Genomic DNA, 288147 nt, shown 5'->3' with positions numbered 1-288147 from the left:
AAGTTGGACCAAATAAACTGACACATCAGTGTATATTGACCACACATTTCAAACACAGATGTGGTTTGAGACTGAGGCCTCGTCCACAACAACACGGGTATTTTTGAAACCAAACTTTTATGCCCCTCAGTTAAAAAAGAAGTTGTCGGCACCACCGGTGTAATAAAAAATATCTCTGCCCACATGAAAACGTAAAATCCGCCTCCGTCAGCTGGTCAAGTCTAGAGCTCTCCACAAGTCTCCATGGATACAGCTGACTGTTTACCGTCGCACAGTGTGACGTCAAACAATGTTGAAAGGAAATTGCGGTTTTCCTCAGTTTTCCTGTCCACACATGACGGCTGAAAACAGACTTTTCCAAAAAGTTCACCCTGGACTCCTGTAACAAAAAAGTCTGGTTTCAGGAGCAACAACTGTGGTTACGTGTGGATGAAAGGACAAACCGTGAAGAAATACCCGCGCTCGTATGGACGGGCCCTGAATGTCTGTCAGCAGTCATATTCTGCAGTTCCTTTCACAATACACAATAACGGCTTGCATAAAGCCCACTGAATGATGCAATAGTATCAGCACCTACACCTACAAAACAGAATAAAATGGGCATCTATACTGAAACTATAGGCACCTTGTAAATGCTGTGATATCGGCTCATCCGCCTCTGCTGCACACGCTGGTACACACACTACATACATACTGTACATACACCGGAGGAGATAAAGCTGCTTTAATTCATTCCATAATCATCAGAGATCTCTATGTAGTCAAGCAGTGCTTAACCCCGTTTTTATGATATTCATCGCTCATTTTACACCGTCCTCATGCACTCAGAGTGTGTTTAGACTGAATTACAATGCCCTGAGAGAACCACTATACTGATTGGTGGCTCATAACTTCAGTTCAATCATAACGTTTGCTCAGTCTGCAGCTGTGAGCTAAAAACACTGCAAGGCACTTCATTTCAAACACAAAGACATTTCTGCAAATCTTCGACTGAATTATGTTTCTGCTTTGCTTCCGTTCCTCCTCCAAATGAATTAGTTTCACCTCAGACTCAAACACACACTCTTCATAGTTGGACCAACACAAGGTTTCTTTAAATCAAACCCAAATAGGAGAAGGGAGTAAATGATTTCTGATTTATATTCTGCTAGATCCATAATCTTCAAGACATTTGACTGTAGAAACAAAGTTGTGCATCAGTAGCTCAGTCCATAGGTGATTCGGCTGGGAGGGTCGCCGGTTCGAGTCCCTGTGTGGACCATGAATGGAGCGTGGACTGGTGGCTGGAGAGGTGCCAGTTCATCTCCTGGGCACTGCCGAGGTGCTGTTGAGCCAGGCACCGAACCCCCAACTGCTCGGGGCACTGATCCATGGGCAGCCCCCTCGCTCTGACATCTCTCCATTAATTGCATGTATATAGGTCCTGTTTGTGCATGTGTGTATTTCAGGCCTGCGTGTGTGTAACCTGAATAATAATAATAACAGAGTGAAAACATTGAATTTCCCCTTGTGGGATAAATAAAAGGAATTCTTCTCCTTATTATTATTAACTGTTCTTATTTCTCTTTACTGTGATAAGCTATCATAATGATTGGTTATGATGATGGTTATAATACGACTGCAACTTTGCTCGCACATATTTTAAATTAGGTTTTCTGCAGCAGATTTTATGAATTTTATCTATTTATCACACCCAGAAATGTACTTTAATTTACTCTTTCAACATCCATCCTCACTTTCCATTCCCTTCAATTTCCAAATAACATCATCTTATTTTCTCTTTAAATGTACTGAAGAGAAACCACCTTTTTAACAGACACATTTCTGATGATCTCCTACAGAAGCTGCTGCTCTGTCTTAAGCTGTTTTCTCATATGAACTCTGGACATCATCATGCAGCACACAACGGATCCGTGTCAGACTTGCTCCCACTTAGAACTGGAAATACTCGGTTTAGTGTATATGGGGGGCGGCGCCGGGGCAGAGTGTGCAGGAGGCGGGACACGACGCAGCCACGTAGCCGGTTTGTAATTTGCTCATAAACAATTGGCGTCTGCCCTTATGCACAGACGTTTTTTGTTTTGTCTCCTTAAGCTGCTCTCCTTAAGGGTGTGTGCTTGCAGGCCAAACCGTGCTGAGATACCCGCGTTCGTGTGGACGGGCTCTGAATGTCTGTCAGCAGTCATATTCTGCAGTCCAGGTGTCTGTGTGAGTGTGTGTGTGTGTGTGTGTGTGTGTGTGTGTGTGTGTGTGTGTGTGTGTGTGTGTGTGTGTGTGTGTGTGTGTGCGCGTGTGCGTGTGTGTGTGTGCGTGTGCTTGTTGGTGTGTGTGTGTGTGTGCGTGTGCTTGTTGGTGTGTGTGTGCGTGTGTATGTGTGTGCGTGTGCTTGTTGGTGTGTGTGTGTGTGTGTGTGCGTGTGTTTGTGTGTGCGTGTGTTTGTGTGTGCTTGTTGGTGTGTGTGTGTGTGTGTTTGTGTGTGTGTGTGTGTGTGTGTGTGTGCGTGTGTGAGTGTGTGTGCGTGTGTGTGCGTGTGTGCGTGCGTGTGTGTGTGTGTGTGTATGTGTGTGCGTGTGCTTGTTGGTGTGTGTGTGTGTGTGCGTGTGTGTGCGTGTTGGTGTGTAAGCTTGTCGTTTTAAATGTGTCCTTTAAAGGTCTAGCCTTTTCTTTTAGATGCTTTTAATGTTAAATTATTTCTGCACTTTTAGGGATTGTACTGTAAATTCCGTTGCACTGGTACAATAACAATAAAGACAAATCAATTCTATTCAATTCAAGTTCCTGAATCTTGTCCTCTCTCCACTGAAACATTTTCATTAGTGTCTCCGTGTAAATCACCCTTCTTCTCCTTCACAAATGTTTTCTTCCGCATGTTTTGTGTGACAGAAATGTCATCAACGCGCCCACTCGCTCGCTGTCAATTCTCCGCAGACTTTGTACTAGGGAGCTATCAGGGTGAAGTCTTTTGAATGTGGGTTGCAGTGCGTGTGAGGAAGGGGCTTTATAGATCCATGTTAGTAGACAGTGTGGAACATCTACAAAATGACAGAGGGTCCTCCTTTTCTTTCACAACATATTTAAAGCTGTCAGTCAATTAAACATGTGATAAAGTACCTTTGCTGCTCTTATACTGTCAGATATCACCAGTCTGGGCCATTCGGTGGATTTTAGGTGTTATGTGGTAATCAATGCTTCTCTTGTGTACTTCATTTTCTCCCAGAGTCCCCAAAGAAGATTTATATAAATACTGTTCTTGCACAAACGAGATGACAGATAATATCTCGTTTGCACAAGTTTGCACAAGTGATTATTTCGAATACTTGTGCAAACAAGTTCTACTGTTCTATAAGCAAGATATTCAATATCTTGTGAGCACAAGTTTGCGCAAAAGATTTGCTTATGCAAACAAGACATTAGACGATAAGCTGTGAGTGCAGGACGTGGATCTGGGTGCCAACTTTGTCTGTATTAAAAAAATATAATATCACAGGACCTGCCATGACTTTCCCATCAGTTTTACTTTAATCTGGATTCCTACATTTCTCTGAATGCATTTTGACAGCCCAAAGAGAAGGAGAATGGTAAACCGGTAGATGAATAGCGGGGTGTGTCCCGTGTTGAAAACTGGATACACCACTGGACAAACTAGCACTTGCCCTCCTCGCGGCATCTGTGTCTGCCTTGTGTGGGAGACAGTGCTTGGCGGTGGTTTTTAGTGTCTGACTGCATTGCAAAACTAGCAAGGTGGAGCAACAGTGGCAGAGTTAATTATGGTTGACACATCAAGGGGGGAGGGGTCCTCATCCACCCTCCTCCCTTCCTCCTTCACACACTGCTGGAGGAAGCGTCTGACAGAAAAGGAGAAGTCGTTGATGCATACATGATAGTGCAACCAGAGGTACGTGATCAACGGGAGTGAAAAGGCCAAAGTTGATCTGTGAATAAAAATGAACCTGGTCTGCATAATAATGGCTATTATGCAGGTATAATGTGTCAGGGTGGGGACGCTCTATGTTTGCAGTTAGGTCAGACCTGCTCTCATTACTGCTGACAAAATGACAGTTGGTAATGTCAAACAACAGACAGTTTGGGCCGTATGACATATGGTCGAAGTCTCTTTTTTATTCTCCCATGTTCTTTATATAGAGTTTTGCAATAAAGTATAAATACAATACAAATCAACACTGTATGCACCAAGAAAACAATATATTAAAGGAAATTACAGGCATTATATTGCGGGATGCTAAATAAATGTGTGCAAGCTAATTACCAATTAATACACAGCAGAACAATAATAATACACATAGAAAGGCCAAGTCTTTGTGTTTCCTACCAGGATGTAATGTCACATGAGCAACGAGTCTTGCTTGGTCTTTTACAACACTGAACCTAACAGTAACCCTAACAAAATGAAAATTAAAAAAAATTAAATTAAATCAAAAATTAGGTATAGGCTTATACGGCAGGGGAACATAGGACCTGGGGAACATAGGTATGCTCCCTCTACATGCCATGAAAACTGCCACTTATAACAGTGACGACTAAAGTCTCATGGCCACCACTTTGCTAAATGTTTATTTAACCAACAACACATGTCACACACTTTATCAGGCAGCGTGGCTTATAGCCTTTAAAACTGTCAATCAAGTCTCGGTCGCCTTGTTTTAGTGCTTGGTTCTAAATCAGGCTAATGGCTAGCAATAGCTTGATTTGATCACTTCCCTGCAATGAGTGGGCTTGAGTAAGCATATAAATTATTCAAAGTTCTTGTTGTTTGTGTGTTTCTGTTGTTAACCAGCTGAAATTATTCACCACACACAATCTTCCTTACATAGCTGCTTGATAGATGGTGGAGTACATGTTGTGTTTACTTTGAGTAAAAAGATGATGCTGCTTCTTGATGGCAAACCTGGTTCCTAGGTTTCCCGGGTCCTATGTTCCCTGGGTCCCATGTTTCCTGGGTCCTATATTCCTGGGGTCCTATGTTTCTCGGGTCCTATGTTTCCCAGGGTCCTATGTTCCCTGGGTACTATGTTCCCTGGGTCCTATGTTTCCCTGGGTCCTATGCTTCCTGGGTCCTATGTTCCCTGGGTCCCATGTTCCCCGGGTCCTATGTTCCCTGGGTCCCATGTTCCCTGGGTCCTATGTTTCCTGGTTCCTATGTTCCCCGGGTCCTATGTTTCCCAGGGTCCTATGTTTCCTGGGGTCCTATGTTCCCTGGGTCCTATGTTCCCTGAGTCCTATGTTCCCTGGGTCCTATGTTCCCTGGGTCCCATGTTCCCTGGGTCCTATGTTCCCTGGGTCCCATGTTCCCTGGGTCCTATGTTCCCTGTGTTCTATGCTCCCTGGGTCCTATGTTCCCTGGGTCCTATGTTCCCTGGGTCCCATGTTCCCTGGGTCCTATGTTCCTGGGGTCCTATGTACCCTGTGTTCTATGTTCCCTGGGTCCTATGTTCCCTGTGTTCTATGTTCCCTGGGTCCTATGTTCTCTGGGTCCCATGTTCCCTGGGTCCTATGTTCCTGGGGTCCTATGTTCTCTGTGTTCTATGTTCCCTGGGTCCTATGTTCCCTGGGTCCCATGTTACCTGGGTCCTATGTTCCCTGAGTCCTATGTTCCCTGGGTTGTATGTTCCCTGGGTCCCATGTTCCCTGGGTCCTATGTTCCCTGAGTCCTATATTCCCTGTGTGCTATGTTCCCTGGGTCCTATGTTCCCTGGGTCCCATGTTCCCTGGGTCCCATGTTCCCTGTGTTCTATGTTTCCTGGGTCCCATGTTCCCTGGGTCCTATGTTCCCTGAGTCCTATGTTCCCTGGGTTGTATGTTCCCTGGGTCCTATGTTCCCTGAGTCCTATGTTCCCTGTGTTCTATGTTCCCTGGGTCCTATGTTCCCTGGGTCCCATGTTCCCTGGGTCCCATGTTCCCTGGGTCCTATGTTCCTTGGGTCCTATGTTCCCTGGGTCCTATGTTCCCTGAGTCCTATGTTCCCTGAGTCCTATGTTCCCTGGGTCCCATGTTCCCTGCTGCTGCTGGGCTGAGATAGACAGTGTTAAGGAACAGGAAGTGAAGTGTTTGCCATTCCTGTGAAATCTCTGATAAGTAAATGTCTTTCTTTTCTATTAATGGGCTTGAACAACTGCTCCTGTCGTGTGACGGGTGAATATAATTTCACCGTCCTGTTTCACTCTCCGTGACAATGACGCTGTCTCCAAAATACCAATGATGAATGGAGATGACAATGTCAGGACGTCTGTCTGCTGCTGGACCAACACTTCCGGCGAGAAGAGGCACGCGTCCAGAGGTAGTGTCAAGTTCATGTTAATTGTTCACGATAATCCCGGAAACGAGACGATTGAACCCTCCAAAATAAGAGCGCCAAACCTCAACTCAATAACCAAGACCCTTGAAAATTGAGATGCCCCTAGCTTAGGTAGAACAAAGCACAAACATGTTTTTTCATGGGCTACTTTAAAAGCCTGTCTAGTTTTTGAGATGGATGGTTGAATAAAAATATTTTATTTAAAATGAGTTAATTTTGTTGAATATTGAACATGTAGGCTTCTCTCTTATAACTATATATTATAATATATAGAATGAAATCCTTTAAAAAAATAATAATTCTAAATACATTTTTTCATCATATTTTATACAAGCCCCCACCCCAGCGACTTCCTGGTTGATCCAATACGCAAGTGTCAAAACTGCAGTTCTCTGAGTGTCCACTAGGAGCAGGTTTCATAACAGAGCAGTTTCTCATTGACCCCCATGTTAAACAGGCCGTTTTCACAGCATTATTAAACCTATTTAAGACCTGGGACAAAAAAACATTCTAATCTGTATGTTTAGGTCATATCTCCATGACAACACTGAGGGGTGAATTTTTTTGTACCAGGCTAGTTTTGATTTTATTGGAGGACCCTCACTTCTCCGCGGATGCTAGTTGTCAGGATTAGCATCATTAGCATGCTAACTCTGTCATCTCAACCTGGTCATTCGCGTGGTGGTGTTACTATAAGTGACAAGATGGTTTGCTCTTCAATCGACTGTATAAACAGATGGTTTAGGAACACAATGTGTTAGCTCTGTTATGCTAATTAAATAGCTGCACTTGCACCATAACTTGCAGTACAGCCTGCTATCTATGACACATACACTAGATTCTAATCTGGAGGAGGATTTTGGCTGTGAAGGATGGTGTTTTACAGTCTGTGAGCATGGGACTGTGTTGCTTATCAGTTTAAAACATAGATCATAAACGCTGCCCGTCCTTGGCTCACTGAGCCGGTGTTATCTCTGCTAGAGACCAGTCTCTACCCTCTAAAAAATCCCGTTCCCCTTACAAAATTGAAAAGACGACTCCCATTTCCTCTCTGTCCCGGAAACAAAAACTCAACATTTACTCCCACTCCTGTTTATCTAGTAACATGTTCTGTTAGCCTAGCTCCCAGGCGGTGGTGCTAATGTGGTTAATTCTGTATACATCAGCCAGACCAATGTATCTCCCTCCCCCCAACGTCACATACATGCCCTTTTTTGGTAAGAGGAAATGAGGCGGAGTCAAAGTCTGACAAGATGGAGGCTTCCAGAGGCTATGTCCATTTTTTTATGCAGTCTATAATTTTATGTTATATTGAATAACATGATGATGCTATGAGCCTACAAGCTGCATTATGCACTATATTAATATCAAATATGATTTAATTGAAAACTGACTGAATTAATTGGAAAAATCAAAGATTAATCTTAATTGATCATAAATTAAGAATAAATTATATATTTACACTGCTGTCCTCCATTTTAATCAATGTTTTAAAGATGGCCTTTAACCATTCCTACTTTTAAGATTTAAATTGTTTCTCCATAAGATACATTAAATGTGTGCGTATACTGTATATTTAATGATGTGCTGTATTATATGATACGAATCGGGGAAAGATCAGGAATTTAACCGCCAAATATTTAATAATTTGTATAGGTATAAGTGTGTGTAATATATAAAATAAAAAAAATGAATTTCCCTTCCGGGATTTATAAAGTATGTCTTTTTCTTCTGTCTGTGTGGGCCCTTCACATGTGTCTGGGTTAACAGGGGAGTCTGTGCCAAAGTTAAAGCACAGACTCACATTTAGCCTACAACTTGGCTGAGTACAGGAAATGCAGGTATGGAAGATGGCATCTCCCTAGCCCTCCACACTGCCCCACGCCCCACCCCCACCGGGACCAGAGGAACACGTACACTGTATGTGAGAATGCTCTTCTTAGACTTTAGTTCAGCTTTCATCACCATTGTGCCCTCCAAGCTCGTCATGAAGCTCAGAGACCTGGGACCACGTCCTGATCATCAGTGATGTGCACAGACTTTTTGAAGGGCAGGGGTAAAAGGGAAAAAAGGGCACATATTGCATGCATTTTGGCTTCCAAGAGGGCACTTTAGCACACATTTTGGCTTTAGCACACATTTTGGCTCCTAGAGGACACTTTAGCACACATTTTTGCTCCTAGAGGGGACTTTAGCACACGTCTTGGCTCCTAGAGGACACTTTAGCACACGTTTTGGCGACTAGAGAGCACTTTAGCACACGTTTTTGCTCCTAGATGGGACTTTAGCACACGTTTTGGCTCCTAGAGGGCACTTTAGCACACATTTTGGCTCCTAGAGGACACTTTAGCACATGTTTAGGCTCCTAGAGGGCACTTTAGCACATGTTTTGGCTCCTAGAGGACACTTTAGGACACGTTTAGGCTCCTTGAGGGGACTGTAGCACATTTCTTGGCTCCTAGAGGGCACTTTAGCACACATTTAGGCTCCTAGAGGACACTTTAACACACGTTTAGGCTCCTAGAGGGCACTTTAGCACTCGTTTTGGCTCCTAGAGAGCACTTTAGCACACGTTTTGACTGCCACTAGGGCACTTTAGCACACGCCACTGCTGATCATGGCTAATGATAATAACAGGTTACAAATATTTAATAAGAAAGAATAATAGAACATATTCGAATGGACAAAAATAATGATCAGGTCAAGACTAATCCTAAAGATCGTTTGTGATATGTTTTGTCTAAATGTTGGCGCCTAGTACTTAGTAGCATTTACCCTGTTTTTCATTTATTCTTATTTTATTTTTGCTACTCTATGTTCATGCATACACCAATAAAGTTGACCACATCTCAATAAGACATTGCCGCCTCCGTTTGTCTGTGCTTTTATTGTTTTAAATGATGACCGGAAGTTGAACGTTTCTTTACCGTAGGTGCTTTGACACTGGTGCGTCCAGGCGGCGGAGGCACACACACATAGGCTGTGCACACACACACAAAGAAAGGTATCAAATACTTCATGTTTGTATTGCAGCGCCTGATATTGTGTCAGTTAATGTCATGTGTGTCTTTTAGAGGACGTCGGGACTCTAAATGTGTCCGTGTTACCGTCCGAGGAGAATCCCGGAGCGGTTCCATCCTGTGACTGGCTGCACTGAGATCAGCTGCATGTCGACGGATATAGCTTTAAAAACGCGAGGAAAACCTTGGAGTGAACGGCGTGGGTCTATTTGTTTTGAATGTCGTCATTTGGCCTCAACGCGTTAAGGAACCGTCGTTGACAGCAGCGTGGCACTTCGCCGACTTCTTCGGGTGAAAGTTTCAGTCGCCCGGACATTGTTGAGGTGTAGTGTCGCCGTTCCCTGCCGACTGCGACATCGCCCCGTCGGTGCGTTTCTGCTTTCCCATCCCGACCTCTCCGACTCAACCGGGAGCGGAGGTCTGGTGTGCGTCCGCGAGTCGCCCCGTGGTGTGTCAGGCACGCGTAGGCCTTTAGCCGAACTAATTCACCGAATCGTTTCCTTTGTCGCAGCCCGACAAGGCTAAAAATAACGCCACGAGCCGAGGTCACAATTCAGCGTTATGAAAGAAGCAAAACGCTCCGCCGAGAAGTTCCTCCGCGCAGCGTCGGTTCAAAGTGATGGACCCAGTTAACCCGGGTCAACGTCTAGTCCGGGTCTGCCATTTAGAAAAGGACCGAAGACTTTAGGGACTCAGTGCAGTCTATATAGCCATGGTATGTAGCCTACCGTTTACGTATGTCGACAACGATGCGCCAGACTCCATTAAAAATCAACTAAAACAAACCTTCACGCGCTTTTTGGTGACAGTTACTACTTAATAAGACATAACGAGGGCTGTACATGAATTGTCAGGGTCCTCTGTTCAATTCGGAATACAGCTGTACCACTACACAACTGTACATTTCAATACAATCTGAACCCTACCGGTAACGCGGTTCCCACACCCCGCTGCCGCCCACGGGCATTTGTGCCTGGAAAAGACAGACATTTTATTGAAGTATTGTTCTGGATGGATGCCGAATTCTGGGATGCAACCTGAAGATTATTGTAACATCTCAAGTCTTGCGCAAGCTCTAATCATTTACCTTCGAGCGAGTCTCTGCGGTTGAGTGTCAGGTTTTTAAATGGGCTTAGCTGTGGAGTCAATATGTTTTAAGGGGAAAGGTGGTTTGGCTTGTGTGCCTTTTTTTCTAAATGTTGCTCGTTCCCCCAGGCTCGGTATGTCGGATGAAGATTCACGTGCCAGCACCAGCTCTTCCTCGTCTTCGTCTTCGACTCAGCCTCAGCAGCAGGACGCAAACACCCTGAAGAAACGAGAAAGCAAAGCCAGCATGAGCAAGACCTCCAAACTCCTCTCTACCAGTGCTAAAAGGTGGGCCTCCTCGGAGTCAGGAGCGTGGGCCTCCTTTTATGTGACAGTGGCTGCAGTGGGCAGGTCACAGATGCAGAGCCACTTTTCACCCTGGATATTCTGCCACTTAGGGCGCACTCCCACTGTCCGTCCGTACTGTGCCCGTGCTTTAGGGTCCTTGTCCCCCCCTCCAGGCCCGTTTGTACTCACACTACCTGGGCCTCGGCGAATGCTTCTTGCTGCCTATACGTCATCACGCCGTCACACGCATTGATTGACGTCATGGCGATGCGTTGCTTTGTTTACAAATCTTTCCATAGACCTCAGAGTTTTTGTGCGTCTTGTCGACTGTTTTTGAATATTTTCATCGACCTAATCTGCAGTAAACACTCCACCTCCGCATCACATCAACGTCAACCTTTCACCGCCATTGATTTAAATGTCCGCGCATGGTCCCTCCTTCTTTTTTCTATGACCGAAAAGGTGCACATAAAATGTCGTCTGATCCACCGTAGGCCTCGTGCTCGTACACATGCACATGCTCGTTCTCGTACATGTGCAAACGTGCTTTACTAAAGCCCACCTCTCCCAAACGGGTCGTGGACGGCAAGCCTACTGCTCATAGACTTGGTACGGTTGCACTCACACTGGTCAAATGAACTAGACTTTAGCCTTGTAACGTCCTTGGGCATGGTACGGATGGACAGTGTGAGTGCCCCCTATTTCCCACCACTGATGTTCAGTCTCTGCAGGGAGCGTTAATCACCTTCCCCAACAGCTGCTTGAAAACAAGTCAGTTGTTTGTCCTACATATAAGTTTCAAGTTCTGGTACATAGATGATTTATAGGCCAACCGTAAAATCCCCCATCCAAAACCAGATTATTCTTGGTTTTCTACTATCTAACATTCAAGGGATTTTTTTTTGCAGTGTGGTTTTAATAAGATACTTATCCGTAGTCAGTATTTATACAGCAGATGGTGTTTGGCACACTGCAATTTTGGAGAAGCAGGGAGGAATACCGACACAGAAGCTAAGAAATGTGCTGCTGTGGACGGGGGCAGCAGCTAAACTTATTTTAGACACCTAAAAAAATCCATTTCAGTTTAGGCGTACACTATATTTAGAATATTTTTTGCTGCTTTACCTTGCTGTCAGACAGCTCTCCTCCAGTTTTCACAGAAATGTCCCCTTCTCTCTCTTGCTGCTGTTCAGTGTGGCTCTGAAAAAGTTCTTCCTCTGTAAACTCTGCCTCATAAAAGGATCCTCACTAAATAACAGCTGGTCTGCAACGTAATACAGTTGCACTTATGTGTAGGAATAAATGGAGACAATGCAGTGCCAAAGATAAGGGCTGTCTTCTCCAAACGGGGGGCGTGCTAACCACCATCTACAGTAGGTAACACACTGACTATGGATAAGTACCTCATCCAACCACACTTCAAAAAAGCAGAACTATCCCCTTTAAGAGTTGTTGAGCGGATGACATTTCCATAAAAGAGGTGTGTGCCTTTTTTGGCAAGTGCTTTTCATGACTCATGAAGGTTCTGGTTTGACACCAAATGTTATTCAACTCAATGCATTTCAAAGCAGCAATTTGTCATCCATCAGGCCTCCTCTGCATTATATCCAGAGCTTATGAGTTTGGATTTCCAGTGTTTGATTACAGCTTAGCTTTTGACGCATGTGTTGCGTTTGCTTTTGCAGAATCCAAAAGGAATTGGCTGACATTACTTTGGATCCGCCACCAAACTGCAGGTGAGTGGATGATTTTCAGTGGCAGAGCGGGGGTTCTTTTTAAAGAGGACATTTAACATATAGTCTGTAAGATTTTCATCCAGTTAATTGTGTTTTAAGTTCCTGTCTATCAAAGAGTTAGTTAAAACAATGGTGGTTGATCATATGACCCACTAATGAAAGCACTTGTCTCTTTTGTGGAGTATTTCAATCTGTATGTCTGTGGAGACATTCCCTCTCTAAATGCGCCAGCATGTTCGTGACGCTGCTGACAGCTGTTGGTCTGCCCGTGGAGCTCATCACTGCTGGTTATGCTGCATTCACTTGTACTTGGAAATCGTGAACTTCCCACTTCCACTTCTCTGAAAGAACAGGCTCACCTGCAGTTACATATTACTGCCACAGAGGCCACTAGAAACAAGATATCTCAAATCTGACGGGGTGCAGCGTACTCTGGGCATCTCAATGTGAGGGTTGAAAATTCCCTTCATCTGTATGTCAGAATAGAAAATGATGTTGCCTCAGGCAGGGTCTTTTTTCAGTGCTTGTCACTGACTGACAAGTATTTTTTTTGCGGGCCACTCTGAAATGGAAGACTACGTGTTGTAGAAGACAAAACATTTATGTAATTAATCGTTAGTAATTCAAAATATTTAACATTCTACACATGGTAAATTATGGAGTTCAAATTACACTGTGGCTTTCCTGGGAGATGGAAGGAGTACTGTACACATGCACGTGCATACATGAATGCGCCTGCCTATGTACAAAAATATACATGTCAGTTAATAGAGAGTAAAGTTATCCTGGGACAACAAAGAAACCGAAAAATCCTTCACCCTTGCAGTGTTTTTATGTTCTGTTTTCTAACCGCTCTCTGTGGTCGGGAAGCACATAGGAGACTCTTTTGTTTTATCTCCAGGACCCCCTTCACTTTATTCAGCAGGTGGATGAAACCTATATTCCACATTTACTCCCACTAGAACAATGGTTATAATTCTTAGTTGACTAACACTCATGATTTTGTCAACTAATCGATAAGTCGATTTAATCGGCAGGTCTCTAAAACTGAGTTTCTCCACAAAGAATTGGGCAGAGCACCACTTTAAATCTTGTTTACCTGAATGTGTTCAGACGTTTCTTCAAAATAAGTCATTCAGTATGAAAAACAACACGACTGAAGTAAATTTAGTCAACTATGACCAAAACCAACGATTAGTTGACTAATCGACTAAGAGGCTGTGCCCTAGTTATTGGTTAGAATTTGGTGAACTTCAGTTGTCAATCAGAACGGATGAGGTTCTACGGCCCGTAGTGTTGCTTTTATACAGCAGTTGGAGCTCTATCCAACCATACAAGAACCCTACCAAACAGGTGTGTCCCTGTGGTTTGATTTTACCTGCCGCGGCCGACAATGCATCCACATTTGGTGGGCGCTGAGTGCTCATTTCAGACCCCTCTGGCATGACAAGTCATTTATCAAAAGACAAAATAAAATGCTTCATAGAGCTTCAGCTTGTGCTTTCTGTTTGGCGGTCTTTAGTCTTTTCAGTACATGATAGACTGAGTACAAGGTTTACCATTCATGACCTTGTTATGGAGAGTTAAGATGATTTCTCAGTTTTATTCTGCCCTTTTCATTCATGTTAGAGCTGATTGTTAAACCTGAATACTTTATCGGTGTTGACTTAAATATGTCCCCGCCACCAAGTTTTGAAAACGGTTGAGTACTGAAGCTGGCACCACATGTTTACTCTACCTATTCTCTTCAGAGATTCCTGATTCCAGTCCAAATGTTGCCGACTATTAAGTCAAAGCAACATTTGTGTAATGAGAAACCATTTAATATTTCACATACTTGGCTTCTTTTGTTCAAGGAAAAGGGTTTTTTGCAGAAAAACATATTATGCAAGTGACCTCATTAAGGATCCCAGTGTCCTGAGGGTAGAAGCTCCTCCTGAGCCTCTCAGTGCTGGCTTGGTGAATCCAGTACCTTCTTCCTGACCTCAACAGGGAGAAAGGGCTGTTATTTAGGTTGATGGGGTCCTTAATCATTCTCTCAGCCTTATTCTTGCAACACTTATTGCATGTTCAGTCAAGTGAATCACTCTTTGCAGGGCCTGGTGGTCCTTTTCGGGGCTGTTTCTGTACCAGGCAGTGATGTTTCCCATCAGATGCTCTTGATAGAAATTCCTCAGTCTTTGGGGGAATACCCATATATTACGCAGATCCCAGGGTAGGAACTCTTGAAGCTGTCCACCCTCTCCACTGAGGACCCGTTTATATAAAGGGGCGTGGTTCCTTTCCTGCTTCTTCCCAAAGTCCACTATCATCTCCTTAGTCTGTCTGACGTTCATGAGGAGGTTGTTGGTCTGACAGTAGGTCATGTCCTCACTGTCTTCAGCCTGATATCAAATTATTTAGATACATTTTTCAATGTCATGATTACATTTGAATATTATTGCATACTGTTATGTATTACACTAATGTAATATCTAATAATCCATTATAAATATGAGTTAAATTAGTATTTTTTCCTACAGAAAACCAGCCACCTTTACTTAAAAGCTGACTTTTGTCTGACTGGCTGGCTTGAACTCTGCAAGGACCTCAATAACGCTTCAGCTTCATCCTTTTATCTGATTCTAGTCATTTGTGACTGCACTTGGTACAAACTGTTAAAAATATAGACCACAAACAGACCTGGAGTGAATGCAGTAATAGCCAAAAACCAATTAGTTATCAACTTGAAATAATTCAGCCATAGTTGTTAGTTGCCAACAGTGCTAAGCTTCTACATCTTGTGATGTGCCCAAAGGGATGTGTGTATTGACATATTCAAATCCAGGTTAGCATGCCTAGAAGACACATCTACCTAGGAAAAAGCTTTGTTTGTTTGCCAAATTGTTTTCTGTTTGACAGGTCTTTCGAACAAGCCTGACAGATTGAGACACATGTCATGCAAATTAATTATCACCCTGTGTTACACGTGTTTGAGCCACTACAAGACTGCTGCTGTTAACACTAGTGCAGTGCCTGCTCAGGGCGTGACTGTTCAGAACAGGCAGATTCCTTGGCTCATGTTATTGCTGCTTGCAGCATTGTTGGGGGTTGTGATCGTGCCCATTCTGAACAGGCCGTGTGCCCGGCCCACAAAACCACTGTTTGCCGTGTCGACAGGATGAATGTCTCATGAGATATGCAAAGGACCGCCATAATGCATACACACAGACAGATTCCTTATTTTAAAATTAGATGATGTCACTACAGTGTCACCTATCAAATGACACCAAATCATAGACTGTATAAAAAATAAATGTAGCGTCCCCGTCAACGTCTGTTCTCTCAAATTGATCCAATCGTCCTCACCTACAGGAGTCGGCATCTTGTCAGACTTTGACTCCGCCTAATTTCCTTTTACCAAAAAAGGGCATGTATGTGACGTTGGGGGGGAGGGCTATATGTCCATATGGCTGACGTTTACCTCCGAGGAGAAGTGAAGGCCAGAGGCTAGCTGTCACTCAAGAGGCCACGCCCCTAATTATTTCATAAACTTTAACCTTCAATAAAATAAAAACCAGCCTGGTACAAAAAAAATTCACCCCCCTCAGTGTTGTCATGGAGATATGACCTAAACATACAGACTAGAATGTTTTTCTTTACCAGGCCTTAAACAGGTTTAATTATGCTGTGAAAACGGCCTGTTTCACATGGGGGTCAATGAGAAACTGCTCTATTATGAAACCTGTCCCCAGTGGACACTCAGAGAACTGATATATTTGGCACTTCCTCATTGGATCAACCAGGAAGTCGCTGTGATGAGGGTATCAGACATCATATCTACACATGTCCATCAAACGTGGTTACAACAGCACAAAATGTTCAGGAGATATGACATTTTTTGTAATATAAGCCCTGCCTAATTTGAGCTAACTTTTACGAACTATTAAAAATCTGAAAAAAGGTTGTTTTTCTGTTGAGGTCCAAAGATGCTATGCTCCAAATCTGCAGGAGTAGCAGTGAAAAAACAGTTTTGGACACAGTTTGAAATGGCTGATAATCAATTTTAGATGCAAATGGGCTTGGTTACATGGATAGATTCATCTTGACACACAGAATTCAGGAAAAAGAATAATTAAGTTTCTTAGACTTGGGGGTTCAAAAGTGACAGGTCAAAACATTTGTTGTTATAGCACCACCAACTGGCCAACACACTGGGTCTTATTGGGTACCCAGCAATACACCCAGCAAGTGTGAAGTAGATCAGATGAACGTTTGTTGAGATAAGCTAATTACAGACACACACAGGACAGAGATTCATGGCTTTATAGTTAGATGCTGTGCACCACAGAGTTGTTTTGCACAAGAGATCTGAGACACAGATCTGATGCTGCTGAGCATTCATAAATCTCTATTTGTTATGCATGTCAGGGTTGGATGAATCCTCTTTTCACTGAAGCAAAGCTCTTGCAGTCTTGTTGACACACTCTAGCTACAATAAGGACACAGAACGTCTTTGCTCAGTCCTTATTGAGCAGTTGGAGAATGGGGTTAGGTGTTCAGAGAGAGGCTCAGGAAGACTTGATGTCCCCTTTTCAAGCCTTGTCTAACAGTTGAGGTACTGAAGTGAAGCAGGTCTGTTGTTGATTGTTGGCAGTAAACCTTGAAAGTGAGATGATTGCATGACAGCGAGCTCAAAACCATGAGTTGCGCAGTCGGGACCCAAAACAAGCATTTAGATGATGACCCCTGGTCACAGAGGAGCTTTAGGCTTCACCAGGAGCCGTTTTGTTCAACACTCACTCAGTCTTTGTGTTTGTCTGAGTCATAAATCTCAACTCAAGGAGAATGTGCAGTGTAGCTGCAGCCCCAAACCCCCTGTGGCGTCACAGATTAATTCCTTACACTGAGGCCAGCTGGAGGCTCTGATCACTTAGTGAGGGAAAAAAATAGATAAAAGCAGGATTATTGACATGAGATTTTATTTTGAAGTTCTGTTTTAAACAAGGGAAACGGCTTGACTTATAATCTCTATTTAGATTAAAGTTGTTGCACCAGTGACAAAGATGCTCAGATTCCTCCCTCGCTTTAATTCATGGACATATACGCCAGGAATACAAGACAGTGGCAGTCACAGCTATGACTTTCAATTCAGTCATGGGCAATATGACTGGAACTTGTCTACACTGACTCGGAACTCGACTTCAACTTGTTTCGACTGACATCTGACGGGATTTAATTTAATTAAGCCTAATTTCCATTGCATCCTGCGGCTCGCCTTGTATAGTCTCCCCTCAATGTAAATAGGATTCTTAGATGATCGTCATAGCAACACAGCATGAAACTGCCTCCATTGCATGTTTTTGTGGACAGCCATTTAAAAAAAAAAAATCTTGGTCAAGTGTGTAAAGAAATTAGGGGTGTGACAAGTTATCGTCCCACGAGATCTAGTGATATTAAAATGTGATGATATTTCTCATCGCGGTGAAAAGTTGTCTTGCAATAACAATATGTAGGTGGATAAACAGGCCACAGAGTGACAGATAAGACATCAACAATGTGTAAGCACTGTCAGACGATAGTGCCATCAGGCGTGGGCCCCCGCAGCTTCCCCTGACGTCAAAGGAGCGAGCTGTGTCGTACCATGCAGCGGATATGATTAAAGTTAAAGAGTCGAAACAAGCCCAAGTCGAGGCACAAGTCTGCATAAGTAATTAGAAGAATGTCCCCAACTTTGTCTCTAAATGGAGACCATTAAAATGAAAATGTATTTGAACTTGTGTCAAGCTGTCACTCACACATCTCAACGATTTAATATCACATGTTTGTGGCTATGCAACGGCTGCCTGTCACCGTCTGATGTATTTGTTATCGTCTGGGTAGGGACGGAGCGCTATACGATTTTATTATAGATCCTGATAAATCGCTCATTAAGTAAATCGTGCTGAAAATCCAGGATAAATCATGAATATTCTCATGAGTGACTTGACTGGTGAACTCTAGTTTTCTCTAACAGTACCATTAATTTGGCCACAGCCCATACGTAACAGTTCAAATAGAGAAGAATTTATTTTAATTTTACATAAAACCCATCTTCTCATTTGATGTAGCCTATTAAAAGAAGTAGAAAGCGGGGCGACCAGTGGAACATTGGTTAGAGCCGCGGGTTCGACTCCGACCTGCGGCCCTTTGCTGCATGTCCCCCCCCCCCCCCCTCTCTCTCACCCCATTTCCTGTCTGCCCTAAATAATAAAAGGCTTGAAAGACTGCCAAAAAATAATCTTTAAAAAGAAAAGTAGAAAGTGTTTGTTCCATGTACATTAACATCGCTGTTTATCAACCACAACAACAACTACAGTAAGTTTGATCATTTAATAGGCTAAATGCTTGTAGAAATGACCATCTAAAGCATTTCCACTGAGCTCTCTGTGCAGTTCTGCTTATTAGTTATGACTACTACACTATGACTTTTTTATGGCATTGTTAATCAGCAGCACTTCATGATTTATGATTACCTTATCACTAAAAACAGATGTGTCCTATCTGTGATGCAATAAAAATGTATCTGTTAACAAAATGCAAGGTGAAGTGATGCCAGTATGTTTTAGTGCCCTTTTAAGAGTTTAAGTATAATTTGGCAACTGTCTTGATAATAACCACAATTATCAGTGCCAGGATAATCTTGACCTGAAAATGTTCATATCGTCCCAGTCCAATTTTACTTTGTCAAAACTCCTGAGTCCTGAGCATATTTCGAATTAATCCACAGCCCATAACTGTTCCCAACAAATGCACTATTTCCTTAAGGAAACTATATACACTCAGCGGCCACTTTATTAGGTGTACCTGTCAGCTGCTCGTTAACGCACATTTCTAATGAGCCAATCACATGGCAGCAGCTCAGTGCATTCATGCATGTAGACATGGTGAAGAGGATGTGCTGCAGTTCAAAGCAGCATCAGAACGGGGAGGAAAGGTGATTGAAGTGACTTTGAACGTGGTGTGGTTGTTGGTGCCAGACGGACTGCTCTGAGGATTTCACAAACTGCTGACTCTGTGGGCGCAAATGCCTTGTTTTAGCCAGAGGTCAGAGGAGAATGGCCAGACTGGTTGGAGCTGATAGAAAGGCAACAGTAACTCAAATATCCACTGGTTCCAACAGAGGAATGCAGGAGAGCATCTGTGAACACACAACACCACCTACTTTTTTAACAGAGAGGGAACAGCAGCAGAAGACCACACTGACACTTTATTAAGCAGCAGGTGCACCTAATAAAGTGGCCGCTGAGTGTACGTTGAATAACAAAATTAAAGAACAAAGTATTAATAAACATTAATACTTTGAATAATTCTGAAATATTGTTATATGTTGCTGTCCATAATGTGATAGAATATCAGATGTGGCTATACCACTGCCGTACTAGCATGTTTTTTTTAAATGACCAAGGCACCTCACCAACAACCTTTATTTTGGGAGAAAAAACAGTGAGCAAAATCAGAGAAATGTATTATGTAGTTTGTCCAGCAGAATAAGAATATCTGTGTTTTAAAATAAAATGAAAATTGACATAGTTAAATTTAAAAAAAAGTTATTAGTTTAGCAAAGCAGCCTTCTGAGTACCTTTGCACAATCCACATAGAAATGGTCTATTTTCATTCCAGCTCAAAGACAACTACTTATTGGTAGTCGAGGAAATTTTCTCTCTTAAATTGGTACCTGTCTCAAACACCCTATATGGGTCAGGCCCTAGAGTTTTGTTAAATAAATTCACAATATCTGAGGTTTCTACCTGATGCGGAACACAGAAACGCATGAGAAGTCTGACTGGATTCCAAAAAATGTTCTCATGTTCTCTACCTTGCATTTTTCGAGAGTTCTTTTGTACAAAGCCATGTTGATCCTCAGACACTGAAAGCGGTGTCTCTCTTTGTTCAGTGGCACCCAAATTAAAGAGACGTTGTTCTCACCTGGACAGAAATGTGTCACAGCTGAGATAAAAGGCTCCAAACGTGTGCGATAAGTGATTCCTCTTCCCATCTCACCAGCACGTGTAGAAAGGCCTCATCTCTCCATTTTGTTCTGTTCCACTTGGTGAAAATCTCTCTATTCAGCACCACATGCAGAAAGGGGATTTTTAGTGGATTTAGCTTCTTTCTGCTTCATTTAGCTCTGAATCTACTCATTAGGGTTTGAATGGAGCTGGCCTGCTACGCCTTGCAGATGCTGTTAAATGGATTACACATCGATGAGTCGTTCGGTTGTCGTCTCATTTCTCCCTAGGTGGTTTCGGGCCTCCTCGCTCTTTAAAACGGACACTTGACTGATGAAGAAAAGACGTATTCTGACCGGTTTCCATAATCGTCAGTTTTTCTCTCGTAGCAAACTTTGTTGTATGAGCACTGTGAGGCAGTCTTTCATCTGTCATTTATCAAAATCTAATTATGCTCCGCACAGGGAATGTCGCGCAGGCCCTCTTTTATTTTCTGCTGCCTCGTTGCCACTGAAGTGTGAACTGCAGACATCACAGGCATACTTCGCCCCCTCCCTCCCACCCTGTCTTGCTCTCATTCACTATCTTTTATTCCTTTTTCCTCTCTGCCAGCTACTTGTATTTATTGCTCTCTTCCTGACGCTCACACTTAATTCTCCCCGTCTTTCACTCTGCCTTGTGTCCTCTCGCGCCGTCTTAAAACCCGTCTCGTCTTTAAGATGTTGCCTTCAGGTGTCAGACAGATTCCTGACATTCAAGGACTGGGGCTCATGACAGCTAAGGAAAGTTAGAAGCTGTCAACAGAAGTTATTGATATTTTAAGCTTGAACCATTTAGAAATCAATTGTGCCTCTACTGAGCCGTTTTCACAGATGAACCTCGGACAATAAGTAGACACCACCATGTCTCTTTGCCGTTCCTTGAGTTTGTCCGATGATTGTTTTTGTCAGCCCTCGGTGAAAGAAGTTCCTGAACCGCAAGAGGTTAATTTCCCTCCGCTGTTGGCCCCGACGCTATTTGAACGTCAACACATTCATACGATCTCTGAGAATACACCAGAGAACGAGTAGCTGTTTTTGCACATGTGCTCACTTGGAGATTAAAGCTTGTTATACTAAAGAACTGGAAGGGTAAACTCTGTTTGATCCCCGGTCCGACTAAATCAGACATATATGCATTCTTGCATAAAGCCCTGGATCATTTCAGGTTTACAGTGGATGTATAAGAGAAGGCTCTGGGGATACAGCTTAAGACCTGACCAGTGCCTGAGGCTACATCCGCACCACTATGTTTACTATAATGGCATCTCAAAATAAAAAAGATCTCCGTCTACATAGGGGTGGGCGATATTGTAAAAATATCAAATCACAATTCTTTTTAAAGTAAAATCACGGTCACAGTTTTATCCCATTTTTTACATTGATTTTTTTTATAATTTTGCACGTTACTGAACAGTGCAACCAAAGTATTTCCCCTGTAAAAACATAGCCTTAAAAGAAAAGTTATATAACAGAGCATTTAGGCCGAAGAACCTTTCAGAACATACATAACACAATGGACATTTGACAAAGAGCTGCCTAAAGCACCTGTTGCCTCTGGTGGCTGTGGTGTGACTGGTCTCCTCCCTGTTTCACTCTCAGCACACCGTTTAGGATGCCGTCTCTTTGGGTGGTTGAAAAGGTTTGTTGTGTTACCATCTGATGTGCGAACTATATGTGAGTGTGTGTGGCAGGTTGTGGAGATGTTCGCCTCGGTGAAGTGACGGTGATGCCTCCTCGTGAAGCCCATTAGGTATCCGCTGGTGCACGGGACAATAAGAAATCCTCATCACTGCCTGTAGTTCTCTATGATTGGTTCATTGGCGTGTCTTTAGGGCGGTGCATGAGACGGAGTGGCCAATAGTGAGATTTGGCTGAGGAAAAATACCCTGATGTGTCTGTGCAGAGCAGAGAACAGCAGTGGATCGAATGTGTCCTACAGACGATACCACGATCTCTCTGCTTTGGCAGATCGTCAGCACGTTCTAATCCTTCACCCACTTATATCGTCATATCGCCCGCCCCATATGTAATCACAAGCGTTTTAGCTCCATCCATCTTCAACTGCTTGTCGCGGGGGGGCTGGAGTTGATCCCAGCTGACATCGGGCGTGAGGCAGGGTACACCCTGGACATGATGCCAGTCTATCACAGGGCACATAGAGACAACAACCATTCACACTCACATTCACACCTACGGGCAATTTAGAGTCATCAATGTCTCTGGACTGTGGGAGGAAGCTGGAGAACCAGGAGAGAACCCACACAGACACAGGGAGAACATGCAAACTCCACACAGAACCAGGAACTCTGTTGCTGTGAGAGCAACAGTGCTAACCACCACACCACCGTAAATGGTGAATGGAATGGCTTAATGGACTACTTATATAGTGCCTTTCTAGTCTTCTGACTACTCAGGGCGCTTTCACAGTGTTTGTCACATTCACCCATTCACACAGGCATTCACATAGATGGCAGTGAACATCTACATTCCATCTTATCTAACCATTCACACCACATTTACACACCCATGCGCAGCACGGGGAGCAGTTCGGGGTTCAGTGTCTTACCCAAGGACACTTTGAAATGTCGACCTGGGGAGGTGGGGATCAAACCACCAATCTCACGAATGGAGGACGATCCACTCTGTCATTAAGCCACAATCACCCCCACCGTGCCACCCTAAACTCCGTATCAGAAATAATCTATGATAATCTCCATTTTAACTACTGAAAACACATATCACATGACCATTCATGTACACTGGGCATGTGCAGGCCGGTGTAAACAGGAAGCAGATTGTCTAACGTTACACTGTGGGTGAAAATTCATGATCTATATAAGTAGAAAATACTTCGGAGGAAGAACAGTAATTGTGAATAGCAGGAGCGGGTATTTATTTGCTTAGAACAGCATGAGATGAAACTGCTACTGAGCATAAGGTGGTAACTGCGGCCTAAAACAGATTCCATGAGATTCAAAGAGTTTTTGCAATTATCCATCACTGGAGGAAGCCATGGCAAAGGGAAAGGAGCACCCACACAAGAAGAAGGAAATCACAAAATATGTCTGCCTACCTAACTGATTAGACTGACTGAAGTGGTTGTCTGTGTCATAGCTTCCAAACGGCTGCTTTTACCCGTCCAGACTAAACGCGTGTGTGTGTGTTGTTGTTGTTGTTAGCAGCAGTCTCTCCCCACACACCTCTGCAGTGTGTTGCTGGCTTGTATGGTTGAGATTACTGAGGTTTTCTCAACAGCTTCTTCATCTCTATAAAAAGCCTCCTCCCTGGAGAGGAAGTGGCTGGCCTGTACACTGCTTTTACTTCACAAAGCCCTGAAAACAGCTCTCTGCTGCTGCTGCTGCTGCTGCTGCTGCTGCTGCTGCTGCTGCTGCTGCACAGATGAAAGTTTGAAGAAGTTTCCCTTTTGCGTGCAAGGCTTTAGTTGGGCTCATGTTTTCTTTGATCTCCAGTCAGCTCCAGGTAGACCTGAGTATCGGCTCTCAGTTCTCTTTTGGTATTGACCCAAATGTGTGCGTAGACGTAGCTGATGATCAGCACTAGTAAGCATCTCAACACATAACCAGCTGTTTTCAGGCCCCATACAGAGCAGGGCTCAACACTATCTTTTATAAGTGGTTGCTAGGCAGGCAACCAAACATCAGCTTTTTGTTGCAGAAGCTGAAAATAGGTTGCCATTTTTGGTCGCCTTTTATTTTGAGTAATTAAAATACTATGCAGTTACATGTCAGATCAATAATTGATGTGACCTAAAAGAATAAAGGCTTTATTGCAGTAACCAAACAAAATTGTTTTCTATATGTTTTTTTAACTCTCAAAAAACTTAATTTGCTTCACTGCTTCTCAAAAACGCCTGTGAGCACTGAGTGAAGGCACCGAAGCACATGCAGCATTTTCTGGTTCCACTTCTGACTAACAGCAATATTTATATATCACTAACAAAAAAAGGGTGCATGCAAGAGTGCATGTTTGATTTTAGCTCTCCCTACTGTTATGTCTAAAGTTGTACTCTGTACGATTTGAGATATCTTGTTTCCAGCGACCTCTGTGGTGGTAAGATGTAACTGCAGGAAAGCCTGTTCTTCAGAGCCTCCATCTTGTCACGATTACAGAGTGTTGACTATTTTTCTTTCCTGCTCTTTTGTAAACTTTATTGAAACACATTCACCTCTCTACTTCCAGTCGGTTCCCATATGTTTCCATTATACTTCTGTCTTTACTACAAGCCTGACACGGAAGTTGGAAGTTCCCAATTTCCGATTACAAGTGAACGCAGCATGCAACACTGCAGCTTATTTCCATCAAGCCGGCAAAATTTGCCACAGACACGGATATTGTAATACTCACATTGTAAAAAGTAAAGAAAAAAAAAAGGCAAGTAGAAGTGCTTTCATTAGTGGGTCATATGATCAATCACCATTGTTTCAAATTACTATTTGATAGATATTAACTTAAAAGGAAGTTAAATAGATGGAAATCTTACTGAGTACAACTTTAATAAGTGGTTGCTTATTATGACAACAATAGGCCAAGAATTGGGTTTTCAATAGCACACAATTGTTGCCCCTGGCAACCGTTACTGTGAAGCCTGAAGAGTTTTCAGTTATTTTTTCCTGACATTTCCTGAGAAATTCCAACTCAAAATAAGGATATTGCTTGAAATGTGCTGTGTACATTCATATTGACAAGGGGATACGTCATTTAGAGTTAGATGACACCATGATTTTTCTTCTAGCGCCACCCTCAGGTAGATCATACCACGATATCAATGTAATATCAATACATTGGCGAGCCCTGCCCTCGGAACAGACTTCACGTTGTAGTGCTGTTAGTGGTAAAGCTCTAATAAATAAGGAGTGTATTCCTTCTTTGTCACAGTGGGGCACGTTGAACACTGCAGCCTCTAGGTGCGTCTGATGGGACATTAAACTTTAATCAAAGCTGGAAGTTCTTGTTTCACATGTGAAGATTAGCCTGATGTAATTCACAACAGTGGAACACCTGTAATGTGAATTTGATTATTCTGTATGGCATTTTGTCCCCGTATGTATTAATATGAGAACACGCTTCTTACGAATATCATGACAGTGATTTTCATCCTGGGTTCACTCGGCCCCAACAATAAATCCAATCCTTTTTAAGACTAAATGTCAGACCGTGATCTGACACTTTTGTTTCAGTGGAGGAAAACAAATTTGACTGTATGATCTTCATTCTGCACTGTCCTCATGAAGCTCTATGAGAACATTTGCAGGCTGATTGTCACTGTATTACACTGTCGGGGTTGGAGAGGGTGGGAGTGTGCTGCTGTCGTACGGAGTCTCCTCGGCACTCAAGTGAAGTGGAGTCATTATATTGTCTCAGGCAGGCAGCTTATTACAGTGTTCCTCCCTGTCATCATAATACCACTGCAAGCAGATAGTGGTGATTGAAAATGAAGCCCAGTGTGTATATTAAGGTCTCCACTGAAGAGATGAGACTTACACGGCTGTGGTTTGGGAGAAATGGTGTCGGGAAACGATACAAAGCCATAAGGAGTGAGAACATTTTAATCTTTCATGATCATTTCCAAAGCTTTTACACTGAAGGTGAAACAGAAAATCTAATCCTATTCGCAAAGACGATTCTGCAGAGGTAACAACCCCCTTATTAGTGTTCTTCGCTGGGTGCAAGTGGCGATGGCTGTACCGTAATATTAAAAGTGAACATTGCCTCACTTCAATTCCAAACGCCTAATGCTGCGTTCATGCAATATGGGAAGAACAGGCAGAACCTGACTTTGGAGTGTTGGTGCGTAATTCCATCATGGTTGGCCACTGCTAGCCTTGTAGTCGCTCCAGATCAATACTGGCAATTAGCTCATTCTGTTGTCTCCCATTTTTCAGCAGTTTAACATGTGAAAACCAGATACTGGAAGTCCTACTCCAGGCATGTTTAAATGTATATACAAATACTCCGTTATGGTTAATATTTAGTTTAAAATGCTTCTCCCCATACACAAGAAATAAAACTCTTGAAAGGGGCTTGAAGCACATCTATTCTGCTCCCTCACTGAGAAATTCTGGAAATGGCCTCAAGCCCCGCCCACCACACAACCATAGTTGCACTATGAAACGCCCCAGACAGAAATTGCTGGGATTCCTTCCTTCGTGTGTGACTATAATCCAGAATTTCGGGCAAACTCACACTGTCCGGTCGTACCGTGCCCCGTGCCCCATGCCTTAGGATGATTGTCCTCCCTCTTCCCCTGCGGCTCCGTTGCTTCTTGCTTATACGTCTTCACCCCTCAGAGATTTAGTTTTGTCCGTCGCGGGGAACAGTCGTGTGTGTATATAAATAGACATCGGGACTGCCGTCAATGCTCGTACACGTGCGCACTCTTGCCCGTACATGTGCATCTGTGCTTTACTAAAGCCCAACTCTCTCAACCGGTACAGTTGTACTCCCACTGGTCAAACAAACTTGACTTTTCGCTTTAAAGCATGCTTGGGCACGGTACAAATGGACCGTGTGAGTGCGCCCTTAGAGACTCTTGTTGGTGCACTGCAATTCAAGGCAGAAATGCTCAGCCATGGTGACTGTTGATGCTACAAGACATGAGCAGACATGTTTTTCACTGGAGGTGGTCTTTAAATTAGTTGAACGATTCTATTAGTGCTGCCGGCAAAAGGTTGTCAGTTGTTTGATGCGAGTTTTGTAGTTCTTCTTTATTAGTGGGAATTATCATTACTTTATTCCAAACTCGGAAATAACAAATCGGAGTCAGACTTTGAAAGATGATTAATGAACGATGAAGAGGCTTTTAACTAGCCAACGTGACTTCATGCGTTACTGCATGACGTTGGGATTTGAGTCACAGAACTTCCCTTTGCTGTGCGTTTTCATTTTACAGTCAACACATGTAGGAATGACACTCACAAAAAGGTGCTGCAGGGTGGGGGTATGGTGGTGCGGCTCGCCATTAGAATCCTGATGGACTACAAATCTAACATGATGATCCTCCCGAATGTGACTTTTCTAAAGGTGCAGACGGCTCTAATCTGTAGCTAGCTCTAGGTTAATAGTAATGTGATGTGGAAACAGTCTTGCAACAACATTTGTAAACTATATAGTGATATATACGTACACTGGAGATTAAAATTAGACATCAAATCATTAATACTTGATTTATTCTGAAATATTATTTTTTATTGTTAAGAATTTGATAGAATATCAGCAGTTCCTTGAAGCAAAGAGTATTGAAAAAATGAAATGGCCAGCCCAAAGTCCAGATCTAAACCCCATAGAGAATCTCTGGAAAATCCTTAGTGACATGGCTGAGGAACCCACTACGGTTACTGAACTGTGGAGGAGACTGAAGAAGAATGGACCAAGATCAAACCAGAGCAGTGTGAGAAACTAGTGATGTCCTGTGGGTGCAGATGTGCTGAAGTCATTCAAAGCTGCGGCCTCTACACTTCCTTTTCATTTTTCAATCCTAGAGAAGAAAACATTGTTGAAATCTTCTCTTCTGACACAATGGTTACTGTTCTCTAATTTTGATCACAAAATAAAGGTTTTTGTTAAAGTACCTTGGTCATTTAAAAAAAACATACTAGTACAGCAGTGGTATAGCCACAGCGGATATTCTATCAAATTATAGACAGTAAAAAAATAACAGTATTTCAGAATAAATCAAGTATTAATACTTTGTTCTTTAATTTTGATCTCCAGTGTATATATATGTGTATAACTTTTATTCTGTCTGAATTCAAACACTCCACTTTGATTTCATACCAGTGCTGTATTTGTACTTTAGTTTTGTATATCAGGAGGAAAAGTTTCATACTAAGATGAACATGTAGCAGCTCATAGCGGCCGCTGCAGAAAAGATTCTGTCGACTAACAACATCTTTCTCTACTGTTCTCCTCGGCTCAGTGTTCGGGTAAAGCGCTGTGTGCTTGTTTGAAAGGGTAAAGGCTCAGAAAGAATGAAACAGCTGAAATGTCAGCACTCTTCTTGCAGTGCGCGTGTACCCCCCCCCCATATTGAAGTGAATGACAACAGTGATAGCAGGGCATATTACTGCCTCACACAAAGCACTGGGTACCCTTTGTGTGCGACGGAGGAAGGGGGGGGGGGAGCCCAGGCTCTCCCTGTGGCTCGTCTGTGAATGTGAGACGCCTCTGTTGTCAGGCGAAAGAAACCTCGCTCTGGTTGATTTAGTGGGAAATGATACAATATCTATTCTTGGCACAGTAGTGGCTCCTGACTGAGGTCTTGTGGTGCGGCCAGTATATTAGCAGTCCCAGCCCATGTCAGGGCTCCCCCGCAGTAATGCTGCTAACACGGGGACAGCAGAGTTTTTCTCCTCACATCTGGATAGCATCCGTGTGCCTATTACATTAACTCTAGATCATTAGGATCTTGTTTTGGGCTCTCTATAAAATAAATACTGTATACTAAGATTGTCCACTTGGGAGACGATTGGCATCATGCCAACACACACACACACACACACACACACACACACACACACACACACACACACACACACACACACACACACACACACACACCGACACACACACACACACACACACAGTATGTTCATTGTAGAAGTGATGGTAATTAAGACTGACCTTTTAGTGCTTTGCATTATGACCTAAAAATCCATTCATATTTTACATGAATTATCTTTTTATATGTCAGTGGTCAGGACACCAACATAAATCTGTCCTTTTTGTGGTTTTGCTGGCTGCTAAGTATCACTCAGCACAGTTTTAGCATGGAGCACTGGGGCTTACCAGTATAGTAGGCATGCTGGGGACTAAGGAGGCTTTCACATCAGGGGCCTAAGCCTGGATCCTAAAATGTGTTGTGTGCGAACATTGTGAACATTGGCGTTGTTGGGTGATCTGAGTCCACTTGAGAAGTATCACAGTCATCACTGTATGTGTTTCATGTGTGTGGAAACTGAAAAAAAGTCTAGTCTTTCATTAATTTTATTGACTTAATATAACACCAAATAACACAAAATGATGTGTAATGTTGGTGTTCTAGTTCACTTAATGTTCAAATTTAGAGCAGCTTTTATCAACAATAACTACAGCAAACCAACTGTCTAACAGAAACCCTTTCGGTATATAAAAGGCCTTCCTGTAGCTGCTGTCAGATACAAACCTTCCACTGGGGCCGACAGCTGCCCCAGGACCCACAGGTGACTGTGTGGCAAATAACTAGTGGTAGTTAGGATCATTGCAAATACTATGAACTGAAGTGATATGGGCCAGTATTTTCTACTCTTGGGGCCCAGAGTTATTATTTCACTATTGATCTGACAGGATGCATATTCCTAAATAATTCTGTGCTAAATCAAGAACAACAACAGAAATTAAATATTAACTTTGTACATGATGGCTGTGACAAAATATAATGTTGTACCCCCTACTTAAAGGTTGAATATGAAGAGTGAGCAGAACAGGTTGCCAGGTTGGTCAGATCCGGCCCAGTAACTTGTTTGTATGAACCCGTCCCCTCCGGCAAATCACACCATAAAAACAAGGATTAGAGGAGCGACTGACAGTTAGCGTTAGCCGTTCCAGCTAAGTAAAGATGAAAGTGATGTTGGCGATCAAGGAGAAACGTAGCCATTTGGGCGTTTCTGTCCTTTCTCTCAGTCCATGGAGTAAATGCTCGGCCTATATTGACTCTGTTTTTTGCCTGTCTCTGCTCATTCAGCTGCTTGGACAAATAACGCCCCCCCTTGCCCCATTTCACCCAGTGCCAGCCTAGAGTAGCTGCGTCGATCAACAGACAACCCTGGCAACCAGGAAACGCCCAACGCTATTGGCTGCTATCATGGAAACAGAACGGGACACAAAGTCATTGTAAAAAAATTCAAATATTAATTCTGACTAAATATATTTTTTTATGGAAAAGCAATACTTTCATTCTGTAGCCCTCAAAACACCCCACCTGAGTATTATTGTTTTTAAAAAAATATAGCCTTTAATAAAGATTCTACAGATTCGACCTTAAATCGATTGTGTTGTCTGCAAAACATGAAAAAATGTTAAAGATGAAGATCTTCTGCTTTTGTCTTCCCAACAGTATAAAACACAAACCTATTCAGTTTACTGTAAAAGCAGTGAATCCTCACATTTGAGAATGTGTTTTCTGAATGGTGACTGGTCGGTGGAGGCCCTACTGGAATTATTCCGGCCCTGCTGATGGCTGGAAGGCTTCTTCTGTGAATGGACATTATAGAGTAAACTCTGAAAGCAGCCCCTTGCTCAGTCAAATTCTTCAGAATCCATAGATGTACACTTTCTGGCTTTATTTATTAGTTGGAAACGGTTGAGTCACAGTGGGACATTTCTAGCAAGATGCCATAAAGGAGAGCATGAACCTAGATGTCTTGGCTGTTTGCCACCTGTATACTGCTGACGTTTATATGGCAGCAACAATAAATGTTTGAGCAGTGCTGCTAAGCTATCAGCAGCAGTCTAAAGATTGTAAAAAAAAAAAAGTCAGTCAGCAGCCTGTAGCCTGGATGAGTGCATATAGGTTCAGGTGTGTGTGTGTGTTCGTGTGTGTGCGTGTGTGGTATTACTGTGTGACATTTAGCTCTGCAGTTGTTCCTTAGAACAGACAGCGTGCAGAGGCTCCTGGGCTAACTGTAACTGGATTTGAGGACAGAATTATTCTTTGAAGTGCTGCATCTGAATAATAGATTATTTAGTGTTTGTTTATTATTTATTTATGTTGAAATATATTGCTGTACACTGTCTTGCATGTACAATTTCCCACTGAAACAAGTCCTTTATCTGACAAACAGGCTTTAAGAGCCCTACTTATTGTCTGAAATGAAACGGTAAATAGTAGTTGGGGGCACTTCATCAGTCAATCATGTGAGAACATCAACTGCAGCATTTAAACCCCAACAGAAGCTGCTGTTGAATCCAGGCTGTTGTGAAGCGGCTGTAGTCACAGCCACTCCTCAGCTTTATCTCCAGGGGCAAGTGAAGCCGCGTTGATCTTTTCCTTTATCACTTCCTACTGTGTTGGCATAATGACTCACATAGGCGATTGCACTTGTTGTTGTTTTAATAAATAAGCAATTTGATGACATGCAGTAGGATTTCCATCTGCAAAGAGATTAGAAAGATGGTACTTATTAAGTCATTTAGCAGATGTCGCGTGCAACAGCAGAATAAGCCTCAGTCCATGGAAGATAAACAGTGACAGAACATCAGAGCACAGAGGTTCAACTAAAGGGCTCCTCAGGTCAAGGGTGTGCGGTGAATGAGGATCTTGATGGCGAGGCAGTGTTTGGATTACAGGGGTGAAGTGTGATGCAGTGACTTGGAGCCCAGGACAATTCAGTATATCTATATGTCTTATTAACTTATTGCACAGTTGCACTTTTGTTTTGAGAGTTGTCATTGAACCGTGTGACACATAACGGATGATTTGATTCTTTACTTGCAACTGGAGGTTTGCATTAACCTCTTAACGGACAGACGGGCACTGACGTCATTTTTCTTTTCGCAGAGACTGTAGAGGAATTTTGGTGAGAAACGGGCACGGCCATTTTCAAAGAAGCCCCTTGACCTCTGACCTCCATGATATCTGAATGAAAATGGGTTCTCTGGTTACTCACAAGTCTAATATTTAAAATGGTGTTTGAATATTTTCGCATACTGGGGTCCTTAAACAGTGTTATTAATGTTTATGGACCCCGGTAACAGTCATAATGCTGTTTAGAAACTGGATGTGAGTGTAATGTTTATGGACCCCGGTAACAGTCATAATGCTGTTTAGAAACTGGACCAGAGTGTAATGTTTATGGACCCCGGTAACAGTCATAATGCTGTTTAGAAACTGGACCAGAGTGTAATGTTTATGGACCCCGGTAACAGTCATAATGCTGTTTAGAAACTGGACCAGAGTGTAATGTTTATGGACCCCGGTAACAGTCATAATGCTGTTTAGAAACTGGATGTGAGTGTAATGTTTATGGACCCCGGTAACAGTCATAATGCTGTTTAGAAACTGGATGTGAGTGTAATGTTTATGGACCCCGGTAACAGTCATAATGCTGTTTAGAAACTGGATGTGAGTGTAATGTTTATGGACCCCGGTAACAGTCATAATGCTGTTTAGAAATTGGATGTGAGTGTAAAGCTGAGACTGAGTCCAGTTGGATTCATGTGTGATGATGTTAGTCCTCATAGGAGTCGTTTCACTGGAGTGAGAGCATTTGAAACTTGACTTCACTGTATAAAAGTATCTGTTGTGACCTCTGGGATAATCACAGCCTAATGAAACTTTACAACCACAAACCAGAGACCTGCAGCTTTCAGCTTCTCTACGTATACTGACAATAAGGAGGTTTCTGAGCAGTTTACACAACACGAGTACTCGTTATCCAATCGCTGAAAATGCAATTCCAGCAGAAATCTGCAAATGTCAAAGGTTTTTATTATCCCAAATCCCAGCATGGATTTTTCTATGGTGTTCTTCAAGGTCTTGGTGTCTTAATGTGGTATTTTGGAGGGACTTTAAAAAAAAAAATTAAAAAAATTCTCAAGTGGTAATAATTAACGGTAGCAATTGAAAAACTGCTCTAACAACATTAGAAAGGGAATCATAAACTGCACACAAATTGTGATTGTATGTGAAGTGTTGTCGTTAAGTTGAGTGACTAAAGATGTTTTGTTTAAAATCCATTTGTCTGGTTTTGTAGCCTCCAAGTGTGTAATTAATCAAGAATCAATGTTTCCTGTGTACTGACAGCGCGGGGCCCAAAGGAGACAACATCTATGAGTGGAGGTCGACCATCCTGGGCCCTCCAGGCTCCGTGTACGAGGGAGGAGTGTTTTTCCTGGACATCGCCTTCACACCAGACTACCCCTTCAAACCACCCAAGGTGAGTGGTGAATGGTTGTTGACATCCAGCAAAGCTTTTTTTTCTGGAAACTATGGCACAGATGGCTCTATTTCCAAGAGGTGTCATTTCTCCATTCTCCACTAGAGGGCACCATTGCACTTTGACTGCTGCTAAATGAAATGAGCATTCCCCAGTTCTCTCTGTTGCATTTAAACCTTCTCAAGGAGGAGCTGTCAAAACCAAACTGTATTAAAAAAGTGTGGACATTTACTCTGGCCTCACGTTTTCCTTTTCTAAGTCATCATTTCAGCATAAATGTACCTTCTTAAAGGTAATTGTAGTTACTCGTCACACGTGTATTTGTGATGGAATAAACCCGTTTCCGTGCAGAGGGTTGGAATCTTCTGTGGAGCATACAAGAGAAGAGCTGATGTCTACAAATGTGCCGAGTAAACACTCATCTTTCCTCTCTCGTGTGTCCAGGTGACGTTCCGTACGAGGATCTACCACTGCAACATCAACAGCCAGGGGGTGATCTGTCTGGACATCCTGAAGGACAACTGGAGTCCTGCCCTCACCATCTCCAAGGTCCTACTGTCCATCTGCTCCCTGCTCACTGACTGCAACCCTGGTGAGAGCTGCAACACACACGCACACACGCACACACACACACACACACACACACACACATACACACGCTGTTTCTTACCATATTTGCTGACAGCTGATTGTACATGTTATTTTTACATTTGAAAGTATAACAGCTCTGACTCATAAGCAAGGTAAAACTGTCTGAAAAAGCACCATTTCAAGACATGGTACTTTTCCTAAAAATGAATGATAATAGTCTATAAAATGTCACAGGGTTTGTTTCATCTCATTAACTGCAGTAACTCTGTATTCTTCCATATGAGCAGGAAGTCCTCTCCATCCAGTAATTCTAATGTTGGAGAACATAAAACTCTCATTTACAGGACTTCACTTTAAGGATTTGAAGGTTCACTTCATTAAATCTACTCGTATTACAGAGCCTTAAAGTCGTACGTCTCCAGATAAAGCTCCTCGGACTGTTTCCAAATCCAGATTGAAGACAGAAGGTGGTGCAGTATGTGTTCAGACTGAGAGGAAAAGCCTTAAGTGGATAGATGTTTTTATGCCGCATTTACAAGTCAAGTTTATTTATAGAGCCCATTTCAGACGACAGGCTTAGACTCAGTGTGCTTCGAAACATAAAAAGCAAAAAAGATCATACATGACAAAAACATGCAATATTAAGGTATTGCATATATAAAACATTGGTATTACATTGAAAATGGAATACAATGAGAAGGTATTATTATCAAACAATGGAATAATAATAATTAGGGGTGGGCATAAAAATGGATTCATTTAAAAATCCTGATTCCTATCTTCCGAGATTCATAACGTCCAAAAATCGATTCTTACAAACTTTGTTTCCGTCTTACCGTGCGCACTTCGCGGCTTCTGTAGCATACTGTTGCAGGAAGCTAATGGCTAGTCACTCACTACCATGCCCGTCACTGAAGTCGTTTGGGTGCACTTTGGATTTTGACAACCTCCAGGGAAAGAAAATGGACATATGCGAGGTTTGCAAAATGAAAGTCAGGTAATTCGGTAACACTACAAACGCCCACTGCAGTCAAATAAGCTCTCATTCGCTTCTCCGTAGTCAAACGAGGCGGCTCTATATTTGAAGTGCGCCCGTATTCTGACATTTATGTTAAATGCATTGAAACAGCTGCTGACATGAAGGTACACTTTACTGTCATTCTGTCTCACCCTGTGGTATAAAACTTTTACCTGAAGAGAGGAGATGAAGTATTAACCTTTTTTTGGCAGTTTTCCAAGCCTTTATTATATAGGACAAACAGGAAAGGAGCAAAGGGCAACAGGAAAGGAGCAAAGGGCCACAGGTCCACAGAGTCGAACCCGTGGCCACTGTCTCAAGGACCTTTGAGGAGCAAAACACGGCATGAAATACTCCTAAAATTACTTTGAAAATGTTTTTGTTGTGTCCACCTCTCGTTTTCAGGATAAAGTGTCCCAAATACTAAATGAATATGGAAATAAGATTAATTGGGTAATATTCACAGAACGTTTCACTGTGGAATTTCAGGATAAAGGGTCTTTAAAAAATATACATTACACAACAATATTATATTGTAAAAAACAAAAACTACAAAAAGGCAAACTGCCAGTTTTACAATATTACTTTGTTCAATTTTATTTTGAAAATGTCTATGATTCTGAGCAATAAGGCAGCTCCTAGCCTGCATGTATAATTTCATTTATGTTAATAGCATTTTTCTTTTTGAAGTCGCAGAGAATAGAGAGGCTATAAAATTGTGGAAGTTCATCATGACATTTGCCTTTGTGTGTTTACATTACTGCGACCTGTTGATACCTTTTTTCAAAAATGAAATATAATCTTATGCCCTCATGCCATGATTAGGACCTGAGTGGATCCTGAAGCATGTATTAATTCAAACATAGATCCTGAATCGTGATCGAATCGTGACACTGACAATTGGAATCGAATCACGAGACACCCAAAGATTCCCACCCCTAATAATGACACTGATTCCACAATACAGGTTTTTACAGCAATTGCTGACATGTACACGCACATATGACTGTAACTTCAACGCATATTCTTTAGGATTATCAGAGGTCTAACGGCCATGGGAAACCTGAAAAAAGTCATGGAATTTCCAAATCTTATTTTCCAGGCCTGGAAACGTCATGGAATTAGACAAATCTTTAAGTTTGGAACAGTAGTGGACTTTGACTGTGTCTAATTGTTTCAGTAATCTTCCGTTGGTAACCTTCCACGTAATGCAACATAAGTAGCTTTAATATGCTTAGTTTACCGTCACGTACATCTGTTTGTTTTCTCCCGGCGTTCCCTCTCCCCCTTCATGTGGGCCTGCTAACTGAAATGATGTTTGAACAGAGTTTGAGTCTGACAAGTGTGTGTTTATTATTTCATGGCTCTAGAGCAGGGGTGTCCAACCCTGCTCCTGCATGTTTTAGGCTTCTCCCTGATTCTAAGGATTTTCAAACCTGTGCCGAGCTTCAGCTGCTTAGTAACGAGCAGCGCATTAGAATCAGGTGTGTCAGAGCAGAGAGAAACCTAAAACATGCAGGACACCCCTGCTCTAGAGTGTGTGTAGGCTACATACTGATGTTGCTGCATCCAGAAAGGAGTTTCTAATCGAAGAAAACACTGATGATCCAATCGCTTCACGTTCCTTCATGTTTGAAAGCCAGTGCCAGACTGATACAAGTGCTTATAAAGCTTTCTTAAAAGTTTTTATAAAGACCACTAACCGTGCCTGTAGTTTGAAGAATTCAAAGTGAATATAACAGTAAGCAGCTTTAAGAGATGGAGAATATATTCTTTTTCCTGTCACATGTCATATATGATATAATGTTGCAATGTTAGATGTGGCCAAAGCTTCCAATAATGAATAAAAATGGAAGCCTCTGATTTCGGGCCATCCCAAAAAAACATTTTTTTTCTACTCTTGGCTTGTAGTGACATTGATCTGTTTATTGGGTCATGCTCCAGGCCCATTACTGCAGTGTGTTACACTTTTACTCTGCTAGATACACGCTAATGTCAGGGAAAGCTGTAATCTTGGTTTCTGGTGGTGTTCATTTTTCCCCAACTTGGGATGACGTTTCTGCTGGAACATGTCCGATTGTGTAGTTTTTGATTTAGAAGCTGGTATGGTGAATTTTCACTGTACAAAGTGCTGCTATATTCCATTAGTCAGTTGTATGGCGGCTGTACGGCTGTCTGGGCTTTCTCAAGAGGTGGGCTTAAAGAGACTGCCGCTAGCATCTCAATGTTGTGATCACACAACGACGACTGAGCAACAGGCTACAAGGCAGCTCAGCGACGATAGGTGCGTTTTTACTGTGGTTGACTACCCCGAATGAGGCGGGTCTATCTCGCCAAAAACGCAGGGCCTCTTTTGTGATGGATGTAGCTCTCAGCTGGTAGTGAAGTGAGGTAGAACAGACGCCACAACAACACACTGAAGTAAAGTAATCTCTCTCTCTTTACATAAGTTGACGTGAATCATACGGGCCACTTTAAATCAAACTACAACTATTCTGTATTTACCACTCAGAGAAGCAGCGCGCTCTGCTGTATCATTGATCAGTGATTGAAACCCATTCAGAGTGATAGGTCACCTCCGGACTCTCCTAAATCCCTCTGTGGCCTTTTTTTGTAATGGAAACACGGCGAGTGAGCGGGCGTGGTCTGAAACTCTCAGGGAGGCCACAGGAAAAAATGCTATGTTTTTTTTTTTTTACATCAAAGCAAGTACACATGTTTAAGTAGAAACACTAAATCATTGGAATTCAAATGTCTTTAGCTATTCATATATTCCAAACCAAAATGGATGACCATGTTTTGTTCTTGTGTTCACAGCCGACCCGCTGGTTGGAAGCATCGCCACACAGTACACAACAAACAGACCTGAACACGACAGGATAGCCAAACAGTGGACCAAGCGTTACGCCACATAGTCACCAGAGGAGCCGCTGGATGGACCACTCTGGGATGTGGGGGCGTCGACTTTAGGGGGGTGGGGGTGGGGGGGCTCCCTGCAGAGGAGGGCGGAGGGGAAGATGGAGGGGCAGCTCTCTGCAGAGGGGGGCGGAGGGGAAGATGGAGCGGCGAGTGGATTTTTATCTCTCAATGGAAGTCTTAACTCCTGACATTTTGTTGTTTGTTGTATTTTTTTAAGTTATCTCCAGCCCAACTGTAATCAGACCTGGCAATGATGCATTCAGTGTTTTCTGGTTGGATTTTTAGCTTGTGCTTGAAGATGGACATTAATACTAAAATGTGTCACAGCATGATTCCCAGTCGATTATGTCAGTGTAAATTCTCACATGTATTGCGTTCCAGTTGGTGTTTGCCTGCCCCTCCAAACTGCTGCTCTTTGAAAAGGTGTTTCACACATGTAGACATGTTTAGATATGGATGGGTATTGGTTGTGATTTGTGATCTGTACTGATAAAACGCTGTTCTGTTTCTCCCTTAAGAATTAAACATGACCAACTGAAGCGTCTGACTTCTGTCTGATCCGTTTGTAACCAAGGCTCAAAACCAAGGCCCCACCACAGCGACTTCCTGCTTGATCTGTTTGCATTATAGAGCAGTTTCTCATTGACCCCCATTTTAAACAGGCCGTTTTCACAGCATAATAAACCTATTTTATTTAACTGTGTACTTTTGTAACGCAGGGCGAGGCTGTTGCTCTGTGAATATGACATGTGTTCAGGTCTTCAGCGGGCCCTAATCCTGTCCAAATCTGAAACGATAATCCAAACTTTAAAAAGAACTATTTCATTGAGTTAAAGTCACACAAATGAATTAAACGCTGAGATAAAAAAAAGTTGTCTTATACCACTTAAAATCCTCCACGAAGGCCTCACGACCACTAGTGGGGGTCAGGAACCCCAGGTTGAGAATGTGTTTCAAAAGGGGCATGGGGTACTACATAATACACCTCACCTTCAAGAAATGGCACCAAAATTAAAATGTCCCGAGGATTTAATATGAAGAGGCTACATTTTATTCAGTGCAACTTAAGACAGAGAATCATTTCTGATGCCAGAGTCTCACTCACTGTGTTCCACTAGCAGCACATTAACTGTTATTACTTTGAGGACACAGAAAACAGCGCAGGTCATCCTTCACATTGGCTCACTGTTTTTCAAAAGTTAAGGAATGTGGCTCATAAAAGTGACAAAAATAAATTAGTTATAGAATAAATATTTCCTCTCAACACTGCCATTTCTACTGTTAGACTGACACGCTGCTTTAACTAGCAGCCCTACTGGATTACACAGGCTGGACGACACAGGAGTGCAACTAACACACGTTATCAACTCTTACATCACAGGTACATATTATTGCTGCCAGGCCATACTTTACATATGAGATGGACTAGACCAGGGGTGTCAAAGTGATCCAGTAAAGGGCCGCTGGGGCTGCAGGTTTTTTGAAACGCACCTGCTCCAACAAATCAACTGTGTGAAGGCAGTTCAGGCGATTAAATAAGTCAAGTCAGATGTGTTCTTGCTTGGTTGGCCCTTTACAGGATCATTTTGACACCCCTGGACTAGACATAGGGTAGCAGAGTCCTGTCAGAGGACACGGATCCATGCTGCATTCACATCCGATGGGAAATGACATGATTCCTGTCTGAAAATACTGTTAAACATGCATCATTTATGAGCATCCAGAGAAGTCAAGAGTCTGGTGCCCCAGCTTTAAGGAAGGTTTCTAAAGTCTGTCTTTATACAACAAGCCCATATGCATGTTCAAAGAGTGACAAGTGGCTGGAATCAGCTACATTGGCCATGAAGAGATCCCTTCCTAATCCAAAGAAATGGAGGTCAAAATCCAGGCCCCTAACTATAAAGCAAGGACTCTCTGTTCATGTGTGTGCATATCTCAAGAACTGCTTATGTGATCTACTTCTCACTTGGCAGGTGGGAGTGTAATGCTGAATTTGGTGCAGTTTGGCCTATAAAAACAAACCTCATGTCTCAGGTGCAAAATTCCGCATAAGCCACATCCATTTTCATCTACATTGATTTTCTGCCATTTTGAATTTTGTCCAAAGCTGTTTGTTTGCTGCTACTCTTACAAATTTGGAGCAATCATTTCCAAATCAGCATCATCCAACTATACAAGAAGGAATGTGTCTGTCTGTAGCACTGTCCTTCACACATCTCAAGAAACATTCATCCAATCGACTTCGCAGATATATTGCTAAGGAACCAAGGGAGTGCAGCGTCAAGTTTGGATCAGTGTGGATCAGATGAGCGGTTCTCGAGAATACTTCAAGCAGCTCTCTCAGGGGCCCAGGAATCAGCCTGCTTCGAACGGGCAAAGCAGCTCACCAAAGCCAAAGCCAGGCTTCAACAGTTTGAGTTAGACAGATTAAGTGGACTGCAGAGTTTGTCTACCGCCTCTTTCACTGTATTAGCACTAGACTGGGATCTCTTTGGATAGAGAGGAGCGATTACAGCGAGAAGTGACTCTTTCAAAGCACATATGGGCATGTGAGTACTGTATCAACGAAAGACAGATCTATCCCTAACTTGGAATGGTACACACACTTAAGCTGGAAAGAAAAGTGTTAGTCCACTATCACAAATCAAACATGGAAATCAACAAGATCTGTGTTTGGGTTGTGTCGAATCTTTGGTACTAAAGTGCTACATTTTTAAAGATGGCATTCCATCTTAAATGGGAAACAGACTGACTACATAGTGCAGTGTTAAGCACACTGTACAGAAAAGAGGTGTTACGGATTCGGACTTCTGAAAATACAACATGTACCTTCACTGGATTAGTAAACACATTGGGGGATGTACTTATTTATTTTCTTTATGTAAGACAGATGAGTAGATCCATATCAATAACATCACACAGACATGAGTTTGACATTAAGCTTCTCATCTAGCTCCCAGAAAGAAAGCAAATAAGTACATTTGATTTTGTTGTATAGGCCCAGATGTTGTGTTGCTTTAGTTTGGCTGTACGGTTTAGCCCTGTTGTTCCATCAACCTCTGGGTACTGTGCTCTTAGTTGCTTTGCACTTTGTAAACTCTGTTTTAAAAAAGGTGCTACGTGATCCCAAAATGTTGAACATGTCCCCTCAAATGATGTTAACACTGTATATAACTGACTGAGTAATTGTGAAATGGTCAAATCTACACAGAAGCGACCAAAGTCCCGTTGCTAAGCTAACGGCCTGTCCATGTTGTCCTGCTCATTAGTCCCATATGAGGTGAATGCAGCGCACTAAAGAGCAGAGAGGAGTGAGGGGGTGTTCAGATGTCGTTGGACGGGGTGCCTTTGCTTTTGCGCCCGGGCAGAGGGAAGGCAGACTTGCTCTGAGGCTGCGTGAGGCGGCTGGTCAGCTGGGTGAAGGGTTCGATGAGGGTGTTGCGCTCGGTGACGCTCACCTCCCACAGCTTCAGCTTCTCACCCCGCGCCCACTGCTGCGCCAGCTCCTGGTCCACCTGACGATGCTCCCGCAGGTCCGTCTTGTTCCCCAGCACTATGACCGTCACCTGTGGACACGACACATACACCACGTCAAATTTCATGTTTAAAGGTTTAAGATGGTACATGATGCATGATAGCTGCTGTCCCTATCCACAGCAGTACATGGCTTAGCTTCTGGGCCTGTCCTGCTGTCTGCTTTTCCAAACTGAGGGTGTGCCACCGCCATCTACTGTAGGTAACACACTGACTAACACACTGACTATACCTCATACAACTCCACTTCTAAAAATCCAAGCTATCCCTTTAATGGATGTTCTACACTGTGTGGAGGTCATTCATCTTCAACCGCTTGTCCCTATCGGGGTCTCGGGCTGGAGCCGATCCCAGCTGACATTGGGCGTGAGGCGGGGTCCACGCTGGACAGGACGCCAGTCTATCACATGGCACATAGAGAAACAACCATTCACACTCACATTCACACCTACGGGCAATTTAGAGTCATCAATTAACCTGACACATACACGTCTGTGGGAGGAGAACCTGGAGAAAACCCACACAGACACGGGGAGATCATGCAAACTCCACACAGAAGGGCCCCAGGGATTCAAACCAGGAACCCTCTTGCTGTGAGGCGACAGTGCTAACCACCCCCACCCTGTGTGGATGTTTGCCAGTATCTAAAAGGCACTAACACAGTGTTGAGTAAGACATCCGACCACACCTCTTTTTTATCTCTGGACTTGTCTATTTCCTTCTTCAGAACGTCCACCTTCTTGAAAGACTCCAAGCTGTCGACGCTGTAGACCAGCACGAAGCCGTCAGCCACGGAGTAGTAGTGTTTGGGGAGGTCCTGTCCATCGTGGAGGCCTTTGGTGTCATAAAGCCGCAGCTGCTCTTTCACGCCGCGGTCCGTTTCCACTGAGGCCACATACACATCCTCCTGGGTCTCGCTGGACTCCGAGCCTGGGAAATACAGAAAGCACAACAACTTCAGAAGAGAGATTTTCTCAGCTAACCAGGAACGATACACTGCAATCAGTTTTAAGCAGGGGCTGTTATTATAAATATTCAATCAAACCAGATCAAGGTGTATTAAACAACCGTGAATCCAAATGATTTTACAAACCTGTGTGTATAAACGTGCAGCTGGGTTTGTGTCGTGACAGTGGAATACTGACCTACAGAGTGGTTTCCGTACAGCAGCTGCTCCAGTATGGCAGTCTTTCCAACTGCTGCCTGGCCACACACCACAACTTTACAGCCTTTTCCCATTTCGAGCCTACAATGTATGAACACAAGACGTCACATTGTTTATAATGCGATACAGCATATGATAGACATGTTTTAATAACATTTACGCACACGAGACTTCTCCAAAACCCTGACTCTTTCCTGTCACTTTGGCTCGTTATGGCAGAGTTGTGTTGTTAGCCTGCAGCTAGCTAACAGGCTAACCGGAACAACTCATTCTCCGTGTAACTAAACGCGCCAGTGTCACGCCAGCTTTAAAGGACTCTTTGGTTATTACTGGTACATACAGCTTAAGTTCCTTACTTGAATCCCAAGGATGAACAGTTGTCTATCAAGTCTTTAAACGGAGCATCGCAACCAGCGCATCCATTCTGCTCTGCTAGTGAATTTTGCTATTAATGCGCATGCGCGATATAAACCACCACCAAGTATCCCCAAAATCCAAGTCCAGTTGCTTTTGACTGAAATTGCTTTGAGGATAACGATGACCTGGACAAATGAGAACATTCACAGGCCCACCACCAATAATATAATACAATTATTATTATTATTATTATTATTATTATTATTATAATACTGAAATTATTATTAATGGGAGGAGGCCTAAGGGAAGACCCAGGACCAGGTGGAGAGATTATATCTCCACACTGACCTGGGAACGCCTCAGGATCCCCCAGTTAGAGCTGGTTAATGTGGCCCGGGAAAGGGGAGTTTGGTGTCCCCTGCTAAAGCTGCTGCCCCCGCGACCCGACCCCGGATAAGAGGCTGAAGGTGAGATGAGATATTATTATTAATTCTAATAACATAATAATAATAATAATAATAATAATAGCTCTTGTTTTAGTCAATAATCGTGTGCTATATAATGTTGTGTAACTAATAATACAAATGTTGTAACATATTTTTACATGCACTGTGCATATTGTTAATTATGTTGACGCTTACAGCTGCTTTTCTATATTTGTAATGTTTTTTTTTATCACATATTACAGTATAATCAGGTGAACTATACAGTAAATACGTTTACATTTATAAGACACAGCTCATGCAGTAACGTCTGTAGAAAGAATTTGCTAGTTTGGATCAATATATAGACCCCAAATAGCATCATGTTAGAAAATTACTTTTGAATTGAAAGTGACTTGAAATTGGAAATAAAGCGCGTGCTTGAGCCTGGAAATAGTCACAAAAGTATAATCAAAAACGATTTTTTTTTTTTTAAAGCAGAAGAAATACATTTCCCATGAGCACAACAGAGGAAATGCGTCACCGTCGTTTTCATAAGGCATGCTGGGTAAATGCCCTCTCTCTTTCCGGCTGGTACGCCATCATGTAAGCGAGTATTTCTATGCTTTTGTACAAAACGTAATCCATTAAAATCAACCTTAATATACTTTCATCTGTCTGTTTGGCTTAGAACGTTGTGCTGAGACTTAATAATCATCCAATACACCAGGGTTATTTGTTTTCTAACCGTGTTAAAAACTCTGATCTTAGCCTTGTTTTAATGCTGTCTGATGCAGTCGGAGCTGGCAGCCATTGACACTGCCGGCCACAGCACAGAGCTAACGTGTTGTTACCATGCTGTTTGGAAAAGTGTTTAAAGTTACCTTTGCGTCTTTGCGCTTAAATTTGTTTAAAAACAACAAATATGTATGTATTTGTCTTTAGCATCACGCTAAAGCGGCTATGAGAAGCTACGCGTCCGACGTTAGCATGGTAGCTGTGTTGCTAGCAAGCTTTCTAACAAGCATGGACTTATTTATTATTAAAACTCACCGTATTCTTAAATATATCGGACACCTGTGTTGCCATTACATACTTTATATATGAATGAATGGGGTTGTAGAAGTCACTGAGACAATGAAATCACGGGTGTTTGTAAACTTAGCTTAATACAATGGAATCTCTACTCAAGTGTACAGTCTCAGTGGTCTTGAACCATGTGCCAGTGTTAATTCAGTCAAAGATTTTAAATTAAATGCTCCTGGCTAGCTCATTTACTTTTTAATCTGAACTATTTAGCAGCTAGTAGAAATATTGTCTTGCAGGCTCACATGGCACATGCCTGAAACATTTTCAAACTTGATTTCTGTAGATGTTGCTCAGCTTGACATGTTATATTTTGAGCTGCAGATGCTGGCTGCATGTTGTCCTATATTCTTCCTGTATTGTGGATTTAGAAAATGCATCATAATTCATTTTAGACACCAACACACTGACATCCAATGTTTAAACTTACAACAATGTTTTTCTCCAGTTAAGTCAACATGGGAGCATATAGGTATATGCAGGAGCTATGGCGCAAGAAGCAGTCAGATGTGATGCGCTTCCTTCTCCGCGTCCGCTGCTGGCAGTACCGTCAGCTGTCCAACCTCCACCGCGCTCCTAGACCCACCAGACCTGACAAGGCCCGTAGACTGGGCTACAAGGCCAAGCAGGGTGAGTGCTGCTGAGCCAAGAGTTTGTTCTCCTGCCGGGTGATCTGCCATCATCTACACCTGCCTTGCTAACCGTGTCTTTGTTCTGCTCAAACAGGCTACGTAGTGTACCGTGTCCGCGTGCGCCGCGGAGGCCGTAAACGCCCTGTTCCCAAGGGTGCAACCTATGGCAAGCCAGTGCACCATGGCGTCAACCAGATCAAGTTTGCCCGCAGTCTGCAGTCCACCGCTGAGGTATGTTCCTCTTTATTAAATAGCCAGTGGCTTTAACACCAGGAGAAACTGAGTTGTGCTTTTGCTGGTTGGGTGATGCTTCAGATGAAGTTTAGACACAGTGTGTACTGCATCCGAAAAGAATTAGTTTTCCTTACCCATTCAGTCGAGACGGGTGACATCACTATAAACACTACGTGTTGGCACTTGGTTTACATTTGGGACATTTCTACAATTGTCTAGGATAGTATGAGTGAATTTCTATTGCTGCTGATTGAACATATTCTAATGGTGGCTTTATCACAACACTTAACGGTGTTGGAAGTGTCCTGGAAGCTCAGTTACAGCATAGTCCTCTTCACTGTCCATCTGTATGCCCGCGCTCCTCCAAATCTATATAATTTCATCTTTACCTGATTTTAAATGCACCCTGTAATGCTCCTAAACATAAACTGTCTGGATAATAATTTATTCAAGGTCACTGGCTGACTGGCTCACTACTTGTGGCACTGATGCTGACATTTTCACCACAGTTCACACCCAAAAAGGAATTGTTTGATGTTTGTTTTTTTAGACGTTTTGACATGTCACTGTAGGAGAAGCACAGGTGTGAATGATAAATGAAGGATGGCTGAGTTCCATTTAGTTGGTACAGTTGCAGGGTCCTGGTAGTGTGCATGCTGGCTCACAGACAGGAATTAGCGGGGCATGAAAAGGTTAAGCCTGATTTGAATCCAATACACATGAGCAGATATCTCCTCCATGAAATCTGGTGTTCATACTCAGTCTCTGAAAATGGGACTAACAGTGGCCTGGGGTGAGTCCCACAAGACTATTCAGTTTGGTGCTGGTGCACAGGACGGGAAAGGCCATGGCTGTATAAAGAGGCAATCAGTGCGTTTACATGAAGTTTAAATAACACCCTCCTAATTTTTTTTTTACTGGAAATTTAAATTTGCTCTTTACATAACTAAAGAAAACGTATATATTCCACTAATATTCCCATTAATGTGCAGCCGTCCATAAAAGGTTTTTTCCGTGGTGGATTAAAAAGGTCACTGTTGCGTTGTTTGCGCTAATCCAAAAACCTGATGATGTCCAATTCTTTCCTAACGTTTGAAAGTAGGTTTGTGTGTTATTACGACTACAAATATCAGCTTTGCTTTTAGGCACGCTTCTACCATAGCCTTCTAAATGGTTTGTATACAACAGTCATAGCAACACACGTAAATAGCAAGAGGCAGTAAACCGTTGCAAACTGCAGTAAAAACATGAATGGAAAAGTGCTGTATACATGTCCATGTCATACATTAAGCACTTTTATCAAATGTGATCCCAGAGCAGCAGGGTGGTAAAGATGAGCATGTTGTCTCCCGTTTACTGTCGGCACTTTGAAAGGATTTCTGACTGTTGAAGATGACATTTCCTGCTGCCACTGGGAGCCGCCATAGCCCTGTTGTTTTAGTTAGATTGTGTAGGTTTGCGTCATAATTACACAGGTTTGATTCTGACTGGCCATTCATTCAATCTGTCTTCATTTCCCAGGAGCGTGCTGGCCGTCACTGTGGAGGCCTGCGTGTGCTGAGCTCCTACTGGGTGGGCGAGGACTCCACCTATAAGTTCTTTGAGGTGATTCTGGTCGACATCTTCCACAAGGCCATCAGACGCAACCCAGACACCCAATGGATCACAAAGGCTGTGCACAAGCACAGAGAGATGCGTGGCCTGACATCTGCAGGAAAGAAGAGCCGCGGCCTGGGCAAGGGCCACAAGTTCCACCTGACCATCGGAGGCTCCCGCCGTGCAGCCTGGAAGAGGCGCAACACCCTGCAGCTGCACCGTTATCGTTAGAGCAGGCCTGTACATTCAAACAAATAAACATCCTTTTTATGGTGACGAGCCCGTCTGCTGCCTGCTTCATTCAGCTCATACCATCAGGGTGCATGCAGTTCAGGAAATGAATTTTACTCTTTCTACAGCCTTTGGTAATAAATATATAACAGGGTTTTATTCAAAGTCTTGAAAGTTCATGTTTAAATAAAAAAAATATATATATATATATATATTTGAAATGAAACAATAGTCAGATGTGATGATTAAGAATTGGAGAATGGACAGTTTTGGTTTAGCTACCTTAAAAGAACAGCTGCTGTAATGTAGGAGCTGAGCATCCTAAACAAATGAGTGTACATTATTTTAAATGCCCCACCTGCAATTTAGAGTGAAAGTCATCTGGCCACAGTCAGGTCCTGACGCTTGATTTCACTGAGAAACAGGAATTACTTCATGGCCAAATCTCCACTGAGAGAGAGTGTGTGTGTGTGTGTTTGCAGGGCCTGTAAGAACAATGGTGTAGTGAATGAATGACATGTTTGTTCCCCACTGGAGGCGTGTACAGAATGTTGCACTTTCAGCTGATGAGAACGTAATGAACTAGCAGCAGAGTGAGATGTTAACAGTAGTGGAAAGTAACTACAGCACGTAATGACTGCAACTTTAGATAACTGTTCCATTCAATCTGAGGTAAACCCGGTTTCTACTCGGTACAAATATTTGTGTCACAGCTTCAGTTAGGTTACACATTTAGATCAATGATTAGACATATTTGATGTGCCATAGATTAAGTTAGCCAGCAGTGTATGTATAACACGTAAAAGGATCCTCACCTTTACCAGCTGCATTTTTCAAGTGATAAAGACATTACTGCATCACTAATATCATTTACATGAATCTGAGGTGGGATACTTTAACATGCTACTTGTACACTTTTGACTGAGTACGATTGTGTATGCAGGACTAATTGTAACAGTACTTTTACAATGCTGCTACTGCCTGAAATACAAGATAAATCCAAATATATCAAATACAACTTTAAACATATTTTACTTACGATTCAAAATATATAATGTTAGAATGCCAGCACATGATCAAAAAAACTATTTGGTAAATGTATTCTCCTAAGATAAACGCTTGAGCCGTACTGAAACCAGCAAAAATGTTGTGTTTTTACTTCATTTCTGTCAGTCAGCGGGGCCACAGATGGACTAAATGGTTGACACGTGCTGTTGGTCACACTGAAGTGAGAAAGAAAGGCTCTGCTACTGTTTCTATGAATCAAATGTTTTAAAAAGTCTCTGGTGGCAGCATTACACTTAATAATGGGACTCAGCTGTGTTACTGTCCCAGGGTAAACTGTACCTGATCTCATGTGTGTTCTCTTCAGAATCAGAAACACTTTAAAAAGGGCTTTTGTTTCAAACTCCAGCTACACAAACACCATATTCAACAACAGAAATATTAAACAGTATATATAATGGATATAACTATATATATAGAATAAAACTCTTCTGATTATCACTGTTTTGTTGCCAAGGAAATTGTCTGCAGTCAAGAGGGTTTAGTGCTGATGGACCACAGCCTCCTTCCAGAGGAGTGATCCAACAGATAGTATCCAATTCTATTCAATTCAATTTTATTTACAGTGCCAAATCATAACAAAAGTTATCTCAGGACACTTTACAGTGTAGGTAAAGACTACACTCTATGACTTATTTATGATTTACATAGACCCAACAATTCCCCCGTAGAGTACGGTGGCAACGAAAACCTTCCCTACTACAGACAGGAACGTGGGACAGACCCAGCTCTGTGGAGGACGGACATCTGTCTGCACCGGTTGGGGAGGAAGAAAAGGAGAGAGAAAGAGAGAAAAGACGGACAGATGGACAAAGAGAAACAGACAGACAGATGGACAGACATGCGAGCAACCACAGAAGTAACAGTAACTATAATAATATCTATAGTAATGTGAATATGACTTATATGTTAAGGCAGTTAAGACAGCAGAATAGTCCAGGGTCCATGGTTGGAGGGGTGGGCCCAAGGATGTCCTGGTCCCGTCAGGGTCCTGGAGACAGGTTGCAGCTGATCTCACTTTGAGCAGAGCAGCTGATAACAGCAGTGGCCGTAGAGTAGGTCTGGCACCGAACCCCTAACTGCTCGGGGCGCCGGTCACTGGCAGCCCCCTCGCTCTGACATCTCTCCATTAGTTGCATGTACATAGGTCCTGTTTGTGCATGTGTGTGTATTTCAGGCCTGTGTGTGTGTAAAATTAATAACAATAATAGAATGAAAAAATCGAATTTCCTGTTGCGGGACTAATAAAGGAATTCTTCTTCTTCTTCTTCTTCTTCTTCTGGAAAACATGCTGTACCATATATATGCTGTTTTATTGTGTTGATTCATCATGTTTAGTTGTGTGTTGTTTTGGTTTTGAATGTGAAACGTGTGTGTTTATGCTGCTGTCTTGGCCAGGACTCCCTTGGAAAACTGGAATATTCCTGGTTAAATAAAGGGTAATGAAAAAATGAAATATTGTTATGGAGATATTCAATAAGCTCCAGTATATTGGGATAGAATATTTTGACCATATGGCCCTGTCCTCCTGTAGCGTACCATGCGATGGCAGTAAACAGGTAAACAAACAACATTTTGTGAATCAATACTTCATGTACACAATCTGAAACCGAGTGGTGACTCGCCTACGGGAGTGACGGGGCACCAATTGTAGATGAAATGCATATTCACTACTGTCCAGTTTGTGACTTGATCTAAGTGAGTCTCACTGTTACTCACACAGCGGCAGCACACGTGCAGGGCCCCCCTCCCTCCCTAAACGCAGATGAACACGGATGTCGCATATTGCAAAGCCTGACAGTTACTGTGAGGCTTTGCTTGCATCTCTGGAAGTGTGTCTGTCTGTCTCTCTCTGTCCATCTGTGTGTCTTTTCTCTCTTTCTCTCTCCTTTTCTTCCTCCCCAACCGGTGCAGACAGATGTCCGTCCTCCACAGAGCTGGGTCTGTCTGACGTTCCTGTCTGTTAAAGGGAAGGTTTTCAACGCCACCGTACTCTACAGAGGAATTGTTGGGTCTATGTTTATCATAAATAAGTCATAGAGTGTGGTCTTTACCTACTCTGTAAAGTGTCCTGAGATAACTTTGGTTATGATTCGACACTATAAATAAAATTGAATTGAATTGAATGCTGCATGCATTGTTTCGCGAGGCCAGCAAATGATCAGGGTGTTTTCACATAGAGTCCTCTTTAAAGGAACCAAACAGTCCTCTTTAAGTGGACCAACCGATAGGGACTCAATATTGAATCTGACATCATTTTGGACCAGCATTAGCCTATTACCAACGGTAAAAGAGATCAAAGACAGGAGATGCTCACAAATGCCACTCTGGCAATGATAATCCTGTAAGTTCATATTTATACAATGAATTATTATGTATTTTTATTACATGTTGAAATACACAACCATAGGAAATGTATGTTTATACTGTATATGTATGACATCCACCACTGGTTTCTATTGTTGTTATTGATTTATTTCCCACTGCTGTGGGCCAATTCACTGCTGTGACGGTGACACCTGTAGACTGGAAGAGCTGCCATGACAACACTCATGTTATGGATTCACAGTGTACAGAAAATCATAATCCATCCATCCATCTTCCACCTCTTGTCCCTATGAGGGTCACGGGCTGGAGCCAATCCCAGCTGACATCAGGCGTGAGGCGGGGTACACACCCTAGATAGGAAGCCAGTCTATCACAGGGCACATAGAGACAAACAGAGACAGACAACCATTCACACTCACATTCACACCTACAGGCAATTAGAGTCATCAATGAACCTAACACCTGCACGTCTTTGTAATGTGGGAGGAAGCTGGAGAACCAGGAGAAAACCCACGCAGACACGGGGAGAACATGCAAACGCCACACATTAGAACCAGAGACCTCTTGCTGTGAGGCGACAGTGCTCACGACCACACACCACCGTGCTGCCCAGAGTACAGAAAATGAACATTGATAGCCCAGGTCTTACATCTGCACCAGAGCCATATTTTAAAACCATCTGATCTCACCTCCAGGAGTTCTCCTAAATAACACTAAAAGTTCCTGAGAGTGTCCACTTAAAATCTATTCACAAAGCTGCTGACACCAACTTTTACCAAGGAATTGGCAGGGTTCACCCCGGGCTATGGATGATGTCATGTTTCACCAAACTGTGATTGGTTGCTTTAGATCTCTGTCAGTGAATTCTTGATCGAAATACTGTACCCATTATTATGTACCCAGGTAGGAGTTAGGACAGGCTGTTCTCAGGCAGACGTAACAGATATTATTATGGCATTATAACACATGAGTGACGCAGCTATTTCTCTTCTAACTATACTTAGAACTGCACTGCCGAGGTGCTGCTGAGCAAGGCACCGAACCCCCAACTGCTCGGGGCGCTGATCCATTGGCAGCCCCCTCGCTCTAACATCTCTCCATTAATTGCATGTATATAGGTCCTGTTTGTGCATATTGCGGGATAAATAAAGGAATTCTTCTTCTTCTTCTTCTTCTTCTTAATCAGTCCGGCACTTGTACATTTCAGCTCATTTCCACTGTAGGGCGTAGCTCTAAAAACACATACCGGCTTCTTCTTCTTTGCTTTTATCAATCCTTTATTATATTCTAGCAGGTTATATTTCTATATACAAATAGAAATCAACCAGTGGCGTGCTGGGACGAGCATGTTGAGTGTTACGGCCAGGTCAGACTACCTGCATAAGCAGCGCGCGTGTTGCTGAATCTGTTGGTTTTGGGTTTGTGGCACCCACCTTGACAGCAATTGAGACCATAAACTCATTAGGACAATGTTTACTGAGGATATAAATCAAGTGAGAAGTTTAGGCTCATTTTCTCATTGACTTCACCCCTGCTGGAGATTAGAAAGAATGCAGCTTCAGGGCAGTTCCACATTGGCTCCCCTTTTTAGAAGCAGAAGCTACGTCCACTTCTTTTATACAGTCCATGGCCCTGATACACCAAGGTGAATTCAACACACGTGTCTCTTCATCCTTTAAGTTGCACTTGAATGAACCACAAAGATGACAGACTGGCCAACATGCACCTGTGTTCTATATATCGGGCTCCTGGAGCCTGCATTTTACATTGTGTGACTCCAGGTGAGGTGTGGCAGGAAATCTGCTGGATTCTGCCACAAAATAGTAAGATCGGTCACACACTACATACACTGATTTCACTCACTCATCTTCAACCGCTTATCCAGGGTCGGGTCGCGGGGGCAGCAGCTCTAGCAGGGGACCCCAAACTTCCCTTTCCCAGGCCACGCTCTAACTGGGGGATCCCGAGGCCAATGCCATCTAGACCTGGGTCTTCCCCGAGGCCTCCTCCCAGCTGGACGTTCCTGGAACAACTCCCTAAGGAGGCGCCCAGGGGGCATCCTTACTAGATGCCCGAACCACCTCAACTGGCTCCTTTCAACGCAAAGGAGAAGCGGCTCTACTCCGAGTTCCTCATGGATGGCTGAACTTCTCCCCCTCTCTCTAAGGGAGACTCCAGCCCCCCTCCTGAGAAAACCCATTTCGGTCGCTTGTACCCGCGACCTCGTTCTTTCGGTCCTGACCCAGCTTTCATGACCATAGGTGACGGTAGGAAGGAAGATGTACCGGTAGATCGAGAGCTTTGCCTTCCTCAGCTCTCTTTTCGTCGGTGCGGTGCGGTAGAGCGACTGCAACACCACCCCCGCTGCTCCGATTCTCCGGCCAAACTCACGCTCCATCGTCCCCTCACTCGTGAACAAGATCCTGAGGTACTTGAACTCCTTCACTTGGGGTAAGGACTCATTACCTACCTGAAGTACGCAATTCACCGGTTTCCTGCTGAGAGCCATGGCCTCAGAGTAAGTGATACTGATTTCGCGCTCCTCTATATAGAACATAATCTTAGTACATCAGTGCAGCAACATATAGCCGACTATCAGTACTTTCTTTCAACGTGTTTATTTATTCTGTCAAAATAAGACACTAACCTCGTCCGTAGCACCGTAATCATTAAATTAATGGCCATAATCAGTGGTTATCAGTCTCATAGTTATGGGTCAGAAGATTCCTGCTACATCTCCCAGCAGCTCCAGAAGACTGTTATCATCCGTTCACATGATAACGGTCGCTGTTAAAACCCTTTGGCGTCACTTTTTAATTGTCTGGGTCACATTATGAATGCCAACAAAACAGATGTTACTTGTTAGGTTCAGGCCACAAAAATACCCGGTTAGGTTCAGGCAATGGACTGCATGGTTTGGATTCAAATACTAAAGAACCATAGGAAGAAAGTTTACTTAAAAAGCCGTCGTCTCACACACACTCCACTCCACACTCCAACTCGTGTGAAAGTTCAGTGTGTGTTTGACTCCACCACCACGCCAACCTGTTGGTTCTGTATTATTTCCTATGGTGATACATCATCACACGGCCATGTGGATAAGCCCTTTACAGCTATGTTGATTATTGATCCAGTTTACAATTGTAGCTCAGTCCATAGGTGACTCTGCTGGGAACCGGAGGGTTGCTGGTTCAAGTCCCTGTGTGGACCATGAATGGAGTGTGGTCTGGTGGCTGGAGAGGTGCCTATTCATCTCCTGGGCACTGCCGAGATGCTGTTGAGCAAGGCACCGAACCCCCAACTGCTCGGGGCACTGATCCATTGGTAGCCCCCTCGCTCTGACATCTCTCCATTAACTGCATGTATATAGGTCCTGTTTGTGCATGTGTGTATTTCAGGCCTGTGTGTGTGTAACCTGAATAATAATAATAATGTCAGAGTGAAAAAATTGAATTTCCCTTGCGGGATAGATAAAAGGAATTCTTAACAGCCTTCTGAGGCAACTAGCAGGTAGAGTACCTCATATATGACCTCAATCTAATGTAGTGATAACAACTGATCACACCCATTCAATCATCTGACAACGGCCAAATTGTCTGACCTAAGTTTATGCATACCGTATTTAACTTTGGGCTGCGCGTAATGTGTTAAGTTGGCAAAAAAAAAGTTTGCTTCACTGGAAGTGTCAGTACAGTTTTATTTTGTCTTTTTTGTGTGCATTTCCTGCCTGGGATTGGCGCAGCAGTGGCGAATGCAACCGCCCTTGCCTGAGAGTTGTGGCTGCAGCCAAACGCCTCTCAATATTATCGGCAGATAACGGCCAATCAAAGAGATTTTGGTATCTGTGTATGTTTTACAATCTGTGCCAGTTTTAAATTCATATAAATGCTTAACTCAATACACTGTGTACACATTAAACTCTTCAATCCCTGTGTGTAATACACTGTATGTATAATATTGTTAAATATTCTTTAATGGTGTTATCTGCAGTCTTATCGGTGCAAAATCCACATAAGAGGGTCTATTTTTTCTACGCAGATATTCACTGTACAGACCTGCAAACTCACAAGATGTGAAAAAAGGTGACGTTTGGAAATGTAAACATTTTGAAGTTCTTGTGCTTGAGTGAATCCATTTTTTGCTACCTAATATTTCTACTGCACTACATTTCAGAGGAAATGTTTGACTTTTTACTCTACTACATTTATCTGGAAACGAGTTACTTTACAGATTCAGATTATTAACACAATGTTATCAACAAATAAAATAAGATATATTGTTATAGAATAAGATACACGGCAGTCTATAATAAAAATAGTTCCACCTTTATCAACTGCAACATTAGATATGTACAGTACAAGTTAGAATTTTTACTTGAACTATACACTCATCTTTTAGAATCCAATATTATATTATTCTGAAACAGGCACTTCTGCATAATCAGTACATTTACTCTCAGTAATTGAAGTACCTTTTGAGGCTTGTACTTTTGTACTTTTACTTAAGTCACATTTTGACTTGATTTGACTGATTTAGGGCGCACCCCCACTGTCCGTCCGTACCGTGCCCCGTGCCCCGTGCTTTAGGGTCCTTGTCCCCCCCTCCAGGCCCGTTTGTACTCACACTACCTGGGCCTCGGCAAATGCTTCTTGCTGCCTTTACGTCATCACGCCGTAACACGTCACACGCATTGATGACGTCATTGCGATGCGTCGCTTTGTAGACCTCAGTTTTTGTGCGTCTTGTCGACTGTTTTTGTATATTTTCATCGACCAAATCTGCAGTAAACACTCCACCTCCGCATCACACCAACGTGAACCTTTCACCGCCATTGATTTAAATGTCCGCGCATGGTCCCTCCTTCTTTTTCTATGTCCCAACAGGCGCACAGGAAATGACATCAGAACCGCTGTAGGCCTGATGCTCGTGCTCGTACATGTGCAAACCTGCTTTACAAAAGCCCACCTCTCCCAAACAGTCCGTTGGCAGCAAGCTGGACGGTAAGCGTGCCGCAGCTAGGCGCGGTATGGTTGCACTCACACTGGTCACACGAACTAGACTTTAGCCGTGAAAGCTGTTTGGGCACGGTACGGATGGACAGTGTGAGTGCGACCTTACATGGGGGTGCTGTGGCTCGGCTCCACATGAGACTTACTCTATTACTGAAGCAAAAGCTGATTGCATGAGACATGAGACATGGGCGCGGTCAATCTCATACGCAAATATTAAACACTAAAGCAGGGGTGGGCAATTCCGGTCCTGGAGAGCCACTGTCCTGCATGTTTCAGGTTTCTCCCTACCCTAACACACCTGAGTCTAACAATGATCAAACTGTGACAAGCATCAGCTGCTTGATAACGAACAAATCATTAGACTCAGGTGTGTTGGAGCAGAGAGAAACCCAAAACATGCAGGACAGTGGCCCTCCAAGAGCAAAATTGCCCACCCCTGCACTAAAGAAACAATTCTTCACTACCTTTACATATCAAAATTGAATATGACAGACAACATTGATCATGTTCACACGCAATCATAGTTAACAAGGGAACTCATTAAACCACACCGTTGGGTCTCGTTTTATTACGTGTTCGCTATTTCTCTAGTTACTCACGATAGTTACGGACATTAAGATCAGCTAACAAAACGGATGCCGGGGGAGTTAGCTTTAACTCGGCAAAAGTATTCTGATTCAATCTTAACCAACGTTAGCCGACATGCTAACAAGCTAACATACACACTCCAACCTTTTCAAACAAGTTGGGGGAAATGTGATGGGGTAACCTTAGGAAAAATGTATCACGACACACTTAACATGACTCGACTTGATTTGTCAAGTTAAAATTACCGTAGCAGGTTAAGTTAGTTAAACAGCATATTACATCGATGGTAGATACGGTCACCTCAGAATGGTAGTACCGTAAAAGACTGGAGACGTCACATCAAGGGTGTTTTATTGAGAAGACGATCACGACAAGGACTGAGACCAGAGAAGTCTCACTCCAGTCTGTGGGAAATAAACATTAGCCTGCGTCTGGTTCCTATGAAAAACGTTGATTGGATTGTGCTGCTCATTTCAACTCCCCGGGGGAAAAAAAATACTCTTCGGATCTACAAGATTCACACGAATGACATTTTGATTCAAAACGGAAAATTCTGCCAAAAAGCGAAGTCACTATCAGTATTAGCCTCAAAAGTCCCATATCAGTCCCTACAGATATAAATAGCTTTGAGAATCAAGATAGAGAAAAAGGGAAGGATTTTGCACATCACAAACAAAATGACCATCATTCATGAATATTCCTTTGCGCTGCAATTTCCCAGCTTGGGATCAATCAAGTATTTCTATCCTATTCTATTCTATTCTATATTTTCAATTGTGTGTGTTGTTACTATTTGTAGTTGCAGTGTCTTTATGCCCTCTTGCTGTCCTTCGGGAGGAAGGGATCATTAACGTGTTAGTGTATCTTACTTCATGTTACCTGCTACAGAATCAATTCACTGGGTCACAGTGACAACAAACACTAGCCCTTAAATAGAGTATCCCTGACCTACAGAGTGAGGGGGTCAACTGAGAACACGGAAGGGTGGAGTGAGAACCGCGGTCATCTCTCACGTTACTCCCTCTCTATTGTGTCTCGATATATCAGTCTGCAGGGCAGCAGTAACCCCTGACCTGCTCTGTAAAACACCCAAAAAAAGAAAATTGGAGAATGGGATGCTACAGCGTGGGACTGCTTACTCCTAAAAGGTTTCATTGTTGTAACTGAGGAAACATTAGCTGCGGCTGGGAGTGCCTGGGGAAATGTCTGATGCTCCATCTTTGTGTGGAGAGTCGGCCGCCTCCTGCCTGCCTTTGGGAGATGGAGAGGAGGAAAGCTCTTCCGTGTCACGTTAACCCACTAAGAATTCAGCGTGGGGGAGGACGGCTCCAAAGCCTTCTGACATAAAGCCTCAGAACACGATCCACTAGTCTGGTGTGTATCTTATTCGAACAGTATCCGTCAGCCGCCACATACCAGTGTGTTTGCAGACACAGATACTAGCCGGTGAACGTGAAGCATTTAGCAGCTAAAACAGCGGGTTTTCTCAGGAGGTGGTGGAGACCAACAACGGAGCAAAAGGAGAGAGTGTTGTCGTCTTTACTTAGGAGTATTGATCAATACTTGCGTGATGAAAATCAATACTTAAGTTTCCGTTTCTCTTCTCTTCGTTCAGCACACATATCCTGTCACACCATAGTGGTTGTCCACTGCTCCACTCACTTCGCTCATGCTCACTTTATACCAAAAGTCTGCAGTGTCGCACACCCCTACTATTCTGCAAGGGCACCATTGCGTCCAGATTATAGGACTTTGTTTGTTCAGAGAAATAGCAGAGAAATTAATTTTCACTGGTCATTTGCCTGTTGCAGTTTGTGTTGACATTAAAGGCCTTTTGCACACCAAGTCTGTAGTTTTCGTTCGAAATTGTTGCAGGTTTAAAAATAAATATGACCTCATGTTGTGTCAATCAAGTTTACACGCCGACATTAAAGTTTTCGGCACAGGTTTGTTTTCTTGTGTTTTTCAGATGTGTCAAAAGCTGTCTGACCACTCAGATCCACGGGATGTGACAACGACATTCAACAGGTCATAGTTGTATTAGAGTGGATGAGGATGATGAGGAGGGGGATGAAATAGACACCACCCACACACACACCCACCCACACACACACACACACACAGACTGCTGTGCAGATGTGCAAATTAATTTTTTTCAGATGACGGATTCGAAAAAAATTAAAAATACGAACTCAATGTGCAAATGCCTTATTATAAAACTATTAAAATATAACTCAAGCTAGCTGGAAATGCATGCACGACAGACAGTATAGGAGTGAACTGACTGGGAACTCTTTCTGTTAGTTCCTTGCATTTTATCTCCTTTTTTGTTTTGCCTCTATTTATATTGGTTTGCTGCAGTTTGGTCAGCTTGATTTGTTCCTCTGCTAGGAGTATCTGTGCTTCTGCTCTTTCAGTTTCTCGTTTGAGAAGTGATTGATAGGCATCATCATCATTATTATTTGGCAAAGGACGCTTCAAGCCTCTTTTCTTAGCTCCTATGACTGCTGAAGAACCAGACCAACCTCTGGTTCTGTCAGAATGAGAGGCTGACTGGACGTGTAGTAAGGGATGCCATTGTTAGACATTATTTTTATCTGTGATGATTGTTTGTTTGAAATTAATATACAGTGATGACAGAAAAATTGAATATTATTTTTGTTTGTTATTGAAATCTGGGGGATTGTTTCATTGTTTTCACAAGATCATTTTTATTTTATTTTATTTTGACTTTACTTTACTGAAAGGCTTATTTGGTAGCCTATGTCTACTTTATTTACTTTATCACTTTAAAGGTTAAACAAGTGCAAAATATAAATAAAAGTATATACACTAAATTATACAAATGTATTATTTTACCAATTTTACAGTTTTACTACATTTTCTTCCTGAAATCCACCTTGAAATCCTACCTCCTGTTGGGATCAGGATAATCCTGGTTTTTTTTGGATCAAATCCTACTGAAACGTTTTGAACAACACAGAGTGAAGATTTGATCCAGATTCAAACTAGGATTGGATTCCATGATCTAATCCGATTTCAGAATCCTTCTTTCCCTTTTTGAACAACCCATTTTCAAGATTTGATCCAATCCGATAACCAAAATCCGATCGGATTACCTTTGAACAACTGGCCCTAAAGGATACCTTTCCTATAGAACAGGTCTATATTGTGTCCTTTAACAAACTAAATACTCTCTTTTTTACATGACAGCATGTCCTTTCTGTCTCTATATGGTCGCACGTTTACAATTCTCCACTGCTCTCTGTATCGTCGCCCAGATATGGACAAACATATCGGCGTTTTTGAAAGAAATGCCCCCCCTCCAATCTGTAAACCTAGGGGAAACACTGTGTTCCATAGGAGAGGGATTTGGGGACCACTGAAAAATGGTAGAACCAATCTCAACGGCCGCGCAAGATTTTTTATAGATGTGACCTAGCAGAGAAGCGACTGTTTTGATTCAGACAGCAATGACGGCTCACATGACGAACAAGTGGTTCATCCAATCATATGCAAGGATTTTTGATAAGGCCCAGCCTCCTGTAATCCCTCTCCTATGGAGCGGCCCAGATGGATGAGTGGAGCAAGGCGGAACAAAATTCATATGACGAGATTCAGGTTACCACTGAGCAGCTTTCATAGGAATTAATGGGGCTTTGCCTCAAATGCCGTATCCAGTTTTCTTAATACGTCCATGGTTTTTCCCCTATCCCAGAAGGATAAGCCAGTGTAGCCAGACCATACTCCAGTGCTGACACAGTGCTGTGGTGATAGGTCTGGCTATGGGAGAATAAAGCCTTTTTCACACAGACATTCTGCAACAGCGCACCGCAACGCTGGCTTATTGTTTATTCACATAGAACCAAGCAAAGAAACCCAAAGACATTAAATTTACAATGATATAAACAGCCATAAGAAGCAGCTAACTCTCATATTGGAGAAGCTGGAACAGGCAAATGTTTATGGGTTTGTCAATGCAGTGTGTGGGCAAGCTAGAAAGAAGGGAACGTGTCTATGGAGGAGAGACTAAAAGCTACATTTGATTGGATTTTGTAATGATACAAAATTGTCATTGGGATTCTCTGGTTCATCAGTGAAGTGTTAAAGATATAATCTGTAAGATTTTGTGGTGTGACTGGTTGATTTCCATGTAAACAGAGTTGATGCAGCTTGGCTGCACAGACGTGACTTGGGCGGAAGTGTCGATGACGTTAACTGTTGTGTGACCCACAGCCAGGAGTTTTAAAATCAGCAAACGGCTGATCACAGGAACGAGAGACAGCAAAATATCGACCGTTGTGAGGAGTAACAGGAAAGCCTGTGAAATGCTGACCATGCTGACCAAGAACATCCTGAAAGATCAGATCACAGGGCTAACTTCTTCTGACACGTGTACATCACTGTATCCAGGCTGAACAAGGTAGGTCTGGTTAACAACTCAGGATGCTGGAGATGGGGGGAGTATCATTCGTACATTTTGGACATTTAATGGCATTCTGGCTCATAAACATAGCATTTAACTAGAAAACATTAATTAGGGATACATCTTGGTAGAAAACTGTATCTCTGTATAGGCAGGGGTCTAAATTCAAGTGCTCTGTGCATCACTGTCTCTTTTTATTTATGATATTTGTTTACTTTGTATCATTTTCTAAAATGTGTTTATGGTTTGTTTTTTGTCTATGGTCGCACGTTGTCTTCCTTTGATTCTATTTTGTGGTGTGTATATGTTTTGTGGATCTGTGTGTATGTTCAAATTTGCTGAAAAACAATAAACTGTTAATCATTAAAAAAAAAGATGTCCATCACTGTGCGCACAAATCTGTGGTTCACGTCACGTCACATGTTGACAACTATCCCAGAAAGCTGCTTTTTGGGAAAAGAGTAATATACTGAATACTCTGAATGGGTTTGGATCACCTGTGATCAGCTGATCAGTGATACAGTGGAGCGCTGCTCTTTTTCAAAGTGATAAATACAGTATAGTTGTAGTTTAATTTAAGATGGACCGTATGATTCAAAACTCCATGTAACCTGTACTTATGAACAGGTTACATGAAAGAAAACACTACCTTAAAAATCCGAGGCGCTGTAAAAGTGTTGGTTGACAGACAGGCTGTCACCCTGCTGCAGTACGGGGTATGTGTGTGTGTGTGTGTGTGTGTGTGTGTGTACATGGGAGAGAGTCAGAGGGAGCATGCAGCAAAAGGCCACAGGTCAGAATCCAACCCGGCCGCCTGCAGCACTCATTTAACAAGCCTGTGCAAAGATATGCGTGCACAGATCATCTTCTGTGCTGTGTTCTTCTACACCACTGGATAAAAACGTCTACTCTACTTGTCTGTGTTGTTGTGGCGTCAAGTACACGTCACGCCCCACTCAGCACTATATCCAATCAGCAACCGGGCCGCTTGAGCGACTCACATGCAATTTAGGGGCGTTTCGGCGAGATAGACCCGCCTGATCCAGGTATTCGACCATAGTGGATACGCACCTATACACAGCACATTAATTGCAGCCTTTGTCTGGCCGCAAATGTGACATTTTCTGTAGACTTTTTCAAAGTTTTAAACATATATGTTCTAAATGTGTCCAAGTTTGGTTCCTGTTGCAGTTAATGTGAATGACATCAGCTGACAGAAAGTTAACATGGACCAAGGCCGTTGCCTAGCAATGGAATTGTGTTCAAAAGGTCTATATAAAACCATGGTCATGAGTCAAATCAGAATCAGAGTCAGAAATACTTTAATAATCCCAGGGGGAAATGGTTTCATTGACTCATGACCACAGTGCTGTTTGAATCCTGGCTATGGCCCTGAAGAACAGAGCAAACAGAAGGGTATATTGCCAGTCAAATATATAAAGGAAATATATATATTTCATCTGACATTTTTGAGTTTACCTTTGGTCTGCTTTAATTATTCAATTCAATTTTATTTACAGTGCCAAATCATAACAACAGTTATCTCAGGACACTTTACAGAGTAGCTAAAGACAACACTCTATGACTTATTTATAATTTACATAGACCCAACAATTCCCCCGTAGAGTACGGTGGCAACGAAAACCTTCCCTACAACAGGCAGGAATGTCAGACAGACCCAGCTCTGTGGAGGACGGACATCTGTCTGCACCGGTTGGGGAGGAAGAAAAGGAGAGAGAAAGAGAGAAAAGACGGACAGATGGACAGAGAGAGACAAAGACAGACAGATGGACAGAGAGAGACACACTTCCAGTAACTATAATAATATCTGTAGTAATGTGAATATTACTTATATGTTATGGCAGTTAATACAGCAGAATAGTAGAAACAAGCACAGCTAAGGTGATATGACATGAATGTGACAATGACAATAATTCAATACAACACCACATTTGGATATGAACCAAACTGTGATGAATACCATAATGGTACTGCAGCATACTTTTGACTTAATATACTTTAGTGGCTCTACTTGCTAAAGTGTCTTTGTTCACTGACTGGTGAAAGTATGTCAGTGGGTTACATTGACACTGGTGCAGGGCTGGAGGAGGGAGGAGCCACTGAACTGGGTCACATGGACGAACACTCGACTCGAAACAGTGAACATCCAGTCCTTCACACCGCCTCCACCGCAGCGTTTCTGCTCTAGGTTTCAAAGGACTTCGGCTGATTTCTCGAAATGTCCTCATTCCACTGAAAACAGGCGTTTTTCACTCGTGGTAGAATAAACTTCACCCTCGAAGGACGAAAAACGGGACATTTTGGCGTCGTTTAAAACCGCTCTCTGAAAACTTGACAGTTTTTATTTCGCGGGTGTAATTATATTTTCGCCAGTCTGTCTGTCTGTCACAAACGACGGCTTTTTCTTAAACGCCACTTTAAATGTTGTAGCTTCACAGCCTCTCTCCGCCTGCATAAACCAGCGACTCTTCAGTTGCTGAACACAGACCTAAACACGGCTTCGGCACTGAGGTAGCACAGGAGGAGGAAAACCCCCGAAAACACACAGGACATGGAGTCGACCAAAGCTGGTGAGTGTTGTTAACCCGGGTCGAAGTGACAGTAGCAGTAGCAGCAGCAGCAGCTTGTTACGGTGTTGTATTCACAGCCTGCCGTTATGTTCGGGGAAACTGCATTTTGTAAAATGACGTTAGCATCACTAGCATACTGTTACATTTTAACGAGTCTCTAAATTCTGTCTTTAGCACTTTATCGGTAAACACACCGTGTGCTGGTGTTCTAATGTTAACTGGGTTAGCAGCGCCACTTGTCATTACCCGTGTAGGTAACTTTCGCAGCACTGCAGTCGTCCCCTCTCACATGGACACTTCATGCTAGCCATGTGCACCCGTGTTTACGCTCCATGTGCGTCGCCGCTCATTGGCCGAGCGGGGCAGTGACGTGGCCATTGCATAATTTGGCCCGTCAAGATGGTGTGGACTCTCGCCGCGGTACACGTGAGACAGGTCGTGGTGACCCAGTTCTCCCGGGGAAAAACATGCTTTCTCCCCGCGGGGCGTGTAGAATAAACGCTATACTTGTGGTGCATTCAGGGCCCATGGGAAACACAAGTTCTTTGCATATAATACAGTGCTATTCAGGGATTTTGGTTGAAAGATATTTCGAGAAATCACATCCAGTTTAGTTTTAATGTAAACAAATATATATATGACGTGTACTTTTATGCTGACATTGTTTATTCAGTGAATTAAGAGTAATAATATAGTGTGTTTTACATTCCCTTTAAAAAAAAACTATAATGAATGCTTTTCAGTACACGTCACTTTATGATCGCCGCTCATAAAATCATTTGACAGAAAAAGAATCACTTAATAACTCCAGAGTATTTGGATTAACTAGACAAAGGTTTCCCCGTTGATTTTTAAGACATTTCCCATTGGACGTGAACGCAGCACCTTTCTTCTTGATTCAGTTTGACAGATTTGTCAAATTTGGATAGAATGCAAAAATAATGCAAAATCTTCTAATTTTTCACTTTAATTTTGTATCATAGTATTATGACATTTTGAGGATTGTTGAGCCTCGTTAATATTGGTATATTTGGAAGTTATGCTTTCCTGTTTTGTCTGTTCCAAAAAATATAACGATATATATATTTTTTAAATACACCTGTCCTATTTTATGTGTAAAAAAATGTTGGTAACTAATTTCCCAGTTTCATTTTCATGCCACCCCTGTTATTTATAAATGGTCAATATTTGTCTGAAAATCATAAAAACTGTGAGGGATGCCATGTCAACTTACTTGAGACAAAATATGCCACTTATATCGGTACATGTTCTAACAGGTTCCAAAATAATCTACCTTTTCAGAATGTGATTTGAGACTAGATCATTTTGCACTGGAGCCTGAAAATGTGAATGGCTGCAGGGACTACCACACACCCTTGAGAAGCTGACATTATGTAATGGCTGTTACCTAATCATTGAGAATGGCAGGGGAAGAAATCAGGTCAGCCTATGTTGATGGGGGGAAAAACCAGCTCAGCGACAGCAGCAGCCTGTCTGCTCGGCTCCTACTGGCTGAGAAAGCCATTGTCGTAGTATGGCCTGCCCTCTTAATGTTAAGCCTGTTTGCATGCACAGCAAAAGTGCTGGTGGTTACAGTTACCGTAAAGGCTACATTTCATATGTGGGAAAGGAAATGGCAGGGAGTTGGCATGAGCACATGGGAATTACTGACAATAAAGTACAATATAGTATCCCCAGCCTCTATGTTTTAAGGGTAAAAATAAAAGCTGTATTTAAAAGAATCCCACGAGAGAAATCACAACCCAGCTGACGTGCATCTTTTTCAGCACAAATCTCTGCACAGAGTTGTTGCTGCAGTCCTAATCGTCATGGCCCCATTTTCTCTCTGTTGAACACCAGGAGGCGTAATAGCCTACATCAGCTCGTCCAGCTCTGGCTCCAGCCCGGAGTCGTGCCACAGCGACTCCTCCAACGGCAGCTACCAGTCATCCTCCCCGCCCCACGGCTCCTCGCCCGGCCGCCACCAGCTGGGTCAGTGGGCTGACCCTACACTCCCCACCGGAGGCCCAAACCTTCCAGGGACTCAGAAAAGCGGACGCTCCTCCTCCACTGCAAAATGTGGCATCACAAGTAAGATGGCTGCTCTATTTTGTGTTCTGATTTAAATTTGGAAACTGGGTGGTTATAATTAAGAATATTAGGGCACCTACACTTGCAAAATAGTCCTTTTATTATTAGATGAACTATAAGAATAATGTTTTTGTATTAATCAGAAATCAACGGCCTGGTGCTGCTGTGTAAGGTGTGCGGCGACGTGGCCTCTGGTTTCCACTACGGCGTCCATGCCTGCGAGGGTTGCAAGGTGAGTTCAGTGACAGGTGCTGCTGTGACTCAGGGCTGTAGCAGAAGTGGGTCACCACAGGCAAAGCCATCTGCACAGATACAACCACAGACTCTGTGAAACTCGTTCACTCACCATATTAATAACTGCTACCCCCGTACTTCACGTTGCTGTGTGGCCTAGTTAACTGTGTGGAGCAGTGTACAGAGACAGATGGATTACAGCGCCCCTTCGAGGAGGAACACACACATTTCATACTGATGCGTCAGTTAGCCAGTATTATACAGTTTGTTGGACATGCTGTAATTTTGACATGTCCAGACACAGCCCCCCCCCCCACACTGTGACTCATGTCATCAGCGTGCCGTTTGTCTGTGTGAACACACAGGGTTTCTTCAGGAGGAGCATCCAGCAGAACATCCAGTATAAGAAGTGCCTTAAGAACGAGAGCTGCCCCATCATGAGGATCAACCGGAACCGCTGCCAGCAGTGCCGCTTCAAGAAATGCCTGATGGTGGGGATGTCCCGAGACTGTGAGTATCCGTGGTAATTACTGCCATACTGTTGATATTTTTATCAGTAAAATGACATTTTAATTGTGTATTGAAAAGGGGACTTAAGAAAGTTAGTATTGCACTGCCATAAAGCTGGGGGATATGAATGAATACATACAAAACATATTATTTAACAATGGAATCCACTTTTTTATAAAATGTTTCCTTTTTTACAACACAAAATATTGAATATAAAGGATGCAGAATGAAGTAACAATGAACCAATGCGTTTTTTGTAAAGTACATTATTGTATTATTTCACAATTGTCAATAGTTATTCATTTGAATATTTATTTTATAAAAATAATTGCATTTTTGTTACAGTATACTTGTATTTTCCCACACGGCAGCGCTCCCTTTAATTGTGTGCATATGTTGCGTGCAATGCATCATATGAAGCTCACTAAGCTCAGTGTGAAAGGGTGGAGTAATCAGTGGGTGGGATGTCTGAAGAATAAAAATCGATCTATAAGGGTCTTAACTTCTGTAGAACTGTAAAAGATGAAGGTGAGTCCATCTGAAATTATCCTCTCCTCCCTGTACAGCTGTGCGCTTTGGCCGGATCCCCAAGCGTGAGAAACAGCGTATGCTGCTGGAGATGCAGAGTGCCATGAACAACATGATGAACAACAGCCAGCTGCACAGCAGCCAGGCCCTACCTGTCGACAAACCTCTGCTGGCCAGTGTGACAGAACCTACCTCAGAGGCTGCAGCCCCCACCCCCTCCAGCTCTTCATCCATCACACTGAGCCCCAGCCAAGCAGACTCCAGCTCTGACCCTGATCTCACCGTGGCCATGGACACCAGCCCCAGCTCCAGCTCAGCCTCGCCCAGTGCGTCAGACAGCGGGGAGGAGGAGGTGATTGGCTCGGTGACCAGGGCTCACCAGGAGACCTTCATGTACAACCAGGAGCAGAGTAGCCTGACAAGTGAGGCCCAGCCCCCTACAGGCCCCCCGAACAGCAGCTCACCCAAAAACACCTCTAACCTCCGCACAGGGGAGCGCCAGGACGCCTGGAACCACCACAACAACCTGGTCACCATGGCAGCACAGGACCCCCCCTCCAGCCTGGGCCACCAGGGTCAGGAAGACCACACTGCCAACCACTGCCCCTTCAGGCACTCTAGAAGTGACGCCACCAGCCACTGTCCAGCCTACGCACATGGAGCTTTTGGTGGTCCATCTTCAGAGGGCCCCGCCAACGGAACCTTCAGTGGGCCTCTGTGGAGAGGAGGCAACAGAATGCACCTGGTAAGATACAAACACAGCCAGTTCTATGTGCTCTTATTAAAGAATTAAAACCAATTACAATTCCTTTAGAAGTCAGTGGTAACAATAATACAAGACAACCAAAGACACTATAATGGTAGATAGGGTGTAATTGAAACAGAAGTTATAGTGTGAGTTCAGTGCATACATAAATGGCCATAGAAAACATAATAAAGCATAGGAATGATTAGCTTCCAAAATTAAACATAAGTCAGTAATCATGGGCTTTTTTGGCCACAAGGGGGCAGCAAAACAAACATTTGGCATGTGAGCATTGTGTCTAATGTTTTCTCCTCTGCTCTGCCCTCAGGTGTGTCCAATGAGCACCTCTCCTTACGTGGACCCTCAGAAGACTGGCCACCAGGTGTGGGAGGAGTTCTCCCACAGCTTCACCCCCGCTGTCAGGGAGGTGGTGGAGTTTGCCAAGAAGATCCCAGGCTTCAGGGACCTGTCCCAGCACGACCAGGTCAGCCTGCTGAAGGCCGGCACCTTCGAGGTAAGCCATGTTCCACGGACATTCCTGTCTTCACCGAAGGCCGAAGTCGTGGAGTGAGAACAGACAAACAGCCATGTGTGTGCTGCAGGTGCTGGTGGTTCGCTTTGCTTCTCTCTTCGACATGAAGGACCGCACCGTCACCTTTCTGGGCGGGAAGAAATACAGCGTGGACACTCTGAGGGCCATGGGGGCCGGGGACCTCCTCAACTCCATGTTTGACTTTAGCGAGAAGCTCATCAACCTTGGCCTCAGTGAGGAGGAGATGAGCCTCTTCACCGCTGTGGTTCTGGTCTCTGCAGGTGGGTTTGAGGCGGTTAAAGCACTGGTCACAGGAAGTTCAATACAATGCACATACCCCTAATGAATATACTATTTATATATTCATTCATTAATAAATACACCCTTAATGCACATACCCCTAATGAATATACTATTTATATACATACCATTCATTAATAAATACACCCTTAATGCACATACCCCTAATGAATATACTATTTATATACATACCATTGATTAATGAATATACCCTTAATGCATATACCATTAATGAGTATACCATTAATACACATACCATTGATGAATATGCAGTTAGTACACATACGATTAATTAATGAACATACCATTAATACACATATGTTAACGCACATGCTGCTGGAAACGGGTATCCTGGCTCTACCAGCACAGTGATTGCTTTGGAGAGAGCAAGGCTAGCTTGATGCTAAGTTCATTTTCTGCTTCATAGTTAACAGATATTTCAGATGAAAATCTTTGCATCTTACTCTGAAGCGCCTTTCTAAAAACGTAAACCCGGCTTTTAAAAATAATACTTATACCTGTTTTCAAACCTGAATGATGACAACAAAAGGATATATCGTGATATTCCATTCTATTTTTAATTTCTGCCCCCACCAAAAAATGTGTCACATCTCAGCATAACACTGTCACTGTCCGTTCTCCCCAGACCGCTCAGGCATTGAGAACGTGAATTCGGTGGAGGCCCTGCAGGAGACGCTGATCCGCGCCCTGCGAAGCCTCATCACCAAGAACCACCCCAACGAGTCGGCCATCTTCACCAAGCTGCTGCTCAAACTGCCCGACCTGCGCTCACTCAACAACATGCACTCCGAGGAGCTGCTGGCCTTCAAGGTCCATTCCTGAAGATCTCTCTAGTACTTGACACCCGACTCAAACTATTGGCCTGTCCCGTAAGCGGACCTGGAGGCCCATGGACCACCTCAACTACTCAACCACACCTGCACCTCCACACTTCTCCCACGAGACTTTGGGTTCCTTCAGTCTATAAATAGAACTAAAGCTCAAACTTGAGGGTGAAGAAGACCATAAAATATTCTTGTACTGTACTGTAGGGCGTAACAGCCTGTGTGATGGTGATGCATACATACAGACACACTGATTGGTGTAAATGTTTCTTGTGTTTGTGTGTAGCATACTGTATGTTTGCAAGTGTACAGACATTAGAAGCACTTTTTCGGTATAGCTTAGGTTGGTATTTTTGCATTTATAGTGCAATATGTGACCGCTTTTTGATTTTAGCTGTATAGTGCGGAGTAAAGAAGCTTATGTATACATTCAGTGGCACACTTAATTAAATTGAGTAGGCGCTGTGCTCGTAATGAGGGGAAAGTTGTAGTGCTTATATATATATATATATATATATATATATATATATATTAAAAAAAAAAAACGGACACTGTAAGACTGACGAGTTAGAATTCTCTCTAAAAACAACACAAAGCAGATGACCGTGAGAGGGATGAAGGCGTAGAGCTGCTCCAGAGAAACCCCGGAATGTTGTTTGAATCTGACTGACTTGCGTTCGTCTTATTTCCGACTTTTCATGCAATTGTTGCTATGCTGTGTTTTTGTCTGTCGGTCGATTTTCTAAATTATTCGGGCATTGTGACAAATCAAACGTGTCAGTGTCGCCGATTTCTTTGAGACACACTGAACCAATGGATATATTTTTTCCCTTCTCTTATACTTTTGTCCTAAAGGAAGAAAAAAAAAAAAAGATTTCTGAGATCCTGGTGTCTGCTGTCCTGCGTGTCCCACGTCGCGTTGACTCCCCCACCTGCCAAGCAGCTGAGTCGCGCGATATCTCCGTGGGACACTGGGTGCTAGAGAAAACCAGTGATCGCCACTTGCTTGAATAAACCTTTTTGTTTTACAAAACTGTACAGAAGTTAGCTAGAGTGTACTAGGTAGGAGTATTCCACATCAAATATGATTGTAATGTCACTGAAGTGATTGTAATTTAAAAGAAATAAGCTGAGTCAAGGTGACGGTCGAGTTGCTGGTGTTCAGATATTTTGCGATGCCATCTTTTTGTTCCGTGTCGATGAATTCAGAATGTCTGGCCTTTGAATATCCAGAGCTTCTGTCATTGTGTTAACATGGCTTACACGTGGTTCTGTTCTCCTCTGTGAAAGGATTGCAGTAGATTTCTATATAAATATATACATACTATCATACATACATAACTGTATAGATGAATATATCTATATAAATAAATTTTATAAATGCAGTTCATGTCTTAGAGTGGTTACTGAATTTGTCTGGTTGTCAGTAAAGGTTGGATACGTAGAATCTTTATTAAAACGCTTAATTTAAAAAAAAACATACACCCACGAGGCGTCTTGAGGTGTACAGAATGAAAGTATTGCTTTTCCTTAAAAAAAAAAAAAAAATTGTTTCAATAAAAAATTTTAAATATTTTTTTGACGGGTTTGACAATGGCTGCCAAGGTTGTCTGTTGTTGGGTGCAGCTACTGTAGGCTGGCACTGGGTGAAATGGAGTTAGCCAATCGTGCAGCTGCTTGGGAGCCTCAGTGAAGGGGGCGTTATTTGTCCCAGCAGCTGAGTGAGCGGAGACGGGCAACAACCAGAGTCACTATAGGCCGAGCATTCACTCCATGGACTGAGAGAAAGGAGAGAAACGTTCTCCTTGATTGCTAACATCACTTTCATCTTTACTTAGCTGGAACGGCTAACACTAACGGTAACTTAAGTTAAAATGAGTCATTACCATGTATGAATTATCACTTGACATGGCGCAGGCTAATCGCTTGACACAGTCGGCAACGATCCATTCATTTTCAGCCTCTTGTCCCTATCTGGGTCGTGGGGGGCTGGAGCTGATCCCAGCAGACATCTGGCGTGAGGCGGGGTCCAACCTGGACAGGACGCCAGTCTATCACAGGGCACATAGAGACAAACAGAGACAGACAACCATTCACACCTACGGGTGATTTAGAGTCATCAATGAACCTAACACCTGCATGTCTTTGGACTGAGGGAGAGGAAAGAGAACCCGGAGATAACCCACGCAGACACAGTGCTAACCACCACACCACTGTGCCGCCCACCTTGTAACCCGGCTGCTGGAATTATTTTTTGTTGTTGCGACTACGATCTTGAGACACTAGATGGCAGTGTTCTGCTCATTCTCCACCTTCAACCTTTAGAATCAGCGAATCTTGATGTTTAAAATCCCAACTTTACCGCAGGCGCACAGACTAGATCCAACAGTTACCTGTTCTTTAGCAACATGGCTATTCTCCTAGCAAAGACAACCTTGAGACTCCTTATCTGAACCCTGTTTTCAGTGCGATGATAAAGGTAGTATTACTAAGTAGGCAGGTTCTGTTACTTAGTAGAAAGAACATTCTTTCACTCACACTCTTCCTCTGTCTACGTAGCTGTTTTCTTTTGCCAGGTAATGTTGGTCTCCGCACTTCACTCCACTTATTTCACCAACGGCCATTCAGGCAGCCTGATGATAGCTTCTGTTTGAGTTGCCCTCTGTGGGAAGTAGTGATGCAGTGTTATGTTATATGTCTGGGGCTTTTATTGTGAACATTCCGCCTTTACAAACCTGTCTGCTCAGTTTGGCCCGGCGCTGTTCTAACTCACAGGGTCCGTATTCCCAAAACATCTTAATACTAAAAGTAGCTCCTAACTTGTTGATTTAGGAGTAACTCGTAAACAAATTGGTGTTAGTCCTCATTTTAGCACACCTTGATTTCTGGTCTAAGAGTATTACATTACAGCACAGTAAAATGTTATATCAGGTTATTAATGTCAGCATATCAGCACATTTTTTAATCCAAATATTGCTCTGATACAACCTTTTTTGATTACTATATTATTACCAAAACATTGCTATACTGCTACTAAATAGTTTTGCCTCATTGTATCTTTAAGTGTGTTCCTCATTATTACCCTTTATTTTGGCCTCTTCGCTGTGTTCAGAAAGGTAAACTATTGAAAAGGAATGCAGTTAAATAAAAAAGCTGTTAAAAACAGTGATGGAAACGTGGGGTACAATAACATGAGCTAAAGGAGAGGATGTGCAGAGAATGTGGTTCATGGAAACATTGGACCGTGGTAGTGTCACTATCCATCAGCAGGTGGCATCAAGGCAGTGTCGCCCCACCGCCACGCGCTGCAGCCTGGGACTCAAACACCATCTTGTGTTTGCTCTGCAAACCAAATTAGAGCGCATTTCCCTTCTTTGCAAGCAAAACGTACTACGCAGAGTCATTTCAGGCTTCAGATTCATATTTGAGGATATAATTCTGTCCTTAAACTCTAAAATAAATACACTCAATAAATATTGAGCACCTCAATTGAACACAGGGCTAGCTAAAGTAAAGAGTGCACCTGTGCAAACTACATGTACACCGAGCAAGTGGAGTTTATCATATACACACAGGATCTGCCGGTGATAGGTCAATGATCTAATTTGTATTGAAGTTTGGTACAAGACAAGGATGTGGAGAGATATTATAACATAAAGGGCGCACTCACACTGTCCATCCGTACCGTGCCCAGGCACATTTCAGAAACAGAATCAGAATCAGAAAACCTTTAATGTCCCGCAGACAGGGACATTTGTTTGTCACAGCAGCAACAGAATATTACAAAGCAGAAACATAATACAAAATAAGATAAAAAATAGCAAAAATAAGCAATAAAATTACATTTAAAAAGGGAAGAAATAGACATATATACATATTCACATGATATAGTGCAGTTATTCTTGTTTTGTTTGTTTGTAATAATATAGTATGGAATAAGTAAATATGAATAAATAAGACCAAATCGTGCAAAAAAAAAACAGAAGTGCCCATAGTACAGGCATGTTGCACAGTGCAGGGTACAGGATGAGGTCAATAGTCTATTGGGAGCAGTGCTGATTGTAAAGTCTGACAGCAGCAGGAAGGAAGGACCTGCGGTACCTCTCCTTCGCACACTTAGGGTGAATCAGTCTGTTGCTGAAGGAGCTGCCCAGTGCTGTGAGAGTGACCTGCAGGGCGTGGGACTCCTGCACCAGCAGGGATGACAGCTTGTCCATCATCCTGCTCTCTCCCACCACCTGCACCGAGATTCACGGCTAAAGTCTAGTTTGTTTGACCAGTGTGAGTGCAACCGGCCCGTTTGGGAGAGGTGGGCTTTTGTAAAGCACGTTTGCACATGTACGAGCACAAGGCGTGCACGCGTGTACGAGCACGAGGCCTATGACAGCTCTGACCTCATTTCCTGGGCGCCTGTTCGGACATAGAAAAAAAGAAGGACGGACCTTGCAACGTCGACTAAAAGGGGTCATGTCGCATCACAATGAGTCCAAAAAAAACCACAAAGCTGCTTTCAATTATGTGGCCAAAAGACTGCACGCTTTTGTAAACAAAGCGACGCATCGCAATGACGTCAATCAATCCGTGTGATGTGTGACGTGTTACGGCGTGATGACGTATAGGCAGCAAGAAGCATTCGCGCAAGGCCCAGGTAGTGTGAGTTCAAATGGGCCTGGGCCGCAGGGGGAGAGGGAGGGGGGGACAAGTACCCTAAAGCACGGGACACGGTACGGATGGACAGTGTGAGTGCGCCAAGTTCCCATTAGAAAAGAAATCAAACCTTCCACAATTTGCAAATGATACACTGTCAAATGTTTGATGGATTATTCAGATCTGATGTGACTCGTGGGGCTAAATTAAGCTGCAGAGTGGACGGCTTCAAACGTACCCCGGTAAGTTTGGCCACTCGTAGTGTTTTGGAGCAATGTTTTTAAGGGTGGGTCCCGTTTTGTTTGTGTGTCACACAAGGGCGAACATGCATACAGCACCTGTTTCCATTAAATGGATGCTATCAGCAGTTATCAGATTGTTCCTGGGGTTAGTTAGAGACGTTCTGTAAAGATGGGGCTTAGGCTGGGGGCCTAGAATCATAAATCAGAGTCATGCAATTGCATCCGCTCAGCCCTCAGTCTAGATCACATGTGTCAAAGTGATCCAGTAAAGGGCCGCTGTGGCTGCAGGTTTACATTCCAACCAAGCAAGAACACACCTGACTCGACTTACTCAGTCACCTGAACTGTCTTCACACAGTTGATTTGTTGGAGCAGGTGCGTTTGAAAACCTGCAGCCACAGCGGCCCTTTACCGGATCACTTTGACACCCCTGGTCTAGATGGTATTTACTTTTTTTTTCCGTAGGGACACCAATCCTTTTTTGAGCAGAGTTTATTATTGGGGTTCTGTGGGTGGAGCCTAAGGGACAAACCTTTGACTGGCTCATGTGTGTCTGTTAAAAATGTCCCCCATCAACAGGCACACTGCTTTACAGAAATCCCTTGCTACGTATGACGTTTTTTTTGTTGTTGATCAAATGCAACATAGCGACAAGGGTTAGGGTTATTTAATAACATCAATAAGTTAACTTTATGAAATAACCCTAACCCTTGTCGCTATGTTGCATTTGATGAAATATTTTTACATACGAACATAGGTTTTTCACCCGGGAGTCGGTTCTGTGTCCCGTGTTAAACCAAAAGTCATTAAATATGTATGTAACAAGCCTATAAAAAACACCTGTGACTTTGGGTTTAACACGGGACACAGAACCGACTCCCGGTTGAAAGACCTGTGTTTGTTTGACCCATCCTCCACCCAAACCTTCCTCCTTACGTAGTCATCTTAAAGTTCAGTTTAATATTGATGCAGATGTGTGATCCAACTTACCAACAGAATAGATGATCACGTGGAGCAGGGTATCACACTGCCTCATATCTGTGGTAGTGATAGCCAGTAGGTACAGCGACATAATACACATTGCTGCCATAGGTTTCACTCTATGATGGTGTTCTCACAGTTTGCCATACGTCATTTATTCATTTTTACACAAGCGATTATTGTGTTGTTTGTTGGTTATTGTTTGTTTTTGTTGAGCGTATTAAAAAAAAACAGGATGCACAGGAAGTAAGAAAACCTACAGTACTAGGTACTAAGTGGAGAAGGGGTAGGAATTTATAAGCAAATGCTTCTTCCTGCTCCTTTTCAAATATACAAAGGGCTTTAATGACTAGTGCTTCAAGTATAATTTATTTTTTCACATGTTTGAAATAAAGCATTCATTCATTCATTCATTCATTCATGTATTTGGTCAGTAACACCTTCTTGTGTGTTTACAAAGAAAACGCTGCAGGGTATCTTTAAAGGGGAATTTCAGTATTTTTCAACCTGGACCCAATTTCCCCATGTATTTCTGTGTTAGTGACTAATGGCAATGACTTTTTTTGAAATTGGTGCGAGTGCTGCTGCCTGGCTGCTGTGAACAACAACAATAATATTACAAAGTAATCAAACAGGGCACCTGTGCACCAACAATATACATCCACTAAAAGTACTGTTTTTTTTTTTACCATGAACACTTTTTATCATGAACAGTTTTGTAGCAAATCCTACCTAAGGTTATGCACAGAAATAAAATAAACACGCTGACAGACTGCAGGACGGACCAGAAGTCAAAATACGCTAAAACAGAAGTGCAACAACGCACAAAAAACAACCTTACGTGACTGATTTTAGCCAACAAAAGGTGACGGTTAGGGTTAGGCATGAAAGATACTGGGTTAGGGTAAGGAAAAAAAAGCAGCAAAGAATCAATAGTCCGCTGCGGAAAATCGCCAACCCAAATGTGCAACAGTGCAAAAAATAAAACAACAACAATTTTTGGTTTAACGGTTATGGTTAGGCATGAAAAACACTCGGCTCCCCTGGCTTAAAGACCTGTGTTTTAAGTGCCACCCGTCTCCCCAAACCTGCCTACCTGTGCGGTGTCACCTTTTAATACATATCATGCACGTTTTGTTGTTATATGCACGAAAAATGCATGAGAACAGCCTGGTTTTTACACTGACAGGCTTAGAGTCTGACTGGATTATGGAAAGATGGAGAAGGTTCTGTTCTCCTGCCATGCTTTGGTGTGTAGCTACTGATGCAGGTCAACACAGTAACTTTAGCTCATAGCACTAGCCTACCTCTGCTCTGTCTGCAGCAAGTGTCTCCACTCTTGGGGCAGCATTTTTCTGGATGAAGATGTGCTTTGGTAGGATGACTTCTCCTCTTTGTCTGGCAGTAGTGTCCCGGTCAAACTGCAGAGGTGATGGTCTGAAGGTGCAGTGTATTCAAAGTTATTAGGATCAGAGAAGCTGTTTCATGACACAATGTCAGATGAATCAGTCAACTCTGTGGAGTGGGAAGATTCTTAGATCTTGAACCAGGCAAGAATAACTTTGGATGTACGAAAGAATTCAAGGCCCAAATAAATAAATAAATGTATAAATCAAACTACGACAGTAAAGACCACATTAACAATGTAATTATGAATAATAATCAACATAAAAAGCACTGGGGCGAGGGTTCCTGGTTCGAATCCCAGCTGGGGCCCTTCTGTGTGGAGTTTGCATGTTCTCCCCTTGTTTGCGTGGGTTCTCTCCAGGTTCTCCGGTTTCGTCCCACAATCCAAAGACGTGCAGGTGTTCGGTTCATTGTTGACTCTAAATTGCCTGTAGGTGTGAATGGTTGTCTGTCTCTGTTTGTCTCTATGTGCCCTGTGATAGACTGGCGTCCTGTCCAGGGTTTGTCCAGGATGTCAGCCCCCCCCCCCCCCCCCCCCCCCCGATAGGGACAAGCTGTTGAAGATGGATGGATGGATGGATGGATGGACAAAAAGTCCTGGCATGGTGGGGCCTCCTTTCAATCAATCACAAGCAATTAAAAGACACCAGCGAGAACATTCACACACATATGCAACAGAAATAAAAGTACAAAACCAAATTCTCTCAAAACCATCTTTATTCTCAAGAACCAGTTCACATTAGCTGCAATCATAGTCAGTCATAAGCATCAAAATATATCCTCATGAAAAACTCCACGCTCATGTCAAAGCACAGTCCAGTGCTGGACAACAGATCACCGCACAACGTTTCCGGTGAATGCCGAGTGCAAGAGAACTTTCTCATCTTCTGTTTTTCTGGCCACAGATTAACTCCTACACCTCCACACACCTGATCTCACTTCCCTTTTTTTCCAGTACTTATTGAACAGTTGAGTTGAACAAGAAGACACTCAAACACACAAGGAGAGAAATCGGTGTTTTACGGTGGACGACTTTTTCTCGGATGCTGGTTGACCAAGAAGTTGACCATAAATGTGTTCTGCTCTTCTGTGACGGTGAAGTCCAGCTAGAGTCGTTTTTTTTTTTAAACAGTAGAACTAAAGCTGCACTAATTAAAGTGTTTTTATGAGTCAGAACATCTTGCTCATGGTTCTTTTGCAGTGTGGAAATGGGTTTGAGAGCAAGATACTGTTTTTTTTTTAACGCTATGCAAAACAATATCATGTTTACATTATGCTAACAACATCGGTAAAAAAAATCTGCAGTCAGAAAATATACATCCTTTTTCCTTTGTACTGTAAAATAGCTTTTCTATGGTGCAACTCTTGTTATTGGTTTGTAACTGAGTAACCTTAAGAGTAACAACTCATTGGAGAGATAACAGAGTGCTGGCACCTCTTCAGGAACAGTAAACATCATCTGAACCAGCATGCAGCATTGACTATGTTTACATGCACCAACAGCTCTGTGCATGTGACACTTCAAGTAAATATGGTCATAACGTATTCTTAAGGCCATCAACTCCAGTTTGCACATAACCTAAAGAAAAACACAAACATTCGTATCATTAACTAGCCTCGTGAGCCCATCCTGATCTCTGAGCTCCATTGTATTTTACTCTCCGATCAGTCTGGTAACGTGCGGTGGAGAAAGTTTGGAGAAGTTTTCCAAGTGACTGAACCGATCAGTGTTGGTTTTGAGGCAGATTTAAGTGACGAAATGAGAAGCAACTGTTCAGTGTAAACAACATGGAGGCATCCACGGATGAGATGAGTGCAGCTATCGAGCAAGCTGCTCACTAACTCTTTTTTCTCTGGATCCTTCTGTTGAATATGGACCGGGCTCCTGAAACTGGGCCTTTGATCCGTAAATTCACGTTACACAAACGGAAAATATCCTTTACCCACATGTTGTTCACTTTCTGAGCTTTACCTCGACGCTGTTAGTACGTCATACGTTTCCTTGATCTGATTGGTTGATTTGGCCCGTATGTTGGTGATAGACAGATGGTTTATCCAATCGGCAACCAGTATTTTCGCCCCTTCCCAAAAGATCTCCAAACGAGAGTTCCCAGATGGATATGCTGAGACAATGAGAATCAATCATTCTAGAGAAGTCCGGTTTATCATTAACTATGAAAAGTAAAGATTCATGTTACTATTATTTTCTCTTTTTCACTTTTAGCTCAGTTTTTGGGGTTAAAGAAGCAGTGTGTAGGACTTAGTGGCATTTAGCGTTGAATGAATACTCCTTCCCTCGACCCTCACTTTCAAAGTGGGCAGTAGCATCTCGTTGTCATCCTTACTCATCACTTACGGATGCTTCGTCAGGACCTCAACACACTGGGTAGCCCTGCACGGGTAACAGTGACACTCCACTACGGCTGCTGTTTTAAACGCGAGGAACACGTGGTTAATGTTGTCAATTCAAACAAAACTTTGTGGTTAGGTTGAGGCAACAAAACCACTTGGTCATGAATAGGAAAAGATCGTGGGTGGGGTTAAAACAAGTGCGTTTCTATAGTAACTGCACTGACAGGACTAAAAAAAGAACAGGACACAAACTGCAATTTCCTGGGTGAAAGTCCACCAAGGCCAGCCTCCCCCCTACAGACTTCAATCCTGGGCACTTATTGCCACAGATGAAAGCCTGGTACGTTGGATACATACCCTTAAGGTTGCCTCGTGCGTCTGTATCAAACATAAAAGGTCCGTGACACAACGATAGTATTTGAGGCCCTGGGAATAGGGATAGTGGATGTGACGGCTACTGCATTCCAAAAACCTTCCTAAAGTTCGCTGTTGTAGTTGGTACGGCAAACCAGTCTTTCTCTCGTACAGACAGTTGAGCTACAGCGTTAAGAATCCATTGGAATGTTTCTGGAATGCCGTAGCCGCCCCTTCAACCATCGCTGCTTAAAGTGCTTAAGGAGAACAGGACGGAAGTAGAACCTATGGTGGCCTTCAGATAAAGAAAACAACACCGAAGGACCTCTCTAGGGACAGTGTTTGTTTGTCCATTCTGGGCTACTCTAGAAACAAGGTAGACTGCGTGGAAGAGGACTGCTCCCTGTGTAGATAGGAAAGGCTCATTCTAAGCTAACAAAGACACAAACATTCTTAGTTTCATGTATAAACACTAATGAAAACGTAAATATGAATATTTGAATAGATTCCCCTAAATCCTACAGACTGCTCCTTTAAAGTTGCACTAATCCTTTCATACGAACCAGTCAAATGACTCTCTGTGAAGGAAATCGCTTGCAGTGACTACATAAAATAATCCCGCGCTCCTTAGCTCGGCGGAGCCTTTTAGTCTCTTTCAGCTAATTCTTTTTGGAGTTTTATGGGCCACAGCGTTAATGTGTTGGATCTATTTCAGCGTTCTCATCCACTCTTTTACCAGGTATCTGTTTTCAGCAGACAAGCTCAGGTAAGTAACTACACTACCTCTCCTCCACCAGTGTGCAAGCGGACAGAGTTAGCCGCTAGCTGGTGAACATACTGAAGCACTTACAGTAGCTGCTCAACAGCCAGACATTGTTCTCAGAACAGAGAGTGAATATTAGACTTACATTCATCAGGTCGCCAAAAACACCACTCCTAAGTAATGCTAGCTTCTGTCCGCAGGTGTATATAGGCTATGGCTAACGTGTTAGCCATCTCAACTTTATAAGGCCATAATATTTCAAACGAGTGATTTTCTACCTTTTATGAAGTGCTGCCACCAAATGGCCAACTGAAACTGATGAATGCAGTTTTGGAGGTCACTGTAAATATGTTAAGTTAATGTGAGATTAGGTTTTGGTCCCTTGCCAAAATCTTACAAGATTAAGCTGTGTGCAGTGATCGCTGCTGTAAAGTCTGGCTTATTGCCCTGTTTGGACAGCCGATTGAATGGGTGTCATCGCTACCACAGATATGAGGCAGGATGGCCCTACTTTACCTCCCACTTGGCTCAGTAGGCCGTATCATCTATTCTGTTGGTAAGCTGGATCACGCATCTGAGTACTGAAAGTTGTAGTGGATGGGTCAAACAAACACAGGACTTTCACTCAGGAGAAATGGTTTGCATCCCATGTAGAACCAAAAGTCGATGGTGAATATTTCAGTTAACTTTCCTACATAAAATTTAGTATTTTAACCAAAACCACAATCTTTTCCTTAACCTTACAACATAGTTTTGTTCATTTTTGTTTGAATTCAAAACATGACTCCTAGAGCATTAAAAAGTGACACCAAGGAGTCCTGACCAAGCTAACATTGACCGTTACCATGTGTATATATGATAAAGGCCTTCTGAACCTACTGGGAGGTGTAGGATACTGCTTATACCCCATAACTATGAGGCTGATAACCACTGATTTGAACACCCATTCAATGGAGTGAAATCATTCACAAATGTAGGTTTGGATTGGAAGTTGGATTTGTTGGAACTTCAAGTTCTGTTTTTATTTTTTAAAAGGTTAGTAGCCAGGTTATGAAAAATAGAACGTCATACATCTCATCTCTGTCAAGAATAATGAACTAGGTTTTGTGACTCACCTGAAAGACCACTAACCTTGAAAGTTGGTACTTTGACTATGAGAAACCCAGGGCTGGCTGCACAAGCAGATTTGAGAAATGACTTAAATCTAACCAAACATTACACTTCAGACTTCATTTTCATTAAACTGTCTAATCTTGATGATCTTTATATGTCTAGATTTAGTTGAATTTCACGCTCAATTCCCATAAGATGGAAGGAGGCTTCTTGGTCCCCCTAATCCTCTTGCCCACACTGGCCCTGTAGCATTAGTTCCTCTGCAACGTCACTGAAGGAAATTGATGGAAATATTCCACAAACCTTGATTCACAGCAGCTAAGGACAAGAGTAATATCTTTATAAATCTCAAAGAAAGTGAGCTAAATATGCCCGTTGGTGCTTGGGGGACAAAGAGCAGAGGATATAGTTATTGTTAATGGTCAACAGCCATCATGCTGTAATTGTTCCCATGAAAAGCTCGAATTGTGCGTTTGAGAGGAGATTAAATGATTAGATCATGCGGCTCTTTTGGACTTTCCAAATGTTATCGAACTGACTGGATCGAATTCTGATATTAACGCGAGTCATTTCCTGGGGGTTGTGACGCTACAAAAAAATTATCCACGGATTTACAGATAACTCTTTAACATGTAAGTCGATGGGAAAAAGTCTTTTAGGGCCCTGTGTCTCATGTGACGGGCCCGGCCGCTGTAATTGCACGGGTTTGACAGCTTTGTCAAATTGGCTTTAAAGCCCTCTGCACTTCCTGGGGGCCTGGTACAAATGACCCAATGTTTGCTATGTCTGTCAACTTGCTGTGGAGTTTTGCCCCTAAGTAAAATAAAAGTAAATTCATGTGCTTGAAATGAGTCCATTTTTATTTTGTGCAAGTGTCTTAACTCATTATGTCCCTTTATCTGTGCAGAGACCCTAGAAATAGGAACTTTACTTGCATTACAACCTAAGGAACATAGTTTTGGTTCCTGGGCCATGGTTTGTCCCTTTTCCTGAGGTAGTATGTTTGGAAGGGTGGAGTCCCCATGCTAGCATGGGGCTTAGCATGGGGATTTCTTTAAATGTTGTTGATGGTTAAACAAAGTCATGCAGCCAAATTCCTGAGACTAGTCTAAAAGTCTACAAAGATTAAAAAGAGGTAAGATAGAGCGAGTTAACAGAGTTTTGTTTCGATGAGTTTCTGTATTAAAGTAGAGCATTGATCATGAAGCAGTACATTACAAAAGACAACCAGAAGGCAGTGTTTACAAAATGAAGTCTCAAAGCTGTCACTTGTTACTTTTTAGTTCTGTAATCCTCACTGTTCTTCAGATGCAATGTTAATGCAAACACAAATGCACCAAATGAACTTTTAGGTCCTCATTGAGTTCCTGAGTTTAGCTCCTGGGATTATTTGGTTGAAAAGGGCCATTGGACAAGCCTGAGGGCAGAATTAAGCCAGGCCTAACTCTATAGATCAGTCTAACGTGTGTGTTTGTGCAACCAGCCCCGGTTGTGATAACTGACCACATGTATTTCACATTTTTTCACTTTTGCTCATCTTGTCAGTCACTGCCTGTAGTTACTGACTTTCAGTGATCAAGCAGAAACAGTAGTAACTGATGGGACATCATTTTGATTTTTGCTGTACTTTCAACTGGTTTATTAATGGCTGCTGGCAGGCTCCATCACAGAGTATCAAAGGCTCCTGCAAACAACCTAACATGAAGATGACCTCAACAGGATTAACGGACAACAGGGGTGCATGTAAACATGGCCAATGTTACTTATCCAAACGGCTCTGGCTCGGCATGGCCCGACCCTACATGTCAACCGGGCTGCCTGAGCCAGGGCGCCCTACTCCCCCCATCAGTCTCTCTCCATCTGATTGTCTGTGCATTTATCTTGAGTCTGTACAGTTTGCGAGGTGTGTGTGTGTGTGTGAGGTCCGGGTCATTCAAACACTGCAGCAAAATCTATTGCTTTGAAAAAAGGCATCACTTCACAGAAAAGAAGGGGGAAAAAAACCACAAGCTGCTTTGAGGAGTAGTGTGAAGCATAAGAAAGCGAGATATACAGAGCAAATGTTTTGTCACATTGCAAACGACAATACCGTAGAGAGGCTTTTAGAACAACAAGAAGAAAAAAAAAAGAACATTCCGGCTAAAATAAAAGAAAGGAAAAAGCGCTACGTTTTCACAATCTCATCAGCGTTCTCAGTGTACTTTGCTGATGATAAATCATACTGTTTGTGGGCCAGCCGATGTTCACCTGGCCTCCTAATCCCACTGGTTAGTGACAGTGGGGGGTCTGACCCATATGTTATCCAGGCACATGCATATACGGTATGTGCATGTGTTCAGTATGTGTACAGGTATGTACTGTATCTGTGCATGTATGTGTGTTAGTGTATATGCATGTCATCCTAAGAGGGCGGTGGGCTGTTATACAAATGGATTACTGCATGTCACTAATACAGTTCAATCAGCTATTTCCCCAGCCCACCATAGCACCATGACGTCACTGTTTTAACATACAGCCCCTTGTTATCAGGGAGTTATGAAAGAAAAGAAGAAGAAGATGAAATCAGCGTGGCCGAGATGAAACACATAAAACTTATACTGGTAGTACTGTAGAAGCTGCTAACGCAGACTAAAACACGAGTCAGAGGGAAGACTGTGTGAGTGGCATGCACTAACTAGCACAACCAGTCAAGCCCAGCAGGGATTCAATAAGGAGGGCATCATTCACTTGATTTTGGCACAGCATGTGGCATTGTTAGACAACAACGAGGACTATATGATTGTCTTCTCCTGACATCAGTGTCATTATGTGCTTTAGTTAGTCCTGACCAGTCTCTGGCAATCATGAACAAGCTCATTTTAACATGCGTTCCTTTCAATGTCGGAGGTCTGAATTTACAAGTCTGTTTGTGTGGCAAAAAACATGGACACAAGTAGTTTCTTCATGCGTTTAGCTTTGACAGTCTATTAGGGCCATGGATCAATACTTTCATTTGTTTTATTTGTTTGCAACCAAGCCCCCACCACAGCGACTTCCAGGTTGATCCAATATGGAAGTGCCAAAAACTGCAGTTCTCTGAGTGACCACTGGGGGCAGGTTTCACACTAGGGTAGTTTCTCATTGACCCCCATATTAAACAGGCCGTTTTCACAGCATCATTAAACCTGTTAAAGGCCTGGGACAAAAAAACATTCTAGTCTGTATGTTTAGGTCATATCTCCATGACAACACTGAGGGGGGTGAATTTTTTTGTACCAGGCTAGTTTTTATTTTATTGGAGGTTAAATATTATGAATAATTAGGGGCGTGGTCTTAAGTGACAGCTAGCCTCTGGCCTTCACTTCTCCTCGGAGGTATACGTCAGCCAGATGGACGTATCTCCCTTCCCCCCAACGTCACATACATGCCCTTTTTTTGGTAAGAGAAAATGAGGCGGAGTCAAAGTCTGACAAGTAGGCGAGTTCGATTGGATTGGTTATGATACGTGCATTTTTTATACAGTCTATGACTGCAACAAACTATTATTTTCATTATTTATAATCTGCTGATTATGTTCTCCATTAATTAGTTAATTGTTAGTTTTATAAAGAAAATAAAGGAAAAATGCCTGACACATCCCAAAGATATTCAGTTTACTAGAAGTAGGGAACCTTTGCTTGACCAATGACTTATCGCTGCAGCACTGCATTTGCTATATAAAAAGTCCTTAGGCAGAGTTCTTCAACAGGGGGTGTATGACCCCTAGGGGGTCCTCAGAGTTACTACAGGGGAGCTGACAAATGATTATTATTATTATTATTATTTCTTTCAAAAACATTTTTAATGTTTCTGACATGACATGATGATAGGCTTACAGGCCTTAAGGTAAAGTTCCCATCCACAGATAGTTAGGCGGAAGGATTCACTGTGCCTTCCACATGAATGTTTAAAACCAAAAATATTTAGTTAGTTGACTTTTTTCTATAAACTTACAATGTATCAAAGGCAAAGCTATGTGGTTTACTTCCGTAAATGTACAAATCTTTCTTGCACATTTCTGACTGAGGTGTCACATAAACATTCTTTACATTTGGCAGATATTTTGTCTAAAGTGGCCGAGACATAACAAGAAATATGACATTTTTCAAAATATCACCCCCTTTCTTTTTATGAATAAAATGTTTTTCTTTTTCAATGGCCCTAATATGCTTTTGTATTGCAACAGCTAAAGTTGTCCATGATATTTAGGAATTCTTTTGGAGCCTCACATTTCAAAACTGTGTAGCTACCTACAGTGACTGCCATGTCGTGATGTCACATAATGTTGTCTAAGAAAAGTTAATGTTGCAACATCTTGCCCGGGTCTGTACTCGGAGTTCTGCCTTTAGTTGTTGTCTGGTGCAAAATTCAGATTTTTCCGACATCTCTGAAACGCCGCGTTACAACTTAACGTTGTGATGTGTGGTCACATTATGATGGCGAGGCACTGAACAGCTCAGACGCTCACCACATGGATGATGGACTATATATGACAGTTAATATACCAACAAATTGGTCCAATAAAGTCGAGCAGGTGGGAGAAAGCCTAACAGGTTTCTAACAATGTCTTATTCAGGTGAGCAGCCATTTTGAGTTTTTCAACAAAAAGGAAGGAAAACACCACATTTGCATGGTTTCTAATGTATGAACAAGTGTTGATAAAATCACCATTATTTATGCCAACTGTACAATCATCTAAAAAACAAACAAACAAAAAAAAACTATAGTAAAATCCGAGGTGAGAGGTTATATCCACAATAACAACAACAAAACCAACAAAAACAAAAAGAACAGAATGCTATTCACATGTACCCGCACTGTAAGGAATGGTTCCATCCAAAACTAGACCAGAGAGCTACTCCTAAACTATGGAATGAAGTGACACTCAGTAGTGCTAATAGAAAGTTCATTGTGACGGGCCTTCTGATGGTTCCACCCCTGAGACCACCAGGGTGCCCAGGCGCTGACGTATGCACACATACACACACACATACATGCACGCACACACACACGTACACTAAAATCCATTGGTCAGTCCTCGAAGACCTCCAGGAAGAGAGGAGGGAATAGCTCAGTGGGACACTCCACTTTCATGTGAAGGAATCGGCTGGCGTGGCAGGCGCCGATCATCCGCAGGTCCGTCACCTTCATTAGCAGCTTGGGCCAGAAATGCGCCACTTTGTGTTTGCGGTAGTTGATGTAATGTTCAAAGGCCAGCAAGAACTCCTCTTGGCAGCGCTCAATTCGCTCCACGCTACTCAGGCCCGGCCGATCTGACGACAAAAACACATGGATGTTGTTAGAAAGTGGGCTGTGGGAATTTAAAGTAGAGAGCATATGTGAAAATGTTTTTTACTGAATTAAGGGAAAACTACGGCTTTATACAATTTGGGGATTCTCTTCATCTATACAAATGTTTACAACATACAGTTTGGGTAATCATTTTACCATTCGCCTTTGTTTCCACGCTCGATTCCAGACGATTGAAAAGCTAGTTAGTTTTTTTTTTTTTATCACTACCAGAGATATGAGACACTATGGCACTACTCTACCTCCTTGTTGGCTAAGCGGGCCATTTGAGAGTCCACTTGAAGGTGAAGTACATAAAAAAGCAAAAATAAACAAAACACCAGAATTTGAAGCAGACAAAGATTTTCTAAAGTCTGAAAACCAAGCCAAGAGGAGTTGCAGAAGTCAAGTTTTCTCTCAGAACAATTGAATTATGATGAAATTATTATTACTTATTTATTATTATTTACCCAACATAAGCATTAAACCTACCCCAGGTTCAAGGAGGAAAGTTGGGGTGGTGAATGGTGTCAAACAAACACAGGACTTTCACCTGGGAGACCACTGCGTCCCATCTAAAACCAAAAGTCAATGTTGACTTTTCTGTTTAGGCTCTGTCTTACATAACATTCTTGATGTAACGTTCTTAACTAACGCCAGGAAAGTTAGTACTTTAATCCAGACCACAATCTCCCAGAGCGTTAAAAGGTGACACCAAGGGCTCCTGACCAAGCTAACGAACTAGCTAAGATATGAACAGATGATACAGCCTTCTGAAGCTAATGCTAGGTGTAGCTGCTTCTTCTAACTCATAACTATGAGGCTGATAACACCCACTGATGACCTTTGAAACCAGTGGTTTCTTCGATGAAATTAATTGACTCACTTCTGGGTTTGTTTAGAACCTGTCTGATCATTTTAAGACAGGTATCTGAAGGTTAAAGGATGACTTGGATCTTAGTTTCAGAGGTTAGACCATTATTGCCATCATTGTACTAACTGAGTTCATGAAGCACATGGCTAATGGTTAGTCCAACACAGATTCACACTCAGGGCCCGTCCACACAGAGGCGCGTTTTCCTGTAACCGCACAACTTTTGCATCGTCTTGGCCGACCATCCACACACAGTGTTATTGGAGCCTGAAAACAGGATCTTTTGAAGCCGGGTCCCAGAGTGGGAAGATTTGAAAACCGCATACTTATTAAACAATGTTATCATGGCCCCATCCCTGACCTCTAACCCCTCAACAGTGCTGCTGCGTGGAGAGAGACAGATCTATTGACTGTATACTGAACTGTACTCTGAGCCACATGCATGTGAATTAATCAGATACTTTTTCCCTGATGCTCTGAATAAGTCGCTAAATTGTTCGCTAGTAGTTTTTTATAAATAAAGTTACTAAGAAGGTGTGAAAAGTCGCTAAATTAAGCAAGAAGGAGACCGCCTGTGAGTGCTTTGGGACGGGGGAAGTTAGTTACTGTCCCGCTGCTGTGAGGACAGTAACTAACCGCAGAGTTATCGGTGCATCAGAGTCCAAAACAGCACAAAAGTCTCCACTAACACCAGAAACAGGGACACATTTCTCTCTAGGATGGAGGAGGATTTGGGAAGAAACACTCTCTGGTGTTTGTATTGTGATTCTAACAACAGCGTGTCCCTGTCTCTTCTTCTCTGTTGTTGGTGTATTTCTGTGCCAGTTACAGTGCCACATCCAGGCCTGTCGTGTTTTACAGCGTTTTTAGCCGGTTTCACTGGTTTTGTGTGGATGTAGTGTGGAGCCGAGTCCGCGTGGACGGAAAACCTTTTAAGAACGGCGGAGGAAAAAAATGTCCTTTTAAATCGTGTGGACCTACCCTTAAACACTCCCAAAAGATCTGTTGTGGGACATCCATCCCAGTTTACACATTGACTTCCTGTTTCATGTAGCATACATACCATAGCTGTGCATACACTGTGCAACATGAGGTTCTAAACATTTCAGATGTACAGAGTAATAACTGAATATATGGCCACAGCCATAAAATAGAAATTTGTGATGAACCCTAATTACTTTGAAAAGCTCAGATAGGTACCAGAATTTCTCACTTGTATGAATATAATCAGCGATTGCAATCACTATATTCTCTCAGACAAGCAGAAAAGTAAATCCACAATATGCTTTGGTAAAAACTGATGAACAAAAACCTATTAACCAAACCATCTTTATTATGTGGACCATCACTGGTGCTGCATCCATATCTTCCGCTCTTCTTCAGCAGAATAAAAAAAGATTTTTTTTTTTTTTTCAAATAAATATGTCATCCTGGCATTCATCACATAGCTCAAAGTCTCAACCTTCAATATTGGTTTCAGCCCTTTAGCCTTGGAAATGGTATTGATTAAACTACTGTAAGTGTGTCAGAAGACAAGACAGATGGGCAGGTTAAGCACATGTCATGTCTACATGTACAACACAGCAGAACAGTATTGATCTCCAATGAGATGCAGAGCGTCACACAGAGAAATAGTGGTGGAGCCAAAACCAAGCTAGCTGTACAAAGCTCATCTTGATTATGGCGATTAATTGATTGACCTGTAGTTTAGTTTGGTATGGATTTTTTTGTTCTTTTTAGTATGGTTCACACAATCTGTGCACGAGGGAACAAAGCATTACTGAGGGAATAACCTTTGTCATTCTGTTTTCGTTTGTGTGTACATCCCATAATAAACGATTGCTTAACTGGTCTCTGAAATGCAAAGTTTGCAGTGTACTAATAACATTGCTTTGAAAAATGTTCAGCAGTAATGTAAACAATACGTTAATGGGCTAAAATGAAGACTAATCAGATGATGTATGCGTGCGTGATGAGAGTCCGGACAGCATGTGCTTACCGGATGAAAGCAGGATGACAGCCTGTAGAAGAGCCACCTCGGAGTCATCCAAGTTAAAGGAGGACAGTGACACGCCAAGGTCAAAGATGGCATCTGAGACTACGCCCAAGCCTCCGTTCTTAAGCTGCCCCCGCGTGACTGCCATCTCGCCGTTGAGCGTGAGGGTCTCACTTTCTGGATCATAGCGAACAGCAGCTCGCAGTGACATGATCTCCATGCAACAGCCTTTCAACAGGATGATCTGGTCTTCACAAGGCAGCTGTTTACAAGGAGGAAGACATACGCTTTGTTAATAGAAGAAGATAAGATAGAACTTTAGTAATCCAGAAAGAAATGCTTTTGTCAGAGATAGCTCAAAAGTTACAACAGCATACAGTTGAAAACAGCAGTGTGATTCATGTTAAGTTTATGAGTAATGCTTAGAACAGTGCCTAATAGAATAACAATAAATTAACATTTCGTATAATAAGTAAACTAAAATAGAAAAGAAATATTGCACACGATATTGAGATCAGATCTGACAGATCTAAACCCCATAGAGAAGCTCCGGAAAATCCTCTTCGACAAAGTAGTATCTAAGAAACCCACTCCAGTAGTGAAATCCTTCCCAAAATAAAGGTTTTTGTTGAAGTGCCTTGGTTATATAGAAAAAAACATGCTAGTACAGCAGTGGTATAGACACAGCTGATATTCTATCACAATAACAAATATTTCAGAATTAATCAAGTATTTATACTTTGTTCTCTAATTTCGATCTCCAGTGTAAATGAAACTTAGCTGCTACACTTACCTCACAAAACATAGGCAGTTTTTTGGCAAAGTCCACCACTCGGGTTATGGCAGGGGTGATAATTTTTGTAAACTGACTGAAGGCTTCTATATCCACTTTGTTTCCTTCAGGTGTATTGACCATGGACGCTTGACCAATATCCTCAGGCTGAAACAACAAAGAGAGAAGGTCGGTGTCAGAACAGTCACTGGAAAAAAAACGTCTCCATTTTTGAGAAATGTATTGAACTTAGAATAAAGTGATATTGAGTGTAAAGCATTCATGGTCAAATACGACAAAAGCGAGTGAAGTGGTCAACTCTTGATTTAGTGGATCATATTTTGCTTGGCCAATGTGATGTAAAGATGTGAATGGGTACACTTTGTTAGGGACACGTAGCACTCATATATCTACTGCACTGGTGTGTTATGCTTGTAAATGCACGCTTCGGACCGTATCAAGCACATGTTGAAAGGCAGTACATCGGTATTTGTTCTCACCTTAGTTTCCTTCACCCCCGCTGCACTCTGGTCAGAAGTATAGAATAAATTACATGTTATTTCATTAAGAAGCATAGCTTCCTCGACCTGTTGGATAATCAACAGGAATCGTGAACTTTCAATGAAGAACCCGTGTCAAGCCAACTAAAAAGAAAACAAGTTAAACTGAGGACAGATGAAAGTGTGCAGATAGAAAACAGGTGAGGACAGAAATCCAAGATGGGTATCTATGGTGCGATTCAGAGTCAAGACCCCGACTTCAAACAGGTCCTCAGAAACACACGACGACTCGGAAATTCATTATTTCATTGACGACTATCGACTATTTAACCTAAACACTATAACCGTGCTGGGACTTTACGCAATCTGTTAAACATTTCCAAATCATTTTTTCTTGTTTTTCTGTGACGTGAAAACTACTCAACAGTACCATTTGGCTAAAAACCACGAGGTTATGTGACATACAATAGAGTGAAATATATTCTGCTATATTTGTGTGACACATAAAGTAAAGTAACTTTCTTGTAAAATTCAAAAAAATAAATCCATTTCCCTAATCCACTCAAAATGTATGAATATTCTGCTACTACAGCGGTTCAAAAAACATTTCAATTCAACGAGTGTTCTTTCTGATCGCACCATAGAAACCCAAAATAAAGCCAACAGTTGAGACAGACTTTCAATCTGGACAGAGCGATTAAACTTTACAGAAAAGAATAGAAAATTAGTCGGGTGAGGTGTGAAATCAAAAGCTACAAACAGAAAAGAGAGAAGGATGAAAATGCACAAAAAAGCAAGTCATTAGTATTAGCGATTAAAGATCATTGCTCGGTACGACATGAAAAAAAATACAAGAGTAAGATGTTCCATTATAAATTAGTGCTGCTGCGTTGAGGAACACACTTTTCTCCACCGTCCAGCTAATTCTCCCACACTCTACAAGGAAATACAAAAAAACACATGGACATATTAACACAGGGAACAGAGGGACAGCGGTTGTGGTGGAAGTGGAGGAGACAGGGGCATGATGTGGAAGGGGTCTGTGAGGGGTGGGGTTGGGGGGGGGGTGGATTGGCTAAGGCAGGGTAATCAATACAATGAAGGTTGTGGTGAGGAGAGAGGGAGGAGGAGGATATCTCACCAGGAATTTCCGCTTCTGCTTCCAGTGGTTGCCCTGTGCGTTTGTGGCCATATGGGCCTCAGTCACCATGCGGATGAGGTCCCACTCCTCCTGCGTGGGCTCCTGCCGATCCCACACCGTCTTCTGCAGCTCCTCCTTCCGACGGCGCTCCCGGTTCTCCTCGATTAACTTCCGCTTGGCCAACCTCTTGCTGTCGTCCAACACCACTGGAGAGGGGGGAGGAGGGGAGGCAGGGGGAGGAAAGGGGAGACAGTGATAGCAGTCAGGAATGAGGAGGAGCAGGAGGGGAAAGCATGAAAGGATCATTTGATGGCAAGAGTGAAAATATAGGGCAACGCTACAGTTATTGCAATCTCAAACAGGGGCAGATTATTATTATAAGCACATTATAATGCATTTGTAAGGCTTTGTGAAACTCTACAAATGTTGATAATCATGCATGACAACGTAGATTCTCCTGTCAAACACTTTCGTCACGTTGGCATGAAGGTATGAGTCCTGAGATACACAGCATATTAGCACATTAACTACCACAACTTCTGCCAGTTATACAGACAGATAGAGACAGATCTCATCATAACTGATTACGAATTATACGTTTCTGAAATGAAATGGCTTAGAAGCATCTATAATATAAGCTGAATCCCCCAGATGGATTGATTCTCATTGTCTCAGCAAATCCATCTGGGAACTCTCGTTTGGAGATCTTTTGGGAAGGGGCGAAAATACTGGTTGCTGATTGGATAAACCATCTGTCTATCACCAACATACGGGCCAAATCAACCAATACGATCAAGGAAGTGTATGACGTACTAACAGCGTGGAGGCAAAGCTCAGACAGTTAACAACATGTGGGTAAAGGATATTTGCTGTTTGTGTAACGTGAATTTAATTTCAAGAGCCCGGTCCATATTCAACAGAAGGATCCAGAGAAAAAAGAGTTATAAGCAGCTTGCTCCATAGCTGCTCTCATCTCATCCGCGGATGCCGCCATGTTGTTTACACTGAACAGTAGTTTCTCTTTTCGTCACTTAAATCTGCCTCAAAACCAACACTGATTGGTTCGGTCGCTTGGCAAACTTCTCCAAATTTTCTTCGTCACAAGTCACCAGACTGATCTGAGAGTAAAATACAATGGAGCTCTGAGATCAGGATGGGCTCATGAGGCTATCTATAATACGCTCTTGCACGACTTTGTGAGCTTTAAGTAAAGTGACAGTAATGTATAAGGTTATTAGCAGTGGTATGATACTACAACACAATTATAAGGACTTATGCTGTATAGCTGGTTTTACTTTTGTGTTGAGTCTGGTTCAGTCATATACAAAGGATTCCAATGGTATTTCAAATGTTGTTATGGTCAAAATGCCCACAGAGACCGCTCAAACCATTCCTGTAGCACAATCCGCTGCTGTTCATCCATTGCACTAGGGTTGCAACCAATGACTATTTTCATTATTGATTTATCTGCCAATTATTCCCTCAATTCGTCAGGCTATAAAATGCCAGAAGGTAGTCCCCATTGCACTTTCCCAGCTGCTTCCTCCCTTGTTTATGTGAACAGTCCAAAGATATTTCGTTTACTATCATACAGAAAAGCATCAAATCCTTGATTATTAAAATAGTTGCCAATTATTTTTATGTCAATTGACTCATAGACTAATTTCAGATGTAATTTGCACAGTATACATGTGATGTATGTTAATATCAAAAGGCAAAAGTTCATCTGTGCTCTCTGTGCAGGTTACATTATACATTAAACGCATTGACACAAACAAACAATGATCTCAGCGTGTAAAACTTACAGTCGGTGGCCATTCCCACCGCAATGCACTTCTTGAAGCGACACTCTTGGCACTGGTTTCTGGTCACTTTGTCGATGACGCATTTCGCTTCGTACTTACAAGCGTAGGTTGGGTTGAGATTCTTCTGGATTGTCCGCCTGAAGAAACCCTGGAGAGCACACAGGCATATACTCAGAAATGCCTCGAAAAGAAATGCACCGAATCAGCAGCAAACAGTAGTCTAGACTTGCTTGTGTTACCTTGCATCCTTCACAGGTAATGCAGCGATAGTGATAGCCCGTGGCTTTGTCCCCGCACACTACACATAGCTCATCCTTGTCCAGGTAACTTGGAATGTACCCTGGAGGGAAGAACAAACGGTTGTCACATTCAACCGGATTTCAGTTGATGTTGAAAATGAATTGATTCATGAAATAGTAGCTTTAATAGTAATATACCATATTTTTTATTTATTTGTAATTTTACATTGTATCAATGGTTTTGGTTCAGTTTGTGGGCTTGTCTGTCAGCAGGATTACAGAAAAACTACTGGGCTGATTTTCATGCAACTTGGTGAAAGGGTGTGGAAAGGGCCAAGAAAAAACTCATTACATTTTGGAGTGGATACACAAAATATAAAATCACTTTCATTAACATTGAGAGAAAAGGTGTGGCCTTTGCAGAGATCTGCGCTCTCCAAGTGACATTGTTGTTTAAAATGTTTTGTGCTTTTTTTCCCCTTTAAAAACTGAAACTGAACCAACAAGTGGGAATGAAAGAGAAGGCTAACAAGCAATCTATATCCTGTATATACAGTGCTGTCTATATGAAATAACCACATGGTAAAGCCTATTTTGTATACTCCTGTGTGAATAACTGCCGAATGATTTGGTGCAAAATGAACACAGCATGCAAGGATCGGAACGTTTAAGCGTCGTCCAGATGATGTAAATACTGTCGTAACGCAGTTCGACCGACATCGATTTATACAACAAATTATATAGAAAATTATATTGTTTGGCGATATCTGCGCCATATTGTCCAGCCCCTGATCCAGTATATCAAGTGTTCCTTTGTGTCCATTTGTAAAATGAAGGTGCAGGCTGGTGACGTATTAATGTGGCCTTGAAATAGGCTACATTTAAAAGTAGGCTGACTCTATCGTGTCTAACAGCACGGAATACTCAATTTCCTTGCGGCAGTCATCCCAAAGGGATCAATAAAGAGAAGTCTAAGTCTCTAATGAACCTAATATTTGATTAGCACTGAGTTCCACAGATAGCACTGTCCTTCACTGATATAACACCTGGCCCAATTTTGGGATTGGGTTAATGAGTTCAGCGCTTTGACCTCTGGCAGGCTCCAGGACCAGAAGTTAACAAACTGATCAATACCTTTTTGGGGTTTGTTAAGAATCTTGCATCAGCCTTCTGTTGCCTCGCCATCAATCAATAAGGAACCCCCGCTGCCCGCCTCAGTCAAACACTCTGAGCATCAGATGCACCAAGTCCTGCTCACAGACCGCGCCGCCGCATGACGCCTTAAATCTTGGATTTACGCTTATCAGACTTAATTTGGAAAATCCCAGACATCAATGATTGATTGATCGAGGAGGAGTCATCGCTAATTAACAAAATATTTTTTACACACAATCCAGAGACAACTACAAAACAATGGAAACTATTTCATCAGTCTAACCCTAACCCAAAACTGGAAACTTGAGCATGTAGCAAAGATACCTTTTCACCGAGAAAATGTAAACAATAACAATGCGGACATCATACCTTTCCTGTGCACCCCCTGCATCCACTGCAGGTGTGAGAAGTCCGCTTTGATCTCAGGGAAATACTCCGGCTGATGGTTGTAATGACTAAGAGGGATCTCCATGCTGCAAAACTCGCTCTTAAAAACTGGAGGGCCACCAGCGTATGAGCAAGAGTAGTGCTGGCTGGGCGGCCATGCCTGCTCCATGCAGGGCTGATGGTGCAGCGGCTGGGGCTCACAGTGTCCGTACACGGGTCCTTCACCTGGGTACATGCAGTGTTCCCCAGTGCCCTGCATGCCGTAGCCTCCCACCCCAGAGTGAGGCATCTCATACATGTCTGGTATGCAGTAGTTCATCATGGAGAGCCACAGCAGAGTAGCATAAAAAGTTCTAGGTCAACTCCGAGAAATACCAAAAAATCTTAGCAGATTCTAAAAAAAAAAAAAATCAGACCATCTAACATGTGCCGGAAGTTTGGGAGAAAAACTTCATAGAGGTCGACCCTACATAAACGCACAAGTCCACAGACCACAGACTACACCTAGCAAGTGCCCCACCCGCCACCACAGGGCCGAATTGGGAAGCAGAGGAGATTTATGTATGACGACGCAGGGCTCTAATCTCACACTCCGCAAATCCTCAGTGTGCCACAGACAGTGGCCATGTCACAGATTAAGACCTTGCGTGTTGCACCTGCATCTTAATAACAACTGGACTGGAAAACAATTCTGAAGAGACTAACGCAAAATTCAAAAGAAAAACTTGAACGTAAAAAGCCTTTTGCAGAGGGTTCTCACGTGATTTAAGAGTAGTTCTCCGCGCTCACTTTAACCCTTAACCTCTGTGTATTAACCCCTCACTTATCCCGTGGGTATTTTAAACAGAATCCGTAAATGAGCTCGCTTAGGTCAGTGCCATATAATTATTCCAGCAACTATTTAGTGAAGGTTATGACACTAAGGAGATTTTAAGAAGAACCCTGACTTTCCACCATTAAGACAGGGACATGTTGTTCAACCCCTACCACAAGCACTAAGCAATTGTTGCATCGAGTTTTAATCCTTATTTTTTATTTCTAATATTATTATTAGAACTTTTAAATCTATTTTATATCTTCTTCTTTATTATTGTTTTGTCTTTTATCTAGTTCTTGAATCTATACTCTGCTTTTACTATGATTACTAATATTAAAGCTTTTTAAATCTATTTTACTATCATTACTTTTTCATAATTTCCTCTATGCGCGTGACTCGGTCTCTAAATGTTGATTGTTAAGTTGTTTTTTATTATTATTATTATCCTTTCTTGTCAGGCCTCTGTGAAGCACTTTGAACTGCACTAACCTGTTGAAAAATAAAGACTGATCGATTAAAAGTATTGTTATGCTACTATGTTAATATTAATATTAAACAGTGGGAAATAGTGACAATAAATAACACTTCTTCTTAACTTAAATCAATAATAATAATCCAAAATAAAAACTAACTAACTAGATTTAAGATTCAGATTTAAGATTCAAGAAACTCTATTGATCCCGAGGGAAATGATTGTGCAACAGTTTCAGTACAAAGATGGGAAAGGATCAGAGTGACAATAAGCATACATAACATAAATAGAATAAAAATCAAACAATTAACTAGATGTGACAGAGTGCAACAGACATTGTGGTTAAACGTAGTTTATACCATATACAACAATACGCAGCGTGCAGTTTAGCAGCATATTGAAATAAAATAAGTACAAACTAAATAAGTGATAAGTGATAAGGAGCGATAAGTGATAACAATGGTAAAAGTGTAGCAGCATTTCTTACTGAACTAAGTTACAGTACAACTAAATATTACAACTAAATAAAGTGATGCAGTGATGATATAAAGTGACATTTGCTCAGGATGACTGGGCAATCAAATAAGAGAATGAACTATACTTTTAATTATCTGTATTTATTGTAAGATGCATACAATAATGATGATAATAATAATAATAATAATGTGTCTATACATCTAAATGTATGTGCTAAAGCTATAATTAATTCAATAAAATTGTACTTTTACTCAACGCCAACAAAAACAACAAAAAGAAAGCCAAGTCGTCTTTTCTTAAAATATATGGAAGTACTAAACATTAACCACATTTTAATGTTTTTATACTGAACTTTGACAAAATAAAAGCATTTTCTGTAAAATATATATTTTTTAAAAATCAATAGTTTCCCCACAATGTAAGCGACGTGAGCGGCCCACTGCGTGATCTGTTTCAGATAATACACCTCTTATCCTCCACGCGGGCTACACTCAGCCATATTGATTAGGCTTCCTGCTCAATAAAAACGGGATAAGCCTCATGGCGAGGACGTGTATCTGCTTGGATTCATGATGCCTTCTTCAACAATGGAACAATGTTTCTTTATACGTCCCCATAACAGCTTGTTCTATAAAGGATTTCTAAGAAAGCTTATCACAAAAACCCCACAGAATGAAAAGAAACTTCTGATCGCTGGTTCGTTTTGTTTAATTCAGGTTATGGATAATACAGCAGACACCAGCTCATATTGAACCAGACTTATTTATCCAGCCTGTTTATTATTATTATTATTCTATTTATTTATTTATTCATTCATATGACTGTTTCCACTTTTCATTTGTACTTTCTCTGACATTTAAATACATTTCTCCTGATTGATTATTCTAACATCTTCAATAATATATTTCTTTCATTGCAGTAGAAATACATGGAAATGAGCGTATGGATGATATTATAAGAAGCCTTTATGAAGAAGATTTGCACAACACCGTTATTGAAGAGACTGTTGGTTCAAACGTAGTTCCTTTTGAATCATTTCTAAGATAATTTGATAAGAGAATAAGCCAGAGAAGGAAATAAATGTGCTGTCTTTACTTGTAATGTATAAAGAAAACAATATTACCAATAACTACATAGAACCATACTGATAATTAAGCCTGTGAACCCAGTTTAGGTCCCACATTTCTCATAAGGCCAGTGATGAAAGGTTTATGAAGTTGTCATTTGAATGTGAATATGGAATTAATTTAGTTCTCTATTTTCAGTAGCATGGAGAGAGCTCCAAGCTGGTTATAGAAATAATGATACAACTATGTTATTCTGCCCTTTTACTAAAATAGAAAGATGTATTAACGTGAAATTCCAGCGCAAAATCATCACATGGTCTTTTTCGGCACTTTCGTTCATCAATAACCAAGCATACAGTTTTTTCGGTGTGTGAACTATTAACAGAGAAATCCGATAGAGCCGCTAACAGCCGGACGTGGCTAACATTGATCAGCTCGGGGCAGTACGGTGAAGGCATTCAAACGTCTGTTTTAACCACTAATACTGCTGAAAATAACAGCAAACCTCTGCAGCAGCATGAGAAGAGTCCCTACACAGAAAACAAAGCACCAATGGGCTCCTTCCTTTTGGATTGATTTTGGTAATCCACTTGAATGGACTTTACTATGAGAGGAGCTGGTACAGGGGCTTTAAAACACTCTTTTAATAAACTCTGGGTTCACTCACTACATCGTTGGTGCTTTGTTTTCAGTGTAGGGGCTCTTCTCATGCTGCTGCAGAGGTTTGCTGTTATTTTCAGCAGTATTAGTGGATAAAAAAGCTGTTCATGGGGCGACTGCTCTAACCACTGTGCCACCAGTCGCCCCATGCAAAGAGGCTGAAGGTCCTCCAGCCAGCGGCTGTGGGTTCGACTCCGGCCTGTGGCCCTTTGCTGCATGTCTCCCCCTTTCTCTCTCTCTCCTTGTTTCCCATCTGTCCCGTATAATAAAGGCTTGAAAGTGCCCGAAAAATAATATATATATTAAAAAAAAGCTGTTTAAATGTCTTCACCGCACTGCCCCGAGCTAATCATTTTTAGCCACGTCCGGCTGTTAGCAACTGTTAGTGACTCTCCGGGATATCTCCATTAATAGTTCATACACGGAGAAAGCTGTCTCTATGGCTTATTTGATGTATGTAAGTGCCGAAAAACACCATGGGATGAAATTGCGCCGGAGTTAGACTTTAAGTCTCCTGTGATCCTGGCTACTCATAAACAACCCACTGTTAAGAAAGTCTGAGGAATCAACAGACATAGTTGGCTGCATAGTTTCGTTTCTGCAGCTCTGTAAAGCTTCTTTCAGAGACACTTTGGGACAGATTTGATGAGGCAGGAGCCTGAGATCTTCTTAAGATGACCCAAGACCAAAGGACAGAACATGTTGCTGGATCATGGATCATGGAGGCGGACCACGAATATGAACATGAACACATGGTGAAGTCTGAGCAGAGATGCGTGTGGTTGGCTTTAAAATCCCTGCTGCTTTGACTTATCTGAACTCTGTGAATTGCAGCCTGTCTGCACGCTCGCCATCACGTCTTCCACAAAAGACGCGATCAATACTGCCGGTGCACGGGATTATAAAGAAACACGGGTGATCAGGGTTCCGGTGGACTTTTGAACACAGACGTTGACATATTTTGAAGACTCTGATTGTGTTTCACAGCTCTGCTTTCTGTTAAATATTTATACATAATGGTATTATACAACTCACTTATCATCATCCACTATGCATACAGAAAGTTAAAGGTCCTCCGTTAACACCCAGTTTTAGACTCTTTTTTTTCTCTCGTCACAGTTTTTAATCACTGTTCTCAGTTCCATTATTTTTCCTTTAAACATGCCATCAAGCAAAGGTTTGTGCAGCAGGAGACTGACTGTAGATCTCACTGATGCTTTTTATGTGTCCTTTTAATGTGTAATAAATATAATATAAGGAAACCTTTGATTTTAAGAAACTGTTTAAAGGTTTATCTCAGCAGTTCTCTGTAATTTAGCAGATATTTTCATGCCATTTAACTCGATTTAATCTGATAAGTGTGACTAACATTACTATGTATTTCCCCTCATTATAAACTGAGAAAAAAACAATTCTGTATTTTACTCTCCTGTTCCCCACCATATAAAATCAGCACTACTGAAGTGAGTATAAGTATATATATATATATATATATATATATATAATACTCATTGACTTCTGCGATACACCAGTGTTTTCTTATTTTCTCTTCTCTTAGGTAAAAAAAAGATGTATAATAGTTGAGAGCACTCACAGCCTTCACAGTCCACACATTTGTTTGTTTATATGTATTTATATTTATATCTATGTGCATATACCGTACATTAACTGCAAACCTGTTAACTTTCCGTTTAATCTTTTACAAATAGTGTCTACACACATTTATATATACTACATTGTCTTTATTTCATTAATTGTTCAACTGTACCATTATGTCCTTTTGCTTTTACTTTACTGCTATTTTCTCAGCCAATGACTGCTTCTCGTAATTGTTGTACGTGATAATAAATACATTGAAACTTGATTTAAATTTGACAAACATCATACTTCAGGATATAAAAAGGAATATCATATCATGTAATTTAGATTATTATATATTTTTTATAGGTTTTATTAATATATGTTTTAACATTATCCCTGTAACAGCAGTGCTGACACTCAAATGTTCACATGTTCACTTTGCTTATCCTTCTTATTAGTTCTTGAGCATGTGTCAAGTGTTTGCCCACTGCACAGCACCTGTGTTTATGGGGCGTTATTCATTCATTCATCTTCAACCGCTTGTCCCTGTCGGGGTCGCGGGGGGGCTGGAGCCGATCCCAGCTGACATCGGGCGTGAGGCGAGGTACACCCTGGACAGGACGCCAGTCTATCTATGGGGCGTTAGCATATGCTAATAAACAATGATGATCAAGTAGGCTTAATCATTCGGCTCACCTGCGGGTCAAGGCAGATTTGGGTGGGTACGAACGTTTGGTGCATCTGCAGTTGGAGCTGAGTTCTCTGATGTTTTTCCTCTCAACATAAAATTACGAGAAAGTTTAAGAGAAATTTGAGAGAAGCTTGAAGCATGAGGCCCTATACGTAAATTAATTTGTTTCACCTCGACCTGACTGTGTTATCTCCTGCTTTGTCCCAATGACAATACTGAGCTGAATGAATAATAAAAATCTGTAGTTGTTGTACAGCTGTGAATTCTTTACTGCCTATTCGGTTCATTTTCAGCACAATAATCCTGTAATGCAGGTGGAAACCCCGGACATTAAAGTCCCTGACAAAGTCATTACATGTCCAGATATAATTTGACACTTAAAGCTACTTATAGAAATCCTGGAGAATCGATAGGAAAGTGGAAAAATAACAACTCTTTTAAAAAAAAAAAACCTCATATCTGCTCAACCAACAGAAAAATAATACTTTGACAGGGCGTTATGTAAGACCAGACCAGATAGGTTGTTACCTGATCAATATACCTGATCTAATGTTTTTTTGAATTTAAGTTATTTATTTTTGTATTTAAATTGCACATTTAAATAAATGGTATATATGGTATATACAGTATGGTATATATATATATATATATATACATACAGTGCCTTGAAAACATATTCATAACCCTTGAACTTTTCACATTTTGAAGTAACACATAAAATGAGACATGGTTTACAAAAATGTAAGCAAATAAAGATCTGAAAAGTGTGGTGTGCATTTGTATTCAGCCCCCTCTACTCTGATACCCCTTTAATAAAATGCAGTGCATCAGTTGCCTTCAGAAGTCACCTAATTAGTTACTAGAGTCCACCCGTGTGTAATTTAGCATTTTAGTATGTAATTTAGTATATTTAGTAGTACTTGAAAGTTTCTGTTCACAGACGCTCTCCATCCAATCTGGCGGAGCTGGAGCTATTTTGCAAAGAAGATTGGGCAAAAATGTCTGTCTGTAGATATGCAAAGCTGGTAGAGACATACCCCAAAAGACTTGCAGCTGTAATTGCAGCAAAAGGTGGCTCTACAAAGTATTGACACAGGGGGCTGAATACAAATGCACACCACACTTTTAAATTTAAATTTTTGTAAACCATGTATCATTTTATGTGATACTTTCTGTTGCTCTATAACATAAAATCTCAATAAAATACTTTTAAGTTTGTGTTTGTAAAATGACAAAATGTGAAAAAGTTCAAGGGGCATGAATACTCTTTCAAGGCACTTTTTAAATTTACTTTTGTATTTGTTTTCTCAGTTGAATTATATTAAAATGATTTTAAGGTTCAATAAATGCATGATGTTTCCAAAATAATCCTTTTAAATAATCAAGTTCAAATATTGAGTCGAAAAATGATCAGGATTAATATTTTTGCCATGATGGAGCAGCTCTTAATCATTTGACAGCATAACCCAAGATCACTGGAACTGTAGATTTGGATATAAATATGCAACATTTTGTTGGTGACCATAATATCCTCTACATTTATCTTTTTTGACATGATATTGCTAGAGTTTAACAAAGGAGTCCTGTTCAGAACACAATGTGGGTCCTAAAGTGCACGAGTGACTTCAGTGAACCGACTTTAACACCAGTGAGTGTGCACGGACAAATCATCTTTTTCTATAAGAGGCGTCTTCATGTGTAACAATTACAGTTCAAAGAGCCAAACCTCATGTACAATCATCTTTAGTTCAATAACTGGTATTAGTACTTCTGTTGTGTACTGTGTTTTTATCATTTCATTTTCATCATTTCATCAATGAAAAGCGATACAATATTCACATATGATAACCTGCATGAAGAGTTTTAATTTGGATTCATTTAAGTGCATATTACCTGTGTATGTGTTTCATGTTGATTTATGCATATCTCTAAAATCTATCTATCTTTAAAATTTTAATTGAATTTCATTCTGTTCTTATTTAGTTCTTTAGAACTTCTTCACTTTTAGATGCATTTATGGAGCGTGGACTGGTGGCTGGAGAGGTGCAAGTTCATCTCCTGGGCACTGCCGAGGTGCTGTTGAGCAAGGCACTGAACCCCCAACTGCTCGGGGCGCCGGTCACTGGCAGCCCCCTCACTCTAACATCTCTCCATTGGTTGCATGTATAGGTCCTGTCTGTGCATGTGTGTGTATTTTCGGGTGTTTTCGGGTGTGTGTGTAAAATGAAAAATAATAGAGTGAAAATTGAATTTCCCCATTCGCGGGACTAATAAAGGAATTCTTCTTCTTCTTCTTCTTCTTCTTCTTCTAGATATCTAACATTAAAATACCTTTCCCTCCAATTAACATTACATTCACAGATGAATTATATACAGAAGGAATAAAAAGTGGATATTTTCACTCGTAATATTAATCATTATGATAAGAAAACAGCAGATATCCTTACATTGAATTCATGTAGATGACACATTAAACAGCTCAGTTCTGGAGTTCATGGTGAGAAGTTGAAAGTGCATGGTTAATGTTAAACGTAATGTTTTACATTTAGGACAGGAAGTTAAATAGAAACTAATTAGTTCCTCACTTATACAGGCCAGCTTACATAGTTAGATGTTGAGATCATAAGCGTGATAAAAACAGATCTTTTGTTCTACATCACACGAGCATCATGCTGTTGTGTGATTGGTCCAATTCTCTTTAAGACAGTTCTGGATTCCTCCTGTATTAACAGCTCGTCTCCGTTTTTTAAGCTCTCTGTTTTGCCCTGAAGTCTGATATCGTTGTTTATTTGAACCTGTTCTAAGCTCTTAAACTTGATTAGTTAGACAGATCTAATGGAAAGGTCAACCACTTAAGCCTCTATACGTTAAACACACACTTCTATCCCAATATTGATCGTTTCATATCTCGCTAACGATGTAGATCACAATACAGCGTGTTATCTGCCAATTCAATAGATAAATAGTTTATATGAAATAACCACATAAAGACTATTCTTTGTGTTCTCCTGTGTGAATTAAATAATTGACAAATGAAAAGTGTTTTCTAAATCTATTAAGAACCTTACTGCAAGAATCAGAACGTAAAGCGTCGTCCAGATGATGTAAGTATTGTCGTAACGCAGTTTGCACGACGTCATAATAGAGATTACATAGAAAAAATACTGTGTGAGTTAAATAATTGACGAATGAAGGAATTCTTTTCTTATTTAACGAAGAAACAAGTGAAAAAATTATTGAGAAAAAAGAAGTTGCATATCTAAAAAAACATTCGGGAGGTTGCTTAAGATTGACCCAAAAACAATATGGTGTTATTAATGAACAACACTAAAATGAATGTTTTAAACACTGAATTATTTCCCCTGATGAAACTTTTTCTTGTAGTAATGACTGTATTATGGAAACTATAACAAGGCATCTCACAAATGAACAGAATTGGTTGTGTTTTCAAATATTACTGTACAAACTGGACAATGATCAATGTGTTTTTCTATATTCTATAATCTGTCTGAATGAACAGTTAAAAAGGCTTATCATGGGATTACTGACCCCGGGCATTTAATAAGTGTGAGTGTGTGACAAGTAGATGTGATCAACACGCAGCAGCTGGTTAGAGAGAGGCTCTATGAGGCAAATCTGCTCCCAAAGAGGGCTTGATGCCAGTTTAACTTTTCGACGAGGTGATGTCCTTACAGTGGACTAATCTCGTTTGGAGTTTCCACTTTGGACAAACCGTTCATCAGACAGAGTTTAGCGCCTGTCAACACTGTTACAATCTGTCGTCTGAGTGGACAGTATTAATGCATATACGCCTGTGAGGTTCAACGTTTTTAATGATCATGATCATGATTTTAATGGTCTCGACATTTTTTATTTTTTTTATCGTATATTTTCATCCAAAGAAGTTTCAGATTTCTTGCTAAATTTGTTTCGTTCACCAAAAAAAAAATCTATTTTGTGTAAAGAAGCATGTGCAGTAAAAATATATTTATTTACTTTTCCATTATTTATTCATACAAAATGTGACAGATGCAAAGACTCTTGATGAACGCTGTATATAATATGGAAATATATATACATATATTACATGCACGTATTAACTACCTATAGTATATACCTATATATCTTTGTAAATGTGTGTATTTATACAATATGTATACAAGGAATTCATGAATAATAAAAAATAAAAAAATTCACTATTGAATGTTGATTTTGTGTTTTAATCTTTTTCCTTGAAATAATGCAAATAAAAACAATTAGTTGAAAGCTAACATTAAAACATCTGCACATTTAACATTTTTTTTTACGTTATTATAATTTATGGACGAAAGATTCAAGGTTAATAGAAGACTTTCATATAGCACCACTAATGCAACACTTTAGCTGTATTTGAACAAACACAGTCATTGTAGTCTTACTTATTTACACAAAAAAACGATTTCCGAATTTACAATACTTCAAACTACAAAACATGTCAAATCATTAAAATATTTTCTCCACTTACCCCGATTATCTTTTTTATCAGTTGCGTCTTTTTTCTCTTGGTAACCTTGATCTCATAAGCATGTGTTGGAATAATATGTCCACAAGAATAGCTCACACTTCCTCTGTGAAGTTATGCTGAGTAAGCATGTCTCCGGCAGCTGACTCCAGGTATTCCTGATAGACGGCTGAGTTAAACAACAAGGCCCTTCTATTTGAGATAACAGAGCCTTGTACTTCACAATCATCCTCCCTCGCCTCGCAAACAGGGACATAGTTTCTCTGTGGATGGCACCTCACCACAGTGGCCCTGCAGAAGGCTTCTGCACAGATATATTCCCTCCCTGATTGATTACTTGAGGACTAGGGAGTTCAAAGCCGGTCATCAACAATTTCTGGATGTGAGAAATCTCTTTCACCATGGGCCCTGATGCCCTGCGCCAGATGTCCCCGGTTACTCCGTGTTACCTGAGGAGGGCACATTAGTTGGTGAACCTTTCCCCTTAAAGTTCAGGGTAAGCTCAGGGGAACAACAGAAGGCTCCCATCGAAGGTTCAAGTTTGAGAGGATTACCCTGCACTTTGGAATGAAGTGCAGGAGTCTATTTTAGATACTGGCCTGTGAATGTTCTCAATTGTCCAGGTCATTGTTATCCCCAAAAACAACACATATCTCCAATTTACAATGCTGCTCTTTCATCCCTTCAGGAGTTTCAACAATCTAACCTCAAAGAACAACTGTTCACAAATGTCCTCCTGTGACTCCAACGACTGTCGTTCAGACTCAATAGAGCACTAACAAAGTCGAAACCAACTTCCCACCAATGACTGTCACTCCAACAACTGTCGTTGGCACTTGGAGCACAAAAGGTTCCAGCGACATCATCGGCCTTGTGAGAGGTTAAATACCTGGATCTCCACACCAGTTAGTTGGACCAGTTCCAGCCTGGTTAGATGCGTACATGAACTGATGAAGCCTCTTGGATGAGAGGTGAAACGTCTTCCTAGACAAATAACAAAGTCCAGTTGCTTTTGACTGAAATTGCTTTTGGGATATTTTAGATACTGCTCTTCTTTTTATCTTCATCAATTTGAAAGATAATAGATAATAGATTCTCCTACAAAGCTCCAAAATGACGGTTTGTCCTTCATATTGGCAGAACTGAACACTGAGTGCTTGCAAAAGAATCCAATCACCTTTATTACTATGAATCACTGTGTTCACAGTAAACTAGCATAGATGCTAGATGCTGTAACCTCAGGGGGCAATACAATGCTGGGCGATTCAAACTGTGCATATCATGTACAAGTACAAGTGAGGACGCAAAGTCTTCGCACCTGCCTAGACCCATCAGGGGAGATTAAAGCTGATCAAGGTCAAGTAAAGTGGGTTCAAGTGCAGCTCATTACAAAGAAAAGCAGCCCAGTGTCCAAGATTACAACGATATTAGGGCCTGCTCACACTATCCTCCCGGGCCGAGACCCGGACTTTAGGGTACTTGTCCCCCCTCCCTCTCCCCCCCGCGCCCCAGCCCCGTTTGTGCTCACACTGCCCCGGCCTCGGCCCCGGCCCATGCTTTTTGCTTGTCCGTACGTCATCACGTCATCACGTATGCGTGTGACGTGTCACGTCGTAACACGTCACACGCATTGATAGACGTCATCTCGATGCGTCGCTTTGTTTATAAAATGCGCGCGGTCTTTCAGGGGCGCACTCGCACATAATGGAAAGCAGCGTTATGACATGGTTGTATAAATAAAATAGAATTAAAACCATTTTTGTTGTCTACATTTACTTGTTTTAAACTGTGTTGTTTTACATCTCATAACCTGATCTTTATGTATTGATTGATGCACTGAGGCTTACAATAAATTGTTTCCAATAGATGTATGGACCTTATAGGTTTATAAAAAGACAAGATGTATGGTAAGACAGTTTTATTAAAAGTTGGCAAAACAAAATTATAAACAACATATCTAGAAAAACACTTAAAAAATATAAAAAGTCACAATCACGTTATATAAAAGGTAAAAACTATTTAAAATAAACATGCATGGAAGTTGTTAAATACCTTACAATAACAAAATTAAATACAAAAAATAGTGCACGCAGCAGTCTTCTGGCAGACTCCGGCTCTGTTTTTTAATAATTTTAATGTCACAACTGACAGTAGCTCAGGTTTTCCTGTGACATAGACCTGGCCGGTTGTGTCATGGCACCCAGAAGCTGCTGAAACATGGCATCTGTCCGCTGTTGTCGGCGGACCTCAGTCTCTGCCTGAGTGGTGATATAGGCGTTAAGTGTTTCTATGTCCAGCCTGCTGCGCTCCTCCTCTAAGCGCCTATAGTCGCCATTGTTGTTGTTGTAAATGTCGGCGCATGGTCCGTCCTTCTATTTTCTATGTCCGAACATGCGCACATAAATGACGTCAGAACCGCCGTAGGCATCGTGCTCGTGCGCGTACACGTGCGCACGCTCGTGCTCGTACATGTTCAAACGGCTCCGCTAAAGCCCACCTATTTCAAGCGGGCCGTGGAGGGCCAGCTGGCCCCAGTTGAGCGTGGAGCGGGTGCGCGCACACTACTTAAAGGTGCTAGACTTTAGCTGAAAAACCGGTTTTGGCCGCGGCCAAAAGGATAGTGTGAGCAGGCCCTTAGATTCAACAGCTCCTGATTTCCGTGCAGTGCCAATGTTCAGTGCCACTGCAGGAAGACATATGTCCTTTACGTAGAGGTGAAAGTACTTGTATGTCTGACTTTCATGTCATGTTCCCAACCAGTTTCATCTTGCATGGCAGCTGGAAATTAGCAGTGACGACACAAAGAGGCGCCTGTTCGATCAAAACAATAGTAGCAGCTCCTAAAGAGGTTACATACGATGCTGCAGAAGCATCCGTTTATTCAGAACTGGAGAGTTTGTCTTCAGTAAAAGAAGAACAAAGAACAGCTTTGAAGGCTTTTCTCCAGGGGAAAGCTGTTGTTACTCTTCTCCAGATTGGCTTTGGCAGCCCGTGGTAGACAGATGGTTCGTCCAATCACCTGCCAGGTATTTCCAATGACAGCTTCTCAGGTGGTTCTGTGTAACAACCATCAGGCAACTCAGGTTCTAACAAGTTTGCCTTAAACACAATAATTCCCTAAAATTGACCATTATACGAAGTGAGAATTTTAATTAAATTATTGGACATAAAAATAAAAGTTGTCACTGAACATAAACCAAGATTCAGCAAAATCAGACTTTGATGTTGATGATTGGGGATAAATGTTAGAAAAGAAATCAGCTCTTAGATTTATGACTGAAGAGAGATTTCAAACATTTGGTAAAACAATTGGGAATAAGAAACGCCTACTAGATCTTTGCTCTGCAAACAGCAGAACAGTATCCTCCGTAATGAAACAACTGATGTTAAATATGTCGCTTTATAATCTCCCACGGGTCAGCTCATCTGTATAATGACTCTTCATTTGACCTGGTAATGGTGGCTCTTAACTTGTGAATATTGTTTTTAAATTAAGTACATGTTAACTTCTTTATTTAGTCAGTTTTCGAGGCCCTCATTGTTTATTAGTTAGTTACTTTATACTTTAAACTTCAGAAGACTTAAAGTTGTACCTGTAATAATTGAGATACCTTGTTACTGGCGGCCTCTCTGTCAGTAAGATGTAACTGCAGGCAAGCCTGTTCTTTCAGAGCCTCCATCTTGTCACATTCACGGTTGCTATGAGTGTTGACTATTTATTTTTACATTTTTTTGCTCTTTTGTAAACTTTATTGTAACACATTCACCTCTCTACTTCCAGTCCGTACGTATTACTACAATTCTGACTCAGAAGTTGGAAGTTATGGATTTCTGATTACAAGTGAAAGCAGCATAACTGTTGTTGTTGTTACTGCTGTTGCTGTGAAGATCTGGTCCGACAGATTTAGCATTTAAGGAGGGAATGTCTCCACAGACACACAGATTGGAAAAAAGGCAACAAGTGCTTTCATTAGTGGGTCATATGATCAATCACCATTGTTTTAACTCACTCTTTGATAGATAGGAACTTGAAAGACAATTAACTAGATGGAAATCTTACAGAGTACAACTTAAATTAAAGTATCCCTTATGATAGCCTCCTGGTTCCTCTCTTTTTAGGTGTATCATAGAATATATACAGTGTGTATTTATTGGGTATTTCTTTATACTGCAATCTCAAATTTTTACATTCTTTCTTACCTTATCTAATTATCTACCACATGTTACATGCACATATTATTTCAGGGATGGATATTTAATTTGCTGTCATTTCTAGTTTCTAGTACTGATGGTTCTGGTCTATATTTAATTATCATGAGTTTTTATTGTGCAACAAGCTCCTTCTTCATATATTCTTGATGTTTTATACTAGATTTGCGGTGAAAAGTATTGTCCTGTCATTAAAGTTCTGAAATGTTTGTAGCTAGAAAACAAAAACTTTTTTTCAGCAAGTTACTGTGGCCATTGTCACGAACAATTCATCAGAGCTGCTTTTGCCCCCCTCGCTGACCTCATTAAGAAGTCTGCAGATGAGCTGCTGCTGAGATAGAGATGTAATGAGTGAATAATCACGCCAGAGATTTCTAGAAGTAAACATTATTGAACAAGATTTCCTCTGAGACGCAGAATTCAAATCCAATTTAATAAACCCCCCAAAACAGCACTCTCTGTCTGTTTGAACATTTCTTACAGTCAGAGGGTATTGTGTGCTGTGCAGATTGTAAAGTCATTCAAGCAAATATGATAGAGTGATATTGGGCTGTAAAGCTATGTGACTCAGACCAGATACAAAGGACAACACCACACAGAAACACAACGGAGTTTGGATTTGTGAATTTGTGACAGTGTTTCCTTTGGCTGAACAGCTGGGAGACAGACTGTGGAGATGATGTCATCTGGAGACAAATGCCAGCTGCTCCACACACACTGGTCAGCAGGAATATTGGATTTGTACAGTACTGTCCGTTCCCATGAAGCTATAATGTGCTTCACGCTACAACAAAGGTCACTAATCCAGAGGAGCATCTCCAAAGACACTCATCAATTAGCACTAACATAAACAGTGTCTAAAATACACCAAGAGCCATGCTAAAATGTTTTCTTGCCAAAAGAAAAACCCACCAATGTGCAGGTCTTGCAGGTCTTAAAGGAATTATTCTTTTCATTCATTTATTTATATTCCTCAAATGCTTCACAGCTGGGTAAAATCTGCTTTAGGATGGATTTTCCCTTTTTTTTCTCTTAATAGATTATTTTTTGTTTTTCAAGCCTTTTTTTATTATCAAGGACATACAGGAAATAGGGTGAGAGAGGGGGGGGGGGGGCATGCAGCAATAGAGGACCTTCAGCCTCTTTACGTGGGGCAGCTGTTCTAACCACTGAGCCACCGGCCGCCCCAGATTTTCCTTTTGTAAGGTAATGGTTCAGTGGCCATTCTGAGTGCTTGCCATTGCTTGCACCCGACAACTACTGCTTGCAGCATTTGTGCGAACTTGGAGCAACAGTTCTTGGGATACTTGAAGGACAGTTATACATGCAAACACACAAAGACAGAGATTCCTTGCTTTATAGTTCGATTATGCTGCACCACCTATTAGCCAGATGGCACCACATTTGTCATGGCCACTCAGACATCATATCTACACATGTCCACCAAATGTGTAGCACAAAGGATTCAAGATAATAAGCAAAACAAGCCCTGCCAACAGCATTTGAGCAAAGTTTGAGGGCCACCTTTAGCAAAACTGTATTGCATTCTTTTTCCAGTGTGGTCCAGAGATGTTCTATACCAAATTTGGTGGTGATTGCTCAAACTTTGTAGAAGTAGTAGCAAAAAGTTACACAGTTAGTGACAGTTAGACACACAATTAGAAACGGTGGAAAATCTACTTGGATGCAAATTATATGGATAGATTCATTTGGACCCAAAGAATCCAGGAAAAAAAAGTTTTGTGTCTGTAAATTGCAGTTAGAAGACAGCATCAGGATAAATTGCACCAAATTTGAAACTGCATTCCCTTGGGTCCCCAGGGGGGACACCTATCAAGTGTGAAGCAGATTGGATGAACACTTCTCAAGATTTGTGAATTACAGACACACAGAAAGACTTGCGGATTCAACGGGTACTACTAACTCTTTTATAAGTGCAATCCCTCTGGAGTTTGTATGTGAACATGCTGAGCATGTTTTATTCATAGTAACACAACTTCATTTACATGTAGAGCTGAGAAAACCAGATGGAAGGGCTAACTGGGGCTTTCACACAGTGTCTCATTTATGTTTAAGACATAACGTTTTTTAGAGACTATCCTTTTCCAAATGTTGACTTTTTTAACTAAGTAAAAAGTAAGTTTTTTAAGTAAGTTCACCTGTAAATTAAAACATGAACATACTTACTTTAACTTCCCCATTTTTACACTGATCTTTCCCTAAACCTAACCAAGTAGTTTTGCTGCCTAGACCTAACCAAACTACAACCATTTCACAATGTGAACCACATGTTGACATGACTCAGTCAGATGGATTGATTCTCATGATTCCCATTGTCTCAGCATATTCATCTGGGAACTCTGGTTTGGAGATCTTTTGGGAAGGGGAGAAAATACAGTTTGCTGATTGGATAAACCATCTGTCTATCACCAACATACGGGCCAAACCAACCAATCAGATCAAGGAGGGGGTACGGTTGCACTCACACTGGTCAAACAAACTAGACCTTAGCCGTGAAACCTGTTTGAGCACGGTACGGATGGACAGTGTGAGTGTGCTCTTAGATGCTGCAATGGCATCAGTTTGTTCAGACCTGGAAGGTTTTTCTCATGGAAAAGATGTTTTTCTCTTCTCCTAACTGACTTCGGCGAGTGTTTGATAGACAGATAGTTCATCCAATCACCTCTGTACAGTAATTTCAGTCAACATCACATCTAATTAAGTGTTTGGTTCAAGGCCTAAAGGAGAAGATGCCATGGACTCCGTGTGGAAAGTGGTATCAACAGAATTTTATCCAAACCATATCCTGTGAATGTACACACATCATACAAGCCCTTTCATAAATAAATACTTCCTACAACCCTCCAAACTCAACAAATGTGAGCTTTGCAATTTTAACTGAGACAATTTCAACTGTATTGAGAAAAATTTAAAAGTCAGTCATCACAGAGAATGAGAAATAAGTGTAGTCTATTCACAGCAGCAAAGGCATCTCTGAAAAGGCCATATGAAGGTGTAACAACACGGACAGTGTGAGTGCGCCCTAAGTGTCCTTGAATTCACCAGGAATCAGCCCAGAGTATCAAACCCTTAGTGGTTTCATAGGAGTGGGTCAGAGTGAGGCAAGCAGAGATAAGAGGGAAGAGTAAAGTGGAAAGCGTCCACTGCATGCGCACAGACCCCATAGTGATTTGTTAGCTCACTGATGGAGGAGTCAAACGTGGCAAAGCAAATGAGTTCATTAGTTATGGCCTATAATTAAAGTAAAGTGACTTCAGGCTATTCTGTGATGCTTTTTCGACCTGTTTATCTCAACAGAGGCTTCTTTCCTTAAGCCCAGAAGGATACATTTGAGTTTTATTCACTTTAATAGATTTTTAAAATACAATTTTTTCACTCAAAAACATTTCTATGTATGCAAAGTTTAGTTTAATATTTGCAGCATCTTTCATTTAGTTCATTTAACAGATGACACAGATGTGGACATGTTGCATATTGTTAATGTGGAGGAGAGGAGAACGCTGAACAAACAGTTGCCATCATAGACGATGATCAGCAGCCTCTCCATCACACAGTGGTCAGACAGAGGAGCACCTTCTCACACAGGCTGCTCCAGCTCCGCTGTCCAAGGGACAGATACAGGAAATCTCTCCTGCCACATGCATCACACTGTACAATAACAGTTCAACTGTTCACAACAATACAATCGGAAGCACCTTATGTTTTTCTCATAATCTGTCCACTGAACCTTAGATTATTATTAGTTTACATTTGCACTACAATTAGCCCGCTTACTGATACATTTTATGTTTTAGGTATCTTTTATATGTGTCTGTGTGTAATGCTGCTGTTACACTGCAATTTCCCAGCTTTGGATCAATAAAGTATTTCTATTCTATTCTATTCTATTCTATTCTATTCCATTCTATTCTATTGTGATCAAATGTGTCTGATCATGACTTATTTCCTTTTGCATTCATGTCAGGAATCTCATTATAGGGCCCTTATAACTTATAACGCCTTTTCAAAACATGATTTCCGGGTTCAAGCCTCGTATTTTTACAACGCAGCAGTGCCGTGTTGCCCGTTGTTTGAACAGACCTGAGTTTTTAGAAGTTTTTTAAGAGTTTTTCGTCTAACTGACGAAAGAGGTGAACGTAATTGTGCACATGTTCGGCTGTTGTGTCTGTTGTATTTCAACAGAGCGTTTAGACCCTAGCTAAGTAATTCAAATATGGGTTAGCCAGGTTTGCTCTCTCCTAATTCTTTGCTAATCAGAAGAAATATGTTTGTTGGTCACATATTTTAAGGATGACATGAGTCATCGTTAGCTGTTTGTCAACATTAGTTATCGTGATTGTGTCGCCAGTCTGTTTTTGGCAAAAGTTCAATCAAAATTTCTGTTTAATCTACAAATATGATTGTGTTAATTTAATGGTGAAGAATTAAAGTCAAACTTGTTATCTTTCTAACAGAATATTGTTTTAACCATTTTCTTTGGCTTTGCCTTTATAGAGTTGGCAGAAGGACGCTAACACTGATGAATTAGCTGTGTGCTACCATTTGCCCTATTGGACACCCCGATCTCCTCGCTGTAAACACTGGTGGCTGCTGGTAGCCCAGATTAACATTAATGCTGTCAACATGTGACATGCTTTAATAACTCCAAAATATATCGTAAAAGCTTCTTAATTTCCATTTCTATACTACCCCCTGAGCCACTCAGGCTGAGTGTCACCCAAACGTCCTTTCTGTCACTTTGTATACCAATTAGACATGTAAATGGCCAAGGAAATATATTTTAAAAAGAATCACTTGTAGATTCTAAGAAGTGTGTATATAAATTCTACTTGCACTTAGGTGGAAATCACAAAGGAAAAGCCCCAAAAGTGTCAGACCGGATAGGGCCGGTACCAGCAAATGGTGTATGAGTGGTGACACACAGATGCTAACAGGAAAGGGGAAAGTTGACTGAGGTCATGCCAGGTACTAAGCTTGCTCAGCTGTTATTGGAGCACAGGGTGAAAAGTAGTGGGATTCAGGAATGGTCTTTATCTTTATTTTATGGAAGAAAGCTTCCCGAAAAGGTTTATTTGTCCATTAGAACAAGCCAGCCAGCCAGTGACAGTGACAGCTGTTGTCACGGATAGAGGCTGACTTGTGTTAATTCTAAACACAGATGGCATGACAGGATGAGTTCAGATTGAAGACTTGAGTTCGCAGTTCTACTTAAGATTTCTAAAAATGAACATAAAATAGGAGGTCTGAGGGGAGAATAGACACAGCTGAGAGTTTAGGAACTGCTTTTGTAAGGGAAGTTTATTCCTTTTCTATGAAACTTAAGACAGGAGAGGACAAGCAGTTAGGAAATGTTTCTGAACTGTTTCTATTTCACATATAATTAGTGCCAACTTGTGAACATAGTTATTTACAGTATATGTCCTATATATATATGTATCTGTAAAATAAAGCATTACCAAACATCCCTCACTTTATTGATATTAAAGGATGAATATGGAAAATTAGCAGAACACCGCCATCTAGTGTCTCAAGATCGTAGTCGCAACGACAAAAAATAAATCCACTTGCCAGGTTCGTTGCCCAGTAGCCTACAGGAGACTGGAGTATGAACCCATCCCCTCCGGCAAATCACACCATAAATACAAGTACAGCAGAGGAGTTTGACTGACAGTTAGCGTTAGCCGTTAGCATTAGCTAGGTAATTAGTACCAGCTAAGTAAAGATGAAAGTGATGTTAGCGATCAAGGAGAAACTTAGCCATTTGGGCGTCTGTTTCAATGGCGTTTCTCTCCTTTCTCTCAGTCCATGGAGTGAATGCTCGGCCTATATTGACTCTGGTTGTTGCCCGTCTCCACTCACTCAGCTGCTGGGACAAAGAACGCCCCCTTCACTGAGGCTCCGAAGCAGCTGCAGGATCGGCTAACTCCATTTCACCCAGTGCCAGCCTATAGTAGCTGCACTCAACAACAGACAACCCTGGCAACCAGCAACGCCCAACGCTATTGGCTGCTACCATGGAAACAGAATATGACAGAAAGTCATTGTTAAACACGTCAAAATTTTCCTTTAAATATTAATTCAGACTTAATATATTTATTTATGGAAAAGCAATACTTTCATTCTGTACCCAGTGGGTGTATTGTTTTTTTTTTTTTTTTTTAATATAGCTTTTAATAAAGATTCTATATATTCAACCTTTAAGTCCTTCGTTCTACCTGCTCAGGTAGATGGCATTCATACAGATCTTAATGATGTGATGACTAAATTAGTGGAGATTTGTTTTGGACAATTGCATTAATAGGTTTAATTTAATATTATTTTGTATTTTTTTGCATGTCTTTATATAATCCTACCAACCTGGACAACTCATCTATAACCATAGCTCTATTACCTTAGGTTAAGCGAAAACAAGCTGTCTGCTCTCTGCTAAACAGCCATACACAGAGCATCTAGATGAGATCTCAACATTCCCCAGGAATTTGTTTAATGGTTTGGGTAGTGGATTATGATTTTTGTTGGAGAGTGAAAGCCCCCCAAAAATGTAAAAGAAGAGCTTTTGGTCTCCAAATGAGTACTTACCCATGTTATCAGATCTAAACAAAATCAATGGAGTCATTCAAGCCCTTTCACAACATTTAAAGCAAAATCTGAAGGAGGTTCAAATGTGAAGCAGCTCCTCAGTGTTTAGTGAAAAGCTCTACAGTTTTCATCAGTGCTCCAAAGCTCACCCACGCTGACAGAGAGGAGGAAAAGCAGTGCTGAGAGGGAGGATAAATATTACCATTTTGAATGGCCTCATCTTTCCAGCGGGGGGAGCAATTTTCTGCTGGCTCTAAAATAGATGGGAGAGGCACTTTAAAAAAAAGCTCCTTGCTCAGTGAAACAGGTGAGAGAGGCAGACTGCAGAGGAGCCTCTGCTTTTCACATCAAATGAGAGGATTCAACAATCAGACGCCAAGAAAACAGCAGGTTAATGTGAAGCAAGCATCAGAAACATCACTTTGTCACAGCATGTTGTTGTTGTTTTTGGTCTGGTGTTACGGTGAGTGAGGGGATCAGGTTCATTTCCTCATGTGATGCATGTGAGCTCGTGTCTGTTTACTGTGCTGAGGTCAACAGCATATGTGGCGGGTCAGCGAGGTCACTGCGAACGGCCAGTTCGTCCTGTACACTATCTATGCTGAGTTAACAAACCCAAAGAGTAGCACGGGCTGTCAATGTATATGTACATGTATTTATAGTATGGCTTAACATGTCCTCACACTGTTTGTTTGTTTTTTACTGTATGTGTGCAAGTCTACTTTAGTGTGCACAGAATGAAGTGTAGTAAATGGTTAAGGGTAAAGTGGTGCACAGTGGCGTTTAGACATTTTAACTCCCAAATCATTTGGTAATTAAACAATAAAGCATTTCATTTCTATTCAGTAAAACGTTCCACTATGACTGAGACTGGCTGAAAATAATGTCTTATAAGTATGACACAATTGGTCTTTTTCTCAGGCCCTTGATACATGATCAGTGGTAAAAGCTGTGCCTTGTAATGTTGGATTTATGCTCTGCGCAGAAAATTAGCTTTCCAATGGACACGTGTCATCCCATTGGTTGTTAGAAGTGACACTTAAAAGGCCAAAGTTGAGCTAGTTTGGCTGTCCAGCGCCGGGATTCCCTTCTGCTATCTCCGCTATCTGCCTTGCAAGGGCTCCATCGCTGCACCTGCAGCTGAGCCCCTATCCTAGATTGTTAACTTGTGCAGCCAGACTCCAGCGCTGACACACCGCTGTAGAGATATGGCTGGCTATGTGAGACTAATGTTGAGTTCACTCTTGACTTTGGCCGCAGCAGATTCAGTTTTCTCAGATATCGCTGAACTATAAATGTACAAACCTCCTGGATTCTGAGCATCTCTAGAACTCTAACATATCGGCTTAAAAATTCATTCTAGACCTTGGAAACAGCAGTTGTCCATAGACAGACAATGACTCACATACACGCAAAGCGATTCCACCACTGATCATATGTAGAGGGTCAAATTACATTCTTAACTGATTTTAACTGATTTTTTTTGCAGATCAAATGTATTCTATAGTTCTCAGAATGATTTGAGTTTCTGGTTTTACCGACATGTTCCTATTTCAGTTTTAGTGTCTCATAAGAGTATTTTTTAACCTGACAAGAATATATTGCAGTAGGGATGTTGTTTATGGCATTAAAGGTTAAATTCAGATTTAGTGAATATTAGTAAATTTCAAGTATTTGGAATAAAAGTCGATATGAGGCTTACCTGACATACTGGTGGGGTTCAGGGCCAAGACGTCATCCTCAGAGCCTCCTCAGACATCTGGGTACCTACCTGGCTGAACATAGAGCCAAGAGACCATCAATCACTAAGTGCAATATTTTAATACTGACAATAAACACACTTCAACATGAAACATTAAAATGTGGCATTTTGTGCTCACAGCTTGTCCGTCCCTGCTGGGTCATTTCAACAAACAACTCAAATGGGGTGTGAAGAGGAAAGAGTGCCACTAATTGGATGTAATCTGCCTCTTCAGCTTGATAAAATTGCTTAAAAGGGGTGTTTGATGCTTCTATTTGCATCTCACAGGACGTTCAAGGAGGCAGCTATTGCTTTGGTGTCAGTTTATCAAAGGGCATCTTGCACACAGGCTGTTCAGATGTTATGGCCATGGTTATTGGCGACATCTAGTGGTCATACATGGAAGAGCAGTTCACATAACCTCACAACATTTTTTTTTAAAGAAATAACAAATCTGAGGTGTTGATTGCAAAGTTTTATTCTAAAAGATGGTTGTCACTTGTCTCTCTATCACATACTCAGTGTTGTAATAAAGGAGCAAAACACATTCATAGCAGCAGGTGTTCATATTTAAATCAGATAGCTGAGTTGAGGCAAGGCAGAGTGAAGTGTAAAGGTTATGCAGAAACAAAAGATCTGCTGTAGTTCATCAGAAAAAAAACACTTTTATCGCTTTAGCATGACCATTTGCACGCTAGTATGTTGTGGTTGATTGTAATCCTGGTTTTGATCATATTTTTGCTGGATGATAAATGGTCCCAAAAATAAGCGATAATATTGCCGTTTTGAGACCATTTTCAACTGATATAATGATAATAATAATAATAATAATGCAAGTGCACCCTTTCAAAGATCAATAAATGTTTATTTCTAAAGAATATTTAACACTAGAACTGGAATGCATTTGAAATATCCAAAATAAATAAACAAAACAACCAAAAACAATAAATAAAATGGACTCTCCAGTCTATTTTACCACATTGGCGCATTTGGTTGCTTCTGCTTTACAACAAATGCGACTCAGCGGCTCGCTCAGGTGAAGTGGTTCACCGTGGTCAAACGGTTTGAACCTGAAGTGCTCTCACACGGCAGCTGTGGCGTTCGGCTTTGAAACCAACTTCATCTTTGTTTTTATACCTCCAAATCTCAACTAGAGTGCAGCAGGAGAGCCCTGTGAGGAGCAAATTAGAGATGTCCTCTAACTTGGGTAACACTCTGGGTAACTCCAGGGGTCCACCGCCACACACAGAGACCATGCAGCTGACCAGTCACTGACACGACCCGAGACAAGGGTTAACTCCTCATTATGCCGAAGAAGAGAGAGGGCTCAGTGGGCACAGATGCATCGGGAAAAAACGGGAAAATGGAAATTATTGCAGCTGGCAAAGTTATCGTGATCATTAAAAGTTATCATGTGATTAATTGATTTATTGCTTATTGCAACAGACCCTAATGATGTGCTAAGTACTTCTGGAACACAAAAACCGGCCCCCGGGTAAAAGTCCTGTGTTTTGGGATCCATCCATCTTAAGTGCTCTTATACTACGTCACCTGATTTCCTTCTTTGGGTATGTACAAACAGTGAGTGAGGACAGCCTGGTTCAATGGATGGAGATCCTGCATTTTTAGCTGACTGACGAGGCTGTGTTTTTTCCATGCTGGGCCATTGTCGGTCTGAGCATTGGGAAAAAATCTTAAAGTTTTTTTACCTGTTATCTAACAGCAGGTTGTGTTTTTAAGGTGTTTTTTTTCGTGATCCCACAGAGGACTATTGTCTGCTTGTGATGATAAAATGGTTGCAAAGTGAAATCAACATTCAACAGAAAATGTTGAATTTCAACATAGGTTTTGGCCCAGGCAAATATTTTGTCATTTTGAACAGATAGCAGACCTCTGTGAGATCACCAAAATACCTTTCAAGGTACACCCTGCTAACAAATAAGAAAAGGAACATCCAAAGTTTTCCCCTGACAGATGGTAAATGGACTTGTACTTATTAAGCACCTTTCTAGTCTTCTAATCGAACCGCCGATCTCCCGAATGGAAGACGACCCGCTCTACCTGTGAGCCACAGCTGCCCAATGGATTCGAATGTCTGTAATCAGTGGTCATCAGCCTCATAGATATGGGTTAGAAGACGCCAGCTACACCTGCCAGTAGGTTCAGAGGGATGTATCATTTGTTCATATAATAATCGTCTCTGGTAGCTTGGTCAGGACTCCTTGGTGTCACTTGTTAATGCACTGGGAGTCCCGTTGTGAATTCAGATAACATTACTTGGTTAGGTGTGGGCAACAGAACTATGTGGTTGGGTTTAGGAAAAGATATTTGTTTGGCTTAAAATACAAAAGAACTTTGTGAAAACTTAAAAAGTCAAAGTTGACCCTTGGTTTCACATGGGTCACAAACTCTGCTCTCCTGTTTGAAATTCCTGTGTTGTTGGTTTAATACTCCCTACTGTCGTCGCTCTTTATACTTTGACATGTTACTGTGAAGTTGAGAGTGAAATAGATGATGAAGCGTATCAATAGAATAGATGATAACGGCCCATTGAGCCAACTAGGAGGTAGAGTAGGGACATAATTCCTTCTAACTATGGTAGTGAAAACAACTGATGACACCCATTCAATTGGATGATACAAATGTTCTCATGGCTCATATTAGCATTAAGCATCAAGCATTAAACAAGCATACTGTACATCCCAATATGCTGGACTGTTCCTATTCTAAAATATTCTAGTTCAGTTTCACAAACTGAAAGTCTCTTTAGGCCGCCTTCAAGGATTTTACTTGAATGCTGCAGCTGCCATTATAATCAAACTGTCTGCATGTTTCATCATGTTAAATCAACTTACGGTGGTACAGTGGGAGCCCGAAGACCATTTCATAACCAAAAAAGAAAGGTCTAAGATTTAGGTTGTTATTCTGTCAGACTGGGATGATTTCTTACTGCACATTTTAAGATGCTTAATGTCCAACAAATAAAATGCTTTGTACCTTTGTGTCAATCCAAAGACTAAAAACCAATCATCTTGGAAGACATGAAATAGCCTGATAGAAGACAGTGACCTTAATTAACGTACAAAGCCACGCCCCCTTGTCAGTGAAAACATAGGGGAAGTCCTCATTGTTCAATAGGCGCTAATACGAAAAACAGGAGGGAGTGCTCAGTTTTTTTTTTACAAATTTAATTACATTGAGGAAATACAAGTAATATTTACATATTTATTGATAGAATGATGGCAGAAAGATGTCAGTGAGTGTGTGTGAAAGAGAGAGAAAGACATTTCCACCCTCATTTAACCTCAGGACCTTGTGTGGTTTCACAGAGCTAAACTAAAACGACAGAGAAAGGGATCGTTGTCACAGTTCTGCATTACCTGGTGATTCATTGAGGTAGGAATAAATGTGTGGGGATGTCACCTCTGGACACTGAGCGGGCTCGTCGACCCACTTCTTCTCCGTGAACTGTATGGACAAACGTTTCCTAACTCTTTCATTTTTTAAATATAACGTTGTTGAGCGTATTATATCTGTCTGCCTGACTAACGTTAGCCATTGCGGGAGGTTTCCAGGCCTGTTAACGTAAAATAGGTGAAATCAGGACAGATTAGGGCAGGATTTTTACAGCCAGTCAGAGCTGGCAGTTTGTTTTCACCAGAACGGGGGCGTGGCCTCATGTGTTGCTCTCATCTATAGGATGTCCCCAGCTGACTGAGCCTTTATCTTCTGCTTTAAGTGCTACGATTAGAAAAACCTCTCATTAAACACTGTGATAAATCAACCATTTAAACAACCAACCAATCGCTGATTTCCACTTTGTAACTCGCCCTACATGTGTTTTCAAATCTCACTGTCAACATGCTCAGAAAAAAAAAAAGGAAAACGCAAAAAAAGAATTACAGCTTTCATAATTCCTTTGCACTGCAAGAACAGCTGGCTTGAAAAGCATCACAGGAAACTGCTTCAGTTTGCTGCTTCTCACCCTAGAGAGCATTTATTATCCAGACAACAGCTGGGGATGGCCCCGAAAGCTGGTTCATCCAGACAACAGGTTTCTAAAGCTCTAATGAGGTCACAGACAGACAGATAGATGCCCAATGGCTGGAACAAAAATTTAGATAGATGGATGGAAAAAACAAACACAGACACAACTGTGATGCACATGGATAGACAGAGGAGATAAATGATTGCAGGTCAAGATAACACGACACAGCAGACAGGGAGCACTGTGAAACTCCTCATGGGGACATTTATATCAATAACCCATATCTATATCATAGACAGTGGCTGAGTCTACTGACTGAGCTAGCATGTTGGCCCGGATGTTGAGGGACAATGAGTGTGTCCTGACTGTTGGCCTTCCAAAACTGGTTCCATGTTGGATCCACTTTCACGTTGGTATAACGTTTGTTAAGCCCAGAGACTAGGGTTTGGGATCCAGAACCAGACGAACCAATGACGTCAAATACATGTGTTGCTGGAAACTTGTAACAAGAAGGAGTCAGGAGTCAGGAGTCAGGAGAGGAAGACACAGTCATTTTATGAAAAATGATGATAACAGTGCAGCTTGTAATGTCTGTAAAATAAACATCTGAAATAAATGTGGAAAAACCAGCAATAGGCTGAAACATCTTTCTACGCAACATGGGCTTAAAAGCCAGGAATGCTATGTATTTGAATGCCACTGCTTCCCAACTGAGCAGCACGCCCGTTTCTGAGTGTACATATCATGTTAAAACAGTAGTGCCAATCAGGCAGGCTTAGCCGTTTTATTTCTTTGGCTAAGAAAACCTTTTCAGACTCATGTTGATGGTGAACACCTGTGCAGTCCTCCCTGTTCCCACACAGATTTTTGATAAGGAATCAGGGAATGGATTGTCAATTGGACTGATGAGCTGAATCGATATTGGCATTGGTATCATTCAAATCTTATCAATTCCCATCCCTACTACAGACTAACAAAACTCTTCTCAAGTATTCTTATAAAAATTAACTTTACATTATTATGTAAGTCTGGACAGTTTGGATCTACACTGAAACTTATGGATGAGGCATACAACAGCAAGACTCATCTGCAAGTAACTCAATGGTGGTAATTTGTATAATAAATGAACTTGATAACTGGTTCTCATGGGTGGCTACATGGGTATTTTTAAGACTCTAAATTCCAAAATGAAGGTTGTTTATTATACTCGAGGTCCCTTGGCTGCACATCGCGGTTAGACAGTCAATAATTAATAGCCAATCATGTCGGGAAAGACATGGGATCACTTTGAAAAGAACAAGGATGATCCCAAGAAGGTCACATGCAAACTTTGCAAGAAAAAACTTTGCCTATCACTACATGACCTACCACCTTAAACATGTAAGTAACGTTAGCCTAGCTACCTGCCCATGTTCTGACAGTCTCCTTTGCTGATTTATTCTGACACATTCAGAATTAGAATCTGAAATAATTTGCTGGTGTCATTAACAGGAGGCAGACTTAAAGTGCGCAGCTGTGCACATTTGTAAATTAATGGTTATTAATTATGTTGAATTATGTTATTCAGTCGCTGAGGCTATACAAGTTTGGGGGTGGGGGGGTGGGGTGTATATATATATATATATATATATATATATATATATGCGTCGATTAGTCGACTAATCACTCTAAATGACAACCACTAGTCGACCAAGACAATCCTTGGTCGGGGGCAGCCCTACAAATTCTTGACCTTGGAAACAACAGTTGGCAGCATTCTCGACTTAAAGTCTGCTTACTCAATTATGGTTGTGTCAGAACTATGGTTAATGTATGGCTAGGGGTGGAAAACCAAAAGATAAACTTAACATAACTTAAAGATAATAGTTACAGTTAATAAACAGGGAAATGCAAATTGCAAGTACAGTTGTGTTCAAAATAATAGCAGTCCCACATCACTAGCAAGATAAATGACTGTTTTTGTTTTTCAACTTCTACACTGCAAGTAAGTTTCTAGAAGCTTCAGTAAAGGTATAGAAAACCAACAGACCCAACAGGCATGACGTACATGCTACTGATTCTGTGAAACTGAATCATTTACTGAAGGGGGGGGGGGGGGGGGGGGGGTTTAAAAAAAATAGCAGTGCTGAGTTCAATTAGTGAGGTCATTGATTATGTTAAAAAAAAAAGGTGTTAAACAGGTGGCCCTTATTTAAGGATCAAGGCAACTGACTGCATATATGCTGGCTGTGCATTTGTACTTGAAAAACAGAGCAGAATGGGTTGTTCAAGACACTGTTCAGGAGAAGAGCGTTCTTTGATTAAAAAATTTATAAAAGAGGGGAAAACATACAAAGAAGTGCAGAAAAGTATAGGCTGTTCAGCTAAAATGATAGCAAATGCTTTAAAATGGCAGCCAAAACCAGAGAGGCGAGGAAGAAAAAGAAAAACGACTATGCGAATGGATCGGAGAATAACCAAAATGGTAAAGGCTCAGCCAATGATCAGCTCCAGGAGGATCAAAGAAGAGCTAAGATTGACTGTGAGTACTGTAACAATCAGACGACGTCTATGTGAAGCCAAGCTACCAGCAAGAAGCCCCCGCAAAGTCCCATTGGTAAAAAAAGACATGTACAGAAGCGGTTACAATTTGCCAAAGAACACATTGACTGGCCTAAAAAGAAATGGCATAATATTTTGTGGACTGATGAGAGTAAGATTGTTCTTTTTGGGTCTAAGGGCCACAGACAGTTTGTCAGACGTCCTGCAAACACTGAATTCAAGCCACAGTACACAGTGAAGACGGTGAAGCATGGTGGTGCAAGCATCATGATATGGGGATGTTTCTCGTACTATGGTGTTGGTCCTATTTATCGCATACCAGGGATCATGGATCAGTTTGGGTACATCAGAATACTGGAAGAAGTCATGTTGCCGTATGCTGAAGAAGAAATGCCCTTGAAATGGGTGTTTCAACAAGACAATGACCCAAAACACAGCAGCAAGCGAGCAAAATCATGGTTCCAGACAAACAGAATTCAAGTAATGGAGTGGCCAGTACAATCCCCGGACCTTAATCCCATTGAAAACTTGTGGGCTGACATAAAAAATGCTGTTCATGAGGCAAAACCAAGAAATACAGAGGAATTGTGGAACGTAGTACAATTGTCCTGGGCTGCAATACCTGTTGACCGGTGCCAGAAGTTGGTCGACTCCATGTGCCACAGATGTGAAGCAGTTATCACAAACCATGGTTATGCAACTAAATATTAGTTTATGAATCTCAGGAAAGTTTAATATTCAAGCCTTTCTTAGTTTATGCAGTACATTTTTGAGTTTTGTGAAGAAAGATGTCAACACTGCTATTTTTTTTGATTTCTACTTTTTTGATTTATATATACTTTCTGTCAAATATTATCAAATTCAATTACTTTTTTCCACTTTTCTGGCTTTGAAATAGAATGTGCAGTGTCCCCTATGCATTTGTGTTCATTAAAATAAAATTTATTTGAAGAATTTTGAGGTTTACTCACCTTTTTAAACACACTGCTATTATTATGAACATAACTGTATGTGACAGGACACAAACTCTGAACCTCCACACTCGTACATCTGGCATCACAGCACACATGCTGCTTTGGCACTTAAGGCTCAGTTTCCACATAGCATCAATCTGAGTGCCAGCACCTTTTTCAATTGTTCCCAATGAGGAGAGAAGGTATGAGGCTGCATGCAGTCGCCTAGAGAAAAGGCGCTGAACCCAGCATCTTTTTTTCAGAGTGACTTTTGTGTGCAGCAGCTCTGAGCATTTCTATCTGAAAATCTCTGAACGTTTTAGAAGTTTGCTGGTGTCATCATTTTCTCTCCTCTTCAGGAAACTATCACAACAAAGACAGAAAAGATCATTTGTGAGAGCAGATAGGCCAGACACTGATTGTTGCACTTTATTGTTATTCTTTTATCACTGCTGTAAGCTTGTCTTTAGCTTTTTGTTAGCTCTGCAGTCAACAAACAGAAACAAAACCTATACACTGCTACCGATTTTTGATGCAGTGCTGGATGAAGCACTCTCCAGCTCCCTGCCACCACTTTGGCACATGAGGATCTGTACAATATGAACTTAATTCCTATGATACTGGACTGTATGCGAGTGGCTTCAAATTCTTCTTATAAATTGTGCAATCCACTTGAGCCTTGGATGTCATCGCTAAAGAGAAGAAGTCAGTCAGAGGTGGACATTTAGAACTGTAGCATCTTCACAATGCTTCGCTGTTGCCATCGGGAACAAAACACTTTGTCACTGTTCGTTTAACACTGTGCTGGTAGTGGGTCACACTAATGATATTTAAGCCGGGCGAATATTTAGGAAAATGCTGCTTGGGAGTAACAGAATAATAGTTGGCTACTCTCCCTAGATTTTAATGTATAAAGGCTTGTTCCGTTGATGAAAAAACACTCATGATTCAACCAGGAGAGTTCCACGCCTATACAGGCCTTAAAAGCACTACAACTGCCAAACACCCAGCAGACACTATGAAGACCTCCCCATCCCTGGATACCTGAAATACTAGCATGCGCTTTATTAGCATTTTGCTAATGTAAAGTTGGTTTGGTAAAGTTTCTTGCCTCTGTAGAAGGACATTACCAGCACTTAAATATGTAAATAAATATGTATGTTAGCAGAGTTTGAGCTAAAACATCCAACAGTCACACCCACAGGTGCTCACATGGAGGCATTTCAGGACAATCCAATTCCATCAGATAGGTCCACAGATGGCAATTTATTTTGGAAAGGGAAAAATCATACAGCTGAGTGCTTTTTGTGGCTCTCTAATTGCCATTTCTGCACATTAGAGCCCCAAATAAACAAAAGTGACAATAATGTAATTCCGCCGCAGGCATAAATTAGCCGTAGTGGAAGAGAGCATGGTCGCCCCAGTTCACCCTTTGCCTTTCCATTGAGCTTTGGCCTTTCCTGCTTGCTCCATCTGATTGTTTTATACTTTATAAAACAGAGAAACTAGGTTGAGCTCTGTGGGGCTTTAGCTGGACTGCTAGGTAACTTACATCTTTTAATCTTTTCTCTCTTTGCAGGGAATTTCTTTTAAGACACAAGAAAGGGGTTGATTCCAACTTATATGTAGTTGGAAAGATTCCGGTTGATGCAAATTTGCAGTAATAATTCATAAGTTTCTTTTTTTTTATCTCTATATGTGTCAGGGGCTGGTGTAATACAAGGCATGGTGGCAACTTCATCTAACATTCTTTGCGATTATACTGAGGACAGAGGAAGCTAAACCAACAGTCATCTCTTCTCTTTAAAGTGCACACAGAGTCTGTCAAACTTGTAGAAACCCTCCAGGGTTTTCCCCTTGTCTTTAAAAAACAGGAGCACTGCTGCAGGCGTGGAGCTGTGGTGTGTATCACATTTTCTGTGCTTGAACTGTATGTGCACATATTGATTTTTACCCTTGACTTTCCTGGAACAGCCAAAAGCCCAAATGGTGTCCTGAAAGAACCCGCATTTTTTCTTAATGAGAAAGTGCTGAGCTATGATGCTGAGCAAATTAAAGCGTAGCCTGCTGTTTACTCAGTCACTGTAAAAATGATGTGTCATGGTGTGTATGTCGAGGTGTGTGTGCGTGTACATGCATGTGTACGCCATAACAGGATGCAGTCTTCGAGCTGGCCTTGCTTCAACAGCACAACCAGATACTATGCACCGACTAGTATGAACAAGCTAGAAAAGTACCCGTCCTAGTTTAACTAGCACTTACATCAACTAAAAGACGATATAGAACTCAGACAAACTTAAAGCAAAATTAATGTTCTGTTCACCACATCATCACCATCATGGCTGCCAATTAATTGAGACGATTTCACAATTTTAATTGCCGTATTTTCTCTGTCCCGTATCATCCTCTATAAGGGAAATAGAGCCAGCCAATATATCAGCCAATATTGGAAATTTCAGTACCTGTAATGGCGTAGATAAAGAAAACTTTATTTTAAGTTTAATACAGAAAACAATGGTTAGGTTAATCTAAAAAAGGTGTCATATAGCTATTTATTTTATTTTTATTTATCAGCAACTGAATGACAGTGAACATTATGTTTATTTATCCATTTATTAGATTTTTAATGATTATGTAATACATTGCATATATATTGTATAATAATGTTTAATATTCTTTAATAAAGTTATTTGTTTAGGAAGCATACTTTTGCAGCCTTTTCAAGTAATATTGTTGTAAAATAAGAAAGGGTCTATTTTCATTCCAACTCAAAAACTCACTATATTGGCTGCAATACCGTAAATCAGTAAATTTTCCCCTTCTAAAACAGGTATCGTATCGCTCTCAAAAATCCCGTATGTGTTAGGCCCTACAGTGTAACATAACCTCCTGTAGGCTATAATATCAATATCTGTGTGAGTGGATCGCTTTGCTTTAGAAAGGACTCTTTATTTTTGTGATGCAATTTGGAGCAAACAAGCCTCAGAAAAAAGTAGTGGATTTTGAAAATGAATACAAATATGTTCCTGCACGAGGCCCAACATTTCTGTGCACAATATTCTCAGTCCAATTCTTTGTACTGAACACTAAAAAGAAAAGAAAATTTCATGACTGAGTAACGTGTTATTAACATAATGAGTAGGTGTTCAACAGGGAATCACAATGAAAAAATAAGCTCTACTTCACAAGTCCTGCAACTATCAAAACACAGCAGATGGATCTGAATAACACAATTCACATATTTCTTCAACAGTGATATGTAACCGTTTGGAAGAGCACAAATGATCCCTGTGTCTATAACGGCATCAGATCATAAAACGCTTCTGTGTTCTAACGGGCAGTTCAAAACAACTATGGGTACAACGATTCTTGAAATCCATGATTCAATTTGGAGTTTAAGGTCATGATTCCATTCAATTTTCAATTTAAACATTATTTTTCAGCACATTGTTAGACTGTGTCTCATGTTGCCACACCAGAGACTTCAGCGAGACTTCAGGCAACCTTTGCTCACAGCAAACCTTGTTGTTTGCTGTCCTGTCAACAGTTTTACTGCCGTGTCTTTTATAATGATGGTCAAAGGACTGCAGGGGATGTTTTAGTTGTAGTTCTATATGACTCAAGATATTATTTTCTGCATGGGCTACTGTGCACTGCAAATTATGGATTCCACACCCAAGCTCTATTATAACATCAAATCGAAAACATAACTAGTTTGAACGATGCGTCCACAGTTTTGTGCATCCTAAAGGCCTCAAACCTGTGTTTATAAAATGAAAATGAATGCAGAAAACCAAGATGGCCGACTTTCTGTCAGGCGAAAAAAACAAACACCAAAAATGTACAACTGTTCTTTAAGATAAGAGCAATGATCCCACCAAATTTCATTAACATCAAAGGAACTTTATCCCAACCATGGCGTGTGTTTAGGGGAGCCCGCTGGCAAAGTTTGAAGTTCTCAATTTTCGCCACTTCTGACCTGTGTGCCAATTTCTGTGAGCAATGGGGCATCCTAAGCCCCTTGAAAATGCAATGGTGCAATGCAAGTGCCAAAACTTTCGTGCTTGGGCCCTAATGATTGATTATCATTGCTCAACTGCTCGGGGCGCCGATCCATTGGCAGTCCCCTCGCTCTGACATCTCTCCATTAATTGCATGTATATAGGTCCTGTTTGTGCATGTGTGTGTATTTCGGGCCTGTGTGTGTGTGTGTAACATGTATAATAACAGAGTGAAAAAAATTAATTTCCCCTTGCGGGATTAATAAACTTCTTCTTCTTCTTCTTATTTTGAGATAAATTCAAAGCACAGCTGACAAATTATTTTTTTTGTGTCAAGTTTCAGGCAGCAGCTTTCCCATATACAGAGACAGTCTTCGCCACAGCGGCCCGGGTTCGATTCCTACCTACAGCCCTTTGTTGCATGTCATCCCCTCTATCTCTCTCCCCATTTCCTGTCATTCTTCAGCTGTACTAACTAATAAAGGCATAAAAGCCCCCCGAAAAATCATCTTAAAAACCGTTCTGCAGTCAGATCAGAAGATTAAACCCTGAACTATATTTATCCCCCTTGTTCCAGATTTCATATCTTGTAAGTGCAAACACTTGACAGACTCACTAATGGGTTTGCACCATCTTGTGGGACGGAGCAGCACTCTGTAGGCTGTGGGTGAGCACTTCCTTCTCTACACCAGGAAACATAATTTCTCAACCACAACAGCTACCACATCCTGCATAATGAACGGTGCAAGAACAGTATGTACTGTGCATTGCTGTATCAAACAAAGCAAACAATGACAGTATGTCTAAGAATTGTAAACTCCCCTGCATGCCCTCATCACCATCATGACCTCTTCCACTCCAGACACACTTGCATTGCACACAAGCATTGCACAACTCAGTCGATGCTATGTAGTATGTGCTGAATATCACAGAAAATATACAGGAAACTGATTATTAAGGTATCGACTGGGATTGTGTGCAGTATGTCAAATGCATATGGTACAAAAATGTTTAAAGCCGTGGAAAGCTGTCACACTAAACAAAACTTGGAATGGAATCACGTTTTGCTTTTTGCTTTTATAAAATCAGCTGTAAAATGTCTTCTGATATCAGGATTATCTCTGATAACATCATCAGGGGGTATCTAATTTTTTTTAAAGCTGCACTTATCAATGTTTTTATATAGAAATGGATCAAATGACTGTGTAATATGAAAGGGGTCACTCATGGTGACAAAGCCCAAAGAGAATTAGTTTGTTTTTTTTTGGCCAGCAAATCAGCATTCACTAACCCTGTCTCCAGCACCTAATCCTGCAAAGTTAGACAGCTGGTGAAAATAATGAAGTAGCATCGAATACTAGCATATCATTTAGCCACTAAAGAGACATAAATTTCCCAGGAGTTGATGGAGACCAAAACAATTAAAAGCAGAGTGAATATTGAAGCAATTATTGGAGTAAGCAACTGTTCTGGTACCATGTAAGCATGTTTGTTCTGCTGCCCCCCACCTTAACCTAAATGGTTATCTGGCTTTGAGGGTCAAACACAGATTTACTATTGGTTGTACTAAGGAAAGAGTAGTATTCAGAGATTTTGAAACATGATCATATATTCTATAAAAGAAATGGGCATAGCTTCAGTTTATGCAAAGTGAAGCCAATGTTGAAGTGCCCTAAACCTGCATTGTTTGTAATGTCCAGCAGGGGGCGTCTCTACTGGCTCCAAAAATAATAAGTCTGACATTAATCTCAAGTCACTGAGTACATTAAAATAGCCGCAAACTTGTTTTTGTTTGTGTTAAAGTCTTAGGACGTTGACCATCTACACAGACAGTGTATTATTCACTTAATCCCAGTCAATTGTAGGAATGTCCTTGATTAAAGAAGAATCATGCAAAAACACCACTTTAAATCTTGGTTGTCTTAAATGTCTTGTTCATTGTTTGGTTACTGCTTCAATTAAAGAGTACCTCTTTAACTTATTTGATGCGGTTGTATGTGAACTGATAACATACACTTCAAGGATTTAACCAGACTGTAAAAAAATGGACGTAGCGTCTCCGTCTGGGTCTGTCTCTCAGCTTGATCCAGTCATATTCGCCCCTGGGAGTTGCCATCTTGTCAGACTTGGCCCTTCTTCATTTCCTCTTACCAAAAAAGGGCATTGATGTGATGTTTAGGGGAGGGAGATACATCCATCTGGCTGACGTATACAGAATTAGCCAGAATAGCTTCACCGCCGGGAGCTAGGCTAACAGAACGAGCTGCTAAATAAACCGGAGTGAGAGTCAGTGTTGAGATTTTTTTCTGGGACAGGGAGGAAACAGGAGTCGTTGTTTTTATTTTGTAACGGGAACAGGATTGTTTAGAGGGTAGAGACTGAAACTCTGTGTCTCTCGCAGAGATTACACCAGTTTAGTGAGCCAAGGACAGGCACTCCCGTGTCAGTCTCTAGTGGAAAACACACCGGCTCCGGGAGTGAAGTGCAGGCAGCGTTTGTGATCTATGATTTAAACTGATATTCAACACAGTCCCATGCCCATAGACTGTAAAACACCGACCCTCACGGCCAAAATCCTCCCGGTTCCCTGGATTAGCATCTAGTGTGTGTGCCATGTACTGTATATGTAGGCTATATTGCAAGTCAAGGTGCAAGTGCGGCTATTTAATTAGCATAACAGAGCTAACATGTTGTGTTCCTAAACCATCTGTTTGTACAGTTGATTGAGGAGCAAACCATTTTTTCACTTATAGTAACACCACCACATGAATGACTACAGTCCAGGTCGAGATGATGGAGTTAGCATGCTAATCCTGACAACTAGCCTCCGAGGAGAAGTGTCACTCAAAAGGCCGCACCCCTAATTATTCATAAACCTTTAATAAAATAAAAACTAGCCTGGTACAAAAAAATTCACCCCCTCAGTGTTGTCATTGAGATATGACCTAAACATACAGACTAGAATGTTTTTTTGTGAAAACGGCCTGTTTAACATGGGGGTCAATGAGAATTCAATAAGAAAACACTTCCTTATTGGATCAACCAGGACGTCGCTGTGAAGGGGGCTTGTATTTAACATGATTTTGAAAAGAAATCTCAAGAGGACTTAGTGGTTATGATACCGTTATAATAATGAGTGGACTTTTAAAATGGGATATTCCATCCTCAAATACACTGTTGCATGTTATTCAGTGATAAAGTGGTGTAATACCCACTTTCCCTCAACCTGGCTTGTCTATGACCTCCTTTAGACATTCTCTGGGTTTCCAAGAATGACTTTCAGTTTGGCTGCAACATGTAGGTGGAGACATGAAAGCAACGTTACAGCCTCTGAGTGAAACTTATGCTTTGATGTTGATGTTAAGATCATCTTGAATGTTTTCTCCTATGCAAATGTGGATTCTTAGCAAGTGCAAACCATCATCATCATATTTCTAAATCAAGCAGAACCACAAGTTTGCCAAGCTGAATATGCAATGCCAGACAGACAGTAGCTAATGCAAAAAAGCATGGCGAAACACTCACAAGTGTACACACATAGCCTGGGGTAATGCAGGAAACAGGAAATATGCCTAATGGAGGACATGCTGTAATTTCCCCTCATTTCTGACATTCAAAGAACAGATTAAATGATTGTTGTTAACTAGTACTTGATCATTATAGTTCAATGAGCCCGAATCTCAAATGATTTTTTTCAGAAAAAACTGCAGTTCATCCGAGGTGAAAGACAAGGATGCTCTAAATCACCCTTTTGTCTTTGCATTCCACTTGAATACAGCAGAGTACTGCAGATACTAAAACTGTGTAAAATACAGATGAAGACGGTTTTTTTTCTAATACGCCTGTTATGAGTTAGGTTTATGTGCTTTTTTCAAATGTCAGCACTGCCCTGTAAAATCATTTGCCAACATAAAGGGCAACAGATCTCTGAGTGGGGAAGCACAACATACAACAAGTTATCGAAATAGAGCCGAAGCTCGGTGCATGAAAGAAGTCAACATTCTTTGAGTCTGACGGAGTTGATGAAAAACACATTTGTATCAACATTCTCCATTTTCAAACTTGAAGAGCATTTTACTGACTGTAATGTATTGTTTATCCATCACCAGAAGGCATTTTGTAAACCAGCAACTGTCACATTAAGGCATATGAAAGACTGGATCAAAGGTTTTCTTCTCACCATGTTCATGCTCTCCCATTTTCAAACAGCTCCTCGGTGAACCCATTCTTGTAAGAGATCTACTTCGTAGATCTAAGTAAAGTTTAGTTAAAGGGGGAAAACAACATGGAATGCAAAACTATGTTTTCCGACGCTACAAACATTCTATTCTAAAACATTTTCAGATCTTCATAAGTTACTGAAAACTTCTTCAGATGCTATGAAACTGAAAATATCTATCATCATAAATTGAACCAAAAACTCAAAAGTGTATAGACACTGCTTGCACTGCTAACACCACCCTGAGTACTGCATCATATTACAACTAATACCCAATTCCTTGATTCTTGCGCTTGTGTCATTCGCAAACGATTTGTTCAAAAGAACATTTATTGTTGGCTCTGAAATATCGGTAGTGCTTTTGAACATATGATTGCTTTTGGAAGATAAATATGGAGAAGAAATCTAATAAATGTGGGTTTGTCTAAAGATAAAAATGAACATTCATGTCTTGAATGGATGTTGTACATCAGCTCAGTGTCTGTGTACTCCTGGGCCCTTATATATACAGATCTCATCAAACTTTTATAAAATTTGGTTGAAAGATTGGAAAGCTAAGTGAGTGGGCCTTGAATTATCAAGTTGTTTCCATGTTCCCAAGATTATGGAATTTAGAAGATCAACAATGGATGTGGTGTGTGGGTGTCCTATTACTTTTTGGCCATATAGTGTAGCTTTGCGGGCTTCAGGGAGGCTTATTACTGTGATTAATTACTGCAGTAAGTAGTAAAGTAGTACTTGTAATATACTTTATACTTCTGCTTCACTACGTTTCAGAAGGGAAATTAACATACGAATTCTTGAGTTGTCTTGTTTTGTGAGGTCACAGTGACCTTGACCTTTGACCTTCAAAATCTATCAGTTCATCCTTCATCCATTCCAAGTGGACGTTTGTGTCACATTTGAAGAAAATCCCAGCAGGAGGTTCCTATTCTTGGTGAAGTTGTTAGCAGTTTGTATGCCCTCTAAACTTCTCACAGGGTTTCACTAACATAATATTCATAACACTTCAAGGCCCAGAGATGTCAAATTATTTAACATTTCACAAAAAAAGCAACAAATACAGAAAAGTCCAAAAAAATGGATTTTGAATGAAGATTTTTCTTGTGACTCTTTAGTGGAGCTCTAGCCCGGCCCTGGCTTTGGTGTTCAAGCCCTAGCCCGACAAAATCTTCAATCATTGATCCGTAAGGGGGAAAACTCTGAGTTGGGTCAGCAATCCTGTTTGTGATTTTCATGGACAGGATATTGAGGCATATTCGTGGTGGGGAGGGGTTGCATTTCGGTGGGCTGATGATCTCGTCTCTGCTTTTTGCAGATGATGTGGTCCTAATGGCATTGTTGGTCAGTGACCTTCAGCACTAACTGGATTGGTTTGAAGCCGAGTGTGAAACGGCTGGGATGAGGATCAGCACCTCCCTCTAAATCTGAGGCCATGGCTCTTAGCAGGAAACCAGTGGATTACTTATTCCGGGTAGGGAGTCCTTACCCCAAGTGAACGAGTTCAGGTACCTCAGGATCATGTTCTCGAGTGAGGGGACGATGGAGCATTAGATTGGCCAGAGAATCGGAGCAGTGAGGGTATTGCAGTCGCTCTACCGCACAGATGAAAAGCTGAGCCGGAAGGCAAAGCTCTCGATCTACCGGTCAATCTTCGTTCCTACCCTCACCTATAGTCATGAAAGCTTTCCACACTGGCCTGGGAACGCCTCGGGATCCCCCAGTTAGAGCTGATTAATGAGGCCCGGGAAAGGGAAGTTTGGGGCCCCCTGCTAGAGCTGCTGCCCCCGCGACCCAACCCCAGATAAGCGGTTGAAGATGAGTGAGTGAGTGAGTGACATTTGATTTCATTTATTATTTTGTTGCTCCTTGGGAAAAAAGAGTTAGCATCAAGCCCTGATACTGTAAAGTAGTTCCAACTAACTCCCCAAAAAAGGAGCTACAACAGTAAAATGCTGCATCAGTTGGATGCATCAGTTTTTACAATCAAATGTCAAATAATATATCAGACACTTACTGCAGAATGAGTACTTTTACTGTAGATACGTTAAATGTACTGTATAACTTCTGTAAGTAACATTACTTGTAGTGTTTTTACAGCGTTGCATTATTAGTTTTACTTACTTTTTCCACACTTTTGCTTTGCACCACGTAGACACAAACATTGCACACTATGTAGAACAGAAGCAGTACATGCTTCATTCATCTGTAATAAAAATGATGGCTCCAGTTGTTTTGAAAACTCCACAAAGGGCATCATGGCCTCATCTGAGTCTAAATATCACAGCCCTCACTGGTAATCTCATTGTGCCCAACCTTTTGCCTGCATCATGAATCAACACTGACAAACAGTGGTAAACAATAGTCATAGCCTTGACCAATATGCATCTTATTTGAGGTGGCATTCAGATAAGAGACGATCTAGATCCGCTGACCATTATGCCTCGAGCTCTCTAATACTTAATTTACGAAGCTGCATCACACTGTGCAACGTGATACAGGCTCATCATCATGGCAACCGGTATCACAAAAAGGGCAGCAGATGGTGTTTTCATTAAAGAATTCAAGCTGATACAAGAATCAACCGAATGAGTTTGAGTCGGAGTCTCCAGTGCACTTATCATATTACATTAAGTTCTGTAGCTGCCAGGAAAAAACACACAGGCCAATGTCAAAAAGGATCGCTGATACATAGGAGCTATCCGGTGTTTTGCTGAAGTGTTCCTGTTACAATGTGCGCACTCACAAGAATGATCTCTCGCTGAAGACTGAGACCTGAGCGTGTCCAAATAACGCATCGGTAGTAATGCAACCAATAAAGCATGCAGTGTTATAACGACCAGCAGGGAGAACAAAGTCGTGACAAACGGCTGACAGCTGGAGCTAACAGTCACCTGCAGACTCAAGAATGATCTTATGCATCTAAGTAATCATCATAACACTTTAGCTCCAACACATTTCTCCATTTACTGTGTGCAGATGGAAGCCTTTTTGTTCTCTCTTCTTCTTCATTTTTAATAAGCCGTCACATTGCAATATACCTTATACAATGGTGCTTTTGTCAAGATTTATAGCAACACGTGCCTCTGCAGTAAATGTAGCTGCTGCCTTTATTTAACGGTCACAACAATTTCACTCATAATTTTCTGTTTCTTTTTCTGACATCAAATCAGTCACAGTGAGGTTTTGATGTATCAGCTGTTGTTTAAAAGGGCGTCAGCTAGTGCTGAATGAAGAAAGATTTTCACTGCCCTCAGTTAACAGCAGCATTAGCCTATAGGGGAAGTTTTAGTATGTTGTGCTTTTTATAGCCCACATTCTGCTGTGATGCACCCGTGTGACAGTCAAACAGTCAAAACTGTGGATTTGATAACCTTCAGTATGTTCATGTGCACTTTAAGAGCATGTTTTCAAACTAACCTATTTCCCATAAATTTGGCTATTGTGATTCCAAACACAGTTAGTCATTATGACTATTATGGCTTACCACGATCTGCCAGCGGGCTATTTTCTGTGTTTACTGTGGGTCAGACTCAGAGACAGTGTTTAAAATGTAAAAATCATTTTGATTTAGAAAGCTGAGGCTGGTGCAGCCTGACCTCATATACTTCTCATCCACATTGGCTTACGATATTCTTGACCTTAGAAACAGATGGAAACGAGCAGCTATTCTGAAGCTTTACCCTGCATTCACACCAAAAGTGATGGAGGTGATGAAAGCGTCAAGCTGCCATTCAAAATCAATGTAAATAACGCAATGACATGCCATGTGCTCCCGGTGATGCGATTTGGGCGATAAGAGCAACACAACAAAGTGTTGATCGCGTCTAATGCCTCATCGCGTGTGTCACATGATTCTGTGCAACAGTCAATCAGCGTTGAGATTGCGAAATTGCATCATCAAAGTTCTCCGTGATACATTTAGGGGATACAGGGGATCGCCAAAGCTGCCATTGTTGCAGTCTTTGGGGGAAACCAGAGTCTTCCTATGGATATAATACAATGAATCCACAGGAAGAAGAAGAAGAAGAAGGAAGCCATCAGTCAAGAGTGAAGCGTATCCCGGTCCAACGACGTCGAAACTAGGGGTGCGACATCCATCCGAGAGAGACACCTGGACCCTTTGTGCCAGCAACCGGACAGCAGCAGGCAGCCGAAGGACCCGGCCAGCCCTGCCCATATCTGTTGGGACATCCAAGCGCTCTTTCTCAGCCATGCGCAGGATGAAAACCTGGCTGCTCAATAGCCTTTATGAAGCAGGAGAGACTCACTCATTTGGCCATTATGAATGCGCCTAGTGACCTTATTGATGAATGCGACGTTTCGACCCTGCTAAGGTCCACTTTTGGAAAAGTGGGAAAGCCCTTAGGAGCGCAAACTGTTCTCTTACTGAATGCTGTATGTTATAACCTTGGGTTATGTTCCTTACTACAGGCTTGATTTATTCATTTACTACGTTTCATTTTAATTTTCTTTACAATTGATGTTTAATTTGCTCTGTCAGACAACTCTGTGCTCTCTCCCAGACAGACAGATTTCCAGCAGCTTGAGATCTGACGGACAAATCACAACCATTTACCTCATGTGGGGCAGGTTTAACAATGACTGACAGAGGAGCATCAGTTACAAAAGTAACCAATATTCTCCGTCCAGCGCAGTTTACCAGAAACACATTTTAGTGTGCTGTTTAGGTGTCATTTGAGAAAGTCTGTTACCCGGCCACCATTTTTTTTTCTGCTTCACAACCAAGCACTGCCTTAACGTCATTGCTGTGATTTGTTGTAGGTCTATCTAATTGAATCCAGAAGCATTTCGGTCTGATAACAACCCTTGGAAATCTAAAATGAACTGCGAGGACCAATTAATCTGGTGATGCCATGTTACCAGAACACAGCCGCTAAATGGATCTTTAGGTCCTGTCAAACTTTGAAAGTCAACTTTAAAGCAAACATTGAGGAGTCCTTAAAGTGTTAAAAAAATAAAATAACTCCACCCAGCCAGCCCTATGAAACTACAGAAAACATGCACAGTCTGCAGCTGTCAAACCAGAAGACAAGAAACAGAATAAACAGACAGATCACCAGTCTGGCACATAATCATTTCGCCTGGATCGACACCAAGATTTGAGCTTCATTACATTTATATCACGTTTTGCGACTGTGTGTGTGTGTGTGTCTAGGCCACAGCAGGGAGGTCTAGCAGAGAGTAACACTGTGTATTGGCATTCTGCAGCCTGCTGGACTCTGGCTGTGTGGAATTGAGCAACATGAAGGTCTTACCAGAGGAAGTGGTGAAGTCTGACTCCAGGCAGCGCTGAGGAGCTGCTGAGCTCCCCAAGAGAAACACCTAGAAAAACACACACATATAGAGATGAGTCAAGCTAATGAGCGAGCAGGATGAAAATCACAGTCCAGCTTTGAAAAGCAGCAGGTCCTCAGGAATCTCAAACACGTTATCGTGGCATTAAAATGTAACCCGGGGCTTTTTAAAAGCTTCTCATTGCTGAGGGCAAAGACTTTATAAACACCTCCAACTCTCATTGTCTCTTTGAAATCATAAGTGAGGAGTAATAAGTGAGAAGGAATTTAAAGGAAGTAAATACGTCACAGTGAAGCACCAGCGTTAACGTCTTTTGTGAGTTTGTGTGGCAGGATGTAGTCAAAACGCTACATCCGGCTAACATGACCTATATGCACACAGCAACTCCCACAGCGGCTTTAAAGTAACCTCTGGTGGCTGCCACATGTGGTCACAACCACAAATACCCCCCGCCCGGCCCCCGCTGCTGCAGTTAGGGCGGAGAAATCCTAGTACACATTTCTTTTCCCCTTTTTGGACCGGCGGCCCTCAAATGAGTCAATATATCTTTTTGTGTGTCAGCCCCTGAAGCGAACAACGGCATTTTGGGAGGAAAACATCCATAAATAAAACAACAGTGACAACATGTGCAGGGAAGCAGAAATGTTCGGGGCTGGTGTTCAGCCAAAAATCATTGGAAGTTATGTACATATGTGAGACCTCGAGGGAAGAGGAAAAACAACAGGCTGGATTATGATGAGAGTGGGAAAGGAAAGCATTTGTTTATGTCATTAATTCAGAAGCAGGATGGAGCTGGTCATCTCTCTCCGACAGACGGCAATCACTTGTAATCAGACTTAATGGGCACTCTAATGGGAATGCTTTTCCTCCCTCCATGCTCTGTCTGTACCACTCTTGGACACACACACACACACACACACACACACACACACACACACACACACACACACACACACACACACACACACACACACACACACACACACACACACACACACACACACACACACACACACACACACACACACACACAAACAAGTGTGCACACGCACATATGCAAGTCATCTGAGGGAAATGTTGCACTGTCTGAGTTATTGTTTTAATAATACTGTCTATTCATAATAGTACAACATGATCAAGTATTTTGTGTGTGTGATGCTAATTTACATATTTACTTGGTTCATATTCTCTTTTGGCCTCATTTGCATCCATTCATTCGCAGATGTTGAGTCTCAGCAGCTTGACACTCGGTTCTGTCGCGTCCTGCTCCTCCAACAACACAAAGTTTACATCGTTCATTAAAGTGAAACCAGATCAGGACTCTCCCCCTATTGTTGCCAAGTGGTATTCGCTGTCGCAAAGACGACCAGTTCAGTTTCACTTTCTGTTTTCCTCAGCGCTCACGTTACCGATGACACGGGACACACTGCATTTGTTTCCAAACAAACTGCACAACAGAGATGGTGATAAGATCTGTCGTTGATTTTCATATGAACAAGTAGATCGATTCAGTCAGGCTGGCTGTCCGGTCACTGGATCCGTCCAGTTAGCAACATAGCTACGGTCCAAAACAAGTATCCCAATTTGAACCAGAAACCCCAAAAACCCTGCTCTCTGGTAAGCAGTGATGCAGTGTAAGGTATAATAATATATATCTAGTAGCTAGTGTGCCGTCATGGTTCAGACAAGAAACCTCTGTTATTATGTTATTACCTCCATAAGTACAGGCAGTCCTCAAGTGCTTTCCTTTTCCTTTGTGCCGTAAAGTGAGCCTTAATTTTGCCGGAGATCCTACCCAGTGGCAGACAGAGTTGCATAGTGAAAGTGAGGTTCATAGGCACTGGCGCTGTCATTATTCTATAGCCATTACATTGTGCAATAAACATTATTTCATAATGATGAGTTACAACAGAAAAGTTATCTGTTGTCACTTTAAAGGGTAAAGCTTTAGGCTGTTACTGACTTTGGCCATCATCAGTTATAGGGATACTCCGATTCATCAGCTGAATATCGGTATCAGTCAATTTTTGCCCTGTTGACTTCAATCATCCTTTCTAAATGTTGAGTTAAAGGTTAAAAAAAACGTTTTCATATGAAACAACGTTTTAATGGTTGTTTGTATGACTGAATTTGTGCTCATTCAAATCAGAATCAGGAATACTTTAATAATCCCCAATCCAAAAACAAAATAAACAACAACAAAAAAGCATTGGTATCTGTATGCTATCAGCCAAATTGTTTTTGCATTGATACATCAGTATTGACCCAGAATTTCATCGGTGCATCAGTCATGATGACATTGTACCACTAAAGTAATTGCTGATAGCTGGGAACACATGATAACACATGGTTCAGCACCTTTCATGGTGCCTCTGTGTGCCGTGATGCTGGTTGCACTATTATGACAACTGAACACTGTGAGCTGCCAGACTTCTTTTCAGTGATGAATTAACTTCCAATATAGAACAGAGGGGGTCCAGCCAGTGTGAGCTGTCTTTCATACATGCCAAAGCCCACAGCAGCAGGTTGTCCTGTGACCTCAGCACTCTCTATGTTAGACTATTGGAAGTGAACTTATATAACAAACTATTTCCGGTGCACCAACATAGATATTCACATCACAACATCATCGTCATTCAGCACCATTCACATTACCAAAACTCACACCAACCTGGAGTGCATTAAGGCGCTGTCACTGCAGAGAAATACTGTAAATCATAGTTTAATTCATTTTTTCTGGTTATCACAACGTTGTACAGTACAAGTACTGTTCAAAGTGCACAAGCCAATATAAGCACCAAGGAGATAAAGAATATGTAGATTTCTTGGCAAAAATACATTTTGTTAAAAGTTGCCGGTTAAGGACGCAAATGCAGATATATATATGCAGGTCACGGGACACAGTTCTACCAATAGTGTCACAATGAAGCAGCTAGCTCGGGGTCTGAAAGATGAAGCAAACGTGCCAAAAACTGCAGTTCCTTGAGTTCCAAAAGGGAACCAATCCCCATAATCTCCCATGTTAAAATGCACAACTTTACTGCATGAATAAAATATGATAATAAAAATGTTAACAGCCTGGTACAAAAATAGTTCTGGTCTCTATAGCTAATTTCCCCATTCATAATAACAGTACAGTGGGTGAATTTTGATATAACACATTGCATCGCATTATGTATAATTAATGGCATGGCCATTTCGAGTGACAGGTGGGTGCCGTCACAGGAGGCTGTAGGCTTCATTCAATCTGTCTCAGTTCCATCTACCCTTTTCCTCTTTACCTATTTTAGATTAGCCAGGAGTTAGGCGACATCAGGCACTGCCAAGATGGTGACTTTTGGAGAAAGTCAGAAACCTGTGGGTGACGCCACAGAGATTACCTCCATATTTTATACAGAATTTTCACACTATTCAACTGATATACAGGTGGTGGTGACACATCAAGATATGCTGCACTCGGTCAACAAAGGCATGGAAGAAGAAGAAGAAGACTGCAAACTATGCAAATGTTCTATGTGGAAGGACATGCACTTTTGGCGAGTTACACAGAATGTTAACAGAACTTTAGTTTGTGCACAAAGAAAAATCCACAGGGTCCCTTTAGGAGGCCATGGAGGACATTTATTTTAAATGAATGATTACATTATTTTAAATGACAGCAGAATGCCTTCTCTGTAGAGTAGTTTAGTTTAGTAGCATCCTATATCTGACAATAAATGCAATCGTAATGGCTTGTTTTAAATTATTTCCCAATTTCAGTAGGCAAGACAATAATGATGCACACACTGCATCATTATGGTGATCATTATTTCTGATTGATCAAGGAATTTGCTTAGCACACAGAGTATATGATGAGCCAATGGAGCTGCAATGTATCCAATACCTCCCATGTTCTTGATCCAGCTTTACGAGTCATGCTTTCCCCATGAAAGAATGCATCTTTTTAAAAAAATATTTCAGAGTGTGATGCTTTTATCTAGCCAGAAAAGTGCGTATATTTTGGTGAAGAGAGACACAAGGAGAGGGATGAAAAGAAAGTGTGTGTGAAAAAAACACCCACTGATACACTCTGTTACTCAGTTTCCATGGTGATTTGAGTTATATTTGACAATGTGACGCACATTTTCAACATCTACATTTGCTGTTAGTCATCTTTATCTTTTCCTGTGCGGTCAGCTTAATATATGAATTGTCCAGATTGAAGACAAGTGAAATAAACTGACATTTGGGCCTGGACTGAGTGGGGACATGCTGGACTGTAATGGCCGTACATGGTTAAGTTGTGGCTGGGTAGTGCAGAGCTACTCCTTAGTTTTTATCCTCCAGGGGTGTGTCAAGCGGTTTGTGGAAAACTTGAGGAAAGCGAGGCTTTCTTTTGCCCGTGATTCCAACTTGTGAGTCCTCACTTCATGTTTCCAGGGTGATTAGTGCTGTGTACTCCAACAACATCACTATTAACTCTAAGGAATCAGAGCCCAGTTGGATGGTCTGACCTTGCAGTTAATTAACAACAACTTGCAGGTTGTTTTTTTTTTTTTATACTAAACCTTTCTTGGAAACAATTATTTGAAAAGTTGTATATATATATATATATATATATATATATATATATATATATATATAAACCTCGTTTCCACATCATTTTCCTACACATTGATCCACTCTATCCTGCAAGTTGCTCTTTAAAGATGCAATAATGTGGCCAGAAATATCAAGCTCACAAATATAGTACTATTATTCAACTGCTTTTCATGCTGGAGTGTTTCTGTTGATTCTCATACTAGCTACAGTAGCTTAGGGGATGATCACCCCCGTCACCTTATCTACAGCGAGAGACGCATCTGTCCAGTTGTTTATCACAGTATTTTTGCACACTGCCTTTTCTGTGCTCCAGGCACCCGATGCGCATCCTTGGGTTTTTGAGAAATGGTCTAAAAGCACCGCAGGGTACCAAATTTTCAAATTCCCTTTTCAGTCCCTTTGGTCCAATCAGGTAAAAACATACGCAATACATGCAGGTTATTTTGAAACAAAAGAGAATATCATGATGAAAATATGCATTAGCATCAGACTTGGGTCATAATTAAAACACACAAAACCCATCCCATTGAAATAGAATTGGATAGCAAGGACATTCCAATTTACAATAACGTAGCAGTATCATACACTGTATAAAGATAACATAAATATGGACAACACGTCTCCACTTCCTCCCACTTTACAAAAGGGAAGCCAAAATATCACAGATACGGGCGCTGCTATTTTGTCATTTTCAGTCTGGGCAGTAAGGATTATATTGAGCCCCGACCAATCGCAAGTCGATTTCTACTATTCTGTTGTATTAACTGCCATAACATAGAAGTCATATTAACATTACTATAGATATTATTATAGTTACTGGAAGTGTGTCTCCCCCTGTCCATTTGTCCGTCTTTTCTCTCTTTCTCTCTCCTTTTCTTCCTCCCCAACCGGTGCAGACAGATGTCCGTCCTCCACAGAGCTGGGTCTGTCTGACGTTCCTGCCTGTTAAAGGGAAGGTTTTCGTTGCCACCGTACTCTACGGGGGAATTGTTGGGTCTATGTAAATCATAAATAAGTCATAGAGTGTGGTCTTTACCTACTCTGTAAAGTGTCCTGAGATAACTTTTGTTATGATTTTGCACTATAGATAAAATTGAATTGAATTGAATTGAATGTGCACTATTCCATTGCAAAGAAGTAGCAGTTTTCTTTTGTATAAATGTCTGTATAAACCATAAACTGATTTGACCAACGCCATCTGATCTTAGAAGGGTGATTATTAAGTTTAGATAAGGTTAACACTAATGCAAACCAAACATTTCCTACTCCTGCAGCTTCACAATAAAAGCATTAAACTGGTGAAACACAAGTTGACTTTTATTATGAAGTAGTTACAGGAAATGGTAAGGAAGGTGAGCTTGACACTGGCCAGTTTTGACTAACTAGTTTTTTAACCAAATTTATGTCCTTTTCTTTGGTGATTCACAAAGAGGAAACCTCAAAAAGATCATTGATTCTGAAAGGACAAAAATGGAACTCATTAGAATCTAAAGCCAGTGCTCTGGTCCAGGACGGTGTCCAAGTGTTTGATGTGGGAGGAAAGTGGAGCATGAAAAGAAACAATGTCACTCCAACTAGAAAGGCCCTGTGAGCGGACAGTGTACAGCACTCAGGGTATCATGATAGGCAAAATTGAAGGTTTAATACACAACCATGGTTTTGGAGTCCCAATTCTGTATTATTTTACTACAATACAGAGAAAAAAGAAACAAAAATTAAAGCTTTGACTGGAGTTAGCCGGCTGGACCCCAGCGGGCGCGGCCGTGCATTTCTGCGACTGCACAAAACATGCCTCATGTCTCTCTACATGAAGTGCAGAACCCACAATGAAAATAGGGGGCGCTAGCGAGTCAATCTGCCACACCCATTTCTAAAACCAATGAAATACATAAATGTTCACCACTCTTGAATGATTTGTGAAATTTGTTGTGATATGATAAAGCCTCCAAAAAGTTAATTCATTTATAAGAAAAATAAAAACGAGGAAAAGAAAAAGAAGAAACAGAGCAGTTTTAACAGGGCCTTCGTTGGTGCTCGGTCCCTAATGATGCCATTACTTTTCAGTGACACATCATCAATCTAGCAGTTAATGTACCGTCATGTTGGGGAGTGCTCATGTGTCATGGTTTTTAAGCTAAATGCATCGTTAATAGGCTACTTCTGGATACATCAGTAATTTCTACTTTGCACAACATTCTTGTTACGATTCTCTGTTAAATACTTTGAAACTTTGCAACAATCCCATGACATATTGCTTCTATAGATGCTCAAAACAGGACTCACAGTAGTATCAGTAGTTAAATTATTTTTAGTAGTAGTTAAATTATTTTTTATGCATCCCTAGTTTTTTTTGCCTTGAAGCCTCCTACTCTAATCATTGTAGTGTAGCTGTATCTTCTTTTCCTCACTTGCAATGTTTTAAACTGATTTGCTTCGAAAAAGTGCAAAAACTCTCAATATATATTTGTTAGCAGTCAGTCACCAACGTCAAGGACCAAGTCTTCACATATTGCAGCTGCTAAAGAGAAGCTTTTAATGTGAAGCAGAAGGACGTGTTTAGTCTGCATCAACATTAACCTTAAAGCTGTGGAATCTATTAAAGCTTCAATAGTACAAAGGAAATTGGATCAGAATTCAGCGCACTGTGTTGAAAAAATGGAAGGTATGAATATGAATGTAGGAAACTGAACTCCAAGCATGGCACAGAGCTTTGAATTTCTGCTTCAGACAAAAAAATGACCTTAAAGCTTTGGGGATAACGATGACGATAACGATGACCTGGACAAATGAGACAACCACAGCCTTAAAGCACAAGAAAGCAGAAAGCTATGAGCGTGCTGCTGGCTTAGTCCTTAAAGGGGAATTTATGTACTTTTTCGGGAATAATTAGGATCCATTTGTAGCACAACTTCCTGTCTGCATCCAAAGGTAATGTTAGTCTATGAAAGCCATTTGTCACTTAGTGCGCACTCACACTGTCCATCCGTACCGTGCCCAAGCACGTTTCACGGCTAAAGTCTAGTTCGTTTGACCAGTGTGAGTGCAACCGTACCACACCTAGACGCGATATGTTTGCCGGCCACGGCCCGTTTGGGAGAGGTTTAAAGCACGTTTGCACATGTACGAGCACAAGCGTGCGCATGTGTACGAGCACGAGCACGAGGCCTATGGCGGTTCTGACGTCATTTCCTGTGTGCCTGTTCGGTCCGAGAAAAAAGAAGGACGGACCATGCGCAGACATTTAAAACAATGGCGGCGAAAGGTTTACGTGTGATGCGGAGGTGGAGTGTTTACTGCAGATTTGGTCGATGAAAATATTCAAAAACAGTCGACAAGACGCACAAAAACTCTGAGGTCTATGGAAAGATTTGTAAACAAAGCAACGCATCGCGATGGCGTCATTAATGCGTGTGACGTGTGACGGCGTGATAACGTATAGGGAGCGAGAAGCATTCGCAGAGGCCCAGGTAGTGTGAATACAAACGGGCCTGGCCCGCAGGGGGAGAGGGAGGGGGGGACATTACCCTAAAGCACAGGGCACAGACAGTGTGAGTGCGCCCTTACACAGAAACACATGGGGAAATAGGGTCCAGGTTAAAACATACCAAAATTCTCCTTTAAGCGAACCAAACTGAACATGCTCCTCAGTAAAATGAACGACTCATCTTAGAATTATGTTCCTGTAGAACTATTTAACTATTTTGCATTAGGATGAATTAATCTTAGAGGAAGGTGGGGAGAGGAAAATACGTACAGACGTGAGGCAGGAGTCTGAAAAATGTACACGGGTTGAAAGGATTTAGGTTGAGTGATTGGATAAATATATCCGCAACTGGCATAGTACATCGCTGGTTGTTTTGTATGAGCGATTTCTATTTAATGGTCTACCTCCAAAAAATGAGTGAGAGCTGCTGCTCAGCACACAGCAAAGCATAGAGAGCCCGCATATTTTCACATCCATATTTCGTGAATTAAGGATTTATTTTCAACGATACCAGAGTTGGTGATTTTTGGAACAGTAGAACAGTTAACCAGGATGGTTTAGTGAGTTTGATTCTGTCCAGTTCAGATGTGTTATTAAAGCTATTCTTACCTCTCTGGCATTTTTACACTTTTCTTTTGTAACCTTAAAATGCTCCTAATAAGCGTATGGCACACTTAAATGTAAAAGAAATCCACCAGGTGTTAAAACTTATCAATATTCAAATCTCGTATATTTCTGATAAAAGTCTGACCAGTTTTATTCACACCGAATAAAATGATTCGTCGAGCTTCGTTGCTCTGTTTCACTTGCACTGCTCATGCTGCGTTCAATTTGGGGTCGGTCGATCTCCCCTGACTTTGCCAGTAAGAGACTTTGACAGGCATAACAGTGCACTTTGCCTAGTTGAAGGTCCAAAAATTCGGCCTTCCCATGGCACCTGAACGCAGCATTTCTCTTTCAATGCTCATGTCAGGGGAGAAGGGTGGAGGTCAGTGAGTGGGAAGAGGGTGGGACTTTAGAGGGAAGCGCTGAGTGCTCCAACAGAAAAATGGCAGAACGGTAAGAATTGCTTTAACAGGGCGATTAAGCTCCTGGTTTGGTGAAAGAACGCCACTTGGATTCAGAACAGGTACGGTTGTAGTTTTCATTTTAAGACGGAAAATAGATGTAAGAAATACAGTGCCTATAAAAAAAAATACATATTTTTTTTACATATTTTGCCTTACAACATTCAAGTGGCCCTGTGATAGAAAGGCATCCTGTCCAGGGACAAGCAGTTGAAGATGAATGAATGAATGAACATTCAAGTGAATCGAGGTGAAACGTCTTCCTAGACAAATAACCAAGTCCAGTTACTTTTGACTGAAATTGCTTTGGGGATAATGACGACCTGGACAAATGAGAACATTCAAAGGCTATATGGACTGGATAGACTTGAAGAATGCAGTCCATCAGTGCTCACCACAGAATCTGACTGAACTCCAACAGTTCTGCAGGAAGAATGGGGAAATATTTCCCAGTCTAGGTGCACAAAGCTGGTAGAGACATATCCAAACAGACTGACTGGCTGTTATTAAAGCAAAAGGTGCCTCCACAAAGGATTACATCTGGGGACTCATCACTTTTACAACCCTGCTATTCTGGTTTATCATTTTTTTTAGTTACATATTTATTACTAAATTTTGGAGGAAAAAAAACCTTGAATGTTGTAAGGCTACATGTGTAAATCACTTTGTATTATCATTTCAGGCTGTAAAACAACAAAAAAGACTATTTCAAAAGGGTATCGTGACTTGCTATAGGCACTTGAACCTGTCTTTGTGAGTTTTTGGTTTATTTATAGACAAAAAATCTCAGAGAGCCTGTGGAACATAGAACCTGCCCGAATATATTTGCAATCACCGACTGTTGGTGGCCTTTAGGGACAGTTTAACACATGCCCCAGCCCTAAAAGCATGTGTGTATCACTAGTGTACTAAAACATTCATTCAAGGTCCCCTAAGTAGCTTACAGAGATCCAGAGCCACACAGCTGTTTCATTCTGATTAATAGATGAATCATTTAAAGATCCTAAAATGGTAAAAAAAAAAAAGAAATAAGAAAGGTGTTGGACCAATATCTAAGCCAAAGATTTTCAGTTTGGGAATGGAACCATCAGTCAATTCGTTCAAAACAATCAAATTATTTCGGTCACCTATCAAAAAACTGACTTCTTAAACGTATAATGCGGGGGTGTCTGATCCTTTTCTCAGCTTTATCAACGTAAACAGAGTCTTTGGATGTCAGACACTTGACAAGACTAAATGATTCATCGATTAGCGCTCGCTCTCATACTGTGTGGGACTGCTCTGCAATAAAGCCTTTACGAGGAAAAATTAAACTAAAGCTCGACAGGGAACAGCGTCATTTAAGAGACTGTCGTTACAAAGAAGCAAAACAAACAAGAGTTCTAGAGGAAACACGGAACACATTTATGTACATATGAAGAGAGCAAAATGAATAGAATGAGTCTGTATAGGCAGCCTTTGGATTCAATCTATAACATAAAGATCTGGACTGATCAATTGTATCTTGATAAATTATAATCCTGGAAAAAAAGCAGGTCCATAATGGCATGATAAAAAATGTTATTTTGAAGAGAAAATAACAATAAAAACTATTGCATTTTTTTGTTTGTATCACTGGCATGCTAACATTGATATATAATTGTGGTTTGATGATATATTTTTATCAGGTACCAAAAAGAATCATGTCAATGTTAAGCGTCAATGTCGCCTATTCAACAATAAAAAGTAAATCCTCCTCAATCGTCAGAATTATTGATGATTAATCCTCTATTGATTTACTAAGCCATTTACCAGATAATCATTCCAACACTAACTGATTTATGTCCAACATGTACGATATGAGAAGAAGAGGGAGGTTTACCACTGCAGAGAGCAGTGTGTCTGTGTGTTTGTGCGTGCGTGCGTGTGTGTGTGTGTGTGTGTGTGTGTGTGTGTGTGTGTGTGTGTGTGTGTGTGTGTTTGTGCGTGCGTGCGTGCGTGTGTGTGTGTGTGTGTGAGAGAGAAGTTAATATTTTGAACATACGGAGTGGAAAATAATGTGCAACACTGGGATGCTGCAGACAAAGGTGAGCAAAATATGCATCTCTTTCCCCAGTAACATCATCACAACAAACGTGCACACACATGCATGCGCACACACGCACGCACACACACACACACACACACACACACACACACACACACACACACACACACACGCATGCGCACACACACACGCACCCACACAAACACACCTCTCCCTTTCAGTCTGACAGTCTCTGCTTGCGCCAGCGAGCGAGTGTGGGTCACATCAGGACAATGCGCTGGCTTGCAGACTCCGTTCGCAGCAATAGCGAGTTTTTTCCCTCTTTTTTTCCCAGCCTCATAGACACTATTTCAGGGCCCGAATGCAAAAAAGGCAAAGAGGGGAGGGAGAAAAAAAACCTTTTTCAAATTGATGACAGCAGCGGACGCTGAGGGAAACCATTGAAAGGAGTATATAAAGCAGCATCATAGTGTCTGTCTGTCTGCCCCCCTCCCTCCCGACATCAAAAGTGTGTGCCCATCCTGAGCCGACAGAGCTTCAGACCGCCGCGGTGCATGCTGGGTAAGAGAGGACAACTCAGGACACATGCGGGGACTTTAAGGATACTGCAGTAAGCTGTTCACATTGAAAAAAAAGAGGGAAAAAGATGCAGAGAGACAGAGGGAGGGAGGGGAGGCGAGGGGAAGGAGACAAAAATACTGTCTAAACCAGCGGAGGATGGAGGAATTCAACATTTCATTCTGACAAATATGAGCGCCGCGCTTCTCTGTTTTAACCGTTTATGCCATTCGAGCTGCATCAATACACTTTGCAGCAAAGTACGACTCTGAGGGAGGTTATTTGGTTGTATTTTTTCTATGAAGGCTCCCAAGAGTCTCTCATTTATTCGGAGAAGAAGCTTTTATTCCCTGTTTTTGACTGGAGAGGATGCAGAAACGCTGAAATATGGACATGAAATCCTGGATGATCTCACGTGTGACTACGTGTTCAAACGGTTCATGTCGGCAAATTGAAGACCTGTTCACAAATGTAATGAAATGTAAAGATCTAATTGTAAAAGGACAACTGCAATTATTATCACCATTACCAATGAAGCTGATCATTATTTATCTAATTTATCAAATTACATCATCATCATCATCCTCACTGTGCTGAAATGAAAAAGCACTGGAAGCATTCTATGGATTATATTTTCCTTCTCAATCCTGTCTCCCAAAAACATACTGACATGCTGAATTGTAAAAGTACATATATTTAGAAGATATATTGCTGCCTGGATTACAGTGTTACTTCAGACTTAATGTGATTTCACGTAATTATCAGAATATTTCTGGAATCTGTCTCGCATCCCAAGACCTTTTCACAAAAAATGAAATTAACGAATTAATAAAACAACACAGCCATATTACAAACATAAATCATATCTAGAGGTGTTAAATACTGTTTTTCCTTTCCAGTTCTTGAACTCTGCCTATCACAGACATTTTCACAGAATTTGGAATGCAAAAACAATGCTTGCTTTTCTTTATTTAATTTATCAATACTTATTTAATAGTGAACATGTTTATTTAGCTTTTTATTTTACATGTATTTTCTCTTTATTTTCTCAGTGTTCAGTTATAATTGGTTGACAATGTAATATATTGTATACATCATGTATAATAATGTTAAATACTCCAAAGTATTGGTCAAGGAAATTAGAATCAGACTCTTTCATCATCTAGTTTTTTGACAGTCAGTCATAACGGATATAGCAGAAGGTTAAACTCCTTTAAAGCAGATTGTTTTGCGGGGCTAAATGATGTGGTATCGGGTCAGTGCACGCATCATTTTTAAATAGTATCGAAGGATTTTCTGATGCTTGCATCCGAATATCGAAACAACTCTAGCATTCACCCTTTAACACCTCTTGCACTGGAGAAAGCATTGCCACTGAACATAATCCATACAGCCATTATGTTTCTATCGAAACATATTTGACCAAAGCACTGAAATGGAATTAGTAGGAGCCGGGGTTGACTCTACTCAGCAACAGAGCCTTGTGGTTAAGCTACAGGCGCTGAGGAGGTTTGACAGCAGGAGGGATGACACAAGCGCCCATGTTGTTGGATATGAACTGAAAATTATAAATAAAGTGTTGAGAAATGTGCAAAACAGATGCAGAGAGAGCAATATACAAATAACAGAATTAAAACTATTAATCTCACTGCCACTGAGTAAAATATTACAGAAAGACATGCAGATATGGTGGTTGAAAAAAAAAGTTTCAGCATTTAAAATGATAGTAAATTATAAAGCAGGCTTGTTTATTTACTTTGTCATTTATGTATCTATGTGTTATCTTCAGTATGTGTGTGTGTGTATGTCATATGTATGTATGTATGTATGTATATGTGTATGTATATGCGTGTGTGTGTATATGTCATATGTATGTATGTATATGTATATATATGTGTGTGTGTATGTCATATGTATGGATGGATGTATGTATGTATATGTGTATATATATATATGTGTGTGTGTGTGTGTATGTCATATGTATTTATGTGTGTATATGTGTATATATATATATGTGTGTGTGTGTATATGTCATATGTATGTATGTATGTATGTATATGTGTATATATATATGTGTGTGTGTATATGTCATATGTATATGTGTATAAATATATATGTGTGTGTATATGTCATATGTATGTATGTATGTATGTATGTATGTATATGTGTATATATATATATGTGTGTGTGTGTATATGTCATATGTATGTATGTATGTATATGTGTATATATATATGTGTGTGTGTATATGTCATATGTATGTATGTATGTATGTATGTATATGTGTATATATATATGTGTGTGTGTGTATATGTCATATGTATGTATGTATGTATATGTGTATATATATGTGTGTGTGTATATGTCATATGTATGTATCTATGTATATGTGTATATATATGTGTGTGTATGTCATATGTATGTATGTATGTATGTATAAGTGTATATATATATATATGTCATATGTATGTATGTATATGTGTATATATATGTGTATATATATATATGTGTGTGTGTATGTCATATGTATTTATGTATGTATATGTGTATATATATATGTGTGTGTGTATATGTCATATGTATGTATGTATATGTGTATAAATATATGTGTGTGTGTATATGTCATATGTATGTATGTATATGTGTATATATATATGTGTGTGTATATGTCATATGTATGTATGTATGTATGTATGTATATGTGTATATATATATATATATATATATGTGTGTGTGTGTGTATATGTCATATGTATGTATGTATGTATATGTGTATATATATATGTGTGTGTGTATATGTCATATGTATGTATCTATGTATATGTGTATATATATATGTGTGTGTATGTCATATGTATGTATGTATGTATGTATATGTGTATATATATATATGTCATATGTATGTATGTATATGTGTATATATATATGTGTGTGTGTATATGTCATATGTATGTATGTATATGTGTATATATATATGTGTGTGTGTATATGTCATATGTATGTATGTATGTATGTATATGTGTATAAATATATGTGTGTGTGTATATGTCGTATGTATGTATGTATGTATGTATATGAATATATATGTGTGTGTATATGTCATATGTATGTATGTATGTAAGTATGTATGTATGTGTGTGTGTATGTCATATGTATGTATGTATGTATGTATGTATGTATATGTGTATATATATATATGTATGTATGTATGTATATGTGTATATATAAATGTATGTATGTATGTATGTATATATATATATATTTATATATATATGTGTGTGTGTGTGTTTACGTCCGTGTGTATGTATGCTAATATAGGTAGTTATATTGTACTCTGTGTCATCATTCAGTATGTGTGTATGTTATATATTCTAATAATATATTCTAATAATATCATATTTTATTGAGATAAATATCTTTGTAATAGAATGATGCTTTGTTAGATACAGAACAAGGATAATTGAAGAATGACAAATGGAAGTTATTATTATTGTTAATATAACTATATAGATAGAAGGCAAGTAAGTGTTATTTCAGTAATATTTATTAAAAAGGGGTGGAATAAAATCAGTTTATACTTCTTCCCACTCCTTTTCGGATATGTAAACGGAGTTTGTATTTTTCAGTTTACTTTGTTATACTTTGTTATTGTACATTTATTTTTCTCTCTGTTTTTTCCTTTTCTTTATGACTGCCCATTAATGTATGATCATTTTGTTTTTTTCACATATTCAAAATAAACTATTTGAAATTGTTTACACATTTGGTACCTCTTCCGGTCTTACAATTAGCCTGTTTCCCTAACACTGACCTTGCATGTTGAGCCAACTCTCCCTCCCCCAGCCTCCCTGCTGGTGTGTAACTGTCCAGCACCACTGGGCCTATCACAGCACTGATATAGAAGCATCTGCTGGATGATACTACATGAAACCCTGACCTGTGCATGACCTCTGTGTGTACAGCTGTATTTGAAGTGTGTTAGTGTGTGAATTAGTTTGACCACGAGTGCTGACAGTGTATGCCTGTGGACAGGGCACGCTACGGGGGATACCTGTTCACATAGGCTGCTTCCTGCCAGATGTGACAGTTAGGCTACCGATGCCCGGACTGAGGCCAGGCCAGAGGGACTCCCTCTGCAGCCGGCCCACAGGAGGACACATATCTGCTCTGAAACCTGCTCTGCACAGTCACACTGTCATCATAGCAGTGTCAAATTAAATCTGAAACCTTATTATCATCACTAGGACTGCATGATATGAGGAAAATCAGGGCAGGTACGGTGAAGGCATTCAAGCGTCTTTTTTAACCACTAATACTGCTCAAAATAACAGCAAACCTCTGCAGCAGCATGAGAAGAGTCCTTACACAGAAAACAAAGCACCAACAACGTAGTTAGAGAACCCAGAGTTTATTAAAAGAGTGTTATAAAGACTTACCTACTGGCCCCTGTACCAGCTCCTCTCATAGTAAAGTTCAATCAAGTCAATTACCAAATACAATCCAAAAGGAAGGAGCAAATTGGTGATTTATTTAGGAATCAATCACCTCTTCCAATTTATTCTGGGGACACGGAGTGTGCAGTCACACAGTGTGAAAAATGTCACTCTCTCTTTGCAGCATTAACATTCTTCTTCGGTGCACATGGGCTCACAGTACCCACAGGCACACCAAGAAACGCCCGCACACCGAGACTGATGGCTGATGCTACCTCTACCTGTAGCCCCTTCCAGCAACATATGTCCCCACCCCCTCGCGTGACATTTCGGTGCTGCGGGGAAATTCGCTGTCTGGGACTTTTCCAAACCTTTTACATCTACAGTATTATTAACTTATATTTTGACAAACTGCCACAAACCACTTAGTTTTTGTGCTTTGCTGGAATAAATCACCAATGTGCTCCTTCCTTTTAGATTGCATTGAGTAATCAACTTGAATGGACTTTACTATGAGAGGAGCTGGTAACTGGGCCAGTTGGTGAGTCTTTAAACTCTTTTAATAAACTCTGGGTTTACTAACTACGTTGTTGCTGCTTCGTTTTCTGTGTAGGAACTCTTCTCATGCTACTGCAGAGGTTTGCTGTTATTTTGAGCAATATTAGTGGTTAAAACATGCGTTTTAATGCGTTCACCTTGCTGCCCCGAGCTAATCAGTGTTAGCCTCGTCCGGCTGTTAGCCAGTGTTACAGACTCCCTGTGATTTCTCCGTTAATAGTTCATACACAAAAAATGGTCTCGATGGCTTATTTGATGACTGTATTTGCCGAAAAGACCATGGGATTATTTTACGCCAGAATTTCACTTTAAATCTGTCAAACATGACGTGTAGACTGAGATAACACTGCAGCTCCACAATAACTCATTCAGAATGGGATTTTGACCCGTTCTGCCTTTAACAAATATTGTGCCCCTCTTTGCACTAGTCCATATTGCGATTTCAATAAAACTGTGATTAATTGTGCAGCCCTACTCATCTTGATAACCTACTGATGCTACAGTTAAGGAAAAGGTGGCTTCCATCTCATACCACTGAGGGGTTTCCCCTGCCCATCCAACTCAAAGCTCTAGATTCAACCCAGTGCAAAGTGGCGCATGGCGCAACTGTCATTGTTGGTCTTAAATGAGGTGGGGTTTTTGGCACATTTCTATCTTGAGGCAGCAGCAAGTGACTGCACCATTGAACAGCAAAAACAGTTTGAAAGTCAATGGCAAGGTATTTTCCTGCTATGTACAGGCATTTTTCAGATAGTTAGATCATTGATGGGCAGACTGAAGTTATACTCCACTGTTAATAGCAGATGGGTTGCAGGTGGTTGAAATAATACATCCTTACGACGAAAATATTAGTAACATTCTCTCTGCACTCTGCTGTGTGCATTTGAGGAACAGTGGCTTCATTGATTATTTCAGAAGCTAAAGTTTAGTTCTATTTCTTCTGTCTGTTTATTAGGGTTGTCCCAATACTGGAAAATTTAAAGTTTGCTTTCTCATGACTAATGGAGAGACTGTCATCAACTGTTTTGATGCGCTTGTTTTTTGATCATAAATAATAATAATAAATATATATAACATTTTGATACATACTTTCTTTGTGTATATTTCAAACCAAAAGGCATATGAGCTACCTCTACTAGTAGTATCAAAACATTTCAAATGATGACCAGCTTCAGAAATAGACGCAGCTGTTTGTCAATGCTGTATAAAATAATGCAATAACTTAAAGTGAACTTTCCAGAACTAAAGTGAAGAAGATTGAGGCGTTCTTTATGAAAAGGCCTAGGTCAGAGGAGGACAGAGAGAGGTGACGGACTATAATAACACATTATAAGGAAGTTAATAAAGTGGCCAGAAAGGTCAGGAGGAAAGTGAGGGTCAGTCTGCGACTCCAGCCAGAGAAGGGTGCATGATTAAAGTTACTGAAATCTGTACAGCAAACGACATCTTCTATCTTTAGACCCTCGCCTTGGATGAGGAACTCACAGGCTTTGATCTTGTCCTTCGTCTATCTCTCTGCAACGCGCTGCCACAACTCGTTCCCTCCCTTCCAGAGGGCTTCAGTGTTTGTTGCCCAGTCCAGTATTTATGTGGTTGGACCCGAGGGCACTTCCTCTCCCTGGATGACAACCAGGACAGGGGTCTCTTGTTCCAACACAAGCTCACTGGTGTTGTGGTGTGACAAAGCACTCTATCAGTCCTAAATGGTCTGGCACATGCATGATGGCAATTATTCACTGGACTAACTTCACTAACTCTCATTTTTCCCCAAAAATACACTTGATTTTTTAGTTCCTAAATTCTTCACTGGACGTACAGGACATGACGTGTAGTCCAGACTACAACCATTCAGTCTCATTTTGCATCCACTTTTGGAGACAGTGCGACGTGCATATATGCCTGTTTTTGTTTTTTTAATCCAGGGATTACCCTACCATTATAACACTAAGGCACAGCGCCAAGTGTTCTTTCACAGCACCTTAGCGAATGAAAAAGGAAAAAAACTATTCTCTCCAACGTTTGCTGCTTTTGGTTGCTCTGTTCCTCTCCTCTGTGTTTGACTGAGGGCGGGAATCAGCTCCTACACACACGCACACAGACGCAGTTAAAATTTGGCAAATACTGACTGATGTCTGTTTAGTATTGTGATGTGAGGTATATTATTTATTTCTGAAAAGGGACGTCACAATGTGAGGTTTTGATATCATGATTATTGTCAGAGGAAATATCAGAGTTTTATGGTTTTCACGCTAATCTATCAAGGACTTTATTATTGGACACTATGGAAGGAAAAACACACACAACCTTCTTTTGGTCCTGCACATTAAACAGGTCATCCTACACTAAACTTAAAATAGAGGGTTCAGCATATGCTCATAGAACTGGGGTTACATCCAGGTTACTACTTCATATCCCTGCAAGATTCAGGAAGTAAACAGTATCACGTTGGGAACAACTCCAGCCCAGTTTAAACTGGTTTGTTCCAGCTTAGTAATGTTACATTTTTATAATAATTTTGACTTGAGCATCAAGTGGTGGATGATTATCTAAGTTTTGGACCACCAAGTGTGGCACCCTTTGCAATCACTTTTAGACAGCACACTTTGCAGACTCGATATCCAGCTACGACAACTCCCTGCTCATTTTGGAAATATCCAAAATGCTCCCACGCTGCCGATATGAGGCTTTTTTTGCCGGATATGGGCTTGAATGTCAGTTCCCGCTGACATTTTTTTCAGGTGAGCGGCAAAACGACTCTCAAAATGACAAACCGGCGCACACACACGTTATGTGACTTACAACATTGGTTTACAAAGGACAACAATGGAGGGATCAGGACACCATAGGTCAATGGTGACCAAGCTAAGTTATGGCAAAAGCAGTTAATCCTGATATCTGTACTTCTGAATTGATTCTTTTAAAAAAATTATAATGCTTCAGTACTGATAAAGAACCGGCTGATAAGAGCATGTATAAGATAAAGATAAAAATCCCTACAGCTGGTTAGTAGCCTCACCCTGACATTGGAAGGATGAGCAAATCACAGCCTTGTTGGACTCATGCTATTTTGTGATTAATTCTGGCACACGGTGTGATCACTGATGATTAAAAATGTGAAGGATTACTTCAGGGCATCACAATTACTTCATCAGCGAGGATATTTGTTTCCCCTCTTTTTATAGCACTACTTCACTTTGTCACTTTCAGCACACTGTTATTTCTGTATTCCGTGATGGCCTTACTGATGAATTCCCAAAGTTTGAATCAGTAATACAGTTCAGATGGGAAAATATGAAAGTGTCGCCTTTCATGTCGATTTAAGTGGTGTTCCTAAATTTTGTGCTGGTGCTCCTGAAATGTTCAGAATAGGGGGAGCTCTAATAAAATGCTTTGAGCGGGCAGCATTCTAATGTCTGCCTGTTTCATCCTGGGAGCTCATTTGAGAAGCAGGGATGACACGGACGCAGAGTACACTGCTTAACTCTTCACTGAGGTGGAGTTTTAATATATGTTTTCATGATATGATATGGTGGCATGCTGGGCTGAAGCGCCAAGTCAAACAGAGCTAAGCCAAGCCAGGACTTGTTTCTCTCATGCACTCATACCATGACTCAGCTCAGAATGAGACTTCTACAACGTGCCAGCTGCACAGCTAAGGACCCAGAGAGGACCAAACAGTGCTTTAGGCAGCCCTGACTATGCCTGACTGGGGAATTTAGTACTGAGGTCCAGAGCTCTTCATATATTATATGAGTCTAGACATGGATGTCAACTGTAACTTGACCTGTTGGTAGGTCTGTCACATGTCAAATTTTGTTGGGCGATAAATTTCACAGAAATTACTGCGGGAAGCGATAATATTGCCGTTTTGAAACTGATAATGATAATGGCGTAATAATGCAAGTATACCCTTTCAAAGATCAATAAACGTTTATTTCTGAAGAATATTCAAATCTAGAACTTGAAAATAAATAAACAGAACAACCAAAACTTGGTTCTCTCTCTATATTTTTAACACATTGGAGTGTTTAGTTGCTACTGTTTTACAACAAATGTGTTACAGCGGCTAGATGAAGTGGTTCACCGCGCTCATTCGGTTGGAACCTGAAGTACTCCCACACGACAGCTGTGGCGTTGGGCTTTGAAACCAACTCCATCTTTGTTTTTATACCTCCAAATCTCAACTAGTGTGTCCTCTAACTTCCTCACAGGGCTCTCCTGCTGCACTCTGGGTAACCGCCTCCACACACAGAGACCATGCAGCTGACAACTGACTGACACGCCACCAGACGAGGGTTAACTCATTACGCTGAGGAAGAGGAAGAGAGAGGGTTCAGTGGAAACACTGGCAAAGTTATCGAGATCATTAAAAGTTATCATGTGATTAATTGATTTATTGCTTATTGCAACAGGCCCACCTGTTGGTAGGGATGGGAATCAAAAACTGATTCCAGTAGATAACAAATCAGTAACAAATCAGATCTGAAACCGGAATTGTATGCCTCTGAGCTTATCTATTCCTTTTGTTGATTTTTCCTTTGAAAAGCCTTAACATATCTAAATAAAAAAGAAAGCTGTGCAAATGATCTCTCATTTCATCCTCACACTGTGTTCAGACTCAGATAATAAAACAGTTGTGTTGATGCTGAAAACTTGTGTAGGCCGACTTTTTTCCACACAGAAAATTGATCAGGAATCAATAAGGGAATTGATAAAGAATCAGGCCAATGAGGAGAATCCATACCACCATTGGTATCAGTAAAATCTTCCCATCCCTGGCTGGTGGAGGCATACAACCGCAAAGCTATAATTCTAGTTGATCCAGTAATGGTAGTGTTCACCTGAACACTTTGCTATGAACAACATAGATCAAGGCTTCCTCAGAGGATAATTTTTACAGAGAACAAACAGGAAGGTGGATATTTGTCCGGTGTGCTTTTGGTGTCAGTTACAAGTCATTCAAGCCGTCACAGTTATTCCAGAAGAATAAACTGTAAACTTCATTTGTTTTTGAAGGACAGTTGTATGTAACAGTTGTAACACTTTGCATGATATGACGAAAAGTTGCACTAGTGCAATAGCAAACCAGCAGCACTTGTAGCTAAAGTGTCTAACCCCGGTTAAACAATGCTTGCACAGTCACATACAGTATACCTAGCACAAGATCTCTCACTGTCACTTTAAACTTAAAAGACCACTATGTTAAGTATTGTAACATCCCTTACAGCATTTTAACAAATGTCACAGGGACACAGACTGCACTCCCAGACTGCCTGTATACAGGATTACTGTATTCCTGAATTGCATATGAAGATGCGTCTCAACAGTTTATCCCAGACAAGACCTTAAGTAAGGCATTATCTATTATTCACAACGGTATGTAAACAATCCCTGAAAGCACAGTGTGCATTATACGCTATCTGAGCAATGCACAATGTATTCTGGCAATAACATGGCCCCGTTCTGAAAAATGAAACTGGAAAGCTATCTTGTAATTCAGCACCATAATGTGGCTGTTGCACAGTTTGCACAGTTTGACTTTGAGGGAACAAACTGCTCTGTGGTGGTGGCTCGGTGATGCAGGCCCGATGCAACAACACTGATTTTCAAGAACTGACCTTCAGACCCAAAGTGTTGACCTTTCCTTACACGAACACAGCCAGCCCTCCCTCCCTCAAACCCAGACTATAAATACTTAACTTGAATTGTAAGAGCTAATTTTATCCATTCAGCAAAGCCATACTTAATTTTTTACAAGTCACTAACAAGGGCAATAAAACTGCACATAGACAATTTAGAACGGCTGTGAACTCTGCACTGTGAATGCATACCCATGTAACTCAAAGCAAAGCCTATTAATAGAACACACCACATTGTAAAATCTTCCATATCGTTTTACAACAAATGCTTTAGTTTCATTGTCTTTGTAGTTTCTAGGTCCCACGTAAAAGATAATAAATAGCATAGGGAGTTAGGTCTGTGCTCAGGATCTAAATTCAGACAGCAATAAACCTGTAGACTCCGGGTTCTTCCCACTGGTTTTGCAGCACTGCCCAGTTCTGCACAGTAAAGACAAGGTTTTCCCAGACAGGAAAGGCTGGGAGGGAGGGAAAGGACAGAGGCATGATGGGTGCCAGGCTGGCAGTACCATGGTATGGTTTTGGATGAACAAGACGTTTTTGGGCAGACGTGCAGGAAGCTTTCTGCAGCATTCCAGGCAGTAAAATAAGGAGGATATGCAAGGAAAAAGCGTTAAAAAAACCAGAGTCATGTGGAGATGAGTTTGCTGAACTAGTAAACAAGAGCTCCTAATCTCCTCAATATGCAAGTGAATGTTGTTGTTCTTCCTAAAAAGACTGCTCTGATAGTTACAGGGTTTGCAAAGACTGCGAAAGCCTGCCTAACTACAAATAGGTCAGTAATGGGCACCCTAGGATTTTCTCCAAAACTCCTCTGATTGGTTGGTTTCCATGTCTCTGGGGCAGAAACCTGGATACCACTCTGGCGCAACCCGCGCTAGCTTGGAACCCTGCCAGATTTTAGGACACACACACACACACACACACATACACATACACATACATACACATACATACACACACACACACACACACACACACACACACACACACACACACACACACACACACACACACACACACACACACACACACACACAGACACACACACACACAAACACACACACACACACACGGCTAAAACCTGAATATTACATTATATGCGTGGAACGGAGTGGATAGCGGACATGCCCCACATACATCCAGACAGACAGTATGACCTGGAGGCAGCCAACATTCAGCTCACAGCATACATCCAAGCCTGTAAACATGGTGATGTCACACTGGGCTGAGACCAGAGGCTGGATTCCTTGGATTCTGGACCCAAAGAATTGGAAGGTGGTCAGCTTTTTCTGTGTGTGTGTGTGTACACTCATCTCCATCCAACAGCTGGGGCCACAAGGCTCTAGGAAGATTGATTTCTCTGACCCTGAACAGCACACACAGCTCTTCCCAACAGCTGGGTAGGGACCAGGCCCAGCTCTGGACAACACAACACACTGCTGTTCTCATATGAAGCTTTTTAAAATATAATTCCAGTTTTTTTCACAACTAATTTTTTTACAAGTAATGGGATTTTGCCCACCAAGGAAACACAGACATTCATCACAGTTAACAGAATGACACCTTGGTTCAACTTTAACTCGCTGTATTTACCACTGTCACACACACTCACTTCCTGTGCAATGAAGGACAATTACTAACATTTTTGCAGTGCTCACTTGCAGTTTAGAACCCTGTTCTTACCAGCAGGGGTGTAGTGCTATATATTTTGCTACTGGAGCGGTTGTGTAAGTCTATATAGCCCTAATATGAGTCAACTGTATAAAGGCCTTTACACACAGGGGGAGTCTTTTTCCTGTGATAAATTTGCACATTAATATATTTATAACTGTTGTGTTTCTCATGAGTACTTTCAAACAGGACGTGAATATTACACGGCAAAAAAGGGACGTTATTTTTTTGGATCAAGGTCGATTTTACGGGGCTGCTGCAAGACCTCATTCATCTATGGATCAGACGGATAACTATTTTACTCTCAACCTCATGTTCAACCTCGACAAAGGCAACGCTGATAGCTTCACTTCTTACGTTCTGAACCTTTCACAATGAAAGCTCCAGACACATATTATGTAGTTAACTGTTTACCAGAGGGAACTTAAATTAATTCAGAGCCTTTCTCTAAAAGATAACTCAATTAAATATCTGACAGTAGTTCAGTTTTAGCTTTTCCTGCTTCGGCTTCCTGACTGTGTTCAAAAATCACCGGAGGAAACACTTTTATTTTGTCTCCTGGACGGACTCTCTGGTTCTAACCTCCATCACTGCACTTTGTAGCAGAAACAAGACACGGCTCCTCCTGAGGTGCTGTGAACAGTCAAACCTTTTATGTTGCCCATTCACATCTCTGCCGGTGGGAATAGTGCCGCTGTCATTCAGTCTACCACTCTTTGACGGCAACCGGAAATTTTAGGGTGGAGTGTTTTCTTCACGTTATTTAGTGCACGAGTTGCAATCTTGAATAAATCGAGCCGACTTAAATAATAAAATGATGACAAACTATTTGTTGTTCATGAATGTCAATCAGATTATAATATTCCGTTTTTCTCACTTAGAGAAAAAAGTGCCAGAGTGCCGCTCCGGGGCGTTCCGGCGGCTCTACACCCCTACTTACTAGCATTTAATGAAGCAGTATAAAATTGATTTGGGTAAATATCGCAATTCTTACCTTAAGATTCTAAATCGATTCATAACTATTAGGGCTGAGGCTAGCCACATCACTGTTTTGCCAACAATCATGGTAAAGAAAACCCTCAAGTGCAATATTACAATTATACACACAAGCTACCAACAAAATATACAGAATTTGTATACACACACACACACACACACACACACACACACACACACACACACACACACACACACACATACATATATACGGTATATATAAATATAAATATATTATTAAAATGTATTCAAACTGTGGGGCAATTCACTCTTAACATAAAACACTTTCGTTAGTGTTATCTCCATTTCCGAGGAAACGTTACAAACGTCAGTCAGCCATCCTGAGCTAACGTTAGCTTTGTAGAGCTTGTGGGGTTTCCCAAACTGAATAAACACTGCACATATATATGCAAAACTGTGTTGCTAGCTCAATCTTGTTATAACTAAGATATCTGCTGAACATTTTTTTTTTCCACTGACAGATTTAGGCACTATATCCGCGAACATGTAAAAAAACACTGTGAAGAAAATCCGGCTGTTAAGTTGTGACGTAAAACCTTTTCAAAATACGATTTCTGGCTCCAAACGCTCTGTTGAAATAAAACGGCCGAACATGTGAACAATTACGATCACCTCTTTCGTCAGTTAGACATCTTTTTCATGGATGAGAAAGAGGTAAAATGACAATTACGTTGTTTTTAAAAACTTAGATCTGTTCAAATAACAGGGAACAGGGCAATGCGGCGTTGAAGAAATACGAGGCTCGGACCAGGAAATCGTATTTTGAAAGGGCGTAACGTCACAACTTAACAGCCGGATGACTCTCATGATCAAACTCCCCTTCAAGACATAATCAAAAACTAATATTAAAATTAGGGATGGGACTTTGACGTGCTAATTACGATTAATTCATTACAGAAAAAAATTTCCCGCCCGACCTGTAATACTGACGCACAGCACGCAACACGAGAGAAATGAAACAGATGAGAAGCAGATGATGAGTTGTTGCTGCGTTCAGTGGGCGACATTTGAGTTCTAAGAAACCCCAATGCTGAACATGCTGCAGCTAACGTTAGGTTTTATTTTTTATAAACCAAAACAAATGTGTTTCAGACGTAAAAGTTTACAAAAAGTTAGTGCTCACTGATAAAAATAAACACATTTTGTGGTTTAAATCTATTGTTGTGTGTATTCATTAATTAAGTCATAAACCAAAATCCATTTGAATTGAAAAATGTTGCTTCTTAAGCCAAATATTCATATGCGATTAATAATTACAAAGCCCCTAATTAATTAGATTCATTTTTCTAATCGTGTCCTACCACTAATTAAAATCTATTCTTACATTGTTTTACCAGTACTTGAGATAGACTTTTTCAATGGAAATCCATTGCTAGGCAACAACCTGGGTCCTAGATAACTTCCCGTCAGTTGCTGTCATTCACATACACTCGAAACAATATAGAAACTAGGATTATTATTACGATATATTCCTAAATCTTTAGAAGTTAAATAATTTGTAACAGTGGCAGAGTTTCAAGAGAATATCTGTGTGAAAATCAAATTGCGGTAGAGAGACTAATTATGATAATCTTTTGGTTCTGTTAAAGGAAGTGTCAACTAAAAACTACTCACATATTAATTATGGGGCATTTTAATGATCCAAATAAAGATTGTAATTTTACCAATGCAAAGGGGAATAATCTTACATCGCTAGATAAAAGGGTTTCTGAACTGTATTCAGCGTGCGTTATTGTTTTCACATGTACAAGAACCAACTACATGGCCGGGTAGTAACACAACACATGTGTTGGATTTCATAGTTACAAATTAGGAAAATATGATGACTATATTCAGTATTCAAGCCCTTTAGATAAAAGTGATCATTGGGTTCCCCTATTTAAGGTTATTTGTTATACAAAGACTTTAAGAAATTAAGTCATTAGAAAAAATTACAACAAGGGGAATTTTGAGGAGGCATGTAGATCATTACAAAACACTATTGGGTAATACTTGTCTAATTATGATGTTGACAATAAATGGAGACTAATGAAGGCTAAGTTGACTGAAGTAGAGGACAATTTTGTACCATTAACTCAAATCAGGCCTATGAGTGAGAAACCCCCTCGGACAGTATTACAAAAAGGGAAATTAAAGAAAAGAACATGCTGGAAAGAAAGGCAATAAGATCTTAATACCCAGAGGCGCAACCGGAGCATCAGAGTAAGAAACTTTGTCAGAATGAGAACATGATATCCAAAGAAAACATATGAAAAGACTTGGCAGTACAATCCAAACAAAAACCAAAGGGTATTTGGAATTATATTAAGAGGACAAAAAATAAATCATCAGTGGGAGAATTATATACCAACCAGAATAATAACAACCCCCCGAAAACGGACAGAGACATTGAAAAGGCAGAAATATTGGCAGAATACTGAAGGTCATCAAGCAAACAGCATGTTTTTAAAATAACTACTGATGATACAAAATGGCTTCTACAGAGTATTAACAAAATTAAAACCTTATTGCAAAGATGAGTTATAGACTAGTGGTTAAGTAGTAACACATTAAAAAGCTTGGTAATATATGAAATATACCCTAGCTAATTTTAGACACATTCAAAATTCCTTAACAGTTGATGCTTCTATGACTTGAATGCTATGATTAGGTCACATCTGCATTTCTGGTCACAGGCTTATAAGACTGCCTTGAAATCCATTAGATCACCTCACAAACAGGCTATTAAAGTTTTAGACAAAAGATCAATGCAATACAACCACTCTGCCATACTGGGCAAGTATAATTTGCATAGCCTTGATAATCTCATATTGTATTCTAATATGCGCCTTATACACAGAATAATTCATAATGCTGCTCGACCACCTTTGAAAGAACAAATGGGCAGAGCTACTGGATCCATCACAAGGGCCGATTGTAGCCTCCCAAATCGGAGCACTGCATTTGCGCTATCAGCCTTCTCCTTTAGAGCTACTGACGCTAGCTAGCTATTAGCTAGAATCTGGTACAAATAATTTCTTTACACTATGTAAGCAATTACTTTTGTACATGGTCCCTGAAACAAATAAACGGAATAAACTTAACTAAACTCGAATATGCAAATCACTATGTCTTGTGTCACATAGTCTATAAAGTGTCCTGAGATAACTTTTGTTATGATTTGGCACTATAACTAAAATTGAATTGAATAGAACTGTATACAGGACTTTATACAGAATAAGAAACTGCCGGTGGTGGTTAATAGTATTATATTGTGGCACTGTTTGTTTTATGTTGTCTGTATAGTATTTCTTGTTCCTTGTGGTTGGTGAGTCTGGTGTGGAGGATTGATATTCTGTACATGAATCTTTTTCATTAAATAACATTCAATAAGCAGGACACATTTACATAATGATTATGTTTACAACTGTGAATTACTATAATAATTTAATGTGAGTACTTGAATATGCAAATCACTTTAAAACACCCATCCCTCATCAAACTAGTTAAGTTTTATTATGTTATGCAGTTATTCATAATCCTTGGCTATTGCCCTCTTTAAATTACCTCCAGGTGTTATACATGATAAGAGAAAAACCTCATGTTGTCTGCATGCTTACAGCTATTTAAAATATTTTTTGTGTATTTGACAGAGAAATCATGGACAATCATCTCAGTGTAGCAACCCAGCAAGCACGGATTTGTTAACTTGCAGTTTCAAAAGACTTCATTTGGTTGAATAGTGAAGTCTAACTGTTGTTTCAACAAGTTTTAAATAGGTTGATATCACTGTGAAGCAGATTCTACCCTCTGTACATGTTTAAATATAGTTGGAGGAAAACTTACTTTTCAATCAAAAATGGCCTAGTTTTAACCTACGGTACACATCTTACCAGTCACCAAAAAGAAACAGAAGTCTCGATGGATTCAATAAGGGCGCACTCACACTGTCCATCCGTACCGTGCCAAAGCACGTTTCACGGCTAAAGTCTAGTTCGTATGACCAGTGTGAGTGCAACCGTACCGCGCCTAGGCGGCGTTCGAGAGAGGTGGGCTTTTGTAAAGCACGTTTGCACGTGTACGAGCACAAACGTGTGAACGTGTACGAGCACAAGGCCTATGGCGGCTCTGACGTCATTTTAAGTGCGACTGTTCAGACATAGAAAAAAGAAGGAGGGACCATGCGTGGACATTTAAAACAATGGCGGTGAAAGGTCCACGTTGGTGTGATGCAGAGGTGGAGTGTTTACTGCAGATTTGGTCGATGAAAATATTCAAAACAGTCGACAAGATGCACAAAAACTCAGAGGTCTATGGAAAGATTTGTAATCAAAGCGACGCATCGGGATGACGTCAATCAATGCGTGTGACGTGTTACGCCGTGATGACGTATAGGCAGCAAGAAGCATTCGCCGAGGCCCAGGCAGTGTGAGAACAAACGGGCCTGGAGGGGGGGCCAAGTACCCTAAAGCACGGGGCACGGTCAGACGGACAGTGTGAGTGCGCCCTAAGAAGAAAACGCATCTTTGCTCTCCTTTTGCTCTCCAGTAACACATCACTGTGTAGTAGAAAAGTTGGATCTTAATCCTAACAAAGTTCATAAGCGTGTCAATGAGCCAGTCATTTAGGCACTGCACTAAATGTGGCTTTGTGTTGGACCGTGCTGAATGAATGTGAGGGGGAGCAAAGAAGCTGAGCTTTTTGCTTGATTTACCATTCAATCTTCATTCCAATATGTTACTATGATAATGATCTTTGGACACTGGCTGAGAGAATGAGTTTGCAATGGCAAGCCGCCTGACATGCAGGGAAGTTGGCCTCATGCTTCATTTCAGAGTAAGCGTTGCCATCCAGGCCTACTGCTGGGTTTACTGAGCATTACCGCTGCTGAGGATCCCACCACTCCTTATTGAAGGAGGGATTTTTGGAAATTAGCTTTCCAGTCTTGCAGGAAAAATAAGAATTGGAGGTTTTATTTGGTTATTTTTAAACACCTTCAGAGTGTGAGACCTGATAATAAACCCTGTTACACTGTTGCTCAGCTATAGGGATAAAAGTTGTATTTTGGTATTTCGCATTTTTGAGAGGACATAAGAGAAGAGAGAGGAGGTAGGGGCAGACTAAAAATGGTGGGGATGTGGCAATGTCATGGTCTAAAACCATTAGGCCACCAGGACATCCCAAGGTATAGTGACTTCTAAAGGGCAAGTCTTGTGATATTCTATATTGATTGTTGACAAATTCTATGATAATACCAAAACCAACAATAAATGTATCTGGTATAATGTGTGTGTCACAGCCAAAGTCCAAAGTTGGATGAATTCCATTGCTCCAGAAAGACTCCCAAGAAAGGCCACATCATTTACTGGGCACCACTTTGACAGCCAGCTGCGGAATGATGACATGCGGCTATACATGTCATCGCTACTCAAGTTGGGCAGGGCACCAGAGAAGATTACGGCGTCTGACATAGTCTTTGCAAATGTACACACCGACTCCACATTAACTTTAGTTACTTGAGATTGACGTAACCAGGTGTCATTACCGAACGTCATCTCTCAGTCAGATTAATTAACGATTAAAACAACCCATTGTTGCAGCCCTAATATTTAATAAATCATAATATTATTTAAAATATAATAAACACTGTCCTCAAGGCACCCAAGGATGTACTGGGATAGCAAATGGGGATTAATTCCCTGCTGAAAATAGTCAACAAATCGCCAACTGTTTGCCTAAAGTTTTATAAGAACTACAATGACCAGCTGTTGAAGTCACTTAGACTAGAAATGAAATTTTAATTGTGACCCATGTTTTTTTTTGTTTTTCCGGTTTTATTTTTGACGATGCCCAGTAGACCTAGGTTGTATCTATTTTTTCATACCTTTCACAATTCACTGCGGTATACGGTATGTAAAAGCGGAGCTGCTGTCAGTTAAACGATGCTGGTCCAATTCAAGGTCAGCCTACTTTATGTGAGTCTTAATGTGGACTAAGGTGGTGCTGAGCAAAAGTTATTCTTTCAGTCAGTTATGCTTTATTTATTCTAAAGGAATCATTAAGGGCATGCCCTCATTTTCAATGATATTGAGAGCACAATTCAATACTGCACATATACACACAGAATACAGTCTATGAGAAAAAAACTGATCACAACAGCACATAGCTAAAAGCAATTGCATTCAAGAGTGGAGTAGTCTGTAATCAGTGTTTGAATTGACTACAGAAACAATTGTGTAAGTTTTAATGCTGTAAAATGTTTCAAGAGTGTGCAGCACAAAAACTATGATGATATGGCAAATTACCACTAAGGGCTTGATAAAAAAAAAAAATAGAAACCTATGTCTGACACATCTTACTGATAAAGATGACAACCCGACCTTTTCATACAAGATGCAATGATGTGTCGAATAGCTGTCACAGGTAATGAATCTTAGGGTGGAGTGATAAACTGAATCTAGAGGTTTAAGAGCGGGGGCAGAGAAAGATAACATCACCATAATCCATGACAGACGAGAAAACGGCCTCAACTGCTTCCTACTGAGCATAGGAGAATTGGCTTTGTTTACCAAGGCATTTGTACTCTGAGACTCTTTTAAAACAGCACGGTGGTGTGGTGGTTAGCACTGTCGCCTCACAACAAGAGTGTTCTGTGCGGAGTTTGCATGTTCTCCCCGTGTCTGTGTGGGTTCTCTCCGGGTTCTCCGGTTTCCTCCCACAGTCCAAAGACATGCAGGTGCAGGTTCATTGATGACTCTAAAATGCCCGCAGGTGTGAATGGTTGTCTGAGTCTATGTGCCCTGTGATAGACTGCCGTCCTGTCCAGGGTGTACACCGCCTCACGCCCGATGTCAGCTGGGATCGACTCCATGGATAGATGGACATCTCTATTAAGAGCGGTGCTATGCAAACTGTTGTCCACAATATCTCAGGATCTAGAGAATAGCATGTATTTAGTTTTGTTCACCACTCACCTCAAGTTAAAAAGTGCCCTTTTGACCATGATAAAGATACAGAACAATAATTTCTGAAAATTACACACTGCTGTCTATACGACAGATATTCCTGAAGCCATTTAAAGGGACCTATTGTGCTTTTCCTAAGTTTCTGTTATACAGGCCTAATCGTGTTGCAATGTTGGGTGTTCATATTAAACTACCTCCTCAAATAATGAGGTAAACTTATGAAAAAGTATTCAGATTTCAGACTGTCCAATACCATATTTCAAAATGAAACAATATCCACATTTGATAATCAAAAGTATCAAAGCTATAAATGCAACAGGAAAGACCTATTTTATGTGCCAGTTTATTTTGCCGTGGTATTGGAGTTGTTAAAATTCCTGTATCCTTACAACGTTGCACTGCTACATTCACAGCCATATTACTGATGACATCATACACACTAACTCACTTTTTCTTTCTTTCTCTACCAATGGTAAATTAACTTGTACTTATTTAGCGCATTTCTAGTCTTCTGTCTTTGTCTAGTCTCAGGGTTCAGTTTCTTGCCCAAGGTCACTTCGACCCGTGGACTGGAGGAGCCGGGGAACGAACCACCAACCCCTCGAATGGAGGACGACCCGCTCTACTTCTTAGCTACAGCCTACCAATCACACGTTGCACACAACCTACGACTTGAGTTATTCCTTAAAACCGTTTGCTACTTCTTGCATAACACATTTTAGTTTTCAGAAATATCCTTAAATTACATTTAAATGATATTTTCCCAATGCTCAGGCCTGGCTGTGAGTCGACTTACTGTCCACTACAATCCAGTTTAATAGAATATTTTTTTGATTTCTTAATACCCTGGTATACCGCAATACATTGATACTGCCTTGGCCTAATAATGAGACCATATGACCTCCTGTACTTTATGTACAGTATAAGTAGTGAAGATAACCCAAAAGAAACCTGGATAATTCTTTAAAAAACCACCAGAAAATCATTTAACTCCATGCCTTTTGAGTGCTTGTGGCAGGCAGCTCCAGCAGTCTGTCACTATGGAAACAAAGTCCGCATCACACAAATGCTTTTTGATTATCAACTCAAAATATATAGTTTGCACAGTAAAGTTTACACTTGTCTGGAAGGAAAATTGGGAGAGGGGTAAGAGCATGTTTTTGTTGCTCAGGAAATGCAGATGAAAGGATTGTTTGATTCAGCTCTGCTGATTAAAACATATATTTCCATGGCAATGACAAAAATATATTATCCTCAACAATTTGTATAGAGTATAAAAGAGTGAGGGAGGGAAAACATCTCTCCCTCGGGTGCAGAGCGATTTGGACCCCATGCAGATTGTACTGCATCACCCTGGAAATCGGTGAAAACTACATTCAGATCTTTAAAAAAAAGGTTGCACAAGTACACAATGTGGAACAGGAAGACAATAGATGAAGAAAGAAATTATTCTAAATTCTCTTTGTTCTCAGCAGGCGCTGTTAGTTGCCGTATTTGTTTCTCGAGTTTTATAAGAACAAGCCCCGAACCAAAGCTACATACCAGAGAAAAGGGATTTGATTCATTTCATCCCAGTGAGAAACAGATGCGGTGTTAAAGGTACCCTGTGGAGGTGTCTTTGTACACAACACACATTTTTTCACATTCAACATTTCGTAGGATACTGGTGCATTGGTATGTATCCTTAAGGCCTCATGAATGATATTGGATTAATTTCCTACCATAGAAAACATTAGCAGAATCCAGCTGGAATACTTAGAAAGCTGGATTGCTACATTGTCTTCTTCTGCTCTTTTATGGCTACCTTTAAAGGGCGTAGATCTGCATAGGGACTTTAGAAACCTGATCCTATCAATATTTTGGGAGGACATTATTTGAGCAAATGCATTCCCATTATGTTTGGAGTAAAGTCATATTAGACCATTCCAAAGCGCCCCCTCCCAGAGGCTACATCTCCAAGATGACTTTCTGAAGGTTCAGGGGATGCACTAATATCGGTCTTACTTCCAGACATGGAGGAGGCTAAGCTGATCCATGTGCTCCAGTTATTTTGACTTGTAAAAAGTTTGTACTGCTGTGTGGCAGATTTTAGAGCAGGTGCATGTGTAGAAAGTTTTTAACATAAGAAGAAAACTTGCTGAAAGATATTAAAGTCAAAAAGCTGTCAAAATAGCAAACAATCTCTCTCATCCACTGGATAGAGAGTTTGAACTTCTTCCCTCTGGTAGACGATACAAAGTACAAATCATAACATTTTTAAAAATCCCTTCATCCCTAATGCCATTGGAGGATTGAACACCATGTGTCGTTGATGTGTTTTTAATGTAACTGCCACTGCCGTCCTGCTTTTTGCCCTGAAGATGTTTGGGTGCAAGTGTTGTTGTTAACGTCCGGCTTGTTGTACTTATGAGACCAAAGACAAATTTCCATATTGTGGACAATAAATGAAACTAACTAACTTACTAACTAACTAACTAAATCTATAGGTTTATAAATTAATTTAAGTCCACTAGTGCACGGGACATACACCTGTTTTTCAGGGCATATTTTACAGCTTGTTCCACACGCTCTGTTACTCACGTGCTGTTAGGACACAGTGTTATATTTAATTATATTTGGAATTTTGTGTTTTTCTAATAAATAAACATACCTTCCCACTAGAATTGATGCAGAAAAGGCAGATATTGGTGCATAGAAATTCAGCACCTTTACCAATGCAGGAAATGAAGTGTTTGACAATCACCATTTCCTGGGAGAGGACCCTCAGACCCCCCTGCTTGACATGTCACAAGAACTGGATTACAGACTCCAAAATGGTGCACATTCACTTGATTGAACATTGCTCACTGGGCCATAAGCCAGAATAGTTTTCCTGGGTTGCTTCTTCTGCGGCCCACTGCTTATGTTCCCTTTTTGCAAATAAATCCTTTATGTTTAAAAATGTATCATACAACACGAAATTCATTGCAGTATCACAAGTGGTCAATGCGGAAAATTGGCAGCAAGGCTTAGTCCAGATTAACGGTATTACTGCCACTAACTGTTGACATGTCTTTACAAGCGGAAGAACTGACCTTTGGCTAAACCCTTCTCCTGGACAGCAATTGTCCAATCAAAGCCTAGCAATATTATCAAGGTAAGGCAGGCAACTAATTTGTCTGATACAATTCAATTCAGTTTTATTTAGTGCCAAATCGTGACAAAAGTTATCTCAAGACACTTAACACTTAAAGTAGGTCTAGACCACACTCATGGCTTATTTATGATTTACACAGACCCAACAATTCCTTCATGAGCAACTACAAGTCACACTGCAGCAATCGTGTGCATACAAACAAAAAACTTCCCTCCAACTATAATAATAATAATATTAGGAAGTTATGAATCGATTTGGAATCTTAAAAAGGTAAGAATCACGATTTTTACATTTTGACATGAATGAGCAACTACAAGTCACACTGCAGAAATCATGTGCATATAGGCAACAAAAAACTTCCCTCCAACTATAATAATAATAATATTAGGAAGTTATGAATAGATTTGGAATCTTAAAAAGGTAAGAATCACGATTTTTACATTTTGACATGAATTTATTTTTTTGTCCACCCCTATAACTTAGTCCTCAAACAATGAGCCTTTAACCTTTTTTTAATGTTAAAAGTGACAAACACTGCTTGAAATTGTATGTAAGCTAACCAGCCTAACAAGTTCTGTTAGAAGGGCAGCAGGCAGTACCTGCATGTTTTGGTGGTTGTCGGCTATAAATGAGAAGTTGTATACGTCCCTCTGAAATAAACCGGATGTTTAAAAAAATGACTGACAATGAAATCAATGGTTCAATCCTGCTTTCATCATCTCAGGCAGATGTCAAGGATGAGACCATTTATTTCTACCAAAGCTCTACAAACTGTTATCCACGCCTTGGTAGTTGATGAGATTACTGTAACTCTTTGCTCCCTGGCATCGCTAAAAGAATCTCTTTCCCGCCTTCAGCTCGTCCAGAACTCTGCAGCCCCGGAAACATGACCACATAACAGCCATCCTGGCTTCCTTACACTTGCTACCTGTTGCTTTTAGAATTGATTTTAAGATATGAATGATAACAAACAAAGCCCTCAGAGACACTGTACCAAGTTATTTATCAGATCTTTTCTAACCCTATTTCCCTTTCCACACAGATATCCTCAGACACATCATTCCAAGGTCCGGATTCAGACTCAACGGAGATAGAGGCGTAAAAATCACCAGACAGAAGGATCACAATTATACAAGCAATAATCAGAGCCAGTGAGCCACAGTGTAAATTCAGTTTAAATCAGTGTATTGCACAATGAGCTACACTAGGCATCAGAAAATGTCTGCAAAAAAATGTTCCCCAACAGAAATAGTCCTAAGTTAAATCAAAAATCAACAGAATAAAGAAAGAATTTCAGTTTGTTTAATTCTGTTTGTGTTGTTTTTTTGTAGGAGTCAATCATCTTCTCAAACTAAATAATAAAGGATCTCTGATAAGTTTCAGGGCCTTTTCCCAAACAATTTTAAAAAAAGATCTTTGAACAAGTGACTCTCCAAGCTTTCTGAGAACTGTAAACACGCGACCATGTAGAGACAGAATTTACATGCTGCCGTATTAATAAGATAAATAATATAAGGCTGTTTAGTTTGTTTACTAAAAGGACAAAGTATAGAGATGTTCTATAGGAAAGGGATCCTTAAATGACTCCTGTTGGGATCTGATGCTATTCAGAAAAAAAATTAGATATGGGAATATAGGGATATATATATATATAGGGAAAATACTGCTATATGTATTCTTCAGATACGCAGCTCCCATGGTTATTAAGATGGCGTTGCATTGTTAACATTTGTTGTTTATTGATGTTTTATTACATTTTAGTTTGTTTTATTACGTGTCTAGTTTCTGACATTAAGTTCATTTCACTGTTTTTGTGTCTTGTTTTTAATGAAAAGCACTTTGTAATTGTGTCTTGAAAGGTGCTATAAAAATAAAGTTTGATTATAATTATCATTATTATTAGTATGATCACTGTAAACTGTCATGTGCGGTGTAAGGCTGGAAAGCTCTAAGCTTTAAGAAACAATGTCCAAATTCACTGATTCCACCTCCTTAAATGTGAATAATTTTTTGTTTTGTGACAGTAAACTGAATATATATCTTTGAGTTGAGGTTAAATCACTGGGTGTCATCTTTGGCCTTTTCTTCAGAAAATGGATCCAAATTTTCACCATTTTCTGACATTTTATAGACCAAACAACTTATTGAGCAAATTATCACAGATTAATCGGTAATGAAGCCCTATCATGAAACGCATGCCAGTTGAAAACGCAATAGAAATAAATTGACAAGATCGTCAAATATTGATTTTGTCACCACAACTAGTGTTCATAAAACCTCCACAGAGTCGCTTTACAGCAATTCTATCACAAGTTAAATAAAACACTATGTTTAGGCTTTCCTGCATGACTATGGAAACACACAAAGGGTAGAAAGAGTACGCACCTCTACTTGTGTACTACATGTGTGTGTGTGTGTGTGTGTGTGTGTGTGTGTGTGTGTGTGTGTGTGCACACGTGCGTTTGTTCATGTGTGTGCTCTTACAAGTGAAGGCAACTTTAAAAAGGTGTAGCACAAAGTTGAGGTCACAGATTGATCCACATCTGGCAACAACATCTGCATGACTCCTGAGCATTCAACCTCAGGCAAAGTAGAGAAATACACTCAGCTACACAGTCTGCCCCTATCTGTGTTACCCACTTATTCATTCTTGCCAGCTTTGAGCCTTTAGCCATCATACACTGAGGCCAAAAAAAACAACACAGAACATAGAAGGATCCAGATGTGATATCAGACAACTTAGATGAAAAACTACTAATGGCTTCTGCCCCTCTTTGTATCCCCAGCCCTTTACTAAATATAGATGTAGACAGACAGCCAGACACATGTCCTATTGGCACTGTAAGCAGGGTTAAGCTGAAACCTGAACATAATCAAATCCCATAATCCTGTCAGGGCAGCAATACGCTTTGCCTCGCTGCAACAAAGTGCTACAGCACAGTATTTGGATGACTAATGAGACATGCAAAGTCATTTCCCATGTGCTAGAAATTGGATCCAGGCCTTGACATACATGTATTTACAGAAATATCATCACCAACACCTTTACTTCTGGTTAGTGTGCCGAGCCATCTACATATATGACAGCACAATGAGCTGTTGTCACTTGAATTGGAGAACGATGAAAGGGTTCAGAACCCAGCCCTGGAAATAAATGAACTCACAGGCTGTAATAATTTGACCAGGTGACTATTTCACTGTGACTGGACATTGTCATGTATGAAACCCCCTAAAACAACATTAAATGGTAATATAACAATGTACGTATACTAGAGGTGGGCAAAAAAAATCGATTCATGACGCCTTTTAACAACACTGGCAAACAATACAAGTAATAGCCTCACTTATTATTCTGATTCAGAATTTGTCAGAAAAAAGCAAGGAGACTGGCGGAACATTTTGTTAAGTTATCAAAATAACTACACAGCAAAACTTAACTTAAGCTTAACGTGTAACACAATAACAAATTGTAAAAAAGCAGCCTGTAAAACTACAATGATAATAAACAATAGGCTATAAACAAATGAACAAATTCACATATAGCAAACTTTATTACTTACTTATTACTTAACAGATATAAGTGCACAAATGAAATAAACAGACCAACATATAGGCATGGCCGCTGCCGTATTTTTCTTAAACTAAACTTAGAACTTTTTCTGTGGTCCGTAAGCAGACAAAACACATTAACTAACAAATAAATAGGCACAAAGAAAAATGAAACAGCACCAACACACAGAAACGAGGTCAGAAGCAAGCGAAAATAACGCACACGTTCATCAACAACTAATAGTAGCCTCCCTTCGCTCTGAGTCTTCTCAATATTATGAGAATGAAACACAAGTTTGTCCACGTCCTGCTGGAAACTAAGTGCTGGAAATGAGCCACACATAACGGTCATGGCTGTATTTGAGTTTACTGCAGAGAGGAGGGTCGCTGTTGTGTGACGCAAATCTGGCTCAAGACCCGTCCTGGGGAAACACGGGGGAGTTTGTTCTGCAGGGCAGTTGTGCATAAACGCGGCTCTGAAACAGGATCCACTCTGATGCGCCACTGCGTTAACATGAAGAGTCCACAGCCATGCTTTGTGGGAACATGCTCACATGACAATTCTGACATGCTGATGTTTAGCAGGTCATCATCTTAATTTAATTTGTCAACATGCAGCCGAGTGTGAAACAGCTGGGATGAGGATCAGCACCTCTAAATCTGAGGCCATTGCTCTCAGCAGGAAACCGGTGGATTGCTTACTCCAGGTAGGGAATGAGTCCTTACCCCAAGTGAAGGAGTTCAAGTACCTTGGGATCTTGTTCACGAGTGAGGGGATGATGGAGGACGAGTTTGGCCGGAGAATCGGAGCAGCGGGGGCGGTATTGCAGTCGCTCTACCGCACCGTTGTGACGAAAAGAGAGCTGAGCCGTAAAGCAAAGCTGTCGATCTACCGGTCAATCTTCCTTCCTACTGTCACCTATGGTCATGAAAGCTGGGTCATGACCGAAAGAACGAGGTCGCGGGTACAAGCGGCCGAAATGGGTTTTCTCAGGAGGGTGGCTGGAGTCTCCCTTAGAGAGAGGGGGAGAAGTTCAGCCATCCGTGAGGAACTCGGAGTAGAGCCGCTGCTCCTTTGCGTTGAAAGGAGCCAGTTGAGGTGGTTCAGGCACCTAGTAAGGATGCCCCCTGGGCGCCTCCCTGGGGAAGTGTTCCAGGCATGTCCAGCTGGGAAGAGGCCTCGGGGAAGACCCAGGACAAGGTGGAAAGAATATATCTCCACACTGGCCTGGGAATGCCTCGGAATCCCCCAGTTAGAGCTGGTTAATGTGGCCTGGGAAAGGGAAGTTTGGGGTCCCCTGCTGGAGCTGCTGCCCCCGCAACCCGACCCCGGATATGCGGGGATAAGAGGAGATGAACATGCTAACATCTCATAATTAGCCAAAATCCAATTACAAATCCAATACACATTTTAATTTTGACCTGGATTTGGGCTGGATAAAAGTCACAGGATCTCTCATCAAGTAAGGACGTATCATCTGGGGACCATCAATGCTTATACCAAATGTTGTGCCAATCCATCTTGTAGAAATATTTTGTGTGGATCATGAATGTCTGAACCGAATATCACGGTAATCCATACAATAGCTGTTGAGCTATTTCAGTCTGGACCAAAATGGTGGGCCGACTGAAGGTCCGACATTGCCGGCCTTGCAGCCATGTCGCTATCATAAATGTAACTTTGTTTGTCCAGGTGCACGATTCAACATAGAATAAAGAATAAATTTCCAATGATAAATTAATGACTTATTAAAAAATGCACTTGGGTTTAAATAGAGCCGTTCTATCAACTAACTCAAAAGCTGCTTATGAACACTCAAAAATTAACTATTCAATTTGATGACACTTTCCAGGAAATCATCGGTACATTTTCAGTAAATCACAGAGCCTGCCTTAAAGTTTGAATATGGGGAATGAGCAGAACAGCGCCATCTAGTGTCTCAAGATCGTAGTCGCAACAACAAAAAATAATTCCAGCAGTCGGGTTGCCAGGTTTGTTGCAGAGTGTGTCAGAGATAAGCCTGCTCCATGTCAGTGATGAATCAAACAGGGTGCCGACTAATTTGACTAATCAGTTCATTTGACAACAGTATTTAACGTTAGCCAGTCTTCAACTGGAAGTCTTTCTGTGAGTGCTGTGGAATCCATTATCTAGCTCTCAACTCTAAATGATTCCTTGTTTCTGTAGCCTGACCGGCCTGAGAAGAGCAGCAGCTTCCACAGCAGTGACAGTGAGGTTGAAGGCAGATAGACTGAGGTTTGCACAAAGATAACTGTCAAGCAGTGGTGTGGTGATAATGAATATAGAAATGGGTAAACTGACAAATACAGAGTTGAACCACCTATCTGCGCGGAACAACAGACAAGCCTGGCAATCCGCAATGCCGGCAACTACTGCTATTGGCTGGTACAATGGAAACAGAATGGGACAGAAAGTCATTGTCAAACCTGTCAATTTAAAAAAAAAAAATTCATTCAGACGAGCAATACCTTCATTCTGTACCCCTCAAAACACCCCGTGGGTGTATTATTTAGTTTTAAATATAGCTTTTAATAAAGATTCTACACATTCAACATTTAAGTAACCTTAATTCTACTGTAACAGACTGCATCAAACTGGCCAACATTCCCATTTAAACAAAAGGCCAAGTTTAGAGTATATTTCTGCAGACATAAACATCAAACCTGTTTGAGGCCCTGATCAATCATCTTTCCATTTCTCCTGCAGCCACAGCTCCCACCTGTGGCCATTTTGCATCCCTCTTAGCAACCCCTGAGTCCCTTTTGATCAGGGATGCAAAATAACTTGATTGAGACTTGCTGCTTATGTGGCTAAAAAAAGGCAAAGGCAAAGCATGAGCAAAAATCGTGTTTACGACCAGTTCACTGAACACCCGCATTCAAATTGAGAAAAAGAAAGAGGGGGTGAAAACGGTGCCAGAACACACTCTCACCCAAGATTCAAACCATGAAACCAGTATTAAAAAAAAGAGACATGTTGAAATCAATGAGCTCTAACATGTTATTAGATAGCTTCATCTCCCTTTCTGCCAAAGGCTTCATTTCAAAGGGAATGACAACAAACACTTCTTTCCCGCTTGCCTGCCTACAGGGCCTACACGACGTGTGCATATTTTCGATGACGGTTTGATTGTGACCTTGCAGCCTCTGGGATCCCAGCGTTCACAAAACAGTTTCACAATATGTCTCTCTGCCTCATTCATCTGTTAGTTACTTCCTTCATTCCCTCGGCCTCTCTGTCTCCTCCTTCCGCCCTTCTTTCGATGCTTGAAAGCAATCCAGCTTTCACACAGCACACATATTTTGGCAGGTAGCCTCCCTTCCTCCCAAGCACTGTATCCACATCATTCTTTTGTTTTTGACACAACCCTTGGCATTAGCAGACAGACTCAGGCTGGTTTTGTCGGGCTTTGTGCAGTTATTTCACTTAAATGTAAATCTATAACTATTCCAGGGAATGCAGATGAAAGCCCTATTGAGTTTAATGTAGGGACGTAGGGTACAATAGTTTTACTTCAGGACGTCTGTAATATTAAGGGCTAATTTGAATGGGATTAAGAAATCCCTGTATTCTACAAGAGTTGGGAGAGGTTACTTGATTTACGTACTGCTGTCACCTCCCTGTCTCCATATCACAAAACTGACTAAACATGAAACTCAAGGACAAAAATCGATTATCTAAAAAAAGTCATTAGTGCTTCTTCAAGCGCCTCCATGCTCAAAAAAATGTGGAAACTACATATTCAAGGTATGTAACGGAACATCAACATGAGGGTCATATTCGTACGGGACTAGTTTTACATCAGGTATTTTTCCCGAATGGTTTTACAGGACATGAAAATCGCTGTATTTTTTACCGACATAATTACTGATGTAGCACATTCGGTAAGGACTAAAAACCTCTGGTAAAAATGACCTTATCCCACATCCCAACATTAAACTAATCTGGTCCGAATAGGGCTTAAGGCAGGCAAACAGTGCAGAGCTGCACTGACACTAAGGTGACACATCTGACTGAGATGAAAGGGGACAGCTCCCAAATAGGATTCTTTCTCTCATGTGATACAGATCTTCTGTTTCCATCTGCTCCACATACTGGAGATATGTGCTACAAAAAAAGATGAAGATACGCACAGAACACATGTTGCTTTTAATCGTTCTTATGGTACAATATGAGGATTGCCATGGTAATAAATAAAGCTTATGCATCTATAATATTTATGGTATATATATATATGTTCATTAGTACCTTAGTACATTAGTAATACTAACACCAAAGCATTCATAGCACGACACATAACATCGGACACTGTTAAGTCACTGTTGAGTCCCACTGCTTTTTTCTAATCGTTTGCATTGAGTTGTAAGTGCTATACTCGGCAACTTTTTACCCATCCTATGTACCAAGAGATGGAAGAAACACTCTAGGCATGCAGAGCTGAGCACAAAAATGCTCTAGAGTACATTACTACAAACTTTACTTCTGTCTTTCATTAGGTCTTCTGTAAACAAGGAAAGTGGAGGGCAAGCTGATAATGGTTTATTTTTGGACTTTCTGTTTTCACCATCAGATTGGGAATGTCACTATACAAGATTATGATCTCACAATTATTGTCAGAGGAAATATCACGGTTTTGCAGTTTTCATGATTCCTAATCATGGAATTTATTATTGGACACCATGGACGGAACAAGACACACAAGCATTTTGAAGTAAAACACCAGTCCTTGTTTTATTGTATATTTCACATGACATTCTTTTGGTCTTGCAAATATAACCAAACTTGTACCACTTGTACTCGCAGAACAAGGCGTCTGGCTGCAGCAGCCAATCTCAGGCAGGAAATGCACACAAAAAAGACAAAATAAAGTCTTACCAACACTTACGACCCAGCCCAAAGTTAAATATGCATAAACTTAGGTCAGACAATTCGCCCGTTGTCAGATGACTGAATGGGTGTGATCAGTTGTTATCACTACATTAGATATGAGGTCATATATGAGGTACTCTACCTGCTAGTTGCCTCAGAAGGCCGTTTATATTGTACGTGTAAACTGGATCAATAATAAATGTAGCTGTAAAGGGCTTAACCACAGCTGTGTGATGATGTATCACCATAGGAAATAATACAGAACCAACAGGTTGGCGTGGTGGTGGAGTCAAACACACACTGAACTTTCACACGAGTTGGAGTGTGGGGGGGAGTGTGTGTGAGACGACGGCTTTTTAAGTTAACTTTTCTCCTATGGTTCTTTAGTATTTGAATCCAAACCATGTAGTCCATTGCCTGAACCTAACCGGGTATTCTTGTTGCCTAAACCTAACAAGTAACATCTGTTTTGTTGGCATTCATAATGTGACCCTGACAATTAAAAAGTGACGCCAAAGGGTTTTAACAGCGACCGTTATCATGTGAACGGATGATAATAGTCTTCTGGAGCTGCTGGGAGATGTAGCAGGAATCTTCTGACCCATAACTATGAGGCTGATAACCACTGATTACGGCCATTTAATGGAGTGATACCGTCTGAGGCAGGTGCTATCACGGTGCTACAGACGAGGTTAGTGTCTTATTTTGACAGAATAAATAAACACGTTGAAAAAAAGTACTGATAGTCGGCTATATGTTGCTGCACTGCATACCAACATTATGTTCTATATGGCTGTTAAGTCTGATGTAACACCCTTTCAAAATACGATTTCCAGATTCCAAATGCTCCGTTGAAACAAAATAGACAACAACGACCGGACATGTGAACAATAACATTACCTCTTTCATCAGTTAGACATCATTTATATTGATAAGAAAGAGGTAAAATGACAATTACTTTGTTTATAAAAAAACTCAGATCTATTCAAACAAAGGGGAACACAGCACTGCGGCGCTATTGAAATACGGGGCTCGGAGCGGCTTGGACCCTGAAATCATAATAATCAGCGACATAAGAGTGCATATATTGTCTTTATTTTATCAATGTTAATAGTAGTCATGACCTCAAAGTGCAACAAGCTTGTCAAAAAACAATCCTTGTTAAATGAACAAACCTGTTAACCAGAGGTTTTCACTCAATTATTGGACTAAAGTAAAGTTTGAGGCTGTTCTCCTTTACTTGAGTATTTTTATTTACATGCTCCTTTATACTTCTACTCCTCTACAAATCAGTGGAAATATTCTACTTTTTACTCCACTACATATATCTGATTACTTCAGTTACAAGTTACTTTACCAGGCTGACAAGCACATATGAAAAATTAGTTTATTCATCAAAAACTGGACTGACACAAATTAACGTAACATAAATGCAGAGTAGCAGGATTTTTATCAACTTATCCTCTTTACACGCAAATATGGCTGCAGAGTAAACACAGGCTTCACAGAGACAGAAAAAAAAACTTCTCTGTCCATTTTTGGTGAACAGACGGTTTTCTGTGTCAATCTTTCTTTTTTCCAGAGTAGAAAGAAACATTGATGTGGTGATTTAACCACAGATTTAACCAGACAGAAACCATTGAGAACAACAGAGCGGAGCTTAACGCGCTGTTTCCAAGAGGATTTAGAAACCCACGAAGAAGAGCGTAGTGGGAGCGTAGTGGGAGCGTATGTAGCGTTGTGGCCGCACGCCTACAGGGGGCGCGTGGAGCAGGTAGCGCTGAGACGGTAGCGCTAAGATGGATACGAGAAAAGACAGAGGTCATGAATTACTTTTTCAAATAGGCTTCTACTCAAAGGGCCAGGAAATATTCCCTCGCGGGCCGGATCCAGCCCCGGGGCCGCCAATTGAATAGCCCTTGAATATACATGTATCTCTGATAAACATTATATCCTATAAAGTAGAAAGAGGAACTTTCCTATTTTTATGTTCACATTACAGGCAAAGGGCAACAACATAAAGTGAAGAATAAACTCAACCAGCACTAGACTTTCCTTTCTTTAAAATGAACACAAAATACAATGTCCATAATATTTATAATATCATTCCCTGTCAGTTCTTAATAGAAACATTAGTTTTCCCACCTGGAAATAAAGTGGAGTATCTGGTATCCAATCCTATAAATATGGCGCAAGGCTTACGCTACGTTGCAATACACAAATACAAAGATGTGTTGCGAAGTGATGCGTAATGCAAGAATTGTGTAGCTTCTACAATTCTTACGTTTATAAAACTATGAGGTTATGTAACCTTGGTTATGGCAAAACCGGTTAATCTCAACATCCATACATCTGATTATGTGAAAAAACAGCATCAGGCCTGGACTGACACAACTATGGATGGTGAGCTTTTTCATCTTCCCTTAGTTAACTACATTAGCTAATGCTAGCTTGGCTAGCTACGTGATTGACAGCAGCTGACAAAAAGACCCTGGACGTTGGAAATGCTTGGAGACTGTTCATTTACTGTTTGAACATCTGACAAGCACTTTGTTTTAAGGATAATGGCACCTTTCCCTTCCACCTCTCTACATAAAGCAAACGCTTGACAATGTGCATGTTGTACCAAGTCCAGATGGCCCACTGTCACATCAGGGTCAGACCACTGAAGTGTAAATACAATTCGATCACAGTTCAGACAAAGACCAACCATTTTTCACTGCATGATCAATGACAAGAATACTGTAAGCACCTTGAACATTGCTGGTTTGGTGTGGTACTATTTCTCCAAGCACAGCCATAATAATGACGCAATACCAATGAATTTACAGAACAGTGGAAAAATACTTTCATGTTAACACCAACAACTCGAGCTGCAAGAGAATGCTGTAAGAATAATCCCCAAGTTCTTGTCAGAGGATCTGCATGGGTTTCCTTTGGGCTCTGGAACAAGTAAGGACCAGCCAAACAAGAGTAACATTATACTTCAATACAATCCTAATTTTTTTCTCTACCCACATCCCCCTGGAAGGGACTGCAGATGGCTGAACCCATAGCAGTCACTCAGGCAAGACGTAACCGATGCTTCAAACCTTTGAATGCTGACTAAAACTATGCTGACTTTGACTGAGTAGCCTCTGTGTACAATGTGTTACTTTTAGCAATTGCAACCAGTTTGGGGAAATCAAAATGGGCCACAATACAACGAGGAACAATGAAAAGTGCGACAAACAGGACACACAGGTGTCTTTCGTTTGGTCGGTGTGGACAATAGTCGACCACATATCGCTTTGTCTTCCATGGCACTCTGTACCCAGAGTGCTTTGTCTCTCTCTTTGACTTTCTGACTGTATTTGTCTGTGTGTGTCAATATGCAGCCAAACTAGGACAGCGAGTCCAGCTGAAGCCTCATGCACAGCTGTGAGTCTAGAAGAGGCCCTTTGTTTCGGGATACATTCATGCACCCTGAAGGACCATAAAATTGTCAGTGCATAAGAAAGGGCCTGGTATAGTTAAGGGTAATGGATGCATTTTGGATGTCTAAAGCAAAGTACAAAGATATTCACTGCTGCTCTCTCTGACAAATATTCCTGTCGTTGTTGGCCTCTTAATTGTCTCATTCTACATCCATTAGTGCCGGGTTGCATTTCTGCATCCAGTAATTCACCATTTTCCCGTCTCCCAGCCAGGGGAATTGCTCACACTCACACCATCAACATCAACTCATTGGAGTCCATTAATCTCCAATAAAGTGGAGCCAGGCGAATGAGGAAAGTCGACCGCTAAACACGTTTGTGAAGGAGAGTTGACCACGACTGACTTTTTTGTACTTGTCAGCTGTCAAAAGCAACTCACATTTGCATTCCTCCTGGCTGACCAGTGTTTCGGCTTTTATGCTAATATCAATATGCATTTTAAATCAGATAATTAGAATCAGAAACTCTGAAAAAATGTATTTATAAATTGAATACATGAAAAAAAGTACATGGAAACAGCAGCACATTCTCTACAGCTTTCAACTGAGCCTTCTTCAATCTTTCTCAGCAGGTTGAGTTGACTCAGATCTCGGATAAGACTGAGATGTGGCTGTAACTAGGAAGTAGACCTTGAGTTCTGAGTTGTTTTTTGTCAAACTACATTTTAAAAGGTCAATTATGAATTTCCATGCTCATCTCGTGGACTTGTTTTAGAAGCCAGACCAGTTCTCAGGGCGCCAAATTCCACTGTTTTTGTCACAGCCCTACATCCTTTATCATTTGAGTACAATGATAAACTGTAAAGCCATCTGTGGCAATATTAGGAAGGTAAGGGTAGTGGACGGGTTACACAAACACAGAACTTAACAAAAATTGTTGGATGCAGCCGATTCAAACGCTGGAATGGGGGTTTTGGACAGTGATCAACCTATTGCAATACTATAACCACAATATTGGTAATAACTTTAATTACGTTAAATGACCAAACAAAACGTGTTTGTTCTAATCTCTCATTAACTTTTAAAGAAGGAAGGCAATAAGATCAATATAATCAACAAACAAAAACACACAGCCCTATTAGTCAGATCCATCGTTGTGTATGTAATACTCCAGGAGTTTGCTTAAAAAAAAAAACAGACAAACATTCAGATTTTCCAAAATTAATCAAGCTGTCTTTTTTCTGTTAAATAGCTTATCTTTTTAAGAGGTAAGTAAAAAGTTTCAGCCACTGTGAGATTCCACAGGTCGTTTTGTTCTTCCTAAAGCAGGCAATGTTTGATTCAGTCTCAAAAAATAAACATACGACAGGGACCTAATGCTGCTTGTAATCATCTGGATAAGTATTCGGTTTGCATCCTTTAGGATGAAGAGGGACCTCTTTTCCAATAATCTGTCTGGTTAGATCAAGCACCTTATCCCAAAAACACATTTATTTCTCATTCTTTTTAATATCTGATACATACGATAACTACGTCATGGTTAAGGTTAGGCAAAGACCATGATTACTGTAAATAAAATAAAAAAAAGGGAAACATTCTCAGCCTGGGTTAGGTTTTATTTTCTTATTCATTTTTATTCATCTTGTTAGGTTTGAAATTGATTTACTGCTTACATTTGTAAGTTGTTATTATCAGTTTGTCAGTACAGCCAGATCAATATATTAGTCAGACTATATTGGCCTGTATGCTGTCCATTGGCATATATGTTTTCCGATATGCACAGATATGAAAACCTTCAGCAATTGACTGATACTGAACATACAGTACTATTAAGCTATTAAATATTTTTTATTTATACTTAATTTAAATGATCAGCAATTGACTGATACTGAACATACAGTACTATTAAGCTATTACATTATTTTGTATTTATTCTTAATTTAAATGATCAGCAATTAACTGATACTGAACATGATGTAATAATGTAATACATCGTATATATAATGTATAATAATGTTAAATATTCTTTAATCGTTAAGTTATTTGTTTAGGAGAGCAGCCTTCTGAGTACCTTTGTAGTTTCCTACACACTCCACATAGAAAACATCTACTGTATATTCATTCAAACTCAAAAATGAAGTATATTAGCATTCAGATTGGTAAATGGGGAATTTTTACATCTGAATTCGATATCTGCCTAACAAATCCCATATTCCTTAGGCCCTACTTGTCAGTCATCTGTAAAGCAGTATGAATTACACCTACAGTGGAGATCAAAATTAGAGAACTCATAAATACTTGATTAATTCTGAAATACTTTTATTTTTTAGCGTCCAAAATTTGATAGTATTTCCGCTGTGGCTATACCCCTGCTGTACTAGCATGTTTTTTTAAATAACCAAGGCACTTGGACAAAAAACTTTATTTTGTGAAAAAAGCAGTGAGCAAAATAAGAACACTTTCCAATACCTCCCAGTTACTAGTGTTAATCTGGCACCTGGTGACAATTGACTAAATCGGTGGACCCTATTCATCTGCAGCTCTCCTGGTCACTTTGAAAGATGGCGAGCTGCTCTAATGAGACTGAAACTCTGAGACAGCAGGTTGTCCAGATAAAGGCCAAAGGGATGACCCTCTCAGCCATCAGAGAGAGGTTGGGTGTTCACAGTCAGTGATTTCAAGAAGATTGAAACTTTACAAGACCACAGATTCATTTAAGTCCCTCAAAAAGGCCGGTCGTCCACGTAAAACAAGTGCACGAGAGGATAGGAGTATGAGAAGACTCTCTAAGGGGAATCAGCAGCTGGACTTGGTCTCCAGTTCAGTGCTGAACAGGACAAGGGTCTTTCTCTGCACACTGTGTCTTACCATTAAAGACTTTTTGGACTGAAAGCCCACTCTGCAGTGACCAAACCTTTAATCAGCAGAAAGAACAAAAAGACTAAACTTGTCTTTGCTGAGGAGCATGTTGTGTGGACAGAGGAGAACTGGTCCAGAGTGACTTCAGTGATGAGAGGACTTTAGGAAACATGTTCAGCGTAGGACTGGGGAAAGACTGAACTGAAAGTGTGTAAAGAAGTCAGTTAAATTTGGAGGAGGAAGTGTCATGGTTTGGGGGATGTTATCTGCAGCAGGAGTTGGGCCTCCTGTACAGCTACATGGCAGGGTGAATGCAAATGTTTATGTGAACCTCCTTCAGCAACATGCAATACCTTCACTGCAACTTTCTCCCAATCAGCTTCAATTCTAATGCAAAACAATGTCCCCTTTCACGCTGCAAAACAGGTGAAGCAGTTCCTTAAAGTTAAGAATATTGAGTCAATGAAATGGCCAGCCCAGAGTCCAGATCTAAACCCCATAGAGAATCTCTGGAAAATCCTTAGTGACATGGCTGAGGAACCCACTACAGTTACAGAACTGTGGAGGAGACTGAAGAAGAATGGACCAAGATCAAACCAGAGCAGTGTGAGAAACTAGTGATGTCCTGTGGGCGCAGATGTGCTGAAGTCATTCAAAGCAACGGCCTCTACACTTCCTGTTCATATTTGAGTCCTATAGAAGAAAAAATGTTGTTAAAATCTTCTCTTCGGACAAAAAGTTTACTGTTCTCTAATTTTGCTTACTTGTTACACAATTACAAAATAAAGGTGTCTTGGATATTTGAAAAATAGCATGTTAGTACAGCAGTGGTATAGCCACAGCTGATATTCTATCAAATTCTGAACAATAAAAAATGAAAATATTTCAGAATAAATCAAGTATGTATGAGTTGTTCTCCATTTTGATCTCTACTGTATATACACAAGGTGCTACCTTCTCGCACATTAAAATGGAAACATATTTAATATGATTTTAATAAGTTGTTCATACATACAGCATTTCCAAATCAATCTGAAAATGTGAAAAGGACTAAACACTGTTTGGAAAAAAGATAATTTGTGTAAAGTTCAGAGGTAATTAACAGCGTGCTCACACTATCCTTTTGGCCGGGGCCAAAACCGGTTTTTCAGCTAAAGTCTAGTACCTATAAGTAGTGTGAGCGCACCCGCTCCGCGCTCAACTGGGGCCAGCTGGCCCTCCACGGCCCGCTTGAAATAGGTGGGCTGTAGCGGAGCCGTTTGCACATGTACGAGCACGAGCGTGCGCACGTGTACGCGCACGAGCACGAGCCCTACGGCAGTAGCGTTATGTCCGCCTGTTCGGACATGTAAATAGAAGGACGGGCCATGCGCGGACATTTAACAACAACAACAATGGCGGTGAAAGGTTCATGTTGGTGTGATGCGGAGGTGGAGTGTTTACTGCAGATTTGGTCGGATGAAAATATTCAAAAACAGTCGACAAGACGCACAAAAACTCAGAGGTCTATGGAAAGATTTGTAAACAAAGCCACACACACGCGATCAATGCGTGTGACGTGTTACGGCGTGATGGCGTATGGACAGCAAGAAGTATTGGCCGAGGCCCTGGTAGTGTGAGTACAAACGGGGCTGGGGCGCGGGGGGGAGAGGGAGGGGGGACAAGTACCCTAAAGTCCGGGTCTCGGTCCGGGAGGATAGTGTGAGCGCGCCCTTAGAGACACTCTGTGAATGCATGCGATTGTTCAGCCTTTCACTGCAGGTGGCCCACTCGATGCTAAGGATCACCCAATATGAAAGCACACGTCTAGTAAATTTCCTTGCCACTGTGCTAACTGTAAAATTGGAAAGGAACCCTGACCAGTGAAACCCTGTCCTGAATCCAAAGTTTGAAATCCCCATGTGAAATCACTTTAAAGGTGCCTCAATGTCCCCACACAGGCCTGTCCCATTTTTTTTTTTGTAGTTATGTACAAACAGTGAATGAGGACAGCCTGCACACATGCATTTACACATAGAGTCTGATGCTCCTGTTCATCCCCCCGCTTTGTATTATTCAACAGGTTTTAAAGGATAATATAACTTAGGGTCTGATAACAGGATGCACATTTGGCAACAAGAGCTGCTGTTTTCTAATTAATTAATTTTGAAATGTTTTAGCACTACCTCCGCTTCCTGTGTGCCTTGCATGCATTTGAGAAAGGTTGCGAGCACACAGAAGAATGCTCAGTATCCAGTGCTGAGTGGAAAAACCTTTAGCTGGGAAAACAATGTACAATTGATCGTATTTTATTCCATCTTATACTGTACAACTAAATAATCGTGATGTAAAGCCAAAGCTAAGAATCATCAACTCAAGACCTGAGTGCTCACACCGCACAGTGTAACCAAATATAAATGATGGTGTAATGTTTTGAGTTAATTTAATGGTGTTAAGCTAAAGTCTAACTTCTCTTCTTTGTAACCATATATCGTTTTAACAGCCTGATTCATCTTTGTGTTGAAGGGTCAAAAAGACGCTAACACTGGTGAATTAGCCATGTGCTCCTCTCGGCCCTAGTCGGATACCCTGATCTCCTCGCCGTAAACACTGGGAGCTGCTGGTCGTCATCAACATCAATGTTGTCAAAACATCCAGGACCATACTTCAGTCCTTCACAATAAAATGACATGCTTTAACAGCTCCAAAATATACCGTAAAGTCTTAAAATTTTTAATGTAAACCACCACCTGACCCGCTCAAGCTGAGCATTTACTCGGTTTTCTTTGCCCTGGTCAAATGACATGGTTACTAGTGGTTCCATTGGAGAACGCTTCGGCTTTTGCCACCTGGAAGAACGTATATTATTGTTGTGATGTCATGGTGAATTGTTGTTTACACAGACAGCCTTCTTTTCATTAAGTTTGTGAAGTTGGTGGTTGCAGACAAAATCAGAGAGAAGCTACAGCTCCTCTCGCTGACCACATGAACGCTGGTTCATCACATTTACAACACGCAGATGACTGAAAGACACTCGACTCTGTTACTCCTAGAGGAAGTTAGCTCAGACCCGCAAACCCGTGAATTAAAACAGTTATCGCGAAAATTGGAAACTAAGTGGCCTTCCACCAATCTGGAAGAATCTTGCTTAGTTTGGCAAGAAAGTCTTAAAACATAAAGGAAGGCCCTCCGCAATGCCAGAGCAGCCTATTACTATTACTGCCATGCTTAATGCAGTTAATGCTAAACTGGTTACAGAAAATGAGCCGAACAGCAAACTGGTGGCCAGCAGCAGGCTGGGTCGATTAACGGTCCATCCACCTCTCCTCACAGCTAAGTGTCTGCCAGTGTCATGTTGTGCTAGCTAGCTGTGGTCTGATAAACAGTAAATTCCTCAACGCAGTCGTCAAGGCTTTTATTGTTACGGAAGTGTGGGTGTGCTACACCCCACCTCCCACCCCAGGCCCAATGTTCAACAACAGTCCATATGTTATTATGACAATGACAAATGATCATATCCAACTTCATAATGTAATGTGAAAAGTAATAACCGGCTGTACTTTCCCCTGTGTATAAAACAAAAATTATGTATTTTAGTACAAACCCAAATTTAAAAAAAAAGCCATTGGGAGGAAGTCACCCTCGCCTTCTCCTTATTCACAGCTTCTTGTTAGACAGGCTCAGTGGCGAGGGAATCACAGAGGAGAAGCAGATTTCAAAACAAAATGGTGCAATAAGACCACGAGAGAGAGTCAGCTATTTCAGTGCATTATAATTTCAGAGAGCGGAGTGAGTCAGCGAAAAGGGAGAGAGCGGATGAGGAAAAAGACAGAGGGTATAAGTGAAGGAGACTATGGAGGTGGATGACAGATGGTTGGTGTAAAGGAGAGAGAAAGGGGGAAATGAATTAGGCAAACTGCAGCGCAGCATTAAACAATATCCAGAGTCCAGAGGGCCCTTTGAAACAGCAGGGTGATGAAACCTCCTGTGCTTGTTGGCAGTGGAACAGTTCAGGGGCCACCCAGCTCTGAGCGCCACAGCCAGCGCTTACATAACAGGCCACAGGGCTCAAAGCTCCCATTCCAACACCCCTTAAAGGTGAAGCAACACTAGCCGCAGGAGAGCCGCATGTATGAGATAAAATGTTCCTTATACCACACATTTTTCAAAATATTACATGGAACTATCAACTGAAAAAATGTGTCTGAAAGATCACCTTGTTTGAGCCTATGACAAACGTAACAAGAGTGTATCTAAATGTACATGTTCACATGTGTTGAAGTGTGCAAACATCCAATTAACACATGTGTATTTGAGGACATTTTGTGGGGAATATCATGGATACAAAGACGAATTTGAATGCAAAGTTTATGACTGATTCCAATCAGCCACCACTTTCATCCTGACAGAGAAAGCCTCATTAACCCTCTACTGCACGCATAATTATGCAATCATGGAAAAAATGTGACAGTGTTTTTTTTACATATGGACTCAAATTAACATATTTATAATTGTTTTATTTTTTGGGGGGTACTTTTAAGTGCGTTGCCTTATGGCAACATTGTGCGACAATGGAACATCCTGATGGGTTTTCTCCCAAAATGACATGAAATCCATAGATGATTACAGACCTGTCTTTTAGAAACTAAATTTGTTTTATTATTAAAAATGCTTTTAAGAACTTTGTGCACAAAATATTAAACTAATTTTAAAAAATAATATTTCCACAACATATACCAAACATGTGACGCAAACTCATAAGAACTGTTCAAGTGAAACTACTCAATGTGAAACAACTTGAAGCAGTTGTGCACTTAGAGCAGACCACTCAGGACTCTTGCACCTTCTTTTTGGTGCACCTATGTCTGGCCAGTGATCATAGTGGTCGAGACGGATGCTGCTTGGTGGAGGTCTACCTTTTCATTTAGTGGTGCCCTGGTTGACTCGTGTAAGGCAGACTGCCACATTGACTTTGAGGGGAGAGGAAAAGGGGTATAAGATGCAATCAAATCAGGGGTGTATGCTTCTGAAGACCAGTTCAAAGCAAAGATTTGCGACGAGCTGAAAATTGCAAGTACTTGCAATGTTCAGGTCTGCAACGTTCTGAAACACTCCAGTTCACACCAGTGAGACGAGGCAAGACGATATACATTATCATCTCAAAGGCCTCTCTGTTCTTCTGTTTTATCCTCCCACTTTTTTAGGCTTTTTTCCATAGCTGGATATAACGGAGATAGTGAGATACTTACTACAGCTGCATTTCTAGTGGTGATGAAACGGCAAAAATAATGTTTTATATCCCTGATTCTCTGCTTTTTTTCCTGATTACAGTGCTCCCTCTCCTTATTCATTGTATTGCTCCCTCTCTCTCTCAGGCTCTTTCTCTCTCTCTGTCTCTTGCACACACGTTGATTCCCTGTCCAAAATGGCCATTTCAACCAGGTGACAGTTTTAAAGTGACTTGTCCAAGATTCAAAATTCAAGATTCAAGATGTTTATTGTTAAGACAGATGTCACACTACACAATGAAATTCTTACTTTGCACATCTCCCTGGTCACAAAGAAAGTAAAAATGAAATCAAAATATATATTTATCTTAACAGTGTCAGAAATAGAAATTTAAAAAGGCTACAATAAAATTTAGTCATGACCGAAAGAACAAGGTCGCGGGTACAAGCGGCCGAAATGGGTTTTCTCAGGAGGGTGGCTGGAGTCTCACTTAGAGAGAGGGTGAGAAGTTCAGCCATCCGTGAGGAACTCAGAGTAGAACCGCTGCTCCTTTGCGTTGAAAGGAGCCAGTTGAGATGGTTCAGGATCATCTAGTAAGGATGAACCCTGGGCGCCTCCCTAGGGAGGTGTTCCAGGCACGTCCAGCTGGGAGGAGGCCTTGGGGAAGACCCAGGACTAGGTGGAGAGATTATATCTCCACACTGGCCTGGGAACGCATTGGGATCCCCCAGTTAGAGCTGGTTAATGTGGCCCGGGAAAGGGAAGTTTGGGGTAAGATGAGATGAGACAATAAAATTTAAGTTAAAAAAAAATGTACAGACTAAAAATAAATGTACAGACTAAAAATAAAACAAAATTAAAATTAAAATTAAAATATGGAATCTAGTCCAGCAGACTATGCTTTTGATATCGCAATTGAAAGGTCATTTTGATCGATTTTCAATTAGGCATCAAACTCAAGACACTTGTAGTATTTAGATCGAGTTACTCTTAAGGCCATTTCAAACCGTTTTAAAATGTTGCAGTGGTGTGAACTGGCCCATCTCGACTTAAACCGGCTGATTTTGTTGCCGTGACTCACTTAAGCAAGTCTCCAGCAGCTGGTTTTAGAACGCAAGCCATGTCAACTGTTTCAACAGCCAATCTTCTGGTAGCAAAGTCTGCTGGACAAGTCATTTACAAACTGTCAGCTGGTTGAAATGGCAGTTTTGGATGGAGGCTCAATTAGTGTGAGAGAATGAAAAAGAGACGGAGAGAGAGAGGGTCAAGTGAGCTATATAATAAATAAGAGAGGGAGCGCTGTAATCCAAAACAAAGCAGAGAATCACGGAAATAAAATTATGTTTTTGCCGTTTCATCACTATTAGGAATGCAGTTGGAGCAAGTAAGGTTTCAGAACATTGCAGACCTAAACGTTGCAAGAAGTTGCAAGTTTCAACTCATCTTGGTGCGAGTCCTTGGGCTTTAAAAGTAAGGTGTCCCAAATTGAGAAAACCACAGTCGTAATTACAGTGTGAAGGATACTTAATCAACATTTAGGTCATCTGCTTAAGTAAAACCCATAGAGAATGGCCAGAAATATATTATAGGATTAGACAGGTGGTAGTAATAAGCTAAAAATTTTCAACTGCCTTAAAACAAGAAGGAGAAAAAGAAGAAGAGGAAGCACAGAGGACAACGCACTTACGCAGAAACAACGTAAAGAAGCCAGCACGAAAAAGCAAAATGGGGTGGCGTTAGAGGTTAGGAGAGAGTACGCAATGAAGAGGGAAGAGGAAAAACTGTCAGAAACCAACAGAAACAATCAAAAGTTTGGAGGAAGGAAAACTCTATGTAGTGTGTGCTTTGTAAGGTTGTATAGTTTTGCGCTTTAATAAGTATTTCTTATCCGATTTCTCGATTACTAAAATAATCAATAGCTGCAGCCCTGGTTGGTGTGAAGAAATTTAAGTAAATTGATTCAACTGACAAAGAATTGATTTAATAATACGTTTTTATTATTAATGCTAGCCCTAGATAGCTAGCTAGCTTGGTTAGCAAGATGCAACCGACGAACGCTGAAACATCAAATGAACTGGAACTAGCATGTTGCCCCCTGCTGGACCTTAGAAAGAGTGCAGGTTTAAGGCAGAAGCTGCGTCAATTATTTTTAACAGTCGGTGGTAAGTCTCTGTTTTCTGTTTTCTGTTCATAAAAGTTGTTTATCAAATATCCAGTAGTGGTTAAAGTTAAAGTGTCCATCCATAAACTAGGTACTGCAGTTCACTGCCAGCACTGCTACAGTTAGTCTTGATGCCTTTTACAGTAACATTACATAGTTATTGTTATTTTACAAGCTGCTGACAGCCTGGACAGCTTCATACTGTAACATGACTACCAGCATGATGAGTGAACCAAAACACAAAACAGATGTTTAGATATGGATCAACAACATCCCACAAATTTGCGGTGTGGATCGGAATCAATCAACAAGGAGAAGGTTATTGGTGTACCCCGTTAGCATAGCCCCCCTACCAGCCTGTCCCCTGCCAGTCAACGTGGTGTCATGATCTATAAGGATAATCACATGCCTTCTTACCCCAACTCACCCCATCACTCAGATTGCACCGCAGCGCCGCACAGCCAGGGGCAGAAAAGTGAAGATGAAGGCTTTTACAGCTCCTCTCCCCCCAACTCCATGAATAATTCAACCCCGTCCAAGCCTGAGAGCATTTTTCAACTTTCCCTGAAGCATGAAAACACATGGACTGCCAGGGGGTTCATAAGCTCCTCATACCTAACATAAATCCACTCCCGATTATTACAGGATCACATTAGGCCACACAACCAGAGGTTTTGCTGAAGGCACAGGTACAGGTAGTGTGTAAACCCACACACAGCCTTGTCTTATCCGTTTTGAAGAAGTCCCGCACTGAATCAGCGATTCCAAATTCACAGAAATCATTTGAAATTGATGTGGAAAACCAAAAATCGGGTTTTTGCAATTTTGCTGAAGAAGTACTTTCAGGGATTTGGATACACAAGCAACTTCACTAATCACATGTTATGTGAGCAAAGCTGCATTTGCGTGATTTTTTTTGGGTGGAAGATACTACAAATAATGTTGAATATGGGAACAGTTGACATGACGTGTGAGATGAAAGTGTGCCTCTTTCAAACAGTGCTCAATCCTGCTACCTTTGTACAGGTGTCACTGTCAAACACTTTCTTTTTCAATCAAATCTGTCATGCTTCTCTTTAAAGTCATAATCCGTAAGATTTGAGATGCCTCGTCTTTTAGCAGCCTCACTGGTGGTAAGATTTAAGTGCAGGCGAGCCTGTTCTAAAGAGCCATGTTCACGGTCGCTATGTGGTTGGTTTGTTTTGCTCTTTTTTAAACTTTATTGAAACACATTCATCTTTCTATTTCCAGTCCATCCTTTATATGTTACCCTCTTAAATCCAAACACACACACACACACACACACACACACATGTTCCTATTACTACAAGCCTGACTCAGAAGTTGGAAGTTCCTGATTTCTGATTACAAGTAAATGCAGCATAACCGTCAGTGACGATCTAGGCGGACAGACCAACCGCAGTCACCAGTGTCACTTACATGTTTTTTTAATATCTATGGGGTCCAGAGTTCAGACTAAAGATGAGGAGGGTAAGGTTCAAAGTCAAGTGCTAAACTATAGTATGAGTCCTTAACAAGTTAATGAGTAAGTAAAGCACCACCTATCTGTTGAAGACATAACTGTTAAAGAGATAACTAATGTTAGACTGGACTGAGACTACAGTCACACTACATTGGCAGCATTTAGGGTCTCGGAAATGCTGGAGTAGTGTGGATGTGAGTTGTTCACTTAGCAAAAACATATGTGTTTTTAAATGTAAGCGTAGTAGTGTGGATGGAGCCTGACAAAGGCACCTTCCCCTTCTGCTTGCACTTGTGATTGGCTGCTGTCACATTGATACAAAGTATACTGTATGCTGACAAAAATTCAAAGGCACTAGATTTGTGACTCCACAAAGTCCACACTTCTGCTGTTTTGGGGTAGCTTACTTTGTCAATAACAATACAAGAATAACAAAAGATTTTCCTCTAAGAAATGAAGCCAACGTTTTTCAATGTTAAACGTCAAAACAGAAGTAGTATAGTATAAAAGTATAAAACTTTGCCCAAATAAAACAGAATCTAAGGACACAGTCCCAAGGTTCCACACACCCATTAAAATAATGACGTACAGTATTACAAGCAGCACTGATAATAAAACCTGAACAGTTGTGTAGAGTCCAGAAGAGCCGCACAAAGGCACACAGTCCATATTCAGTGAGGAATTAAAGGTGGTCACGACTTACCTTTAGTGGTTGTCAGTGGCAGATCATCACAATCCAGTTGCATAGAAGAGACAGAAAGGGTACAACATTAGTTTATTGCTGGGTCAGCAGAAGAACCCCATTCCCTGCAAGTGACATGAAAACTTTGGAGACTTGAGTTACTTGTTTCTGACGAAACAAGGCCTCCATTCTATACTGTCTGTTAAACAATAACCACACACTCAATAGATGAACTCTCTGTGGTGAAATGTTGCTGTGGATAACGTGCTCAGTGAAGGATGGTGAAGGAAGTGTGCGTCAGCATAGAGATGGCACACAAGATTATCTGCTGTCGGAATCTCAACACGGTTCAAACTGCTGTCAGAACCCTTGTAACACTTGTTCCTGTTCCTTCAGTCATACTTGATTTAATACTTTACTACTGCCGATCCATGTGGGGCTTTTCTGCACACAACGTGGTTTTAAAGAGTCGATATTTTATCACTACTTATCTCAGCATCCAAGAACAATTGGTGAGGATTCAAAAAAAAAAAATAGATATACGTTGTCAAATGGCAGCGAGGTAGTAATTTGGGTGCATTATACTATTGTGAGTCTGTGAGGGGTAAAATTAGGTTCATCAGGTACATATTCATACATACAATACAATTGCCCATCCCTAAACTATACCAAACTAATAAGTTCAGTTGAACTCGTTTCCAAATTCTGGTTTCTGGTTTGGTTTTGCACCACAAGGCTGCCATAGAACGGCTTATGTTCCTGTAAAAAGAAGGTAAGGAAATAAAACAGAATAAATTAGGAAAAAATAAAAGGTCAATTTGGTGCGAGACAAGTCCACAGCTTTTACTTAAAACTCAGTGTACTGGCACTCTGCCTGTCTTTAATATTGGATACTCACTACTGTAAGTCTGGCTGCCACACTTTTTGCTTTTCTGGGAACTGCTGCACAGTTTGCTCTCCTCACTGAACTTTAACTTTATATGCTGCACAGTAGCCTCTGTGATCAGCAGCAATGTTTTCCAATCCACAGGGGTCCCTCTCAGAGAAATGTCAGAGACCTTTTCCTTTTCAGCCAAAATACAACACGCATTAGTTCCAGGCTGTTTTGCCGAAATGCCAATTAAAAACCGGTCAACCTTGAAGGCTAAGTAAGTTTACAGTGCACTGCTAAACCTGTCACAGTCACACCTAATGCTTTGAATCTTAGCAGTTAATCCATTAAATGACTGCTGCTTCCCTGCTTTGCAGTATGGAGTTCCAAGTGTTCAATATCTAATAAATAAATAAAATATTATGAAATAAACACCATGAATTCATTATTTAAAATATATAAATGAAACAATAAACCCTTAAATAGTTTAAGAAAGGATAAAAATTGAGTCGTTATGGCATTTTAAAGTCTAATTACTAGATACTGCTGTGAAATGTACTCTTGTATTATGAATATACAAATAATGAAATAACATTTTAGAATATGGGTTAAAGTTTGAATACTTAACTAAATTATATCAAACCAAAGCAGATTGTGATTTATATTATTTTCATTTTCAATACCCAAGCAGACTGTGTGTAGCATCCAGGGCCCAGTCTGACAGCTTCCTTTCTGCCTGGCTATCTGTTTTACTTCCCTCTGTCTAAGTGTCTGGCTCTGTGATATGCTGAGAGGAGGGTGAAGAAGTGTGACTGAAAACAACATGGCTACACGATGTTGATGAAATCTATTTTTTCCACCACTTATCATGGTCATTTATCACCCCAGTACATGGTTTGGGTTAGTCTATAAAGCCCCTTTCCTACTGGACAAAAAAACCCACCAATACCCACTGATATCTGGCTTTGGTCTTTAGTGGGAAAGGTTACAATCAGCACTCATTCCAGGACAAAAATAACTCTGCAGTGGTCGCAGCTCTTTATCAGCTCCAGCTCTGATCGGAAGTGATGGAACGTGACACCCGGGTTGACACGTTACTTTCTGGTCCTTTTCCGGAGCGATGTTATGACATGCATCGCCTCCGTCGCTCACTTTTTCTACTCTGTCATCCAGGGGTGTAGTGTTGCCAGAGCGCAGGAGACTTTTTTCCTCCAAGTGAGAAAACCATTATATTTGCAGTTTGAATAATCTGGCATCCGCACACCTTTTTTTGAGAACTTCAAGATTTGACTACCAATAAAGTGTATGTTATTAAAGAAAGATGATGAAAACAAATAGTTTGTTGTCATTTTGACATTTAAGGTGGCTTGATCGATTCACAAAGTCAACTCATGAACTAACTAACATGACAGAAAACAAAAACTAAATTTCCGGTAACTGTCAAAGAGTGGTAAAAGACTGAATGATAGCGGGGAAAGATTGTATAATGGGGCACTATTCACATCGGCAGCGATGCAAATGTGTGACATAAAAAGGTTTGAATCATCACAGCAGCTCAGGGGGAGTGCTGTGACTTGTTTCTGCTGCTGAGTGAAGTGACGGAGCTTAACTCCGGAGACTCCAGCCAGAGACAAAATAAAAATGTATTCGAACCACAGTCAGGACGCCGAACAGGAAAAGCTAAAACAGAGTTATTGTAAGATATTTAAGAGAGTTTCCTTTTAGAGAAATGCTCTGAATGAATTTGAGTCTCAGTTTACAGTTTACTCCGTAGTGTTTTTAGAGCTTTTATTTTGAAAGGCAACAGCAGAAGAAGTGAAGCTAGATGCGCTTCCTTCGTCGAGGTTGAAGGTAAAATAGTTTTCCGTCTGATCCATAGGAGAAAGAGGTCTAGCAGCAGACCTCTGTGTTGCTGTTTTACACTCCTTTATAAGTAAAAATAGAAACAACCTGATTGGATGCTGATTTTATACGCGGTGCGAAAGACCCGGAAATCGACCTTGATCCGGAAAAAATAATGTCAACTTTTCATGGTGTATCAATCACATTCTGTGTTAATGTATTCATGAGAAAAACAGTAAACAATGTATTAAAGTGCAAATTAATTTCACGAAAAAAGACGCCCCGCCGTTATACAGATAACTCACTATGTAGACTTGTCACAGTAGGAGTAGTGGATACACAACCGTCATTAGAAAAGGCGTCACATTTTAATGATGCGCGTGTCATAGGTGCCCTCCGGTAGTAAAAAAAAAAAGCACTACACCCCTGCTGTCCTCTCAGCCAAAAATTCTGTCCGTTTAAAACAAAAAACAGAATAAGGGACATATATAAAGCAGTAACCAGAGTAACATTTCCACTGGCCTCCATGCTGCAATCTATTGACTAAACCAGTTTTCTGGTGTGTCGTGACCAGTCGTGACTGTGACACATAAAATAACCCCCCCAAAACAGAAAGGCATACTTGTCTATGGTCATTGGAAAAGAGTTTATCACCTATTTTTAGTAGGATTCCTACATTTAAAATGTATTCCGATTTTGGGGGGGTACACTAATAAAGAAATATGCAACATGAAAATGCTACATGCTCACCTGCAAATATTCATACCGGCACTGTACTAAGCCTGTCAGATCAGCTCAAGAGTAATGGGGTGTTCACACCAAACGCGATGTGGGAGTTACAGGCAAAAACACGCTCAACTTAAATTTAGCGCTACCTGCTGGTGAACATTTTGGGTTTTTTTGGGTCTCTTCCAGACAATTCTGACTATTTATGTTTAGGGCCCCCAAAGGCTTAGCAGCAGCCCTGGGATGGAGGAACGTTTGCTTTCTTTAATTGAACTAGGGAGCTTCAATGTTGTTGTTTTATAAACCTCATGCATGCATTTCATGGTGCAAATCTCAGAAAATCAACCTTATTCCGGAAAAATGGCATTGCTTAATAGCCGCATAATATACGCATCCTGTGTGAAAGTACTTACGATGAATAAAAACCGTTTGAAAAAATGACATGCAAATTAATTGCATGAAAAAAAAACGCCCACAGTACATTTATTTAACACAATTTAAGACCTTATACATTGTAGAACAAAAAAAAAGATCATTTTTCTTTTGTCACTTCTGCTCTTCTCCTTTTTCGATAGAGATGTTTATATGTAAAGGTGGTAAAGAGAGTATTTGCTCTATCACCATGGATGTACAGATGACCCCTACTAAATACTTTTGATACAGATGAAAACATTGAAACATGATTTGCATCATCTATATGGAGCATCTCTTTACCTGTGATTTCTCAGTAGGTTTATTGTAATTGGACAGCAGACATGTTTGACATTAGCAGACATTATTTGTTTATGTTTTTTCCTATTTATTTGTTTGATATTGACCACTTTGGACTTCCATAACGCACATGAGCGTAGTGGTGAAGGCATCCTATGTGCTGCAGTAACAATGCATGCATTATTATTTGATGTGAATCAAAGCTGCAGCCAAATACCACACCTATCTGATCCCTCTGCTCTAAATCCATTTGAGCTCATACAGAACGCCCAGAACACAACAGTATTAATGGGCTTTGATACATTCAGCACATATCATGCTTTGCCGTGGCCTTTTTAAAAAGCATCCGAGAGCGGAGCCAATCACACTGCATGCAAACAAACCCGCTCCAAAGCTTTTCTATCACATTCCCTGCAAACTAATACATCTTTGCTGAAGTTCCAAATGTTTGAATTTCAAACCAAAACAGATTGTGATTTAAGCTGCCGTTTTTATTTTCAACACCAAAGCAGATTTCAATACTTACATAAATTTACAATACGACTAATTGCAGTAAAAAGGTTGAGGTGCGAGACAACATTTGCCTTAGTCTCAATCCAACATTAGAAGCTGTTGGAGGGTAGTGGCAGAAGCACTAAAGCCTTTTGTTTACTCTTTAGCCATTTCCTCCAAATCAGGCAGAATCATCTGATTACTTAGATGACTGTAAATTCCAATTAGCCAAATGTGTTGTCTCTGAAAATCCCACTGTGAAGACACAAAACTGGGATTCCTCTCTGAGAACCTTTCAGCAGTGTGAGCAGTCCCCATGTCTCACCCTCCTACAACAAACATGTGCCTTCTTTAAATTCATTTTCAAGGTTGCTAGGGATTGCGAGTACAGCTGCATACTTCCTCTGCAGCCCCGCTGACAATTGTTTGCATCAAGCTACTCTCCAAAACATTTTAAAAGCATTGAATTAACAATTAAATATAAAGTCTGCCAAATAACCACTAACTCAGAATTTTGTGTTTTGCAGGCTTCGTCTTTCTTTGCTCTTCGAATGATTTTAACACAAACAGACAACCACAGAAACACACACACACACACACACACACACACACACACACACACACACACACACACACACACACACACACACACACACACACACACACACACACACACACACACACACACACACACACACACACACTTACTAAAGACCGACATACGGTATAGGGAACAAGACAAGAAAAAGCAACACAGGAAGAGAAAGCAGAATGACAAGTGAGTCAAGTACGAATCGTGGCAAAAAACAAAACAAATAAACACCAGAATATAAAGAAGGTTGGCCAACCTGTGTTCTTCTGCACAATCATTCATACAGGTCACTAGAGGCTACATAACACACAATATAAAAAGGAACAAAACAGTAAGTCAAACTGTGTGTAGCATCCAGGGCACAGCTTCCTTTCTGCCTAGCTATCTGTTTTACTTCCTTCTATCTCAGTGTCTGGCTCTGTGATATGCTGAGAGAAGATGAGAGGAGGGTGAAGAAGTGTGACTGAAAACAACATGGCTACATGGTGTTGATGAAATCTATGTTTTCAGAATTTATAATGGTAATTTATGATACCAGTAAATGGTTTGGAAAAGTTTATATGAAACTCTTTTTGCCTATATTGCTGGATAAAAACATTAGGGCTCTCAAATCGGCCAAAAATGACAGTTGGATATTCATTCTAATGGCTAACCAATACAACAGGAGACATAACTACCAGTTATCGCAGGGCACATAAAGATGAACAGAGACAGACAACCATTCACACTCACATTCACACTGACGGGCAATTTTTAGAGTCTTAATTCAAAGATATACATACACCTTTCACTCTACCAGGGTTGAGTGAGAACTGAGCCCCGTGACAAGCTAGCTACCTAGCTCGCCAGCCAGCCAAACAGCAAGCCCGCTGCTAAATAAGTAAAATGTAATGCTTCATCCACACACACTTTTCAAGCACAGTAAGGACATTGCTATCGGCAGATGAGTGACAACTGATCAGCTTGTTTCTGTTGCCAGTGTAGCATGAAAGAATGGTAGAATTAGAAAGCTAACTAGCTAACTAGCAGAATTAGCATCAATGTCAGAATATGAGTGTCGTCGGCTTGACCACGTTTCTGCACACTGGATTGCTACAGCGGGCAGGTGGCCATGGTCCCTCTGCCTCACTGGTGGTCAGTGGCTTGGAAGATGCACAGCTTATTGGTCATCCCTTTCCTCCGGTGAAGTGAGTTAGTTGTTTTTTTTTTACATTCTAGCATGCATTTTCATATTCAAATGTCTGTATTTAAAAAGATGCTCACCAATGAAAACAAAATAAGTATGTCCACAGATTTTCAACACTACAAAAAAAAATGTCTGTACATGAATTGGAGTCAGGACGCATATTTCTGGCCGAAAGTAAATAGAAAAGTCTGCCAAATAACCTCTGACTCAGAAGTCAGTGTCTTGGATTCTTCTTTCTTTACTCTTCAAATGATATTAACATGATCAGACACCCCCCCCCCCCCCCCCACACACACACACACACACACAAAAAGACAGACAGACAGAGACAAGACAAGAAAAAAAGAGGCAACACAGGAAGAGAAAGCAGAATGACAAGGTGAGTCAAGTATTCAGATTTAGAATATTCGTTCACTGCTCTAAAATACACATTATTAATCCCATTGGGAATCTGCAGAGTTACAGCAGCCTGGTCACACGTGAAAACAAAATAAGTATGTCCAGTCCCAGTTTTAGATGCGTACATGAATGATGCATGATGAAGCCTCTTGGATGAGATGTGAAACGTCTTCCTAGACAAATAACCAAGTCCAGTTGATTTTGACTGAAATTGCTTTGTGGATGAGGATGACCTGCACTAATAAGAACATTCACAGGCTTAAGTATGTCCACAGATTTTAAACACTAAAATAAAAATATATGTATATGAATTAGAGTCGGAACCAGGTAGACAAACGAAGGTCGTAAAATTGGCCCAATGAGTTTAAACATAGCTCGTGTGTTGCCGATGATGAGCAGCTGACGTTGGGGGTTCATGTAAAGCTTTATATTACTTTGTACAGCGCCTCACATTTTATATGCATTCAGATTTTATTAAGATAAAGTGTTTATTAATGACGCTAGACTAGCAGTGAGACATTGTCTCGTGGCTCAGCATGACTTAACGCTACTTTAAAGATTCTTTTTTTTGGCAGTTTTCAAGCTCTTTATTGTTTAGGACAGACAGGAAATGGGGTGAGAGAGAGGGGGAGACATGCAGCAAAGGGCTGCAGGTCGGAGTCGAACCCGCGGCCGTGGTCGGGACTCGCCGAACAGCGGATGATATTTACATAATGAAAACAGCTAATATTTCGTCGCTTCTGCTGAGAGCACAATAAATGTCCAAGCAAACGTTTAAAACATAACGTTTCAGAAGACACAAACAACTGAAAGTTTTATGTAGACACCCACACCTACATATCCGTCTCACTGCCACCAGGTAATCCAAAGACCAGTTAATTCAACCTGGCTCCGAAGCCACATGCTAGTGTAAACAGGATGTTCGGTACAGTATTGTTCTATGTTGCTGCTGTGACTCATAGGAAAAGTCAATGTTCGATAAAGTTGTATTCAACTACCTAACGCTAGCTCCTAGCTAATCTCTTATTGCCAGACCATACTCCAGCCCTTGAGCATTGTCTGGCTACTCTGGCTCATCATTCTAGGATAGAGGTAAAAAAACAAACATTTTGGCTGATTTGTATTTCTGTAAAGGAATCATAATCATCTTGAGCAGTGCTAATCCGGATAGCGGTGATCCGGCTGTGACGTTACGCCCTTTCAAAACATGATTTCCAGGTCCAAGCCGGTCTCGCATTTCTACAATGCTGCAGTGCCGTGTTCCCCGTTGTTTGAACAGATTGTAATGACGTAATTGTCATTTTACCTCTTTCTTATTGATGAAAAAGATGTCTAACTGACAAAAGAGGTGATAGTAATTGTTCACATGTTCAGCTGTTGTGTCTGTTTCATTTCAACAGAGCGTTTGCACACGGAAATTGTATTTTGAAAAGGTGTTACGCCAGACTTAACAGGCGGATAGCAGAAAGGGAGGAGAATGCCTGATGTCACGCTTTACCTCAGCACTGTACATACTGTGAGGCAGACTAGCTCTCAGCTAACATTAGATTAACTTATTATAAATATATCATACTTGCCATGAACATTAATGCAAATATCAACATGTGAAGCTTGTTAATTGTGATAGTTGTATGTGGGATTATAAGTGCCATCTTTCACCTTACACTCGACACTAGTCAATCAATGTTTCAAAGAACCATTTTTATGAGAGTAGCTTTACAGTTATGGTATTTTTTAACTGCCAGGCCTAACTGCAGCTGATAATAACACTGGTGTCTTCCTTTGAACAACTCTGCATGTGCAAAAAGATTATTGGTCTGATTACACAATATCCTTTGGCCTTAATACACAACCATGCGCTACTTCTGGGAAACACCAAGAACCACTAAACATCTTGATAACACCTTTCGTGCTGTGGAGAATGAAGTTAACATCACGCCTCGGGAATGGGTCTCACTGGCAGGGACTGGGAGTCTGCTCAGGCCTGACAATATGAATAGAGCCAAATGCGGAAAGATCTTTAAAGAAACCCTGCTGCAGAGCGCACACTGACTGCCTCAGACAGGAAGAGCAGCAGTGGCTGAGGCATGGAGCCAAGGCAAAGCTGGAGTGCAGTTTGAGTGTCCTTGAATGACTCAGTCAGAGTTTGAACTTAACCTCCACCAAAACAATCTGAAAGGGCTGAACATCACAGCGAACCAATAATCCCCTTCAAGTCTGACAAAAACTTTGGAGGATCTGCAAGGAAGAATCTGCTCAAATCAAAGTCTACCACTCTTGTAGAGGCAGAGTCAAGAAGGATTAAAGGGATCATTTGTATTGTTTGAAGTGTGGTTGTATGAGGTACTTATAAGGGTTGGGAGATATTGAAACTCCCCTTATGATGATATTGCTTTAAGAAGAAAAAATATTTAGAGATCAACATAGATATACTGTAAATATACGGTATATTGCATATGTTGCAACATCCATAAGTGGCCACAATGTATAGGTAGTAATTGGCATTTTACAGAAGGGAACGCTGAAGTCAATCAACTATCACTGATCAACATTGATGTATAGAATGAGGATAACACAGGTCTACATTTTGTCCCTAATCCTGTGATTTTACTTTTTATAAGATCACAGCTGGTAAACGCACCATGCCCCTACTACCACCAGTGCTGCATTAAAGCACGGTGAAATACCAACGCTAACTAAGTAACTGCAGTGTTTCCCTTAGGTTTACAGCTTTTTGTGTGTGTGTGTGTGTGTTTGTGTGTGTGTTGGGGGGAGGGGGGGGGCATGTTTTCTGATGCGCTCTCTCCGTCCGCTGGTGTGGGTGCATCAGAGTGTGTAAACGCACGACCATGTAGAGACAGAACTGATAGGCCATCGTGTGAATAAGATAAATATAGGGGTGCACCTATTTCAATTTTCTTGGCCGATCCCGATTGCCAATACTGTAGAGTCTAACCTGCCTATACCAATTTTTGCAGATACTGATTTTTTTCCCCCACTTACAACTACAATTTACAGCAAACAGAAACAATTTTGGAACTTTCGTTTCTTTTATTGAATCAAAACTGTGAAACAAAGTAGTATAAATATTGGTAGAACTTAATTCTAAAAATGTAACAGATGAGGTAGTCTAAAATGAATAACAGATTAACAACGCAGAACTGACGGCACCTTTCAAATAATAAAATGAATAAGCTCAAATAAAAAAATGCAGCAGGTAATGGGACCTTAAAAAAGATATGATCTTTACTACATTTCTTTTCCCCCCCAAAAACTTCAACAGCTAAAAGCAGCAACTGAAGGACTAGAAGGCACCTTTAGCTAAATGTAGTCACTTGAACATTAATGATAGCGCAGCTTCAGGCTAATGCTAAGCTGACATGACACTCAAGCTTCACGCCGCCGCTGGAAAGTGTCGGTGTTTCTTCCTTCGCAGCTTATTTCTGCCTTGCAAGTTTTTTCAAACTTTCCGTCTTTTTCTTTTACGGTGTAAAATTCCCACACTGAAGACAGGCTGACTCACTGACCGTGGCCATAGACTATACGCTCTGCTTCAAATTAAAAGCTTTTAATGTGACTGTGTGATGTTCTGTTTGCATTAGCAGTAACTTAACTGCGCAATGAAGAAAGTTTGTTTAATAAGATGACAGTATAGTTGTAGGGGAAACACTCTACTGGCTTGTTAGATAGCTAGATTTACTTCACCTCTTCAACTTACTTTAACAGACACTGAACTGCCCTGCAGGTATTGCAGGCACTTGAACTAACCACAGACAGGTTGCAGGATGAATAAACTACAAGAGTGGTAGACTTTGATTTGAGCAGATTCTTCCTTGCAGATCCTCCAAAGTTTTTGTCAGACTTGAAGGGGATTATTGGTTCGCTTTACAGTTGTTTTGGTGGAGGTTAAGTTCAAACTCGGACTGAGTCATTCAAGGACACTCAAACCGCACTCCAGCTTTGCCTTGGCTCCATGCCTCAGCCACTGCTGCTCTTCCTGTCTGAGGCAGTCAGTGTGCGCTCTGCAACAGGGTTTCTTCTAAGATCTCTAAGTTTCATTCCATTCATATCATCAGTCCTGAGCAGACTTGCAGTACCTGCTGGTGAGATCCATTCCCAAGAAGTGATATTGCCACCATGCTCCACAGTGAGAAAGGTGTAATCAAGATAGAGTGGTTTTGGTTGTTTCCCAAACAAAAAAGTTTGTGTAGTCTGGTGGCTGTGAAGAGAGCATAGATGGCTTCCGTTCCCCATCAGAAAGGGCTGTCGAATGGCAAGGTTAAGCTGTGAAAAGATTTTAAATATAGCAAAACTTAAGCTGCTGCCCTCGTCAACAGCAGTACATCTCTTAGCTTTTGTGTTGGTAATCCTGTGCGCTTCTCCAAACTGGGGGTGTTCCAACCGTCATCAATTGTACAGAGTGGCTGTGGATAAGTACCTCATACAAAATCCAAACTATTCCTTTAAAGCTTTGAGCTTGTGAAAACATCTACTGTATCATATTTCAACTAAACTTTCTAAAGCTGCTTCCCGCATTTTAGGGTACAGCGTTTATTGATAGCCTAATCAGTGACTGACTACGACAAAAAATGAAGGGTTGTAAAAAGCAGGAAGCTTAATCATTTTTGACATTTAACTGAATATCATGGAAGAGAGACCACAGCCCAAGGACACAGCAGCAGGGCTCACACTGACTTTAGGGGTACAACCTGCAAGCTTTTGGTTAAAGGAAAGGACAGGATAATGCATGATCCAGACAAAAGTCCTTCAGGTTGACTTCTGACCATTAAAATAGCCACCCAAAACTAAAGATACTAAATATTGGTAGGTTTTCCAATGTTACTGCATATATTACTACTGCTTCAGTGGTATTGTGCTTAACATTAAAAGAAACACCTTACAGAATCTCTTCCATTTAACGACTACAAATGACCTCCAATCATTGCCGCTGGAACGTTAATTGCTGTACTGTCACTCTTTCATGTGTGCCCGAGCTCACTTTGACACTCTGACATGAAGGTCATTGGAAATTTAAAAAGAGTCTACTGCTTGGAACAAAATGAGATACTTATTGAATAAGATTTTCAAAGCCCTGTAGCACAGAATGATCAGAAATTTAGGATCGCATTAGTATCCTGGTTTTTGTCAGGTTTTTGAAAAGTTCCGGTTGTGTGTTTGGGTATGTAAATGTAGTATTGTGATTTCCGGAACATAACCCTAACCCTTATATCAGTTTTGAAAAGAACCAAACTAAACACCTTACACACTTCCTCAGGTCATATTTGTGGTTCTGGTTTGTCAAAAATAACAAATATGACGATGAACATGCTGAAATGCAAGTCCGTGTCTGCCATCAGTAATAAAAAATAATACATTTTATTGTTGCTCCTGTCTTTCAGGTCATCAGATTTTAATGTATGAATGAATGAGTGTATTGCAAAAGCTGGACGGCAACACCCCGGAGACAAGTCCAAGTTGTTTCTGACAGCTGCAGAATACAGTATGTGCAGCCAGCCAAACATCACACCACCCGCTACAGTTTGTCAAGAGTTCTGACTCATCCTCAGTATCACATCTTCCGCACTGAAATATTTTCTTGGTGACATACACTCAGGGCTCGTAACTTACTTTTTTCACCATCCTCCCTGAACCTTAAAAAAAAATCCAATCCAAGCCATCCCGATGATTGGCAGTCCAGAATATAAAATCTTTGTTTTTATACATTATCATTAGTTAAAATAATTCAAAATGACCTTTAACATAACCATAATAAAAACGATAAGATTATCAATCATCCACTTTCATTTACAACCCGCTTTACAAAAGAGTTTGAATGTTGTGTAAAATATAAATAAAAACAGGGGGCTTCCATCTTTAACTTCAACTGCAGTTCTCTGAGTGTCCACTAAGAGCTGGTTTCATAACAGAGCAGTTTCTCATTGACCCCCATGTTAAACAGGCAGTTTTCACAGCATCATTAAACCTGTTTAAGGCCTGGTACAAAAAAACATTCTAGTCTGTATGTTTAGGTCATATCTAGAAACAGCACTGAGGGGGTGATTTTTTTTGTACCAGGTTAGTTTTTCTTTTATTGAACGTTAAAATGTATGAATAAGTAGGGTGACAGCTAGCCTCTGGCCCTCACTTCTCCTTGGACGTACAGTCTATGGTATATGCTGGAGAAGTCACATAAGGAAACCCACAAATGTTGCCAATGTATGTGGCATCTCATTTTTCCTGCTCACTTCAATGCAGCGCGAAAAGCAAGAACAGCTCATTGTTCTGGAAGAGATACAACCATTGGGAAATTAGAGGGATGGTCTGTAAAAGACTTGGACATTCAACAGGACAAAGCCAAAGGAAAAAGCCAAATCTCTCACCAGGCTGGCGTGAAAGAGACATAAGGCTAAGATAAAGCATAGGGTGAATTTGAGTCCAAAATCGTACTCCTACACGGTAAAAACAAAAGACTGGGCCGGGGCTGGAACATAGGCCCTGCACAAATTGGATATAAATTGCATATGCATTTAAATCACATATGATTTCCATCGGCTCCTCCAAGGGTTAACTTCCTTGTGTTCCCACTTGATGAGATATAGGTTCTACTGGTGTTTGTTAATTTTGTTCCCACCTCCTTTACATGCAGTGATATGATTGCTGGAGTGCATTTTGAAAGAATCACAAACAGCGCAGTGAGCTTCGTCAGTGGTTAGAGCTTGAGGCTAGAGCCCAAGACAATCAGGCTGTTGTGTCGCAGCCGGTGCTTTGCCTTCTGCTGAGTTAACATCTGTGTAGACAATAGGCCCCACAATGATGAGATCTATGCCTGATCAGGAGTGAATCAGTTCACTTTGGTCAGACAGCTGCTTCCCCAAACTTTGCCCTATCCAAAGAGAGTTGCAAACAGGGTTCTGCCAGATGGTCTGAATAACATAATAATGAAATACAGACTACAAGGCAGATTTTGTTCTAGAGATATGGTTTTATTCTCATTCTCAATTACCACTTAACCCCATAATATTATCTCCTTTTTTCTGATATTTTTATCAGATATGTTTGTGTTCTCTATGTAAAGAAAGTTTAAAACATGAGCAGAAAACCTGCTAAACTCTTTGAGTCCAGTTTATTAATGAATAAAAATGAATTAATTTATCCCTGATGTGTGTTGACTCAGCAGAGAAAACATTCAATGGGAAAAGATCATCTACACGGTAATGAAAATTCAGAATGCCTGAGAGCCTTACTGCATTATATTAAATTATCGTCTTATAGTTACAATATGATTATTTGTATTGTATATTATTTACATGGATGAAGACATTACAGCATAAATTGATGTATGAAGAATTGACCAGAACGCAAGAAAACATTTTAAAGATGTTCTGTCGTCATATTGGTTCCTACACAACACCACTTCATAATGGTGTTAGCATTTTAGCATCTAGCAGATCAGCTAAAAATCTGTTCACAAAAGCCTACTGTGACTCCAACGAAAAACAGTAGAGCACTAACAAAGTCGAAATCAACTTCCCACCAACGACTATCGTTGGCACTTGGAGTACAAAAGGTTCCAGTGACATCATCGGCCTTGTGAGGGGTTAAATACCTGGATCTCAAACCAGTTAGTTGGACCAGTCCCAGCCTGGTCAGATGCGTACATGAACTAATGAAGCCTCTTGGATGAGAGGTGAAACGTCTAAATAACCAAGTCCAGTTGCTTTTGACTGAAATTGCTTTGGGGATAACAATGACCTGGACAAATGAGAACATTCACAGGCTTATCAGCAAAAAACTCTCTCTCCTTTGTTCTTCTTTTACACAAAAGAAAAATTTCACACTGGGCCCATTAAAAGAATACAAAAAGAAGTTTAAGGACAAGTAGCTCTTCATGGGGGAAAAATCTGAGATCCAATTTAAAAAACATAGTCAGGAAATAATAAATAATAAATAATAAATAAATAAATAAATAATGTGGGCTTCGTAGATAATTGGCAGTCTTTCTGGGGAAAACCTGGTCTTATTAGGAGAGATGGTATTCATCCTACTTTGGAGGGTGCTGCTCTCATATCTAAGAACCTGGACGCAGTTGTTAGCGGTCTAAAACCATGACAACCCAGTGTTGGGATCAGGAAGCAGAGTCGCAGTTTAATACACCTCTCTGCGCTGCCCTTATCGCAGGTGCCCAGGAAGCAGAGTGGCAGTCTTACACACCTCTCTGCGCTCCCTGTGGAGCATTTTCCAGCTCAGTTTAGTATACAAACACTGTCTGCCCCACGATCATTTAAATTAAACAGATCAAAAATGAACAGAAGAGGAGCTATAAAGAAAAACTTGATACAAATCAACGCAAAATCTGCGACAATGCAACAATATCAGAAAATAAAATGTGGACTTTTAAACATTAGATCTCTCTCATCTAAAGCTGTATTAGTAAACGATCTGATATCAGACAACCATATTGATTTACTCTGTCTGACCGAAACCTGGCTGCTTCCCGAAGAATATGTTAGCCTAAATGAATCCACTTCTCCCAGTCATATTAATACTCATATTTCTCGAGGCAGTGGTCGAGGAGGAGGCGTTGCAGCTATTTATAATTCAGGCCTATTAATAAACCCTAAACCTAAACTAAATTATAATTCATTTGAAAGTCTTGTTCTTAGTCTTTCACATTCAACCTGGAAAACTGTGCAGCCAATTATATTTGTTATAGTGTACCGTGCTCCCGGTCCCTACTCTGAATTTCTGTCCGAATTCTCAGAGTTTCTGTCAAATTTAGTCCTTAAATCCGACAAAGTAATAATTGTAGGTGATTTTAATATTCATGTGGACAGCGATTATAATAGTCTCAGTATCGCGTTTATCTCTTTATTAGATTCGATTGGTTTTAGTCAGAGTATACATAGACCTACTCACTGTTTTAATCACACCCTCGACCTTGTTTTGGTTTATGGTGTGGAAATTGATGACTTAATAGTCTTTCCACAGAATCCTATTTTATCAGACCATTATTTAATAACTTTTGAATTCATATTACAGGACTACTCACCACTGGGTAAAAGTGTCTACACCAGATGTTTATCTGATAGTGCTATAACTAAATTTAAGGAAGCGATTCCATCTGCATTTACTTTAATGCCTCATCCTAATATTCAAGACTCCTGCACTAATGTTAGTTTCTCTGAAATTGATCACCTTGTTGAAAGTGTTGCAGGCTCTCTAAGAACAACACTTGACTCTGTTGCTCCTTTAAAAAAGAAGATAATAAAACAGAGGAAGTTAGCTCCGTGGTATAACTCACAAACCCGTGAATTAAAACAAATATCGCGAAAGTTGGAAAGTAAATGGCGCTCCACTAAACTGGAGGAATCTCACTTAGTTTGGCAAGAAAGTCTTAAAACCTATAGGAAGGACCTCCGTAATGCCAGAGCAGCCTATTACTCATCTTTAATAGAGGAGAATAAGAACAATCCTAGATTTCTTTTCAGCACTGTAGCCAGGCTGACAGAGAGCCACAGCTCTATTGAACCATGTATTCCTATAACCCTCAGTAGTAACGACTTCATGACCTTCTTTAATGACAAAATTATAACTATTAGAGACAAAATCAACTCGCTTGGCACTATTTGTTCATCAAACCCAGGAACCTTACAAACTGTACGACCTGAAATATTCTTGGACTGCTTTTCTACAGTCGACCTTAACAAATTAAACTCTACTATTTCAGCATCAAAACCTTCTACTTGTCTTCTAGACTCTATTCCAACTAGGTTACTTAAAGAAGTGTTACCTTTAATTAGCACTCCTGTATTAGATATGATTAACATGTCTTTATCAGCAGGTTATGTACCAATGTCTTTTAAGTAGCTGTAATTAAACCTCTTCTTAAAAAGCCCAGTCTTGATCCTGAGGTACTAGCCAACTATAGACCTATATCTAACCTTCCTTTTCTCTCTAAGATCCTCGAGAAATTAGTTGCCAATCAGTTGTGTGACTTTTTACATAATAATGAGTTATTTGAGGATTTCCAGTCAGGATTTAGAGCAAATCATAGCACTGAGACAGCACTGGTGAAAATTACTAACGACCTTCTAATAGCTTCAGACAAAGGACTTGTCTCTGTACTTGTCTTACTAGATCTTAGTGCTGCCTTCGACACTATTGACCATCACATCCTGCTACACAGACTAGAGCATCTGATCGGCATTAAAGGAACCGCACTGAGCTGGTTTAAGTCATATTTATCAGATAGATCTCAGTTTGTACATGTTAATGACAAATCCTCCATGCACACTAAAGTTAGTCACGGAGTCCCACAGGGCTCTGTCCTTGGACCGATTCTATTCACCTTATATATGCTTCCCTTAGGAATTATTATAAGGAAGCACTCCATAAATTTTCATTGTTATGCTGATGATACACAATTATATTTGTCGATCAAACCAGAAGAAACCCATCAGTTAGATAAACTTCAAATGTGCATTAAGGAAATAAAAAGCTGGATGACCTGCAATTTCCTGATGTTAAACTCAGACAAAACTGAAATTATTGTACTTGGCCCCAAAGGCCTCCGAAATTCAATAGCTAAAGACATTGTTACTCTGGATGATGTAGTGTTGTCCTCCAGCACCACAGTAAGGAATCTGGGTGTTATTTTTGATCAGGATATGTCCTTCGATTCTCACATAAAACTAACGACAAGGACTGCATATTTTCACCTGCGTAATATTGCAAAAATTAGGAACATTGTGTCTCAGAAAGATGCAGAGAAACTTGTTCATGTATTTGTTACTTCTAGGCTGGACTATTGCAATTCCTTATTATCAGGCTGCTCCAATAAGTCTGTTAAGAGTCTCCAGTTGGTCCAAAATGCTGCAGCTCGTGTACTAACTAAAACAAATAGAAGAGAACATATTTCTCCTGTATTAGCTTCTCTGCACTGTGGGGTTAGGGTAAAATCTAGAATAGAATTTAAAATCCTTCTCCTTACGTACAAAGCTCTTATTGGTCAGGCTCCATCGTATCTTAAAGAGCTCATAGTACCGTATCACCCAACTAGATCCCTGCGCTCTGAGAATGCAGGGCTACTCGTCGTTCCTAGAGTCTCCAAAAGTAGAATGGGAGGCAGAGCCTTCAGCTACCAAGCTCCTCTCCTGTGGAACAAACTCCCAAATGTTATTCGGGAGGCAGACACTGTCCCCTTATTTAAAAGTAAACTTAAAACTTTCCTTTTTGATAAAGCTTACAGCTAGGGCTTACGATAAGACTTTATTCTGCTTAATGATGCTGCTATAGGCCTAGTCTGCCGGGGGATAATACTTTTCCTGATACTCTGAGCTTCTCTCCTCTCTGTCTGAATCATTCATGTCCCATCAATGCATGTTACTGATTCAGCTTCTTCCCCGGAGCTGTTTGTGCTTTGTTGTCTCGCAGGTCTCTGCTGATCGTGGTGGTGCTTGCTGCCGTGGTCCTACATGACGCTTCCTGCTGCTATTGTCACTGTTAGTCATATATACTATCACTAGTTTAATAAACTATAAAATTTGTAGCTGTATCGTAGCTGCTATTGCCACTACTCATCATTGATCATGTTTGCCACCATAATTATTATCATTTTCATATTCTGTCACCTTAGCTGTGCTTGTTTCTACTATTCTGTTGTATTAACTGCCTTAACATATACGTCATATTCACATTACTATAAATATTATAGTTACTGTTAGGCTTTGCTTGCATCTCTGGAAGTGTGTCTGTCTGTCTCTCTCTGTCCATCTGTGAGTCTTTTCTCTCTTTCTCTCTCCTTTTCTTCCTCCCCAACCGGTCAAGACAGATGGCCGTCCTCCACAGAGCTGGGTCTGTCTGACGTTCCTGCCTGTTATAGGGAAGGTTTTCGTTGCCACTGTACTCTACAGAGGAATTGTTGGGTCTATGTAAATCATAAATAAGTCATTGAGTGTGGTCTTTACCTACTCTGTAAAGTGTCCTGAGATAACTTTTGTTATGATTTGACACTATAAATAAAATTGAATTGAATTGAATTGAAATTACAGGCTGTGACTATCACTGGGTTGTGTGTGAAAAATGACCCCTATTCCTTAATAAAAACGATTTTTAAATCACTGACCAGCACAAGGCATGTTAAAAATCACCCCACCCAACACACTTTTTTCGTGATTTGATATTGTATTGTTATATGTTTAAGATCAGATATGTTGACCAGATTCTGTAATACCTCTTTTACTCTTCTCTTACTGACTTACTGGTTATCCGGCTGTTAAGTCGCGACGTAACGCCATTTCAAAATATGATTTCTGGGTCCAATCCGGTCCAAGCCTCATATTTCTACAACTCCGCAGTGCTGTGTCCCCGTAGTTTTTTAAAAACAATGTAATTGTCATTTTACCTCTTTCTTATCGATATAAAAGATGTCTAACTGACGAAAGAGATGATCGTAATTGTTCACATGTTCGAGTTTTGTGTTTTGTTTCAACGTTTGGACCCAGAAAATCATATTTTGAAAAGGTGTTACGTCAGACTTAACAGCCGGATAACAAGGTCAAGATTGAACTTATACAAACAGCTTCTGCAACAGACTGTGTTGGTGCCAGCATCGTAGGGGCAACACTAGAGGCTACTACACACATTTTAGTACAGTCATTCCGCAAAGAACACAGCTACTTTGACACAATTAGCTAATTAAACTTTTAGGCACTGCAGAGGATGTTGCAGAAGAGGAAGGTTAGCATGAACATCAACTGAAGCTAACACAATGAATCTATCAGAATCGTAGAATCCAACCACAACAGAAGTGCCTGAAATCAATCAATCAAATCCATAACAAGATATCAGTTGAACATGAGTTCACAGAGATGATGTTTCAGATGTATTTCAAAGATGTGTAAATGATATGTCCTCAGGGTGTAATAGAGCTCACATTTTAGTCTTTAATGAAGATAAAAACAGCAGACGTTTGCACTTCAAATGAAAAGGCTATTGTAAAATACACAATGACAGGTGAATCCCCAGATCCCTGTGTGTGTGTGTGTGTGTGTGTGTGTGTGTGTGTGTGTGTGTGTGTGTGTGTGTGTGTGTGTGTGTGTGTGTGTGAAATATATGAAGTATCAGGTATAACAAAGACGACACACTGTTTAAACTTGCAGGAGGGTCTCCAGTCACTTCATATCATCAAATCTTATTTACATGTTTACCAATGTAATCCAAATAGAGGGATGCCTGTGTTTGTAGTGATGAATCACTCTGATGTATTAGATCTGCCTCAATGCCCGTCCAGGCCCTATTAAATAGGCAGGGTATTGGTAAAACATGACCAATCTATGTTAAAAACCCTACTTAGTCAAGTTAAACACTCAATTTTCATAAACCTTTTCGAACAACATAATTCATATTTGCGCAGGCCCAATGTGTGAAGGATCTCCAATTTTAGTTACATAATATGTATATTAGTTACAGCGTCATATTACGTTACACACAGAGAACTGAACTTAATAAGTGACACTGAGGTTTTAAGCTGAAAAAGAAGAAATATATAAAAGATATCCGATCAGTGCTCTGTATTTGCAGAATGTACACAGTCAAAATTTAAAGCCCTCCTCCAACCAAACAAGTGTTTTTCTTATTGTTCCTAAAGATGGATGTTTAAGCTTCACTGTGCAACGTTTGACAAGAGATGGCTGTTTTTACATGTATCTGCTGAAAGTGGAAAGTTTCTCTGCGCTCATTGAAAATCTAATTTTAAAGGAGCGGGCCTATGAGCGTGATATGTTACAACATGACTAGTTTGGAATTCAATCCTAGTCAATTATTACAATGCAATATGATTCTGTACATATACAATATAACACATACACTGAGAGACTTGTGTCCACCAGGTGAACATTAGAAATGAATAAAATTAGCATATTCATAAAGTGTGGAATCTTAAATGATGATAGAAGGAGCAGATGCCTTTTTAAGGATTTCAATGTGGTAATTAGAGTTTCAATGACAAACCGATTATTTGTTAACTACTGAATTAGTTGGCAACTATTTTGATAAAATAAAATTCTCTGATGCCGATTTTTAAAATGTGAATATTTTCTGGTTTCTATCCTCCTCTATGACATTAATTTAATATATGTGTTGTGGACAAAGCAAGACATCTGAGGACGCCATCTTGGACGTTAATAAACTGACTATATTTTCACCATTTTTTAACATTTTGTAGACCAGACAACTAATCAATTAATTGAGAAAATAACTGTGAGCCAGATTAATCGATACTTGGAAAAGAGCAGGTCTATTCTTCCCACTTCCTATCCCTCTGTTGGCTGGCTTTTTTTACCTGGCGCGCTATCAAACACGATGACGACAAGAGAAGCGTCGCAAGCAGCATTGTGTTTACAATTTACATTCAACATGGCGGCCACCGAAGCTCAAGCAACTGCTACATGTTGATGCAGGTGTCGCAGCAGTTTTAAATGATTTCAGTGGCACGTTTACTTAAAAAACTGAGCAGAAACAGAGCAATTCCTCCAAATAAAGGATGTATTTGCTTTACCGCTGACTGGTTTTGGTAAAAGTTTAACCTACCAGTTAGCCCCACTTGTGGCCAAACAAATGGAGCACGTCATCCGCATCGTTGGTTGAAGGACTGTCCAATTGCGTGCAGCCATTTGAAGAAATAACAGCAGCCTTGGTCTGGGAATATCCAGGCTAGTATGGGACTAGGCTAATGCCTGGTCTGTGAATCAGGGCCTTATACGTATATACTGTAGTTTATTTTGTTTAAACTGTGTTATAAGTCAAGTTTCCATCCAAAATGTGGACAAAACAATGTAAGGATACACAATATGGATTTTTTTCCCAGCCGATAACTACAACTACCTGCTTCTCATGGCTGATACTAATAAAATTTAAAAAAGCATTTTGTCTAATAATTGTTATGAAATAATCTGTCCAATCAGACATCTCAGTGTGTACTTGGATCGCAAGATGAGTACCCCCACCTACTGTATCGAAGTGTGTTGAGTCAGTGATAGCAATCTGGTTTTGTATTATTGGCTGATAATTGAATTATTAGAATAACATATCGATAATTTTGCAGATAAATGATCGATTAATTATGGACTCATGGCCAAACGGTGGATTTACTTGTCTCTCATGTGATGCCATGGGGCCCAAATATACTTTTTCCCATTGACTTACATGGTGAAAGAGACATCGGTAAATCAGTTAATATCAGAATGTAATTAATTTGGTCCAATAACATTTGGAACTTTTGTATAGAAGAGCTGCATGATTACATTATTTAATCTGCATTCAAGTTAGCTGAGCGCTGAACTGTAAACAGTCGGTTTGGCTGGAAGAAGTCTTGTGTACCTGCTCTATGAGCCCCATTGTGTTAGTAGTGCTGATCATCTTTGTACTTTGGAAATGTCATTTTTTTTGGCTTTAAGCGCCACAAGGCAGCTTAAATAGGAATATGGGGCTTTACCTCTAAGGTTGTATCCAGTTCTCTTATACATCCATTGGTACTCCTTAAGTCTGGGTCGAGTTGCCAGGCTCAAAGCCTTGCTTTGCTGTTTACCTGTTGGCCTACCAGCCTGCCTCCTTGTTTATCTAAGAACCATTTGCCTGATTCAGTCCACCAGTTGCCAACTGTAATTCTGCCTCAGTGAGGGGGTGAACTGCCTTTAAACTCAAGCTGCTGTATCTCGGTGAGAGCTTTTGGATCCTGTTACCTGCACTCTGTTACTGGAACCCTCATAGCCAATGTGATTTCATTTCACTAACAAAAGCTCAACCAGACACGTGCAAAATGCATGAGACGTTGATTATAGCCATTCAAAGCTTTTCTTTGAGTGACAGCAGGAGTTGATTTCACAAACCACCAACTCTTTTGATAAGATCCACTCCTGGAAGGATAGAAATTAACTTGGGATTATTAGTGAATATTGCAACTGCAAAATAAATTAATGTAACTGTTGTTGATAGAAGATTAATTTATTTCGGGGGGCTGTGGTTATTAGTAGGGATGGCCGATATTGAGTTAAAAATGTAATATCGGGAATTATCGGTATCAGGTTTTTACAACCGATGTTAGTTCTGTAGGCTTCAGCATTTCCGAGTGTACCTGAATGCAACACGGGCCGTTTACAGGCCCCTGCTTGATGACGTATAACAACAACAACACGCTTCACTCGTAGGTTGCTAACTGTGGCTAACAAGCTTCAGCTCTCCCGGTGCAGGAGATGTCCGTGGTTTGGAAGTATTTCCAAGTGTCACCTACTAACAGTATATGTGCGCTTTGCAATGACTGCACGGCGTCTTCCTTTAATACATCAAGTTTGATCACCCACCTCAAGAAGAATCATGCGGAGTTATACGCTACATCTGTGCAGCAAAGTGATGAAAAGAAGCAACAGCCGACACCGAGAAACAAACTTTTTCTATCGTTCAAGATGCCGGATTCACCAAACGTGTGGAGTTCCTCGAGCCCCGTTATGCCATGCCCAGTCGCAAGTATTTCTCAGACCAGTGCAACCTGAATTGCACAGCATTGTTTACAGTCACGTCGAGAAGCTAATTTCTGGTGCTGTATCCATTAGATCCAATACAGGTTAGCATGTTGAGCTTGACTGCTAATTTATTGATTGTATTATTTGCCAAGTTACGGCTCAGTCGTTACTCAGTCTGGAAAAAGAAAACTAAGTTTGTTTACTACTCTGGACTGAAGCTATGCATCTTCCTTGTTGTGATGTTGTCTGTAGTGTTGTTTGAGGCAAAATATTCTCTCTAAAAACACAAACAAATAAATGAATAGCACTTTTTTCAATAACTTATTTTGTACAGACTGTGTTTATATTTGAAAAGCCGTGTTGCATTTATGTATGCATCCAGTGGGTCATCACAATAAATTAGGCAGAATGTGTTAATTCCATATTAGGTGATATGTGATTTTGTTATCTTAACAATTTTGGTGTAAAAAGACTGCATATATCGGTATCGGGTGATATCGGTATTGGAAATTAAGGGTTGGACAATATCGGAATATCGGATATCGACAGAAAAGCCAATATCGAGCATCCCTAGTTATTAGTTAAGGATTTTCCGGAAATAAACAGCTGGCAGTGTCATTGATTTGTCAGCTCGGTCCACTGTGCACTGCTTGACTTCTTTACGACCGTTATATAGACCGAAATATTTCAAAACCAATCTTACAATTTTGTTTGTCACGCTGTTGCATGGGCTAACAGTGGAGGCAATACATGTCCATCTTTCTCCCGCGACCATATAACATTAAAAAGCGCTCCCGTATATCCAGTCGTCTGCACACAGATCCCACGAGAAGCTGTTTTCATTTTAAAGACTGCGCTTATCCCTGTACAGGATGAAGAGGTGCTGTACAAAAACGTAATATAAGTAGTTTGTCTCCATTTCTTATTTGTGTATTTCATTTTTTTTGGTTTTATTACTTCTTCCCCAAGCTCATAAAATAATTTGGGTCGTACATAAATTGACATGGTGAGTCGGAAACCGGAACCGAACAAACATTTTTTATAGGCCTAATCTATTTGTTTTTGAAACCTGCCTGTGTAAACACGTGTGCGTAGACTTTTATTCACCACTTAAAAAACAAAACCTTTTTTACTCTTTCGTAGTCATGCCATTGTGGGAAAATAAATAAAAGTCAAGAGATTAACCTGGCGCACGCCACGTACCTGACCAGTTTATGAGTATCTCTCTCTGTATTCATCATCTGCAGTCAGTATGCTTTAAGTTTGATTTGAAAGTTATCACTTGTCAGTGTGGAATTTTGCGGTTTTCACTACTACAATGTTGCATCTGTGGCTGCTGGTAATGCAGTCACATAAAATTCTACTGTACTGGGCTATTGTCATCATCATTATGCTTTCTTTTAATTTTATTAGACGGCTGCCCAGGTCTAATTAGCGCCTGTTCAAAAGTACTCCTCCTGTCGCCAAGCAGCAAATTAAACAATTGCCTCGCTCTGCGCTGGTGGGGTGCTTTCACGCTCAGCGTTGACGCACCCCACCAGCGCATGTTTGAACGAAGCAGAGCCCCTATGAGCCCCGCGGGAACACAAGCAGTGCGTCACAGCATCTTGCGGCCCGGAGCTAAAATCCAACGCACCCCTTCTGCTGCTGTCGAGTTGAACCAAGTTGAAAACATCGCCACTGAGCTTCAATAGAACTACATTGATTTTCAAATCAAGAATTAAGCGTGGCGATAGACAGTTTCAGCGAGGCGGCCACCTCAGAAATTTAGAATGCAGAAAAATCCCTGCCATAAGTACTCAGACCCTTTGCTGTGACACTCTTATATTTAACCCAGGTGCTGTCCATTTCTTCTGATCATCCTTGAGATAGTTCTTTACCTTTACTGGAGTCTAGCTGTGTTTATTTAAATTTATTGGATTTGATTAGGAAAGGCACATACCTGTATATGTAAGACCTTACAGCTCACAGTGCATGTCAGAAAAAATGAGAATCATGAGGTTGAAGGAACTGCCTGAAGAGCTCAGAGACAGCCTGATCGGTGCCTTGCCACAATTCTGAGGTTACAAAAGAATTTCTGCTGCACTTCAGGTTCCTAAGAGCACAGTGGCCTCCGAAATCCTTAAATGGAAGAAGTTTGGGACAACCAGAACTCTTTCTAAAGCTGGCCGTCCGGCCAAACTGAACAATCAGGGGAGAAGACCCTTGGTGAGAGGGGTAAAGAAGAACCCAAAGATCGCTGTGGGCTCCAGAGATGCAGTGGGGCGATGGGAGAAAGTTCTAGAAAGTCAACCATCACTGAAACCTCTCCTCAGTGCACGACACATGAAAGCCTGCAAAGACTTTGCCAAAAAACATGTGAAGGACTGCCAGACTATGAGAAATAAAATGATCTGGTCCGATGAGACGAATATTGAAGCGGTACGTGTGGAGAAAACCAGACACCTCTTCCCAATACAATCCCAACAGTGAAGCACGGTGATGGCAGCATCCTGCTGTGGGGGTGTTTTCAGCTGCAGGGACAGAACGACTGGTTGCAATTGAAGGTAAAATGAAGGCGGCCAAGTACAGGGGTATGGGGTGTTCATGACCTCCGATAGGACCGAAGGTTCACCTTCCAACAAGACAATAACCCTAGGCAGAGACCTAAAATTGATCATTTCTGAAGAGACTGTATACTAATGATTAATGAGTGAATAATTTAAGGGGTCTAAATACTTTCCATACCCACTGTACATGCAATTAATGTAGAGATGTCGGAGCGAGGGGGCTGCCCTGACAGGTACCAGAGCAGTTGGGGGTATGGTGCCTTGGCCAAGGGCACCTTCGCAGATACATGTGCCATACAGGGAATCCTCTTTGGACTGAGCCACTGCTGCCCAGAAGTTGGAATCTGGCTCTACTATAACTTGGTGCCATAGAATACTTCCCAGAATTCTATTGCCATTCTTCACCTTCTTACCGTGCAATTCATTGCATTATCAGCCGACAAACTCAGATATTGAGTTGAGCCGAGATGAATCCATGTTCCATGTTATAACGGTATGTATTCCTTCACCTGGCAAACCACATTAACAAACCATAAAGCCAATGATTCACCATAATGGGCATGACTCTGATACTGTACTATCACAGCCTTTAGAATTGAGCCTCCTCATTCTGTTCTAGCAAGATCAGATTGATTCAAACCAAACAACATTCCCTTCAGAATGTAACAAGATTCCCCCATAAGAACATAAGTGAGCCACTATGAGCAAGTCTGTCTGTACTTGCATAAAACACTCACTTGCCAACTTATATAGCCAGTGGCTTCATAAGCTAAAGGACACAGTAGTACAAGAGCACTGGCTTCAGCTGTGCCTATATCATAACGGAATGATAACTTCTTTGAAATCACACTGTGGTTTATGGGTTAACTGGTTGAATATTTATTTGCTTATTTATGTCCTATACTATAAGGTTACAATCACCTAGGGCGTCGCGGCAGAAGGCTGCCACCCCATATTTGTTTTTTTAATTTAACCTTTACATGTGCAGGTAATCTCATTGAGACACATGGTCTCATTCTCAAGAGAGACACGGTCAAAACACGACGGCAAAATGAAAATAAGTAACCGACAAACAAAAGTACATTTATACAAAGACAAAATAGGACTCAGCTCATACGGGCACTCTCTCCAAACTTCTGAAAACAAGTTTCAAATTCCCTAGGAGAATCATGCTGGACAGCTTCATTTCCTGCCGTAGCTTGTTCCAGGTTGAGGGGGCAGAGTAGGAGAAGGCCTATTAGCTTGGTCTTTGCCGCAGGTGCCTGGGTTCGACTCAGACCCTACAACTCGTCATCAGCTCTCTCTCTGACCCCTTTCCTGTACTTTCAAATATAAAGCAAATAGTATAAAAAATGATCTTCAAAAAAAGAAGTTACAAATGCCTAGAAACAGCAGCGCTATTGCAATATCTGGTGACAAGGACCCTATACCAGGCCCCTGGGAAGTGCGCAAGACTTTGAAACCATTTGACATATTTGCTAAACGATGGAATTGAAACTTCCGTGTAGGTCACTTGATGCCCTCTGGCCCAAAACCACTTTTTCCTATTGAATTACACAGCCAATGAGACATCTGTAAACCCGTGACAATTTTGTTTTTAGTGTCACAGCCCCCATAAAATGACTTTTTGTTGCATAGGAATGAACGGGGCTCCGTCTCGAATGCTGTATCAGGTTTTTATTATACATCCATGCCCTATACACGCATTATATGTCATGAATCGTCTGCTTGTGCAACACGTCTTGTTCCATTTTTATGTCTGTTCCATAATGTCCTTTACGCCACATGTATCTCACAAACCTCAGTAACTGTAACACAAGGTGTATACTTTCCTTTTGAGCAGAATAACCTCTGCAACAGTATTGCTTGGATGATTTTAACCAAATGGGACAAACCTAGTGGCGTAAAATCATTGCATTAAAGCCCAACATGATGCATGAAGGTTAATGGACTGCATTTATTTACTCTATAATTAAGCCTCTCATTCACCCATACACTAATGGCAGCACCTTGCTCAAGGACACTTGACATGTGGACAGGGGGAGCCAGGAATCGGAATTTACTGTTTTATATATATTAGAAACAGTAGAAATAAAATGAAAGCTTAGAATTAGGTGAGACAAACGAGGGAATAAAAACATAGGGGTTGGATGGAGAAGGCCACTCTGAAGAGGTGGGTTTCAAGGGCTGTCTTGATTAATTGCTTGTTTTGCAATCATACAATAAATCGCTAATCATGATAGTTTAAATTTAACTTAACATAAATTTAATTTATTGACTAATTGTTGCAGTTCTACATTGCAAAATGTCTCCAATATGAACAAAATAGTGAACTTCAAATGAAGATTTCGGCTAATAGCATCACTGTAACAGTACAGTAGATGAGTAATAATAACAAACTAAAAGGAGTCTCATGGTTTGGGACATGTCTATAATATTATGTGTGTACAATTTATGACTGGTGGACAACCTGCCACAGCTTGTTATGCTTATGTAGCCTTTGCAGTCTGTTAGAGCCAGCTTTACCAATTTATTTGATGCAAATAAACGTTAAATGCCCGATAAGACCTCACAGATGATTTCTAATTCTGTGAGGGCCACTGCTCAGGGTGAAGTTGGGCAGCACTATTGGCAGTTATAAGAGGATACCAATTTGTTATAAACAGTTGCTTAAGTTGTCTTGTCCTAAAAAAAAAAAAATCAACTAGTTAATTAAATGAATAAATATGCAATTAAGCTGTTCTGCCTCAGGCTTAATAAGTGAAAACACATGTGTGTGGGGAGGGCCTTTAATATTTATTACAACTCTCACACTACAGGTCCACATGTTCAAACTTGTACAACTGACAGGAGGCATATGTAATTATTTGTTGCATCCATGCATTACAAATTATGGCAAATGAAAAGGCATGCTTTAATTTAATGAGGGTCTCTATTTTTACCCTGTAGGGGAATACCAACATTCAAACTACTGCTCATTAGGGATGCAACCATTTATCAGCAGAACATTGGTATCGACCATGATTCCCCTCGTTGAGTGCCATCGGCCTAATATTTAATAACGTAATAGCTAAACTCCCTGGGTCAACAGAGGTAGGGTGTGGCTGCTGCCAGCTTCACTGTGTGCCACTGTATATAATGGACCGTAACGGTGAAACTCCATGGACTTCGTAAGCGGTGGGACCCGGCTCTCACAGGATGCCCATAGCACATCGTCCATTATATCTAACCTATGCAGCTACATGAGTCAGAGGCTACGCAGCCCTCCAAAAATGTAAAAAATATATAGAACTGAGTAAAAAAACTAATATAATCTCTTTAAAATGATTTAAAAAAAACATACCTCATTGTACCAGAAGCCAATGTGAGACAGCACGGCTTCCAAACCTGCAGAACCAACTGCATTAAAACTCAATGACACACGTTGCAGCCGTCAGCAGGCACACGCTACCAATAGAGTGGGTGTAGCTGGTAAAAAAAACTGCTGTGACCTGAGGTCAAAGGGTGCAAAGCACACATGTGGTTTGTTTACAGTGAAAGAAAATATCGGCCGTGTGGGAGTATTATGCCGTGTGGGCAAAGATCGGCGATGCAATCTGCCACCAGCAAGACTCAGTCCTTGATACATCATTTAAGAAAGGGAAAAATTCCCCACGGACAGCACCAAAGATAAAGTGATTACTAACAAGGTAATGGAGTTCATTGTATTGGATATGCAGCCTTTCTCTGTATTGGAGGACATTCATGGAATAACGTAGCTGGATATTTATTTATTTATTTCGCACATCAGTTGGTTAGTTAAATCATCATCACACATTATCTTGGTTTACAAAGGGAAAGAGGGAGAAGCAAAAGCTTATCTAGTCCCGCTCCTGATATACTGTATAGTGAGTTTGGATGCTAGCCCTGTGAGTATGCTTAGCCTCACAGCACAGTGGACTAAAACATTTGAACTCACCAAAAGCAGTGTTACACTCTAAGGATAATATATTAATATTATTTTATTGTGTTTGTAATGGCTTTTTTTGGGCATATTGGGCTATGTAAGAACAAGAAAATGATTGTCATTGAGTAGGTAATGTTGGTTGTGTTGCAGCTAAAGGGGCTTTTGAAGCAGTACTTTTCCTTGTGAAAGAATATTAAAAGGTTGTTTCAGAAACTGGTTGATTGAAATCTGAAATTTGATTGAATTTGTGCTCGGTTAAAGATACTGTAATGAAGGGTTGATGCATTTACAACAGCTCAGTTATTTTTTGTAATGAAGATTTCGTTTTACTGTCACAATAGGGGGAACAAATAACAACAAAACATTGGCCAAATTATTATTTTATCTGCCCAGAATTTCCCCATTAGTGCATCCCTATTGTCGTGTATTTAATGAATACATTTTTGGCTTATTGTTACTGAATCAAATCAGGGGTTCTGTAAATGAATGGGAAAATAAACGATTGTTGAGATACCTTGTTTCTAGCAAGTAGGCCGTAACTGCAGACGAGCCTCTGGGACCTCATTCCTTTGGAGTTCCTTTGGAAACCCAACAGCGTCGCCTGCATGACATCATTAGATTGGCAGCTCTCACCACCTTTATGCTGCATGAAGCCTTTATGTGCTCCATAAGTCTGTTGATCCACCATTGTGACACAGCAGTCAAGGAAATGTTACTGCACCACTCAGACACATCAGAGTGAGCCTGGCTCAACATTCAGACTTGAACGTTCCCTTTCGTTGCACTTTAAGGTCGCTCTCACACCTAGTGGATTCAATTAAGGGGTAGAGTTGCAACATTGTTGCATTTTTAATTTAGTTTGGTTTCCTTTCGCACTGCACCAAACATGTCAAGCAAACCAAACACTATAATGGCAATACAACTATGTACGTGCACACGTGTACAGTAACCTACCACTAGTTGGCACCTCTGTTGTTTGGTGTGCGGTGCTGGACATGAAGAGGGGCACGATCACCTCCGCTCTCCACCACGACTGAACGCTCCCTTAACACTAATGGTGTTGGTGAGGGAACCCTGCCTGTGTTCTTGTATGGATTTTCAATCCCGCTCCTGGAAAAAATCTCAACGTTGACTTCCACTACCACCCACTCCGGTTTTTCAAGAGCATTTTTTTCTTGATGTCCCGGTGAACTTTTTTTTTTTTTTTAAGATGTCCTCATGATGCGGTAAAGAACAGTCCAATACAGTTAATCTACAGTTTATTTGATCATACCTGCATTCTTTCTAACATGATCCTGGATATCAGCTTTTTCCACTGCTGTGTCTATTTTCTTTCAGTTTGTCCTAGTTTTTTTAAAATAGTAGGCTATATCCTATAAATTCTTCACAATAAAAGACCCCCATTGTTTTGTTATTCAAATGCTTTTATTGTGAAGCAGCGGAATCAGGAGCTGGAGCTTCATCTGCAGTCACTTAACATGACAAAAAGACACAGAGACTATGGAAATGTCTTTCTTTCTGCTCTCCTGCACAAATCACGTCAGGTAAACATCATTATTCTTTACAAGAGGGATTCCCTGAACCGCCAGGTATCACTTTTAGAAGGGCCCCCACCATCAAGGAGAAATTAGTAAGGAGTTGTCTCACAAACCAGACACCTGGCTGTGTCGACCAAAGGGCAACTTTCGGACTACTAACTGTAAATGCTGTGAAAATATGGTTAAAACAGACACTTTTAGGGATGTGTTTAGCTTTTTCCAGTTACATAAACTGTAACACCACTCGTGTTGTGTACTGACTTGAATGTATCTGTGGCTGTTTCTATATAGGACTTACTAAAAGAAGACTGAGGGACAGAGTGGCAGAACATGCTGTAGATATGCATTTCAAACAAGGACTGTGAATGATCCCGTGGCCAAACATCATATGGAAGCACGACACACAGACGATTCATCTCTACAAGTGTCAGGTATTGAGGTTATTAGTGTTGATGTAAGATAAAGTCAAACGCCTCAAACAGAGAGAGGCTTACTGGATCTAGGCCCTGGAGGCCGCCAGCTTTCCGGGCCTCAATGAAGACTTTGACCTCTTGATAGATATATATTTTGTTGTGTAATGATTAGACATCTTTATCTGGTTTTTGATATTTTCTTTATATTATTACTCGCACATTTGCACTGCACATAGTCATTTGGATTCTTTTGGGGGGGTTTGTCTGCACATTAGTTGCATTGCTTTTTGTATGGTCTCCATTTTGGAATCCATGGTTTATGTTTGATTGTAATATTTTTATCTTGTTAATGGTCAAATTAGTCTGTCTATTGGTAGTAGAAGTAGAATCTCTCCAGGACCCTGATGGTGCTTCCAGAGTGCTCCTGCCGGGTCCTCCTGCAGGCCTGGAGGAGCTCTGCACTGATCTAAGGATTCACAGCTCAACTTGATTTTACTACAATTGCTTGGACGTGTCTTTTGTCTTCATACACCCCGAGGAAGGCCCAAGCCGACACGAGTAGGGTTTTGTTTTGTTTTTTTAAATTGTACCCACTAAAATAAGGGTTTTTTAACTTTTCCAAACCCACCTGAGTGCCTGCATTTTTTTTTCTGATGATTATTTATATCTTCATAAAATAGACCCCAAATTCCGAACATATTACACACATCCTGCCGTTTGTGAGAGAGAAAAGTCGGAAGTAGGAAATCGCTTTTTCATGAATCATCTCACGTTTCTCTAATAATGATTTCTGTGAGATAAGAGTAACAACTGAAATTCACCCACGACTCAACATTAACAAAAACATCAAATGAATGAATTCATATATGGAGATGAGATCCTAAAAGGAAATGATGTACATGTTTATTTCCATACGCAATGGGAAATTGGAATCAGATCACAAGTGGTCACTGAAGACGCATGTGGAGACACATGCTGCTGCCAGGTGTTAACAGACAGACTGAGAGCTGTCCACTTGTGATCAGATCACTCAGGGTGGATGTTTTTACCAGGTGGAAACAAGTGCTATTTCTCGGCAAGGAAGCAAGTACAAGCACTTTCATTAGTGGGTCATATGATCAATCACCATTGTTTTCACTCGCTCTTTCATAGTTAGAAACTTAACAGACAATTAACTAGATGAAAATCTTATAACTTTGCTAATTTGAAGGACTAAACTGAATGGATTGAGCAGGTGGAGCAGGCGCCCCATGTACAGAGGCTAATCCTTGCTGCAGCAGCGTGGGTTGGACTCTGACCTGTGGCCCTTTGCTGTATGTCACCCCCTCTCTCTCCTCCCTGTTTCCTATCGATGTTCAGCTGTACTGTAAAATAAAGCCACAAGGCCAAAGACATGATACAAAAAATGAATAAATACTGAATCAAGTGCATGTAATAATTTACTAAGAAATCGGGTGACAGACTCACTCAGTGATGTAGATGACACAAGTTTAATTTGCAATATAATGTATAATGTGCTCTGATGCCACTGCTTTCCCCTATTAGGAGTCAACTTTTCAACAAGTGTCAATCATAGAGGGGTGGGGCATCCATCTGAGTCCAACAGGTTCCATCATACAGTAGCTGTATTAAGCATACTGCTGGCCTGCATGTACAATAAACTACATTGTTCGCAAATTGCACTAATATATAAATATATATATATATATAGATAGATAGATATATGTGTATACTCTAGGCTGCACTGTTGCAAGCATGAGCCAGCTCTGTGAGTTGAAGCTGCTTACAGAAGTGTGGAAGTATATTGATTGATGACAAAAGATTTAAAAGAGCACAAAACTAATTCTGAGCACTACTCAAGTCTCTTAAGTGCACAGGCGCAGATTGGTAAGAGCAGAAACGCTCAGTTCTCAGCCCGCGCTCTGCATTTTCTCCAGCTGTTCTGGCAGCATCAAAGCACTTGAGATAGCAACAGGTCGCTTGCCAACTTTGACTGGTAAGTATATGCGCAAGACAAAAATCCGCTTTTGAATATAATGAACAACATATTCATGCCTATGTGATTTATCGTTTAGCCTACAATTTCCATAATGGTGGATGGATGGATCTGCACTGTAGATGGAAATTCTGCCAGATCCTGAGGATCCTTCTGATCCCTTGCCATCACCTAGTTTATTCAAACCAGTATGTCAGATTTGCGCCACACCTGTAATGATTTGCTGTCATTCTGAATGTAACCACAGCCCATAATTATGTAACTATCATTAGTAGTATTTGTTGGATTTATAAAGGCAGCATTCTATTCAGAAGAGCTGAAGAACCTCATTCCTACATGTTTATTTTCTTATAATGGTTCTAATTAGGGATGGGCATGGGTACCTGAGTACGCAATTTGGGCATCAGTATTCATTTAACAGATCGAGTGCTCGCTCCTTCTTGTTTTTGCTCTATAACTGTCAATTATTATACAACAATGTGCTACATTAACAGCTAGCTGCATGAGCCAGTTGTTAATGTAGCACATCGTTCAACATGCTAATGAAGTTATTTTTGGCATGATTGTTTTTGACCACGGATAACAGCACAGTGTCTGCCCCACTGAAGTGAATCTGCCACATAATGGTACAGTAGATGGGTAGTAGATTCATCTAATGATAAGTCAGCTAGCTAGGGCACCCTGCGTCCCTCCACATCTACCCACCGTCTGTGTCATCTCCGTCATCTACCTCCACAAATAGAATCTCATTCTGTGGGGAACACTGCAGTTATTTCATTGGAATAAAACCACAAAACATGAATAAATGTAAGGTGAATAAAGTTAAGTACGTTAACTCATCCAGGAACGTTATTTCTGCCTGAGTCAAGACTGTATCAGAAACTTGTTTGGACCCTTATACTCTTTTTATTCAAGAGTAAACTTAAAACTTTCCTTTTTGATAAAGCTTAAAGCTAGGACTTACGAGCCCTCAGTTATTTTTAAGCTGATTTTGTTCTGCTTATTTAATGATGCTGCTATAGGCCTAGTCTGCCGGGGGATAATCCTGTTCCTGATACTCTGAGCTTCTCTCCTCTCTGTCTGTATCATTCATGTCTCATCAATGCATGTTACTAATTCAACTTCTTCCCTGGAGTTGTTTGTGCTTTGTCATCTCGCAGGTCTCTGCTGATCGTGGTGGTGCCTGCTGCCATGGTCCTGCATGACACTTCCTGCTGCTATTATCACTATTACTCATATATATTTATATCATTAGTCTAATAAACTATGAAATTTGTAGCCATAAAAACACCATCAGTGGTATGTCTCACTGTATCGTAGCTGCTATTGCTGCTGCTTATCATTTATCATGTTTGCCACCATAATTATTATCATTGTCATATTCTATCACCTTAGCTGTGCTTGTTTCTACTATTCTGCTGTATTAACTGCCATAACATATAAGACATGTTATGGATATTATTATAGTTACTGGAAGTGTGTCTGTCTTTCTCTCTCTCTGTCCATCTTTTCTCTCTTTCTCTCTCCTTTTCTTCCTCCCCAACCGGTGCAGACAGATGTCCGTCCTCCACAGAGCTGGGTCTGTCTGACATTCCTGTCTGTTGTAGGGAAGGTTTTCAACGCCACCGTACTCTACTGGGGAAATGTTGGGTCTCAGTAAATGGTATATAAGTCATAGAGTGTGGTCTTTACCTAATCTGTAAAGTGTCCTGAGATTACTTTCTTATGATCTGGCACTATAAATAAAATTAAATTGAATTGAATTGAAATGAATAAACGGTTACTTTTCTTTACTTGAGTGCTTTATAAAATTGAATGTGAGTACATAAATATGGAAATGACTTTAAATGCCCATCCCTATTTCCAAACCATCTCTATTTAAATTATTCATAGAAACCAAAGAAGAAAAAACAAACATCTGGCTCAGAAAATCACACAAGAAATACAGGATCTCACGCATTTTACTTGGCCACTATGATACAGAACTACTTTTAGATTCATTTGAAATTTTACTCTGCCATAATGGACGGAAACTAGATCATTTGCCAACCAAATTATTACGATTTTTAGAGTATCAATGCTTGATTTTTTACATTTAGTTTTTTTTTAAAAGATAATTCAGACACCAAACACTGCTCTTCGCCTTCATCTGATGTTTTAAAAAGGTCAAATCGAACAGGCATCGCCCTGCTCTCAGTCTGAGTTTGCGCTCAAGAGACTCAGACGTCCAAAAGTGAGCAAGAGCAGCTTGATCGTTGTGAGCATGAGAATCCCTGTTGTTGGCTCAAACGTAGTCGTACAATTCCTCTCGCATGCACAAATCACTCTCAAAGGCTGGCTTGCAGATCGAGTAGCGCTAGAATTGGTTTTGTGCTCTCCCATAATTTTGTCATCAATATACTCCCATACACAGGCTCCCACAAAACACTGGCGCACAGGCAGCTGGACGACCTTAAATACCCTCAGCCGAGGACTGCTGCCTTCAGTAGCTCCTTGGAAACTCCCTTTTTCCACGATGTTAAATGTGACTTGTCATGCATTGGAGAGCTGCTTTGAAAATAGAAATGGCTGTGTCAACACAAGTATTTTTAAATGTATTTGTGCTATTTGGTTAGTGTGCAGCTATTTAAGTAACCAATGTGCCTGAATCGAAAATGTGTAAATGACAAAGTATATCATAGAAAAAGAATATTATTCACATCATTGATGATTTTTTATTTCTAATTAAATTGTCAGGTTATATGCTCACTCCCTCCCAATTAAAAAAAAGAAGCAGATAAGGGCCAGTGACTGAAATGCTGTTGCTGGTTTTTTTTTAATTGATTTTACTTACATTACTTACTTATTAGTCTGTTTTATGCACTGAGGAGGACAATGTGCTTTTAAACATTGCTTCTAACACAAGCTGCTGTCATGGTTTCAATGCTATCCGCCTCCTAAACCACACATCTCCGCACACACGGGGGGAAAAGCTCCAACTACCTTGCTGGATTGTGCTTGTATTTTCAGACAGCCTTGGAAGGCATCGTTTTATACTCACGGTAACATCATAGACTGGGAAACACGGTACCTATGACAACTACAGCTAGGCAAAAAAGGACAGTTTATAATGATTTTTAAATAGGCCGAGTTAACTTTACCGTCGCAAACAAATCTTTCCCCCTAAAAATAAATGAACATATGTTGTCAAATCAAGCAGAAAAGTAAGTCAGACTTCAGTTTATGGGACGTTAGTGACACACCGAAGTGTTCAAGGTCACTAAAGCACTGTGTTGCTTATTTTCGCATGCCAGATGTTGACGCTTAAGTGAAGTTCGTGCAGCGAAAACGAAAGCAAAGGTTACACCGGAGACAGCGCGCCGAAATATATTTCTGACATATATTTCTGACATACATTTCAGGCCAAAGAAGTAAAAGTGAGCCAGAACCTGCCACACGGCTGTTATCATAAGCTGGCAGATTGTCCTATAGGCTTTGAAGGCAACGATAACTCGGGCCCATAAACCAACTCCCTCAAGTGTTGATAAAAGCTAGCCCGGGTTCTCTTTTACTGACAGAACCTCAACCAAAATATCCGTCAATTTAAAGTGCTCTCGCTTTTTGTTCCAATTGTCGATAATGAACAACAACTTATGAGTAAGTTTCTCCATTATTACTTGACAGTGTTCAATTCGGCGTGAATAAAAGACACCAGAAATGTAATAAAGTCTCAACTTTTTAGATCAATTCTCTTGTCATTCCTCCTACCTCATTCCCGAAAAATGCACCACCGTGCACGCGAAGGAGCGGCGTAAACCAATTATAAAGTTGAAATATCACAGTGATAAAGTGCTGCTTGCTAAATAAACGTTGCTCCGAATTTTCAAAGAGACTCAAATTATTCTGGAAAGGTCCAAGGCACGCTCACCCAGGTGTAAACCGTCTGCCGATAAGAGAGGCGACGTTGAATTGCAGAAATTTCGAATGTAGTTCGGGCAAACATTTTCCCACCCACATGACTTAAAGGGCACATATGTGGTGGTGTTAAATGCGTAAACGTTCATGTGGACATTCGGCTCGGGGAGCCCGATGTACGGCTACCTAGCTGTCAGGCACTGCGTTTGGAGAGGCTGTCATTGGCGAGACTGCTGTCAAAAAAATACCCCCCCCCCCCCTCCAAAAAAAACCCAAAACATACCGCATATGCGAGATGAAGCTCCTTCCAAATATTATGTGCAGTCCCGGTGTCTTTGTATTCCTCCTCAACTGGAACCGGTGGTGATCTCCGTCGGCTAAACTGAGCGGGACACAGCGCCAGGGTTTAACCTGAAATGACCCGCGCCGGTGCAAATCAGGCGAGGGCTGCGCGTGTGTCTGCGCGTGTACCGGGGCTGTGTGAGTGAGAGGAGTCGGAGCGAGCGGGTCTATGCGGCGGCGGCGACGGGAGGCTGCGCTCGGAACGCGAAAAAACTTCACCGCGGAGCCGAAAACAAAGCTTCATAAGCGGCGCACCGACGAAACTGACAATTGTAGCGCTCCGACTAATCGCTCCGGGGAATCAGAGAGCCGAATCACGGGCAGGAACCGACCAAAATAAGCCTCGCCCTTATTACAAACTCCCAAGTTTTTTCCCCCTTTTTTCGATGGCGGTTGGTTGTTTTTACAGCCTGGTACATGCCGACAGGGCAGGAAACATGCTCCAACTTACTGTGTGTGCGTGTGTGTGTGTGTGTGCGTGTGTGTGTGTGTGTGTGTGCGTGCGTGAGTGTGTGTGTGTGTGTTTATCTATGTTCAAGGAAATCCAGCAAGAGGATTTCAATTTAATTATTACTATTATTCAGAATCAGATATACTCTAATACTTCTTGGGGAAACTATTTTTTTATTACTATTAGTAATAATAATAATAATAATAATATAACTATTATTTAGAACAAGGCTGTGTTATTTGTTTATAAATATAATACATTGTATTATATGAACCACGTAATTGTTTTGTATTCTACTGTTTTCCAGAGTAAGTTGGTCAGTGGTGATGTGCATGCGTGCTCCACAAATCATAATGGACAAAAATACTTCATGTAGATCACCAATTTATCAAGATAAGACACACCTTCATTGATTCCCAGCAGGGGAATTCTGTAAAACTGCAACAATAGAGGTCAATACAGATGACCCTGATTGAAGGTTACATAAATACATTAGAAGAGGTAGCAATCATAAACCAAAATAGAATGAAATTAAATGGAAACTCACTCTCACTCATTACTCATCTTCACCCTCTTATTCGGGGTCTGGTCGCAGGGGCAGCAGCTCTAGCAGGGGACCCCAAACTTCAAACTTCCCTTTCCCGGGCCACATTTACCAGCTCTAAACGGAAACTATACAAGTGTATGTATTTGGGGCGTGGTCTCTTGAGTGACAGCTAGCCCCTGGCCCTCACTTCTCCTCGGAGGTAAACATCAGCCAGATGGACGAAGCCCCCCCCAACGTCACATACATGCCCTTTTTTGGTAAGAGGAAATGCCGAGGAGTCAAAGTCTGAGACGATTGCGACTCCAGTAGGCGAGGACGATTGGATGTACAGAGTAAGTCTCGCTCACTTCCCCCACTAATTTCCCAGAGTTTTACAGTATAACTTAGGCTGTGTCTTAGAGCGTTACTCCCGTACAGTTATGTGCTACTTTGCCCAGACTTACAAGGTAACTAATTTCCCACCAATCATTTTAACTACCAGGTATATTAGAAATTAAATAGTCTGCTGTACAATATGTTCACAATTATTATAAAAAACGGGCAAATTAGTGGGGGAAGTGAGCAAGAGTTACTCTGTACTTCTATGGAAGTTGGTGTAAAGCAGGATGTAAGTTAACCGGAGTTACGTGCTAAGACGCAGCCTAGTTACACTGATATGCACGGGGGAAATGGGGGGGAGTGTACGGGAGTTGCTCAGTACTTGTATAAATTAAGTGGCAACCTAAACGGAATGTGAGGGATAGGTCCGCTCTAAATTGCTCTATGTGTGTGCTCTAAGATGGTTAAGAACGGGCTGAAATTTGGGTCTGAATCGGGTGTGTCAGCTGGTAAAATGGTGGTCCCACCTTTGTTGGTCCCAGAGTGTTTTATTTGGGATTTGACTAGGCTGAAAGTGAGGCCTGGTGGGGGCATTTATGCAAGACCCATATGGGCCCCACCACCTGAGCCACACGTGAGCTTACATGCCAATCGCAGCTGAAATTTGTTGAGAGACGGGGTACACTAGGCCGCCAGTCAATCACAGGCCTGAAACAGTCCGTAGCCTGATATAAGACAGAACTGTCAACTAGTTACACTCGGACACTGCCTGCACTCTGTGGGGGAGGAGGATTTGCTTTTCCCTAACCGATCGCAAAGGACCTGTGTTTCAAGCCGGCTTACTTCAGCATTAATGCTGAATGTAAAAGGGGTAAAATAATTACATTTTGCGGCCCTTCTAGATTTTCCAAATCTTATCGAACAGAATTTGATTCAAATTTGTATCCGTCAACTCAGCGGAGCGGGCAGATTCAAAGGTCTGGACGTTGGCAATAAGGACAGACTATTCACACACACATTCACAGCTGAACATACCATACGACAAAATTGCTGTTAATAATTCAAATTTATTACAGCACTCAAGTAACACATTAATAATCCACTATTAGCAGACACTGAATACGTCAGAGTGGATTGCATTTGTTCTGAAAAAGGCTCATGTCGAAATAACATCACTATTCACCGCAGGCTGTATGCACGTGAAAAAGAATATACATATATGATAATACACTTGTGTTTACTGACAGCCATTATTTTAGAAAATAGTAGGACAGACACACGTTGAGACTACAGACTCTCAGCAGGTTCCCAGAACACTGTGTTTTATAGCTGAACACATAGCTTCATTGCTCTCAGTAACATTTTTTAGAAGTGAAGATAAAACAGTTATTTAACTGCAGCTCATTAATGCTGGTAAAAAATGAAAGAGTTAGCACTAAGGGCACACAGTATTATCATCTATTATGTATTCTTAAAGATCACAAGCTACAGGTCAGTATATTAATATAACAAAATCAGGACAGATAATAAATTATGACAATGGCAAGTAAGGATACATAGAGGGACAGCAACAGAGAGTGACTGAGCCTGTGCTCAATTTGTATGTGTGTATGTGTGTGTGTGTGTGTGTTTGTGTGTGTGTGTGTTCCTATCACCCCTGTGCCAGGTGACAGCCTACTTGGACCATACACAGTCCTTTTTTAAGCTCTTACAAGCCCTGTTCAGACCTGGCATTGCCATGCGTCTTGGGTGATCCTATCACGAGTGGACAGCTCTCAGTACGTCAGTTCAGTTCACACCTGGCATTAAAATGTGTCTCCTTCTACCAGAGAAGACCATTAAGACTTTACAGACCATGCCCCCTTCACAGCAGCTGAATTCTTGGGATAACACAAGATTACGTGAGAATCATGTTCACATGTCACACAAAAATCCATCCTGTCAGGCTCCAAGCAATGCGTTTGGGTTATGCATCGAAGATACCTGGCCAATCAGCGTCCTGTAAGGAGCTACTGGCAGTTAAGGGGGTGGGGGGAGTGGGGGTCGATGAAGACATGAGAGGTTCAAAACAACACTGGAGGCTCCTAAAGCGGTTAGCTGAAATAGCATCACTTTTATCAGAACTGGAGATTTCTTCTTCATTAAAAGAAGAGAACGATGCTGAAGGCTTTTCTCGGTGGAAAAGATGTTTTCTCTCTTCTCCTGACTGACTTTGGCGAGAGTTTGATAGACAGATGGTCCATTCAATCACCTGCCAGGTGTGTTTTGAAGCACCTGCCCTTTTCCAATCTGTCCAATGAGGCCTTCTCAGATGGTTCTGTGTAACAAACCACCCGTCGAGTCAGGTTATATGTCCCCAGGAAGTGCATCGGACTTTGAAACTAATTTGACATAGTGGCCAAACAGTAGAATTACAACTTTCTTGTCAGTCGTGTTCCATGGGCCAAACAGATTGTTTCTCATTTACTTGTAGACACAAGCTTTTCACATAAGTTAAGTAACTGGGATGTAAGAAATACATCACAGAGCCGCCCTGTAGTGGACATCAGGTAAATCTATTACACAAAAAGTACGTTACAGACAGTACATTTACATGGCGAAAAAGACGTCTGCAAATCTGTGGAGATAAGAGAGATGTTTTTTCAATTTGAATGTTCGTTATTTCATTTGATTTTGTTAACTATAATAACCTTGTATGCAGTCACTATGAGTCCCAATGTAGCCTACTGTGTAAAGGCCATCCTGGGCTTTCTGCTGATGTCATAGTGGTGTGGAAAAGCACATCTGGTGTCTTTTCAAAATGCAGCAATAGCGCTCTATGCCAGTAAGGAAGATAAGTGATTATATTTAGAAAGATAGGCCTATATTGTTTCTGTTAATCGTAGGGATTTTGCTTTTTTATTTACAATTATCTAACTATATTATATTACAAGTGTATGTTCATTTAAAGTGTTTCAATATCCACGTTTTAACCGATGTCCTTTTTCTTTTTTAACCATATTCCATAATTCAGGAAACAGCACTAAATGAGATGATTTGGTAGAAAATTATAGAAATTATAGTCATTGTGTGTGTTATACATACATTGTGTGCGTGTGTGTTATACACGCACACAATGTAACCAGTCAAAAGCATGCACAATATCTTAAATATTACATGTCTTAAAAGTGAATGTAATAATATCATGTAAATGTGCTGTTTGTAATGTACTTTTTGTGTAATAGATTAACCCGATGTCCACTCCAGGGCACTTTTTTGAGTAAAAAAATTCTTTGTGATGTATTTCTTTACTTATCTAATGTGAAAAGCTTGTGTCTACAAATGAACAAAACCTGCTTATAGATTCTGGAATCTTTTAAACGAGTAGAAAGAATAGGTGCTTTTTTTTTGCGCAGAAAAACATATCAGACACTGTACAATGTACAATACAGGTTTGGAGGGTGTGTGTAAGAATTCATTTATTTTGGACGTATTCAGATAAGCACAGCATGTGAAAATCACTCTCATATATTGGGATAAGAGATGTCGTAGAATGGTTATCTTTAAGACTTTGCTGCAGGATCTTCAGCCTATCAATCAATGATTCATTCAAGCCAGAATAGAATCAAATTGAAATCAAGACACTTTCACTGCAGACTTTCTGCTACCTTGTAGGATCACTCTGGGCCTTGGTTCCCCTGGGGCTCCGCTGAGGCCGGGGCTGCTTCAGGTCACAGCAGGGCTGCTCATGCGTTACCTCCAAAACACACACACAAGAATGAGAACAATGGCATTTCCTCATTTGGAGCTGGCGATTTCGTGATGAATAGTTTTGAAAGTCTTTCAGTAAATAAGATCAAATCCACTCTTATATAACAAGATAACAAAATGGAATATGTTATTTAACTTAACAAATTTATAAAGTATTGTCTTTAAATGACTTTTAATTTTGACAGTATAGCTGAAAATGATTTTTGTCGTAACTTTTGCCATTACAAAAGTTATTTTTATATTGAACTAAAGTTCTGCATCAAAACTGGCCAAGTGGAATACAACTTTTAATGATTATCCATAAATGCCCTTTTTATATTAACCTTTGTGACTCTAACATGGCTGCTGTAACTCTGTAAAGGACCATACGCTCTCTGTACATATGCTCAGTACAACTAGTTATAGTCCACTGACAAACCTAAAATGAATGACCCTTGGACAGTGGAATGCAGAATCCCCTGGAGCAGATATAATTGTTACCAGTTGTACTTTGTGATAATGTTGGATTGCATTGTTATAGTAGCCTGACATTAGACTGAATTGTCAGCTTGTTAAACTGTTTCCATGCTCTGTCTGACATTTCCTTCACTCTGACTGATTTCCATTGGGGAGGGGATCCGACTTTCCCTACCGGCTCATTGGTTAGTCTGTATGTTAAAGCGAGAAACCCCAGTTTCATGTCACGATGCCAGACCAATCAGTCAGCTCTGAGAAGAAGGCTGATACTAACATCTGGACCTGTGCAATCATTTAAGGGCTATTATTATATGGCTCCTTCATGTATCACAAATAAATAAGACAAACATTAACAGAATATTAGTTACTACTGCAACAGCAAGAAGTGAAGCTCAGCGTCTGTCCCGTAGCCTTTTATTTCCGCAAAGCTCTCACCAACGACTAAAAACCAGCGGCCTCTTGCTCGGTCACTCTCACTTTTTCTCTTCTGAGCTTCCTCCGTCTACGTTCATGACTTTGACCCTATGCCATGATTTCCATAGATATCCACCCGAGCCTGAATTTGTGATGGTCTACATTCATATAAAAAAGGATGATGTATTTTAGCCAAAAATAAAATTGTTGAAAGAAGTGGTATCGGAGTTATATATCATAGTCTTACCCTCTTGGCAGCATTTTTGGTAGTCCAACGTGTGTTTGTAGATCAGAGCCTTTACTCTTTCAGGTTTCCGCTGAGCATCTGGAAATGTTTCTACAAAATAACAACAACCCCCCCCCCACACACACACACACACTGTACACACACACACACACACACACACATAAAACCTAAAGTTTAGATATTAATTTCCATTCATTTAATAGGAAGCTAGTTTTAATAAAAAATGTAGCTTTAGTAAACCAGAATAATAAGCTCTACCAGAAAACATGAAGTCTAGATCAGTAATTACAGTTATACACCCTGTGTAAAGACACATTTAAAAGTGACCAAATTAAGTAGATACAAGTCTCACACCCAAACATATTTTAATAAAAGAGCGCTGTCTGAATGCAGATTTGGCCAAATGTTTGCTTGCCAACGAGGCGTCTATATCTTAGCTCTTAAAGTGAAATTCTGGTGTAAAATCATCAAGAGTCCCTGCACATAAAAAAAAGCACCAACAACGTAGTTAGTGAACCCAGAGTTTATTAAAAGAGTGTTTTAAAGACTTACCTACTGGCCCCTGTACCAGCTCCTCTCATAGTAAAGTCCATTCAAGTGGATTACCAAAGTCTATCCAAAAGGAAGGAGCCCATTGGTGCTTTGTTTTCTGTGTAAGGACTCTTCTCATGCTGCTGCAGAGGTTTGGTGTTATTTTGAGCAGTATTAGTGGTTAAAAAAGACGCTTGAATGCCTTCACTGTACTGTTGCTGTTAACAACTCTCCAGGATTTCTTTTAATAATTTTTACATGACAAAACTGTCTTGATGGCTTATTTGATGTGTGCAGGTGTTGAAAAAGACCATGGGATGATTTTACGCTGTAAAATTCACTTTAAAGGTCCCAGATAAACTACCCAGCACCAGCCCATGCCCATATTTATCCTGAATCAGGCCTGCATAGTCAGCCTGTATTGGCTTGCCAAATAATATTGAGCCATGTGTGACCCACACAGTTTGCCCAGCTTGTTACCCATGTAGCTCACATTTAACACATATGGGGGGGAGATTACTTTGAAATGTAGTCTGAATATAAATGACATGCCATTTTTTTTACCAACGTAATCCATCATTTATTCTTAAAAATCTAATCTGCATACTTTTACAGTAGATGAAATCAAACCTTAAAAATTGCACCTTCTTCTTAAACATATTGGACACAGCCACAAAAGATTTAATATCACAGATATTCTATTTTCTCTCAAAACATCTCAAAACATTTTCAGTGCAAATGAAATCCTTTATGCATATTCAGCATTTGCAATCAGTCAATTCAAATGACCCTCAGAAAAACAAACGTGTGCTGTTTTTATACTACAATATGTGCGATGCTGTTTCTCTTGTGTATGATTTTATGGCTGCTGTTGTTTAATGAAAAGCCTTTTGAGGAGGACTTTGCTCCTTTAACAAAAGAGGAGCACTCACTCAAAATGTTTATCTCCTGTTTTCCATGTAAACAAAGAAGAATAAAAACTCCATTATCCATAAATCCTTAAACATTAGTTAAGTCACCATCAAAACTAGCAGTAACTTTGCTAGACAGTAGAAAATATTCTGCGTTTAATATTGTTCGGATCAAATAACAATTACAAAAACATACTGACATAAATGTTGTCAGGTGTACTGTAAAGTTTAAATTTGTATGATTTTATATTTGCCATATATTAAAGACATTATCCAAAATTTAATCAAGTTATCTTCAAGAATGTTACTTTAATTAGTTACACTTTTAAAAAATGTAATCTAGGATGATTATAATAATTTATTTTTTGTAATCTGATGACTTTATCCTGATAACATGTAATGTGTTACTACCCAACATGATTCACAGGGACATGCTGGGGGGGAAAACTGACTCTTCACTGAATCCTTTTTCATCGTATTTGGCCTATAATCCCAAATAGGCTTTAAAAAACTTAGATATTTGCATAAACATGCCTGATTTTACATGAATGTATCTGGTGTGGGGTCTTTCAACACCTGACAGAGGCACTAGACTGTCTCTATATTGCTATTTGGTATTTTGGGGTTTTACTGTTGGATTGATTCACAGCTTCTAGGTCAATTATTAGTGGAAGGTTTCAAAGTCTTCTGGCACTGATTTGTGAATGTGCCTGTCATGCATACCTTGAATGGCACTGATCAGTTGGCGTAGACCAGTTCACTCACCTTACATCAACTTTGCTTTTGTGTACTGTATAGTTCAGCTTGGAGTCTCTCCAAGTGTGTAAAAGGGCGGTTAGTTTGGGCGCTTTTATGAAGTGTGGATGTTTGTTTGACACCGACATTATAGAGGCATACTGATTTGATTATCTAGCAGTCTAAGAAATCCAATAGATGCATGACATATGGAAAACTGTACTTTGGTTTGATGCAATTGAAGTCAGATGACTACAATCTTACTCTAAAAGTTAATTAGATTCAGAGCATGCAGGAATTATAATGAAGCATTGTCTGTTCTTCCAGTTCAGTGACTGTTTCATCAGCATGTAGTGAATTGGCAACATGTACTGGAATAAAGGTGTGTGTGAGTATCTTGCTGTCAGTGAGAGATAAACTTTATTATTAAAAGAATTCCTTCCTGTCACTAAAAAATTGTGCGTCTCAGAAGAAGCTCCTGATCTTTGATTCTGAGGCTCTGACACCAAGGCTTGACTTCACTGTTGATGTTTTTCAGTAGCTGACACAGTTTCTGCTGTTAAACATAATGTCACATTGCCTATGATAGACTGCAGGTGTAGGAACAACACACTTAAGTGTTAATTCCATTTTCATATGAGGTGTTTTTGTTGTTTTAAGGGCCATTTAATCACCTGTCAGAAGATTCAAGGTAAATACACACCTTCATTATACATTTTGTGGAGCATGATTGAAAGCACAAACACAGCAGGAAGAAAACGCTGTGTGTAAGTTGTGTGAGACCTGTTGTTGTATTCAGGCTGATGAAAAAGGCAGAACCTGTTGAAGTCTGTTTGTTCCTGACAAGAACAATGTGTTGCTGATCTTACTGAGTTAACATAGTACGTTCAAGGTCAAGTGCAGATTGTGTCATATGGGGTGATCTACATGCTATTCAAATTTACAACACAATTTGTTAACAGTTTTCTTCCTCGTTTACAGTCTTTCAAACTATGAAAAGTACTACTCTGTGATGCGCATGTAATCCACATACTGTAGAAATTACGTCCGGAGGTGGTAGATGAGTGCAAAAATCTGTGTGGGGTGGTGGATGGGTCCCAAAACACAGGACTTTGACCTGGGGTACCTGTGTTTGTAGAACCAAGCCAAACCACAACCTTTTCTCTAATGTTATCCAAGTCATTTTGTTGTAAACTAAACTGTCCCCTTCTGTTGCCTAAACTTAACTGGAGTGTACCTATGTTCCCTGGGTCCGCTGTTCCCTGCTTAGTTTGTGTACTTGTTTTAGTGCCTAAACCTAACTGTCACCTGTTTCCTTAACTCAACCGGTCATGTAGCAGTAGTTTTAGTGGCTTAACTTAACCATCACCTTCTGTTGCCTAAACTTAACTGGTCACGCAATGGTAGTTTTGGGGCCTTAACTTGACCATCCTGTTTGCTGTCTCACATTGTTATAAAGAATGTTTAATATAGAATATTTTGTAAGACATAATATGAACATATTTCCATCATATTTATTAAGATATCACATGAATCCATGTAACTGCATTTAATAGAACTTCATAGTATTTTGTAAGATGTCATACGAATTGTAGGGCATAAGTTTTTGTTAATGAAAATACGTTGGCTTGTGTAAGAACAAGATGATGGACCCACAGAGATCTATCACCTATATCTACTTGTTCACATTGCTGTTTGGTTCACTCTCACAGCTCTCAAAACCCATTTTCGAGGCAGCTGATAAACCCAGCGTACTCTACACACTGAGCAACAAATGACAGACAGACAACGTTAATGACTAGCTGTTGAAAACATTGTTTATTTCTATCATCGCTGCACTAACTGTTAAAAAAACACACCATTTCTATCCAACTTGAGTGGTGCTGTGTGTTCACACTGTGCCGTGTATACGAGTGTATTTAGTTTTGGCCACACTCTGCAATCTATATTCACCCAGCCCTTTTTGCAAATAGGTTGAATTCCCATCTCCACACTCGCACACTCATGGATTCTGAGGTGTGTCCGTGTCTTAGGGCTGAGGGCTGTCCCACTTTTAAATTGTAAAGTGCACAAGGGCTCTCTAGCACATTTTAAGCCCGTTCTGTAGCTCTGCATTTCTGCAGACTTTTCCTGACGAGATTACCCATAATTCATAATGTTGTGGCGTTAAACACAGGGTCACCAAGCACAAAAAAAAGAAAAATAAACAAGGAGGACTGACACATGGCTGTTCAGCCCACAGTCCAGCTTGGTAAATTAAACTAACACAGAAACATTGACATTAGGGATTTAAGATGATTAAAAAAAACATATACAATCTGAGGAATGCAAGCATTATTTATTTCAGTGTTTAATTCTGAATCATTTATTTTAATTTTGTGTAATGATGCTGACTAAAATGACTCTGTCTAAAGGCCTTTGCACACCAGAGGCGCTTTTTTCATGCGATTCCTTCCTACGTCAATACCTTTTTCTCATGAGTACTTAAACACAGAACACAAATATTACACGGAGATAACGTTTTCACACTGCTGAAAAAGGCATCAACCAATCAGGTTGTGTTGTTTACTGATGAGGACTATAAAGGGACCTTCACATGATCACCGAAGCGTTGTGAGCAGAGACCCAGTAAACAGCTAAATCATCGCTAGTACTATAACAACCGTAAACTGCCTCTTCACAAACCTGGTGTGATGATGATAAACCTCCATCATTACGTTTTCTTCTCAGATCATGAAACAACTTTAATGTAACGTTAAGTAGACCGGGAAACTCAGACACACAAACAAGAAGTTTTTCCTCCATCTTTCTAGCCGGCTTGATGTTGCTCTCTGGTTGCCTAGGAAACGTAAATGTCCCACTCAAAGCTTCTATCTCATTGGTTGCGCTTTGGAAAGGTCAGCGGTAACAAGGTCAAAGTTCAACTGATTTGAACTTTGAGTGCAGCGGCAGAGGGGCAAATCTGAGCAGTGGGCACCGCTACATTGGGTACTACCGTCTCCTCCATAGGAAATGAATGAAACGGCCGGCACAACGAGCTTTTACCGCGTATCATGTGTAGGGGCCTGAAGACACAGGGCTATATGCTAAACCTCATACATCCATGGATCAGACAGAAAACTATTTCACTCCTTAAACCTCTACAAATGCAGCGCACATAGTTTCACTTCTTCCGTTTTTACTTTTCACAAGAAGAGCTTTCGACAAACACTACATAGTTAACTGTTTACCAGAGGGAATTCAAATTCATTCAGAGCAGTTCTCTAAGGTGGCTTTCAAACCTATAGTTCAGTAGAGCGGTGAGATGGCAACATTGCTGCATTTTTCATTTAGTTTAGTTTTCTTTCAGACTGCTCCTTTTTTGTCAAGCGAACACTGTAACGCAGTGGCCGCTGCTGGTGTTTCAAGAAGCTTAAGCTAATTTTTCCAGCCTACATCATAAATGTGTTTGTTTATTTATATGTAAATTCTACCCTTTGTTCCTTTTCAAGAAAATGATCTGTGACCTTGTCGTACCAACTAGGCGTCTTTTCCAGGGACTTGACCAGTGTCCACTCAATGGCAGCAGAGCTAGGCTGCTTAAACGGCCTTGGCCCAGCTGGAGCTGCTGCGCCAGGCTACTGTGAAGTGTGACTGCCTGTGAGTGTGAGTGTGAGTGACGGGGGGAGAAGCTCCACAGCTGCCGCTGCTCGTTAGGGAAATAAACCAGGTGACAGAACAGAGTCGCTAAACACAACGCTAGTCGTTTTTAACAAAGACAAAGTCGCTGGTGATCGGTAAAGTCTCCGGATCAGTTCAGAACAACAGAATGAAAAACTTGGAAAATGCTCCGCTGGATGTTTATTCTTAAAGATCAATGATTCACTCATTTAGCTGTCAATCAAAAAAGGATTCCACCTCAGACAGCTCATCCAATCATCATGCAGAAGCTGAGCGTCCAGGCCAGCCCACTGTCCCATTGAACCCCAGAGACGCTGAGTGTCCGATGGGCGGGACAAAGCCCAGCATTTATCCAATGAGCGTCTAGTTTGGCTGCAGAGGAACAACCTGCTCTAGGCTTCCCCATTGAAGTCAGTAGAAGCTGAGCGTCCGACTGTGTAAAGCCTTGTCGATGAATGAGAAGGAAGTTACCTGTGATAAGTAGCTGATTCTGAACAAAAGACGAAGGCTTTCTAGAACATATTTAGTCAATGAAATGAACATGAACTCAAACAGCTGTCAACTTAGATGTTATATTATATTTTATTTTATTTTATATTTTATTTGTTGTAGATATGTATATATCTTGCCTCCTTTTATATTTTATATTTACCTTTTATATTGTATATTTTTTGGTGGTTTCTGGAGCCTTGCAACGGAATTTCGTTTGTATACATGAAAATGTGTGTGAATGACAATAAAGTTTGTCTAAGTCTAAGTCTAAGTCTAGTCTAACATACAGCAGTACATATTTCACCACTTTTTTTTATTTGGGTGACATATTAGGGGAAGCTGAGCGTCCCTTGCAGTCTAAGAGCAATCGCCACTGCTTCACCCATATCTATTTCTCTCTCTCGTCCTCATACAAGACTTCTCCTTCCACTCTTTCCCCTCTCTTCAGCAGCAGCCCTGTGCAGATGACCGTCTATCCAGTGGAAGTTGGATGCCGAGGCTATATGGGGCAGTCAACCACACGACTTCTGAGGGACGCAGGAGTTACAGGAGGGAGCCTGAAGAAGGCAACCAAGGAGCTGGCAGAGGAGGCTGAGAAAGGAAGCTTTTTGCTTTGGTTAAAGAGGAAAGACAAGTGCTGGGGAACAAATAATATAGTGGAAAATATAGTGGAGTAGAAGTATGAACTACCTAACCTGACTCTCGCCAGATGATGAAAAACAGAACACAATGCTTTACAAATCCTTTTCAACCTCTTTCCAATGGAATACACCACAAAGACAAGATATTTAATGTTCAAACTGATGAACTTATAGTTTTTTTTGCAAATATTCACTCATTTTGAATTTGATGCCTGCAACACGTTCCAACAAAGCTGGGACAGAGACAACAAAAGACTGGGAAAGTTAAGGAATGCTAAAAGGAACAGGTGAACAGTTTAAAAACAGGATAGTGTCATGACTGGGTATCAAGGATGGGGCGAGGTTCACCACTTTGTACACAACTGTGTGAGCAAATAGTCCGACAGTTTAAGAACAACGTCTCTCAACGTACAATTGCAACGAAATTTAGGAATTTCATCATCTACAATCCATAATACCATCAAGAGATTAAGAGAATCTGGAGAAACCTCTGCACGTAAGGCTGAAAAAAACAGTGAATCCCCTTGACCTTCGATCCCTCAGACGGCACTGCATTAAAAACCAACATAATTCTGTAAAGGAAATGAACACGTCGGCTCAGGAACACTGATGACAAAACCATTGTCAGTTAACTCAGTTCGTCTCCACATCTACAAGTGCAAGTTAAAACCCTTCCATGCAAAGTGAAAGCCATATCTCAACAACACCCCAAAACACCACCGCTTCTCTGGGCCAGAGCTCATCTGAGATGGACTGACGTAAAGTGGAAAAGTGTGCTGTGAGTCCACATTTCAAATTGTTTTTTGAAATCATGGACGTCGTGTCCTCCAGGCCAAAGCGGAAAAGGACCATCCAGATTGTTCTCAACGCAACGTGCAAAAGCCAGCCTCTGTGATGGTATGGGTGTGTGTTAGTGCCCATGGCATCATGGGTAACTTGGACATCTGTGAAGGCCCCATTAAAGCTGAAAGGTATTGCAGGTTTTGCAGCAACATATGCTGCCATTGTGTGAACCTGCTCTCATCTATGAAGAGAACAGAGCGCCACTGGTGGACCTGCTAATTCTGGTGTTTTCTCTGAATGCCAATCGAGCTGCATGGTGCTGGGCTGTGAGCACAGTTGGGCCCTCATGCCACCCGCATGGAGTCTGTTTCTGTCAGAAACATGCACACCAGCTGTAAAACGATCGAGGGCTGGCTTGATCCGTTTATATTTACTTTAATGACAGTTTATATTTACTTTAATGACAGCACAAACATCCAAAAAAAAAAAACGGCATAAGAAAAGCGTCTTCATAACCAAGGCAACAAGGCATTAACTGCTCTGCATTACAATGTTCCAGTTGCTTTGACAACATTAGTTCCATTACGTAAACTATATATGGCATCTCCCCCTTTAAAGTTATTATCAAAAACAAAATAAAAAAATAACTTTCTCTCTCTCTCTCTCTCTCGTTTCCCCAATCCTCCAAAGGCCATATGGTTGACACAAAATGACAAGCCTGTTGACTGGTCTGCACAGTCGTCCAGCTGTGGTCCGATGCTGTCCTGATGTCTGTGCAGGGGTCTGTGTGAGCCTTGTTACTTCCTTTGGACTAGAAGAAACAGTCTCTGGAGTTATAACAGTATCTGGCTGGGAAATCACTCCTGTACTCTCAGCTGATGAAAGTAGGGTGTCTTGGGCAGGTTGTGAAGACAGATCTGCCCGGAGATGGTGGCAGTTCGGCCGCAACACTGCTCCTTGAGGTGTGTTGATGATATATGACCCTGGAGTCACACACTTTTTGAAACGACTACTGGTGTCACCCAGGCTTTTACTGATCCAACTTGGTGAGGTCTCCAGGTCGTAGTGGTGGAAGAGGTCTGGCTCTGTGTCTGCGATTATAGTAGAAAAGCTTGTTTGGCCTTCTCTTTCTAGTTAACAGTCTTTCTGTTGGGCCATTTAGGTCGAAGATTCTTCTCTTATGTGGGCAGTGTTGTTCTGATCTTTCTCCCCATTAATAGTTCTGCTGGACTGACTCCTGTGGAGTCTTTGAGAATTGTGAGGAATTGATGTCTTGACAGCTCCTGGAATTCTGAACTGGAGGATTGAGGTAAATGGACTTGTACTTATATAACATCTTTCTAGTCTTCTGACTACTCAAGGGGCTTTCACACAACTTGTCACATTCACCCATTCACACAGACATTCACACTGACGGCAGTGGACATTTACAAACCATCTAATTTGATCTAACCATTCACACCACATTCATACACACATGCGCAGCACGGGTAGCAATTCAGGGTTCAGTGTCTTGCCCACGGACACTTCGACGTGCGGACCGGGGGAGCTGGGGATCGATCTGTTGATCTCTCAAATGGAGGATGACCCACTCTACCACTGAGCCACTCACCACCTCATCTCGGACCAAAAGGTTGCTTTAAGTCTCTGAATGACTTGAGCACTTGCAATGGATGATAGGTGCAGCACCTCGAGGAACCGTGAATAATAATCTGATATTACAAGGTAGTTTTACTTGTGCTCATAGAGGTCAAGAGCTATTCTTTTCCATGGACGGTCAGGCAGAGGTGTAGAGATGAGTGGCTCTTTTTGTTGGGCCCGCTTTTGCTCTTGGCATGAGTGGCATGACATCACTGTGTTCTTGAGTTCTGCAGAGAGTCCCGGCCACCAAACCCAATATTTTGCTTTAGCTCTACACTTTGTTAGCCACTGATGTCCAAAATGTATTTTCTGTAGGATGTCGGCTCTCTGTGACAGTGGAATGATGACCCTGCTTCCACGTAGGAGCAAACGATCAGCCTCTGATAGATCATTTTTGACCTTCATGTATGCTCTGATGTTTGGTGGTACATTTTTGGTGGTACACTGTATTCCGGCCATCCGCTTCTTATGAATTTGATGACAGACTGCAGCTCGCTGTCAGCTGCAGTTGCCATTTTGACGCTTTCCATCCTGGAGATGCTGAGATGCTTTGTACTACTAAATCTACATAACACTCCACCTTGCTATGTGTGTCATTCTCTTCTTTTATGTAAGTTTGTGGGCTTCGGGACAAGGCATTTGCAACAAGAAGAGTTTTCCTGGCACATATACGGCGACTGATTTGTACCTCATAAGCCGCATTAGGAGACGGAAACATCTCAAGGGAACATTTATTGAGACTCGGGCTGTTGATGAGTGGCACCAATGGCTTATGGTCAGTCTCAAGCCTGAATTCATTTAGGCCGCACAGATATTTATCAAACTTTTCACAAGCCCACACGCCAGCCAGACACTCCTTCTCTATCTGGGCGTAGTGTGTTTAGCTTCTGGGATACGTCTTAAGCAGTAGGCTACTGGCTTCCACTATTCTCTGTGGAGCTGAAGCAGCACAGCTCCTAGTCCGTAACTACTGGCATCTGCAGATACAGCTGTAGGCCTTGTGATGTCATAAAAGGAAAGAAATGGGGCCTCATGTACTAAGACTTGCATGAATTTCTTACTGAAACATGGCGTACGCTAGAATCCAGAAACTGTCGTACCCACACAAAAAATCAGATGTATCCAAGCACTTTTCCTTTGAACATCCCAATCAACGTGGAATTGAGCGCACATGGAGAAGCGCTAAACTCCTCCCTGTCTACGCCCCCATCTAAACATGCAAATCAATTTAAATAGGGCCTGCACCAGGGATTCCCTCTCTGCACCATCAGATTTAAACTATGAGTAAAGGTAAGAAGCGCAACTTCAACCAGTCTGAGCTCGAAATTCTATTAAATGAATCGGAGACCCGAAGAGCTGTTTTATTTGGTAGCCTCTCTTCAGGGATAAACTCAAAAATCTAAGTAGGAGTGTGTGTGTGAGGCAGTGAACGCTGTGCACACCCACTGAAAAAAAAAAAAAAAAGGTCAGACGTGAAGGAGGTGAAGCAGAGGATTTTGTGTGTAACAGCTAGTCTCTTGGTATCTCCTCCATGCTCTTGAGACTGTGCTGGGAGACACAGCAAACCATCTTGCCATGTGCCATCCTGGAGGAGCTGGATTTCTTGTGAAATCTGATTGGACTGCAGGTCCAGCCTCATGCTACCAGTAGTGATAAGGACACTAGCAGAACACAAAACTAGAGAAGAATCAGTAAGAAAGGATGAGGAGAGATCATCTGTCTGTGGCCACCACATCAAAACCATTCCCTTTCTTGGGGTTGTCTTTTGGCTCTCCACTGCACCTGTTGTCACTTTAATTTGCACCAAAGAAGGTGAAACTGATTCACAGTCACTTGTGCTTCCTAAATGGACAGATTGATATCCCTGAAATTTAATTGACTTTGTGTTATACTGTGACGATTAAGTATTCCCTTAAAGTTTTTGATCAGTTGTAATTCATGGACTCTCGAAGTGTATTTAAGGGCGTGATCACACTGTCCTTTTGGCCGTGGCCAAAACCGTTTTTTCAGCTAAAGTCTAGTAACTTTAAGCCATGTGAGTGCACCCGCTCCGCGCTCAACTGCGGCCAGCGGACCGTCCACGGCCCGCTTGAAAGAGGTGGGCTTTAGCGGAGCCGTTTGCACATGTACGAGCACAAGCGTGCGCACGTGTACGAGCACGAGCACGAGCCCTACGGCAGTAGCGTTATGTCCGCCTGTTCGGACATGTAAATAGAAGGACGGACCATGCGCGGACATTTAACAACAACAACAATGGCGGTGAAAGGTTCACGTTGGTGTGGTGCGGAGGTGGAGTGATTACTGCAGATTTGGTCGGATGAAAATATTCAAAAACAGTCGACAAGACGCACAAAAACTCAGAGGTCTACGGAAAGATTTGTAAACAAAGCCACACACACGCGATCAATGCGTGTGACGTGTTACGGCGTGATGGCGTATGGACAGCAAAAAGTATTGGCCGAGGCCCAGGTAGTGTGAGTACAAACGGGGCTGGGGCGCGGGGGGGAGAGGGAGTGGGGACAAGTACCCTAAAGTCCGGGTCGTGGTCCGGGAGGACAGTGTGAGCAGACCCTAATTCAATCATTTGTGCTCAGGGAGAAGCTCAGCGTAGTGAGAACACCAGCACATCATGAATCACAGGCTCTTTGGAGGTATAGTTACACAAACATCTCTCATGCTGGAAGGTCAGTGACTTAGCTATAATTAGTTTAAATAACCTAGATATATTTAAAGTGGCATTGCTTCCCTACAGTCTGCATTCGGTCTTTTTTTTTACTTCTCTAAAGTCACAAACTGATAAAGCACCAAATGTCTAAACATCACAAAGTTTTGATGTGCAACTGAATAACTCCAGATGTCACCTTAGAACCTGGCTCAGTTTCAGAACACCATCATGGGAAACTCCTCCAGACTTTCCTGAATGCAGAATTTAATCTGCTGGCATCGAACCCCCAACTGCACCAATCCATTGGCAGCCTCCTCGCTCTGACATCTCTCCATTAATTGCATGTATATAGGTCCTGTTTGTGCATGTGTGTGTATTTCTGGCCTGTGTTGAATTTCCCCTTGCGGGATTAATAAAGTTCTTCTTCTTCTTCTTGACATCAGCTTTAAGCTAATACCTCTTGTCATCAAAGGAGAGGATGTGCAACTGGCTCATTTAAAAGAGGACCTATCATGCTTTTCTGTCTTTTCTGACCTATAAATGTAGGGGGCAGAAGATCAGACGGAGCTGTCACACAAAGGTGCTGCTGTAATGGACAATATGAGAAACATAATGTGTTTTTTCAAGATCAAAGCATATAAACCTATGGTAGTTTACCTGAAAAATACAAATTCGACCCTGAAAACTAGCATAATAGGGCATCTTTAAAGACACTTTGGAAGAATAATAGAGATAGAGTCTACCATCTAAAGAAGGTTCCAGTTATTTGGTATAGTAACCCAGCGTTCCTACAATTTCTGCACTGAGCTGACACCTTAATAAACTGAAGCTGAACTGTGTGAAACAAGACACACAGTAGGCCACTCTGAGGCTGAGCAACTTCTATTTCTTTCCCTTATAGTTAGCATACTACTATACATGTTAAGAAGACTAATGTGACCAACAGCCACAACAGGAAGCAGTCACATCAAACAATATGAAAAATGAAGAATTGTAGACCTATCTTAAAAAGGTCTCTGTTCCTGGTCAACCATTTACTTAAAGGTTGAATATATAGAATATTTATTAAAAAAGGATGTTAAAAAAAAAAATACACCCACGGGATGTTTTGAGTGGTACAGAATGAAAGTATTGCTTTTCCATAAACAAAATATATTTAGTCTGAATTAATATTTTAGAATATTTTTGAAGGGTTTGACAATGACTTTCTGTTACGTTCTGTTTCAATTGTAGCAGCCAATTGCGTTGCTGGTTGTCAGGGTTGTCTGTTGTTGGGTGCAGCTACTGTAGACTGGCACTGGGTGAAATGGAGTTTTCCAATCCTGCGGCAGCTTCAGTGCCTCAGTGAAGGGGGCGTTATTTGTCCCAGCAGCTGAGTGAGCGGAGACGGGCAACAACCAGAGTCAATATAGGCCAAACATTCACTCCATGGACTGAGAGAAAGGAGAGAAACGCCATTAAAACGCACGCCCAAATGGCTACCGAAACAAGGAATCATTTTTGAGTTGGGAGCTAGCTAGCTAATGGATTACACACCACTCAAAGAAAGACTTCCAGTTGAAGACTGGCTAACTTTTAATAATGTTGTAAAATGAATTGATTAGTCGATACCCTGTATGATTCATCACTTGACATTGAGCAGGCTGATTGCTTGAAAACCTTGGCAACAAACCTGGCAACCTGACTGCTGGAATTATTTTTTGTGGTTGCGACTACGATCTTCAGACACTAGATGGCGGTGTTCTGCTCATTCTCCATATTCAACCTTTAAGCAGAAAATGGGCCTTATGGCAGGTGTCTCAAACTGATCCACTGAAAGGGCCGCTGTGGCTGCAGGTTTTCATTCCAACCAAGCAAGAACCCACCTGATCCAACAAATCAACTGCATGACGACAATTCAGGCGAATAAGTCAAGTTAGGTGTGTTCTTGCTTGGTTGGAATGAAAACCTGCAGCCACAGCGGCCCTTTCCCTGGATCAGTTTGAGACACATTCCTTATGATGTCAGGTTGGGCACAAAATTAAATACAGACTGTTGATAGCTAAAATATTTACTGTATGTCAACAAGTCCAGGCACTTTCAGACAGCCAGCCAAGGTCAGTGGCAACAGCAAGGGGTCACAGGGTTGCTGCCACTGCCGTGAACACACATGACTATTTGCCAGGGCCATCTGAGCTGATAATGGTTGAACTTTTTCAACTTGCCGTTGAGGCTCGCTGTGTGACAGTGGTGACCACATAAGTGGTTTATATGGTCACCACTGTCACACAGCGAGCCTCAACGATCAAAATGATAGAGAAGCTGCTTTTAGTGGTATCTATCTATCTATTTCACTGTGATAAACCTCTTCACCAGCCATGGATAAACAGATCAATGAAGAGAAAAAGTCCAGGTGCAACATACAGTAAGCTTCAGGATCTAAACATTAGCAATTCTCGCTATACCGTTGTCATATTGCTAACAATTTCCGTTGTTTTAAATTACAACCCACTCAACTTTGCTACATGATGAAAGTAGAGAAGGTAGATAATATCAACCTGTAGCGATTGGACTTCTACACTCTTGCACTCGATAAAGACTTTGAGACCCCTCCATATGAATTAGACCCCGGCTCTAAACCAAGATTTTGAAACCCCTGCACTACACTAAGACTTTTAGACCCTTGCATTCGATAAAGACTTTAAGACTCCTGCACTACACCAAGACTTTGAGAGCCCTGTACCAGACCAAGACTTTGACATCCCAGCCCTGTACCATTTCCTGACCCCTGCCATAGGCCAATACTTTGAGGGAGACTTTGAGACCCCTGCACAAGACCAAGGCTTTGAGACTCCTGCCCTGTACTGTCATGGTATTGGATTTTGGCTCAGTTGCTTCCTCTTTCATTTTTAAATTTCTCTCCTCTTGTTCCATGTTGTGTTTACTTCCTGTTTGCGTTCTTGTAGCCCTGTCCTGCATGCCTTTCCTTGTACACCTGTTCTGTGTTCAACCTTGTTAGTGTGTTCCCAACAGTGAAAGCCTGTGACATACAGTAGTATAAGACGGCGAGGCGCCGCATAGGGAGGCAGGTTTGGGGGGATTGGCTGGCACTAAAAACACAGGACTTTAAGCCAGGGGAGCTGGATTCAATTCCCATCCGTAGAAGACCAATCCACAGCCTATTTTCTGATCCTAACCAATCGATTTTCATGCCTAACAATAACCGTCAGCTTTTGTTGCCTAAAATCGTTGTTTTTTTTCGATCTGTTACAGCTTTTTTTCTAATCCTAACCCAGTATCCTTCATGCCTAACCTAACAGTCACCTTTTGTTGGCTAAAATAGTCACTTAATGTTGTTTTTGTGCGTTGTTGCACTTCCGGCCTAGCATTTTGGTCTGCCCTGCGGTCTGTCAGCTTTGGATTTTTCAGACAAAATTCTCATTGTGACGTGATGTTGACCTGTTTGCCTTGTCAGAATTGAATAGAGTCGTCTATAGTTCCTGTTGTCTGGATTCTCCTGTGTTCGGGTTCACCTGTTTCACTCTTCATAACATTATTAAATTCAAACCCCTAATCTAGACAGTGCCTTTGACACCCCTACACTAGACCAAGACTTTAAGACCCCTGCATCAAACCAAAACATGAGCCCTGCCTGAGACTTTAAACAGACATATTATAGAACCTTTAATAATTTTACAACTTTGTGTAGTAGAATAGGCTCGTGTCAAATTGAATCCCTTTATCCATGGATGAACAGAAATTACAGGATGAATGTATCTTTTTTTCTTCGTTTTAAATCATAGTTTCAAACATAACAATTTGTATGAAATATTTGTCATACAAAGGACAAATATCCACCAACTTGTGATATCTGTTCTTGTAAATCAAAAGAAGCATTGATTAAAAGGATAAAGATGTATCTGTGTTAACTTTAATAACTGTTATACTCTAACTACTTTGTAATTGAATGTGTAACCAAGGTTACTTAAACCCAAGGTTGTTTATAGTCAATTATCTGTATATGAATTAATGTTTTAAGTATTCTCTAAAATCTAAGTTCATTAGAATTTTTTCCCTGAGAGGGGAGCAGTAAAAACATCTTATCCTATAAAGAAAGCTGTATATGCGTTACTGTCTCTTGAAATTAGGTGGCAGTTGTTATGCGCTGTTTTCGGTGACAGAAAAGCTGACAGGAGTGTGCATCTCACCGTAGTGCTGATCTTTGCGAGTCCCTCTCGACTGATGTCTGGTTGTGTGAGTAGCTGGAAGAGAAAAAAGAGGAAAAAAACTTAAGAGTTGAACTGATAAATAAAAACTAACAGAAGTCGGAAACTGAAGACAGAGAGACAAAAGACACCATCGGTGTGCGGCGAGTTCGAGTAGGATGAAGTGAATTGTGTAGACAATAGAAATCCTGGTGAGTCAAGATCAATGTATTAGCATGCTAACAGAGTGCTAACAGAGTGCTATAACAATGTCCACATCCTGGACAGAGAGGACAGATGGTTTGAAAGAGGAGTAAAAGAAGCCATCAATGCAAAAGTAGAGAAACCATCGCTAAACAGAGGAGGAGGTCTGAGACACCACTTATCTCCAATTTACAATGCTGCTCTTTCAGCCCTTCCCAGGAGATTCAACAATCTAACCTCAAAGAACAACTGTTCACAAATGGCCTCCTGTGACTCCAACGACTGTTGTTAAGACCCAATAGAGCACTAACGAAATCGAAACCAACTTCACACTTGGAGCACAAAGGGTTCCAGTGACATCATCGGCCTTGTGAGAGGTTAAATACCTGGATCTCACACCAGTTAGTTGGACCAGTCCCAGCCTGGTCAGATGCGTACATGAACTGATGAAGCCTCTTGGATATGAGGTGAAACGTCTTCCTAGACAAGTAACCAAGTCCAGTTGCTTTTGACTTAAATCGCTTTGGGGATGATGATGACCTGGACAAATGAGGACATTCACAGGCTAAGAACTACAAAAAATAGCTTGAGAATTAGCCTTGAATACTCTCTAAAACTAGTCGGGACAGATTTGAAACAGTGTGAATGATCTATTAATGTCGAAGCCTGTGTTAATTGTTTTTATGAATATTGTGCTGCTAGTTCATTGTTGTGTGTAAACTTTTTCATGGCCACTCAGTGCAGGCTAATGTGGTGCTAAACCAGTAGGCCGCGCTAGGAAAAATTCATGTAGCTTAGACGAGAGTGAAAAAAAAGTGTCTTCACTGTATGAACTGTAAAATTAATGTGATTTATGTAAATAATACAAGCTGCATGCCAAAAACAGAGTTTAATTATTTTGTAATGCGAAATGTGAATTCATGTTTCGTTTACTAAGCTATGTTGAATATTACAAGTTCATGGGGAAGAAATTATATTTAAAAACACTGCTTGGTTGGTGCTTGGTTCATCTGCTGCCATCCGTCCATCTGCATCTCCATCCTTGTTGCTACCCCGGTCATTCACACCTCCATCGCCCCCCCCCCCCCCCCCCCCCCCCCCCACCCCCTGCAATACTCCCCATTGGACATTCAATGTCAAGAGGGCGGTAGGAGCTGAGTGCACTCATTTTATAAAATTTTTTCCTATTCATTTTAGGGACAATGTACTTTTTAATTGACAGGTACAAGTAGGGGTTACAAGTGCATTCATGTTTGTAATTGTTTTGTTTTCCTCAGTACTTGCTTTTTTCCATTCTTTTCTGTCTTTTTTTGCCTACTGCAGTGACCCAGTTTACCCGCACAGATCATTAAAGTTTCATTTGCTCCAATATAATATAATCCAAAATAATATTACTCAAATTTTGGCTTTGATGTTTGTATGGCTTGTTTTCAGTGGATCTTTGTGAGTTTCCTGCTGTGGGAGATTTTATCTTAGAGTGTGATGTCCCGTCTTAATGACTGTCCTCAAATACAGTATTCAGGCTGTCTCTTTGTTTTCGGGTTGGGGCTTTTTCAGGTCAGGCTGTGTTTTGCCAACAAAGACTTCCTCTTGACTCTGACAAGATCGTTATTGCAGAATGGTCACGATGAGTATTCCATTCAGAACAGTTTGGAACTAACAAGTCAGTCAGTGGGCGTTTTGAGAAATCCTCCCTCAGCCTCAATCCTGTCAATATCCTAATCAGGTCTACTGTAAGTATGAAAACTAAGAACTAAAATATGTTGACATTGCAGAACGATGCTGTTAGCTGGGATTTCAATCACTTTATTGTAGAAAATAAAATGAAAAAAAACTGTTCCATAAAGCAAATGAATAAACACCTAATTCTGTCATTATATGCACATTCTGCTGCATTTTCTTATATTTCTATTGTAGGTTACAGCTGATGAAGCCCCCCCGCCCCTCACCTTTCATCTCATGCACCAAAGTTTCTAGATTCATAGTGTTTCCAAGTAGTAACTTCTACGTTTTGACATCTCAGGTACAAATTAAGTCCGACTCCATGCAAGCAGTGCTTCAATATCGTTCTGAATTAGTCAGCATCAAGTTTGAAAGAAAGACTTAAAAAGTAAAAAAGTAGTAACCACTGTAACATTTTCACTAGACTTCATGCTACTTTCTCATGTTTACTAACCCTGTGTCCGTCTGCTTGTAATGGGAAGAGTCCCTCACCTATTTCTGCAAGTCAGGCAGATCGAGTTGACTCAAATTTCGGATGTGTGCAACTCTCACCTCCCTCCCCCTCTATCACCGAGCTCCTCAGCTCCCTCCAATCGAGTGCTCGTCAGTGTGCGTGCACCAGATTCCTGTGAACTTCTCTCATCAATAAATGACATGGTGTACATGCTACATGGAGGTAGGCTGGCTAACGTCATTTAGCGTATGCCTAGCTTGAGGCGTGTTCATGTGATATTGTAAAATGCGGTGAGGGGGATCTGTGGCCTGAGAGTCAGCTCTGCACTGAGTGGACAGGATGATACAGGCACTGCTCTACGTGCATGTTAAAGCACATTTCTGTTTATGCCATTTATGTTGTTTTATCGGAGCATAGTGTCGGCTTCAGTGAATATGATCAAACAATTGTTGCAGACTACGACTTTATAGAGCTTTAAAAAACTGCATGTTAATTTTGGTGGGAAAAGGGTATAACTGATGCTACACACCAATGGTTGCCCCAATTATGCTTCAAAAGTTGACCAATGTGGAACTTTGCAAGTTAAACTAAACTAATCTAGACCATTCACACCCAACATGCCTCTGCCAAACTAAAGTCATTAATTTCTAGTAAAAGAATGAATGGAAATTGCATCAATCTGCTCCATATTTCAGACTCCTGCTTCAAAGAGATTCTTCGTTTTTGTGGTTTGTCTGAAGTGCCATTCGGCAATATAAAAAACAAAACAGCTGACCTCATGAACCCGTCCTCCCTCTGATCTCCTCCACCTATAAATAAAGTATTTGTGTGTAGTTGAGTGCCTGCTCACTCTGGCATCTGGGGCATTTTGTTCTGGGAACTGTCAAGTAGAGTTACAATCAACATCAACACAGAGCCCTCCAGACCAGTTCACACTCATACACACGCACACGCACACACACACACACACACACACACACACACACACACACACACACACACACACACACACACACACACACCCACACACACCCACACACACCCACACACACACACACACACACACACACACACACACACACAACCATCTCATAACTAGTTGTTTCACAGGTCACCATACAGGTGAACTGACATTAACCACACGGTAAAACCAGCTCTGGGCCAGGCCTCTGGTAGATTGGCTGTTAAACCTGATTAACGCAGAGAGATGATGTCTTGTGGACTAACGCTTCAAGAAAATCCTCCATCATGAGGCCATCCATTAACTGTTGGTGAAAGGTGAGCCCTCTGAAACTTCTTTTCATTCCAATTCATGGAAAACACTTAACCTATTAGGCCTGATAGACTTGGTGTCGTGCCAGATGGTGATGATCTGCCAAAAACTAATTGTCTTCTGCAGGACACAGCCTGTTACAGTTTTTGTTTTCATTTGCTAACAAGCATCGGTCAGTTCTGAAACCACTTTTTCAAAACTCCTCATGCATCCTGGCCAAACAGTTAAAGTGAAATTCACTCATCAAATAAGCCATCAAGACAATTTTTTTCCTGTAACAACTATTAACGGAGATATTCCGGGCAGTCGCTCACAGTCGCTAACAGTCGAATGGAGGCATTAAAATCCCTTTTTTAACCACTAGTACTGCTCTAAATAACAGCAAACCTCTGCAGTAGCATGAGAAGAGTCCCTACACAGAAAACAAAGCACCAATGGGCTCCTTCCTTTGGGATTGACTTTGGTAATCCCCTTGAATGGACTTTACTATGAGAGGAGCTGGTACAGGGGCCAGTTGGTAAGTCTTTAAAACATTCTTTTAATAAACTCTGGGTTCATTAACTACGTTGTTGGTGCTTTGTTTTCTGTGTAGGGAAACTTCTCATGCTGCTGCAGAGGTTTGCTGTTATTTTGAGCAGTATTAGTGGTTAAAGAAGACGTTTTAATGCCTTCACCTTACTGCCCCGAGCTAATCAGTGTTAGTCGGATTTGGCTGTTAGCAACTGTTACCGCTAATAGTGTCTCGTTGGCTTATTTGATGAGTCTATTTGCCGAAAAAGACCCTGGGATGATTTTACGCCGGAATTTAACTTTAATGTCACCTCAAACCACCAAAAATCAAAATGTCTCAAAATCAGCTTGTTGGACCAAAACACTGTCAACATGTCCCAGTCAGAAAGCATACACTAATAACACACTGACCTAAAACAACAGGAAGCATTACATAAATGATCAACTTTTATCTTTAAAGTTTGAATGATTTACCACATGAATTGGATTGTCATTGTAGAATACTGTAATAATAACACATTTTTATATATGTATATATTTTGAATTAGCTTTGTATATAGTAATTTATTTGTGAAAAATAGATGTTGAAAAAAAAAATCTAAATCAGCTCATACCGTACAGCACTATGCAGGTTCTGGTTCTTCCTCTATCCTGCCTTTGTTCTCATCAACATCACATCTTATATCATCTTTCCAGATGAAATGCAAATAGCTGACTGGAATCATTTATATTTTATTTTGTTGTAAATATTCTGCTAAGATTGGAGGAGTATGAATGAGAAAAGAGTTTGCGGATTTTGGGAGGTGGGGTTTGGTCCATACAGACTTCTGACAATGTGACTTCAGTTCTGCTGATGCATGTCAGACAAAGTTTATTGATGTCTACAGCAGTGTTTATCTTGAACAAACAGTCACAACACGTAAATACACACAACCTTATATCCCTAGAAACAGCAAAGGTATATAACAGGAAATGTGCTTCTACCACAACGAGAACTGTTAAAACATGACCTGAAGGTGCTTCTGAACAGCTTCAGGACTGTTTTGAGTAAACAGACTGGGACATCTTTAAACACCAAGATCTGGAGCAGTACACAACATCTGTCTTGGACTATATAAAATACTGCACAGACAATGTAACTGCGGAAAAGCGCATCCGGGTCTAACCAAACAGGAAGCCGTGGATGACAAAAGAAGTGCAGTGCCTGCTCAGGAAGAGAAACATCGTTTTCAGGGCTGGTGATGCAGCGCTATACAGCACTGCCAGATCCAACCTGAAGAGCGGCATCAGGGAGGCCAAGGCTGACTACAAGAGGAAGATTGAGAATTGCTTCGAGAGCAACAACTCCAGGCAGGTGTGGCAGGGGGTTCAGCCCATCACCAACTATCGACCAAACAACACCTCGGCTGATGCCAGTGACATCTCACTGGCAGAGGAGCTGAACCACTTCTTCGCCCGCTTTGAGGTAACCTCACAGGACACAGCCACACCACATCTTTCAGCCCACAGCAGTCACCTTCTCACAGTGGAGGAGCACGAGGTGCGCGCACGCTGAGGGCGGTAAAGCCGCAGAAAGCGTCAGGGCCGGATGGCATCTCGGGACAGATGCTCCAGAACTGTGCAGACCAGCTGGCTGGGGTTTTTACCACCATTTTTAACCAGTCACTGTCCCAGGCTACCGTCCCTCCCTGTCTCAAGTCCTCAACCATCATTCCAATCACCAAAAAGACTTCTATCAGCAGCATTAATGACTACCGTCCAGTAGCACTTACCCCAGTCATCATGAAGTGCTTCGAGAAACTGGTACATACACACATCATCTCAAGTCTCCCACCCAGGTTTGACCCTCACCAGTTTGCCTACAGAACCAATAGGTGCATAGAGGATGCTATTGCCACAGCTCTCCATGCTGCTTGGTCCCACCTGTAGCGGCAGGGGAGCTATGCGCGGCTCCTATTTGTGGACTTCAGCTCAGCATTTAACACCATACTCCCCAACAGACTAATGACCAAACTTTTAGAACTGGGAATATCCAACTCCGTTTGCCTTTGGATCAAGGACTTCCTGTCGAACTACTCCCAAAGGGTGAAGGTAGGCCCCCCCCCATCTCCACAGCCCTTAACCTAAACATCGGCTTGCCTCAGGGCTGTGTGCTGAGCCCCCTACTCTACACCCTCTACACGCATGACTGCATGCAAGTTTGCTGATGATACCACAGTTGTGGGGCTCATCTCTCGGGGAGATGAGTCGGCTTACTGGGACGAGGTGGAGCAGCTGTCAATGTGGTGTTCAGACAATAACCTTGTCCTGAACACCTCCAAGACCAAGGAGCTAGTCATAGACTTCAGGAGGGAAGCCAAAACAGACACTCAACCCCTATTCATCGGGGGGAAACAGGTGGAAAGGGTAACGGATTTCCGGTGTCTCGGTGTGCACATACAGGAGGACTTAACTTGGAACATTAATACCACAGCCACCATCAAGAAAGCACAATAGAGACTGTACTTCCTGAGAGTTCTCAGGAATAACAATCTGACTCGGAAACTTTTGGTGTTATTCTATCGTTGCTCTATAGAAAGCATACCGACTTACTGCATGTGTGTGTGGTTTGCAGCTGCACAGTGGCTGACCGGAAAGCCCTCCAAAGGGTTGTTAACACAGCCCAAAAGATCATTGGTTGCTCACTCCCCACCCTGGAAGAACTGTACAGCTCTTGCTGTCTTAGTAGGGCTAAAAACATTCTAAGGGATTCGTCCCACCCAGGTCACCAACACTTTGAGTTATTGCAGACGTTTCAGGTCTCTGAATGCTCAGACTAATAGACTTAAGAACAGTTCTTATCCAAAAGCTATAACAGTGCTGAACACCGCAAATACCTTTACCTATGATGGTACATGATGATCTTTGCTCAGGAAGTACAGTTCTATAGTATTGTTTCCACTGTTTATGTGTGTTTAGTATGTTTAGTATCCTTGTTTTTATTTGGAGATAACAATTTACGGATAGGTTATAAAATGAAGAAATTGCAAATTTACTTATGCCTGAATGATTGACCTCCTCTGTGCCCTGGGTTCATCTAAACTAGTCCTTTGACCTGTTTAATTGCAGCAGTAGGATTTTTTTGTTTGCCAAAAAGTGACTGCAGCATCAACCTAAAAGGTTATTCATGCCCCAAAATGACTTGATTTAATTTATTATGGTTATATTTGAAAGAGAATTGCCCACCAGGTGCATTTAACCAGTTTAAACACCTTTAAATAGACAATCCATTAAGTTTTTCACCTACCACAAAGTGATTGTAGCTCATAGCTTGTGACTGGAAGATTGTTTCGCTCATAAAAATGACTGTATTTTACTGTTGAGGGTTATGTTTGACAGATTATAGCCCACCCAGTCCTTTCTACCTGTCAAAGTGCCTTTAAAGGGCCAATGCATCCCATCAACTTACATTTGAACTTGCCAAATAGTGATTGCAGCTCTTGTCACTAAAGGTTATTTATGCATCAAAATGACTTGATTTCATTTGTGAATGTTATATTTTGCAGACTATAGCCCATTAAATCCTTTTATATCAGTTGGAATACCTTTAAAGTCATATGCACTTGCCAAAAAGTGATTGCAGCTCCTGACTTGTCATTGAAAGACTGATTCTAAAACTTCCTTCAATTAAAAATGACTTGATTTCATCCATAAGGTGTTAGGGTTAGATCAGGGTCTTGGATCAAGGTCTTGTCTTTTCAACTATAATGTTTTAAAAAAAAGCCTTTATGAATGAAATAATTTATTCATTCATCAGACATTTTGAGGCATAAATAACCTTTCAGTCATAAAGTAGGAGCTGTCGCAAGTGGAAATACACGTTATTTGTTTTATTGTTATGTATACAGTTGTGGGCAGATGAGCTGCTGCTGCTGAAGTCCTGCTGTCCGTCAGCTTTTTATTTTTCGGACAAAATTCTCATTGCGTTATGGTGAGACCTGTTTGCCTTGTCAGAATTGAATCGAGTCGTCTACTGTTCCTATTGTCTGGAGTCTCCTGCATTTGGGTTCACCTGTTTCACTATTATATTTAGTTTTTCATTATAATGTTAAACATAACGTAACCTACCTGATCAGTCTTTATAGTTTCGTTTGAGTAAATGTGTCAGTGGGGTTTGCGTACGTTGATTGTTGAGAGCGTGTTCTTCCTGATAATATCTTTCTCTAATGAATTTTCTAAATGAATCTATTTGTCTTTGAAACCTGACTATGTAAACACGTGTACGTAGAATTTTATTAACCATTTACCAATTTCTTTAGGAGATTTGTAGTCATGCCATTGTGGGAAAATAAATGTCAAGTCAAGAGATTGACTCGGTGTTCCACCAGCCAGTACCTGTCTCCCTGGTGTAGTAAAACACATCTTAGAGTATCTCCTTTTTAGTTTATGAGTATCTCTCTTAAAAACATAACCCTGTTTTCATCATCTGCAGTCCCTACGGCAACCACAGAGGCACTCAGCTGAAAGTCTCCAGTTAACAGGCTCACTCGTTAAACCGACACACAGACAAGTCAGTCTGCTTTAATTTTGATTCTGAAGTTATCAAGTCAGTCTGCTTTAAGTTTGATCCTGAAGTTATCAAGTCAGTCTGCTTTAAGTTTGATTCTGAAGTTATCAAGTCAGTCTGCTTTAAGTTTGATCCTGAAGTTATCAAGTCAGTCTGCTTTAAGTTTGATTCTGAAGTTATCAAGTCAGTCTGCTTTAAGTTTGACTCTGAAGTTATCAAGTCAGTCTGCTTTAAGTTTGATTCTGAAGTTATCAAGTCAGTCTGCTTTAAGTTTGATTCTGAAGTTATCAAGTCAGTCTGCTTTAAGTTATGAAGTTATGAAGTTATGGCTTGTCAGGCTTCTATCCGCAACCTGCTGATGTGTATACTTGTCACTGGATTGTTGAGGGTGATGTTTGATTGCTTTTGTAAGTTATGTATCTATTTATTTTATTGATTTACATGGATGGGATGGACTGTAAAATAATTTCTTTGTTGGAATTAATAAAGTATTCTGAATATGAAAATATTTCACTTCAGTATTTTCTGGATGTTAGACACTATTATCAAGGACCATGACTACCATAGAGGTTTCTGAGGTCATGTCCTTGGTAATCTCTATAAACAGATTCTGCATAGGAGTGTACAATCTGTAGGCAAAGGGACAAGATTTGGGTAGAGGAAATGTTCTGGTTTCCGTTGGCATTGGCCAGTCATGTTTGAGTAGCTTTGGTTGCATGTAGGGTAATCAGCCTGTGGGGAGAGCACAAGGAACAGAACGCGTTGGTCGTTGTGCAATCACTGAAACATCCGCTATCACCTGAAGACGATTAAGTCTTTTATGAGCATTTTTAAATTATTGTTGTTACAAATCAGACCGATATCTGCTGGCTACCGAAATATTAGCCGATACCCCCAGAGGATTAATGTCATCAGACAGATAACCAATGTGTTGTTGATATAATTGAGATTTTAGTACCATTGTACTAATTACACACACACACACACACACACACACACACACACACAAAGACACACACACACATTACATTATGCCTACATAAGTTAAAATAATAATAATAAAAATAATAATAAACTGTATTTGTATAGCCCCTTTCGTACATGAAATGCAGCCCAAAGTGCTTTACAACAAAGAAATTACATTCACATTCAAAAGACACAGAATGAACATAAAAACAGTAATATACCGTATGTGCCAAATTATGAAGATAAGATTAAAGATAAAACCCACGGATAAAAAAAACCAAGTAAAATAAGCTAACGATAAAAGACATAAAATACATCTTTGCATGAATAAGATCCACTTGAAAATACATTAAAATAGATGGTAAGGATTAAAAATCATTAATAGAATCAACGTTCAGTTAAAATTGGTTAAAATTAACCAGGGTTTGTTAAAAGCTAGAGTGGAGAGATACGTTTTTAGCTTACTTTTAAAAATATTTAGCTGGCCTCCGTAATGCAAATGTAAACGGTATTTGTTCCACAGCTTTGGGGGCATAACTGACAAACGCTGCATCCCCGATTTTCTTCTGGCTGTTTGTAGAAACCTCTAACAAACCAGCTGCAGATGATCGCAGTGTCCTTGAGGGTAAGTAGGGAACAAGGGAGCCATGTAACTTGGTCCTAGTCCATTAAGGGCGCACTCACACTGTCCTTCCTTAGTGCTTTATATGTGAGTAAAAGGACCTTAAAATCAAATGTGTGATTCTTGCCCCCAAACTGACTCATCTGTGTTCCCACATCTGTCGAAATGGGCCATTATCGGGCCATTATCACTGACTGTTATAATAATGAAAAACAACTGATACAAGTGGATGTTGTGAAAGAAATTCTCTGGAGTCCTCAGTGTTTTCTCAAATCATATCTTTACTAAATACTGCTGCAGACAGGAGAGGTCAGACCAACAGCCGGGTCTCTGTCATCTCTCCTGCTCCTCCAGTCACTTCAACATTTAAAGCCATGACATCAAAAGGTCCTTACAAACACAAGGCACATCAAAGCAATCAAAAACACACTACCCCATATTTATGACCCCAGTGGGTGTTATCAGTGTTTACGACCCCTCTTTGTTACCATTTGCAAACCCTGTGACTCCTATCTACAATCCCCAACACTCATTTCCAGCTTGATTCTTATGTTAATCAAGGACTTTACATTATAAACAGGAAAACAACACTTACAAAGAAAGAAAAAATCCTGGTTAATTTCCACAATGTCTATCATTTTCCTATTTTGCATTGTCTTATACAGTACATAGGCCTATATGACACATAATGTCTTGTTATATAAGTGTTCAGTTCATGTTTAGTTGTGAAATTTGAAAACGTGGCCTGTGTCCAAACTACATTCTAGATCTTTGATAAGTTCATAACACACCCTGAAACAAAAGCCAGTTTATAGCCTACAGTAATACAGCGTCTGTTAGTAGCAGTTGACTCCCAGTGAGCGATGCCAGGTTCACTTCAGGACACGTATTCAGTGAAGACGTGTTGAGGGTCTGTGCTGCATAAAGCAGGCTGAGACTTCTCTGGACACCCACTGCTCAGCCCTCCAAATGTGTGTAATCCCAGCAGCTGGTTAGACAGTTTAAACACACACAGTAACCTCAGTCTCTCACTGTGTCACCATGAAGCCCTCCCAGCTGCCAAATCCAAATATTTCACTGCATCCTGGCACTTCTTCTACAATCCTGTCAAATATGGCTTCAATATCAACCCTTCATTGCAGTCTTTCCTCACATGAACACGTAGAAATTAATCACATATTTGCTCTAGATGTGTGGCAGTTAAATGGTTTTATCTGATTGGTGGACAAAGTGTTGGGACTGTGCCAACTTATGTAACATGAGAACTACAGCGTGCTGCTGCTATCAAGTGGTTACATGTAGGAACTGCACCTCTGTAAAAGTCAGTGGAGAATGGACCAACTGAAATATTCATTCTTGCTAAAACAGCAGATTAGAAATAAATGGTGTGATCTAGCTTTGAACATAGCTGCCTCTTTTTCACAAAGCCCTTGCATAAGAGACCTTGGTGTCCTATTTGATCCTAATCTCTCCTTTGAAGAACATATCAACGATGTTACAAAGACTGCAGTTTTCCATTTATGAAACACTGCTAAGTGCTTCATCATATTCTTTCCATGGCTGATGCCAGAACACTTGTTTATGCATCTACAGGGTTCGTACGGGTATTTGAAATCCTTGAAAATGCTTGATTTTTAATGTTGTGTTTTCAAGGTATGAAAGTGCTGGAATTTTGGATAACGTGATATGAAATATTTGAAATTGTATCTGCATTTCTTTCACAACAAAAAGCTATAGAATAGACTTTTATTTTCATTTCTTATCCTTCTGGTTTTACGAAACACAATTTTAGTTGTTTACAGCATAATTCTCTCTCTTAAAATGATAAAAAGGAAAGAATAAAAAATCCTAATCCTTTTTAATATGTATGTATTCGTAGAAATATGTAATTTACCACAGCTGTAAGGTGCTGGAAAGCTTGAAAATGGACTTTGAAAGTGCTTGAATTTGACATTGGAAAAGGTGTACCAAGCCTGCATCTAGTCTTGATATTGTAATACACGTTTCTTTGGCTTTCCCATATCAACTGCTTGTACAAAATAGTTATGCTATGATATTAACCAAAACTAGAACACTTATCATCATCATATTACCTTTGCTCTTATCGGCTAGATCTGTTTTAAAGATTCTACTTTTAACTTATAAAATATGTCACAGACTTACACCATCCTCCTTATCACCAATTTATTACACGAATAAATAAAACATCAGTGGGTACAAGCACCTTCTCTTACAAAGCCCCTCTTCTTTGAATCGCATCAGCCTTCAACCCCACTGAATCCATTCACACAAAGTTATTATAAGTAAGGTTCAGGAGCAAGAATGAACAAGAAGGAATCCAGGCGGATGATGACGCAGGGACATCATCAAGACGGACCCTTATCATCCCAACCTAGCACCCAACTTTAAAGAATTTCCCCTCAGGGATGAATAGAGTATCCCCTCCTTCCTTTTGTGTTTGTTTCCCTCTGCCTGTTGTTCCCTGCATGTGTCTTCCCTCTCGGTGTTTGTCTGTCTGCAGCTGGAAGGCGTGGTTCCACCCAGCTGTATCCAGTTCCACTGATTACCTTCCTGGAGTATAAGAAGCCAGATGTGGGACGCATTCGGCGCCAGACTGTTTTCCTCACCGTTTTCGTAACTTCTCGTCGGTTGCCTCCCGTTCTTTGTATGCTTGTATTTTTGCTCCTAGTAGATTTTTTTGTTAATTATTGTTTCTTTGTTCCCTTTCATTATAGTTTCCCGTGATCCTGTTCCTGCCTATCCTCGACCGTCTCGTCACGTTTTGTTTTGTCCCTTTTACTCCCTTGTTTTCTTTATGAGATATTTTCTTAAATCGTTCTTAGTTTCCTTGTCTGCATTTGGGTCCAGTTCACTGTGTTATTCTGTTCATGACACTATCGTTCTGAAGCCGGGATATTGGTTATTGGCTGTGGTCATGAGCGAAGGACAGTGCTTGAGAAAAAGAGCAGCACCAGGCTGACAAGTATTGGGTTGTTGTCGGGTAAAAAAAAACTGTTCAAATATCTTGCAAAACAGCCAAGGGCAAGACAACAAAGAAGTTCTACTATCTTTGCCAAGTGTGATTAGTCTGAGATTCAGGCCTTCAACACGAGTGATTGAGTTATGCACAAAGAGGACCTTCATGAACTGCTGACCTCAGGAAAAATCCAACTGATGAGTATCTCCACCATGTTCCTCACCATATTTGGGGAGAAGCTCAACGGCACAGACTCTGAGGATGTGATAACTAATGCATTTGCCTGCTTTGATGAGGAGGGGACAGTTTTCATCCAGGAAGATTACATCAGAGAGCTTTTCACAACAATGGTCGACTGGTTTACAAATGAGGAGGTAGATAAGCTCTTCAGAGAGGCCTCCATCCACAAGAAAAGCAACTTCAACTACGTGGAGTTCACGTTCATCCTAAAGCACAGCGTCAAGAAAAAGGATGATTGAAGAGTCATACCTGTATATTATTTTTGATCTTCTTCGCATATTCCATCAGCTAGATCCCTGTGCTGCATGTCCCAACTCTCCAGTAAACCAATTTTAAACAAACCAAAGCTATCTCATCCATTCACCGTCCACTCTTGTTTGATTGGAACTTACAGTATTACCAAATGGACACATCTCTAATGAGGAGAAAAAAAATTGAATTGGTTGTAAAATATTTTTTTCTGTCGTGTCAAGATGCGAAATGGCAGCACCGTGGAAGCTCTGAGGGGAAAGTTTTTGCAATTCATGTTTGGTTTTGCTGAGTTTTTACATTTTATAAAATAAACTTTTTAAACAAGCCCTATATCAAGCTGTATTTAGCTGACAGTTTCCCTTCCACAAATGACAACTGAAATAAGAAAAAAAACGAAATAATTGGCTGGTGCCATCTTGGTTGTTTGAAACTATGCTTTTTTGCTACACTGGTTACTTTCTGATTCAAAGTGAAGTCTAAATTTGTCGGACCCCGGGAAGTGAGCCGGGGGAAAAAACACACCTCTGCCAGACACTTGCAACTATCACGGTTACCATCCTCGGTACGTTGCATTTTGCATCTGACTTTGTTAATTGAAATTTTTAACGTTGAATTCTTTAACCTAGAATTTATGAACATTGAAAAATAGAGTTCAATTCAGAGTCAAAACATTCAGATACCATTATTACTATTCAATGCTAGAAGTTCAATGGCTTCTTAATGTCCAAATCCCATTACACAGATTTACTTCCATAGTTTCTACTTATCTCAACCTCAATCATGCTCAGGTGAAACATGAGATTCTTAAAAAAAAATGTGTTCGTTCACTAGAGGGAGCACTTGCTTTTCATACGGCTGTCACAATGTTTCCCAGTGTATGATATCCTTGATGATAAGAAAGCCATTTTCAGGCCACTGTATTGCATTGTGTCATTATCTGCTCCGTATCATTGTTTCCTGTGCTGCCCTCAGTTTGACCCCTTCAATAGTTCCCCTGAGCTGTGGGGTAAACTTAGACAGATAGTCCCCGGAAGCCTGGTGAGCTTACAACACTGCCTGCTGACAGAGATAAGAAATCATACACCACAGGGGGAACGTGGACCTCCATCCATCCGAAATGAGAGGTGTTGTTCTCAGCAAAAACGCTTTAAACAATATAATTTAACTACAGCAACAGCGCTCTACTGTAAACTCTCTGTGGAGCTCGGCAAAATCCCAGAGATTCTGAGGAGCGAGCAAAATAGAAGCACTTGTGTGGTGTTTGAAGCTGAGACTGGATGATGAATGCTGGGTGTTTTGATGAACCTCTACTGTCAGTGTTTTGATGTTGTCGTGATAAATTCCTCTATTTCTGCGACACTGCATTCAAGGACTGTTCTCTGTGCTATGGAAGGATTGAGCCTCCTGTCCTGATTGCTCTCCTGGCCCCCCCCCCACCCCCCTCCCAGACTCCAGAGGATCAGATTACATCGGCCAGAGCTTGATGAAACCATGGCACAAAGTCATCTATCAGACCCTCAAGTTTCACATGATTTTCCTCCATCATATGTGATCTGATTAAGCCTGTGTGATCAAGACAGAACAGGTGCTGCAGGGAGTTTATGCCAGGCGCTAAAATTACACATTTTGGATGAGCATTTAAAGGTTGGAGCTACTGACGGATGATTGCTTTTGAACATTCGATTTTTTTAAATGCGACCTTTTTAATGCTAAGCAAACAAAGAAATCCAAATATATGTGAGTAAATCTGTGTCATCGGATTTTGAAATTAAAATTCCATTGAATTTCTAGCACTGAATATTTATGCATTTAAAATTATGTATCTGAATCTCTTGCCTCTGAATTTTACTGTTTCAACAATTCATTTTCACCTTTATTTTTCAATGTTTACAAATTCAGTGTTAAAGAATTCAATGTAAAAAAATTCAACGTTAAAAAAATTCTCTCGCCGGCGGAGGAGACAAACAGCGCCACATTAAACTACAGTCACAGCTCCAGTGGACCCGGTAGCAGCTAACTGCTCCCGACAGGATCGGATCTGCTTCTCCGGTCACGCTGGTGAGTAGAGCACTGAACCCAACAGCAGCCACTGACGCTGGCGGCTGCCCTGGGTACCTTTATCAGCTGGAGCCGCAGTGTGTTTCCCCATCAAATATGGTAACACTGTTCAACACAACTCGGCAAAGGTTGGCCCTGACCTTTGTATCATATTCACCGGTTCCTGCTGATGACAGTACCCGGGGCAGCTGGGTCTGTCTGCGGCTGTAGGCACCGCTGGTGGAAGCTGACAGACACCTCGTGCTGGAGGCAGTGGTCCAGTCTGACTGATTTGGACATTAAACTTAACTTTGAGTTTCCCTGGGTTCACATGTTAACACTGAATTTTATACATTGGATTTCACAGCTGAATTTGGCCTGTTGGATATTTTAATTAGGATACATAATTTCAATGCTTGAATATTCAGTGCTAGAAATTGTATGGCTTTTTAATTTCAAAATCCGATGACAAAAAAAATCAATGCATACAAAATCTGATGAAACAGATTTACTAATATACAAATACTCAGAAGGATAAACAAATAAAAATAAGCACTGTATAAAAAACACAAAATTATCAATCAATCAACCAATCAACCAATCAACCAATCAACCAATCAATCAATCAATCAACCAATCAATCAACCAATCAATCAATTATCATACAGTTCATACATAAACACTTGCATAGATACATAAATGCACACATAAACAATATAAACATAAATCTCATAAATAAATAAAAACAAATAAAGAGAAATTACCAAAACAATGAAACATCAATCAACAGAAATAACACACTTAACAGAAATAAACACAATCAATCTGGCATATACACAAACACAAAAATAACACACAACACAAATACAAAAGAAATAAAACCAAAACTAAAATTAAAGAAAAATACACACAAACAAAAAGGCACACCATACAAACCAAGCGTAACACACAAACAGCACACATAAATGGACCCCTAATCCACAAACACAGAAACAAACACACAGGCACCCTGTAAATAACAAATGAACACATAAAGTACTCCACATACTGAAGCACCTGAGCACATCTTACTGTGCAGGTGGATTCTTGTTGCTGCCTCCAGGATGTTGCAGTGCTCTACCTCGAGGACAAATAGTTATTTTTGGTCCTTTATCCCCTCTTCTGTCCCTCTTATCAGCTCTTCACAGGATTGCATTTTCAGTTGAATTCATTGAAAGCATAGCCCCTTAAGATGTTGCATCTTCTATAAACAAAACATTAGAAAACATACAAACAAAAGCACCATTACACAACAGACATACACTGCTAATGCACAAAGAGACAGCTCGCTTACCATATCGTTCTCTCTCTCTGCCTCTCTCTCAATTACATGAGCATAAAGAGAAAATAACCCTTGTATGGTATTAAGGTCAAATTGACCCGTTTCAAGTATTTGCATGAAGAAAAATTGTATATATATTTTTTCTACCTGAAACTCAATGGCCTTAGCTGATTTTATGCAATCACTGTACAATCAAACAAAAATAGAGCACACATGCTACTATTCCCCACACAGTTGGACCTGCATACACAGACATACACACACACACACACACACACACACACACACACACACACACACACACGCACACACGCACACACGCACACACGCACGCACACACACACATACTGGTTTCCATAATTCGTGGGGACCAATTTTGCAATCATCACTTGTGGGGACTACCCTTTCTGGAGGTTCTACAAGTGTGAAAAAAATCAGGTAAAGTAGCCATTAGTTAGTGAGCCTAAACACGCCTTAAAATCTTAGAAAAGTCGAAGTAAGGGTATAGACCTGTCCCTGGTGTGCTTTATGGGGACTTCCGGAAAAACTAGTTAACCTGTTTACAGGGGACCACATTAACATAAATTTGCATACTTCACACAGATTAATATGTTACTAGTGGGGACATATTCATATTTAAATAATTTTATATTTCAATGGCATATAGGCTCTCCAGAACGTGGTTAAGACAGCAGGGAAGATTGGGACACAACTACTGGACATTTCCACCATCTACCACCATTTCCACTACCAGAATTGACCACAGATTCCATATATGCAGCTTTAATGTCCCAGTGATCACTGGAAGTGAAGTTTTTGCTCTACCCTGATAAATTTAGTTAGTGTTTGGTCTTGTTAGCCTGAAATAACTGCCAAGTTACATGATCTGCACAACTGACCATACTTTTTGAACATACTTTTTTATTGACACAAGGTCAAAGACCGATAGGTTACATTGCATAAATTATAATTCTGCAATGACAGTAAAACTATGTGTAAAAAAAAAACATTCACACGCAAGTTCTGTGTGTGTCCTCAAGGCTTGAGCTTTTAAGAGATTATCTGCCAGACTGAACAATTGGCTTCATGAAATTCCATTTTAAAAGGAGAAATCCAATGTTAAATGGACTTGGGGGTATTGAAACACGTACTCATTATCATGTTTAATACACCCCAAGTCCATTTAACACCAGATTTCTACTTAAAGTTTTACAGAACAGAACAAATAATACAGGGCAACTCCCACAAAGCTGGAACTGGGTGGATGTTATCAGTCACAGACAGAAGAAAAGACTAAGAAAAAACTAAACATCTCCACAACCATTTTCTTTGTGTTCGCCATACTATTTGGGGTGCATTTTCCTTTTTAAGGCTGTAATCCTGTTGTAGACATAAAATTTTAAGTTCTGCCAGTTTCTGGTACTGAGAGCTTCAGGTTCAGCTCTCAAACATTTCTCGCAGTCTCTCTTTGATGGTACCGTACAAGATCTGATGAACTGATTCATTTGCCTCTCTACTGCCCTAACCTCCGCCACCTGCCATGGTGTTCTTTTCTGTGGAGCTCTACCTGTAAGGAGACAAAAATAAAGTTTTAAGTAACAGTATAAGGGAGAAGCTAAAGTTCCAAGTCCTGCATCAGTACAGTACAAGTGAAATTATGAGGCTAATCAGAGCTGATATAGGCATCTGTCCTCAGTGATTTGTTCAGTGTTCAGCTCTCAGTTTATCCGTTTACAGCTGACATAAACCTACATCCGAGGCACCAGTTGTGATCATATGACATTCTAGGACAGATGGAAGACCCTCAAAAGTGCTTTAGTTTTTGAGATACTGTACCTTATCTGAAAGACTTCATCATTCCCTACTGTCCTGTCAGTGCAATTTGCTCCCAGAATGCAGGTCTGTTAGTGACTCCCAGTATCTCTAAAAAAAGACTGGGAGGTAGAACCTTTAGTCACTGGGCTCCTTTACTTTAGAACCAGCTCTCTCCATGGATCAGAGAGGCAGACACTATCTACATAGAAGACCTGATTGACAATACAGTAACCTCACAATGAGCTCATTTGCTTTATTTAATGGCCAAAACCAGACTTACAGAGGCTGTAAAAGTAAACATCAAGTGATGAAGGTTAATGTACCTGTTGAGGAGTGTCGTGTGAACATGAAGCTTCTTCCATCAGTTTCTCAGACATGACAGCAGGATGGGAGCTCTTTGCAGGATGACTATCCATGGCACACACTGTCATCTGCAATGATATGTAAGGAAAAAACAATTTAAGGACGTGTATCCATGGCACACAATGTCATCTGCAATGATTTGTAAGGAAAAAACAATGTAAATATGAAGATTTCTCAGTCAATGTATGTCAACACTGCATAATCAAGTAGAAAAATACATGTTCTTAAAGATCTATAAACTTAAACACGTGCCAAAACACCAGCCTTCAGAGGAAAACAAATCTCAAAATTTTACTCTAATACTTCAGACTAATGAGTCAACCTGTGTTTGCTGTCACACATCTTCAATACAACAAGCTTAATGGGGACATTTAACACACCAAGTTTTCATCCTTTGTGGGGACAAAGCATCTCTGGATCGTATTTAACACTAATAGTAACATAAAAAGTGCATTGTGGGTACATCGTAAATGTGCCAGAATACAGTAAGAATTGGGCCAAGGGAAACTATCCAGACAGGTTCACATCCATCTTAAAAGTTCCTTTATCTTTGGACTCATTGAGGCATTGGACTTAAATGTTAGAAGACCTGATTGACAATACAGTAACCTCACAATGAGCTCATTTGCTTTATTTAATGGCCAAAGCCAGTCTTACAGAGGCTGTAAAAGTAAACATCAAGTGATGAAGGTTAATGTACCTGTTGAGGAGTGTCTTGTGAACATGAAGCTTCTTCCATCAGTTTCTCAGACATGACAGCAGGATGGGAGCTCTTTGCAGGATGATTATCCATGGCACACACTGTCATCTGCAATGATTTGTAAGGAAAAAACAATTTAAGGACGTGTATCCATGGCACACAATGTCATCTGCAATGATTTGTAAGGAAAAAAACAATGTAAATATGAAGATTTCTCGGTCAATGTATGTCAACACTGCATAATCAAGTAGAAAATACATGTTCTTAAAGATCTATAAACTTAAACACGTGCCAAAACACCAGACTTCAGAGGAAAACAAATCTCAAAATTTTACTCTAATACTTCAGACTAATAAGTCATCCTGTGTTTGCTGTCACACATCTTCAATACAACAAGCTTAATGGGGACATTTAACACACCAAGTTTTCATCCTTTGTGGGGACAAAGCATCTCTGGATCATATTTAACACTAATAGTAACATAAAAAGTGCATTGTGGGGACATCGTAAATGTGCCAGAATACAGTAAGAATTGGGCCAAGGGAAACTATCCAGACAGGTTCACATCCATCTTAAAAGTTCCTTTATCTTTGGACTCATTGAGGCATTGGACTTAAATGTTAGAAGACCTGATTGACAATACAGTAACCTTACAATGAGCTCATTTGCTTTATTTAATGGCCAAAAACCAGACTTACAGAGGCTGTAAAAGTAAACATCAAGTGATGAAGGTTAATGTACCTGTTGAGGAGTGTCGTGTGAACATGAAGCTTCTTCCATCAGTTTCTCAGACATGACAGCAGGATGGGAGCTCTTTGCAGGATGATTATCCATGGCACACACTGTCATCTGCAATGATATGTAAGGAAAACACAATTTAAGGATGGGTGTCCATGGCACACAATGTCATCTGCAATGATTTATAAGGAAAAAACAATGTAAATATGAAGATCTCTCGGTCAATGTAATGTCAACACTGCATAATCAAGTAGAAAAATACATGTTCTTAAAGATCTATAAACTTAAACACGTGCCAAAACACCAGACTTCAGAGGAAAACAAATCTCAAAATTTTACTCTAATACTTCAGACTAATGAGTCAACCTGTGTTTGCTGTCACACATCTTCAATACAACAAGCTTAATGGGGACTTTTAACACACTAAATGTTCATCCTTTGTGGGGACAAAGCATCTCTGAATCGTATTTAACACTAATAGTAACATAAAAAGTGCATTGTGGGGACATCGTAAATGTGCCAGAATACAGTAAGAATTGGGCCAAGGGAAACTATCCAGACAGGTTCACATCCATCTTAAAAGTTCCTTTATCTTTGGACTCGTTGAGGCATTGGACTTAAATGTTAGAAGACCTGATTGACAATACAGTAACCTTACAATGAGCTCAATTGCTTTATTTAATGGCCAAAAACCAGACTTACAGAGGCTGTAAAAGTAAACATCAAGTGATGAAGGTTAATGTACCTGTTGAGGAGTGTCGTGTGAACATGAAGCTTCTTCCATCAGTTTCTCAGACATGACAGCAGGATGGGAGCTCTTTGCAGGATGATTATCCATGGCACACACTGTCATCTGCAATGATTTGTAAGGAAAAAACAATTTAAGGACGTGTATCCATGGCACACAATGTCATCTGCAATGATTTGTAAGGAAAAACACAATGTAAATATGAAGATTTCTCGGTCAATGTATGTCAACACTGCATAATCAAGTAGAAAAATACATGTTCTTAAAGATCTATAAACTTAAACACGTGCCAAAACACCAGCCTTCAGAGGAAAACAAATCTCAAAATTTTACTCTAATACTTCAGACTAATGAGTCAACCTGTGTTTGCTGTCACACATCTTCAATACAACAAGCTTAATGGGGACATTTAACACACCAAGTTTTCATCCTTTGTGGGGACAAAGCATCTCTGGATCGTATTTAACACTAATAGTAACATAAAAAGTGCATTGTGGGGACATCGTAAATGTGCCAGAATACAGTAAGAATTGGGCCAAGGGAAACTATCCAGACAGGTTCACATCCATCTTAAAAGTTCCTTTATCTTTGGACTCGTTGAGGCATTGGACTTAAATGTTAGAAGACCTGATTGACAATACAGTAACCTTACAATGAGCTCAATTGCTTTATTTAATGGCCAAAAACCAGACTTACAGAGGCTGTAAAAGTAAACATCAAGTGATGAAGGTTAATGTACCTGTTGAGGAGTGTCGTGTGAACATGAAGCTTCTTCCATCAGTTTCTCAGACATGACAGCAGGATGGGAGCTCTTTGCAGGATGATTATCCATGGCACACACTGTCATCTGCAATGATTTGTAAGGAAAAAACAATTTAAGGACGTGTATCCATGGCACACAATGTCATCTGCAATGATTTGTAAGGAAAAACACAATGTAAATATGAAGATTTCTCGGTCAATGTATGTCAACACTGCATAATCAAGTAGAAAAATACATGTTCTTAAAGATCTATAAACTTAAACACGTGCCAAAACACCAGCCTTCAGAGGAAAACAAATCTCAAAATTTTACTCTAATACTTCAGACTAATGAGTCAACCTGTGTTTGCTGTCACACATCTTCAATACAACAAGCTTAATGGGGACATTTAACACACCAAGTTTTCATCCTTTGTGGGGACAAAGCATCTCTGGATCGTATTTAACACTAATAGTAACATAAAAAGTGCATTGTGGGGACATCGTAAATGTGCCAGAATACAGTAAGAATTGGGCCAAGGGAAACTATCCAGACAGGTTCACATCCATCTTAAAAGTTCCTTTATCTTTGGACTCGTTGAGGCATTGGACTTCAATGTTAGAAGACCTGATTGACAATACAGTAACCTCACAATGAGCTCATTTGCTTTATTTAATGGCCAAAACCAGACTTACAGAGGCTGTAAAAGTAAACATCAAGTGATGAAGGTTAATGTACCTGTTGAGGAGTGTCGTGTGAACATGAAGCTTCTTCCATCAGTTTCTCATACATGACAGCAGGATGGGAGCTCTTTGCAGGATGATTATCCATGGCACACACTGTCATCTGCAATGATTTGTAAGGAAAAAACAATTTAAGGATGGGTGTCCATGGCACACAATGTCATCTGCAATGATTTGTAAGGAAAAAACAATGTTAATATGAAGATTTCTCAGTCAATGTATGTCAACACTGCATAATCAAGTAGAAAAATACATGTTCTTAAAGATCTATGAACTTAAACACGTGCCAAAACACCAGACTTCAGAGGAAAACAAATCTCAAAATTGTACTGTAATACTTCAGACTAATAAGTCATCCTGTGTTTGCTGTCACACATCTTCAATACAACAAGCTTAATGGGGACATTTAACACACCAAGTTTTCATCCTTTGTGGGGACAAAGCATCTCTGGATCATATTTAACACTAATAGTAACATAAAAAGTGCATTGTGGGGACATCGTAAATGTGCCAGAATACAGTAAGAATTGGGCCAAGGGAAACTATCCAGACAGGTTCACATCCATCTTAAAAGTTCCTTTATCTTTGGACTCATTGAGGCATTGGACTTAAATGTTAGAAGACCTGATTGACAATACAGTAACCTTACAATGAGCTCATTTGCTTTATTTAATGGCCAAAAACCAGACTTACAGAGGCTGTAAAAGTAAATATCAAGTGATGAAGGTTAATGTACCTGTTGAGGAGTGTCGTGTGAACATGAAGCTTCTTCCATCAGTTTCTCAGACATGACAGCAGGATGGGAGCTCTTTGCAGGATTATTATCCATGGCACACACTGTCATCTGCAATGATTTGTAAGGAAAAAACAATTTAAGGATGGGTATCCATGGCACACAATGTCATCTGCAATGATTTGTAAGGAAAAAACAATGTTAATATGAAGATTTCTCGGTCAATGTATGTCAACACTGCATAATCAAGTAGAAAAATACATGTTCTTAAAGATCTATAAACTTAAACATGTGCCAAAACACCAGACTTCAGAGGAAAACAAATCTCAAAATTGTACTGTAATACTTCAGACTAATGAGTCAACCTGTGTTTGCTGTCACACATCTTCAATACAACAAGCTTAATGGGGACATTTAACACTCCAAGTTGTCATCCTTTGTGGGGACAAAGCATCTCTGGATCGTATTTAACACTAATAGTAACATAAAAAGTGCATTGTGGGGACATCGTAAATGTGCCAGAATACAGTAAGAATTGGGCCAAGGGAAACTATCCAGACAGGTTCACATCCATCTTAAAAGTTCCTTTATCTTTGGACTCGTTGAGGCATTGGACTTAAATGTTAGAAGACCTGATTGACAATACAGTAACCTTACAATGAGCTCATTTGCTTCATATAAATGCCAAAACCAGACTTACAGAGGCTGTAAAAGTAAACATCAAGTGATGATGGTTAATGTACCTGTTGAGGAGTGTCGTGTGAACATGAAGCTTCTTCCATCAGTTTCTCAGACATGACAGCAGGATGGGAGCTCTTTGCAGGATGAGTATCCATGGCACACACTGTCATCTGCAATGATTTGTAAGGAAAACACAATTTAAGGACGTGTATCCATGGCACACGATGTCATCTGCAATGATTTGTGAGGAAAAAACAATGTAAATATGAAGATTTCTCGGTCAATGTATGTCAACACTGCATAATCAAGTAGAAAAATACATGTTCTTAAAGATCTATAAACTTAAACACGTGCCAAAACACCAGACTTCAGAGGAAAACAAATCTCAAAATTATACTGTAATACTTCAGACTAATGAGTCAACCTGTGTTTGCTGTCACACATCTTCAATACAACAAGCTTAATGGGGATGAGTGAGTCTGAGTCTAATATTCTGTCCAAAATTCAGATACCTTCACACACAATGTTAATCTGAGACATTCTCAAACTCAACACATTTAAATAGTAGTCATCAGACATACTTGCATTCTCTATGGGCAGTCATCGCCTCCGTAGTCATACGTTATTTCTTCACCGTCCTTTATGTCTTTTAGAGCAAAAAGACATAAGTGTGGTTTTCCCTCCACCTCAATTTTTTTCATACGACAATTTGGATGTCTGTGTTCATCATTCACTAGGCGGCCAAATGAACCATCTTCTAGCGATGCATCAATACTTGGACAAGAGAAAGAGGAAAATAAAAACAATCTTACTTAAAAAGTAATAACATTTCTTTTCATTTTGCCATATTTAAACGTTCAATGTATTTCCTTTAGCTCGCAGTGTCACAATATTAAATGGTAGATACTGATTGTGCAATCTTATATCAAATTCAACAATTCATACAAAGTATATAAAAGAATATACCAGAGATGAGGTGCAATTTTAAATCTTACCACCATGCTTTCCCTCTCCACTTGAAGAGAAAGAAAAATGCAGCACATGACGGGTGGAAAACTCTTCTCCTCCTGTCAGCTTCAGCACCATCTATCAAATCACCCCTGTATTCAACCACAAAGTCTCGTTTGCAGAATGAACCCACTGCAAACAAACCACGTCCTGCCAGAAAAATAAAGGACATTTAGATCAAAACAGGAAAGCAAATCATATACTACAATCTTTGTTCCTCTCTCCTCTATGGACAAATACGAGACATCAAACAGTTGTAAAGATGGCGGAGCTCAAACCACTTCTAGGTTCAAGCAAGGACCAAAGAGAGTGCAGGGCTTTCCACAAGTGCCAGCTGCCTGACATGTAGCTGACTACACAATTAAGTCCAGCCGGCTACTTCAATGATTTGCACTGCTTGTACTGCTTACCACAAATTACTCTAATCACCTGCGACTTCATTGCTCACAAGTGAGAGAAACTCATCCGTCGCCCCCCCCCCCCCCCCCCATGCTCAGTGGAGTCAGTGTGGAGGTGACAGAAGCAGAGCTCACCAGATGCTTCTATAAAAATGGTACATCCTTACTTACTCAAGCTATCCACTGCAAAATTTCATCAGTTTAATTAGTGTGTAATAAAAATAGAGACACCAAAAGAAAGCCTAACTGCATCGCATCATTTAGCCCAAAATTATGTCCTACCAGTAATCCAATCTTCTCTTCAAGCATTCAATTAGCACCACCTGCGACATGTGAGAGTGTTTTTTCATTCATACACAAGACATCATCTTACCTTTCACTGCATTGATGAATTTCACCTCCAGTTTTTGTTTTTTGTCGGTCTTTAAACCAACATATTGGCAGGCATCTTCGAGAGGACTGAGCCTGGGCGGCATGTCAAACTGAAGAGAAATTAATAAAAAAGGACATACATAAACTTTTAAACTGAGCTATTCCAACTCAATTTCTGTTAAGTCAAGCCCAAACTGAAGATATAAAATGGTGACTTTCGTTAATTACTTGTGCTGTCAAACGATTAAAACTTTCCGTTCAAAATCGTGTCTTTGCCATCCATTTTTGTTTTTTGTTCGCTTTTCTTTTCACACTCAAACGGGTGTCGAGGCTGCCATAGACATATATACATAGACGCCTCATTGAGCGTTGGATCGTACGTTGACGTCGCCGCCATATTAGAGGAGGCAGATTCGCCCCGTGAACTAATACAAGTCAATGGAGGGAACTTTATAAAGCTGCTTCTACAAAGTGCTGTAAGTTAATGTCTCTCATTAGCACATTCACACACTTACGGATATATTCAGGGAACAGAGAGGAACAAAAAACAACGTCTGTAACGTTCTCTGAAGATTATAAACGTGAACTACTCCTCATGTGTTCAGTATACAGGTCAGCACCAAACCATTTTATAATGTTTGTATGAGTGTTTACAGCTGCTAATGTATGTAACGCTGTTACTATGATGATACATGACAGTTAAATATAGTGTCTATCATAACCATATCCTGACATGTAAATGGCATATGTGTAAATAAAAAACACCAACGTTGTTTTTATAAATACAGTATTATTTGATGATCCACGTACTAATAATAACAATCATGGTGACAAAAACTTAAAGTCTGCAAATCAAGATAAGAAACTGCATCAGCAGTGAGCTTTTTTCAGAACACTATAACATATGATAATGTATACAATAACATTTCATGGTTTTAAAAAAAGTAAAGTTGCAGCAGTCTACTATTATAAATATGCACTATATAGTTTTCATCATTATTATTATTATTATTATTATTATCAGCAGCAGCAGCAGAAGCTGCAGTAGTAACGTTAGTCCTAGTAGTACTATTTTCTGTAATGCTGCAATTTCCCGTCGGGCATCAATAAAGTATTTCTGATTCTGATTCATATATTACGAAGTCAGTTTTTCATATTTAAACTTAAACGTAATGAAACAAGTTGACAGTGTGGCAGACAGATGTCACGTTTACATGTCAGGATGTGGGTATTATAGACACAGATTCAATATTTAACTGTCATGTATCATCATAGTAAAAGCGTTATATACATTAGCAGCTGTAAACACTCATACAAACATTATAAAATGGTTTGGTGCTGACCTGTATACTTAACACATGAGGAGTAGTTCACGTTTATAATCTTCAGAGAACGTTACAGACGTTTTTTGTTCCTCTCTGTTCCCTGAATATATCCGTAAGTGTGTGAATGTGCTAATGAGAGACATTAACTTACAGCACTTTGTAGAAGCAGCTTTATAAAGTTCCCTCCTTTGACTTGTATTAGTTGATGGGGCGAATCTGCCTCCTCCAATATGGCGGCGACGTCGACGTATCGCAGCAGCGGGCCAACCCACTCCATGAGGCGTCTATGTATATATGTCTATGGAGGCTGCTACCTAGCTGCTCCCAAACAGCATGGCTATTGTTTTGTTTCCGGTCTAGCTAGATCCGGTGGGTGTTGTAGTTCTCTAACGTCACTAGATGTTGCAATGGCATGTGACAAAAACTACACAGCGTTAATCTCGCGATAAAAAAATGACGGAGTTAAAGTGGGTTTGCCTTAACGCCATTATTAACACGTTTAATTGACAGCACTATTAATTAGTGAAATAAATAAGAACAAACTTAAGATGAAATACACAACTCTTCTCAAGCACTGGTCCCTGCACTTAACATATAGCTTGGTTATTTGATATTAAGATGATTTACATGAAAATGAACGCACAGTTAAAGTTAATCATTACACATAAACAATGGGCCTTGCTAATTAGCTTGCTAAAAAAATGTGCTAAAGTTAGTTAGTTGCTAATTAATGCTATCTTTAGCTTTACTTGGCTAAAAGCATTCAAACTTAAAAGACCATAGTTCGAATAAATACACAAATATAATAGCTACGTTTCAGTAAAATGTTTAATACTTACTAAACACGCCAGGTACCAATGATTTCCACTCATCTTGTTGTGTACGGAGAGTGAGTCGTCAAGCTCAGGTTGAATGTAGAGACTACTTCCTCTTCGATTTCACAATAAAAGTCCACCAGCGGAAGTTAGGATTTAAGGCAAGTTAAAGGCAAAAGTAAAGTCTAAACAGTATATGTATGTATATATATCATTTTAGACAAAGGGGTGAGAGCTAGCAAGCTATGCTTCTGCTCACTCCTTTTCAAATATGTCATGTATTTCTTTTTCTGTGTTTTTATACTCAAAGTCTCATTTCTATATTATGTTGTGCAAAGAAATTGTTTAGTAGCAATCAGAAAGCCTTGTACTATAGCCATATTTGGGATGAATTAATTTTAAAAAACAGTACAGTAAAAGTAGAGTTAGTTTAATCAATTTACAGTTGTTCATTTAAGAGACCTATTTTATTTTGTCTTTTGTATATACCATTGTTCTTAAATAAATTGAAAAAATTGCAGAACGTGCAATATTTTTTTCTGATTACTCAATTAATCACCAGAATGACCGATCGTTTACTCAATTACTAAAATAATTGATAGCTGCAGCCCTAGATATTTTTGCAATTTATTTTTCCTTACTTATGCTGTAAAAAGTTAATGTAAGGTGTAAACCATTTCCCCTTTTCCTCAAATAACATTCCTTTCTCAGTCAAGTGCAAGTAGTAACAATAACTTGTAACTTGTATATTCACCTCACAATATGACTTCCAGCATATCTGCAATATTGTAAACAGTCTTACTGGAATTAATGTCATCATTATAACATTTAGTAAATACTGCACCCTCAGAATTAAACATATACTTATAGGCTGTTTAGCTTTGTCCTCATTGGCGTCCTCTGAGCAGCTGTAAAGGGGATTCTCTAGTTGTGGCATGGGGTGTAGCTCAGTAGCTGTGAAGCATTTCAGTCACCACAGGTTGCGAGGGAGCCTGTTCTGTTTGAATTATATATTTTAACATTGTCACAGTGTTCCACACACCTGTTTGCCTGAGGGTGATATACAGTACAGACCAAAAGTTTGGACACACCTTCTCATTCAAAGAGTTTTATTTTCATGACTATGAAAACTGTAGATTCACACCGAAGGCATCAAAACTATGAATTAACACATGTGGAATTATATACTCAACAAAAAA

The 288147-nt window shown here is 40.7% G+C and overlaps 6 protein-coding genes across 9 annotated transcripts; 4 read left to right on the top strand and 2 right to left on the bottom strand.

Annotated features, from left to right (window-relative positions):
- The first annotated feature begins 9252 nt into the window (after positions 1 to 9252).
- Positions 9253 to 37950, top strand: LOC310955536 (ubiquitin-conjugating enzyme E2 E1). 2 transcript variants are annotated; one of them, XM_083925387.1, is made up of 6 exons: positions 9253 to 9317; positions 10549 to 10707; positions 12393 to 12443; positions 33254 to 33386; positions 33831 to 33978; positions 37813 to 37950. In XM_083925387.1, exons 2-6 carry the CDS (start codon positions 10556 to 10558, stop codon positions 37908 to 37910), a joined length of 582 nt encoding a protein of 193 aa, XP_083781513.1. In that variant the 5' UTR covers positions 9253 to 9317; positions 10549 to 10555; the 3' UTR covers positions 37911 to 37950. The 2 variants fall into 2 exon arrangements, with proteins under 2 accessions (XP_083781513.1, XP_083781514.1); XM_083925388.1 differs by lacking the exon at positions 9253 to 9317 and adding an exon at positions 9561 to 9700.
- A 1227-nt stretch (positions 37951 to 39177) lies between these two features.
- Positions 39178 to 43042, bottom strand: nkiras1 (NFKB inhibitor interacting Ras-like 1). Its single transcript, XM_083925090.1, has 4 exons — positions 42970 to 43042; positions 42594 to 42694; positions 42137 to 42378; positions 39178 to 41480 (listed from the first exon to the last, which is right to left on the bottom strand). Exons 2-4 carry the CDS (start codon positions 42685 to 42687, stop codon positions 41238 to 41240), a joined length of 579 nt encoding a protein of 192 aa, XP_083781216.1. The 5' UTR covers positions 42688 to 42694; positions 42970 to 43042; the 3' UTR covers positions 39178 to 41237.
- Positions 43043 to 43949: 907 nt separating this feature from the next.
- Positions 43950 to 47216, top strand: rpl15 (ribosomal protein L15). The gene is made up of 4 exons (XM_083925334.1): positions 43950 to 43998; positions 44927 to 45108; positions 45205 to 45341; positions 46866 to 47216. The coding sequence occupies exons 2-4, from the start codon at positions 44937 to 44939 to the stop codon at positions 47169 to 47171; spliced, it is 615 nt and encodes a 204-aa protein (XP_083781460.1). The 5' UTR covers positions 43950 to 43998; positions 44927 to 44936; the 3' UTR covers positions 47172 to 47216.
- A 15559-nt stretch (positions 47217 to 62775) lies between these two features.
- Positions 62776 to 69485, top strand: nr1d2b (nuclear receptor subfamily 1, group D, member 2b). The gene is made up of 8 exons (XM_083925765.1): positions 62776 to 63181; positions 65042 to 65272; positions 65416 to 65504; positions 65872 to 66016; positions 66583 to 67289; positions 67618 to 67803; positions 67892 to 68102; positions 68768 to 69485. The coding sequence occupies exons 1-8, from the start codon at positions 63163 to 63165 to the stop codon at positions 68962 to 68964; spliced, it is 1785 nt and encodes a 594-aa protein (XP_083781891.1). The 5' UTR covers positions 62776 to 63162; the 3' UTR covers positions 68965 to 69485.
- Positions 69486 to 76950: 7465 nt separating this feature from the next.
- Positions 76951 to 236576, bottom strand: thrb (thyroid hormone receptor beta). Of its 3 annotated transcripts, none has more exons than XM_083925766.1 (11): positions 236159 to 236576; positions 138799 to 138865; positions 117779 to 117851; positions 116279 to 116329; positions 93460 to 93560; positions 93221 to 93368; positions 91416 to 91621; positions 90275 to 90361; positions 89796 to 89942; positions 89006 to 89264; positions 76951 to 86116 (listed from the first exon to the last, which is right to left on the bottom strand). In XM_083925766.1, exons 3-11 carry the CDS (start codon positions 117783 to 117785, stop codon positions 85875 to 85877), a joined length of 1248 nt encoding a protein of 415 aa, XP_083781892.1. In that variant the 5' UTR covers positions 117786 to 117851; positions 138799 to 138865; positions 236159 to 236576; the 3' UTR covers positions 76951 to 85874. The 3 variants fall into 3 exon arrangements, with proteins under 3 accessions (XP_083781892.1, XP_083781893.1, XP_083781894.1); XM_083925767.1 differs by having other exon boundaries at positions 90275 to 90301; positions 236159 to 236574; XM_083925768.1 differs by lacking the exons at positions 116279 to 116329; positions 117779 to 117851; positions 138799 to 138865; positions 236159 to 236576 and adding an exon at positions 94984 to 95574.
- Positions 236577 to 272063: 35487 nt separating this feature from the next.
- Positions 272064 to 272396, top strand: LOC310955914 (myosin regulatory light chain 2, smooth muscle minor isoform-like; the record flags this gene model as incomplete). Its single annotated transcript, XM_083925995.1, has 1 exon — positions 272064 to 272396. One exon carries the CDS (start codon positions 272064 to 272066, stop codon positions 272394 to 272396), a length of 333 nt encoding a protein of 110 aa, XP_083782121.1.
- Between the last annotated feature and the right edge of the window lie 15751 nt (positions 272397 to 288147).

Source organism: Echiichthys vipera, assembly GCF_963691815.1.
Source record: "Echiichthys vipera genome assembly, chromosome: 13".
NCBI classification, from domain to species: Eukaryota; Metazoa; Chordata; class Actinopteri; order Perciformes; family Trachinidae; genus Echiichthys; species Echiichthys vipera.
The sequence above is the reverse complement of the archived record's forward strand: the minus strand, read 5'-3'. Positions and strand labels throughout refer to the sequence as shown.

What these genes read in the sequence shown, in the direction of transcription:
- LOC310955536 (XM_083925387.1), top strand. Translation starts at nt 10,556, where the DNA reads ATGTCGGATGAAGATTCACGTGCCAGCACCAGCTCTTCCTCGTCTTCG. An exon ending in ACCCCTTCAAACCACCCAAG is followed by an intron (nt 33,387 to 33,830) that starts GTGAGTGGTGAA and finishes TCGTGTGTCCAG; the next exon opens with GTGACGTTCCGTACGAGGAT. An exon ending in GCTCACTGACTGCAACCCTG is followed by an intron (nt 33,979 to 37,812) that starts GTGAGAGCTGCA and finishes TTGTGTTCACAG; the next exon opens with CCGACCCGCTGGTTGGAAGC.
- nkiras1 (XM_083925090.1), bottom strand. Translation starts at nt 42,687, where the DNA reads ATGGGAAAAGGCTGTAAAGTTGTGGTGTGTGGCCAGGCAGCAGTTGGA. An exon ending in GTACGGAAACCACTCTGTAG is followed by an intron (nt 42,379 to 42,593) that starts GTCAGTATTCCA and finishes TGTATTTCCCAG; the next exon opens with GCTCGGAGTCCAGCGAGACC. An exon ending in AGTCCAGAGATAAAAAAGAG is followed by an intron (nt 41,481 to 42,136) that starts GTGTGGTCGGAT and finishes TCGTGTCCACAG; the next exon opens with GTGACGGTCATAGTGCTGGG.
- rpl15 (XM_083925334.1), top strand. Translation starts at nt 44,937, where the DNA reads ATGGGAGCATATAGGTATATGCAGGAGCTATGGCGCAAGAAGCAGTCA. An exon ending in GGGCTACAAGGCCAAGCAGG is followed by an intron (nt 45,109 to 45,204) that starts GTGAGTGCTGCT and finishes CTGCTCAAACAG; the next exon opens with GCTACGTAGTGTACCGTGTC. An exon ending in GTCTGCAGTCCACCGCTGAG is followed by an intron (nt 45,342 to 46,865) that starts GTATGTTCCTCT and finishes TTCATTTCCCAG; the next exon opens with GAGCGTGCTGGCCGTCACTG.
- nr1d2b (XM_083925765.1), top strand. An exon ending in GAGGCAACAGAATGCACCTG is followed by an intron (nt 67,290 to 67,617) that starts GTAAGATACAAA and finishes CTCTGCCCTCAG; the next exon opens with GTGTGTCCAATGAGCACCTC. An exon ending in TGTGGTTCTGGTCTCTGCAG is followed by an intron (nt 68,103 to 68,767) that starts GTGGGTTTGAGG and finishes CGTTCTCCCCAG; the next exon opens with ACCGCTCAGGCATTGAGAAC.
- thrb (XM_083925768.1), bottom strand. Translation starts at nt 95,323, where the DNA reads ATGATGAACTACTGCATACCAGACATGTATGAGATGCCTCACTCTGGG. An exon ending in TTACCTGTGAAGGATGCAAG is followed by an intron (nt 93,369 to 93,459) that starts GTAACACAAGCA and finishes TGTGCTCTCCAG; the next exon opens with GGTTTCTTCAGGCGGACAAT. An exon ending in TGTCATCCTGCTTTCATCCG is followed by an intron (nt 86,117 to 89,005) that starts GTAAGCACATGC and finishes TTTTGTCGTCAG; the next exon opens with ATCGGCCGGGCCTGAGTAGC.